Source organism: Emys orbicularis, chromosome 18 (genome assembly GCF_028017835.1).
Source record: "Emys orbicularis isolate rEmyOrb1 chromosome 18, rEmyOrb1.hap1, whole genome shotgun sequence".
NCBI lineage: Eukaryota > Metazoa > Chordata > Testudines > Emydidae > Emys > Emys orbicularis.
Genome location: NC_088700.1, coordinates 9,696,609 through 9,979,682, shown reverse-complemented (window position 1 = coordinate 9,979,682; position 283,074 = coordinate 9,696,609). Strand labels below are relative to the sequence as shown.

General features: G+C 46.6%; 11 protein-coding genes and 5 non-coding genes across 21 annotated transcripts; 10 read left to right on the top strand and 6 right to left on the bottom strand.

The window, feature by feature from the left end:
• Positions 1-46,794: 46,794 nt before the first annotated feature.
• On the bottom strand, positions 46,795-55,347 carry GBGT1 (globoside alpha-1,3-N-acetylgalactosaminyltransferase 1 (FORS blood group)). The gene is made up of 6 exons (XM_065418792.1): positions 55,280-55,347; positions 54,685-54,747; positions 52,016-52,066; positions 51,881-51,916; positions 48,866-49,000; positions 46,795-47,479 (listed from the first exon to the last, which is right to left on the bottom strand). Exons 1-6 carry the CDS (start codon positions 55,345-55,347, stop codon positions 46,795-46,797), a joined length of 1,038 nt encoding a protein of 345 aa, XP_065274864.1.
• Positions 55,348-74,220: 18,873 nt separating this feature from the next.
• Positions 74,221-113,791, bottom strand: CCDC180 (coiled-coil domain containing 180). Its single transcript, XM_065418936.1, has 37 exons — positions 113,723-113,791; positions 112,884-113,077; positions 110,842-110,921; positions 109,771-109,880; positions 109,559-109,687; positions 109,281-109,391; positions 106,774-106,869; positions 105,657-105,820; positions 105,280-105,399; positions 104,282-104,361; positions 103,680-103,768; positions 101,493-101,615; positions 100,024-100,197; positions 98,477-98,592; positions 97,783-97,909; positions 97,292-97,316; positions 96,830-97,188; positions 95,278-95,495; positions 94,396-94,571; positions 92,393-92,573; positions 90,899-91,045; positions 90,458-90,602; positions 90,108-90,224; positions 89,480-89,578; positions 88,316-88,402; positions 87,150-87,337; positions 84,535-84,605; positions 82,726-82,927; positions 81,820-81,894; positions 81,198-81,264; positions 80,280-80,421; positions 79,566-79,726; positions 78,462-78,599; positions 77,627-77,738; positions 76,614-76,719; positions 75,984-76,122; positions 74,221-74,352 (listed from the first exon to the last, which is right to left on the bottom strand). The coding sequence occupies exons 1-37, from the start codon at positions 113,789-113,791 to the stop codon at positions 74,221-74,223; spliced, it is 4,869 nt and encodes a 1,622-aa protein (XP_065275008.1).
• Positions 113,792-120,328: 6,537 nt separating this feature from the next.
• ABO (ABO, alpha 1-3-N-acetylgalactosaminyltransferase and alpha 1-3-galactosyltransferase) lies at positions 120,329-179,838 on the bottom strand. Of its 3 annotated transcripts, none has more exons than XM_065418901.1 (8): positions 137,286-137,387; positions 130,033-130,126; positions 127,847-127,903; positions 126,352-126,399; positions 125,887-125,928; positions 125,097-125,132; positions 124,512-124,646; positions 120,329-121,080 (listed from the first exon to the last, which is right to left on the bottom strand). In XM_065418901.1, exons 1-8 carry the CDS (start codon positions 137,299-137,301, stop codon positions 120,393-120,395), a joined length of 1,116 nt encoding a protein of 371 aa, XP_065274973.1. In that variant the 5' UTR covers positions 137,302-137,387; the 3' UTR covers positions 120,329-120,392. The 3 variants fall into 3 exon arrangements, with proteins under 3 accessions (XP_065274973.1, XP_065274974.1, XP_065274972.1); XM_065418900.1 differs by lacking the exons at positions 120,329-121,080; positions 124,512-124,646; positions 125,097-125,132; ... (3 more) ...; positions 130,033-130,126; positions 137,286-137,387 and adding exons at positions 154,264-156,001; positions 159,655-159,789; positions 160,242-160,277; ... (3 more) ...; positions 172,558-172,651; positions 179,313-179,838; XM_065418902.1 differs by lacking the exons at positions 126,352-126,399; positions 127,847-127,903; positions 130,033-130,126; positions 137,286-137,387 and adding an exon at positions 160,242-160,536.
• Positions 179,839-181,160: 1,322 nt separating this feature from the next.
• MED22 (mediator complex subunit 22) lies at positions 181,161-190,894 on the top strand. 3 transcript variants are annotated; one of them, XM_065418786.1, is made up of 5 exons: positions 181,161-181,252; positions 181,826-181,968; positions 183,632-183,712; positions 184,347-184,555; positions 189,284-190,894. In XM_065418786.1, exons 2-5 carry the CDS (start codon positions 181,846-181,848, stop codon positions 189,474-189,476), a joined length of 606 nt encoding a protein of 201 aa, XP_065274858.1. In that variant the 5' UTR covers positions 181,161-181,252; positions 181,826-181,845; the 3' UTR covers positions 189,477-190,894. The 3 variants fall into 3 exon arrangements, with proteins under 3 accessions (XP_065274858.1, XP_065274856.1, XP_065274859.1); XM_065418784.1 differs by having other exon boundaries at positions 189,278-190,894; XM_065418787.1 differs by lacking the exon at positions 189,284-190,894 and having other exon boundaries at positions 184,347-184,988.
• A 2,588-nt stretch (positions 190,895-193,482) lies between these two features.
• On the top strand, positions 193,483-200,458 carry SURF6 (surfeit 6). Its single transcript, XM_065418875.1, has 5 exons — positions 193,483-193,533; positions 195,676-195,968; positions 196,459-196,713; positions 198,929-199,014; positions 199,713-200,458. The coding sequence occupies exons 2-5, from the start codon at positions 195,875-195,877 to the stop codon at positions 200,388-200,390; spliced, it is 1,113 nt and encodes a 370-aa protein (XP_065274947.1). The 5' UTR covers positions 193,483-193,533; positions 195,676-195,874; the 3' UTR covers positions 200,391-200,458.
• Positions 200,459-203,577: 3,119 nt separating this feature from the next.
• Positions 203,578-209,289, top strand: RPL7A (ribosomal protein L7a). The gene is made up of 8 exons (XM_065418660.1): positions 203,578-203,643; positions 204,635-204,755; positions 205,452-205,601; positions 206,549-206,689; positions 207,081-207,160; positions 207,714-207,844; positions 208,449-208,518; positions 209,133-209,289. The coding sequence occupies exons 1-8, from the start codon at positions 203,641-203,643 to the stop codon at positions 209,235-209,237; spliced, it is 801 nt and encodes a 266-aa protein (XP_065274732.1). The 5' UTR covers positions 203,578-203,640; the 3' UTR covers positions 209,238-209,289.
• On the top strand, positions 205,306-205,380 carry LOC135891478 (small nucleolar RNA SNORD24). The gene has a single exon (XR_010562267.1). It is a non-coding gene; the product is annotated as a small nucleolar RNA SNORD24 (small nucleolar RNA).
• Positions 206,402-206,474, top strand: LOC135891479 (small nucleolar RNA SNORD24). Its single transcript, XR_010562268.1, has one exon. It is a non-coding gene; the product is annotated as a small nucleolar RNA SNORD24 (small nucleolar RNA).
• On the top strand, positions 206,820-206,897 carry LOC135891490 (small nucleolar RNA SNORD36). Its single transcript, XR_010562278.1, has one exon. It is a non-coding gene; the product is annotated as a small nucleolar RNA SNORD36 (small nucleolar RNA).
• On the top strand, positions 207,536-207,614 carry LOC135891489 (small nucleolar RNA SNORD36). Its single transcript, XR_010562277.1, has one exon. It is a non-coding gene; the product is annotated as a small nucleolar RNA SNORD36 (small nucleolar RNA).
• LOC135891491 (small nucleolar RNA SNORD36) lies at positions 208,302-208,376 on the top strand. Its single transcript, XR_010562279.1, has one exon. It is a non-coding gene; the product is annotated as a small nucleolar RNA SNORD36 (small nucleolar RNA).
• Positions 209,290-211,796: 2,507 nt separating the features above from the next.
• LOC135891206 (surfeit locus protein 1) lies at positions 211,797-219,075 on the bottom strand. The gene is made up of 9 exons (XM_065418702.1): positions 218,959-219,075; positions 217,363-217,444; positions 216,778-216,905; positions 216,264-216,346; positions 214,853-215,044; positions 214,402-214,474; positions 213,817-213,979; positions 212,947-213,028; positions 211,797-212,583 (listed from the first exon to the last, which is right to left on the bottom strand). The coding sequence occupies exons 1-9, from the start codon at positions 219,001-219,003 to the stop codon at positions 212,517-212,519; spliced, it is 915 nt and encodes a 304-aa protein (XP_065274774.1). The 5' UTR covers positions 219,004-219,075; the 3' UTR covers positions 211,797-212,516.
• Positions 219,076-219,172: 97 nt separating this feature from the next.
• On the top strand, positions 219,173-224,122 carry SURF2 (surfeit 2). The gene is made up of 6 exons (XM_065418674.1): positions 219,173-219,338; positions 220,008-220,162; positions 220,391-220,494; positions 221,737-221,922; positions 222,837-223,012; positions 224,019-224,122. Exons 1-6 carry the CDS (start codon positions 219,261-219,263, stop codon positions 224,100-224,102), a joined length of 783 nt encoding a protein of 260 aa, XP_065274746.1. The 5' UTR covers positions 219,173-219,260; the 3' UTR covers positions 224,103-224,122.
• A 2,644-nt stretch (positions 224,123-226,766) lies between these two features.
• On the bottom strand, positions 226,767-244,889 carry SURF4 (surfeit 4). The gene is made up of 6 exons (XM_065418827.1): positions 244,740-244,889; positions 232,349-232,535; positions 230,670-230,746; positions 229,638-229,681; positions 228,648-228,834; positions 226,767-227,715 (listed from the first exon to the last, which is right to left on the bottom strand). Exons 1-6 carry the CDS (start codon positions 244,785-244,787, stop codon positions 227,449-227,451), a joined length of 810 nt encoding a protein of 269 aa, XP_065274899.1. The 5' UTR covers positions 244,788-244,889; the 3' UTR covers positions 226,767-227,448.
• Positions 244,890-251,736: 6,847 nt separating this feature from the next.
• On the top strand, positions 251,737-274,032 carry STKLD1 (serine/threonine kinase like domain containing 1). Its single transcript, XM_065418762.1, has 19 exons — positions 251,737-251,751; positions 252,197-252,295; positions 252,908-252,952; positions 254,916-254,990; positions 255,820-255,924; positions 256,403-256,473; positions 257,294-257,409; positions 258,078-258,196; positions 258,313-258,473; positions 259,140-259,270; positions 260,495-260,578; positions 262,815-262,931; positions 264,856-264,996; positions 268,277-268,405; positions 269,653-269,781; positions 270,794-270,922; positions 271,420-271,560; positions 272,533-272,612; positions 273,903-274,032. The coding sequence occupies exons 1-19, from the start codon at positions 251,737-251,739 to the stop codon at positions 273,948-273,950; spliced, it is 1,935 nt and encodes a 644-aa protein (XP_065274834.1). The 3' UTR covers positions 273,951-274,032.
• A 321-nt stretch (positions 274,033-274,353) lies between these two features.
• Positions 274,354-281,856, bottom strand: REXO4 (REX4 homolog, 3'-5' exonuclease). 2 transcript variants are annotated; one of them, XM_065418763.1, is made up of 9 exons: positions 281,795-281,856; positions 281,012-281,277; positions 279,781-280,133; positions 278,454-278,609; positions 278,009-278,202; positions 277,381-277,469; positions 276,665-276,739; positions 275,081-275,155; positions 274,354-274,647 (listed from the first exon to the last, which is right to left on the bottom strand). In XM_065418763.1, the coding sequence occupies exons 2-9, from the start codon at positions 281,231-281,233 to the stop codon at positions 274,561-274,563; spliced, it is 1,251 nt and encodes a 416-aa protein (XP_065274835.1). In that variant the 5' UTR covers positions 281,234-281,277; positions 281,795-281,856; the 3' UTR covers positions 274,354-274,560. The 2 variants fall into 2 exon arrangements, with proteins under 2 accessions (XP_065274835.1, XP_065274836.1); XM_065418764.1 differs by lacking the exon at positions 281,795-281,856 and adding an exon at positions 281,767-281,782.
• Positions 281,857-283,074: the final 1,218 nt, after the last annotated feature.

Below are 283,074 nucleotides of genomic sequence, written 5' to 3'. Positions count from 1 at the left end.
GCCTTCGCCAGGAAACAGTCCCACTTTTAGTTTGCAGCTCCACCCTCCCGATAACATCTCCAATGCAGGGGCAGTGGAAAAGACACGGCGTATGAGATAAACATGCCAATGTCTTTGATTCATTACTGTCAGTCCATTCAAACAGCCTGTGCGCTGGCGAAGCCTCCGGAATAATCCAAACACGGGCGGAGCACCAGCACCAGCCAGGCACATCAGCAAAACGTTTCTGCTCCGTTCACGCTTGCACAGCCACAGACAGGGAGGCACTTAATGCTGATGAGGAGGCCAGGAGCGGCAGGCGGGCTGTGTGACAGCTTGGGATGTGCTGATCCTAGGCAGCAGACTACTCCCTAAGGCTCTCAGCATCGCAGGGCTATTCCCTTTGGGAAGTTGTTAGCAGTGAGTGTGGGGGGGAAGGAGCCGGGTTGGGAGCCCTGGAGAATGAAGTTTCTGACCCAAAAGGATCATGTGGATGGGTGAGAGGATACAGCAGTGCACTCTCTATGCTCATTCCCTAAAAGAGAAACCTTCTACATTTCACTCTTCCATGAAAATCTATCAGGTTTTATAGATGGGGAAACAGGCACAGAGACAAGACGAGACTTTCCCAGGGTGGGCCAGCAGCAGAACCTTCTGCTGAGTCTCAATCCAATGCTCCATCCTCTAGGCCACACTGCCTCCCCTGTGCACCAGTCCTTCCTTTTGTGGTAGCTTTTACTTGAGGAGGAGGATTAAACCCCAGTAAAAGGGCATGAGGTTGGCAGTCTGCTTTAGTGGATTGCGCATGGACCTGGAAGTTCAGCCCTTCTGAGTTCTAACCCTGGGTCTGCCACTGACTCACTGTAGGAACCTGAGCACATCCTCTGCACGCAAGGGCACAACAGTATTCTCATCTAGGAGCCTTGCACGGTCTGATTAGTTGATGTTTGCACAATGCTTTGAAGCTGTCAAGTGCTGTAGACAGTAAATTACTAGCTCATTACAGCTGATCTGAAAGTTCTTTTTGTACGTGCCATAGGACAGTGTTAAACCTAAGATACCCAGGGCTTACAGCCCGCTTTTACCCCTAAAGCTCAACTGCACAAAGCACTGAATGTGGCAGGGAACAATCCAGCACTGGGGTAAAATGGGCCCTAAAATATCTTTTCCATCTCCTGTCTCTTGGTGCCTGAGCCTGGACCTAAGGTCAAAACTAAGTGTTTATCTTCCAGCTTCCAGCGTGCTGGGGGAAAATATATTAAAGGAATAAATCAGCATGTGAAATACAATTTAACTAATTAGCCCATTTGAGTGGAGAATATTTTCTAAGATCTTTGAAGTCAAACTTGCTGTTCAGGTAACTACATCACAGAGAGGGAGGGGAACAAAGAGGGACGGACCCTCGGAACATCTCTGAGTAAAGGGTGGAATTTTGAAAAGCATCCAAGTGACAGAGACACACAAGGACTTGTGTTCCTGTGTCACCTACGGCTTGTTTGCACGGGAAAGTTTTACCAGTGATACTGGTATCGTTACCCTGGTATAGTTATACCACTATAACCCCTTATGATTACTGCTGTTCTGGTATTAGAGTGGCTGTTTTGATTTTCATTAAACCCCTTCCAAAGCAACATAAGCTAAACAGGGGAAAAGGCCCTCTCATATTGGAATAAGTGTGTCCACAGTTATTTTTCTCTGTAACTGCATTATGTAGCGCTTAGATACTACAGTGATGTGGGTTATATAAATGGCAAGAGGTTGTGTTGCACTGCATTACATTGCAGCATGCTATAGCCAGGAACTGACTGTATACATTGCATTTGAACATGCAGTGCATTGTAATACAACAGTGGACTGACTGTACTGCATTATAATGCATTGCTGTACAAGAGTGGATTGATTGCATTGCTTTACAGCATAATGGGGACTTGAACCTATGATCTCCTGCACCAAGTGAGCCAACCCCCTCGGCTGACATACTGTACTGGGCATTGCTCCCTGTAATAATGTAACATCAGAATGGGACATATTGCACTGGTCTCTCCTGATCTTGCAGCTTCCAACTGTCTCTCAGGGGGCGGATGTCGCTGGTTCAGTTGGCAAAGCAGTGTAATGGAACGTGCCATTTGATGAAGCATTTACAAATATGCCAGAGATGCCCCCAAAAGCCTGTGGGCATTGCTTGCAGCAGCCAGGGCATTGATTTCCCCTTCTCGGATCGGCTTTCACAGCCATAGACGCCGTTGCTCTTTTGCTGGCAAAGCACTTTAGCAATCCTTTCCCAGTTTGCCTTTCTTGCTGTTTTGGGCGGGGGGGGGGGGGGGGGATTTTGCAATTGTTTCTGCTGAGTCGTGGAAGCGAGAGGCCAAGAGCGTTATCTGAAGCCGGGGCGGGCGAGCCACAGTCAAGTTTCCTGCCCAGCTCTGCCAATGCCCCTCGACCGGACCTACTCACTGTGGTATGTCAGCCGAAGGGTTTGGGTCACATGGTGCAGGGCACAGGTTCAAGAACCTGCCAAGCTACTGTATAAGCTCAGACACCGGCAGCCTGATCCAAAACCCACGGGAGTTACTGAGAGTCACTTAACACCACGTTCAATGGGCTCTAGTCTAGACTAGACCCTGGGCAGCAGTGTGGTCTTGATACATTAGACAAAAGCACTGTATGAGGAGAGGAGGGCCGAGCCATTTAGCGTTGCTCGGCACCAAACGAATACCTTGCAACCCAGGACCTCAAAGCACTTTGCAGCCCTTCGTGTGCTAACCCTCACAACCCCCTGTGAGGGAGGACAGGGTTACCAAGCCCCATCTTACAGACAGGGAACCTGAGAGATAAAGTGACCTGCCCACGGTCACACAGCAAGTCAGTGGCAGAATTTGGAGTAGAACCCAGAACTCCTCCCCCCAGGTCTGTGCTCCAATTACTAGACAGCTCTTCCTGTGCGCCTGGACACTCCCTGCAGGTAAGGGGAGCTCTCCAAATTCTGCTGCCCCCTGGCTGGTTTCAGGGCAATGGGGAAGGGTCCCATTCTCAGGGAGAGGCGTTTTTGTGGGTGTGCTGCACCCCAGCCTATCGAAGGATATTGCACAGAGACTCAGTGTGAAGCTGCTGGGCAGGAGCCTTGTTATCACTCAGCAAAGGGCCCCCAGTGCAATAACTTCTGTTTTAAAAACACACAAAGCCAACTGTCCGTCTCCCCCTCGCCGGCGGGAGGGGCGCGTCCTGGACACTGAGCCTGGGGCCAGGCCAGGAGTTCCCATCAGGGACGGCAAAGGGCCGCCTGACGTTATCGCCAGATGGGCCAACAGCAGCTGCATACCTGGAGAATGAGGTCTTCTCCTGGCCCCAAATCACACCAGACGAGATCCTAATCAGAGCCAGAGGCGCAGGCCACAGCAAGGGGCTCCACTTCCCCAGCTGCAGGCAGCCCTTCTATGTTTCCACGTGAATCTGTCATCCCGCTCTCCTTCGGGTGCCCTCTCCATCTGAGCTCCCACCCAAATCCTTCCATCCTCCAGACATCCTGGCCAGCTATCCTTCCAATATCCAGCTGACCTGAGCCCGGTTCTGTCTTCCCCTAGTGCCTCTCAATAGTCCTCTCCCTATCCGTCTGGCCTCTTGATACCCTGTATTCATTTGTCCTCAAGAGCGCCTGTCCAGACCCTGCTGTACTCCCGCATGCCTGTCCTTCCCCCTTGATCGACGGCCTGAATCCTTCTCTCCTCCCAAGGGATGCTTGGACGGGCTTATACATCCACTGGAGCCCTCCTGCTTCCCACTGAACAGCAAAGTTCTCATCGTGCTGCAGTGGAACTGCAGTAAGCCCCACAATAGGGTACAGATGCACTGGGGAAATGCAGCATGTTAGAGAGCATGTTACCCAAGAGGAGGTTAAACACAGTGGTGTAGACAAAGGACAAGTCATGTTTAAAAACATGTCAGCTTGGCACGTTTAACGCACACTTTAGACGTCCTTTTCAAAAACCAAGAGCCACAGCACTGGATGCAAAAATACTTCACTGGCCATTCAGTCCAAATACCTGATTTGCAGCCCCAGTCATGACAATGGTACTCACCAATTAGTCGTGCAATTGCACAGACCTTTTTTTCCCCCCACTACAGCCCTGGGCTTCCCAGATTTTGAAAATCAGGCCCAGCAACGGTAGTTTTATTGATCCCGTGTTATCAATAGCTATCAAAACACTTTACAAAGGAAGGTCTGCATCATCCTCCCCATTTTACAGATGGGGAAACTGAGGCACAGAGACACAAAGTGACTTGCCCACAGTCACAACAGTAAAAACTGGAATAGAACCCAGGTCTCCTGAAATCCAGGCCAATGCCCTACTTACCAGCCCACTCTGCCTCTTACGACAAGTGGTATGTCTAACCATCCATACAGTCAAATATCTATTAGCTGTCTAGGTTCCTCCATGGCCCCCATCTCCATCATATCTCCAGCACTCTCCTCACTGTGGTGTTGGACTCCATTACATCACTCATTCATCACAGACCGGGTAGTAGGCAGATAGATCCCTCGATCTGATCATGAAAACAATATGAGCAGGAGCTCTTCTCTGCCTTCTCCCGCAAGTGCCCCTTTCACTGGGTCTCCGAACACTGCACAGCATCTCCCAGCCACAGGAAACACCGTGGCTAAGAGGTGACTGGTGCCAGCTGGACGGGCCAGCACGAACGTGCTTGCAACATCCATCCCAAAGGGATGCACAGCAGCATTGGCTGAGCCTGAACGGAGGCGCTCAGGTGGGACAAATTCTCTATGCTGCAAGCTACTGAGATGGGGCATGAATTAAGGTCCCCACCAACCGGCGGGGATCCCCTGAAATCCCCTCAGTCGAGCTGGGCTGCTGCATTCTTACCCCATTCCCAGAGCTGCCGAGCAGCATTTCCAGGGCTGCAATGGCAGCTGAATCCCAGCAGCGCCTGGTGGGGAATGACTCCGTGGGAAGGTCCCCGACTGCCCGCTGTGCCAGAGGCTCCCAACAACCCAAGCCTGTGTGTAATGAACACGTGCTGCAGCTTGTGCCAAGAGGCCCCACGGGATGCAGGCTGGCAGGGGTAGAAGCTGAGGCTGCAGGAAACATCCTGGGATCAGAGTCCAATGCACAATCAAAACTCCAGCACGTTAATCAGGAGGAGCAGATCTCTCACACACATGCTAGCCTGGCTTACCTGAGTGTGCTAACTCCTTTCATCCACACACACAGTGCAGAGTGCCTGCAAGGTGTAGCTGGACATCCCTGCTGTTCATTCATCTCTGCTCTATCTGCAGGTACCCCAAAATCAGTAAATTAATTGGCAGTGATTATTTCTAGTGAACTAGGAGTGCTGTACGTGTTGAAGGTCTGGGATACCCGAGAATGCAGGGGTCGGGCTGTGTGTGGAGAAGCTTGCACAGTACCCAGCAGGGAGACAAACTATGTGGAAAGCGTCTTTCACACTAAGACAAACAGGCTCCGCCATATGTTTACGGGTATCTCTCCACCCACTGTGGAAATGCAGCCAACACTGGGGTGGAACATGGCAGCCTAAAGCAGCCAGCAAAGACGCCACATTGCTAACCTGGCGGTATTGGTGCCTAATCAGGGAGGGAGCAGAGAGGTGGAGCTGGGAAGAGGCACTGCAGGGGTCTGTTGGCAGTACTATGCTGTTGGCAAAGGGTGCACAGGGCTACGTGTCTCCACTGCAAGATAGCAGAGCCTACAGCAACCACTGTGGGGGGGAGTGGGGGGTGCTCATCATCAAGTGCAAGGGAAAACGACTCGCTGACATGCCTGGGAGCTTCTGGGAAAGAGCATCAGGGGGTCAGTGACTCAGCCCCTGGCATTCACACTCTGCTGAGGCAGCGCAGGCTGGGACCTGCAGTGCTGGGGAAGCTGCTGCCTTCCTTTGCGTGAAGTTCATTTTTTATCTCCCCCGCCTGGTCCCCTCAAATTCGCTCTTGCTAGCAGATCAGATCAGGGCTGGGGCCAGCTCACTGCGGCGGGGCCCACGTATTCAATCATTTGCTCATTCGTTCTTCCTTCTGCATCTGGATGAATTTCTCTGCTTGGGAAGTTGAGAACATGATCTCGCTGACTAGAGGCATGTCCAGTGAAGGGCAGACACAGGACAAGTTTTCATCCACATAACTTTGTCCAATGCGCCACTGTCCTGATCCACAACATCCCCTGCTGTCCCACACCCTGGCCCCCACGCAGCTCTGCCAGCCCCCCTCGTGAACTGTGTGGTTTGACTACGTGGACAAAGATCCACTGGGGATGAGGAGACCAACTTCCTCTCATGCTTGTAACCTGCAGCAGGATTTGAACGCAGGTCCCTGGAGACTGCACTCCAAGTTGGGTAGGCTTCCACTCCCTGGGCTGGGAGGGGGGTGGAGTTGGTTTGCTGAGCCAGGGGTTGGGGTGAAACAATCACTGCCTGCAATTTTGGGCTGGGAGTGAGAGACCATGAAAGGTCTTGGGAAATACGTCTCCAAAAGAGTCTGTTTGGGGATCTCCTGGGGGCTGGAGAACGGAGGTCAGAGGGTGCAGAGATCCCCCTCTCCAACGGTCCAGGGGCACCAAAGATTTCCAAACTTCACTCCACTGAGAGAAGCCGCCTGGGAAGCTGAGATTCCTCCTTCAGGGGAAATTCCAGGGCAGGCACCCCTGACTGGCTCTCCCTGGGTTGGGTCTCCCAGTCCTGGCACAGACGGGCGGCTGATGCTGCCAGCACAGCAACAGAAGATAGGAGCGTGGGCATGCCAGGAATCATGTGCTCGATTTGGCCTCCCCCGGGGCAGAGAGCGCGAGTGAGCACTTGAGATTGTGCAAGTGGAGTTTCCACATTGGCACATGAGAGACATGGCTCTGGATTTCCCCACCGAAGTTTCCACTATGGCGTGAGCTGTGCCAGCCAGCAGAGGAGAAGTATGAAAGGATGCCAGCTCTGCCAGCATATCAGTATGCAATTGCTCCCCTGCTTCCCAGGGCTGACGGACAGGGTTAATTCTTCCCAGGCTTGCAGAGGGACGGCAGGGACTCAGACAAGTTTATACGCAGCAAGAACGAGCCGGTCTCCAACCTGCAGATGCTAATCCTTCTACTCAAAAGCCGCAGTCTGCTCCCAAGCATTGCCTGCTGACACTCGCCCAGCTGGAATCCAAATGCTCTCTGCTAGAAGCAGGAAAATGCCAGCACTGCTTTGCGCGTGATGGACAAGAGTGTCTCCCTTCGAGTTAGCTTGACGCCCTGTGTGTGTATAGCTGGCGCTTCGTCCTGCTTTACGCTGGAACGCTCCTAAGTTAGGAGAGTCGCAGGACAAAGCACAAGCTGTATGCTGAGGGACTCAAGTTGTACTTGCAGTGGGAAAGCTGGGACAGATTCAGCGATGCTGGTGTAATCCAGAGTGACTCCTCTTACCTTGGACTCACTCCAATGTAACAGAGCAGAATTCGGAATGTTTACCAGACCTGAGGCCATGGGGAAATGCCCGTTAGCCCTTCCATCCTGAACAGCGGAGCTGGTACGTTCAAGGACAAACACAGCTCTCTGGTGGAGCCAGGGGCATCCCCAAAACAAGCTCTCCCAGGACCAGGATACACCCTGACATTCCAGCCAACAACTGGGCCTCTCACAGTGACTTGGCTGCAAAGACCTGTACATGTTCCAGCAGCTGCAAAGGGGTTAACGGAAACAACTCCTAAAATACAGTGTTTATCCTCTGAAATAAAAGCAAATTTGACTTTGTGCAATAAAACCAGGAGCGACATTAACAAGGAGAGGCCGTTCCAGAGCAATCCAGGCCAGGGTTTTCTTCTCCTAAATTTAGTCCTGAGAGGCCAGCTCCGGTGAGATCCAGTTCAGGCTTTCCTCTTCCTTAGTTTACAATAATTCTCAGGGAATCCTCTACCTGTCTTGGGGCAGCCCCGCTGAGTTCCCTAGGTAATGCTCCAACGTTCACAGGTAAATCCGGCACCTGCTTTCCCTGCCCAGCAGAAATGAATTCTGGACTCACTACACTTCTGAATCTGGTTACATGACAGTAAAACACTCAGCCTGGTTAGGGCTGTCCAAGCCCCTTGGTCCTAAATAGGGTGACCAGATGTCCTGATATTATTGGGACCATCCCACTATTGGAGCTTTGTCTTATATAGGTGCCTCTTATCCCCCACAGGACCCTAATACCCCCCGCCCATCCCGATTTTTCACACTAGCTATCTGGTCACCCTAGCCTTAAGGAACCTGCCAACACACTGCAGACAAAGCAAACAGTGAACAAGATGCCAGGAGGCACTGCCCTAAGAGATACAGGCAAATCAGGTGCTCAAATACCAGCGGTGAGCGCAATAGACATGGGAGGGAGAATGAGACGATAGAAGTGTCAGGATAATGGGACCGCTGGCAGGATCCGGCCCTCTTCGCCCCAGCCCTTTGCAGCACTGGAGGAGGGTGTGGGTTGGCTGCACACCTCTCCTCACTCCCTTGAAACACGAGTCTTCCTGTCTTACTCCTTGTCCCTCCGAGCCGGTCCTGAGAAGCACGGGCTGCCCCCAAGCCTCAGTCACTGCAGTGGGAGTTGCAAGGTACTGAGCCCCCACCTGCTGCACCTCTCCATGCACAGCCTGGTTACCTAGCTCCAGCCAGCTGTGCGGCAGCCATGCAGGTATCCTCATTACCACAGCCACAGCAGCCAACCAGCAGCTCCTGGCCAAAGCCCTGGGGTGTATCTAATTGCAGCTGCTGGGCGAGTCACTTTTTATTTATGGAGACACTTTCCCAGTCTGCTGAGCAAGGCCTGTTGGGGGTTTCCCACCCTGCTGGGACCGGAAACCGCCGCCTGGGCACGTGTGGGAGGGGAGGCACAAGGTCCTTCTCCTTCTTTGGCTTTTTTGGGTCTCTTTAAAATCACCGCCACCACATGGGAATATATAATCACTCAAGCAATAAGTGTGACATCAACATCAATACGTTAATTGCACCACTATCAAGAAATTCAGATTTAATGTCCCTGCAACAACCAAACTCTGCCTGCCCCCCTTGGGTATACCCATGATGGGCGCAATTCTGCCCCCAGTGAAGCCAGAAGTAGTTTTGCCCCAGATACCAACAGGACCAGGCTTGGGTACCATATGATCACCCAACATGCAGCATGAACAGGGAGACCAGATGCCACCTGTGTGCGTCTAAGCCTACGGAAAGAGGGGCAGTGATATCGGGTTGTTGAGCAGTACAGCGAGTCACATGGCCCAGCGCTGTGTAATCAGGTCTGTAATGTACTCACACATAGGGCAGAGTTAAGGTTGCTGAAGGAACCTTGCCTCTGAATTTCCTGGCATTGGATGCAGCATTGAGGAGGAGATTCCCAAGTGCCCCAAACAGGATTTTTGCACTTAATGGACCAAATTCCACTCTGAGTTGCTCCAGTGTGGTTTGCACCAGAGTAATCGAGAGCAGACTAGCTCAGAGCGAACTGCTAAACAGCTGGAGAGACAGTGAGTGAAGGTATAAAACAAAACCTGTGCAGAAGGAGATTTAAGTTCTGCAGCTGAACAGTGCCTCTGAAATTCCACATCAGAACTGTCCTGCATTGACACACGGCAGCCCACACCGACGGGCTGCCCTGGGGTGACACAGAGATGGGGTTTCACTTGTTGTCCCACCTCACATGACAAATATCCTCTTTTGCTTTGACTGGTGACATGCATTTAACTTTCTAGAAACGTTTCCCCCACCCCCTCCTCCCACATTTGGCCCCCTGGATTTTGGAAGAGCAAGAGACAGCCTGCCACAAAATATGCCTCTGGAAAGGAGACAGACAAACTGTTGCTCATGGAGATCACACCAGCCCTCGGCAGCGCTAACTTCACCAGAACTTCCCCGTTCCCAGGAACGCTGCTGGTTGGATGGGAGGGTGGGGATCAAAAACCCCTCCCGGCCCCTTATGCCCCATCCCCACCCCCTTGACCAGAACACCCCTTCTACTTGCTTTCTCTGTACTCACATCATCATCCTGGACGCTCAGGGGAATATCCAGCATGCACATCTGCATGGGCTGAACCAGAGCCTTCTGCACATTGAACAAAGGTTTTGCCTCCATCTTCCCAGTGCTGGAAGGATTTCTCTCTCCCTCTTTTTCTCTCCCCGTCTCTCTCTTTCCTTCCAATTCTTAGACTAAGAGTAAGTCCAGCCCTGGCGATGAAGTAGATTGAAGCTCTCCCTTTGATCAGCTTTGCCAGCGCATCTTGCCAACAGCTGCTGCTTCTGCTGCACTAAGAGGTCTTATTTCCTTCCTTGCAAATCAAAGAGCCGCGGAGCCACACCAAGAGGCTTTCCGTGTGCGTGTGCAGCCAGCGATGTTCTCGAGATCTGAGAAACAGCCCTTCTCTGCAAGCGTGCCACAACATGCTCCTTTCCCCCAGCCTCTCTTCCTCTCGCTCGGTGTGATCTATGCCGCTAGCTCCTGCTGCCGCTTTGCACCGGCGCGGGGTTTCCAGCCTCATCTACATGCATGGCACTCGCAAACCCCTGTGCATTGTCTCCAAGCCACAACAGGTCCTGCCTGCTGTTGATTTCCTATTAGGATCGAACTGTGTCTGCTGTAGCTACAGCATTTCCCTGTGGTGGTTGTGTCAGGTAGGCGAGCGGTGCTGGAGGAATAGGTGCGCGGGGAGGGCAAACTTCAGCCTTAGCCTCAGCCTCCCCCTTTTCTTTCCTTCTTCCATCCCTCTCTTATATTGTTTAAGGCACCATTTCAGACAAATGCCTCCCTATGCTCACAGGGGCACTAGGAGGCCCAAATAATTCATGCCCAGAGAGCACTGGGAGTTCTTGTTATGAAAGAGCAGTGCATTGCTAATACGGACCAGGTGAGATTCACAATCATTTCGCTCGTGGAAAGCTTTGCCCCATGGGCCAGCCAGTGACACCCATCAGGGAGCCTTGCCAGCCGCAGAGTCCATTGCATTCTGCCCTGGGTTTGAAATGGGGCTTTGCTGGAGGCATGTTCCGGGTGTGGAGCGTGTCCCCCCACAATGTCCATCAGCAGTGCCTGGATCGGTGTCAGCGGGGAGCTCTCCCCCCACACCGGGAGTTTAGTGTCCCTGCTTCCATGGGTAAGTCCCCCAGCAAACCCCGTCCCTAGGACTCTTCTGCTCACCAGCATTAGGAGCACAACTCTTGGGTGCAGAGGAGGAAACGAGAGGTCTGCTGGGGCGACTGCACTGGCCTCCAGCATCTGGAGACCGGGGACCCAGTGAAACGAGGCTGCTGGTCACCATATGGATTCGTCACAGAACAGGGCTCGTGGGGTGTCTCTGCCTAGTACTTGTGTCCTCCTTGCCTTTCCTGGGGGATGGGCAGTGGCTGGAGAGAGGCTGCTCCCCAAGGAAGCGTGGCTCTGCTGCGTTCACCCTTCGCTCAGCTCTGCTATTCCCCTGTGCACAGCTCAGCACCTCACCCTGCAGCAGAGAGCTAGCTCCTGCCAGATGGCAAGGCCGCTCGGCGCCAAGTCCCACCGCCTTATCCCCACCAGTGCCAGAAATCAGGCCTGTTCTGTCTGGTGGAAATGGCCAGTCAGAAAGGAGCAGGCCAGTGGGTTCAGGTAACTGGGCCCAGTGAGCAGACGGGAAGTGGCTGGAATCCCCTGGGTGCTCTGTGCAGTGCTAGTTCTAGATTCCAGCAGGTACGATTTCAAATGGCTCTGCCAGGTCCCAACAGAGAAGAAGCCACCCTACTAATGAAAGTGACCCTCACAACCAGCCCCCTTCCAGGTAGTCTCTGCAGACAGGCCAAGGGCGGAGTGGACGGGAAGTGTAAACTCCCATCTCCTGCATTGGTGGAAGAGAGCTGCCCTGCTTCAGCCCGCACTGACCCTCACCCCGGCATCTTGCAGCAGTGCCAACCTGTGCACATAGAACATTTCGCCTTGGCTGTGCAGAGTGAGAGGCCTTTCAAAGTCACGCTGGGTATATTCACCAGGGGCTAAGAGAGCCCCATGGCGGCTGGTTGGGGATGCACAGCATGATGGGGAGCAGTGAATGGGAACCCCTCGGCTCTGGGCATACACAAGGAGGCCTGAATCTCCACGGTCCCTCGCTGGGCAGCAGTCATGACCCTGCTGTTCCAACTCCATCCAGCTGGCCTTGGCCACAGGGCCTGGCCTGGAGCACATGTGGATTTCCCGGGGAGCACTGGCGGGGGGACCTGTTGGGGTTCGCATTCCTCTGCCATTAGGTAACAGGCTGCTCAGCGTTCAGCCTCGGAGCCGCCGCAGCTCTCTTCCTGCCCTCCCCTGATGTGGGTGAGTCACTCGCACGCAAGCCAGAGCTGTCCAAGCCACTGGGCCCGGGCAGGCCTCACACATGCACAGCCTCATGGGGAAAAGCTACAGCCTCCTCTGTGCCAGTATCTCTCAGGGCAGGGGGCCTGGCACACTCCGTCAGCCCTGCTGAGATAGCCTGTCCCTGGGCACATGGGAGGGGACTTTCCCGGCCTCCTCCTGGAACTGTTTCCCAGGCTCCAGCTACCCGGAGCTGGGGGCTGTGCCTACTAGAGGCAACGCTGCCTCCAGCACAGCAACCCCCCTGTCTACAGCCTAGTACCATAAACCAGGACACAGCTGGGGGAGGCCGAGAGCCAGAGCCTGCCCTCCATTACACTGTGGTAAATCCGCGGTGCCTCCACTGAGCTCAGTGGGCCCAGTGTCTGCTACCCAGGGCCTGCGCTCAGGGCGACAACGGAGAGGGTGGGGTTAAATACCACCTTTGTACCGCACAGCTGCCAACTTTCACGCAGTAAATAAGCACCCCGACGTTCACAATAAACCAAAATTCAAGCTAATCCCATTTCAAAACAAGGCCAAAACAAGCCAATCCCTAAGAACCCCAACACTTTATGTGACTAGATCCCCCCGGCGTGCAGTCTGGGACTGTGGTGGGCCCACTGTGCACCCCTGACTCTTTTCCCCCCTTGCCCCTGCTTGCCCCTTGCTCCTGCTTGACCCCACTTGCTGGGAGCTGATCCACACACACAAAAAGAAGCAACAAGCTACAAGCCAAAAACTAGCCAACAAGCAACTCACAAGCCAATAAAGCCAAAAACAAGCCCAATTTCTGCTTTTTTTCCCACGGGTGTGGCACATCTGCCGCCCATGTTTTGCGCCTGTCTCTCAGAGAGTTAGAGCAGCTCTGAGGTTGCTCTAATGGGAGCTCAGGCTGCCATATGGCTCATGGGCAGCTGAGAATAGCCAGAGCGTTCCAGCCACACCCTCTCCCTCTCTCTAACCATCCCCACTATGCCCTGACGCTGGGGGCTGTGAGGGGACCAGTATAGAACCCATACGTTCTTCCTACACCAGCCAGAATAGCTCCTTACCCTGTGAGAACACCCTCAGGAGGTGATCCACTACCCAAAGGCCACTTTATGCTTAGAGGGGCCCTTCGAGCAATGGGGAATCCATCCTAAAAGGTCTGACCCCGGCATCCCTGAGAGGGGAATTTGCCCCCAGCAGTGCCGGGGGAGGGGCTCTCTCATAGGCTTTACCAGCTGGATGGTGCTGAAAGCCTCCAGTGCGAACCAATACCTTCTGCTAGCACCCCCAAGAAAGGGGGCCCTTAATGCACCCAATTAGTGCTGTGCCATGCTCTACAAGAGGGTGGAGCGAGCAATTCCTCCCTGCCCCTGTGCTGATCAGCTCATGCTCTAAAGCAGGAGACCGGAGTCCTCTGTGTAGGATGGTCTATAAGGACCTTTAGCTCCCTTCCCCTGGGGTTCGAGCTCAAGTCCCAACTACATTTCCAGTGAGAGTAGGTGCAGGGGATCACGGTTTCAGACCCCGCGCTGAAGACCCACGTTCAAATCCTGGCTCCAGTGTACACAGCCCCGCTCCGTCCCCAAACCCTGTGTTAACAAACAGATCAGCCCAGCAGGACACATCCCTACAGTAACAAGCAGGTGGGCACAGCTCAGGCTCGCCATCAGACCAGCCAGTGAACCAGCGTATGTGGGCACTGGCAGACTCGACATCTGGAGAAGGAAAAGGAGGTCAGGTTCAAGCCCCGAAGTCCCCTAGGAGTACAGGTCCCTGGCTCTTTCCCATGAGAGCCTCCGCAATTAACTACATGGCGATACGGAAAGCGAGGCCCATTGCCCGCCTGGTGGATGTGTCTGTCCCCAGCCCCTGGCGAAAAGCGACAGGGGTATCATCTCCAAGCCAGCACATGGCTGGCCCGGGGCCAGTGCCTGCTCCGCAAGCCCCAGAGCTCAGTGACCTCTGCGTAGGGCAGCCATAAAGCTGTCAAAGAGGGGAAATAACCTCTCGGGGAGAGTCAGCAACCACGCAAAAGACTTTGAAAGGAAAACAAAACATTAAGTCCCTGGACTGGCCCAAGGGAAAGGCTGGTGCCACTTGCAACAGAGGAACATGGGCAGCGAGAGACTGGGGGGCTACACAGGGGAGCAGCCACCCTGCAGGCCCACCTGGAACAAGCAGCAGCTGGATCTGGTAGAAAGGTGGCTGAAGGGAAGGTTATGGTTTTGCTCTGCCAGGGAGGCACCAGCAGAGGCCCAGCAATGGGGCTCCAGACTATTACTCCTTTGCATTCACAGCATTCATCAGCAGTGCTGCTATGGGGAGCCCCCCCATCCTATATCCTGCTCCATGTCCCCGGACAACAGGCAGCAATTCTCACCCGTGACAGACTCTCAGACATAAGCCAACCCTGCTGTTGCTGACAGCAGCTTAAAACTAGAGCCCTGAGACTGGTCAGGGAGGTGACCAGCTTTATATGATCCCCAGAGGAGAATCCACTGACCAAGATCCCAGCATGCACTGGGCTCAGGATAAAACCTGGGGTGGATTCTTTGGCGAAATCAGGCTCTTCCTTGGTCCCCATCGGGTATCTGAAGTCGTTGCGAGGACACCACAAGCTTCTCCATCCACGAAGGACGTTTCATTCCCCTTCACTGTTCTCCCAACAGCTCTGGTAGGACGGGGAAACTAGTGACCCTATCCCAGTAGCTTTGAAGAATGGCTTCACCAGGGATCTTCAACAGGTGTGGAATGCAGAGATTGCCCTTGCTCATGACAGTCGCCAAGCCAGCCACCTTCCACAAGGATCCCCAGGGGCTTGGGTATATGGCCGTAATTCCACCGCCTCAACCCACTGGCATCGATGGAAGTCGTGTGCAAAGATCCTGGTTCCTCCGATATCAATGGACAAGGGTCTGACCCAAAGCACGCGTCACCCGCTAGCCTTGTACCACATGGAAAGGGTTGACCTGCAAGTGCCAGCCCCCTCTCGACCCAGCAGAGAGGCCCGGCCACAAGACGCCACAGCTGGTGGGAAAATCCTCCCAGCTGGAGCACTTTACCCAAGTCCCTGGTTCCCAGTGGAGGCAAAACTCCGATTCATTCTCTGCCGCTTTGCTATTTAATTTTGCACAGGAGCTCGGGGTTGATTGTTTCCTGCAGGTCCAGCCAGGCAGCTGGCAACCATTGTTGGGAAAACTCCGCTTTCCAGTAAAGGTCTCGTCAGGAAAGGAACGACTCCAGGGAAGTTCACCAGGGATTCCTACGCAGGCCCCCATGGGCTCTAACTGGTCCTCCACTGCCCTAGTGATAGACAACTGCCTATCTGGGACATGCACCTCTCCCAACGAAGGGTGGTTGTTAACTCCCAAGGTCCTTTATGAAAACGCTCCCAGGTTTTCAGCTGTGAGACTGATTGCCCAGCAGATCCCTGCAGAGTGTAAGGAAAAGGCTGCTGTGTGAGGTTTGCTCATCGTCAATTCAACTTAGGGCACTGAAGCTAGGGTTTGGAAACACAAAGGCCTTGTCTACACTGGAATTTTAGCCACTGGTGTAGCTGCGATGGTGCAAACCCAAAGCATAGACACCATTTACAAAGACATGGTGGCACAGATTTGTACCGGGTGACTTAAAAACACAGCATAGCCAAGGTCTTAGGGGAGTAGACAGCTCACAGGAGACTGCTCGCCAAGGGTTGCACAATCTGACCTGAAGGTTTTACAAGTCAAACATCAAAGGCTCCATGATATTAAAGAAATCCCACAAAGACAATGGAAAGTTTGCTTTCCAAAGGAAATCACAACCCCGTGAGCTGTCTGCAACCCAAACATAGCAGCATCCTGCTCACACGGGAGAATGTGTAACTCAGGAGAAACACCTTGAAATGGACCCTTTTGTTTTCACTGCCCCAAGCTGATAGAAATGTAAATAGGAAATAAAACAGCCTGAGGAATGAAAAGTAAATAAGGTTTCTAAGCAGTTCTTCCCCTTTGATACTCAGCAGTAACAGAGGGAGGAAATCTGGTTCTATAAACACAGAAATCTTATCCCCCCCAGAGTCCCTCTACAGAATCCCCCTGGGTCGGACTAACAAAGAGCCTAAGGGCCAGACTTACAAAGGGATTTAGGCACCTAGTGGGATTCACAAAAGTGCCCAAGCAGATCAGGTCCCTAAGTCCCATTGAAAGTCAATATAAGTTAGGCATCTAATTCACTTAGGCACTTTTGTCAATCCCACTTGATGCCTATTTGCATCTTTAGGCACCTAAGGTACCTTTGCCAATCTGGCCCTAAGGGACATAAGAGCACAAGCCGAATGGCGAAGGAGCACTTTTGAACATTCCACCCTCATTCCCCTCAAAGCTTATTTCTGCCCCAGGATCTCCATACACCTGGCCATTTCTGTTCCTTGCGTTCAGTTTCCTTCGGCAGAGGAGCAAGTCAGGAAAAGCCCAGTGTTGCTGCCAGTTGCCCTGAAGATGAGGATGTGGATTAGTTGACACGTGCTCCGTCTTCAATCAGAGAGAGTTACAACTCCTAATAAATTCCACTGCCCAAACGGTCTCTCAAGTCCATGGAACACCATGGACTCCCACCACTCTGCAAACTCCCTTGCTCCCCAGAAGAGACAGGCATGTGAAAGTCATTTGTAACCAAGACCTTATGAAGCGCCTTTTAATAAGTACAGAGCGCCAATTAGCAATGCAAACTGAACAGCTAATGAGCATTAAACGGGAAAACCAATTAGTTTTCATGGGATTCCTCCACGCCTTTAACACTTGATGTATTTTGATTTTTAAGCTCCTGTGTGGGTTGGAATTTCACACCAGGACCTGAACGTAGCGGAGATCCCAGTCGCTATCGTTACTTAATTTCAAATAGAAAATGAGCTGTTGGTTTTGCTCACCATCAATCAAACAGGTATCTAGGAAATGGCAGAGCCGGGCTCCGTCTCCATGGAGATGACCATATGCAATAACCGCCTAACCGATGGAGCAAAAAAAAAAAAAAAAAAAAAATCTGATACAGATGCATCTCCAACAGCCTGTTTTGTTTGGGGGGGGGGAGGGGAACAAAGGGGGTGTTTTTAGGAAATGGCACCAAAATGGCAAAGGGGCAGCTTCTTACACTGGGACAGGAGGGAATGGCAGGTATCTATGGTCCTCATTTCTGCTTCTAAATGCATCTTCATTCATCAGTTAAAAAAAAAAAAAAAAAAAGAAAGAGGCTCTGTTGCTTGCAATCCAGCTGCCTTATTCAACGCTAAAGTGCTTTATCCAGCTGAAATAAATCCCCCAGGAGTTGGTAACATTGAGCTGTCATGAAGGGTATTTCATCTGGAGGACGAGAAGGGGGGTGATCTTTACTTGGGGTTGCTATGGTTACAAAATGTATTGAGTTTCCATAGAAAACCCCCTGCTTCTGAAAAGCCTGTAATCCGCCAGAGGGCATTTCCGTAGCCAGTTCCCGGTTTCTGCGTGCGGTGACAGACAGAGGTACAGGTCGTAATCCTTGTCTGCTTCATCAGCAAGATGGGGTTGAGTGACAGAGACCAGACGAATGTCACACCATAGAACACACGCACACGCATTGCATAGAGGCAGGGATGCACGTGTCCTATGCATCCATCCAAACACTCCCCCAACAGCCCACCATATGCATGCAGACAGACCCCACAAATATGCACATGAGCTGCATGCATGCACTAATAAATACCTCCACATTTCTTTGATAAACACGGCTGCCCCATCCCATCACTCACCCTGGCTGCCCAGGTATTAAAAACCAAAACCACGCGGCAAACCGGAGCCCTTCTGCAGCTGCAGGGATAGGCAGAAACACAAAGGCCTCTCTGCAGGTGATATGATCCCTGTTACGTCCCTTGCCCTCTATTCCCGCCCAGGGCTGGTGCCTTATCTGTGTGATTGAGTCAGTTCTACAGAACATCCTCTGTATTTGTTGTTGCCTTCCCTGGACATGGACAGTCATGGAAACCGGACCTCCATCCCCCACCGAGCACTGCCTACAAAAGGATGTTGTCAGTGAGTGACTCACTTCTGGACGGGGACACCGCATCTGTCTAACAGATGTTCTTTAACGGCCTTGCCTCCCAAATGACATCTGTCGTCTTTTCCCCTCCAGCCCTGGTGCTTTGCCCACACTCCCAGACACGCCTAGCATTGCTCTTGAGTCACATGGGGCACCGAGCGGGTGTCAGCCAAGGGAGGGGTTGGAAACTGAGCAATCTATCTTGCTGTTTACCTGGAAACCAGCTGTCTGCCAACATGGTACAAAGGTGTCCGCTATTCACTGTGCTACCGGCCAGGTTACCACCAACCCGGCACAGAGCGAGAGTGGAAGCAGATGGATTTTTGACTGCGTAGTGGGGAGGGAGATTAGGATTCAGTCCTGTGTCTGCCACAGGATGGGACATGGACTCTCGCTTCCTGAGCTCAGAGGGTTGGGGAAGGGCTAGTCTGGCAGGGCCAACAGCTGGGAAGCAGAATGGTGTATCCAGTGGGGCAGGAGGTAGTTCTGAGCCACTGGGGGAGGGGGGGAAGAGCAGGTGCAGCTTGCAGTTTCGTGACCCTCTAGGGCCACTTGTTTTGGGTCACTGTACTCCCTTGAGTTCATTACTCCCACCCCCTGATCCCCCCATAACTTGAACCCAGCATTTCCCTCCACCCATGGCAGATTCATCCTAAAAACCCAACCATCTGTTTTCTCAGCTAAAGGGCAGCCTGTGCAGTGTATTAGGGATCTGTGAGCCTCCCCCATCTAGACTGGCACAAATAGGGATCCTACAGACAGGATATAGACTGGATTTACTGCTGCATTCGATTTGTTTTTCATACTCCCTCTCCCTGCCCCCCAGCCTCTCCCGATCCCGAGAGAGAGAGTCAAGGTGTCAGACCTGCAGTGTTTGGGTTTGGTATTAGGTCACACGGGTTGGCCTGTCCTGGCTGGCCCTGGTGACTCTGACTCTCCCCTCCCCATGCGTGCACACACACACACACACACACACACACACAATTCCATCTAGGTGAGACAGCAGCAGCTGTCAGAGAGGAATCCCCTGTCAAGCGCGGGGAGCATTCCTGAGCGGGGTATAAACACCATTCCAGAGCCCTGTGTCATTCCTGACTAATCCCGCCCAGCCAAGGGGAGTAAAACCAGTGCGAGCTCCCTGGCCCCCTCATTGCCTTCCTGAGCCTTCCCTGCCCCCCCGGCACTAGCACCTGCCCAGCTCTGTGGCTGGAGCAAAGCTGGGAACGCTGCGACAGACCAGTGTGCCAGCTGGCTCCACTCTGCCCAGCTTGCTTTATCAGATTGCTGCGCTGCATATGAATACAGCGCTCCCTGAGCAGCGCCCCCTGCAGTGTGCTAGGCCGGTGGGGCTCATTGTCATTTCTGCCCCGGATTGACCCCCATCCTCCTGGCCTCCTGCCTCACCATCTTTCCAGCGGAGGACTTCCTGAGATTGACTGTAACGTCTGCCACCGACATTCCTTTTAGCAACCAGAAGGGGTGCTACTGAGCAACAAAAGGCCCGTCCCACCTCCACAGCTGGGCTGTCTCCCCAGCACTCCCAGCCCTTCCCAGGAAATCCCAGCAAAGGAATCCGGTTTGGATTCTTCCCCATCCAATCATGGCGTTCCCAAGCATCCAGAAGGAGCAAGGGGTGGGTAACAGCAGCAAGCGGCTGCTTCCCGCCACGTGCAGCCCCTTGCCCCTCTAGCCAACCTATTTCCCCCTCTCTGCGTCTCGTTAACACTCCCCCGAAGGCATCGTTCCTGGGGAATGGGGGGAGTTGAGAAATAAGAGGCGTTTCTCACGTACACACGAGAGTCTAGGCACCCGGGGAGCACACAGACAGCTCCATCAGAACCACTCTGATCTGCTTCCCCATTGTGCTCTCACAGGGGACACGTCACCCCATTAGGGCCTGATGAGGCAGAGAAGCTGTGCGGCTATGGAGCAGGCAATTAGCCCCCCCAAACACACCACCCAGCCAACCTCAAGCCTGCAGAAGCTGCAGGGCCCAGGAGCCAGTCTGGCGGCAGGTGAGGCTCTGGCTGCCTTGGCTGGAGAATCCACAGGTGCCCTGGGGCTGGGAGAAATGAAGACACAAGCAAGCTGCCGCCATCTCGACAGTTACCAATTATCATTCCTCTGCAAGGGCCACGGAGACGGGATTCCTTGGATGTCAAGGGAACCTGCGCACCTGGGTGATGCAGTTCGAACCCCAGCAGGGCGGGGTGCTTCCCCGTGTGCGAGCACACACGTAAACGGGTGTCCACCGGAGAGTGCGTGTGTGCACATGAAGGAGAGCGCTGTGTGCAGGAAGGGTCCTCTCCTCACAGCAGAAGCACCCACAAACTCACAGGCGTTAGGCATGGCCGGGCCTAGGAGCCTCCTTCCCCTCCCAGTCAGCGCAGGATCGTTCCCGTCAGCACAGAGTTGCCTTCTCCAGGGTTTAGTCTTGTTTCAAAAGGACCCAACCGAGGAGGCTGCTACCGCCTCCCTCTGGAGACCATTCCGCAGTCCAGCCCATCGCACTGGAGGACATGTTTCCTGATACTAATACTCCTTTTCTTAATTTCATCCCATGACTCCTAGTTCTACTCCCTTGCTCCACCTTTCATAGCCCTACTCCTTCCTGGGTGCTTTATAGCCTCCAGCTATCAGCAGCCCATTCTCACCCCCACCCTCTTAGTTTGACAGATGGGGAAACTGAGGCACACATAGGCTAAGTGACTTGCCCAGGGACTACACAGAGCATCTGTGGCAGAGCAGGAATTGAACCAGGGTCTCCCATGGCCCAGACTAGCATGCGAATCACTGGATCATCCTTCCTCTCCTGGCTGGAGCAAAGAAGAGGCAATATGTATGCATAGAGACGTATACACCTCTGTATGTGGTAAGCACGTATGGCGCTCTTTTTTCTTGCCTTCTCATTTCTGAGCCCCTAGGACACACTCAGGTCACATTTTCAAACTTTTCTCCACAGCCACGCGAGCTAGACCCTTTTTTTTTTTTTTTTTTAAATAAAAGCTGAGAGTCTCATAGAAACCCCTTGTCTCCAGGGCTCAAAGCAAATATTGTGACATTCGACAGCACTACAGCAATCTAAATAGACAAAAGCCAGGAGATCCTACAGGCAGGAAACTGAGGCACAAAGCAATGAAGTGCTGTGCCTGGACTCACACAGGAGGGCCGTCCTTCCTCTCAGTGCTTGCTTTGCAGGTCTGGCCTTTTCAACAGGTTTCCATTTGACAGGTGATCCATTCTTTTACCATCTCTGCTTCGGGTGGGTGGATGGAAAGTGTGTGTCATAGAGACAGATTCTTTGAGCGGGTTCATTTTCTACTGAGAATTTCCTTTGTCGTGCGCACAAAAATTTAGTCTCTCAACATCTCCCCACCCCTTATCGCGACAAAGAGCTGCCCAATATTGCTGGAGCCAATTCCTCAGCAGTGCGGGAAGCTGATCCTTTCTGCAGACCTTTCCCTTTTCCAAGTTGGCTCAGCCGCACCCAGGGAGCAGAGAGGGAAAGTCACTTTCGTTTGCATCTCTTCCTTTCCCCTCGCAGTCTGGCTTTATTCCTACACTCTTGCTAGGAGAGAGGGGAGGCAGGGGAAGGGCATAGTGGGGCAGGAGGGCTGTCTGCTTTGGTGGACACAATCCAGGTGTTGCAAAGGTCCTGCCCTGACCTCCTTGACGGCTGGTGTCAAATATCAGTTCTCCCTGGCCTGGCCAGTCTCTGGAACACAGTAGTTCAGTCTGCCACAGAGAAGCCTGGATCTCTGCCTGGTTCCCAACACCAGCCAGTTCTGCAGCCACTCACAGATTTGGGACTGGGTGGGTTTGCGTCAAATACCTCTGTTCAGTAATTGCACTAGCAGGGGTCCCTCTGCAAAGCTACCACTCAGTCCAGGGAGGCTGGCTCCAGATGTTTTATAACCAACAGTGAGATGGGGCTGCTGCTCATTTACCAGGTCTGGCAGGAGGATCCCCTGGCCCAAAGAAAACAGGTGCCTTGGCTCCCTGGACTTCAGCACCAAGCGAGGAAGCCACTGCAGTGACTGTATGAGATGCATGAATGCTTCTGCCCATGGTGCATTCTGACAACTACCACCCCATGTGGTTGGTACTTGTTGGGAGCAGGGGCTGATGCATTGCATTGTGGGACTGGGCTGGGAAGGCTGCCTCAGAGGGTCCTGTCCATACAGAGGCCAGCGTGAGCAAGAGCCATTATCCCAGGCACTGCAGCCAACTGGGACCACCCGCTGGGGAGAACCCCATTGGCAGCTGTTGTGGGTGGACACACACAAGCTCTTACCATCTGGGTTTAGCACCAGCCCTCAGAGGGCTTGAGCAGCAGGGGAAAGGATGCAGGGACCCCGTGCAGACAGCTGCCTACCTGCCCATCCTACACAGGCTCCGCTCTGGGTCTTCCACTGGCATAACCTGAGTGAGGTAGGAGGGAGCACAGCTAAGGCTTGGGGCCACCTAGTGGCAGACCATTGTAACTGACATTCAGCTCAGGCCTGGGGCGGAGCATTGATTTCTGTTGCTTAACGACAGGAAAGCTTTATAATCCTATTAACTAAACACCCTTTCAAAGAGCATTGGAATGAGGATGGCGCAAAGGGGGGTTCTGTAAATAGCAGAGTGTTACAAAGCCCCGGAACACGGCCTTTTGGCTTTATCCAAGGCTGGGTCAATTCCCAAAAGCGGAAAAACGGTGGGTGTAGCTGCAGGTACAACTGTCTCTTGTAACCCCCCCACCCCAAAGATACTGGGTTCTCCTGGGGAACACCTGCTTAGGCCTTCAAATCACTAACCCTGATGGGTGAGGCAGCTGTTAGCCCCCCACCAGGCCAGTGGAATTTATGCTCCCAAGGATTCCAATACAGTTGGTTAAAACATTGTGCAACTAGGTGATAATTTGTGTCCCATTATGATGAAAGCGGCTGTTTTCCCATGAGATTTAAAGTGCACAGCACCACCTAATACAGAGTAAAATCTCTAACATCTCATGCATTTAAGCTCTCAATAGCACTGTCCAGTTCTGCATCGTCTTATACCCCGCCACAGAGATTCTGTATACACTTGCAACGGAGTTTATTTACTGATTCATAGAGCCCCCGCTGCAATCCTCCGAGTGCTCTCTGAGTTACAAACTACAAGAACCTGAACCCCGTCAGTAAGGACTCTTTGCACAAAGGCTACTCACATATGTAAGAGCGTGCAGGAATGGGTCCATACACAGTGGAATTGCTTCACTTCATGCCCCACTGAAATGCAGCCACTTTTCTGAAGCAATAGAAAGCTGGTCAAAGAGTTTCCCTAGGCTGATTTGACAACAGCTAAATGTTTTGCAGGAACATAGAGATTCCCACAGAAAATATCAAAAAGGATGAAAAGTTTCATCATGATAAAGGACAAAACATTTTGTGACTTTTATTTTATCAGTGGAAAGGAAGTATTTTTCAATATTTCATTTTTCAAAAAATTCGGAGATTTCCACTTTGCATCCCCATTCGGGACAAAACCAAATTTCGGAATTTCCTGCCGGACTCAATTCTGTTTTGCAGCCAGCTCTAGGTGTGAGGCAGAGGAGATACAAAGCCACTGCAGTCGCACCAGCAGCTCTACACAGGAGCTTGAGGGACAAGAAGCGAAGGAAAATCCTGTATCCTAGTGAGCCAACAAGGAAACGTTGCTAGGCAACATGCGATGACTGGGATTTGGCCAAGCCACTGGGGCTCAGGCCCAACTCTTCTGAAGAATGCCACTGGAGGAGTTTTAAGAATGGCAGGCAATCCAAATGTCAGGCTGCTGCCTAATCTCAACGACAGCAATTCCCACATCACAGCACCCCCGCAGACCCCCCCCTTTAGTCATTCACTTATGCTGGGCAAATGCCAGGCCTCATATTTTTCCAGCTTGGATTATGAATATGGAGGCTTAAGCGGTTCTCTTTGTGCACCGCAGAAGCGTGAGAGGGATTGGCATTCCAATCATTCCCATTAACCCCCAGAGGGGCTAGTGCCCGATGGGCCAGTCCCTCTGAAGGGGGCTCTTTCCCCCTCTTTGAACCTGCTCTCAAGAACACTGGCTGCATCCATATAACTCAGAGCATGTGGCCTTCACCACCAACAGCGGATGAAGGTGGGGCGCCAGGAACCCTTGTGATCTGAGGCTCTGCACTCAGAGGGGGCTGGAGTGCAGCAGGTGAAGAGGCAGAGTACAATGGTTCAAGCTGCTGCTGGGTTGGGGATCCTCCTCTGGGATAGAAGAGCAGGAGGAAGACAAGCGGGAGGAATGGTCTGTCCGGGCAGATCTGAGTCCCACTTAGCCTTTGGGATGAAGCATGCCTAGTGGTTAGAGCACAGGGCTGTGAGTCAGGACATCTGCAATCTGCTCCCTGCTCTGCCATTGGCTCACTGAGGGACTAGGGCAAGTTGCCGCATCACTCTGTGCCTCAGTTTCCCCGAGGGCAGAATGGGAATGGTGATATCGACAGGCCCTGTGGGGCACTGCTGTTGTTTGTAAAGTGCTCCTAACGGAGAAGGGCAGAGTCTCATCATTAATCTGTCTCTTGTCACAAGAATCTGGCCTCCCTGAGGGGAGTGACCCAGTCTTGGCCCATATGAGGTAGTGTTGTGACCATCCTACCTGTGCTGTGACTGGGCTACAGAGCCACAGGAACTGGAGTATACTGATCACAACGCAGCACAGCTCACTCCAGCCGTGTTATTTCAGTGCCCCTGAGGACAGCGCGGCTGCCAGGAACTTCCACCCCATCGCCATGGAAATGTGGAAGCCTGCTGGGACTTTCAACCACTGCCAAGCAGAACAGGCCTCACTGCTCCAGAGCACTTGGCCGAGTAACAGACTCCCAGCGTTTCCATCTCCTGCCGGCCCGGAGGGCACAGTGCAGCACTCCGAGGCACCTCCGCTGTGGGGCCAGCATGGAGAAACACCTTCTCCATTAGCAAGGGCCTTCCCGCAGCCCTGGGTTTCGCCTCACGTTACGCCTCCTGGCAGACTTTCCCGCTCTGTCCTTTCCCTTCTGTCCTCTCAGCACCTCAGTGCAGCCGGGCTAGGTCACCACATGGCTCGACCAACGTACTTCAATCCTGCCCTGCAGCACCCCGGCTCCTCCGGTCCTTGGACCCATGCCCATCGCACACACAGAGAAACCCCTGCAATTCTGACCCACAAACCCACCGAGCTCTTCCGGCCCGGGGATTCCCCATAGCCAGGGCGGATACAAAATCAATTATTTAAAAAAAAAAAAATTAAAAAAATCTAATTTTTTTTTAATCTAAATCAGATTTTTTTGATAAAATGCTTTTTGAGGGGAAAAAACCTATTTAAAGATAGTTTTAATTAAGATACATTATAGCTCAAAGATATCTCATCATGGAATAGGGATTATAAATTCTAATTCTATAGTATGAGACAATATATTCATGTAATGTTTAAGAAAAGTTTTGTAAATGAGTTCCAATAGTTCATGGATTAGGGACCCCATTTTATGAGGTTCCAGGGTCTTCTGTATAGATTATTTAGGTTAATCTTTCTATCTACCCAATGAGACTCAGTGCTCAGTCTAGAAGATACCATTAGAGATGCTTAGTTTTGCAGTTCTCAGACTGTGGATTTGTGTCTCCAGAGATAACATGCTTGTTAACAGCAAAAAAAAATTTATAAATAAATAAATATATAGAGGTGAGAAATAACAGACCTCAACCCTATTGTCCCTCTGCAAATTTGTGTACACAGAGTCCGTCCCTTACCTCTCTCTAAAAGTGCAACGTTTCAAAAGTTCAATGAATAGAAGATTGTCGGGGGCGGAATAGATCTGGACAAGGAGAAGAAGTCTGGAGATGAATGTAAGATGGGAGGGACAGGCAGTAGAAACAAAAGTGAAACTGAGGGTATGTCTACACCCAGCCGCTAGTTTGGCGGCTGGGAATCGAAGTTCTGGGTTCGACTTATCGCGTCTTGTCTGGACGCGATAAGTCGAACCAGGAAGTGATTGCCGTCGACTGCGGTACTCCAGCTAGACGAGAGGAGTACCGCGGCGTCGACGGGGGAACTGCGGCGTCGACGGGGGAGCCTGCCTGCCGCGTGTGGACCGAGGTAAGTTCGAACTAAGGTACTTCGAACTTCAGCTATGTTATTCACGTAGCTGAAGTTGCGTACCTTAGTTCGAATTGGGGGGTAAGTGTAGACCAAGCCTAAGCGGCATATTCCAGAAGTCTTGAGGTCTTTCTGAGTGTGGCCTTCATTGATTTGAGATCTACCGTACCATTCTCTCACTAGAAGGAAAAACCTATAATGGCAGCAGGCCGTAAAAGAGACCCAGTTTGGGAATAAGAACCATTCAAGAAATATGTTTGCTGATGGTGTTTTAAAGAAAGTCACACCAGTGAACTGGTGGAAGTCACTTAAGCACTTGGATTCAGAGACTGTTAAAGTGATAATCTCACTTTTAATAGCAGTAGCTTCTTTTGCTGGTGTAGAAAGAATATTTTCTTCCTTTGGACTAATTCATTCCAAATTGAGAAATCGTTTGGGACCTGAAATAGCAGGAAAGCTTGTTTTTCTTTTCCAGATTGTGAACAAACAGGAAAATGAAGGTGAAGACGATTGAGTTAGCTGCAGAAGCCAGTATTTTAAGTTTCTCATGTGGACCTGGCTGACACCGTCGATTTAATTTTTTTTTTTTAATATTTCATTTAACTATTTTAGTTAAAAACAATTTAAACAAAAACAAACCTGATTTTAAAAAAACTTGAATGTTTAACTAAATTCAAAAATTCATATGCTTGTTTTGTTAAAATATCATGTTTGCTGTTGAAGAAAAAAATCCAGAATACATAATGTTGTTGTTTTAGTTAAATAAAAAGATTTAAATGTCTGTCTGGCGATGTTCTCCTCCTAATACAGCATGGCAAGAAAATCCTCCGAATATTAATGATTAACTGATGAATTGGAGATTGTTCACCTCCCAATTACTTCACAAATATCTGCTTCAATTACCTTTGGTAAATGAAATAACCAAACAATCATTCATTTTCTGATATAGCTGTAAAACTAATCTGAAAAGTTTTCAAAATAAATCATTTAAAAAATGTATAGTGTGTACCTTCTAAAAATGAAACCTACATCTATCTCTGAGTTGTGAAGAATATGTATTAAGGTTATAACAACCAACAAGAATGCACTTTTATGTAGAAATCCATGAGTAAATTGAGTCTTCTTGACTAGCGATTTAAATCATGATTGAAATCAAATCCACTCTGCCCACAGCTCTGCCAATGCACCACTGTCCCAACCGGCAGCCTTCCCATCCCCTGCTATTCCAGCCCAGGGCTCCTCATGCACAACTCTGCCAATGTTCCTCAACCCGAACCCGGTGCACCCTCTGCTATTCTTGTCCAGTGAGCCCCGCCAAGGGACCTCAGTCCTGACTCTCAGCCCCCGCTGCTGTTCCTCTTTCCTGACCTTTTACACCCAGCTATTCGAGCCCTGGCCTTTGCCTGATCCCCAAGCGTCAAACCACCCTTTCCTGGAGGAACCAGACAGAGGCCGAGCCGTCTGCAAAATACTGTTCACTCAAAGCCATTCTCGGAGCCAGGTCTCCATAACCCACTGCGTCAGAGAGCATCCTCTGGATGGGCCATTTCCTCCTTTCTCAGGGAAGGAGCCAGAGTTTGCTGTGCTGGCCTTTCACTGACTTGCAATCATAGGTTCCTTCCCAAATTCCTGTCACAGTTATTTACACTAGCAAAGTCTCCAGACAGCACTCCTCACTGCTGCCCTGGGAGGCTGGAAGCGCAGGCCGCACGGGCCCATGAGCACAGAACACGCTGCAGAGCGGCTGTTTCGCTCCTATGGCAGTAAACACATGGCGGGAAATCTGGCATCAGATGGTAGCAGTGAGACCAGGAGTGCACAACAGGACGGACCCTGGAGATCTTCACAGGGGTCCAATACAATCCCCCCAGGCACAGCGAGACACCCCTGAACTCCCCACCCCTATGGCTCCTCAGGTGCAAAGCTGATGGGCAGGCCGACCCATTCTCTTTCTGCAGGACGACTTGGCAAGTTCCAATGTGTCGGATGCGACCTTTACAGAGTTCACGTCCTGTCTCCAGAAGGGGCAGGGCATTTTTAGCTGGGGGGGGGGGTGCAGTTTTGGAGGAAGGGAGAGAAAAGGAGCATCAGGTTCTCATCATCCTGAGAAACTGGCGAGGGGCGGAGAGGGAGATGGCATATGTCGAGGCAGAGGGATAATAATAGGTAGTATGAGCCTCGAGGGAGGCTGTGCCCAGCTCACGGCGCCTTTCCTTGAATCCGGACGCAGAAGAGCGTCCCCTGGACAGTTCCCTCCAGAAGTTTAACCACCACTCACCCCCATTCCTCCTGTCTTCACCACCTCCTCACGCTCTTTGCTGGGGAAGCTCAGGAAGGCTTGGAATCCAGGTTGGGAAGAGCATCCCAGAACTCTGCCACCAAGCCTCAGAACCTCTCTAAAGCTCCTGGAGCCTCGGGAGTGGGCTGGATGTCCCTCCGGTACAGGGTCCCACGTGGCGTCAGCGTCCAGTCATGGCTAGAAGCCGGGGTGAGGGGCAGGGGAGAGGGTTGGCTGATCATGTCAGAACCTCAGACAATTTGGCTCTGTAATGGGCGTGGGTTTGGGTTGGTTCCTATTTCACCCCTGGGTGCTTTCCCTCATCCTTCACCTCCTCTGTCTCACTGCCTCTCCCCTTAATTATCCCCCTGAAGACACTTCTCTCTAGGCAACATAATGAAGGTTGTTATTCTGCTTGGGACAGACAGTGCAATGGAGACACAGCCCACCTCGCTGCCATCCCACACCCACCCTCGATTGCGGACGTCTGCCAGCCCTGGGCTCAGAAAGAAAAGCCCGGCACAGTAACCCAACATCCCATCTCTGTCCAGCTCAGCCATGCTCCGAGGAGACCAGCAACAGAGGAGGAGCCAGAGACCATAAATTTGTCTGGGCACGACAACGATCTCCTGAATGGATGAACTCCCGCTGTCCGCACCAGGCCTCCAGGGAGCGGGAGCTCTGTCTTGGAAGCCTGTGATCAATGACATGCAGTCGCCAGGCAGCCCTTGACGTCAGCTCGTGTCTACAAACATTTTTTTTGACGGATGGCCAAAGCGCACAAGGCAGGGACACAAAAGAAAGTGGAGAACAGAACATCCGATACAAAGGAGAAAGCCAGCTCGATGGCTGTTAGACGTCCCTCCTGGGATGAATGCACAGTCATTCTCAGGCTGCTTTACGAGCTAACAGGGCCCAGAGAAGTAACTCAACTAGCGGCACAGATCCCTGGGGAATACCACATCTGCAATCCCACCACAGACCTGACGGGAATTCATCCAGCGATACTGACCGGGGCTGAGCTGGTCGGACATTCCCAGCCACGGCTAACCCAGCAACAATCAAATGTCAATGATAGAACAAAGGGCCCCAGCAAGGACCAGCCTGCTCTCCCCGCTGTTGCCACTAGGTCATTTGGTAAGTGGTGATGGCGGGGAATGGCTCCATGCAGAGAGGATCTGGGCATGTGGTAAATTCGGTGCACTTAGCACATTAATGGCTGGCAGCTGGAATTTCTTATAGCAGCCTCTGTCGAAAGCCAACAGCGCGAAGTGCCCTCCGCATTGCTGGGGCCTCTTCACCCCGATCTCTTTAGCCACCTTGTAGGGCAGGGCAGTTTCCTTCCAGGCATCACAGTCCAGTGGACAGAGCACTGGACTGGGAATCAACAGACCGGGATTCCAGTCCCAGCTTTGCCACTGACCTGCTGTGTGACCTTAAGCATGTCATGTGACCTCTGTGTGCCTCCACTTCCCTTCCTGACCTTCGTCTTGTCCATTTAGACTGAAGCTCTTTGAGGCAGAGACTGTCTCACTAATTGTACATGCGGTGCCCAGCACAGCAGACCACGCTCTCAGTTGGGGCCTTTGGACAATACTGAAATACAGATTAATAATCAACCATCAGCTGAGAGCCCTTATGTCCCATCTATGCTACAGTCACCTGGGTCCCAAATGTAGGCTTCCACTCACACAAGCAAGAGCAGAGTACGTTCTATCACGGTTCAGCCAAAGGCACCGCTGACGCGAATACCAGCAGCACAGGGGCTTAGACCTAGAGAGCAGACAAAGGCAAAGGCGTTTCATGCAGCCCCAGCAAGGAGTACATTTTGTATGGTAAGCTTTGTGCCAGGCTGCCATAAAAATGCCCCCAATCATCTGAACCTCAGAATAAAGCAGTGGGATACTATGGTGATGAGGGCCTTGGTATCTAAGTACTTATACGGCCCTCGTCACCATAGTAACGGAGGGCCGCATTCGGAGATTCGTGCCCTAGAAGGACCTCAGATGAGTGCAGGTGAACAGTGCATTTTAAATAAAAGATGGCTGGGACAGGGCACCTGTGTAGCTCTCTCCTGTCACTGGATGTGTCCCATCAGCACTAACAGGGGGTTCTGCACCCACCTCCAGGGCAGAATAAATCCTGCACATGCGAGGGAGAACTCTCAATGCAAGGGGAGGCTGTTCCCTTGACAATATCCTAGCCCCACTATCGCCTGAGCCAGGGAGGGGTTCTAACTCCAGGCCCCAGACGCGTAGGGACAGGAGTCATCACTCCTGGGTCTGTTCTCCGCTCCACCAAGCCTGTGTCTCAGCATCCCCCTCTGTAAAATGGGGAGAACAATACAGTTCGACCTCATAGGGATGCAAGACATAAATGATCGTGAAGGTGCATGGAGGGAAGGGGGCAGAGAAGGGCAAAGGATTATTCTGATGGGTTGAAGTGTGCTTGAGGAAAAGAGGTAATCCCCGTGTGCTGCTCCTTACATACTGGTTTTCATACCGTTCTCTTCTACATTCCAGCCACAGCAGCAGGGCCCCCATTGGTCCCCAGCTTCATGTGCCAAATGAAGGCTTGGTTTGGCTTTTCCTAATCAAAAACGGTAGATCTGTCTGAGGGGTGGCAGAGCCGCATGCTGTGCTCACCCATGGAACAGAGGAGCCTCTGCATCACAGCACCCGTTACTGAGATCCTGGGAGACCAGGATTCAAGTGGAAATAATCCCAACAAAATGCTGAAGAGAGCTTTGGTTATTGAGATAACCACCTTGGGCAAGAATATCCTGGGTACACTCCAACTCCAGTCAGTCCGCTCTGCCTTCCTACACTCTCTGAAATGTAACCCTTGGGTTCTGGGATGTTCACTCAGTTGTGCCAGCTGATCTCCAACATGGGGGAGTTTGGTACATTCCACATACCTAAGCCCTCCTTGCAGTTTTAGTGGGATAGAGGATTCTTCTTCACTTCCTGTCCTAAACTGGGGTAGTGTGGTAGTTAAACAGTTGCCAGGCCCCACCCCAGAAGTTGCTGCATTTCAGGGCTGGGTGAAGTAACTTCTGTGCATAGTTTATTAAGCACTCTGTAGTCATTCGGTCAGAAAGGTACTTTGGGCCTGATCCAAAACCCATCAAAGTCAATGGAAAGATTCTCACCAAGGTGAGTGGGCTTTGGATCAAGACCTTATAAATAGTACCTAGCGGCTATATGGTGCTTTTAATTAGGGGATCTCAAAGCCCTTTACAAAGGAAGGTCAGTGCCATTATCTCTGTTTTACAGATGGGAAAACCGAGGCACAGAGCCGTTACCATGACCTCCCTGAGGTCACGCAGCAGGGCAGTGGCAGGACTGCGAATGGAACCCAGATCTCCTAGCTAAGTGTGCATGGGACAGCCACTGCCTTGCTTAATAAATGCAACTTTGTATTAATGATCACCAAAGGGTGACCAGCTAGCAAGTGTGAAAAATGGGGACAGGGGGTGAGGGGTAATAGGCCTCCTATGTAAGACACAGCCCTGAATATCGGGACTGTCCCCATAAAATCGGGACATCCGATCACCCTAGATCACCACCGTCAATGGCAAAGCAAACCTTGTCTTCAGGCAGCAAGGCCTTTAAGATGCAAAGATTGTTCTCCCCAACCTTCTGCCAGCCCCTCCTCCGGGGAAGTCCAAGCCCCTGTGCAGACTGAGGCTACTCAAGCGTGATGAGGAGAGCCACAGAGACTCACCAAGCTCAAGCCCTGGAGGTCCGTCACATTTCCCAGTGGACTCATGAGTGGTGACCAGCTGATATTCCATAGAGAAAGCAACAGCGCCACCTGCTGGACAGTCAAGCTCTTCAGGTGCAGCAGGTCAGAGACCTCCTGGGTCATTCCTAGGCATGGGGCACAGCTCATGATGTTCCTAGTGCCTGTTGGATGGACCTGAGTCCCCCATACCAATTGTGGGGGCGTTGCACTGCCCAGCCGCCCCAACCCCCATGGTGGTTCCATTCCTGTTCCAAGAAAATAGACCCGGATCAGAGCAGCCGCCTGTAACAGTAACATCAGAGACAAAGGGTTGTAGGACAGCGACAATGGGGCTCAACCCCCAGAGACAAACCCCAACCTCTGGGCACATCCGGGTCAGGGTCCAAACCTCACAGGGCTCAGGCCCAGCCCCTGTGATCACTTCCAATGTTCAAACAATCAATCAGGAGAGGAGAGAACTGTTGTGGGAACAGTAATACTGCACACAAAGGAGCCCTCTCTGCCCTCCAACAGACCCACATGACATTGACGCAGAGAGAGGAGTGCCCCCTACTGAGCCACCGACACCACTGCCACCTGTCTAGAGCCCTCCCAAGCACCGACCTCTCCCACCATGGCCATGGCTTGAGGTGGGGGCTTGCTGCAGCCCTTTGGGAGCCCAGCTCTGCTTCTCCAACGCTGCGAGCGGTCTCCTGTGGCACCAGCTCCCCGGAGGGTCGTGGATCCAGGAAGGGACCAGAAATCACCCCTCTCCCCCTTTCTTCTAACCTTTTACTGGTGTTGATTTTTCAAGAATGATTCAACAAATGTCACCCTCAAGCCTGATTACCCCGAGGAGGGAAGGAGGGGGCTGGGGAGGCATCACACTGAGCCGTCAGCTCCCTCCCTGCTCCATTTATCCGCTGCGCGGGCTGGCACTGGGGAGGCGAGTGCACACGCTGGCTGATGCCCAGATGGCTGCAAGTCGTGGGGAGCCTCACGATGCAGCGTGACCTCTTACCTGTGCGCCCCTAGAACCACGGGGCACAACAGCGGCTCCCAGCCACGGCAGGACCCCTGTAGCAACTGCATTTGTCTACAGAGAGCCGCTAGCCAGGAAGTCCATGTAGCACTCGGGCAGTGCCCTTCCACCTCCACGATCCTGGCTCAGATCCCAGCCCATCCCACCTCCTTCCTGGGCACATCCATCCGCCACAACCCCCAGCCAGAGACCAGCAGCACAAACCGCTGCTTGAGGCCTACGCCCGGGAGCTGGGGAGCTGCTCAGCTCCCATCGAAGGGAATGGGGACTGAGCCGCTCACTGACTGGCCGGGTCTCCCCCTCCAGCAGTGGGATGTGAGGCAACCTGTGGCTTGATCCTGTCCTTCACTCAGCGCGGTGAGCAGCAGCAGGACGGGGGCAGAATGGGTCAGGGACACTGTGCTAAATCCCATCCAGCGACACCTTCATATAAAGCAACAGAGAGTCCTGTGGCACCTTTAAGACTAACAGATGTATTGAAGCATAAGCTTTCGCGGGTGAATGCCCACTTCGTCGGATGCATGTCATATAAAGGCGCTTGTAGCCAGTCCAGTGTGGAGAGAGAGAAGCAAACACCACCTGGGACAGTCTCTGTCAAAATGGGCAAACAATCCCCCTTTCCCATCAACATCCTGCAGATGAACCAGCCCCGCCTCCTGCCTCCCTGACAAAGGGGAGCTGGGTCCACCCAGCATCAATCGAAGCTGGTCGATGAAGCCATAAGCCGCTCTTTTCGGAAGAGATTAAAACCAAAGTCCTCGGACTCCTCCCCATTTCTGCCCATTACGGATCCCATGATACTGACACTGTGCAAGTGTCAGCGTGTCACCCTGCAGTCCTGGGCCATTCCAGTGGGGGACAGGACGTTCAGCTTCTCTAAATTGCCCCTGCACTTTCAATGTTTCAACTGAATATGCTGGTTATCTGCCTCCCACCCCCCAGCTCCAGTTGGACTCCTCTCCTCCTACTGCCCTAGGCTGGTGTGTGTAGGAGGCTGGCTAGCGACTCCTGTTCCATGAGTGAGTTCGAGGCAATGGCAGGTGAAATGTAGACAGCAGGTTGGCATCCTCCGGAATGATCATTACTATAGCGATGTATTGGAAACCCAGCTGGAGTCTGTGGGCAATGCAGCTTTCTCCAGGATTTCTACGCAGGGCCGGGAACACTGCTTCCCACCAGCCTCCACGGCCCCACAGCCCAGCACAAGGAGCGCAGCAGAAATACGCCGAGTGACAGAAAGAAACACAAACCCAAAGACACTGGGAAAACTGGTCTTGGAAAACCCCAAAGGGGCTCTCCGAGCAAACTGGGCCCTAGGGGGGAACCCCCACTGGGCTACAGCGTGAGGACAACCATTGCCACATGTCTGCACAGCTTGGTGCTGTCTGCACAGCTTGCCTTCCTCCCCCTGACCTGCCAGCACCTGGTGTCTAAAGGGGCTCCCCGGCTCCTGATTTGCACCCACATTTGGAAATAGAGGTCCCAAATACACCAGCTGAACCAGTCTGTGATGGATTCAGGATGTCCCCACCAGGACCTCATGCCAGCTGGACTCCTTTGTGTACCCACTGCCGGCTTTCCTTGGTACCAAAGTCCAAGCCCCCGCAGAGTCATTCCAGGCCAGGCTCCCCTTTCTACTAAAGTTCAGGCCAACACTAAAGAAAAGGAACTGATGGGAGTTTGGTTCCAGCCTCGCTCGCCAGACCTTGGAGATCAGTGTGTTATCAGAGGCACCTCCTGTTTTGAATCTGCCAATGCAACAATCACTCCCTTCGCCCCAAAAGCCCATATAATTCCTCCAACAAAGGGAGAGGCAGGGATCTCCCTTCAGCTGACATTTTGCCTCCTGCTCTAGGAGTTGGATTTAGTCTGGAAGTCACTCGCTGGACTGGTCCATCTAGAGGGGGCACATCAATCTAAAATTCACATGGCAGGTCCTCCTCCTGTGCATGCTACAGGCAGAGCCCAGAGACCCTAGGCAGTGCTTCAAGGCTGACCACATGGAGGGGGTGCTTCCACACTCAGGGCCAGATTCTCTTCTCACAGGCACAGGTGTAAATCCAGGGGGAATTCCACTGAGGTCAGTGATGTTTCACCAGCCTAGGAGAGTGGAGGATCAGGCCCCTCAATGTGAGGGGTTGGTGGGGGAGCTCAGCATCCGGCTCCAGGTGTGCATCTGTCTGAATGCTCAAGTTCTTAGGGGGTGAGCTGACTGGTGAAGGGCGGGAGTGGGAGGAAGGGGCCAGTTGAGGATTCACACCAATCCAGGGCCCACTCTTCAAATGTTTCCAACTTCAACCCACTCCCAGAAATAGCACCAGAGGGTTTGAGACCCTGCGATTTGGTTGCCTGGGCCCCATTTCACCTTGAGCCTGTCCCATCAAGGCGCTGGGACGGTGCAGAGAGTTTGGGGCATAAGGAATATGCAAGGGGGCCTGACACCTTCTAATGTCTCTTGGGCCTAGTCATTGCCTATGTGGCTCCAAGCCCTGCACCTAGTGGAGCAGAGTCTCACCATTCAGGAGCATTTGCTGCCCACCAGTTCTGAAGCGTCTCTTGGAGGGGTTCTCAAACTTCATTGCAGCACGACCCCCTTCTGACAACAAAAATTACTACCTGACCCCAGGAGGGGGACCGAAGCCTGAGCCCATCTGAGCTCCGCCACCCCGGACAGTGGAGGGGGGGGGGGGCAAAGCCCAAGCCCCACTGCCCCGGGGGCGGGAGGTGTACGGTGAGCCGAAGCCCGAGCCCATCCCCACTGACCCAGGCAGGGGGCCTGTAACCTGAGCCTTGCCACACAGGGCTGAAGCCCTCAGCCCCAGAACTGTGGGGCTCGGGCTTTGGCTTTGGCCCTGGGCCCCAGCAAGTCTAACACCAGCCCAGCGACCCCCATTAAAACAGGGTTGCAACTCACTTTGGGGTCACGACCCACAGATTGAGAACCGCTGGTCTCTAGTTTAAAAGCACCTGGTCTCTCCCCTTTCCATGACCCACCTCCTTCGGCACGTGCAGTGGGTCTTCGGCCATTTACACAGAGACCAAGAACTCGGACTGGGCAGCTCCCCTGTGGTTACTTCCCCTTATCGAGCATGCCGTGGTCTGTTCCCCTTTTACGGCTGTCTGTCCCCTGTCCCCACCCATAGCATGCCAGGCCCCCCTTACTGCCACTGTGCCCCATGCACACAGCAGCCCAGGGGCCAGCCGACAGCAACAGACATGTGGGGCTTTAACAAAACGTTCAACAAACCCCTGCTGGAAACCTCGGGGATGCTGTCATGTGGTGGCGGAAGCCGAGTGGCTGCCTGGTCAGGGTTGTACCCTGCACACGTATCTATAGGAAATATAATTAGCGCACGGGCCTTCTGAAAGTAAACATGAGCCACCTCATCTGACTCAGTGCATCAGACATGACAGTTTGGGGGCAGCGAAGGTGGATCCACTGATCTATCCCACGGCTTCTAATTAACACAGGTGGTTTCTACTGACCCTGGGCATCCCGGTGCAGCAGCAGCCTAGGTAAGACCTGGCACCTGGATCTCCCCAGCGACGGGGGCATGAGTGCCACCTGCGCCGGTGCCAATCCAGGACATCTAAGTATTTATCCCACTGAGCCCGCTTCACTGGCATAGAGACACAAGGGCATCACCGCGGAAACCCACCCTGCCAAGCTCACCTGCGTGTCGATCATCATCATCTCCCTCTCATCTCCTCGGTGGGGTCCTCACGGAGAAAGGTGTCCAGAGGCCGGAGGGCTCGATCCCACCGGCTCAGTCGGTCTCTCAGGGATTCAGATGGAGGGTGGTCTGGCTAGGAGGGGTGAGGGGAAGCTGGTCCTAGCCCCCACCCCAAGCCCTGCTGGGTCACTGGCTGCCTTCCATCTCCTGGCGCTGGAAGGAAGGAAGGAATCCCCCGGGTAAGATCCCTGGTCAGGGCTGAGAGGCTCAAGGCGTTGACAGGCTAGGAGGGGCAGGTGATGAGCCGGCATTCCCGACACAGGGCTGCCCTGCTCACATTGCAAATCAAAAATCACAGCCCGAGCTGCTCGGAGCTCCACGCGGAATCAGCGGGATCCAGGGAACCGAAGGCCGCCAGGAATCTCCAGGAGACACATTTCCTCGGGGGGCTGTGTCAGTTTCCCATTGTCTGCAAACAACCCCACGGAGCAGCAGCAGCTTTGCACCTTTCGGAAAGCTCCCAGTCCCTGCCTTCGCCTCCTCTTCCTCCTGCGGGGAAATCCAGCGTGTGGGAGCCGAGAGCTCGTGCCCCGGTCGGTGGCGGGGCGGGGGAAGCTAGCTAGCTTTCCAACAAACGCACGTTGCAGGCGGCAGATTGCAAAGCCACCAAGGCTGGGCTGCAACAATTTGCAAAGAGAGCGTGAGCGTGTGTGTGCAAAGGGGGTGGAAGGGGAGGGAATGAATCAGGCACCAGGCGTTTAACGGGAGCTCCAGAATAAAGCCTTCTTCCCCGGGTCTCTGTGCTGGATCCCTCTCCAGGGCAGAGAAACTTCCCTCCAGCCAGGAGAGCAGCAGCAAGAACAACAACAAAATCTTTGCAAATGAAGCAGCCAGGAAGCCAATCGCCCAGGCGGGGCTGGAGCAGGCGATCGGGTGATTCTCCAGATCCAGCCGCGTGTGGCTCAGGGAAAGGCAGAGTGGTTGTTTTTCCCCCCAGGTCAGCCTTTCCTCTGGGAGCTCTGAGCCCACCTGGGGTAAACGAGGAGACAGGAGAGTTCCCCGGCGATTAGGGGAGGGATGGTGTCAGTGCTTCGAATTTAAGATCACCCCGTAATGATCCTCAGCCCATTGGAGATGTAGGGTTTTGTCTTACAGACACCCAGGCTTTGCCTGCCTGGAGCAAATGAGTTAGTAATTGTGCTAAGCATAATATTTTAATGAGCCCCCGGTCAAGCACTATGGAGCATAGACAAAGACAGCTGAGTTCAAAACCATGTTAGCTGGGCACCAGTGATCTAGTTCAGTCACTCGGCTCACCGCTACACACAGACACAACAACCACACACAGTTACACTTAGAGCCAGTCACTCGTAAACTCCAATTACCCAGGCAGAGTCCATCACAGGTGCACAATCACACACATACAGTCACTTGCAGAGACCCAGATGTCATTCACACTCAATGCTTTTCTCATTGCCCTGCACCCCAAGGCAGGCGTTCTGCACCCCAGCAGAAATACGATGAGTTTGTTATGGCACCACAGTGTCCCTGGGTGTCTCTTTCTGTCACAGCTCCAGCAGGGAGAGCGGAAAAGGGCTGCTCATTGCCAAAGGCCACCTGGCAAACTGCAAACGGAAGGGAGTGAGGGCATAGAACCAGCCTGGCAGAGGAGGGCACTGCCCTGGATTACCTGCTCTCTGGCTCTCACCCTCAGCACCACCCTGTAAAATGGATCTACCTTCCGGGTCACATGTGCCCGGCACAAAGTGCTCAAGCGGCGTAAGGGTGAAAGCAAAGCCCCTTGATGTCTCTTGGGTTTGCACATCTGTCTACTCACACTGCCACACACAGAACTGAGACCAGGGCACACAGAAGAGTCTATTTTTGCCTCAGTTCCTCCGACCAGTTCCCTCCCCGGGGCGGCCCCGGGAGGGCCTGCTCCTCCCAGCGAGGGCCTGACAATCTGCAGCAGATGCTGCTGTTCCATTAGCTCCATCTGGGGCTCAGCTGAGTCATAGAGCTCCACAAAGGCGGGCTCAAATTGGGGCTGATGTCAGTCAGAGAGAGGTAGGGCCTGCAACTGGCTGGGCGTGATGGTGCGATGTCTGTAGTGACACATGTCAGGTGCCCCTTCAAAGCATGGGCCAGATCCATGGAGCAGCCCTGAATTAAACAGGTTCGTGAGGGAGGTCAGCCCAGTGCTGTCAAACCTCAGGATAGGGCCTGGGTTTTATCTGAGCTGGTTTCCCTGTCTGGGCTGGACCAATGCTCTGACGAGCCCACACTGCCACTTGGTCGCCGGCAGGGGACCTGCTGTGCTCAGTAGATGCTGGTCCCTGTCTCTTCCCAGATATGCCACTCCTCCCTCAGTGACTAACCCCTGCTCCCTCCCCTGCCCTGCTCACACACACCAGGCAGCCGGCAGAGGCAAACCAGATCAAGTTCTCAGCAGCAGACAGAAAACCAGGAAGCCAACACGAAGGGGGACATGGGTCACATCACACAACAGACAGGGGGATATTTTGGGGGTGCCCCTAGGGATGGGGGATATCCAATGGAGCGGGATGGGCCCTCTGGAAACCTTTATTGCACCATTTCCCAGTTTCCCCATGCAGCAGAGCCCTCCATCCAGTCAATGAGTTGGCTCCCTCTGGAGCTGGCCAGCAGGGGATGGCTCAGCACTTTGCCTCCACGGGCCAAGTGAGGGGCCCCGTATGAGGGACGACTCCAAGGGCTCCCTCTGATTCCTCTGCTACCTGTGGCCAGACCCACCCCCATCCCCTAGATACACAGGCCCCATCTATCTCCCCTTGTAAGTATTCTCACACTTCTTATCAAACTGTCTGTACTGAGCTATCTTGATTATCACTTCAAAAGTTTTTTTCTCTTACTTAATTGGCCTTTCAGTGTTGGTAAGACAACTCCCACCTGTTCATGCTCTCTGTATGTGTGTATATATATCTCCTCAATATGTTTCACTCTATATGCATCCGAAGAAGTGGGCTGTAGCCCACGAAAGCTTATGCTCTAATAAATTTGTTAGTCTCTAAGGTGCCACAAGTACTCCTGTTCTTTTCATCTGAGCACAGAGACCACTGCCTCCTTCACCCCATCCCCGGCTCATGCCAACCCAGAGAGCTCAGTGCCAAACCAGCCACCAGAAGTGGGGTCCCCTCCCCTGCACCAGGCCCAGCCAGGAGAGGGGAGACCTTTTGCACGGATTCCTGGAGAGAGCTATTTTGTAAGGCTATCAGTAGGGGCAGGGCAGTGGGAGGGAGTAGAGGCGGGAGAAGCCTCCTGAGATGACTAAAGCCAGCCACATCCCAGCAGGACCCATCTAATTAGCCAAGCCGAGCCCCGTCCTCTAGCGCCGCGTGGTATCGTGACTGTGGGGCCGCTGCGCAAATGACATCCACCCCCAGCCGTTTCATCTCTATTCAAACTGACACCTGAAATGGAAGCGCTGAGGGAACTAAGGAGGCAAAAGCTGCTGGAAATCTCCACGCACGATCAATTTGCTAGAGTGCCCAGCTTTTGATACTGAACAGGGTTTCCATGGAAACAGAGAGGCTGCTGTTTAAAGAAGACTCCTAGTTCATATTTATGCGGGCGGTGACATGTGCCATTTCAGAGTGATGCCGGGCAAGGCAGGAGCGGAGGGGAGGAGGCCGTCCACACATGCCGGCGGAGTGTAGGCCCAGTCAGGTTCCTGGGCAGCTGGCTCCGATTAGAACTTCAGGGCCAGGCCGGCTGGGTTCCCCATGCCCTTTTGGAGCAGTAAAAATGAGGTCTCAAGCAGTAAGTTCAGTTCTAATGCGGATGGCACCAGCCTGGCAGCCCTGGAGTCTGAAGTCCTCTGAAACACAGAGCCCCACCAACATGCCTGGTCTCAGACGATACAGGAGCTACTCCTTGGGTTGAGAGGTTACTGGCAGTCTCTGGCCAAGAAGGGGTTCCAGTCTGCAGCGTGGGGTGGCCCCCTGTCCACTAGAATTGGACTGAGAACCACCACTAATCTGTGGTGTCACCAGAGATAGGGTTGCCAACTTTCTAATTGCTGAAAACCGAACACCCTTGCTCCACTCCCTGCCCCGCCTCTTCCCCCAAGGCCCCGCCCCCACTGACTCCTTTCCCTCCTCCCCCCTCTCCCGGGACTCACCTGCTGCCTGCAGATCCAGCCTGGGAGGAGATGACACGGAGCCTGCCTGCCAGCCCAATCGGGGCTCAGCGGGGGTCAGTCCCCGGAGCAAGGGGCCAGTCCCTGTAGCGAGGGGCTAGGGCAATTGGGGCACAGCGGAGCAAAATGGGGGGCAGATAGGATTCCCGCCCCCCAGGCAGCAGCACCTACCTCTTGGAGCCCGGTCCAGAAGCCAGCCACTGCTCTGTCCGGCACGTGTCAGCAGCTGAGCAGAGAGCAGCTCACCCATGTGGCTGCAGCTGCAGTTGCGGCACTTCCTGCTCCCCGGGGGCGGAGGCCGGTTACTGTGGCCAACCAGACTTGTAGTGTCCGGTCAGCTGTACTGACCAGACGCTGCCAGGTTCCCTTTTTGACTGGACATTCCGGTCGAAAACCGGACACCTGGCAACCCCCCACAGAGACCATGACATAGCTTTGAGAACGGCTCTGGGTTCCTGCTGGGCTAGGCCTCAGTCAAACCAGTGAGCGTGTATGTCTATAGTCAGTATTGTTAGATCGCTCAAAGAAAAGGCCAGAGGAGAGTTTGTGGTGTCCTGAGACCTGTTATCAAGTCTGTTATCAGCAGGCATTAGAGACTGTCTATTGCCAGGCATGGTCTCACAGCGTGAGCAGGAACTCCTGCCTTTTAAATCCAGCGTTGCCACCAACTCCCTCTATGCAAGTCCCTTAACTTCATAGCTTCAGTCCTCCATATGTACCAGGGGGATGATAATCCTGAGCTCATTGAGGTGCTGCAAGGATAAACGGGTTCATGTTTGTACATACAAAGCTCCCGTATTGTTATGATAACACTCTCCCCTCCAGGCTAGAGTTCTGGCTTTATGCCTTACATGAGGGCTTGGCTCCATTCATACCCAGAACTCACACTGCTGACTACAGATATAACTGGATCTCCTAGCTTCATCTATACCACACTCAGCACTAGAGGGGTCGCTGCTTTGCTACAGTTCTTCAGCTGAAACACAACAAGGGTATGGCTACACTACCTGCCGAATCGGCAGGCAGCGATTGATCCAGCAGGGATTGATTTATCGCGTGTAGTCTAGACGTGATAAATCGACCCCCGAGCGCCCTCCCGTCGACTCCTGTACTCCAGCTCGGCGAGAGGCGCAGGTGGAGTCGACGGGAGAGCGTCAGCTGTCGACTTACTGCAGTGAAGACACCGCGGTAAGTAGATCTAAGTACGTCGACTTCAGCTACGTTATTCACGTAGCTGAAGTTGCGTAACTTAGATCGATCCCTCCCCCTAGCGTAGACCAGGACTAAGGCTTCTGCTACCCACCCTTGGCAGCTGGTGCTATGTAGAAATGGAAAACGGGACTTTTTTCAAGACCAGTAGGGGATTATCTCTGGTTTCCTGGCTTATAAAATAAGCCTTAGCATTTATATGATGATTACATATTCAAAGCACTTTGAAAACATTAATTCATCTTCCCAACATCCCAGTGAGGTAGGGAAGAATTATCCCCATTTTACAGGTGGGGAAACTGAGGCAGAAAGGTGCAGTGATGTGCTCAAGGCCACAGGCAAGTCAGCTGCAGAGCTGGGACTGGATTCCACGTTTAGCCCACCATGCCCCACTGTCTCTCGTAGTCTCCTTCGCCTGCAACAGAACATAGGCATCCATGGCTCTGTGAACAGAATAGAAACTCAACAGAAGAGGAGAACTGTGGATAAAGGTTGTTCTCATTTACGCCCAGTGGCACTAGATGTCACTACAGAGCAAGACTAATTATAGTAACAGGGCCACAGCTGCACAGTGGAGAAAATACATGTTTGAAAGAGTTTGGACCTTTGAGTTGACAGTAAAATTTGTTCATGGCAAAATGTTGCTACAAAGCCTCAGAATAAAATCCTTAAAAAAAGGGTTACTGGCATTCATTTAACTCTTGTTAAATCAGTTCAACAAAGAGAGAAAAAGTGAAGTTTCCTGGTTCAAAGCTGCCAGGGTTTTGCGTTCAGATAGCCTTAAACTCGTTCTGCTTGAAACAATCTAGGTGAATCTGTACATAAGTCTGGAAAAGGTTAACTAAAGTATCTGTATACGGGAGGTGATGGCTCTCAGGCCGTCATTGACAGCAGGGCAGAGTGCCACCCGATTGGAATGATGGCACTGTAGACCCACATTGCCCTGGTGTTAATGCTGCCCTGAGCTGTAGGGGAAAGAAGAATCGAGCTGTTGTCTAATTACGGAGGCCACCTGGGAGCGGACAGAGGCAGGGGATAGTGCCCTGTGGCTGGCTGCCATAGACAGACTCCAGCTCTCCTCCTGCTGGAGTGAAAGCTGCTGCTAGTGTTGGGGAAGGGAGTGTACTTGGTTCCGCAGGGGTGAAGCAGGGAGAGGTGATGGCAGAGGACTGGTTCCCGTCTGTTAAAGGAGGAGCTCAACCAGCGTGAGCTAATCCAGTCCCCTCCCCTCCCAGGCAGGGCGTGCGTGCGTCTCGCCTGTCACACAGCCCTGCTGCCTGGATGCAAAGAGACTCCCCAGGCACAGTTACAAATTGCAGCCCCGCAGAGCGCTATTCACAGAGCAGGCTGCATGACAGGAGGTCAGCCCTAGGGAGATGCTGCGGCATGTGGGCCTGCCAGGGACAACACAGCCCATGTCATGATACAGCTTAGACCCTATGCTATGCCAATCACGGGGGTGACTGCAGGCCTTTGATTTGGCTGGAGGTGGGCTGGGAAGCACCAGGTTAGCAGCAGACTGGGAAGCAAACTGCAACTTCTCTCAAACAGTTGGATACAGACACCTTTAACTGAGGCCCCACGAGCAGAAGTCATGAAAGCAGGTACTACTATCCCCTCTGCATGGCCCTGAGGCAGGGACTGCTTCTTGCTGCGTGTGGTGGGGATGGAGAGGTGACATGGTCACGGTCTGGAAACCTTGGAGGGGAGAGGATTTCTCATAGCAAAGGGCATTTTAATGTAACAAACAAAGGCAGAACGAGATCCCATGGCTGGAGGCTGAAGCTGGATAAATTCAAATGGGAAATAAGACACACATTTTTAACAGTGAGGGTAATTAACCAATGAAACACCTGACCTAGAGCAATGGTGGATTCTCCATCACTAAGTCTTCAAGCCAAAACTGGATCCCTTTCTATGAGATACTCTCTAGCTCAACCACAAGTTATGGGCTTGACATAGACCACACTGGGTGAAATTCAGTGGCCTGTTTGTTGTATGCAGGAGATCAGACTAGTTGAGCCCAATAGTCCATTCTGGCCTGATCACCTATTAATCCATATGTGTACAGCACCCAGCACAATGGGGGCCTGAACTTGGTTGGGATCTCCAAGCACGACTGCAGTACAAATAATAGCCATAGCTCTTGGCGGGGAGGGGCGTAGGGCTAAGGCTTGAAATAGGATGGGGCTTTTCCCTTGGCCTCCTGGTCCATGCAGAGCTTAGTTCCGAATCCGAGGAAGGGACAAGGAGCACAATTCTCCAAGGTGGGCACTTTAATAGGGGATCCAAATATATCTCTAAAGTGTCTCTCACCTCAGCATCCAAGCACTAATGAAGAAAGCATCACAGGGGAGCCCAATGTGTCCAGCTGGTGATGATTGGTGGGGGGCGGTGTTTTCCATTGTTGTTATACATTTTATGGGCAGGCCGAGGGGCTTTCTAACATGCATTGCAGCAGGTAAATGCCCACCCTGACACACCTGAGTGACAATCGGAGCCTGCAAACATGAGACTGGAATAGCCTCGTAAGCCACTCGCATTTGGAAATGGACCGCTTGATTCGCTGCCATTTAGCAATTATCTGCGGCAAGAGCAGCCAGCTGCCTCTTCCCCATTTTCTCTCCCTCTCCTGCCAAATGAGTCTTTTTTGAACGGTTTCCTTGGAAACAGACAGCTTAGCCCTGTCACCTCTGCCCCCTCCCCTCCTTGCTTTCCAGTGCAGGAGCAGAGCTGTGCTTCAGCATTCTCTGCTCTTGCCCGTGGTCCCTCTCCCTGCTCACATTAAATGAGCGTGGCAAAGACGTGCGTTATTCTTTGGCCGCGTGCCTCAGGAGCTATTTGAAAGATGCTTATGGCACAGGTGCTTCAGCCCAGTGGGTGGCATTTGAGCCTTAGGTAGGCAGCCACCGTTGCAGGTGATTGTTGTTTACCTGCAGTTGTATTTCTCTTCTGGTTCCAGAGGAAGAGTCGGGTTTTGAGGCTGCACAGTAACAAGATCGGCTTCTCCTTGTTCTCACCTCCACTCCCCCTCCCCTGACTGTCACCTGACGGTTATTCAGCTGGAGGAGGGAGCCCCAGAGTAGAACTTGCCATTTCACTACAGTATTTCATTAATAAGACAAAGCAAAATTAACCAATTTGCTACAACACATTAGGTGTTACTGTCTACTTCCAGCAACCCGGCAGCTTCTAGCCAATTTGTTTCACAGTGCTTAGGAATGGACTGAATAGTGGGATCCGCCTGGACACCTCAATGCCAAATTTTCTTTATCAGAGAAGACTGAGTGATCCACAGAGACATGTGAACCATTGAAAAGGTTCAGAGGTTGGCTTTGGTTGAGATATGCATGCAGACATTCAGATGCTGGCCTGACCTGTATCTGATCTGTTCAGATCTCTTGGGTCTGCAAAACTGGGCTGGATATGAGGAACATAGGAAATGCCAGAGAGGATAAGATCATTTTTCTGTCTAGTTGAGTATCCTGTCTCTGACAGTGGCTGGAACCAGCTGCTTCAGAGGAAGGTGCAATAAACCCTGCGGGGGGGCAACTAGAGAAAAACCTGCTCCCAGGAAAAGCTTCCTCAGGACCCCAATCATTGGAGGTTGGTTTATGCCCTGCACTATGAGGGTTTAATATTCCCTCCTTGTTTATTCTTTTAATTTTTTACCATAATTGTGGCTATTCTCCTTATCCAGATTAATGTGCAATCTTTTTTTGAATCCTGCTAAATTCTTGGTCTCAACAGTACCTTGTGGCAATGAGTTCCCCAGGCTAATTACGAATTGAGCCTTGCTTAAGGTATTAGACACTTCTGGAGCATGAAAGTTAACTGCCCCTTTCCATTCAGGGCTGAGGTTTGACAGGGGTGATGGTCGTTTTATTGCCCAGTCTCAGACCAAACTACAATTTGGGTGTTTTTCTTTTAAACCGGCACACAGGGGATTCTAAGCTTTGGTATCACTTGGCAAAAGGCCACCCTCCAGGCAATGGCAGCCCCCAGATTTACAGGGAAGAGGAATCAAGTAGATCAAGGAGTCACCATCACTATGGCATCATCACACCATTCTCAACAAGTACCTTACACCATCCCTGAGCTGAAAGAACCACCTGCCCTTCCCAGTGCCAGCTCCACAATCCAAAACACTGACTGGGACACATCCCGCACTGGCAGCAGATCAAGGGCCTGATTGCATGGTTTAAAAAAGAGGGCTAGACACCTCCAAGAGGGCCTGACATCAGTCCCGTATCTCCTTGTAGTCCTTATTCACTGTGGAGAAGCGTATCAGGCGCACCTCAGGCGGCTTGGGCTTGGTGTCATCCCACACGTACTCCGGGGAGAGGAGCTTGGAGGGCTTGTGGGAAAAGAAGCGCTTGTTGAGGTGGCTCTCCTCCTGCCAGGCCGCCATGATCCCATTGGCTTTGTCTGCCAGGATGGTCATGTGGCAGGCCCTGGTGAACTCGTACACCTGCTTGAGCAGCCCGCCAAAGACGGCCCCTGCATAGTAGAAGTCCCCCTGGCTGTCAGGGATGAAGGCAGCGGAAGAGCTCCTCCTCTCATAAGGGAACTGGCTGCGAGGGACGTTGTAGTACCCAGGGTGTATGGCCGCTACCATCTCGCCTAGAGTCTCCGCCCCCCATGGGTTGTGAAACACCATGTCGATGTCCAGGCAGAAGAGGTAGTTCACCTCCCGGTGGCTCACCTCTGCGATGTGCCTGTTTATCGCCTCCATCCTGCGCATGGAAATCTCCTGCCAGTGAGAGTATTTTTTGATGGGGATAATGCTGAGGCTCCGGCCGGGCTGCAGCTGGACTCTGGGGATCACCTGGGGGTCGTTGGTGAAGATGTAGTAGTTCACCCGATAGCCCTTCATGAAGAGCTTCTCCGCCGACTCCACGAAGCGGCCCACAAACATGGTGTACCTGTGCAGACACAAAGGCATTGATGCATAGCACCATAGGGCAGAGGGGCCATGGCCCAGGTTACTGGGGGTCTTTAATACACTATGATGTGGTAGGAAGAGTTTTGCCTAGATACTGCTATAACGATGGGCACGTTACAAGTGCAATGGGTTGGAATAGCACTACTTTAGCTGAGGGCAGAGAGACAATAAAGAACATGCGTTGGCCAGTCAACTACCTGAAGTGAACTAGAAATCCCACATGTCCAAGCTCTTGCTATTCTCACAGAGAATCTGGGATGGGCTTTTAAAATTGCTGACTGTGCTTCTCTGTGGCCTTACAGCTCGTGTGGCCATTTAGGGTATGTCTACACTACAGTCAGACGTGTGACTGCCGCATGTGTAGACATACACGAGCAAGCTTTAATCTAGCTAGCTCAGGTCCCAACAGCAGCAAAGCTGTGGCAGCACGGGCTGCAGCATGCACTAGCCAGCCAAGAAGCCAACTACAGCCCGTGCTCCACAGCTTCACTGCTATTAGCCCCCGAGCTAGCCTGACTAAAGCTAGCTCGGGTGTGTCTACACATACTGCAATTGCACCTCCGTTGCACTGTACACATCATCAATCTGATCTGTGGGGCTGTAAATGATCGTATGGGGCAGAGGTGACACACGCTCCTGGCTTAGAGCATGCAGCAGGTCTTTCCATCACAGAAGGGGTCTCTTCTCAGACTGTCTAATGATCACCCGCATGGTTCCAGTTTGGCAGATGGGGGAAGTCACTGGGGAGTAATTTGACTTACACTCAGCACCAAAACCACACGTTTAATTTAAAGTCTGCATGACATTGCATCTGATGTTCCTGGGATTCTCTAAAATTGGGGGTTGATGGCTGGCAAGGTAGGTTATTGCACGCCAGCCTCTGGAGATGATCAAGTCTGAGTAGGGTGACCAGACTCCTGGCTCTGTCACTAGCCTGCTGGGTGACCTTGGGCAAGTCATTTCCCCACTCTATGCCTCAATTTACCCATCTGTAAAATGGGGCTAATGGCATAAAGTCCTTTGTGATCTACTGATGACAGTTGTGATAGAGGAGCTAGGTATTACTATGATGATGATGCCTATTTCTAGCTGAGTCCACCAGTCCAGGCTCTAGCCAGTACCACTGCTACCAACAGGCTACAAGGCCCTTACTTTTATGAAGGGGAAACTTGAGCATGCATAAAAGGTTGTTCCTGACCGTGTTAGTCTGCTCTCTCTTCCTTGAACAACTCCTTTAATTCCACCCTCTTGGTCTCACTGCTCCACACCCGCAGGGCACCAATCTATGGCAGGACCAATGCTGGGGACAATGCTGGCTGGGAGGAGCCTTTTGCCTCACGAACCGGAGCCTTTGGGCGACACTTACTTGCCAATGGCAAAGGCTGTCACCCCTATGGTGAGGTTCAATGGCTTGTAGGCACTGTCCAGGAGTTCGGAATTGAAAGTTCCTTCCCAAACAATGGGGGCCAGCCAAGGTGTGAGAGTCAGCACATCCAGGCGCCTGAAGGAAGAAGAGAAGGGCGGTAAACAAAAGGAAACAGTCCCCTTTGGTCTGAGCCCAGTATAGCCGTGAAAGAGACGCTGGATAATGCATGTGTGAAGTCAATAGTTAACCCTTCAAGTTCCACTATACATGAAATGTGCCAGTCTCCCCCATTGTGAGTTTTCCCTCACAGCAACCTGGAGGCTTCATAACTAAGGCTACGTTTTAGTCATGGGTATTTTTAGTAAAAGTCACGGCCTGTGACCTGTCCATGATTTGTACTATTTACCTGTAACTAAAACTTGGGCCAGGGCCCCTGGTGCTGGGGGGAGGGGGCGGTCTGGGGGCACCGCAGGGAGTGGCCTGGGACCTCTGCTGGTGCTGGGGGGACCAGGTGGTGGCACGTGGCCCGGGACCCTGGCTGGCACTGGGCAGGGAGGGGCTTGGCGGGGCTGGTTGGCTCCCTACCCGGCTCCGTGTGTCCCTGCAGCTCCTAGGGGGAGGGAAGGCCAGGGGGACTCCATGCACTGCCCCCACTGAGCTCCGGTTCCGCAGCTCCCATTGGCTGTGGTTCCCGGCCAATGGAAGCTGCAGGGGTGGTGCCTGCAAGCAGTGACAGCGTGCAGAGCCCCCTGGCCCCTCTGCCAAGGTCAGGAGTTGTGGGGTCATGCCGGCCACTTCCGGAGAGCCTTCCTCCTCCCCCCAAGTAACCACTGCCCTGCACCCCCAACCCCCAGCCCTGAGCCCTCTCCCACACCTAAACTGCTGCTGCTGCTGGCCCAGGGGCTGCCTGAGTATTCGGGCAGCCCCTAAGCCAGCCACACTGGCTGCTGCAAAAGTCACGGAATCCATGACTTCTGTGACGGACACGCAGCCTTATTCATGACTGTATGAGTCTCTTCAGCTATTTCCATCACCTCATTGCATGAGGCCTCAGAGCAGGCTACATCAGGCTTTGAATTTCTGCTCCTAGGGTGCAATCCAGTCCTGTACAGAGGGGCCAGCAAAAGGTCCATGCTCCACTTATGTCGTACTTAAGCCCATGGGATCGCTGCACAGGGCCACTGAACTCCACACAGGGGGAGGCCACGCATACCCTCCTTATGTTTGTTGCAGGCCTGATACAGGTTGCTGCATATGGATTTAAAATATATGCAAAATTATTAAAATTAAACAAAACGGCCCCGTTGCCATGGTTATGAAAAGACAATCTGGTGTGGCACTGTATTATCCCAGCCTGGAAATGTAGTTTTCATATGTCAGATCATAGCTACTGTTTTTATATCTGGCCCAGCATTCAGACATGCAACAAAGCTACGTGAAATCCATACCCTCTTCTACCTGGGCAGCATAAGCATCTCATGCACATGTAACAGAGGCCTGTTACTCCTGACTGCAGTAGTTCATTTACATTTTATCCTTCTTCCTATACTAAGGGCTGTGTGCAAGGGCTCTGGAGTGTTTAATGAGATATGTTTTATGATGCTGGCCTGGCCCTGGGCTGCCAGAATCTTCTCCAGACTATGCCCCACAGCTATTTGTTGCGGAGACTTAACAGAAGCCTTGTTTGGCCATGTTTTGGGACTATGCCAATATGCAGCTGTCTTCCCAACCCCACCTTCCAGCCTAGATCCCCTAAGGCCACAGAGGGCATGTCAGCTGGGTTCAAGGAACCAGGGGAATAGCTTGGTGGCCCGTGTTTTACATTGAATCTGCTGTTTCTTTTAAAAAGTCTGACTGGACACAATGTTTGAGGAGCCTTGAGTGTGACTTCCTTATACATTATGGGAGTCTAAGGATATCGAGACAAAATAAATTCAGGAACTGATGGGGGCGAAAGAATAGAATTTGGTTTTGTATGTAGAAAACACATTCATTTAATCAAGATCTTCTCTTTCCAGATCAGTTACCTGAAGTCTTATTTTTGGACACCCTGGGAGTAAGTTTATCCCTTGTATCACATTTTCTTTCGTTACAAAGGGCTTCACTTGATCTCTCTGGGTGACTCATTCTCCATGGTATTTATACACCCAGGGTAGCATGTGTAATCACTAATTAGCTCCCCTCCCCTCTCGGAAACATTTCACACCTAAAGCTGCTATAAAATACAATGGGCCAGATTCTCCTCTCACTTACACCAATATAACTCCATTGACTTCACTGCAGTCACTCTCAATTTACACCAGCATGAGCGAGAGGAGAATTAGGCCCAATGTATCCTAGCAAAACAGCAATTGGGATGCAAACATGGATGGATACACACACACACACACGTTAAAATGGTGTCTAATGAAGGGAACTTGTTAGGGGCGTCAGACACACTGCTCCGGTTGGGCCCACTCCTGCAGAGGGGAAGCCAGGGGGAGATTAGTGACTGCACTTTTCAATCTGGTAAGTCATCACTCTGGAAAGGCATTGCAAGGATCCTTCCAAATCCTAATGATGTACCCAAAGGGAATTGAAACTTCCTCTCTTGGGGTTTTATACTGTTGCCCATCACCGTAGCATCTGAGCACCTAACTAGTCATTCCTCATTGGCTAATGGGGGAGGATTAAAAGAGAATGGGGCCAAAGACACCAAACACCAAAATACTTGGAAAATCATGCATCAGCCTGGGGATGAAACACAGCCATCCATTCGTCGTCATGAGGCTGTATTCTGTTACCGTTACTCACGTTGAGTAGTATCTTGCTCCACAAGTAGCCTCATTAACTTCAATTAGCCTACTCATATATTCAGTGCGATTAAGGGTATTACAACCTGACCCATCATCTTAAAGGATCCGATCCTGAGAGACCCCCGAGCACCCCGAATTGAGGTCAGTGGTGCTACTCGCATCAGGGGGTGGGAGTGGGGGGGGGTGTCGCAGAATCAGGCTGTCCTGGGAGGAAACTTACTTCTGATCCAGTGATCTGGGCTGAGGATAAAATAGCCTGCAGAGGAGAACAAAAACCCACTGAATAACGGAGGACTAGGCCTGGAGGAGAGGGAAAGCATTTCAAAGGGGAGACATTACAAAGATTGGTGCTTACTCGGGGAAAAGCTGGACGGGCTTCTCTTCTGCATATTGTAGTTTCATGGAGCTGCATGAGAAGAAGGAAAGAGGGAAAGGTCTGTACATTCTCCTTGACACGACGGGGCAGGTCAGCTTCAGGATCGGTCCTTGCACCAAATACTCCTCAAAGCACAGGCCCTGGTCGCTCCTACCCCACATGCTGCATTGCCTGGCGGTGGGCTGTGCGCATTGCCTCCCTAGGTAAAGCTTCAAGAGCAGTTAGAGAAACCACTCCTTTAAAATGGCACCTCGCTACGCAACCCCATGGGGTGGGAGAGACGGGGGGCTTTCGGGGAGTCCTTTACAGCTCCCAGATTCTCTGGGGAAATCAGGAGAAGGCTAGAGCCTCAGGGCAATAAGTCAATGGAATAGAGGCTAGCAAGGGATTGTCAGAGTGCACTGCACATCGCTGGCTCTGTACCCACTGGGGCACCCCCCACTACTGGAGGAATTTTCACCTGGGGAGAGACGGGGTTTGTGATGTAAAGGGAGGCGAGTTGGGCCAGGGAATCCGAGCCTGACTCACGTGCAGTCACACGTACACAAGCGTTCCCCCTGAAGCCCCCTTGGAACGCTAGCGGAAGTGCTACTCAGCACTTCCCATCTGCTGACCAAAGGACATTTGTCCTCCTCTTAGCCCTGCAGCGCCAGGAGAGCGAGTACCGGCTTCTCCTCTGTACCAACAACACTACATGACACCAAAGTTCCAGTTCTTCATTACTGGCGAGAACTTAAGGGGCACGAAGAATCCAGCTTCGTTTACAGATCCCAGCAGCACTGGGCAGCTTCAAAAAATCAAAGCTAAATTCTAACCTGTAATGGAGGGAAGACAAACAGAAAACTATAGATTCTGATCAGTGCTGACTCTAGCTCCAACTCAGACTGTCGAGGAGCTGCAGGAGAATTCCACTGGCCACAGGAGCAGCAGAGGGCCGATGTAGACAGCCCTCCACTACCCCCTGCCCCACTGCAGGCTCTGTCATAGGAAGCAGGCATGGGGCACGCCCAGAGCATCCAGGCCACAGACAGCCATGGGGAGGCTTAGAGACCCCAGAGCTGCTCTAACTTATGTCAGGGGCATCCTGGCCCCTGCAGCTGCCCAGAACGAGGGTGCATGAGGGCAGCTTATAGCCACCTTTACTCTGCCCTCTCCCCCACAGGTGCTATGCTCTAGAGCAGGGGTCGGCAACCTTTCAGAAGTGGGGTGCCGAGTCTTCATTTATTCACTCTAATTTAAGGTTCCGTGTGCCAGTAATACATTTGAACGTTTTTAGAAGGTCTCTTTCTATAAGTCTGTAATATATAACTAAACTATTGTTGTATGTAAAGTAAATAAGGTTTTTTAAATGTTTAAGAAGCTCCATTTAAAATTAAATTAAAATGCAGAGCCCCCCGGATGGTGGCCAGGACCTGGGCAGTGTGAGTGCCACTGAAAATCAGCTCACGTGCCGCCTTCGGCACGCCTGCCATAGGTTGCCTACCCCTGCTCTTGACCCCTCAGGAGAGGCAGCAGAGAACCTGCCCCTATATTTCTGAGAACTGACGGATCACTGCCTAACCGCATCTGCCCTGGGCTAGCACAGCTTTCATTGTCATGTGGTCAGCACCTTGCATTGCTGCAGCCAGCATCAAACCTATTTACAAAGCAGCCTGGGGTGATTTCCAGCATCACTAAGCCACAAATTCACAGCCTACTTGGATTTCATTACCTGACGGCTTACCCAAAATGCCCTCGGTTTGATTTCCTTTCACCACCAGCTGCACTACATTTGTTTAAAGGTAACAGGGGCAGATGCTGAGCTCACACAGCAGGTTGGCGCTGTTTGTAGCCATTCAGAACTGCTTGATTTCATACACTCTGTATCCCAAATTGCTTTACAGAGCCAAAAACATGGTTATGGAGTGTAAAAAAAAAAAAAAAACCAGAGGGAGATGGGGAACTACAGGCGAGGGAGCTGCAGAGTGATTGCACGCAGCTCTCTGTGCCTTTATTAAACTATGAACGCATGACCTGTTAAAGAAAGAAGAGGGAAGGGAGCTATTCCATCAGCTGGAACAGATCCCAGTATAAAATGGCTTTCAGAGGCGTATACATCTTAATGGACAGTGAATGTTTCAAGCTGGGTGTATTGAGAAGCAACCTGAAAGGTCTAGATTCTTATTCTCTACAGAATGTTGTGTTTCCCATTTCTAAGTAATGGGATCTTCAACAAGAACAATAGACCGTGACATGGGGTGGGGAATGATATTGTCTAAGGCCACTGACTAAGGACAGAAGGCCACTATGGTCCTATGGTTACTTAGATGTAAGGCCCAGCTTCACAAAGGTATTTAGGCCCCTAACTCACATTGAAATCAATGGAAGTAAGTGGCCTAACTACCGGTGAGGATCTGGGCCTAAGCTCTTTAGGACAGGGGCCATCTTTTTGTTCTGTGTTTGTACAGCACCTAGCACAATGGGGTTCTGCTCCAAGACTAGGACTCCTAAGCACTGCAGCAATATAGATAATAAATAATAATAATCCAGTTGGCAGGGAAGAGGACCAGGAACTAGATGATCTCAGTTCTAGTCCCAGCTCTGCCAAGACTCAGTGTGTGACTTTAGGTAAATCCTCATTTCAGCTCTGTCTCAGACAGGATACTTACAAGATTTCTGGGCAAGGAAGGTAGTATGGAAGGTAGTGGACTGGCCCATTCCAGACTGTCATCCTGCAAGTAACAGGAGAAATCATTAAAAGATAGGAAGACATTTTCCAGCACTTGACAGGATTTTCAAAGGTTTTCTCAGAATCCTGCACAGAGACTGAGAAGGCCTGCTAGGTTATCTAGCCAATTCACCAGCTGATGCAGAGGACAGGGATATACCCCTCTGTGAACATTTTGGGACTATAATTTACTGCTGTTCATATGTGAAAGGGCACCATGAATGGCTGATGTCCAGTAGGATCCAGCTTTAACATAAGGGATAAGTATTATTATTATTTACATCAAAGTGTTTTACAGACTGCAAACCATTTAAATATATAGGGCTCCCTTCCCCACTGGTGACATACAGCCCCCTCCGGAATGGTGCATGACAGCCATTATACGAGGGCCAGAAATACATGCAAAGTATAAATAGTAATAATAAAATACCTAGTCTCCCTCCAAGTGATTTGTGATGCATCACTAGCAGTGTTTGCCTGTGAGCATTCCTAGAGTCTGAGTCAGTGGGTAAGTAAGGCCAGCAGTAGATACTTACCAGACAAATATGGGAATGAGGATCAGGCAGAGTATGAGAACAGATTTCACCACTTTCCAGCAAGTCATTTCTCCTAAAGTGGAGCAAAAAAAAGACAAATTTCCATTCCCAGCAGCTCTCAATTGGCCATGGACAAAAGATGAGGCACTGGTCTTCAAACCGGGTATAAAGATCCCACAGCAAGGGACATGCCGGGAAGCATGACATGCTCGACAGCTCATTTTATCTCACAGTTCTAATTCATCCTCTCTGAGGCCAGGCATCCAGCAGGGATTGGATTGCAACAGACGGAGAGTCCAGCTAGTCTCTGCAGCAGTCTTCCCAAGCTGCATCCGAGAAACCTCACTATGGCCACAATGCCCTGGCTAGTTATACTGTAATAGACTATTGTGGCCACATCCACCCTAATTGAATTGGCCTCGTTAGCACTGACTCCCCACTTGGTAAGGCAACTCCCATCTTTTCATGTGCTGTATATTTATATATAAGGTCCTCTAAGATGCCACAAGGACTCCTCGTTTTTCCTGATCCTGGCTCATTTGCTTATGTCCTGAAGCCTGAGGCCTGAGGGTTGATAGCGCTCCTAATTTGATCCGAACCTGCATGAAGCCAATTGTTCAGATAAAGCTCTAATCTCTTTTTGAGGCTTAGTAAGCAGCTGGACTCAGTGATATCAGAGCTAATGTAGTCATCACTGTAGAATGTAGACACCAACTTCCACGGGCCAATAATTGCCCCTGGCAGAAAGATCCCAGCACAGGTGCATAGGAGATGAAGGCAAATTGGGGTCTGCCATAGTCAAGGTAACACTCTGTAATATGGAACAGATGAGAGCTGTAATATACACTAGATAATAATGGATCTCTAATGTCTCTGTAGCCCTGACATAACCCTGAGTCACTCCTTAATCAGCTGGAGGGTCTGATATGGGGCAACACAAGGCACTTCCCTCCTGGCTTGGCAGCCCAGCATGCTGCTGTCTGAATGAATGGAGATATCCTATCTCCTAGAACTGGAAGGGACCTTGAAAGGTCATCGAGTCCAGCCTCCTGCCTAGCAGGACCAAGTACTGATTTTGCCCCAGATCCCTAAGTGGCCCCCTCAAGGACTGAACTCACAACCCTGGGTTTAGCAGGCCAATGCTCAAACCACTGAGCTATCCCTCCCCCCTGGCTGCCCCAGACAATCAACCTTTTAAATCGCCTGGGCCCCTGAGCAACTGCCCCCTTTGCCCTCTCCCCAGCACCCCCTGCCGGCAGGCTTGTAGACAGGACTTCAGTGTGCTGCCCCCCTCTATTAGTGTGCACCCTGCGAGCATTGGCAGTTCTTTAACATGGGTGCCAAGTTTATACAATTGTGTGTGAGGCCCAGAGATCAGGGGACATAGACCCCAGCAGGAATGTAAGGGGCGGAGCCCCCTCAAGTCTGGTCCACACAAACTGGATCAAACAGTGGTGTTAAACCTGGCTACAGTCCTGGCCTGGTGGGTGGGTAAGCGACCCCTGCTCCCACCCGGGATCTGGTAGAAATGGGGATGGGACCAAAGTGGTTCCTTTAAAACAGCACCCACGTTTCAAAGAGGATGCCTCATGCAGACAGACGTGAACCCTGCAGCTCCCTGTCCCCACCCCCAGTCGGTTCTCTTTCAGGGTGACAGAGGGGCAAATATAGCAGCAAACTCCTCCTTAAACAGGCTTCTCTGGAAGGACCCTGCCACTGGGGCCCCAAAGGAGCCAGCAGCCCTACCCAAGCCCGCATTACAGATCTGCCCCCAAGAGCACCATGTGCTGGGACTCGCAGCGTTCGACTCCATCTGCTGCACCCTCCCCAGGTGGGCTCTGGCAACCCCATCCCAAGACATCCCTCTGGGTGTCAATCCAGACACCCTACAGTGCAGGTTAGGGTTGCCAACTTTCTAATGGCACAAAACGAACACCCCTGCCCCCTGTCCTGAGACCCCCACCCCTTCTCTGAGGCCCCATCATCACTCGCTCCATCCCCCATCTCTCTGTTGCTCGCTTTCCCCCACCCTCACTCACTTTCACTGGGCTGGGGCAGGGGGTTTGGGGTGCGGGGTCCTGGCGGTGCTTACTGCAGCTCCCAGGAAGCAGCCGCCAGGTCCCTGCAGCCCCCTGGCCACCAGGAGCTGCGGAGCCGGCACTCAGGACGGGGTAGTGTGTGGAGCCTCCCTGGCCGCCCATGTGCTTCGGGGCTGCAGAGACCTGGTGGCCACTTCCGGGAGCTGCGCAGACCTAGGACAGGCAGAGAGCCTGCCTTAGCCCTGCTGTGTCGCTGAACAGACTTTTAACGGCCTGGTCTGTGGTGCCAACCGGACCCGCCGGGGTCCCTTTTCGGCCGGGCATTCCGGTTGAACACCGGACGCCTGGCAACACTAGTGCAGGTGGAGCTGCACCAAGTCACAGGGTGGAGAGTCCCCATCATGCAGCTGGGAGAAGCGGGGGATGCAAGACATGGGGGAACAATGGGGGGATAATACAGGGGGACCAGAGTCTGGACATGGGGTAGGGATGGGGACCGGGGGGAGACCAGGACACAGAGGACAGATAGGGTGGGGTTCAGGATGTAGTGAGGGGCAAATGGGTAGGGAGAGACTAGGACATGGAGGCTAGGAAAACGGGGCAGAGAGCCGATCATGGGGCAGATGGGGTGGGGAATAGGACATAGGGGGTAGATGGGGCAGGACACTAGAGAAGGCAGCCGATGGCATGGGAGGCACTATGGAGGGACCATCTCAAAGTGCTTTAATGAACTGTTAATGTGCATCAGCAGGGGGCACACAGACAACTAGTGCCCGGTGGGTCACATCTCAACTTGCTGATGAATCTGCTGCCCCAGACAGCTGCCTAGCTGGCCTATGCCCAGAGCGGCCTCTGCTGGGGACGGACCATGGAGCTGCCCCTTAGCTGTAAACTGCTTGGATATCACCTGCCCACGCAGCACTGGAGAATGTACAATGGGGATCCATCCTGCACGGGCCCAGGGGAGAGTGGGCAATGCACTAGATGCACTCCTCAGTATCTGACCATTTCTAATTTCACTCCTACGAGATGGGGAGCAGAAAGCAGTTGAAGTTTCTTTATTATCATACACACATTTCTATGGTGCCCATCTCCATAGTATCTTGACAGGAGGAGTTAGCGCTTGCCAAGAAATGGCACCAATTCCCAATAAAGAAAAATCAGGGCATCCTGACATTTAAAATCCTAATAGATTCACGCTTGGCAATTCTGGACGCTTACCTGAGTGTTCGGCAGATCCCCAAGTAGGAACTAAACCAGATTTTCTATCAGCCCTTCCCTTCTTGCTGTTCTCTTGTGCTCAGACCTGCCTCTCCTGATTACCGTGGTAACAGAGCACGGAGTGCTGCTGCATTGTAGCCGCGGTTGTTTCCAGGGACTGCATTGCAGCCAAAGTGTCTAGAGGGGAAATAACAACTACCCGCCAAGGGTAAACACTCAGCCCAGGATTAGTCTTGGCATAAGACGTCTCATCTCCAGAGCAACAATTTTCAGCCTGTTTCATGTTTTAACGTCGTGCTGGGAAACGATGACGGCCCGACAGCCCTGGAGAATGACGCACTATATTTATCCAGGGCCAACCCAGTGCAAAGATTTTTTTCTGTAGCCTCATTAAGCTATTGTAGGATGGGAGCAGAGGGAGGGTGGCAGAGACATGCAGCAGGCAGTCACAGAGCATAGGCAAAGCTGCTGGGTACAAAGCTTGAACACGTGCTTTTTTAAATGGTTATAGCGCTAGGTTTTTGGCTGGTTCTTATGTAGCCAGGCAGGGGAGTAGGGGAGCATGGCTGGGTAAGACCTGCTTGGATTGTAGCTCCAGGTTTGCTGGTAGGGAGCTGGGGGAGAGGGGGAGGAAGCAAGGACTGTGTGCACTGCCTCCCTCCTGTGCATACAGGGGCAGAACAATACCTCCCCAGGCCCATTCACAGAGCTGGCTGGAGCTGGGGGCTGGAGAAGTTGTAGCAGACGGTTTACCTCCCTGCCCCAGTGCAAGAGGCGAGCACTAGGGGATTTGTGCCTAACTGGGGTGTCTCTGAAACTATTTCTGGGGCAGTGCAGTTTGTAGGCCAGCTCTTTCTCAGGCCAGCCCATAACGATAACAGCAGGGCCCAATCCTGCAAACACTACAGAGCATAATGCTCAGCATTGCCAGGAGTCCAGTGCAGTGTTGCCAACTCGTGCGATTTTATGACGAGTCTTGTGTTTTTCTGCAAGCCTCAGCTCCTGGAGTCCTGTGATGAGGTGAGAATCTCAGCTTGCATGTTTTAAAAAAAGTAAGCTGTCTCTCTTGATTGCAAAGAAAGCTTGAAAACATGACTCCCCTAAGGGCTCCAAGACTAGAAGGCAAATCAAAAGCCCCCAAAAGATTTATTTTTGAGCCAATCTAATGATTTTTGGGGGGGTCTAACTCATGATTTTTGAACCTTCATGGTTGGCAACATTGCGAGGAAATATTCCTGCAGTAAGGTACTACTCAGTGAATGTGGGCAGGAGGGGCCCAGTCAGGCTCTTAGATAGTACAACCAAAAGGCACTGAATCATAGAACTGGAAGGGACCTCGAGAAGTCATCTAGTCCAGTCCCCTGCACTCAAGACAGGACTAAGTATTATCTAGACCATCCCTGAAAGGTGTTTGTCCAACCTGCTCTGAAAAATCCCCAATGATGGAGATTCCACAACCTCCCTAGGCAATTTATTCCAGTGCTTGACCACTCTGACAGTTAGGAAGAAAACAAACTAAAGGGAAACCCAGCTATTGCCACCAGCTAATTGAAAAACACGCACAGACTTTTTAAGACACAAAACCAATCAGGTTCTTAAAAAAGATAAATTTTATTTAAAAAAAGAAGAACAGAAACACATCTGGAAAATCAGGCTATTGCTAGATTTTACAGAGCAACTGAAAAGGGGTTAAACACCAGGCCTGGCTCTCTGGGGTCCAGCTTAATGTTACAAAAGAAAACAAAAATACCTGAGCTTAGCACAGAGGAAGTCCACAAGCCAAAATAAAGAAATAAACCTGATCGCGTCTATCTAAACATTCCCTGTCCCAATGAATCCTTCTAGGTAAGGAAGATGATTTTTCATACCTGATCCAAACTTTACACAGCATTCCTGCTGCCCCATCTCTTCAGCCAAGAGAGAACAACAGAGAGACAAAGGGAAAGCTTTTTTCCCATTTTAAAAAGCTCTAGCCTTCCCATTATCTCTTTTGGTCAGGTGTCCACTCCCTTTCCTTTACCTGGGGGACTTTTTTTTTTTTAATCCTTTGCAGGTAAGGCAAGCAAAGAACAGACACCAAGAGGGACTTTATAGCTAACTGGCTGGCTGGGTGTCCATAAAAGGGAGCTACCCCCCACTTCATTTATCACAACTGTGAACCACTGATAACTACCTCTCTGGGAACGATTTTCCAACCAGTTATGCACCCACCTTATAATAGCTCCATCTAGGTTGTATTTCCCTAGTTTGTTTATGAGAAGGTCATGCAAGACAGTATCAAAAGATATACCACATCTACCGCTTCCCCCCTATCCACAAGGCTTGTTACCCTGTCAAAAAAAGCTATCAGGTTAGTTTGACATGATTTGTTCTTGCTTATTTGCTCCATTATCTTCCGGGGAACAGAAGTTAAGCTGACTGGTCTGTAATTCCCTGGGTTGTCCTTATTTCCCTTTTTATAGATTGGCACTATATTTGCCCTTTTCTAGTCTTCTGGAATGTCTCCCGTCTTCCATGACTTTTCAAAGATAATTGCTAATGGCTCAGATATCTCCTCAGTCAGCTCCTTGAGTATTCTAGAATGCATTTCATCAGCCCCTGGTGATTTGAAGACATCTAACTTGTCTAAGTAATTTTTGACTTGACTGAAATGACCATGTTTCATACTAACAGAGATGACTTGCATTTATTGGAGTGACTCTGATGAAAACGCCCTTCCGACGCTCTGAGTGCTGTGTATAATCATCATAACACATAGCACTGGATGGACCCGAGAGGCCTTCCCGCCCATCCACTCCAAAGCCTTATGATGAGCTCTAAGGGCACATGGTGCTTTCCATTAGACAAAGTCTGCTAACCAAAAAGGTGACCTTCCCCACAAATAAGGTCACCCTACAGTTAAGGCACAAGTGGCTATGAGACAGAATACAGCACAGGCCAACCAGCCTGTGGTTTGATCACGTGAGCTTGGATGGGTCACAGAACCTCCGGGGTTCCAGGAGCTTGTAGCAGGCAGGAAGTAGTGGGCTGCTTAGCAGCAGTTAGCCAGGCGGCATGGAAGAAGGGACGAGAGAGAGAGAGAGAGAGAGAGAGAGAGAGAGAGAGAGAGAGAGAAGGAGGGCAGCGCTGGAGACAGGTAGGGGCACAGTCAGGAGGTGCTTTGAAGACTAGCAGTCTGGACTCTTTGCAGAGAAAAAGGGGAAGCCACAACAGAGGCCATGTGGTCAGAGCAGCGGAACAGGAAGACACTGCGAGGCTGGTTTGGAGCCCAATCCTCAGCACCTTCAACTCCAGTGACATTGATGGATAAAAGATTAGAAGGAGGCCTTTCAAACTCGTGTGTCCATGTGGTGTTTTCACAGGACCATTGCTAGAATCCCACTACTATTAGATTTATGCTGTGCAACAGTGGGCATTCTCGCAGCTCACTGCTGCCTAAACTAAACTCCTGACCCCCGTGAAATCAGTGGCAATGGTCCCATTAACTTCACTGGGGGCTGGGACATCACTCCTGCAGTCTACAGTCCCGCACAGTCTCCCCACAACTCAGTCACCAGGAATTACTCAGCTCACCTTCTTCTTTCCATGCAAGGTGTGCGCACCACAGGCCATATGACCTCCACACACAATGCCCTGCCAAGGGACCTCTGCCCATACAACCTTGGCCTCTCTGCTGTGGGGAGGGCAATGGGAGGAAGTTCACGGCGATTGTGGTGGTAGCTTTTTTTCTGAGGTGTCCACTGGCCCACTGGGAATTAGACTGACACCCCACCAAACTCAAAAGCCAACCTATAAGCTTTATACAGAGTAAAATGGATTTATTTGGGGGTTGGATCCCATTGGGAACTGGGTGTCTGGGTGCTGGATACAGGTAACTGACTGAGCTGTTTTCAGTTAAGTCTGCAGCCTTGGGGGTGTGGACCAGACCCTGGGTCTGTGTTGCAGCAGGCTAGCATGTCTGGCTCAACAAGGCAGGGTACTGGAGTCCCAAGTTGGCAGGGAAAATGGGCTCAGAGGTAATCTCAGCACGTCAGGTGACAGTCCCAAGGCGGTCTCTGTGACCGAACCCGTCACATCCACCTGCCCGCTGGGAATTAGACTGACGCCCCACCTAACTCAAAAGCCAAACTGGACAGGGTTTGAAGCAGTAAGTTGAAGACAGAAGGCTCCATATCGCCCTCCCATTCCGCTCAGTCATCCACTCCCTCACAGCCTGTGTTTAATTCATTGCAAATAAAGCCCAGGCAGCATCTGCTCAACTGATTCAATGGCAATTTTATGTGGAGAATTTAACTTAGAAAGTGTAAGGCAGGCTGTCAGACATAGATATTTCTACTGTGCCCCTCACCAGAGCGTCTAGAGGGGACAACTACCGTAAGTCTCACTAGCTGAATTAATGTACTGTGAAAAATGCATGTAGTTGTGTGTGCTGTGAATATTTTAGCTCAGATTTACCACACACCTCTAAAATATCTCTTTATGAAATAAATCCCTACACTTTCCCTTGAAAGAGTCCATACATAGCAACACAATCAGTTCATTGGGCCAGGTTCCCAGCTCAGTTTTACTCAGAATCTGGAGTAACTTCATTCAGTGGCGTTCCTTCGGATTTACACTGGAATAAGCAGAATTCAGAATCTGGTCCATTGTGTGTGAAACATTTACCATCCTGGTCATATACCCGTTCATCCCGTTAGGGCCAAAGGGCAGCAAAACTCAATGCCAAAGAAAGTGAAACCAATCCCGGGGAAGATGTAATTAATGCACTATTCCACGCCAGCCTCCAAAATGACAGAAAAATAGCTAACAACTCTTTCATACTTACTCAGGTTCCACAAAGGCTTTGCTTCAAGTGGATACTGCCGTGCTTTACTTTACTTCTGGTAAACTAACTTGTATGTACGTCCAGACCAAAATGATACATCCACCCCACCCCACCCCTTCAACTCTAAAAAATGTTCTGGTCTCACATAAATACCTGGTTTTGATGACTTTCCATGAAAGATTTTCTTCGCAGAACAAGTCCTTCGGGTTTCTGAAAGCTGTGATTAAATAAGGTTCAAGTTACATCGTCTGACAAACGACAGACTCGGATATCATGAGGCTATTTTCACTTCTGCTGAAGGGAAGTTTGCTCACTGGACTCCCCCCTTTAAATATAGTCCCATCATCTATTGGATCCCCAAAATCATGCCCTGGCATGAGCAAATCCAATCTTCCCAGTTATAAGAGCTAATTTTATGGTCTCAGATCCAGTATCTGGCTTCAGACAGACTTTTCTGTGCTTCTCACCACAATCAGTAACAAAGTGAGTGAGCCTTGTTCTGGCACGGACAGCAGGATCACATCACACCTATCATTTCCTGTGCAGCACATTCGTCAGGGCTTTTACCGAGCACAAGATTTCCTTCCATTGTCGTGTTCTCATAGCACCTAAGGTTTCCAGAGTGCTCTACGTCAGGGGGTCTCAACCTTTTTCTCTCTGAGGCCCCCCTCGACATGCTATAAAAACTCCAGAGCCCAGCAGGGGTGAGGGTGGGGGACTTGGGGCAGGGCCTTGGGCATACACATAGTTTGACTGTTATTTGGGGTAGGGCAGGAGCCAGCGAGGCTCGAGACACTGCTGCCTGGTGGGGTCCAGGGAGGGAGCGCCACCTCCACCCCCTCACTCACCTCAGCAGGCTGCCCAGCCTGTCTGGGGGGGTGCAACCAAAAATTATAACTTAAAGGTGGGGGGCTTAGCCCCCAAAAAATTGAAAACAGCTCAGGGTGCAGGGACGGGGTCACTAGAGGCAATGTGAGGGCAGGGGGTAGTTCAGGGAGAAGGTAGGGAGTCGCTAGGGTAGGGTTACCATATTTCAGCAAGCAAAAAAGAGGACGGGAGGAGCCCTGCCCTAGCCCCGCCCCTGCCCCTCCCACTTCCCGCCCCCCTCAGAACCCCCAACCCTCCCCCCGTTCCTTATCCCCTGACTGCCCCCTCCTGGGACCCCTGCCCCTAACTGCCCCCCAGGACTCCACCCCCTACCTAAGCCTCCCTGCCTCTTGTCCCCTGACTGCCCCCTCCTGAGACCCTCCCCCCATCCTAACTGGCCCCCTAGGACCCTACCCCCTACCTGTACCCTGATTGCCCCAACCCTTATCCACACCCCCACCCCCAGACAGACCCCTGGGACTCCCACGCCCCATCCAACCACTCCCCACCCCCTGACAGCCCCCCCCACAACTCCCGACCCATCTAAACCCCTCTGCTCCCTGTCCCCTGACTGCTCCGATCCCTCTCCCCACCCCTGCTCCCTGACAGCCCCCCCCCAGAACTCCCAACCCCCCACCCCCGCTCCTTGTCCCCTGACTGCCCCCTCCTGGGACCCCTGCTCCTAACTGCCCTCCAGAACCCCACTCCCTACCTAAGCCTCCCTGTTCCTTGTCCCCTAACTGCCCCCTCCTAAGACCCCCCACCCTAACTGCCCCCCAGGACCCTACCCCCTACCTGTACCCTGACTGCCCAAAACCTTCTCCACCCCCCCAAAAAGCCCCCCCCCCCGAACTCCCCGTCTCTTGACTGCCCCCTCCAAAATCTCCCTGCCCCTTCTCCTGCCCCCTGACCCCCTTACCCTGCCGCTCAGAACAGGGTGTTGGGCTCTGTGCGGAGCCGGACACGTGGCTGCGCTCCCCAGCGCAACACACAACCCGGCCCCACCCCACCCAGCAGGGGAGGAGGCGCTGCCGAGGCCCGATGCAAACAGCCCGGCCGGCTCAGAGTGCGGGGGCGGCGGGGGCGGGGAGGAGGAGCTCTACAGCTGCTCCGGAGTCCCGCCCCGCAAGCTGCGGGGGAAGGGCTCTGGCTGCCAGAGCCCCATGCGAGCGGCTGAATTTCCTGCAGCCCTCCCAGCCGCGCCTCGCTCTGCATGGGGGGGAAACCCCGGACATTTTTAGTGATTTTCAAATCCCCCCCACGCTATTTTTAACACAAAAAGGAGGACATGTCCGGGTAAATCCAGCCGAATGGTAACCCTACGCTAGGGGCTGTGTGCGGGCAGGGTGGAGCTCAGGGAGGAGGGGAGTAGCTGGGGCTGCGTGCGGGAAGCGGGGTAGCTCAGGGTGCAGGGAGGAGGGGAGTAGCTGGGGCTGTGTGTGGGCAGGGGGTAGCTCAGGGTACCGGGAGGGGATAATAGGGGCTGTGTGCAGGCAGGGGATAGCTCAGAGTGCAGGGAGGGGGGTAGTTCAGGGAGCAGGGAGGGGGGTAGCTGGGGCTGTGTGCAGGCAGGGGGTAGCTCAGGACACAGGGAGAGGGGCGCTAGGGGCTGTGTGCGGGCAGAGTGGAGCTCAGGGGGCAGGGGGATAGCTGGGGCTGCGTGCGGGAAGCGGGGTAGCTCAGGGTGCAGGGAGGAGGGGAGTAGCTGGGGCTGTGTGTGGGCAGGGGGTAGCTCAGGGTACCGGGAGGGGATAATAGGGGCTGTGTGCAGGCAGGGGACAGCTCAGAGTGCAGGGAGGGCGTAGCTCAGGGGGCAGGGAGAGAGGTATTAGGGGCTGTGAGCTGGGAGGTCCCTGTTCCCGGAGGGCTCTGCCAGCCACAGAGCCGGGTCTCCCCAAACAGAGGGCTCTTACCAGCTGCCTCTGGGGGAGCAAAGGGGGCTGGGAGCTGAGGAGGAGCTTCAACCGGGGGCACCAGCAGGAGAGGAGGGAACACTGCTGCTGCCTGCTCCATGGCACCATCCAGAGCAGCAGCTGCCCCGCACTGCCCGGCTCCGGCTTCCCACCTTGGACCTGGCCAGGGGCGGGGAGAGGAGCGGGGGTGGAGCTGCTCCCAGAACTGCCGTGATCTTGCGCTGGGGGGGGGGGGGGGGCAATGCCCTCCATATCCCCAACTCTGCCCATGAGCTCAGGGCTTCTGCCCCACAGGGAGCACCATGGCTCGGGGATTCAGCCCCATGCCTCCCCCAGCTTCAGTCCCGCAGGAGCGCCAGGGATCGGGGCTTCAGCCGCTGGGCCCCATGGCCCCCTTAAAAGGGCTCGCGGACCCCCTATTGAGAACCGCTGCTCTACATGAATAAATTAATAAATTTTTAAAAATAGGGCCAAATTCTCTGCTGGAATAAATGGGTGAATTTCCATTGGAGTCAATGGAGTTGCACCCATTTACACCAGCAAAAGAATTTGTCTGATTGTCCTGCCCTATAAGTGCTGCTACTGCAGAAGCTGCCACAGTGAAAGTGACATTGAGCCAAACAAGAGAATAGGAATCAGGAAGACAGTTCTTGAATCTCACAGCTGTCCAGATTTACCAAAAATAGGGACTATTATTGTGCTGGGTTCTTTTTAAACTCAAATTTGTTTGATGTTAAATACCGCCCCCCCCCTTCCCTCCTCCAAATGGCAGAATGACCCAAAGGAGGTGGAACTGGTTAGCCAAGAGGAAATCCATTGTTGGGATACAGAACAATGATCCATCCCAAAGACAGCCAGAAGGAACTGTGACCCTAACAGGCCAGTTCAGGTCAGAGCAATAGGCCAATTCACTGGTGTGTGAATATCAAAGACATGTTTCATTCAAAGGAAATCTGAATGATATTGACTTCACTTATCTGTAACCTGTTGAATGCTATTGCATGACATTCTGTATATCTATACTTAATTAACTCTAGATCAAAAGTGTGTGATAGCATTAAGATGAGAATTTACTTAATGTGTAAACTTCATGAAACTAATGGAATGTTCCTTTTAATGGCAGGCCTTTGCAGGATATAGATACTTGTAACTAAATAAATACACATTAAATGCAGATGAAGCCTTGGAGGGATGCAAATGAAGAAGAGGCTAGCTTCAAAGCAAACGGTCATTGGTGTAATGATTGGAGGTCAAAGATTCAAGATGCATTCCTCACTCACATCAGCAAAGGAAACCCTCATGGGGAAAAGCATGGACAGCTTGCTTTCTATGTGAAAAAACTATAAATAAGGATTCAGGGAACCATCTTGTGTCTCTGAACTATTTGGATACTCACACAGAAGCATTCCAGATGCAAGGCAGAGATCCCTAATGTTATTTTGGGTAACCCTGAGAGACTGAAGGAAAACTAGCAGATTACTACATCTCTACCACCATTTTGGATTTACAAACTTACACTCACCCCGTAATATATTTTACCTGCTTTAACCTCTCAATAATTCTCATTTTCTTTTCTTAGCTAAAGAGTATTTAGTTAGTTTACTAGAGAAACTGGCTGCCTGTGTTCTCTTTGATGTAAGATCAAGAGCATCCATTGACCTGGGCTAAGTGACTGACCCTTTGGGATTGGGAGTAACCTAATATAATGTGTTTTTTGGTTTATATAACCTTTTATCATCAAGTCCACTGGGGCTGGTGTGACAAAGTTCCTCCTCTACCTTGGTGGGTCCTGCGCTTATTGGCAGATTTGCTCGCTTCACAGATTCACCCTGTGGGTCAAGAAACAGTCCAGAGACCTTCCCCTCTGGTAGAAGCTATAGTCTAGGTCAATTCCTCCTGTGTTTGATCAGGAGTTGGGAGGTATGGGGGGGAACCCGGGCCCGCCCTCTACTCCGGGTTCCAGCCCAGGGCCCTGTGGACTGCAGCTGTTTAGAGTGCCTCCTGGTACAGTTGCACAACACCTACAACTCCCTGGGCTACTTCCCCATGGCCTCCTCCCAACACCTTCTTTGTCCTCACCACCGGACCTTCCTCCTGATGTCTGATAACGCTTGTACTCCTCAGTCCTCCAGCAGTACGCCTACTCACTCTCAGCTTCTTGCACACTTCTTACTCCCAGTTCCTCTCACACACTTCCTCTCCTCTGGCTTGACTGGAGTGAGCCCTTTTATAGCATCAGAGGGGCCTTAATTAGAGTCAGGTGCTTAACTGCCTCACCTGACTCTTAGCAGGTTAATTGGAGTCAGGTGGTCTATTAGCCTGGAGCAGCCCCTGCTCTGGTCACTCAGGGAACAGAAAACTGCTTATCCAGTGGCCAGTATATCCCCCTTCTGCTACTCTGCTGTTCCCAACTGATCTGGGTCTATCACACTGGGTAGTAAGATAGACTGGAGAGCCTAACAGTTTGTGATTCCATTGTAAGACTAAAATAGTGATTCGGGAGTGCACATTTGTTATGGTGAAATCTAATTACAGAATTTACCACCAGTTTGGGGTATCTGCCCTATTTTCTGACAGTCTGACCTGAGTCTGGCACTCGCAGTTGTGAGCCACTCCAGACAGCATGACAGGAGCCATGAAGGGTGCCTCTTAATTAGAAGTCTGCCATCCAACTGTGCCTGGCCAGCCCCTGGGATGTCATTAACGCAGCACAGTCCAATCTTAGCAAGGATGAAATGTTTGAAAAACACCTTCCAAGGAACACCTGAGCCTCCAGCAAATGAACATTTCTTGACCTGGCTGTTTTTCATCTGAGCCTAGAGGAGCAAATAGAAATGAAAAATGTATCTTAATGGAGGACTTTACCTGCCCCTACACAAACAGATCCTAATACAGTGTGAAAGTCACCCCTGTGCAAAGGGCCAACATGAGGCTAATGCAACACTTAGTCCTTAGAGAGGAGGGATAGCTCAGTGGTTTGAGCATTGGCCTACTAAACCCAGGGTTGTGAGTTCAATCCTTGAAGGTGGCACTTAGGGATCTGGGGCAAAAATCAGTACTTGGTCCTGCTAGTGAAGGCAGGGGGCTGGACTCGATGACCTTTCAGGGTCCCTTCCAGCTCTATGAGATAGGTATATCTCCATATATAAATAGACTCCCTTGAGCCAGTTTTAGATAGTGTCTAGTCCTTGTGCTGGGCTTCAGCACTGGGGTGAATTTCAACCCCAGTGAAACCCTAATTCTTCCTATTGGAAAATTGCCCCAAAGGAATCAACTTACTGTACATGATCCTTCGCAAGGAATACCAGCAAAAAGAACGACCTCCAAAGCAACTCAAAACTGGTGTTTAAGGATTGTTGGGCTACTAAGGACCAGATGCCAAAGTTAGATATTATGAAACCCGCTGGGGTATGTCTACACTGCAGATGGGGTCGAGCTTCCGAGCCCAGGCAGACAGACACAGGCTAAAAATAGCTGTGTGGACATTGGGGCTGGGCAGAGACTCGGGCTAGCCACCCGAGCTCAGACACAGAGGGTCTGGACCAGTGTCCACACTGCTATTTTTAGCATGCTAATCTGCGCTGAGTTAGTGCAAATCTGACTACCCAGACTGGCTGCCAGCTGCAATGTAAATATACCCTTTGAAAACATACCTGGGATTGACTGGCCATGCAAAAAGGGTCTGCAATTCAAAGCTCTCCATTAGCCTGGGAGTGCATGAGCAAACAAACACTGGATACTGCATGTGATGTGCCGAACGTCCCCTGAGGACGAGAGAATCAACAGCATCTGCCACTGCCGGGGAGCCCATTTCATAACCACATCAGTGCTGTTAGTGTAATATCTAACTATGGCAGCCCCCTAAGTCTTGGATCAAGTGGGGGGAAATCGTCATAGGGAATAGCTATGGAGAGAAAGTCTTGCAAAACACTGGCCAACACTCATTTACCTGCTTTATAGCAACCAGCACTAAAACTCCCCAGCATTTATAGTGAGTGTGACGCTGGCAGACCAGGTGCCAGCTCTTGCCAAGGCTTTCGGCCTCAGCCGAGCACTGACAAATTCATTGCTGGAAAACAGTCTGTTTCACTTGTGTGTTAACATGAGTAAAATGGGTACTGGACTTATAACTAAGGCTGTCATGGGGGTCAATGAGTCTGTCATGGAGGTCACGGATTCCGTGACTTTCCGTGACCTCTGCAGTGGCTGGTGCTGGCTCAAGGGCTGCCCGAGCTGGGCAGCCCCTGGGCCAGCAGCAGCAGTTTGGGTGTGTGGGAGGGGGCTCAGGGCTAGGCGCAGGGGGTTGGAGAATGCAGGGGGGTGCTTACCTCGGGGCTGGGGGCTCCCACTGGCATGGTCCTGCAGCTCCTAGATGGTGGAGGGGTCGGGGCAGGGGGGGGGGGGGAGGGGCTCTGCGCTGCACGCTGCCCACCCCTGCAGGCCCCAGCCCCGCAGCTCCCATTGGCTGTGGTTCCCAGCCAATGGGAGCTGTGGCAGCCGGCGCTTGTGCCCCTCCGCTGCCTAGGAGCTGCAGGGAGGCGGAGCCAGGTAGGGAGCCCCTGCCAACCCCCCAGCACAAGTGGGGTCCCGGGCCACCGCCCCCAGCACCCACAGTGCCCCCGGACCGGCCTCCTCCCCAGAGCACCCGTGGCCCCCTGCCCAAGTTTTAGTCTCAGGTATTTTTAGTCAAAGTCATGGACAGGTCACGGGCCATGAATTTTTGTTTACCGCCCGTGACCTGTCCATGATTTTGACTAAAAATACCCATGACTAAAACGTAGCCTTACTTATAACAGTATGTTTAGTGTGTAGGCTTTATGAAATGCTTGTAAATTGCTGCATGCATTAATCTTATCATTTCTTTATCACATGCTATAAGGTAATATTGAAGTTTTTGATTTGTAACTGTAAAAATGTTTGCTGTGAAACTGCAAACCCAGTCAGGAGGGATCCTCTCCTGCCCATCAAGCAGGCCTATCAAAACTAAATGGGCCATGGTAGGGCATCACAATGCAAAGACTTTGCTAATTGCTCCTTATGCCCATGAAGAGGCTACCTGCAAAAAGGCTCATCCCATCAGCTTGAACTCTGGAAGAAGGACATTAAAATACTGACAAGAAATTTTTTCATGTCTTTTGCTGTTTGGACTCTCACAGGTCTGGAGCTACGAAACAGAAGCAGAGATCCCCAGGGTCAACCTGAGTTAGACCAAAAGGTCATTCAGAGCTGACAGATTACTACAACTCTGTCACCTTTTGAAACCATACACTGTAACTCATTTGTGTATATATGTTTGCCTGCTTTAACCTTGTAATAACTCTCTCCGTTTTTTTCTTAATTAATAAACCCTTAGGTAATTTACTATAAGATTGGCTACAAGCTCCTGGAGCCTCTGACAGTCAACTGCAATCTCCAGCTGCTAAAAGTCCAGCGGTGCAGTGGGGCTAAGGCAGGCTCCCTGCCTGCCCTGGCCCTGCGCAGCTCCCAGAAGCAGCAAGCATGCCCCTGCTGCCAGGGAGGGGAGAAGGGGTCTCCGCACGCTGCTCCTGCCTGCAAGCACCGCCCCCACAGCTCCCATTGGCCGGGAACGGGGAATGTGGCCAATGGGAGCTGCGGGGACGGTGCCTGCAGGGAGGGGCAGCACACAGAGCCACTTGTCCCCCCCGCCTCCCCACGGGCCGCAGGGGTGTACTCCGGGAGCAGCATGGGTCTGGGGCAGGCAGGAAGCCTGCCTTAGCCTGGCTGCACTGCTGACCAGGAGCCACCCGAGGTAAGTGCCGCCCAGCGGGAGCAGGCACCCCCCTCCCGCACACCAACCCCCAGTCCCCTCCCGGAGCCAGCACCCCAACCCCCTGCCCCAGCCCTAAGCCCCCTTCCAGAGCCAGAATCACATACCCTCTCCTGCACCCTGAACCCCCTCCTGTACCCCAACCCCTTGCCCTAGCCCTGAAGCCCCTCCCAGAGCTTGCACCCCTCATCCCCTCCCACACTCCAAACCCCTCGGCCCCAGCCAAGAGCTCGCACCCCCTCCCACACCCCAACCCTCTGCCCCAGCATGGTGAAAGTGAGTGAGGGTGGGGGAGAATGAGTGACGGAGGGAAGGGGGATGGAGTGAGCAGGGCAGGGCAGATCCTGGGTTGCACTTAAATTCAAAAAGTTTTCTTGTGCGTAAAAGGTTTGGAGACCACTGGTGTATAGCAACCAACTGTCACTAAGTTCAGCTTGCCTGGCTGGCAAAATAGACTGGAATGCCCCAGGGAACGGTCTGTGACCACGGTAAGACTATTATCGTACTTAGGAGTTCATACTTGTTACTGGGTTGGTGAAACCTAATTACAGAACACACAACCTGTTTGGGGTCTCTGCCCTGCTTCTTGACAGTCTGCCCTGAGGCTGGCACTCACGGTTATGAGCCACTCCAGACGTGACAGAAAGCATGAAAGGACTCCACATAAAGGTATCAGAATCAAGAAACAATAGTGCAAAATGTACCCTTGTCACTGAAGGCATCACTTGGTCCAATGCGGCTGCCATCAAGAGTTAATAGGGGCCTGCAGAATGTTTACTTCTGATGATGATGCATGAGAAGGAAAGAAACCATTTTGACGCTTAGGGCAGGTCTTCACTACGGGGGGGGTCGATTTAAGATACGCAAATTCAGCTGAATTCGGCGTATCGGAGCCGACTTACCCTGCTGTGAGGACGGCGGCAAAATCGACCTCCGCGGCTCCCAGTCGACGGCGCTTACTCCTACCTCCGCTGGTGGAGTAAGAGCGTCAATTCGGGGATCGATTGTCGTGTCCCCACGAGACGCGATAATTCGATCCCTGAGAGATCGATTTCTACCCGCCGATTCAGGCGGGTAGTGTAGACCTAGCCTTAGAGACCAGGCTGAGCTTGAAGCTTGAGAGGTGGCAAACTGAATGCATCTGACATAGAAATCATCAAGACAATAACCATTAAACCTCACATGGTCACTTTTACAGCACCAGAGTAAACGGATGTAGCTCCAACAGAGCTATATTGATTTACACCAGCTAAGGTTCTGGCCCAAAGAGTCTCTTTTCAGAGTAGAGCTGCTGGAGTACAATAAAATAAAACAATTCATGGAGTTCCAAACAAATGAACAACTTAACAGCAACCCCCTGCCCTCAGTTCAAACCCGGCTCTCAAAAATCTCATGCAATTAGTATGTTAATTATGTCCTTTAGAGAATATACTAATGCCCTAGCTTGAATGATTGGAGGATTGTTAAAAAATTCTACCTAAGAGGCTTGAATTTATCTGCATGTAATAAAATAATTTTTAAATGGCCAAAAGATGAGCTAAAGCATGTACACTTTTGACCCCTTAAGACTAGAATCCTTAAAGTTCACTACAATAAGAGAAAGAAAGAGCTCAGAGGAAAACAATGTACGTGATTCAAGGTTTAGAAAATAAGCTCTAGGGGGGAAGAACAAGGTATTTTCAGTCTGGATACAAGGACAAGGGATGGGATAAATCCAAGAGTTCTCAGGGAGTTTAAGACTGAAGTGGCTGAGTTATTAACAAAAATACCCAGTGTCTCAATATAAGCAGCTATTATTCCAGAGGGCAGCAATGTTAAAATGGTGCTACAGATGATCCTAATTACAGACTAATCAGCCTTTTGGTATCAAGTACATTAGTTACAGGAATTGCCAGATTGGATCAGATCTATGGTGCAGCTAATACAGCATCTGGTCTCTGACACTGGCCAGTACTAAATGCCTCAGAGTAAGGTTCAAGTAATCCAATAGTGGACAATTACAAAATAACTAGTCTATATGAGAAATTTCTTCCTAACCTCCATCTGTTAGTGGCTGTTATAAAGAGACACAAAAACAACTAATTATTCTCACGACAGAATCAGCTTTGGACATAGACCAGTCAGCAAAGACGGACTGTCCATGGACCATTTACAGACATTCACCAATTATTCTAGGAAAGTTACAGGACGATCAAACTTTTTCCTCTAATAAAGTAAAGTATAAAGTTTTATTTGTAGAACAAAGACACTGATATATTATTAACACAGATGTATATGTAACATGAGGTTCAAGCATACAGCTGCTTTATCTTCTGAATGGATTGTTTCCACCAACCCTCCCAGCGTTGAGCCTTCATTAGCTGGGCTGTCTTTTCCTCCTTAATCTTCGCAAACTCCTCTTCCAGCTTATGCTTATATTTCTGAACAAATAACCAAAAAGAAGAAACTGGTTAAGATCAGATATATACCTCTACCTCGATATAACGCTGTCCTCGGCAACCCAAAAATCTTACCACATTATAGGTGAAACCGCGTTATATTGAACTTGCTTTGATCCACCGGAGTGCGCAGCCCTGCCACCCCGGAGCACTGCTTTACCGCATTATATCCGAATTCTTGTTATATCGGGTCGCGTTATATCGGGGTAGAGGTGTACCTGCCATTTCTTTTCGTTTCTAACTCCATGCCCTGCACTGCTGTGTCAAATGATTTGTGCACTGGCCACTTATTTTCCATATTTGACAACAGAGCTATACAGCTATTTAATTATTCATTGCCTTCTTTTCTTTCCTTTATTTAATGGGTACTGAAACAAACAAAATAAATATTTAAGTTTTGCTTTTAAGTATACATTGGGTTACAATGTTAGATGCTCTATCCCACCTCAGTGAGTTCATATGAGTAAAGATCTACCTGTTCTAGAAGGGGGAAGGGCTCTAAGTCTCAAATCTGCTTTTGTCCTAGAACTCGCTAAGGCAGAGAGACGAGCTAAACTGTGTGATGAAGCTGCTCGGAGGTACATGACCTAGACAGGATGGGGAAGTTGTGAACCTTCTACCATCATTAAAACCTCCAGACCAAACAAATGAGTTCTTGTTCTAAAAATGAAAACGGTTTTCTTGAACCTACACTTCATTGTTTCATTTTGCCTTACCAAAATATATTTTATTGTGCAGTATGTATGTACTATATGATATATACATTGATTAATATTACTCAGACACATCTATGCATACACCATGCCTACCTCACAGGAGTGTTTTGAGGCAAGTGCTTCATTATCATTACTACATATATAAAACTGACACCGTTTTATGGTCTTGCTACCTCTGCCGTAATATATATATTTTGTACTCTCCATACAAAATGATTGTTGAAATAAAGTCACTTCCAGAACTGGCCCAGCAACGTTGATCTTTTATTCCCATGAGGACATAAAGCACCTTTCCCCAGCTGCTGATTTTGCTGTTCTTTGAGCTATTTGCAATGTGAGTTGGAGGGCTTTGAAGTAGTCTGGAATAGAATCTGTTCATTTTTCCTACTGGCCAAAGTGACGAGAGGGTGACCCTACTAGTGGCAGAAAGAGAAATCTGAGATGACTCAGGATTTAGGATGGAAATGGGAATGGATCTTACCACCCATTCCACTCCAAGGGAGAATTAGCCTTGTGATCCAAGACTGAAATTGCAGACTTTGGGAAGAGAAATGAGTGCTGTATTGAAACAGCATGAGGGGGAAATCCTGACAACACAGTTACTGTCCAAACTGTAATTCTATTGACATACATCAGTGATAATCTGTTCTGGCACCATTCATTGTTTTGTCCTATTGAAAAGTGGGGAAGTGCCTGATGGAAAAGGCTCTCAGCAGAAATCACTCAAGCACTTTCTACTTTTGTCACCATCATAAAGAAATGGAAATGAGGGGGGATTTCTAGTCACTGATTTTGACTATAATCTTTGAAAAGACTCGCAGTGTGCCTTGGTTGTATGAGCAGGTACATTTTCTTCTCTTATAGCCCCCTGAAATTACAACTCTCTCCCACACAAACCACATAGGCTGCATCTCTTGCTTCTTCTGCTGAAACATGACCCAGAGTAGTTTTGGCTGTTGTCACAGAGGCAGTTTCTCTACAGAGAATATGGTCTGGAACGTCTGTGAGCGTGGTCTTGGGTATTCCTGGCCAGGTCCTTAAAACCACAAACAAGAAATTTTTTAAAAACTTTTTGGTGGAGGAGGAGGAAGGGAGTAGAATGATTTTACTGCTAGTTATACCTAAAGAGGAAATACAGATTTTTTTTTCCAGAAAGAAATCTTCACAAAAGCAGAATCTAGATTAATACTTGCCTTTCATATTCTTAGCCTGGGAGTGGGGAATTTAGTTATTAAAAAAAACTAGAACAAAAAAAATGCTTTGTTTTTTGTTATGTGCGAATCCCATTGATTAATATGTGGTCACATGATCAAAACAGGTAGGGTTTGTCCCGAGGTCGGCATTTCCCCCCTCTCTGAAGTACATTAGTTACTAGAGAAACAACATCATAATTGTTGTGGGTAGAACTTAGGAAGTTCAACAAGTGTAGTGACATCAACAAGTGTAGTAGAAAACTGTGTGGACAGTACCCGGAAGCATTTTTGACAGAAAATGTGCAGAGAAGCATTCATTATATAGTAGTGATACCTGCTGCCACGTTCAGTTAACGGCTTAATGTCATGGATCTCTAAAGAAAGCCCAGCTCGTTTACGACGGATTAAGGTGGAGATCTTCTCTTTCGGCATTTCAATTTCTGGGACACAGCAAAGGACAGACTTAGTAACAGCGAGACAAGACCAGCTACATATCATTGCTCCAAAGCAACTGTACAAAGCTGGATACTTTTAGTTTTCAAGAGGTAACTTTGCAAGAAGTCAGTGGATCATCCGAATTCTTTCCTTTCACAGTACTCAAGGGTCTCCTATTCCTAAACCTCGTCACCAGAGCACAGAAATAGTTTTCCAATTGACCCTAGAGCCCTGTTAATAGCATCCTGAACTGCCATGTGGTGGGATGAGGTGCTGGAACATCCTAAGGGCCAATTCTGGTTTGGTCACAAGACCCAGAGTAGGGGGTGGTAGAGGTAAAGATTCTGGGCTGCAAACTAATTAGAGCAGCCGGGGGCTGTACCAGCCCCCATGGCAACTTAGAATCTTGAGTGCACAAACCACCATTGGACTCTCACCACTTCCTCCCCCTGGTCTGTGCAGTCTATGCTGCATCTCCAAGGGGCGCAGCACAGAACCTCACTTACAGTGTCAGTCAGGGAAGAAGGGAGATGCAAATATGTCGCTCTCAAGAACTTGATCTGAAACCACAAACTCTAAACTTTTACTGATAGTTAGTCTGATAAGCAACCAGAATAGCACCCATCCAAATCTCTGGGTACTTTTTACTAAATTTAAATTGCATAAAACTTCCCTTGAAACCTTTAGACAAGGAACAATATAAGAAAAAAATCAATGGATGACAGCATTTGGCATTACAAGTTATTCAGTATAATGAAATATAGCTATGAAAAGCAATAGGCATATGCAATTCTAGAAGGAATAGTGCAGAAGATTACAGAAGGAACTCTATTTCTCCTTTTAACAACAGTTTACTTAAAGCATCAAGAAGGAAGTGGAGAACTGGGTAAGTGTTCCATTCAGTTGACTTACTTGCTACTTGTACATCATCAACGGTGATACTTTCATCTAACTCCAGAAGCAGGTTTTCTGTGAGGCTAGCTAGCGCAGAAACAAATTTCTGGGCACACTCAGCAGCACAGGCCTGTGGGGACACAGTTATCAGTTAGGATTCGAGTATGAGTGGAGATGGGAAAAGTTCTCCCTCCAAAGAATCTCATCTCCTTTCAGAGCAGCTCTGAAGAGTTACACAGCTCTTCAACCTCGCTTTTGTGCAACAGCTACAGAGCAGCACTTTATGAAAAGCTCACAGAGTGGCCCCTCTGGAATGCTCCTAATGCAAACATGTCACTGATCAGATTGATGTAAATTATTAAATGGCATAAGAAGATCTGTGTAGTTAGACAGAATCTGCCCAAAGAGTTGCACAATATGATTAATCAGAAAACCGAAACATCCACAGGGAAAACACCCATCACCTGCTGCTATTAAGATAGCTAACCAGGAGATGTCACCATTACTCCATTCTCACACGCCGTCACTACAACACTAGTTTCAGAACCAAGAATATTATCATTATGGGAGTAGACAAATGCAAGTTCATCCCTTTCCTCAGTTTGCACTGTGAATAAATACCCCATGGAAACAACAGATTGACTACAATCTTAGGAAGAAAGCATGGTCTAGTGGTGACAGCACAGAATTAAGAGTCAAAAGATATTGTCTTTAATGGGGTTGCCTAAAACTAAAAATCTTTTCCAGTTCACTTTTAATGGGGAGGTAAAATGCATCCTAAACTCCAACCTCTGACCTTGAGCAAGAAATCAAATAGGTTCTAACAAGCCACAGTCTAGTATGTCACTCATACCTGCAGTTTCTGAGTGTTAAAGAGTATCCCATCAGCTTGGTCTTTTTGTCTTCTTAACTCCTCCTGGCACAAAACCTCCAGCTGGGGTAAGTTGTCTGGGTGCCCCAGAGCTGGACGCAGTTTGTTCTTGTTCTCAGCCTTTAATCAAACAAACACATCACTAGCATTTTCTGTAAAGAATGTGTGACTGGGTCCTAGAGAGAAAGAGGGATGAGTAGAAACACAACTCTTTTGTGCATCAGTTGTAACAGGGTGGCATGCTCTTTAATGGCTAAAGGCTTGGGGCTAGCCAACCCTAGTTACTAAGGAGATACACCTGAGCAGGGATCAGCTGATTCCCCTATAAAGAATAGCAACAAGCTGCATAGAGAGAATCCACAGGTAGATCAGAGTGGGGACAGAGAGATGACAGAGGGTGAGGGAAGCAGGTAGGCTCCAGCAGAGAACCCTGAGACATCAGTGACATTGTGACGCTTCTTAGGGGTCCCCCGGGTTGTGAGGCACCTCACTATCACCTACCCTTAGCATGAGGAAATCTTGTTGTACCTACTGTGGGTCAGACCCTTAACTCCACCGGCCTCTGGCAGCACTAGCATTGTCCTCCAGGCCTTCGCTGGCCTTGCTCTTGCTATACAGGTTAGCAATAGGCACACAACACCACCCATTCCTCTGGAGTGCCCAGCCCCGATCCTCTGAATATTCACAGAACTTCCAGATTCTCTACTCCCAAAGGAACAGTGCACACAAGCTTACTAGTGTCAACTAAGGATCACCACTCCGCTTAACACACAGCACTTAGAGATATTTATAGTGAAAACAAGAATACGTTTTTTTTAATCAAAGAACAGAGATTCATATGGACAGCAAGTAAAAATACTGGAAACAAAACAAAATCATAACATGCTTTTGAAAGCCTGAACTTACCTCCAAGTTTAACTATTCTAATTAAAAATCTGAGACTGAAACTAGGAAATGAAATCAGGGGGTGGTTTAGGAGTCAGTGGCGTAAGCAAGCAAATGAGTTTAATGTAAATGACAATAACATGTTCTGTCAGACAGCGGATACTTTATACCGGAGGTATTCCAGCATGCCATAAACCATACCTTTGCATTGTCCCATTCTTCCAGCTGTTCTTTGAAGAGTTGCCGGATCTGATCAGTGGAGAGTCTGAGCTGCTGCTCATGCTCTTTAAGAAGGCTGTCGATAACCAGATGGGAGACCTGAGGGAGTTGTTCTTCAAACAACTTCAACTGATCCCAGAACTCTGGTGGAAAAGGCAGCCACAGGAAGGTTTGTGTCACATACAGACATTGACGTCAAGGAACCAGAAAACAAACAAACTAATGTATAGTATAAGTGCCAAAAGTGACTGGAATTTTCTTTCACACACACACTCCTCTTTGTGTCCACTGGCCCAGGACCAGTGGCTGGCGACACACACAAGTCCTGAAGCATTTGTACAGGTCTTTCAATTAAATATCTTTGCAATGGTCTTTCTCACATAATTTTAGTAACTGACAGTTACCCCAGTTACAGGTAATTGGCCCAATTCTGGTCCCACAGAAGTTAATGAGAGTATTGCCACTGACTGGAGTAGAAACATAACTAGGCTTTAAAACTTTGCACAATTTGAAAGCAGAGATTCCAGCCTTTTCAATGATAACAGGACCTTAAATTTATACTAAGCCTACCCTGGTACCTTCTTCTTCCATTGGCATAGGCCCAAGACTGAATTAAGAAAACTCTGGATTTCTGATCATTTCAGTTCTCAATTCCAATTGATACATATGACAAAGTATTAGGTCCTAGGATTTTACCTATTAGGCAGGAATTATGGTAATCATCCGTCTGGCTCTGATAAGACAGGAGCTTCTGCCCAAACAATTCTGCACAATGATCAAATGTCTCTTGCAGATATTCAGGTCTCGTGATTTGATGCTTATCCTTTCGGTAAAACTCCTTTGGAAGGTAAAGACGAGGTAAAGAAAAGGACTTGACAAAGTGTCCAATCTAAGAGTCACCACTGCGAACATATCAGTACAGTGGATCTTTAGGTCTTTCAACCTCCCCTTCATTCTGTGCCACCTTTATCCTCCCCCACTTGAGCTTTACCGGCAGCTTTGACCTGAGCTCAGACAGGGAATGTTTGCTGAGAATGCAGATTCATTACCAGATATCAGGCGTTTTGTCAAACCTCTTTCCCTTGTAACTAGATCACATCCAGTCTCTGCTCTCAGCTTTCCCAATCATCTTGTTATTAAGGTGATGTTGTAGTCTCTGAATTCACGACACTGAGATGTGGTTATGGCCATTAAAAGCAGGGCATTTTGGTATATTTATAATAGGCTGTGAAAAACTGAGACCAAGACTTTTTCACCTCCATTTTGTCGTAATCTGAGCCTACTGGCTGACCCCGTTACAACTAACAGGGTTTGAGTTGTGTTGGTAGTGAAGCCTTTCTATCACATAACTATGGCAGAGGTATGTATATTCATCCACACCTGCTATTCTGCCAAACAGGGATGGTATAAAGTTTAGTTATTGTTTGTACAGAACTTTAAGATATAAAAGCAAATGCATGTATTAAGTATTATTATTATACACTGGATGCACTAATAAAGTAAGAAAAACTATTGTGGAGTTCCATTGCAATATAGTAGAACCAAATTGCTAAGCTACTACAGGAGTAAATCTGCAATAGTAGAAATTGACTGCAGAAAATAAAGTTTTCTTACCTCAGCAAGATACAGCAAGGTATCATTACCCTCCCAGAGAATACAGGTGATAATCCCCTTAAAATGACTGAAACCAAAACACAATGACAATGCAAAAAGTACTTGGTACTGGGAATATTTCTGACTTTTTAAAACATTTTATCTCATTGAATATGAGAGGTAAATATATTAAAATAAATCATAAATACAATGTAAATAACATATATTTGTACATGTTGCTGTAAGAATGCCTAAGATGACCCCATCCCTCTTGGTACAGCTCCTCTTCAAAGCAAGCAAAGACAAGAGTAAAATGCACATACAAAAGCCCATGCAGAAAATATTAGGTGTAGCACAACAAAAAAGGCAAAACCAGCTAAATTTCTACGCTAAGGGGCATACATAATATAGTTCTATAGCTTCCATCATTATGCTTTTTGACAGGTTTCCACTCCTTCTCCTTTTGTGTCCCACCCCTTTTTATCCAATGCATCAAAGGATATAAAACAACCACACCTATAATTAACACTTCACGTTTATTCCATTGTCATTAAGACTGTACAACTGTCTAATCTAGCTTTACAAAAATAGCAATTTAACTGTGTATTGGATCAATACTTTAGGAAATACAGAGCAAACTTACTCAGATTCTTTAGGCTTCTCTCCAAAGATGTGGAACTTCTTGTCAATTCGACCAGATCTCGAGTATTTTTGTATGCTGAAAAGGCAAAGATTTTCTACTTTATTCAAAAGAATTCAGACTTTTAATACATAGTCTCTCCCTCCCCTCCCCCCCAGCCAGTTGTTTATGATACTACGGTCATATAAACTTTATCAAATTACAAAAAAAAACTGTGAAGATTTTCATGCCCCACATTTATATGACATGAAAATTATCATCTGATAGAGACGTTCTCAGGATTCTGCTTCCTATGGGCCTTCCAGATCCTCCCTTTCCTGACCTTCCTTTAAAACAGATGATCCAATACAAGATATTACCTCACCCACCTTATCTCGCGAATATCCTGCGATCAACATTGCTACAACTACACTGCATACAGATTAGCATCTAGCCACAAAAATGCCCATTTAATGTGTTTAAGAGCCAAGCTGAGTTTCCAAAATAGGACATCCAGTTTAGGCACCCACATTTGAAAATTACGATACCTGTGCTGTCTGTGCTATCAATAATATACACACACATCCATATATTTGGAAATTACACTCTGTTTTTATATTTTATATATACACAACTTTGTATAGCATCAACCTGCATCCCAAAACACTTTGTATTAACTGAAATAGGAGAGAGAGAGAGAAAAATTAATAGGTAGAGGTGAGGTTTGAGATGTGATTTGAAATGAGAGCGAGCTGATAAGGCACAAACACACAGCGCAGCTGTTCCAGATGGTAGGCACCACTGGGGAAAAGGCTCACACCAACGGTAGTGAGAATGTGTGGGAGGATGGAAAGCAGGCTAGTGTTAGAGGGAAGTAGACACAAAAACACATACACAAGATGCTGGAGTTTTTCTTTCCATAGTCCTTACCTCCCCACTGAGAACTTTTTGTTTACAGAGATAGACATCTTGGGTCCTACAGATAAATTGCCATAAGGAACAGAGTTCTGGGGACTTTCAGCATGCAGATTTGAAACAGAACCTCTCTGTGCTGTGGGAGCCTGATAAGTTGCTTGATAAATCGGCTGATAAATGGGTTGATAAATGGGTTGATAAACGGGTTGATAAATCGCTTATAAGGAAAGAGGAAATAAATTATGTAAGCCAAATTCGAAGTCATTTCTATACATTTATACAGCATGTGTTTTCATTTCCATTCTGAGTACTCCTAACATTAATTGACACTAGTGAAGAGAAAACATCATGATGTTTCTAAATTGGATTCAGCACCCAGAAGTCTAGGTGCTAATCTATGCAGGATGTAGGTATGCTGGCCCAGCAGGTGCCCAGGGAAGGGCTCCTTGCATCACCTTTGGGTAGGGAAGCGGTATGAGCCTCTGCCATTCCTGGCTTCCCTCCAGCCCCATCCCATCTATATGCTCATGGGAAGAGAATCTAGAAACTAGGAGCTGCATTCTGCACCAGATGCAGGCCCAAGATCCAGGTATATCTCACAAGGTGAGAAAGGGCTCAGGGGTTTCATTCCCTTGCAGGGCCATTTAAGACAAGGGCACAATCCAGCCACAAGAGAATAGTCTGCTTCACTGTGTTTTGGTATTTCCACTTCAGGTCCTGAACTAAATTAGGAACAAAAGCAAGTGGAAAACATACAGAGTAGTTAAGCAAACAGTTTCTGAACCTCAGAAAGGTTTGGATGAAGATATGAGCATATTTTTGTCTCATCCAAACCAATTTGTCCCTGCCTGATTAGATGCTTCTTTCATAAGAGGTTGGGTTCTTCTCTGGCTACAGCTCTCAGCTTTCACTTTTCACACCAGAGTTTAAGTCCAACTTGAAGTACTAAGTGACCTGAGTTTGATGGCCTCAACTCAGTCTCTGGTGAATGTGTGTCCTTATAAAACTACCACGTGTTTGACACCAATGGCAGTGTCTGCTTAAGGGAGGCTCAGAAATGAGCAGGTATGGCTAGCCCAGAGTGGACTCTCCATGTCAGAGGGAGATTATTGATTAGGCAGCCTGAGAAAGCTCATATTGCATCATGTCTAGGACCAAGGCAAGGATGTGGGAAGAGGGATTACTCTATCACTGGATCTCCATCACGGGTACCTTTTCAAAGTGCTGCATGGGGTTTAGTTCTAAAAGTCCTATTAACCTCCATGGAAGTTATATGGAGAGCTGCCACTTTCAAAACCACAATGGAATTACATGAACAGCTGTCACATACACTTTACCTAAACCAACATAATCCTTCATTTAAAACAAAACAAAAACAAAAAATAGAGAGAGAATATCACTGCTTTCTCCTAAGGGAGTATATATGCACTCACATAAAGATATAGGGATAAGTTTTGTCCCCTGTACACTGGCACATATGGTTGGGGACAAAGAAAGAGTGTGTAGGGGGCCTCTTTCCTTCTCATAAGCAGCAGGACAGGATTCATCCAAACCTCTCAAGACAGCACTAGGAGATATGGCTATCCAGTATGTTTCCCTGCACACCATATCTCAAAGGATGTCTGGTGCGCACAGACCCAGTCAACTGGCATGTATGATGCAAACAAGAAAAAACATGGCCTGTAGTAGGCTGATATGTACTTTATTCCTGCTCAGAGGTATAAATATATAGTCACATATTAAGAGTTGTCAGTTAAAATATATATTTCTTTCTGTCAATCCATAAGAAAGAGAACTTCAGCAGTAAAAGGAGTGCTTGCATACCTCCTGCCACTGACTGTGAGCGATCATCTCTCTCATGCCGCAGTTCTGGAGATTTCTTGGGTTGCTGAATTCTGAAACAAAAATTAAGAGCTATGTAGCTTCTAAATACCCAGCTACCAGTTCTCTATCGTTGTCATGGTCTGAGAGCACTTTAATCTCTGAGATACTGCCTAATGTTAGGGCTAAATTTACAAAGGCATGTCTAACTGCAATAATTTGCACGAGAACAATTCAAATGATGTAGTATAATTGAAAATTAGAAGTTTTTGCAAGCACAATTGTGCACTCAAACATGCTATTGAAAAGGTCTGGAGCTTGCCATTTCACACCATCCACTGTCTAATTATTCATTAACGTTTATACATTTTCCTCATACGTTTACCTTTATGTAACATTTTATCTCCCTTTAATTCAAACAATGCCCTTGAAGCCAGAAAACTAGTACTCAGTTAACATCTATTTTTACAGCACTTTAGTTGAACTAGTGAAATTTAATTGAACTAGTAAAACCTGAGCCGTCCTTTGTAGGTGACAAATCTGAGGAATTCTCACAGATTGAAGTGTCATTAGAGGAGGTTTTGGAATTAATTGATAAATTTAACAGTAACAAGTCACCGGGACCAGATGGCATTCACCCAAGAGTTCTGAAAGAACTCAAATGTGAAATTGCGGAACTATTAACTATGGTTTGTAACCTGCCCTTTAAATCGGCTTCTGTACCCAATGACTGGAAGATAGCTAATGTAATGCCAATATTTAAAAAGGGCTCTAGAGGTGATCCCGGCAATTACAGACCGGTAAGTCTAACATCAGTACCGGACAAATTAGTTGAAACAATAGTAAAGAATAAAATTGTCAGACACATAGAAGAACATAGATTGTTGGGCAAAAGTCAACATGGTTTCTGTAAAGGGAAATCATGTCTTACTAATCTATTAGAATTCCTTGAAGGGGTCAATAAACATGTGGACAAGGGGGATCCAGTGGACATAGTGTACTTAGATTTCCAGAAAGCCTTTGACAAGGTCCCTCACCAAAGGCTCTTAGGTAAATTAAGTTGTCATGGGATAAGAGGGAAGATCCTTTCATGGACTGAGAACTGGTTAAAAGACAGGGAACAAAGGGTAGGAATAAATGGTAAATTTTCAGAATGGAGAGGGGTAACTAGTGGTGTTCCCCAAGAGTCAGGCCTAGGTCCAATCCTGTTCAACTTATTCATAAATGATCTGGAGAAAGGGGTAAACAGTGAGGTGGCAAAGTTTGCAGATGATACTAAACTGCTCAAGATAGTTAAGACCAAAGCAGACTGTGAAGAACTTCAAAAAGATCTCACAAAACTAAGTGATTGGGCAACAAAATGGCAAATGAAATTTAATGTGGATAAATGTAAAGTAATGCACATTGGAAAAAATAACCTCGACTATACATACAATATGATGGGGGCTTATTTAGCTACAACTGATCAGGAAAGAGATCTTGGAGTCACCGTGGATAGTTCTCTGAAGACGTCCACGCAGTGTGCAGCGGCAGTCAAAAAAGCAAACAGGATGTTAGGAATCATTTAAAAAGGGATAGAGAATAAAGACAGAGAATATCTTATTGTCTTTATATAAATCCATGGTACACCCACATCTTGAATACTGCGCACAGATGTGGTCTTCTCATCTCAAAAAAGATATACTGGCATTAGAAAAGGTTCAGAGAAGGGCAACTAAAATGACTAGGGATTTGGAATGGGTCCCATATGAGGAGAGATTAAAGAGGCTAGGACTTTTCAGCTTGGAAAAGAGGAGACTAAGGGGGGATATGATAGAGGTATATAAAATCATGAGTGGTGTGGAGAAAGGGAATATGGAAAAGTTATTTACTTGTTCCCATAATATAAGAACTAGGGGCCATCAAATGAAATTAATGGGCAGCAGGTTTAAAACAAATAAAAGGAAGTTCTTCTTCACACAGCACACAGTCAACCAGTGGAACTCCTTGCCTGAGGAGGTTGTGAAGGCTAGGACTATAACAGGGTTTAAAAGAGAACTAGATAAATTCGTGGAGGTTAAGTCCATTAGCTATTAGCCAGGATGGGTAAGGAATGGTGTCCCTAGCCTCTGTTTGTCAGAGGGTGGAGCTGGATGGCAGGAGAGAGATCACTTGATCATTACCTGTTAGGTTCACTCCCTCTGGGGCACCTGGCATTGGCCACTGTCGGCAGACAGGATACTGGGCTGGATGGACCTTTGGTCTGACCCAGTACGGCCATTCTTATGTTCAAATTCTATCACTACCATTGTGACAGGAAGATAGTTTAAGTTGTGAAATATCTCCCTCAAGAAGAGGCAGAAATCCCATTGCTTTGGACTTTTAAAACTAGACTGGACAAAACACATGAAAAAGTACTGCATATAAACTTTTCCATCCTGCACTGGCACAGAAATGGCCCGGATGATTTAAATTCAGTGGGATCTTTATGTGCTACCAGAACACAAGTAGTAAATATGTATATGAATTGCTTGCACTGCCTCCTGTGCACAACATGACAATAAGATGTACATACAGTGAGCAAAAAATTAAATAAGTTAAAGGAATAACATCTTTAGGCACTGAGAGCATTTACTTACTGGAGTAAATTTTTGATAACGCTTACTGCTACATCATCAATTACTGACTTTCCAATTCTGCTTGGATTCAACAGTGGAACATTGTCTATCCCCATAACCATCCTACTCTCCTCTTTGAGACTCTCTGACCGGACTGCAACTGCAATGGAACCTCGTAATGCAAACTCTGTCTGAGCTGGGATGGGGTCCTGGAAGTGGAGGAAAACAAAATCAGATATTACTAAAGAGAACAGGCAGTTAGTTATACTGTTCCATGGAGGTGCCGGCTACCAACCCTGTTGCCCCACAGGCTAGACGAAAGAGTTTTATAACTTAGAAACATTTCCAATCGATTTTTCCCCTTTCTGCAGCTATGAGAGGTTGAGAGTTAAGTATTACTATAATTATTACAAGCAATCTTCAAATAAATATAATTAATAATAATGATGCCTTCTAGTTTACAAAATAAAACACTCTATAAAGGTGATGTACCAACCAATAAGGAAGATTAATCACCTGATACAAAATCTGCTATCCAGTCAAAGCCTTCAGCAAGTGCATCTGAATTTCTTAAAGAAACCTTTAAAAACACACTCAAACACACACACGCTGCACAAGCACAACCTCTCATTAAGGATCATCTCCTACAAAGTGCTGAGCATCTCTGGAGTAGTCTGAGCACCGTCAACACTTGGTAGCCTCATTGGTGGTTGAAGGCAGGGCCGGCTCCAGGCACCAGCTTACCAAGCAGGTGCTTGGGGCAGCCACTTCGGAGAGGGGCGGCATGTCCAGCTGTTCGGCGGCAATTCAGCGGACAGTCCCTCACTTCTGCTCGCGAAGGACCTCCCGCCGAATTGCCGCCACAGATCGCGATCGCGGCTTTTTTTTTTTTTTGGATGCTTGGGGCGGCCAAAACCCTGGAGCCGGCCCTGGTTGAAGGCACTCAGTACCTTGCAAGATTGGGTCCTATATCACCACCTCTTGGGCAGCTTGTGATCATTTGAAATTCAATAGCATATGTATGTTTTACATGAAAATTCAAAATATGGATTCTGAAAACCTTTTAAAATACAGGCATAATCAAAATAGTTTGGGTGAATTTTACTATTCAAATGCAAAGAGTATATAAAATGCAGAGATTCCAGCTAATGTTATCTTACAGTACAGAAGGGGATGATTGTATTTACCAGCAGGCAATTGAGATACTTGCTCCTTTTTTTCAGTTCTTTCATCACAGTTTTGGCAACGTCATACAGTTCTTCCGAAGTCACAGCCTAGTTAAAAAGCAAGGATAATATGGATAGTATTTTGCTCAATATGGTAGAAAATTTAGAATGTACCAAACATGTTGACATATCACATCTGTCTGTCGAAGATGTTTCTAATCTGTTCTATCACTTTTGTATCTAGGCAGGCGTGGAAACCAGGGGATCAATTCACTGCCTATAGAAGCTGATGTTTTTCTTTTTTGAAAATAATTTTGAGTGTGAACATGCTGCTCAGGAAAACGAAGGATTTGTGGTTTTAGTGTCTCTACCAATGCAACTTCTCATGACTCTTATCAGCTGTGATATAGTAGGGGAAGGAAGCATGGAGAAGGAACTTCGTTGTATTAATATCAATGGAATAAATGGACCCTGAGAGTCAAAGGTGTTACCTGACCCCGTCACTGAAAAAACACTAAACAGCTTAACATGATTCAGGGTTTTGAGTACAGAGACCTCGGCCTGCTTAGCCAAGGGCAACAAATGTCATTAAAAATCATTATAACCTTTTTATTAAAGATATAGAAAAAGGAAGGAAAAACAGTTAAATCATTTAAAATGTACAGTAGTAAGAAAAGTTTTCATTTTAAAAATATCCCTTATTCTTTTTTTAAACTGTAGAGCGTTTTTGTAGTGAGAACCTCCTGTTTGACAGCCTTTTAGATGGTAATAACTGTCCTTTGTTATTGGATGTAGCTGATTTTTTATTATGAATTTTTCCTTTGTTAAACAGTAGGCAGCCTCAAGAATCTGATAGTTCACTGTTCCAAAATCAGGTAAGAAGGCTTTCGGATAATTTAAAGAGGATTGATTGGCATTGCCAGTTTTTCAGCCTCATTACCAAAATTAATGTTTCTCAAAAGCTTTATTTATAGTCTTTGGTATTTTTCTTGACTTTAAAAAATAAAATCTATATATTTATGTGTGTGCCCTTCTCCCATTGCTGGTTTGGCAATATCCTCCTTTTCCCTCTATAGTTCAATACAATATATGATGCCAGTTTGACTACAATGAACATGGTGAATACTAACAGACTCACACAATCATGCACATCATACAACTACATGATGTGTCTTTGGAACTTACTTCTTTATCCACAGTAGGATGAGCACAAGCATCTATTTTCTTAAGGAATTTCTCCAAAGAGGAGTTTAATGTCTGTGCTTGTAAATTGGAGTTTGCCACCTAAAACAGAAGCAGATGTTAGTGAAATGAAAACTCAGTTGAGATAAATGAACACTCAAACATTTATAGAACTATCAAAAGATTTCTCCAGGAGGGAGCAAGCACAGAGATCCTCATGAAAGAGCACACTATTTATTTTCAAAGAACAAAAACATTGAATCACTGGTACCCAAAAATGGAAGCCAAATTCAGTGATTCATAACAGCAACTCTTTTTTCATGGCCTATATTGCATCAAGCAGATGGCTGGTCTATTTAGTTGTAGGTGGTTAGAGTGAAGTGCTGCAAACCCAGGGCGTGATCCTACTTGACTACAACAGGAGCAGGACTGGGTCCTAGATCCCTAGATTCAAGGCTGGCAATGGCAGAGGAAAACACAGTCCTTAAATAATAGATAAAAACACTGTACCTATGTCCCATCTGTGTGTTTGCCTCTTCAAACCAAGCCAAAAACCCTTTGGATAGAATAAGTGAGATATATAAATGATTGAGATTGAACCAAACTAAAGTTCTGGAATTTGTATTTGTACCTCTGATTTGATTTTCACTTGTAGATTTGTTAGAAACCGCTGGATTTTCTCCATGAAGAGACGATCCATTGCAAGATTATGGAATTTTGTTTCAAACTTGTTGATAACCTCAGTAGCCTCAAAAACAAATGCCAAAAATCAGGAGATAAATCAGACTTAAACTTGGCCTTCTTAGCCTTTAATAATAGCACTTAGCATTTATATAATGATTTTCATCATTATCATGTCACACAAACATTAACTAAATCTAAGAGTGTCACAACGAAAATCTATTAACACGGGGGATTAGAATGGTTACACTAGCTGCAGCCAAGAATGTGAACACTAGAAGGGAATGAAGATCTGCCTACTTGCTCTAAGTAGTTAGACTCCATTTTCTCCATATCAATCATGATTAAGCCTTCAATGAAGTCAATGCGTCCTGTTTCTTTCTCCAGACGCTTACAAAAGAACTCCACCTCTTCTGGAGAAAAGTTACCTCCCTCTGAAAATAATCTGAAAACAATAGGTGAGAAAGGAAAGTAATTGTCTCAGGGTTCTTCCACCTCCTCAAAAGAATCCTTAGCTGAACAGTCCCTATTATATATATTTTTTCATGGGATGAAAACACTATTATAATATTAGTAGTATACTTTTTTAAAGGATGAACTTGAATTTTATTGTGCTGACTTGACAATAAATTACAGAATGTAGGTAAGGAGACAAGGAGAGCGAGAGAGAAATAAAACTATACAAGCCAGGCGAACAGAGATTGATATAGAAATAAACACACTCACACCTCTCCCTTATACCTGCAAGCTTTAAGAAAGTCCACGTTTGAATCTCGTAGTTTCCCCAAGGCTTCTTCTAAATAGTTCCGGTAACTCCGCAGGGATATTTGGATAACTTCTACATGATTAAGCAGCTCTGAGTGCAGAGAGTTGCTTAGAGCAACCAACCTAAGAGCAAATAACAAAAGACAGCTTTTTCAGGGAAATCTATGGGAGAGTAGACATTCCTTTTCAAAAGCTGCTGGGTCTTGGAGAGAGCAGAAGAATGAGAGTTTAATCAGTGCGCTTCTGCTTCCCTTCCATTGGGAATGTTTTGATGCGGCAGCATACAGCAGACACACTACTAGCAAACACTCAGTGCTATGGACGACGACTCTCATACTGGTGTTTTCATAACCTAACTTGTCAATTGCTACTAGTGTACAGGATAGGTAGTATGGATAAAATCTGGATAAATGAAACAAACTTTTTCTACTTTATTCTAAAATGTTTATAAAATTCACAAATGACTTTAGTTTCTTAGCAGGGAGATAAAGAAACCCTGGAGAGGTGTTGGTCTTGAGATATTAACTTCCACTTCTGCCGAAGGGACCTGGAGTAACTGACTTCACAGGACCTGGGGTTTCTAGGTTTTACAGTGCACTGAGAGAGGAAACAGAGAGTCTAACTGAGTTAACCAAAGGATTCTTTGTAACAAAGACTCTCACTCAAAGGAATGGAAACTAAAGTGAGAAAAGCATTCCATGTGTCTCCCTTGCAAAGGATATTAGGGAAAAAAGAACTCAGCATAGCCCAACCTTTATGTTTATTCCATACTTTGGGCACCATCACTGTTGTGAGAAATAGTTGTGTGAGCTAAGTTAGTACATACACACATGGGCGCACACAAATCAATGAATGTAAATGGAATTTTCCTCTTATTTATTTACACTCTATCATTTCCATTCGTTATTTCATTTTTGCCCAAACATTACTGGAGATGCCTTCTAGTATCCTTGGGGATGATAAAAAGTGTTTATATTTAGTTTTATTTTTCACATCATCGTTCCCCTCATTATTATAATTGCTCTAAAACATGGCTGACAAGCCTAAAAGTAGCAGAAGAGCAATAAATACTGTACTAAGGCTGGATAATGATAAAAGTCTCAGATACATGAGCTTTTTGATCTCAGTGTGTTCAAGTAACTGTTACTCTATGCTGAAGCTTTTCTGTTTTAGATTACAGATTTACAGGGTAATGTGACTGTACATTAGACAAAAGAACCTGGTAAAGATTGTCCCACTCAGAGTTATTGACCAGCTGAAGGTGGACAGGGCAATAATTAGGTCAAATGATCCTACCTCAGTCAAATGAGCTGCCTGGCAATCAAACAGTAAGATAAATGCTTCAAACTATCCCAGTGAGAGAATGACAATGATACCTGCTGCTGTTCACGAAATCTGGGATAAGGCAGATTCAGGATGCAGTCCAGGAGTGGGAAACCTCACAAATCATGAGACTCACAATGTGCTTACTTTTCAGCCTTAGTGGAACTGAGGAAGATGGCCTCCATGTCCTGGATCCTTCTGCGGAAGTTCTTGCTGATGTCATTTTGGTCCTCTTGGAGTTTCATAAACTCATTTTTCTCCTTGTTCAGAGCTTCCACCACCCCTGCACAGTGACACTCCAGACGCTCTTGGTGAAGAAGCAGCTCCGCTGAGAGGAAAGGAAGTACTCTTATATGGCCATCACCTCAAGCTTGGATTGAGCCTGAGCATTACGACATGATCTATCCTGACTTCCAACACAAGTGACTATGGCTTACCCCAACAACTAGCCTCTACGCTCAGTAGAAGATGGCTGGTGGTGTGAAAACTTGTAGATTTTGGGGGGAAAGGGAGTAGTCTTGTTAGTCTGTATCAGCAAAAACAATGAGGAGTACTTGTGGCACGTTAGAGCAGGGGTTGGCAACTTTCAGAAGTGGTGTGCCAAGTCTTCATTTATTCGCGGTAATTTAAGGTTTCGCATGCCAGTAATACATTTTAAATTTACAGGGGCCGGCGGATGGAACCCCAGACTGGCAGCGGGCTGAGCAGACTGGCGGCTGGGACCCCAGGGCTGGCAGCGGGCTGAGCCGCTCAGCCACTGCCGTCTGGGGTTCCGTCTGCCGGCCCCTTCCAGCCGGGGTCCCAGCTGCCGGCCCCGCTCAGCCTGCCCGGGGTTCCGTCCATCCAGGCCGGCAGCGGGCTGAGCGGGGCCGGCGGCGGGGAACCCAGGCCAGCAGCAGTGTGCCACAGTAAATCAGCTCGTGTGCCGTCTTTGGCACATGTGCCATAGGTTGCCGAGCCCTGCGTTAGAGACTAACAAATTTATTTGGGCATAAGCTTTCGTGGGCTATAACCCACTTCATCAGATGCAAATTTGTTAGTCTCTAAGGTGCCACAAGTACTCCTTGTTATTTTTATGTTAAATGTGAATTTCTCCCCTTTGCTCCCACGCTCTCTCCTCTCCCTCCCTTCTCAGTCACTGCTGATATCTCCACTACCCTTCCCATCACCCAGACTTGCAACCTCAGCTGGTTGGGAAATTTCTTGTCGGAATGATTGTACAACGGATAATGCTCCTTTTGCAAAGCCAAATTTTTCTGTGGGAAAATTTCAATTTTGAAGAAAAAAAAAAAAGAAAAGATTTTCAATTAGGAAAATCAAAATGATAGCTTCCCAGCTCTCTGCCTGAAGGGGAGCTGCAGCCAAGCTTGTGGGGAAGCAGGGAGGCTGAACGTCTTGGCTCTCCACCTGCCCAGTTCTCCGGCAGTCCAGCTGCCTCTCCAGAGGGGAAGCAGGGAGACTGAAAGACAAGGAGGCAGAGAGCTGGAGTGCTGGATATAGGAGGGAAAGAGACATTGACAAGAGCCTTCCAGGCAGCCAGACAGCAAGCCAACCTAAAATGAAATTTTTTGGAATGTCTGTCCTGTGAAAACTGTAGAGGTTTTATTTTTCGTCCCAAATTCCTATGCTTTACAATTTTCCACAGGATAGAAATTTCAATTTCCAGCCAGCTCTAAACCTCAGTGATATCTTCAACACCTCAATCCTTCTCCTATATCCAGGCTCTTGTTAAGCTTTGTCACTTCTTTCTCTAAAACTATTCTAAAATCCCCCCTTTTTCTTTTGTCTGCCATGACAAAACTTTATTAGCTGAATTTCAAAGGTACTGAGCATCCACTGCTCCTATTGACTTCAATGGGACCTGTGGATGCTCTGCATCGTTAACAATCAGCTCAGAGGGCCATTGATGAATCTCTTCTTAGTCTGAACCAGGAGGAAACAAATGTGAGCTATGAAAAAGGAAAGTTAACCCCCCCTCCCCAATATGTAAGAAACTAGCAAGTTTAGGGTAGGAGCTAGAAAAGGCCCCTTGAACCCACATTATTCCCCAATATTGAATCAATTAACACTAGCCACTGCTGTGCCAGGTTATGACTCACACCTGGAGAGCTCTAAAAAAGAGACGTGATGCCCAAAGTGAATATACGTACCAGCCCTGACATTATGGATATCCTTTTCTATGCGCTCGCACCTTGGCTGATGCATGTGAAGACGCAGTTGCAGCTCCGAATTCAGCTCCTCTTTCTTGGCAGTTACAATGATCCAGGAGTTGGACAAGGATTGGGCAAACCACTTCTCGAGGTGCTCAAAAAAGCAGAGGCGGATCCTATGATTGAAAAGCAAACACATTGCTTTGGGAGAGAGAGCGCATGCATGTGTGTGAGAGACAAAGGATTTTATTTTGCAGAAAAACTCTTCAAAGATCTCAGTAAAAAAAAAAACCAAGCTCTGAGGAGTCTGACTCCACTGAGATAAGGTTTCTCACCAATCGCACAACAGTGACGCTACTGTTTTGATCAAACATAAAGAATGTTAGCCTGCCCAACTTGTTATTCTCTTTACAGCATCTCAGTTCAATCATCCTGCCATGGATTTCTCTGATATACTTAATCCACTGCTTTTAATAGAAATGCAACTGCTAAAATGCAGAAGAGTTGGTGCTCCGTCAAAATGAAGGGTAAGAAAAGGGACTTGGAGGGAGGGGATTCAGAGCTTTGAGCAAGGAAGTGGAAGCTAGATGCTTTGAGTTCATGGCTCTGCCATTGCTTTGTTGTGTGACTGGACAAGGCAGTAACCTTTCTGTGCCTCAGTCTTTAAAAAATGGATAACATCTTCCTCACAGATGTGCAGTGAGACTTAAACGTTTGATGGAATGCAATATAAAATGTTTCTTATTATTCTTTTGGAAAGGTCATAAAAGGGGGTAGCATACAGATAACTTTTGGATGCTCATTCAAACTTTACCTCCAAACCTTCTAAGGTTTGTCAATTACTTAGGGGAAAGAAAAAAGGACAAACTACACTCTACTAACCGTTTCTTAAGCTCTGTAAACAAGCTGTCTGGTACAAGCACATTCTCCAGGTGCACAGGAAGTGTTTTTTCTGCAAATTCAGCATAATAGATCTCGGAGGTCTTGGCCTTGCCTGTCTCCTTATGTCCAAGGACTGAGTAAGTGTTCCCACTAGAGGTGGTGAACACCTCTGCTATTACTTCACAGCTTTCAGCCTCACCATAATCATGGAACAGAACCTAGGAAGGTAACGGGAAGTCATCATTTGTTATCTTTGCTACTGACAAGTTTTTAAAGACCTACTAACATGGGCCATACACAGGTTAATGTTGCGAACCTATGGATTTCAAGAACCATGAGCCATATTCTGATTCCTAATTTGGAAAACAAAGCTATAATGAGCAAGCAAGTTTGTGCATCTCAGCATGCTGATATTTTGCTGTTAGCCTAGCAGTGTTTGTACAAGGCAAAAAGTAGAAGGTGGTCATTCCATTTTTTTCAATCTACAGAGAAATGAAGAATATCCTAGTACTTCAGGGTGGTCACTAGCCTCAGGTCACCAGTACCTCTGTCAGTGTCTCCAGGAATAATACAAATGAAACTTTACAGCATAGCCAGCAAAAAGTTGGCATGGTTTGGATTTTTTTTAAAGAACCTTATTAAGATGCTCTGGATAGAAATATATCCTCTTTGCTGAGTTTTATTATTATTATTTCAATCCCTTTGAAATATGAGCTGCAAATGCTCGGATATATGGGCTGAAAGGCTGTCTAGTTTCACTATAGATTTTGTAATTGCCTTTGTAGTTTTTTGTTGAAATGCTCTTTTGTAACTTCTTAGAGGGAGTTTCCTCAGCTATCCCTATGTTCCCAAAGCAATATTACAATTAGGAACTAGTATTTCTTTCTGTCAGCTGTAAAATACACAAAGCAAAGAGTGATTTTCAGCTGAGACAACCTTTGCAAAATGCTTACTGGTTCCCAGTTGGGTTGACCTAATAGGATCATTAATGCCAAGGGATCAGAAGAATTCCAGTTCAGGATTTTGCTGCTGAAATGTGCAGAACACACACATGGCAAGGCCAGACATAGGATGAGGAACTAGTACTACACTAATTAGTTAACTTTCTTTTAATGTCTTGCCACCAACTATTCCGAGGCACCCCACTCACATAAAAGGCTGTGTTACATTGAGGCAATGACCATTTAGGTTCTCCACTAAGTACAGACCTGAAAAGAAAATATTGAGATATAGAGATAGTGTTATACCATCATCTTGGGCTGACAATACTAAATGAAGGAAGGAAACAGACCCATGTCGGAAAAGTCTCTTTTCGGCTGTTTCTTGGAAAAAGGACAGGAAAAGTGCATGAGGGAATGGTCATGCACTGATGTATGGGCTTCACCATCACACATACAGAATCTACAGCTGCTCTAAATACCTAATGGTATATATTACAGAACATCACTAAACTAATTCAGTAAAGACCCATATGTGTTTTGGCTATATAAACATCAAAAAGATTTGCATTTGTGCTGAAGCTGATTTACCTTTATGAAGAAATTACACCTACCTCAGACTCAGGAAGAATATCTTTCAAATAATCCATTTCTTCATACTCTTGTGCAGGACTGTCTCCATCCTCAAACCTATTTGCTTCACTTTCTGCACTGCCCTCTAAGTGTTCAGTTTCTTCACTTTCCTGAGCTGTGCTCTCCCCATCCCCTGGTTTCTCTGCTTCCTCAGTTTCTTGTACAATGCTCTCCTCATTCTCAACTGTATTGGTTTCTTCAGTTTTGTTTGTGAGGCTCTCAGCCTGCTGCTCTGCTTCTGTACTTCCTTGTGGAAAGCTCTCAGCCTGTTGCTCGGTTTCTTCAGTTTCTTGTAGAAGGCTATCCCCTGTCATCTCTGCCATATTTTCAACTTCTGAGTCTTCAACAAATACTTCCCAATTAAAATAAGACAGAAATGTCATCAGTCATATTCCAAAGAAGCACAGATTGAAAAAATAAGACATGTACTCTTGAGACATTACCTTGCTCTTCAAATGCAGAGCCCACCTCCCCGGGTAAGGTTGAGAAGAAAAAGAAACAAAAAAGGTACAAATTATTTGTTTAGAATAACATCAAGTTCACTTCACTTTCCAAAATTAATGTACTCCATCAGCATTTGAAAGTTCAAAGTAATAATGTACCATTAAAAGGAACTCATTTTAAAAATGTAATACAGATTTGGATGATTTTTTAATTCTAATTTTTCTGTTTTAAAATGTAGGTGAAGTTATTGAAACGTAGACATGAAAATGACAGATTTGAGACTAGGACAGAGGTAGGCATAGTGTGGGCAGATGATGCAAAAAGTCTCCCTCACTCAGCTCTCCAATGAACCTCAGTCCTATGGTGGCCAAAACTCTCTTTCATTTGATATAATCTTTGATTGATTTGGATTTGAATGCAAGATCCCCAACAATGAAACAACAATGCATCAGCCAGATTTCAAATCATAAGAAGTTTGTTTTCTTTATACCTGTTTATAGACTTCCTTCACGCCAAAATACTGGCCAATGGATGAACTATAAGAAATCAATTCCTTCAGTATAGCTTCTGGGTAGGACGCTACTATCTTCACTATGTCTTGGTGAAAGGCCTCATACCTGTCAAATACCAGGTTGCTATTTAAGAGAATTCATTACATAATGTAATAAAAATTAAATGTGAACATAATATACAACTGCATCTAATATGTGATCTAGAAGTGAAGTTGTTGGCATAAATCAATTTCCTGACCTATGTAGTCCCATTATCCAAGATCTTTAATTTCCAGGGTTACTGCAATGTTCTTGTGATTAAATCATTCATTTATTATGCTAGCATATCCTGGACTAGCTTAGCACAATACAGAACACTAATGTCAACTCAAGAAATTCAAATGAAAGAAATTTTTTAAAAATCACATATTTATTTGTTTGTTTTCCCCCAACTCTTTAAAAAAGTAGAGTTTTGCGCCAACAGTTTTTTGCCCACTCGGAGCAAATGCAATAAGACAGGAGAGTACATTATTTGACAGTAGTCTTCCTGAAGGTGAAGTAGCTAGTGCAATTTTGGCTTTTCTACAAATGCATTCAAAATGCAACACAAATGTGATTGGAATGGTCTTATCAAGCATTGGACAGCCTTCACTCAGAAAGTGTGTCACATTTTCTACAATCCAGAATACATACCCAGCTCTAATGACATCCAGAGAAGCAAAGGCCTTTCCTAAAAGATTCTTCAGCTTTCCCTCAGAGCTTTGTGTTCTCAGTTTGTCCAAAATTATATCCAGATTAGCTTCCCTTATCTAGGCCCATATGAAAAACAAACAATAAGCATAAAGCTGTAAGAAGCCCAAATGTTTCATATCTATTTAGGATTCAAGAAATTAGTTTCATGTATATGTCTGTATTTTAATTATACATTAGACAGTACTTTAAAAGGGGCATTATTAAGGTTAACAGGCTCAAAATTTGATCTATCTTGTCTCCAATTCCTTATGTCTATTTACAGACAGTAGGTTTTCCCCCCCAAATCAGAGGCATCAATGCCCTTTAAAAAAGAATCAGTGATCACAGCACTGTGTGTATTTGCCTATGTGTGTAAGAATGAATAATGGAGGGAAAGCATATATATAAGGTAAGAGAATTTCACTTTCAAGCTTTCAAGAACTTACTGTAAATAGCTAGCACATGCCTTGTGGGAGTTACATGCATTTACTCCAAGGCTATTGCTCTTTTGCAAACACAACATTTGTCACTGGCCAAGGCAGGTGATGTGAATCCCAGCTGACCAAAACTACTCACGTCAGTCAGGCACTCCAGTGAACCACAGGAAGAGCCAAAGACTCACCTCTGCTTCTGGAGAAAATGGATGCCTCAGCTACCTCCAGAGTCTCACTGATACCTGGACTAGTCGTGGTGGCCCGTAATTTCAGGACCAAAGTAGTTACTGAAGATTCTAATGGGTAGAATTTGCCCAGGCAAAAGAACAATGAAGACTAGATAACATGTGAGAACACCTTTGTCTCAGTTCCCATCTGGGATGTTTGGCCAGGTAAATTCATCAAGCAGCACTACCTCATCCACTTCTTTGGGGCTCTATCAAGTGAGATTGTGATTGATGAACAACAGACATCCAGACTAGGCTTCTATATCCAATAATTCAGTCATCATTGGCACTTACTGCTTCCCCTGCCAAAGGCACAGGGAGATCTGGGAGACTGCACAAGACATTCCAGAAGGGGCAAATTGATCTTACACAAAGAGGGGAGGCCATGCTGCTTTCTTTCCAAAAGTTGGCAGGTATGAAAATCATTTAAAGATTCTGAACAATGCCTTCAAAATATCCTTTTATCAAGCCACAGAGCACAAATATGATGTGATAACTCAATATACATGCATGGTTCTGTAACTGCATAACATTTTACTTGTGAATATGCATGCAACTGTATATGAGTAATGATAAGGTTATAGTTACTAGAGCTGGAAAATACCAGTTTAGATAAATGAGATCATTCCCCTGCCAAGAATAAGATATAGTCCCCCTCAGAGGATGTATCAGATATTAGACGAATACACTTAGCAGTATGCAGCCATCTTCCAAACACAGAAACCATTAGAAACACTCCCACTTTAAGTTGTACTTGCTATAAAGGATTCTTTGAATACCAAAAGCATCTTTTTGCTAGGAAGTGCTTTCTTTATACCACACCAACATTTTAGACTTTTGATTGTACCTGATTTAGGTTTTCATGCTTCCGCCGGCACTCATTCAGTTTCACCTGAAGTTCATTTTCTTGCTGGGACAGTTTTAGCTGATGTTCATCCCAGAGGACAATAGCTTGCTGGAAATATTTGTACAAGTCTTTGCAATCCTGTTCAATATGTTTAGCCAGATCCTCAAAATCTCTCTAAAACAATCAAACGGATAGAACAAATTATCATTAAATTATTATTAGACTATTATCTGGGAGTAGAGATGCATGAGTAGTAGGGGGATAGCTGACTTGCCAAGACTGCCTAGAGGAATCCTACAGTTACCTGATAAAGCAGAAGGTATATCAAGAATCAGAGAACACCATCTTTTTTCATGTCACTACCATCCATTCTGTTCTTGCAACTGTGCTAGTGGGAATTCCATTCCATCAACAATATAATTTCTAGCAGCACCACTTTCAATGACATATCAGACGATTAGAAGATAGCACCACAATGCTGTTTGGACGGGGGTGGGTAGGTAGTAGTCCAATACCTACTTTTCAGAAATTGGAAGCCCTTAGATAAGGGCTCATGACAAAGAGCAAGGCATGAGAACCTGGAAAGGTATTTAGAACCCCAGAGTGTGAAAGAACAACTGCACAGCCTCTGAATTTGAACTACTCTTTTTTCCTTTCCAGTCCTGTAAATTCAGTGAACATTTTTCTCACCACTGATAAAATCTAAAACAAAGTGCCAAAGTGGATGAGCCTTGCACTTCACTTATCAGTATACGTACTATAATACTTTATTATTCCAAAACAATGGATGGAAAAATAGCTTTCTAACATCTAATATTCATGTGTAAATACATTAAAATAAAACATATACATATGGCTAAAGCTCAGATCATTTACCAAACAAAAAAATATTCACGTCATCTATCGTTGGTGGATAGTACAGGAAACTCACCTCTTTTCCTATATAAATTAGAACAGAATTAGCACAGGTTAAAAACAATAGCTAGTGTAAACAAATAGAAGGGGCCAACAAAATAATATTTTGCACTTTACATCATGTTCCATCTTATGATCTCAAAAGGTCACGCAACAAGTCAGTGACAGAGTCAGGAATAAAAACTAGATTGTCCAATTCCCAGCTAGTACTTCAGCTAGAAGTCCATCCCTCCCTCACAAGAGTAGCAACCACAAAGTGGAGCTCTGCATGAGCCCTGAATCATTTAGCCACCTGGAACCTTGAGCACAACAGGCCAGTTGTTTTCATATATAGTCATTGTAAAAATAAAACCAAAAGTTATGAACTATCATTGAATCGCCTCAAGCGTCTCTACAGGATAAGAGGTCAATGATATCATTGCACACTCTCTAACAGGGCAACAATAGTATAATGAAATGAAATGTGAAATTTTAAACCATCATAGACTGCAGGATAGATATTAGATTTGACTATTCTAAGGATGTAATAAAAAGAATGGCCTTAGTAAACGTACATCCATCTGTTCCAGCTCCTGTTCAAACTGACTCTGCAGCCTTCCAACCATCTTGAAGAAGTCAGGATTCACAACTGTTTCAGCCTCTTTCTCTGTGCAAACTTTTAAACTCAACAGTTTATTCTAAAGGAAAGGAATATTATGTTATTGACATGTACCTGGTATGCAGTGTTGTTGTAGCCGTGCTGGTCTCAAGATATTAGAAAGACAAAGTAGATGATGTAATATCTTGTATTGGACCAACTTCTGCTGGTGAGAGAGACAAGCTTTCAAGCTACACAGAGCTCTTCTCCAGGTCTGGACCAGAAGCTCTATGTAAGCTCAAACACTTCTCTCTTACCAACACAAGGTGGTCCAATAAAAGATACTACCTCACCTACCTTGTCTCTCTAATGTACCTGGCATCCCAGTTAACATGTTGAGGTTAAACAAACTTTGTTGAACCATGCAACATGCATTCTTTTCTTTTGAACTGGTAGTTTTAGAAATAAATATCCAACTTCAGTATCTTTTCCTGAAGAAACTCTAAGTGGAGGAAAAATTAAGCTGGGAATAGGCAGTGGGTGTGCAAGGTGAGGAGTTATATACCCCTCCCACAGGAAGAGCACTAAGTCTTTGATGACATACTGTTTATAACAATCAGTAATAGTTTCAGAAAATGAATGCCTGTGATATTTGAGTCCTGTGATTGAATTGTAAATACTAGAAAACTGTAAATAATCGATGCTTTGTATTTACACATAGTCTGTCATCCAAAACTCTCAAATCCCTTTACAAATGTGGATTTAAGCCTCAAAACCACTTTATGCAGCAGGTCAGTAGTATTATCCCCATTTTAAATATGGAGAAATTGAGGTACAGAGGTTAAATAACAGGAGTACTTGTGGCACCTTAGAGACTAACAAATTTATTAGAGCATAAGCTTTCGTGGGCTACAACCCACTTCTTCGTGTAGCCCACGAAAGCTTATGCTCTAATAAATTTGTTAGTCTCTAAGGTGCCACAAGTACTCCTGTTATTTTTGCGGATACAGACTAACACGGCTGCTACTCTGAAACCAGAGGTTAAATAATTTCCCCAAGGCCACAGAGCGAACCGTGGCCATGCTGGGGTCCTGACTCTCAATCTCCTAGCCTAAGTAGTGGACTCTCTTTGTAGGCCAAAAGCCTAATGGGGAGAAACTGTCTTGAGTAAATTGTACTCCATTTTGCTTATTTTGCTTTATACCCCATTTTGCTAGCTTTGAATTAGTAAGAAGAAATTGTTCTGAGTTTATTCTTTGCTGATTGTGTTAATGATTGTTCTTAGAAGGACAGAAGTTTTATGGCTGTAATTATTGCCTTATTTACTGTTTGGTGTGTGAGTGAAAAACGTATGGTATACTGATTAACTGAGAAGAGACAGCTGGGCCGGATGGTCAAGAGGGGAGTGGAGAGGCACCAACTTTATTATCAGAATCACCCGAATGGCAGATTGACGACTCTAAAGCAAAGGCATACATCCCAGGGACAAGATAAGGAGTTGAGCCAGAGGGACAAGATAAGAAACAGCTGCGGATCCTCCCGGTAGGCAACCTTGAATACCTCGTGAATGACAGCTCCAGTGTAACACAGCATGGTCCATAGACTTGTATGGGAACTTATTACTATAAAAGAAGGGTGGATTGCCATGGGACTTTGGGTTCGTTCTGCATCAACATCAGAGCTTCGAATGTGTTCAACAGAGGCCCAGCTCCCCTCCCTCGTGTGCAGTTTCAGCTGGCCACTGGAACTGACAGAGCAACACTAAGGATTGGCGACTAAGATCCAGCTACAGAATCTTTTGGTGTGTGTGCGCGTGCATGTGAATGGAAGCATATGCTGATTTTAATGCTTAAATTGTACTCTCAATAAACGCGGCGTATTGCCTTATCCCCTTTAAAAAGATTCCGTGTGATTCTTATAAGCATAACATCTTCCCTCCACTAAATTAGTATTTGTTGCTGCTATTCTACACGTTCCAAATACAAATGCCACGTTATTGTGAAGAAAAGTACACAACATCGTTTTGACTAACAGGATGAAAGAGAACTTTGTGAGTAATTTGGGTTGTCATGTTGAAACCAGACATTATACTGGATGATCTGCTGCTACCAAAATCCTTCATTGGGTCTCCAAATTCAGCAACTTTCATTCTCATGACACTGACCTTGCATAGCTGTACATTGGCCAAACATTCCTGGCAAACTCTCTCATATTGGATGCGAATTATCATCATATGCTGCACATTATGGGTGTCTTTAAAAAAGAAGGAAAGGAAATAAGAGTCCAGTGTGAAGACTTCACCATTTCACATTGTAGCACATGTGAATATGACTGAACAGTTGTGTCTAGCCTCACTCTACCCTAGTGGCATGCTTGACTCTCATGTATGGGCATTACCAGCCTACACCACGAGGCTGCCTCTACCCAAATTTTTTTGCCATTATGCTTAGTAATGGTGAACTGTTATTTTTATTACATTCTAACACTGTCTGTGCTGCTAAACAGGCTACAAATATCAAAACAGCTCCTGCCTGGAAAGTTTACAGTCTAGAAGACACACATATAGAAAGACAAGGCATACTGCAAAAATTAGAGGACGGAATCACTTTAGATAATTTTTTTTTCTCATTCTAAAGAGAAAAAAACCCGAGAGACCAAGATCAGGGCAGCATATGTATGTACAGACACACAGTACAGTTCAATCATGGCCTTAGAAATAAAATGATTGCTTAAATCCCAATTCATTGTCGTGAATTCCTTGCTTACCTATATACTTGTTTAAAGCCACAAGAGATTCGTACCATTCATTTATCTCAGCTTTTGAATGTGTCGGAGGCAACAAATCACTATCAAAATAGGAAACAAGAGACACACAATGTCATACATAATCCATTCCAGTTCTCAATGGGTTAAAACTGTGAAAGTAGTATAATAGCACTATTGCTTTTCCACATTTTGTTTGTTAAAAGACAGATTTTCAGCCAAATCAGCAAGGCAAAACCATAGAGATGCCTGCAATTTCTGCAAAAAAGCTGCCTTCTGGAAAACGGATGAATTGTTATCTGTTTAGTTGCTATATTAATTTTAAAATGAAAAGGAATCATTACTTTAAAATTACAATATTTTAATAGGTTATACACATAGCAACTTTTCTGGTTTAGAATGGAAGGTGTCCCAGATATACAGTATGAGATTTCCTTTGTCTCCTCTGCTGATTATTTACTATATATACTAAATTCTCACACCATTCCCAAGAGAGGCACTCAAACTTTTCAGTCAGGCCAAGTTAGGGTTATGGGATTTTCACCTATCCATTCATCCTGACTTGCCATTATTTATACTGTACTTTCAGAGCCACTGATTTCTCTTCTTTAGAGTTTTTACATCAGGCTTATTCAAAGAAATTTGGGGTCTGATATATCATATTCGCTAGGTGCCCACCCCCCTTCCATTTCACTTTATCTACATGGATGTTACAGACATTCTGGGGGCCCGAGCTCCAGTCCCTGGTACAATTGTCCCCCCTTTCCCTCCTTCTTATCATCTCTGTACATCACTACTTGACGTTGCTAATAATGAAACATTTAATGACCCCTTCATTCAACACAACCTGCCCACTGAAAACCATGAGCATCACCTCACCGGTGAAAGATAAAAAGAAGTTTGGGGGCTCATTTAGTACTGTGTTGGTCCATTTTACAGTGGTAAATCAGGTGCATTATTCACTATAGCAAGAAACATTTTTTCTGTCTCTCGCTTCATACCAAAGTACTTGCAGAAGCTCCATTCTCTTTCTACTAAGTGAAATCTGGTCCTTTATCATGTTCTCCAAGTCTCTTTTTACAGCTGTGGGTTCCTGTACCTCCTTCCTTGCCATAAATTCTCTGCAGGACACAAGTAACCATTTAAATAAAGATATGTTTGGGACAATCTGTATCTTGACATCTAAAAGTTATTTTGAACCAGATAGATTTAACCGCAGTCACTAAAAAGGAGCATAAATGCCAACATAATTGCTTGAACACTGTTAGCTTTACAATGAGAACAGAATCAAAGATTACTTTGTAACAGAAACACAAATGGGGTCTTGTCATTTAGTTTTAATCCTACTAAAAATATAATCTGTTGCAGAAGTATGGACCTGAAACTGCGAACCACATAGTCCTTCTGTATGATTTTCCAGTCCTTCAGCCTCTCTTGCCACTTGAGCCATTGAGACAGCTCCCTCTTCAGGTCTGCTTCCATCAGATTAACAAACAACTTGGCTATTGCCCTCTGATTGGCTAGTAGGGCTTGGTTCATCATCTGTGTATTGGAAGATACAAACAGGAATAAAGGGCAGCACAAAGCATACAAAAATTTGACAGCTATTGTTTTTTAATCCAGTGCAATGCACTGAACTAGAAAAGACTGTTAGAAAGACAGTGGGAAAATGAGGAGTATTTTGTACAATACAGAACACTCCTCCTAAATTGGGATGACTGATTTGTTTGAACAACAGCACTGAACAAATCAAGAAGTCACAGATTCAGACATAGCACAATAATAGCCATATGCAATTTGAGAGGGTTTTAGACTTCCTCTGAAGCACAAGGTATTAGACAGTGATGACCTTGTCTACAGTCAGGAAATCTCCCATAGCTGTGGAGCTGCAACAGTGGGAGATTTCTTGAAAACTTCCATCTTAGGCACAGCCTTAGAGGCAGGATACTAGACATAATGGTCCAGTTGTATGATCCAGTAAGGTAAATGCTATAAATATAAAAATATGTTGAAAGAAAAGCCTTCACACAATATGCCCAGTTGAATTACACGAGTGAGCAAATGCTCTGATTTTGATCATATCGCTGTCAGCACTTAGCTTGAGGGAACTGTATATATTAAAAGTGAAGGATGTTTTCTTTCCCTAATAGACAGTAACAAGGTATAGAAAATGGACCTATATATTTCAGAATGGAATGATTTGTTGAGTACTGGAAAATACTGATGTATGTCAGAGAGATAAGACAGCACCTGCATGGAGGAAACTGCAGGTGAAAAAAGTTATGAGAAATGATGATTCAGCTCTTGTATCTTTTCATTGTTAAGGAGGTGTGATAAGTTTGAACGAGAGGTAGAAGAGTGACTAACACTTCCAGACTGAAAGAGGAAGAAAATTAATCACTCCTTACAGTACACAGGGAATATTCCATCTTGCTACTTTCTCTATAGCCTCTCAGACAAATGAATGACTGCATATATCAATATGAAAGATTTACCATTGCTTCAGTATGTATGAACCTGTGCACATCAGAGAGTGAGAGACAAGAAATATCCTCCAGAATCTTGGTATATTTCCTCAGTAAATCTTTTATCTGGGAAACCAAAGGAAAGAGAAAAAAGAAAGAGCCCAAAAAGTCAGTATTTCTTAAGATAAGTGATCTGAAATAAGACATAGATGTTTTGTTTCCTTAAAAAAAAAATTCAGTTGACTGAAATACACAGTCATAGCACAGATTCAAAGCTGGATGTATGACTTAAAATAAAACAAACTATTGTATTTTTCTTCTAAAATGTGATACCTTTAATAAAAACATGGCTGTATCAAATATTTTATTAAGTATTACTAAAATCAACTGCTTCTTAATATACGTCACCCTTTAGATCGGTGGTTCTCAACCAGGGGTGTGTGTACCACTATGGGTACACAGAGGTCATCCGGGGGGGGAGGAAGGGGGAACCATCAACTCATCTAGACATTTGCCTAGTTTTACAACAGGCTACATAAAAAGCACTAGCGAAGTCAGTACAAACTAAAATTTCATACAATGACTTGTTTATACTGCTCTATATACACTATACACTGAAATAGAAGTATCATATTATATTCCAATTGATGTATTTTATAATTATATGGTAAAAATGAGAAAGTCAGCAATTTTTTAGTAATAGCGTGCTGTGACACTTTTGTATTTTTATGTCTGATTTTGTAAGCAAGTAGTTTTTAAGTGATGTGAAACTTGGGGTACATAAGACAAATCAGACTTCTGAAAGGGGTACAGTAGTCTGGAAAGGTTGAGAGCCACTGCTGTAGATCACTGCAGACAGGTTGCAAGCCAAGACAAACATTTGAATCAACTTCCTGTTAGACATTTACAGCCAAATCCCAGGCCCCGTTTAAACATCAGCACTGGGCACACAAGCCTCTTGCTGCTGTATATGTGTCGCTAAGGCACAGGACTGGAAGTCAAACAATCTGAGTTGTATTTCTGGCACTGTCACAACCTCCTGTGTGGCTCTGGACAACCCATCCAACTCTCTGATCCTCAATTTACCCACTTGTAAAATAGGAATATTATTCCCCGTACATCACAGAGGTGTTGTGAGGAGATCCTTAAATAGGGATAAGAAAATAAGGCACTTATTTGTCCCATTAGTATAGCATCTGAGCACCTCATAAGCTTTAATGTATTTATCCTCACAACCCCTCTGTGAGATGGGGAAATACTAGTATCTCCACTTTACAGACAGACCGAGGGCCCAGAGAGAATAAGTGACTCGCTCAAGAGCGAAAAGGAAGTCTTTTGCAAAGCAGGAAACTGAAACTAGGCCTTCCATATCCCTGGCTTGCGCCCTAACCAATGAGTGTTTTCTCTCTAAACACTTATACCATACTTTTCATCTGTAAAAGATACTATTGTATCTTTTAAAAGAGCTTTGAAAAGATGGGCAATATCATTATCTCCATTTTACTGATGGGAAAATCGAGGCACAGAGCAGTTTCATGGCTCATAGGTAAGGCGCTATATGCCTGATCCTGATACATGCAATGATTTTTTATTATGAACAGTATTGTATTTCATATTTTGATGCAGTTCGTATGAAAGACTGGCAAAACAGAGTTGTATACTATCATATTATAACAAATAATAGGTTAAGTGATAACCTAATGTTGAAGCTTGAAGTAAAACTGTTCATTATCAATGTTACAGGAGATCTAACATACTTCAGAAGACAGGTACTTAAGTGCCAAGGATGATTTTGTTTGTTTACTTGTTTCCATCATGTATGGAATTATTCAGTGAATGAATCATTACAGCCAAGCTTCTTTCTTTTCCCAGGTTCCTCAGGAATAAGTTGAGAAAGATATAGCATGGGTGAAAGAAAAATAGCAGTCCTGATGAGTTGAGAAGATTCTGTTGTTGACATTGGTTCACACTGTAATACTAGCATGTGTTTTTGTATGCAACCGTTTGCATATGTGCCTAGAGTGAAGCATTTTATAAATCCAAATAAATAAATGATGAGCAACCCTTCCTTCTAAAGAGGTTTCTATTGCTTAAAAGGCTGGAAATGTTACACTGGTAGTCACAATGGCTAATCAGATAGTACATAGAAGTTACTAGTGGTGGTGTTTTATTTGCATGCTAACAAATACTTTAGGGTCTGATCATGGCTTTACGCTAAAACAACCAAGCAGCGGCAGAAGGAAGAATCAGACACCTCACATACACCTACATGGCCTCTTCATGTCTCTGCTGCAGGTGCCGGGACTGGGGAGGGAGGAAGCAGAGGCTGTGAACGTGGTACACATCTCTCCCCACCTGTGCAGGTGGGTAGAGAATGACAGGATAATCCCGCAAAGGAAGGCAGTAATCTGCTACTGGTCAGGGCCTGTAGCAGAATACTACCCATAGGGAGCAAGTTGCTATGTGCTCCTTACCCAGGGTTAGGAACAAATTCTTAATCCAGCAATTAATTAATAACCATTCAAACTTTAGCTCACTTTCTCAGTTCGAGCCACTTCAAGCTTTATTAAGGTTTCATCCATCTCTTTAATCCACTGCCTTCTATACAAAGACTCCTGGGAGATGGCATCCCATAACTCCCCAAAACTCTGTAAGAAGAAATGTAACGTCAGTCCCATTGAAAAACTAAAAATGAAAAATACGACTGCAGCAGGAGGTAGAAATAGACATTATATATACACATGGCAAGCAAAGTAAAAAGGAGAGACAAGGGCTTGAGCTAGAGAATTAGATTAAATCAAATACACTCCCTTACTGTGATTGAAAAGGCTTCCAGATCAGTGTCACTTTCAATCCTTTTGAACAGAAGTTCAATAGCTCTATCAGATTCTGATAGTTTTGTCAAAAGCAACTTTCCAGACTCCAAAATGAATGGTTCCATTTCCTAAAACAGGCAGGTATAGGAGTCAGATATTGGGTACTAGGCCTTGACACTTATGTAACACTCCAGACTACCTAGCGTCTCACCCTCCCAATGCAGGCTAACTCCTGCTGTAACACAGCCACTGCTTCATTATGATGGCCTCGTCTGCGCTCTGAGAGGCGTTCAATGATATTGCTGTTTGTCTTCTCAGGAACTGCCGAGGAAGAAAATAAAGATGATGCAGACTGGATGTGTTGCTGCAGAATGTCTAATGTAGCCACCAACACATTATCAACACTAAGATCTCTGGGCTTTGTGCAACAGGAAAGATCCTTACACAATACAAAAGGGCACAGATTATAATAGCACTCTGCAATTATACAGCACTTTTTATCCTATGATGCCAAAACACTTTGAAGACATTTATTAAGTCTCACATTCCCTCTGTAAGGTATGCAAATATTATCTCCATTTTCACAGATGGGGAAAATTATGCCAAAGAGATGTTAAGTGACTTGCTAAATAGTAAAGACACAGAACAGAACCCAGGAAATATGGACGCCCATTCCCCTGCTCCAGCCTCTAGAAAACTTTGTCTTTAATTTTCACACATGAACAAGTTTTTGAGTGAAAAACTCAGAGGGAACCTTGAACCAATATTAATGCAGTATCACATAATTATCTGGAGAATGGGCAGGGGCCCTTGGTATACAATGGAAAGATATGGATTTTAATAGGTGACACACTAGGTGAGATATGGGAGCTCTACGATAAATATTTGTCCATTACATTTTTACAAAACAGTGCTAAAATGCTTTTCATATCACAGAAAGTCTGCAAGGGTAAAGGTTAATACATATTATATTGTAAAGAATGGTTCTCTGAAAGCCAAATACTGATTTTTAATGTTCGTTATTAATATTTGTTTCTGTAATAGTCAAAAGCACACCAGCTATTAAATTCACACCTCAGATAAACAGGTGAAAGTCCATTGACATCAAAGGACTTGGGCCTGCTTATACTAGGGCTGAATTTGACTCTATGTCTATACATTCTGAGTAATCAAACAAGTACAAAAATACAATAAATGTTTCTGTGATTATTCCCTCCCCTCCATGTGGGAAATTCCTAAAGTATCATAAAAAATAACATAAGATTAAGTTAGTAAAATTTACTAATGAAATCACTGAGGCCTCTGACTTCTCGGGCTGCAATCACATCTTCACTTTCTTGAGCTTTTCGAAATGTAATTTCCCTGAAATAGAAACAGAGATGAAAGCCTTGATCTATGCCATACAAGGAAAAGTAGGGATCTCCAAAAGGCATTGCTTCACATTTTGTAAATTAGATTCATTTCCAAAAAATCTAAATGACCATAAGCATCATCATAACTTTAGTGAATTTGGAGGGGCTAGTGTTTCACAGAATGAATGTTATTTTCCCAGATGAAGTGGGCCAAATTAATTAATTATCATAGCTCATTTGGTGAAAACAACCCAAAATACGATGGCATAACATCAACAAATCCCAGATTTAAATACATACTAACTATAGAGGCAATCTGCAAAAAGTAAGGCAAGCTTTAGGCAAAAGTACTTGAAACTAGAACATTTTTCTGCCCTCTGACTCTTCCATTCAGTGGGGCACAATGTATTTCTCTATGTGGTTGTTCGATAAAAAGAAAACACTAGTTGGATAGACTGTTTGCATCACTTCTAAAACTATCATCTTCTCATGTTCTGCTATGAGAGCGATGATCAATTCTCAATTAGGACAGATCTGACTTTCCTCACAGATAACAGGTATTTGCCAGCAGGAACATCTCTCACGTGTTTTACAAATGCATTGGAGACAGAAACCTTTCATGGGGGGTTTAAAATGTGTCAGTTCTGTTAATGCAGGTATCACTTTTGTACAACTTGGATTTTAATTTTACTTCCACTTCTGGTCATGGCTATGGTTACACACTGAACAGCATATTTGTTCTCTTTCAGTGATTTTCCAGATGCGATATTCTTACTTTACAAGTTCAAAGATTATTTTGCTCATTGCAAAATCCACTTAGGACCTGTAAATCCAACTATGATCTCTCTCCCTCTTACATCTTGACTGTTAATAGAGATTCTGCAATTAGAACTTAGCAGACACTTTGTTCAGGATGCATGAAGCGGAACAGAATATTTTAATTCTTCCAAAGCTGATTTACACCAATGGTCTAGCAGAAGTAGAATTTTGTTCATAGTTAATAGGTGCATCAGACTTAAAGACATACAAAACATTAATCTATTTAGCAAGGAACCCTTTTTACATAGTCACTTTTCTAAAAATAAATGCAATTTAAAGTAAGACCAATGAAAATTGTGCATAGTTCTAAACCATTTTAAACAAAAAAGAAGTACAATACCTTTTAAAAATAAAAACCATAATATGCAGCCCTCTACAAACATTGAGTAATTAATCCTCACAAATCCATGTGCAGTAGGCCAGTATTACCCCTCTTTACAGCTAGGAAAACTGAGTTACATGGAGGTTGAGTAATTTGCCCAATCCTACAGAGGGAGTTATTGCCAGAACTACGATTAAAATTCAGGGAGTTCCTAGCTTCCAGTCCCATGCTCAAACCTCACTGCCCCTTTTTGACCTGAGTAGCTAGGGCCAAAATTTGGGGGGTCTAGTGGGTTGTTTTGGTTAGGAGGAGAAATTGATGTTGGAGTCAGGTCTTTCTTTGATGCAATCCTGTTTATTTACAAAGAATGTATAAAGTCCTGTTTCCCTCAACACAGCAGGTGACAGTTTCTTTGCTCACAGTTCAAAGCCCCTTTCCAGCTAGCACTTAGACCAAAAGTTCTCTCTCTAGGCCTTTCTCAGGGCCACATTCCCAGTGCTTGCTCTGGCTGCATCCTTGGCTTTCTGCTATTTCTCTCCCAGCTTCTCTGCTGTTTCTTTTTCTCCTCCTCTCACAAGGACAGACACACACACTTCCACCAAACAATACCTAGTGACAGCCCTCCACCCACATGTGCCTTTGCTTTGGGTGGTGACATGTGCCTTTGTTCTGGGTGGAAGCTGCTATTGTTTCAGCTGGTTCCATAAAGGAGCTTAACTGTTTCTTACATGTATCAATAATGAAGGTTGGCTGTGATACCCGCTAGTTTCAAAGAGGTTTAACCCAACCTATAACCATATATAATTATAAATGTATACTTCCAATCTATACCTGTACAACACTGGATTTTCAGTGAAGTCATCATTGGGCATTCCCTCAACCCATTTCTGCTGGCGATGAGATAACAGTCCTTTCCCAGCACACATTTCCAAGTCCCTAACCACAGGAATCCTTCCACTGTTCATAGGAAACTTATGTTGCTCTGCCTTGTTTCTCACTTCCTCCAGACAGCATACTAAACTCACCTTCGTAAAAACATAATCAAGGTGTTAAAATTCTCAGTAATCCACTGAAGGCAGAGAAGATCAAAGAAGCTGCACTGAGTAAAAGTGGCTGAATAGGAGATAAAGTAATAAACAATTCTTTGCACTTACATAACATCGTTCATCCAAAGTTCTTTACAAAATGAGCAAGAACATCTCCCTTTTAACAGATGGGGAAACCGAGGCACAGAAAGGTTATGTGACTTGCTTAAGGTCACACAGCAAGTCAGTGGCAGAGTCAGGAACAGAAATTAGGTAACCCTGACTTCAAGTCCCATGCTCCAACCACTAAGCCATGCTGATTTTCCTTTTAAAAATTAGACCAGCTGTATACACTAGCCAAATCCTTCTGAGTCTGGCAAACTAAGCCTCTGAATTTATCCATCATTGCCATGTCATTAACATAGCAAATTTTGGCTTTGGCAAATACACTCTGAGGTTCAAAAGACACAGAGCAGGACCTTAAAAGGTTTGTTGGGGTGGGCATCCTGACGACATTAAAATTATTTTCTGCTAAAACAAACCAAAAATCCAAAAGGTCCAAATTCATCTCTGGTCTAACTCTACTGAATTCACAACAGCAAGAACAAAACAGTAAATTTGGCTTAGACTCTGATGTTTCTGTACCTCATCGTCGAAGATCTGCCGGTAGACTTTCCCACTGGGAACAACACGTACTGCTCCCACCAGCACCATGTTGCAAAGTGCTCAGTTCTTGGCTTGTTTGCAGAACAATTTCCTTGCACCAACTTGGGGGAGGGGGCACAGAGAGAAGGAGGCATGAGAATTAAATCTTTAAAAGAACACCATCAACTTTAGAATTAGACATCGATCTGAAAAATTTGCACCTTTATATCATTATAAATATACACCACAATTACTATAACTTAAAGATGGAAAAATACTGGTGGTTTCTTTACTTTGTACATTTGACAGGACTGCCCTGGGTGGGGTGGGGACTTGCCTATCACTTAGCTATTCTGCAACACCCCACAAGGGCTATTCCAGCAGACAAGCAAATTGGTAAATAAACCCAATGGACTGTGATGGGATGTTAGATGGGGTGGGATCTGAGTTACTACAGAGAATTCTTTCCTGGGCCTCTGGCTGGTGAGTCTTGCCCACATGCTCAGGGTTTAGCTGATCGCCATATTTGGGGTTGGGAAGGAATTTTCCTCCAGGGCAGATTGGCAGAGGCCCTGGGGTTTTTTCGCCTTCCTCTGCAGCGTGGGGCACAGGTCACTTGCTGGAAGATTCTCTGCACCTTGAAGTCTTTAAACCATGATTTGAGGACTTCAATGGCTCAGACGTAGGTTTGATACAGGAGTGGGTGGGTGAGATTCTGTGGCCTGCGTTGTGCAAGAGGTCAGACTAGATGATCATAATGGTCCCTTCTGACCTTAAAGTCTATGGGGCAACTTTCAGGGTTCTCTAATCTGTACCAGGCATCAGGGCAATCCCAGGCAGCCCCCAGGATAGGAAAAGCACCTTGTCCTCATTGCCTCTCCCAGTCCATAAACTTAAACTCAGCATTGGCACAGGGGTGGATTTGGGTTTCTGGGTGTAGGCAGTTTTGTCCTTGAAAGACCCTTAATAAACAGGGGAACAGAAAACTTTATACGTTTTTAATTATTTTTTAAAAACTCAAGACAAACTGTTAAAAGCACACTAAGAAACAGATATATTTTGAAGTCAATAAAAAAAATTCGAGTTGCCATTATCCCATTGAAGAGAAATATTGTTCCTTACTGAAGGCTTTTTAAAAAAATAATTACATAGGCCCTGATCCTGTAAGTGACTTCATGAGAGTGGATCCCTGTGCCTACATAGTCTCACTGAAATCATTGGGATCCACACAGGCACAAGGATCTGCCAGGCAGAGTCATCTGCAAGATCAGGGCTTTAAGAGAAATGTTATGAAAAGCTTGTACTTACAGAAACTCAAAAAACAACAACAACAAGGAGTCCGGTGGCACCTTAAAGACTAACAGATTTATTTGGGCATAAGCCTTCATGGGTAAAAAACCCACTTCTTCAGATGCATCAAAAAACAATGACGATGACCATCCCGAAAACTATTAATGAAGACCACAGCTGTGAATTTCCAGCGTTTCTTCCATAACCTAGATTCTAGACAGCAGAGCCTCGCTGATTTGCGCTGATGGCCCAGCAGTTATTGTGGGTTACAACATTGTCACATTTCGTAAATAAGCGATCAAAACACATCGCACTTGGGGAGTTGGTTGCGTCAGGTGTGCCTTCCTTTTAGTTCTGTTTGGAGACTTCAGAGGACTGCATGTGTCACACAGGACAGGGTGTGAACATCATGGAGACCGAGTGATATAAACCCACATGAGAAGCAGCGAGGTTCTGATGCTCTGAGATGGCGACGGGGAGGGAAGTCTACCAACCTCCAGGCAGGACCAGAGCGGGGCGCACTCTACCATCCCCCCAGCAGAGGTAGGGGGTCACTCTCCCCAGCCCCCAGCAGGACGGGGGCGGTTCATCTCTCAAACACCCTAGTACCTGAATAGCCGCCCAGCTCCCAGCGCAGCTTCCCGGCTAGGCCAAGAGTCTCCTCGTCTCCATGGTAACCCCGGGCACAGGAGACAGAGCGAGCGCGAGAGCTCCTCTTCTCGCGAGAACCTTTAAACTCCGGCACGAGTTCTCGAGCATTTACCTGTTGCCATAGAAACGCAGGGAGGCGGGCTTAGGCTTGTGTTGTCCCTCTGGGGCCTGCTGCGCCGAGGCGCTGCCTCCCCCCCAGCTGATGCCATTTGCTGGCTGCTCACTCAGTGGCTCTGGGAAAGGTGGTGCTGGTCTCAGTGCTAGTGCACCAGTGTTACTTCCGGCACCAACAGGTCTCAGCAGAGGCCAGTGGCGGATTTAGCGTTAGTGGGGCCCTGTGCTCCCCGGGGGAGCATTCTCTTTTATCTCCCCCCCCCCCCGGTTTTCATTCTTTTTTTCTCTATTCTCCTCTTGGGAGTTCAGGGCTGGGGCTGCGGGGGCTGGGTGGGAACTATGGTGTGGGAGGGGATTCAGGGCTGGGGGTGTGGGGTCTGGGTGGGAGTTAGGGTGCGGGAGGGGGCTCAGGGGTGGGGTGCAGGGTGTGGGTGAGATGGTGCAGGAGAGGGTTCAGGGCTGGGGGTGCGGGGTCTGGGAGGGAGTTAGGGTGCGGGGGGGTTCAGGGCTGGGGGTGTGGGGTCTGGGAGGGAGCTATGGTGCGGGGGGGGTTCAGGGCTGGGGGTGTGGGGTCTGGGAGGGAGTTAGGGTGCGGGGGGGTTCAGGGCTGGGAGGGAGTATGGGTGCGGGAGCAGGTTGGGGTCGAGGGTCTGGGTGAGATGGTGCAGGAGAGGGTTCAGGGCTGGGGGTGCGGGGTCTGGGAGGGAGTTAGGGTGCGGGGGGGATTCAGGGCTGAGGGTGTGGGGTCTGGGAGGGAGTATGGGTGCGGGAGCAGGTTGGGGTGCAGGGTCTGGGTGAGACGGTGCAGGAGGGGGTTCAGGGCTGGAGGTGTGGGGTCTGGGTTGGAGTTAGGGTGCAGGAGAGGGTTCAGGGCTGGGGGTGTGGGGTCTGGGTGGGAGTTAGGGTGCAGGAGCAGGGTGGGGGTGCAGGGCCTGGGTGTGGGAGGGGGCTCAGGGCTGGGGCAGGCAGGGGGTTGGGGATGCAGAGCGCTTACGGGCAGCTCCCGTTTGGTGCGGGGGGGTGCAGGTGGTTCTGCGTGCTCCCTGCAGCTCCCATTGGCTGTGATTCTCGTCGGTGCTGAGCTGCCCAAGTTTCCGGCCCTGGGGCCCCCTGTTGTTGGAGGGCCCGGTGCCAGGGCATCCTGTGTTTAATGGTAAATCCGCCCCTGGCAGAGGCCAAGAACTGAATGATCCACTGAGTCTGAACCACATTTACGCAGCATGGACTCTATGAATCTGGGTTTGAGTCACATAAGTGAAGCAATTTGGTGGAAGCTTGTACTGCTGCCACCTCTGTAAGGACTTATTGTGTGAATAAGAAAAAGTCTTCAGTTTTCAAGGCTGCCAAGGCAGCAGCTTCCACCACCAGTATGAAATTCACTTATAAAAAGTTCTGCTTCTCAAGAAAAAAAATGAACAGATTTTTTTGCCATTCACTGTCTGCATAAAACTTTTATTTGCTAGATTAATAAATAATGACAGTATCTACCTAGCACTTTACAAACAGTGACTATTATTATTCCCATTTTGTTGAGGAGCAAAGTGAGGCACAGGAAAAAATGTCAGAGCCAGTATTAGAATTCAGAAGTGTTTTAATTTATATTTTATTGAAAAATATCTGTTTCTCCCCACTGCTAAATAAAGGGAGAATGGGGGGAGGGGGGAGAGAGGCAGAAAACAGAAAAGTAAAGGAATGGGCGGAGAGAGAAGGAAATGGGGCAGGGAGAGGAAAGAAGAGCGACATCTTGGTTTCCATTCACTAGGAATTAATAACAGGTTTTGAAAAAGTTTGACCAAATCTTTTCAAATTTGTCTGAGGTCCCTCTTCTCCAAAACATTATCTTCTTTTTAGCTGCTAAGACCGCATATTGCTGTGCCAAGTTTCTATCCCCAGAAGCAATTTGCTTTTCTATCTAAGCAATAAGCTGTTTGGCTACAATCATTGATCTAGAAAACCAAACTTCCTGTGAGTTAGAGCATTTCCAAAACACAGTTCTGGGAGAAGCAACAGAGGGTCCCGTGGCACCTTTAAGACTAACAGAAGTATTGGGAGCATAAGCTTTAGTGGGTAAGAACCTCACTTCTTCAGATGCAAGGTAATTTTTAGAGATGTAGCCACTATCATATTAATCCTTCTACCTATTCTACCGAAACGAATTGTGTCCTGAGATAGTCCAAAACATGTGGGCCAAGGTGGCTCCAGGTGGCTCCAGCAGCAGTCAGTTTTGGCAAGGCCCATGCACTAATTGAAACCTACGTGGGGACCAGAGTGAAGGAAATAGAATTTTCTGCTGGATCAGCCTTAATCATAGATCAGTAGTAGCAGAGATTTTAATGTTTTGCAAGACACTTAATTATTGACAAGGATATACACAAATCTAAATTAGGGAGGTTTTTTGGGCCAGGAGGAAGTTCTAATAGGCTACAGCCATTCAGGTGAATGTAGATGTTTTTGGCTCCCAGGCCTGTACTCAGATTACTAGATGTTGCTGCCTCTCATGTTTATTGTACAGTACTTTAATCCAGGGTTTCTCAAACTGGGGGTCGGGATCCCTCAGGGGGTCGTGAGGCTATTACATGGGGGGTCACGAGCTGTCAGCCTCCACCCCAAACCCCGCTTTGCCTCCAGCATTTATAATGGTGCTAAATATATTAAAAAGTGTTTTTAATTGATAAGGGGGGGGTCGCATTGAGAGGGTTGCTGTGTGAAAGGGGTCACCAGTACAAAGTTTGAGAAACCCTGCTTTAATCACTTGCTTTTGCCCACTCCCCCAATAAACCATTTATTAGTACGACAGTGCATTCCAGGTTGCCAGTGAATGCACTAAGACACACCTTGAGTGTTGCAAGAAACTCAATTGTACCCTGGATTGTGTGTGTATTTTATATATATCTTTCTACTGAGGTCACCAACAAAACTTGTATTGACTTAAATGGGAGCAGAATTGGGCACGTCTTGTTTTAACCTCTTCCTTATCTGATCTTCCCATTTTCAATTAGAACACCCAGTGCATGGAAATAAATTGAATAGACCTTGTTGTGAGGGAGAAAATCTGCCAACATTTCTGTTCAAGCCACTTCAATTCTCTTCTACAAGTGACTGAGGGAAAAAATTCCCCTCTCAGTTACAACCTGCTAACCCAATTGCATAGATACCATGGTGATAGGTGCTATTTAAAAACCCAAGAGAAACTAATAGAGGGTAACTGGAAGCAGAATTTGGTGCAGAAGAGGGCTCTACCAGTCATCTTATTCCAACACATACTGTTATCCAAGTGAAACTCATTACATCCTCATTTGGTCTCTTTTCCTGACATTTGTTAAGCAATCTTTGGTGCAGAGAGACAACATCTGTCTTTTGAGGGCCCAAAGATTTGTGAGGTATTAGGAGCTCTACAAATAGCAGATGGAGTTGCTTTCCATTGTGATACTTCTCCAGCCATTTCTCCCCAGGAAGCTAAGGTCTTTTAACCATAGTTTTGTCTCCTTCAGGAGAGAAAATTAATTGAAAATAGATCTGATAACCCTGAGCTTTCTTCATTATAAATTAAATGAAAACCTAAAGATTTGATATCATTCTGGGCCAGCTGAGATTGAAAAGATGGATCCAGATAAACTGTTGAGACACAAGATTATTTCATTTTCAAGTGTCTTTTGCAAGTCAGAGAGCACCACAGGATTGGACCTTGAGACGCATTTCAAGTATCCTACAGATTAGGGGCAGCCCAAACCACCGAGAAAAATCAAATTAACCAGATTTTTTGCTCTTCTAAAAAAAATTCTCTGGTTCAATTTCATTTTTTTTTTTTTTTTAAACACACAGCCACACAGAGATTTTGGCTCTGGTAACAAATAGAAATACCAAAATATCTCATGTTTCCACATCAGTTCTGACCCAAATAAAACCAGGACGCACTGGAAGTCTCATGAAAGCTTCTTTGCATCAGATGTCCAGCCACGAGCAGGTTGAATAAGCATCTGAATCTACAAGTCTCTTTATATTTCCCCAACACTAGACACAACCTGTTGCTGGTACAGCTCTATTGCAGACAAATACCAATGTATTTTTGGCAATGAAATTGTTGGAATCAGCAAACTATCCTTATGGTGTCAAGTATCAGAGGGGTAGCCGTGTTAGTCTGGATCTGTAAAAAGTGACAAAGAGTCCTGTGGCACCTTATAGACTAAGGCCTTGGCTACACTGGCGCTGTACAGCGCTGCAACTTGCTGCACTCAGGGGTGGGAAACGCCCCCCCCCCCCCCCCGAGCGCAGCGAGTGCAGCGCTGTAAAGCGCCAGTGTAATCAGCGCCTGCAGCGCTGCACACTCGCTCGCAGCGCTGCAAGCTATTCCCCTCGGAGAATTCTCAAGTGTAGCCAAGGCCTAACAGACGTATTGGAGCATAAGCTTTTGTGGGTGAATACCCACTTCGTCGGATGCATGCCTTATCCTTATGGTAACATAGTGTCATCTTGAAACCATTCCCATATCCAGAAATACTGGGAATGTCAAAAGAAGTTATGGAGCTTTTACCAATTGTCTGTATATTTTCATCAACCAAGGAAACCTACAATATCAGTTATGTTAGTTCGCACTAAGACCAGTCTGAGATGAACTTCATTTATTTCTGATTGCAGCATGGTTCTTTGGTACAGCAAGAAACCTTCTTTTCTTAAGGATCTCTCGCCTACCTAGATTGTCATCCCACAGGTATTCCGGGGAAAGTATTTTGGTTGGTTTATGGTAAACAAAATACTTGTTTAAGTGACTCTCTTCTTGCCAGATTGCCTCAATTCCTTTGGCTTTGTCCATCATAATGGCTTCATGGCATTTCTTGGTCAGCTTGTAAACCTCCATTACTGTTCCTCCAAAGAAGCCTCCAGCATAGTAGAAGTCACCCTCATCTCTGGGCACATAAGCTTGAGAAGCAGGTCGACGTTCATAGGTGAAATACTGACGCTCTGCAGCATAGAAACCTGGGTGTAGTGTGCCAAACAAGTTGCTCAGGATCTCCACTCCAACTTGGTCATTAAACCTCATGTCTACATCCACACACACTAGGTAGCTGACCTCATTAATGAACCGCTGCTGAGAGAAGGAGTTGATCATTTCCATTCGTCGCATAGAGATTTCTTGCCACCTAGAGTAGTTTTGGACTTGCAGAACCACTACATTCCTTCCTTCTTTGAGCGGAACTTTAGGAACTTCTTCTGGTCTGTCTGTGAAAATGTAATAGTTCACCCTGTGTCCAACCATAAAGTACGTCTCTGCAGTTTCTAAAAATTTCTTGAGGAAGACTACATACCTAGAAAAAAAGAAAGTATATATTAGAAATAAAAGGCACTATGGTAGAAGACTGGAAGAAGGGGACACAGAGAGCAACAAAGTGAAAGGATCAACAAAAAGAATCTGTTTTAGTCAGAAACAATGTTTTTAAAACATTTGTTGCTAGTTTTCTGGTTAGGATTATTTCCTTCCAAATACTGACGATCATCAACCTTCATCTTTTGAGCCATATTCAGCTGTTCAGGGCATTGCACGTGACTCTCATGGAATCCATGCTGCAGGAGCAAGTGAGATCTTAGGTACTGCGGTGATCACGAGTGCTCTGCCCAAGAACACATGTGGAAGTGCTGAGAAATGAACCATAGACACGATGCCACTCTGTCCCTCCCAAACAGCCAGGAAGGGAGTCTACCTGGGAAGGATGAAGAGCTGACCTGTACCCTGCCTGAATTTGAACCTGTGGCTCTAGGGACTTTCAAAGCAAGGTACTGGTCATCTCCTGAGAGATACTGAGTATCTTTAACTCCATTAACTTCAATGAGAGATAAGGGCACGCAGCACCTCTCAGGATTGGGCCTATATTGCCACTTAGCCAGCCTTGCAGTGAAAATCAGAATTTTCTCTCTCCTGTTCACATTCCAGCTCCATGCACCATCCAAGCAAAATGACTTGCCTGCGCAGCCCAGGTGCCACTGCATTTCAAAGGTGTTCTGCCTCGTTACCTGCTATTTCAGCTGTCCTGCAAAGAACCAGCAGGTGTAATGTGTTACAAGAGATGCCCCCCACATAGCCAGCTATGAGCCAAGATCTCTGGCAGTGGTTTGACATCAATGGTTGGGAAACAGCCAGGGCACTATGACCAACCGCACTCAGGATCCTTATCCTGCTAAAGTATTGGAGAGGGTCAGCAAAGGAACCTCTAGAAAAAAACCCATCAAACCCCCTCAAGAGTAGAGGGGCCAGTTGAGGCACTACCCTCTTACAGAAATCAGCTCAAACCCAACAGGAGTGAGGGGGCATTTACAAGGTTTCATGGCAAATATCCAAGCCCCCTTCATTTCACTATGGGAGGGTTCAACATGAGAGCTGTACACTGTAAGAAATTATCAACCTCATTTGTCATGTATATGCCTAGCCCAGAGGTGGACAAACTACGGCCCGCGAGCCACATCCGGCCCGCGAGACCGTCTTGCCCAGCCCCTGAGCTACAGGCTAGCCCCCGGCCCCTCCCCTGCTGTCCTCCCTCCCCCACAGCCTCAGCTCGCCGCGCCACCTGCCCTCTGGCCCACCACTCCTGCCAGGCAGTGCAGGCGGTGGGGCTTTGAGCTCTTGCTACTCTGAGCAGCATGGTAAGGGGGGCGGGGGGTTGGATAAGGGGCAGGGGGTTTCAGGGAGGGGGCAGTCAGGGGACAGGGAGCGGGGGGGGGGGGGGGTTGGATAGGGGGTGGGTTCCCTGGGGGCCTGTCAGGAGGCAGGGGTGTGGATAGGGGTTGGGGCAGTCAGAGGACAGGGAGAGGTTGCATGGGGAAGAGGTTATGTGGGGGCAGTCAGGATATGGGGAATGGGGGGGGTTTGAATGGGACGAAGGTTATGGGGGGTCAGGGGATGGGGAACGGGGGGGTTGAATGGGATGGAGGTTCTGGGGGGGCAGTCAGGGGACAGGGAGTAGGGGGAGGTTGGATGGAGCAGAGGTTCGGGGGGGCTAGGGGACGGGGGGTTGAATGGGGTGGAGGTTCTGGGGGACAGTCAGGGGACAGGGAGCAGGGGGAGGTTGAATGGGGTGGAGATTCTGGGGAGACAGTCAGGGGACTGGGAGCAGGGGGAGGTTGAATGGGGCAGACGTTCTGGGGGGGCAGTCAGGGAACAGGGAGCAGGGGGAGGTTGGATGGGGCACAGATTCTTGGGTGGGGGTCAGGGCAGGGGCGGCTCTGTTTTTTGCCGCCCCAAGCACGGCAGGCAGGCGGCTTTCGGCGGGTCCGCTGGTCACATGGATTCGGCGGCATGCCTGCGGGAGGTCTGCCAGTGCCGCGCCATCAGCGTCCCCGCCGCCGAATTGCCACCGAAGCCGCGGGACTGGCGGACATCCCGCAGGCATGCCGCCGAAAGCCACCTGCTTGCCGCCCTCACAGCGACTGGCAGGCCGCCCCAGGCACACGCTTGCTGCGCTGGTGCCTGGAGCCGCCCCTGGGTCAGGGAATGGGGAACACAGGGGATTGGGAGTCCTCAAGATATTATTGGGAAGAAATCCTAATTCATATTGATTCTGGGGCAGTTACAAACCATTGTGCCAGCATAATGTTAGGGGAGTGTTATGTTGCTTGGGGTTTTGTCTTTCAAAGTCCTATTACATGTAATCATTATCAATCCCATTAAACTTTTCACAAGAGTAGGAGTATCCTACCCAGTATCCTCGACAAATTCAAACTTCAGTTCTTTCATCCCATCTTCCCAAATTGGCCCTATATTTTCAAAATGGATCTGCTATTCTTTGCTTCCTATCCTATTTGTTGTGTCTCATTGATGTACAACGTTGAAAAGTTGCTGCATCTCACTGGTGGCCAAATCAGCCTTGCAAAATTGTTATAAATATTTATCAGCACAGGTACAAAAACCTACTTGTCCATTCTTAACAGGATCATAATAATAAAATAATCAGGATATATTACTATACTTTGATCTGGAGTCCTTTTGACCTTTAGCAATACATTTTGCAAAAAAATTCTGTTGGCAGGCAATAGCGCTTATAACCACTGGTTGAACCTGTGCTCCATGACTAACAAGGACTTCATTGTAGCATGCACAGCCTTTGGAAAACAATGTTATTAAATAGTTCCTTAATCTGTGCTTGCATAGCTGGGTATGTCACAAACCACGCTAGGTATTTTCCTTCATTTACAAATTAGATAAAGCACTGCTCAGCATGAAAGTCAAGTTCTTCCTTTGTAAGAAGGACTCTTGAAGGATATCTCTCTGTGCTCAGTTACGTGGTTGTATTTCTAAATATTCCACCCCAAGTAGAATGATAACGGTGTAGAGAGAAGATAAAAGACCACCTATCGTGAAGTCAGCAGCGCCTAAGGTGAAAACTTTGTGCCCAGAGCAAAGGGAAAAGAGGAAAGTACATCACTCAACTTCCATAGTTGACAATCCCTCCAGTCCACCTCCCTCTGATACACACGACAAGCAGCTTAATCTGACCCTTTCTCACAGCTGCCAGACCCTCCTAATTTCCTCCTCCACCACACTGGAAAAGCCCTGTCCTTTCCCTGTCACTGAAATGTGTTTTAAGTCAATCAGCAATCTTCCAACAAAACTCCTGCTTGGGAGGGTGAGGAGAACAAGGGATACACCATCACTACACAAAAAATAGGTTCCCCCACCTCTTTGTTGATTAAACATCACCTTTCGTACCTAACATATAGTTCTGTAATTAAGCCAGTTCAGACTCACTTTTTGATAGCAAACACTGTCAGTCCAACAGTGACATTCCTTTGTCGGAACTGCTCATTCAGGATCTCGGAGTTATAGGTCCCTTCCCAAACTATTGGAGCAAACCATGGAGTCATCATAAGGACATCACTTCTCCTGTGGAAGAGGAAGTTTTCTTTAGAATCACACTGTGGAAGTAAGAAATACGGAGGCAGTTGCCTTCCCTACGTATAGAAAGACACTACCAGAGCCATGTGTTAAAGTTCAAAAATAGACAACTAACAGCTTTAAAGAATATACAACTCCATGAAGTCACAAGACATGGTGCAGTAAGGCTATATAATGTAGCAGGTTACTGGGATCTATCAACTAATTAATGTTTGCACTGCACTAGCATCTACCCAGCATGTCAGAGGTTTGTAACTGAACAAAACATTCTGGCTTGTACTTTGTATAAAGACCCAAGTGTTTCTAAGATTTTGTATGCCCAAGTTAACACAGAGCAAGACAAGTTCAAATCCTTAAGGAAGTTTCTTGGTCAGATTTTAGTCAATTAACTTTAGTTATATTTTAGATGTTACAAAACACATTTTTAGTTTTACTTACGATGGCTTTAGAATCTGTGGCTTTGTGTAAATCATCCTAAAAGAAAAGTAGGAAAACAAAAATGATTTCAAGTTAAGGAAAGATTTCCATAGCTCTTTAAAAAATCCTTCTCGAGTTTACAGACAGATAAAAGATTCCCACCAATCAGCTCCATTGAGAACTCAGTGACCCATACTCAGAACTCCAAAGGAAAGGGTTTTAGCTTTACTGTACCTCTGGTGACTTGAGTTTAAATCCTGGGTCAGGTCACATATGAACATACGTTTAGTGGTCTCTCTCTAGTCCCTAATATTGGTTTACATCACAAAACCTCTATGCAGTGTGGCTTGATTGACAATCTATGCTCATGAGAGGCTCAGAGGGAGATATTAAAAGTCAGGAATGAGGTGCATTAGCAAAGTGGTGTGAGCATGCAGGATAGGAGTAGAAAAGTTTTGCAGGTAGGGAATGCGGAACATTGATAGAGCTGTGTGTGTGGCTCAGAACTTGAATAGTAGAGCTTCCTGGAGGTCAGAATTGAGGTGCAGACTGGTGTAAACCAAGCAATGTGAACATCCTTCGAGGGGAGAGGAATCCATGAGATCACCGCTGAGAGCTTTCAAAGATAGTTAACATCTGAGCTTGTCTAAATCTCAGTGTCATTATGTTGTATTGATGATTCATAATACACAAATGCAATTCTAAAATAGAGTACTGGAGTTCCACAAGCATAGATTATCATCCTTCAGGAATACCAGAGCTCTTCTGAAAGCAGCTGAAACACTTAACAGAAACTAAGAAAAAGTTCTACCTTGGTAATTCAATTTGTAGTAAATCTTCCAGGATATGGTTGCTATAGAGAAAGAACAATAGAAGTTTGGCTTACAAAAAGACAGCATTCAATAGAAAGTAACTAGTCCAAGAAATCATTGAATTAATTAATGTTTACCAGCATCTAAATATTAAAGAAAAAGTTCTGTCTTAATATTTTTGCATCTTGAAAGTCATTGTGATCATAGATCATGTTTGTTTTTTAATAGAAAGAAAACATTGGAAGTTTAGTTTACCAAAAGTATAGCAATATTAGAGCATAACTGGTTTAAAAGTAATACAAGTCCAAGGAAGACAGACCTGCAAACCTATATACGAATACTCATTATTCACACAAGTAGTCCCACTGAAGTAAATGGGAATTATCATATGGGTAAAGGCCGCTCAAGTTAGTGTTTGCAGGGTCATGAAACAGACAGTAAGTGGAATTAACAAAAGGTCCCACCTTGGTCGCTTTATTTTGTGAAAGTCATCCAAGTCCTGGGTATTACTGCTACGGAAAGAAAGCATGTCACATTTAGTGTTTGGTTGTTTTTTTAAACACAGCAGTCTTTAATTACATGATCACATACTATTTTTTCCACAGGACCCCTGGCTCATTCAATGCATAGGCTATATGGTGCCATACAAATTAGTTTATATCAGGGGTCAGCAACCTCTGGCACGCGGCTTGCCAGAGTAAGCACCCTGTCGGGCCAGGCCGGTTTGTTTACCTGCCGTGTCCGCAGGTTCGGCCAATCGCGGCTCCCGCTTGCCGTGGTTCGCCGCTCCAGGCCAATGGGGGCAGCGGGAAGCCGCGGACAGCACATCCCTCGGCCCGCACCGCTTCCCACAGCCCCCATTGGCCTGGAGCGGCAAACCGTGGCCAGTGGGAGCCGTGATCGGCCGAACCTCTGGACGCGGCAGTTAAACAAAACGGCCCGGCCCGCCAGGGTGCTTACCCTGGCGAGCCGCGTGCCAGAGGTTGCCGACCCCTGGTTTATATAAAGGGTGGGTGCACACACATAGAATAGCTGCTTGTTAATTGAGCACTAACTCTTTTCATTTCATTGCTTTTTTGAGTGGTAAGAACTGAGAATGAACTGTTTGAAGGCTGAGAGGCATAAGGGATGCTGGGAGTCCATGAGGGAGTGTGAGGCTGACGGGGAGAGAGGGACACACAGACAGGTCTGACTGGCTGGCAGGAGGAAATGAGGCTTTTAAAGATGGCCCATAAACAAGCCATCCCTCATAAGAGAAGGAACGGCAGGCAGTGTTTTCAGAAAGCAATTAATTACACCTTTGGATGCCAGCCCAAATAGTGCCAGAGATTCAATGCAGGTGAGAGAAAATGGGGGAATAGGTTTGCACAGAACATCCATAACTAAATCCCAAACCGTGCAACTCTCACCTGCTTCTGTATTCCATTGCAAGCTCAGATCAGGTAGTCAAGGCTCACACATCTTTGCCCAGTTCTTACTAACATGGCAGCCAGTTTGTGATTTTGTGTCAAGATCGGACAACAGGTGAGACTCAGCTGTTTATCTGTGGCTGCTGGTGTCATTAGGAGGTTGGTAGATGACGTGAACATATGAAAGGGTCTTTCAGAGCCAGTTTACGGAAATACATAAAGATCCTCGGAGAAATGCTCAGCAAGCATAGATAGCTCCATTGAAGTCAGTGGAGTACACTGACTTATACCAGCTGAGGACCTGGTCCCTTAATGTATCTAATTCAGAAAAAGGTAAGCACTGGCCCAGTGCTCTCCCCCTCCACCTGCCTCTAAGGAGCCACTGCTAGTTTCAATGGAGTTTTCATTTGAAATTTGGTAGCAAACCCCAAGTCAAAACTAAAATAGAAGTGGTTAGGAATTTCAACAATGTGTAACTGATTTCCAGAGCTGTAATTGTGAGACCTCAGCTGCTCACAAAATCTAGACAAGTCCAACAGGGAATAGTTACTTCATTGTGTTGGAGATCTTGATTGGTGTGTCCAGCCAGGTACCATTGGACGTATTCCTGCAATAAATCCAAATGTCATGTCAAACATGGAGATCTAAATAACAAAAACTTAACACTAAAAATCATCTAGTCCAATATCTAGGCATCTTTAAACCTCACAACAAACAACCAAACCCAGCGGTTTATCCTCACAATAGAACAAAACCAAACCAAACCAGCCAAACAAAGGAGAATGCTGTGGTAGGTGAAGCAAAGCAGTTTCATATTATTATCTGTCATGCACTGAGAGTGCACTCGGTGATCTCTCATGGTCTCTGCATCAAGGAGCTTACAGATTAAATCACTATTGGAAGGCCAAACTAAAAGATAATTGAAAAGAGTTATATGGTAAAACAGATGTACTGCGTTACTAACCAAGCTTGTGAAGACCTTACACTCAACAGTATTTCTGTCTGTATGAATGTTACATGAGAATGCTTCAACTTCTGTTTCAAATGATCCTTTGTTTTTAAATTTAGCTCATTTTTATTTAAAAAAAAAAAAAAAGATGAAAAACACCCCAAAACGACCTGAAATTGAAAACAAAACATTTTGTTTGACCCCAAACTATTTTTTTTTGCAAGAAACTGAAAAAAATTCACTTTCAGTTTGAAACCAACTCTTTCTTTTTTCTGTTCAGCACCCAATCTGAAAAATCAGTTAGACAAGTTTGGGAACTTACATTCATAACTCTGCTAGACACTGAAAACCATGGACTCTGGCTTTATGGCTCATTATAACAATTTGTAACACATTGTACTGCCAGCTAACCCTCAATTGCTCACTTCATTTTAGGTGGTCTCCCACAGCATGTGACACAAACATCCCCCTTATGTGTAACAATCTGTCCCAATTTAGCCCAGATACTCTGGTTACTTTCCCCACCTGAAGAAGAGCTCTGTGAAGCTCGAAAGCTTGTCCCTTCCACCAACGGAAATTGGCTCAATAAAAGATATTGCCTCATCTACCTCGTCTCTCTCATATCCTGGAACCAATACGGAAAATCACATTGTTGACTCATACTCAATTTGTGATCCACTATAACCCCCAGATGCTTTTCAGCAGTACCACCACCTAGCCAGTTATTCCCCATTTTGTAGTTGTGCATTTGATTTTTCCTTGCTAAGTGTAGTACTTTGCCCTTGTCTTTATTGAATTTCATTTTGTTGATTTCTGACCACTTATCCAATATGTGAAAGTGCTAGTAACCACTCCCAGATTGGTGTCATCCATTAATTTTATAAGTATACTCTCTACTTCATTATCCAAGTCATTAATAAAAATACTGAATAGTACTGGACCCAGGAGAGACCGCTGCGGGATCCCACTAGATATGCCCTCCCAGTTTGATAGAAAACCATTGAGATCTGCTCTTTGAGTACAGTCTGTTAATCAGCTTTGCATCCACCTCATAAGAGTTTAATCTAGACCACATTTCCCTACTTTGCTTATGAGAATGTCATGTGGGACTTTGTCAACAGCATTACTAAAATAAAGAGCTATCATGTCTTCAGCTTCACCCCATCCACTAGGCCAATCACCCTGTCAAAGAACCTACATGTCTTCAACTTACATGTGTTCAGCAGCCACAGCCTGGCTGGAAGCCTGCTGCTTTCACATCCCAGCTGCAGGAGGATTGCTCTCACTGAGCGATACCCTTCCCTCTTGGTATCTGTTGCAGTGAAAGTCTGGGGCAGGCGCTCAGTTCTTGGCATGAGAGAAACCTAAAGAACATTCTGGAACAGTGGGAAAGCTACCATCTGAGTCACTGTGGTTTTAAAATAGCAAATGTGCTATGCAAATTGGCAACTGCTATAAGATAAGCACAGGAAGGTATGCAATGGTTTTAAAAGTTAATGATTTATATACTTGGAGCTAAATGGTACTTTTAGTCATGCTGTGGCAGCCCCACTGATGTCACTAGGACTGCACAGGTGTGACAGAAGAGTCTGTTCCCTCCCTCATTTCCCCCTCCAGCTAGACTAACACAAAGCTGGGGGAACCTGTTGTACCTGTAAGAACCTGGATTTGCACCACAGATGTGCATTTCTAAAGATTCATACGTATTTGGGTAAAGTCTTTTGTAACAATAGCCACCTTAGGAGGGGAGGGACGGAGACTCTTGCTTCGCAAAACAATCCACTTACCAAACGTAGCCAAAGCTGAAGCACAGCAGCGTGGTGCAACCCATGACATAAAAATGGCGCTTTGTAAAATAGCCTTTGACCCCTCCTGTTTTCCCTGGAATAAAGGAGATGTGCAAGAGATTGGTACACGCAGTTCAAAGCCGTATCAATTGACTGCCAATCCAGTTCCTTTTGCCATGCTGTGTGGTAAGGCTAAAAACCTGGATACAACCCACAGAGGGGGAAAATTGCTTCACACAACGCTAATTCCAAACTCCTTCCAGACACCCATTATATAAACCTTACAATAGCCCCATGTAGTGGGTAGGTATTGTAATGGACTGGTTAGTGTGTGTGTTGCCACTGCCTTTTACTGAATGGAATCAGAACTCCTCTAGTTGTCATAGGCGCTATACTGTCAGTAGGGAGAATTCTCCTTCGGGTTAAGCAATAGGATAACATAAGAACATAAGAACATAAGAAAGGCCGTACTGGGTCAGACCAAAGGTCCATCTAGCCCAGTATCTGTCTACCGACAGTGGCCAATGCCAGGTGCCCCAGAGGGAGTGAACCTAACAGGCAATGATCAAGTGATCTCTCTCCTGCCATCCATCTCCATCCTCTGACGAACAGAGGCTAGGGACACCAATCTTACCCATCCTGGCTAATAGCCATTTATGGACTTAGCCACCATGAATTTATCCAGTCCCCTTTTAAACATTGTTATAGTCCTAGCCTTCACAACCTCCTCAGGTAAGGAGTTCCACAAGTTGACTGTGCGCTGCGTGAAGAAGAACTTCCTTTTATTTGTTTTAAACCTGCTGCCTATTAATTTCTTTTGGTGACCCCTAGTTCTTGTATTATGGGAATAAGTAAATAACTTTTCCTTATCCACTTTCTCAACATCACTCATGATTTTATATACCTCTATCATGTCCCCCCTTAGTCTTCTCTTTTCCAAACTGAAGAGTCCTAGCCTCTTTAATCTTTCCTCATATGGGACCCTCTCTAAACCCTTAATCATTTTAGTTGCTCTTTTCTGAACCTTTTCTAGTGCTAGAATATCTTTTTTGAGGTGAGGAGACCACATCTGTACACAGTATTCGAGATGTGGGCGAACCATGGATTTATATAAGGGCAATAATATATTCTCAGTCTTATTCTCTATCCCCTTTTTAATGATTCCTAACATCCTGTTTGCTTTTTTGACCGCCTCTGCACACTGCGTGGACATCTTTAGAGAACTATCCACGATGACGCCAAGATCTTTTTCCTGACTCGTTGTAGCTAAATTAAACATAACAACAGCTTCATTAAACCTACAGACTTATGAACAAGACACCAATTTCTACCATGCTCACATACTACTAGATGGTGAAATGTATATATACACTCGCTATATGCCTGATCCTTCACTCATTGACATGAATGGCAAAACTGCCATTGAGTTCAGTGGTGCAGGATCTACCCCTACACACACAACAATATATACACATTTCACAGATTCTATTTTTATATACAACTCTTGTAACGGAAGATACTTGCCCAAGTTCATGCAGCAAATCTTTGACACAGCTGGGAACAAAACCCAGACTCCCAGTTCAATGATTAGCTGTAAGACCTTCTTCCACTCTTCTGGGGTCTTATGCATAAGGAAATACAGAACACACAGGCCACAGACCATTAGAAGTGCGAGGAACTGGCCAGCCAAGTGGCTGATTATTTTGAGTGGTCATGAAAGTGGCTGTTGTGTTGGGCAACTCTAGTCTAACAAATATAACATAACAAAAATCCAACTCAGCTTATTACATACAATTGCTTATAAAACTGAACAAATATTCACGATAGAGTGAAAAGAACAGGAGTACTTGTGGCACCTTAGAGACTAACAAATTTTAAGGTGCCACAAGTACTCCTGTTCTTTTTGCAGATACAGACTAACACGGCTGCTACTCTGAAACGATAGAGTGAATTAGTCTAGACAAAAAGGATGGTTACGATCATGACTGGTAGACAAAAGAGAATGGAACTGGAAACTAATGGACCAAATGATCTGTTGGAAATTAGGCCTAATAGGTGGACAAAATAATGAGACAATAGGCTGTTCCACCTGCCACTCCCTTTTGGAGTTCTCAAAGAGGCTTTGGAGGGGAATCATGGTGTCAGGGTGCAGACAAGTGGATTGGTAGGAGCAAGCTTAATACTTTACTTTAAATGTTTCAGTCGCTTTTCCTTCTTATCTTAATAAAAGGTTGTCAACGCTGCTTCCCCACTCTGAACTTTAGGGTACAAATGTGGGGGCCTGCATGAAAACTTCTGAGCTTAACTACCAGCTTAGATCTGGTCCGCTGCCACCACTCTCAATGCTAATTCCCTTCCCTGGGTAGCCTTGAGAGACTCTTCACCAATTCCCTGGTGAATACAGATCCAAACCCCTTGGATCTTAAAACAAGGAGAAATTAACCATCCCCCCTCCTTTCTCCCACCAACTCCTGGTGGATCAAGATCCAACCCCCTTGGATCTAAAAACAAGGAAAAATCAATCAGGTTCTTAAAAAGAAGGCTTTTAATTAAAGAAAAAGGTAAAAATCATCTCTGTAAAAGCAGGATGGAAAATAACTTTACAGGGTAATCAAACTTAAAGAGCCCAGAGGACCCCCCCTCTAGCCTTAGGTTCAAAGTTACAGCAAACAGAGGTAAACACCCTAGTAAAAGGTACATTTACAAGTTGAGAAGACAAAGGTAAACTAACACGCCTTGCCTGGCTGTTTACTTACAAGTTTGAAATATGAGAGACTTGTTCAGAAAGATTTGGAGAGCCTGGATTGATGTCTGGTCCCTCTTAGTCCCAAGAGAGAACAACCCCCCAAAACAAAGAGCACAAACAAAAGCCTTCCCCCCACCAAGATTTGAAAGTATCTTGTTCCCTTATTGGTCCTTTGGGTCAGGTGTCAGCCAGGTTACCTGAGCTTCTTAACCCTTTACAGGTAAAAGGATTTTGGAGTCTCTGGCCAGGAGGGATTTTATAGTACTGTACACAGGAGAGCTGTTACCCTTCCCTTTATAGTTATGACAAAGGTTATAAAATGTTGCAGTGTGGTTGTTGCCACAGGACTAAGCAGGCTGAGGTCTCAGTAGTCAAAACTCTGAATCACGTTCAACTCTTTAGGGTTGTACGGTGATAAAATTAATTTAATTTGGTGGGTCACCCAAGAGTCTAGGATAAACATACATCACCATAGCTGGTTAGCTTAGTAAACAAACAGTTTTCAAAATTGTTTTTAAAAAACAAATATTTGCATTAAAATCTTTGAACATATTAAGCTTGTTTGTGCTAATGATGGAAAGCAAATTGTTAACTCTTATGTTTTGAAAAAATAAGAGTACTTAATAATTGTTTTAAGATTTTATTTTAACCTTTTAACAAATGTTTTGTTTTGTTTCTTTTTCTTTTTTTGGAGGATTGTAGTTTTTGTAATTGATAATAACTTTGATAGTTTTATGTAAAGGCATTTTAAAGAAAAAACAAAAGTTGTAAAAATGAAGTGTTTTAAATTGTTGAAGGTTAAGCTGCTAAAGCAAACTTTTGCTAAAATGTCATCATGGGTTATTCCTTGTTAACAGAATGCCAGCTTAATTCACGGCTGCGACTGTGAATTAAGAGTCAATCCACCTGAAATAAGGGCTGTTGCCGGCACCAAACTTCATGTTGTAATTTTTGTGATTGTTTTGTTGTAGATGTTAATGTGCCTTGTTGTGTTTTGCATGTGCAACAGCACAGTGCTAGTGTTGTGGGGTCACCTCTCTGTGATAAGCTATAAGGTCACAATGACCACATCCTCCCAAAAGCTGGTGGTGAAACAGGTTGGGCAAAGTCTGTCCCTGGACAAAAATGCCTGTGTACTTTTCCCCCCACTTCAGGGTGTTGGTAAATGATTCATGAATGCAAAAATACTCACCACCACCCCCCAATTGTGTTGTTGCTTCTTTTTAAAAGACCGCAACATACTTCGTTAAAAATGCCATAAGGGGTAAATAATTTTCCAAGCGAGTTAGTTTAACCCCTCATGTATAGAATGTTCATGATTTGTGTAAATGTGCAGTTTTAAGTGTGCAGGTGGCAAAAAGAGGAAAAGATGGTTCCCCCTTGTCACTTTTATAAAAAAAAACCAACCATTCTGGCCATACAGCCAAAGTAGTAATAAGAGCTGGTATGTTTCTAAACATTTTGAGAGCAGATTACAGCAGTTCTGTCTGTTTTATAAACCAATGTCTGAGGTGAAGCAGAATTGGTTCATAAAAGAGGGATACTGCAATAACTGGGGCCTGCTCCAGTTGTGAGCTCAGCTGTTGGAAAGTGAGTGAAAATTCATAAAATGTCACAATCATCAATAGCAATGAATGTTGATAGAAAACTGGGAGACAGACTGAATTAGTCCAAACCGAAAGGTCCAGTACCAGCCAAGGGCTGTGTTACGATCATGACTGGTAAAAAAGGAAGAAGGAACCAGGAACTAAGGAACCAAACAAAACACCAAGGACAGCTGGAGTGAAAGGAACAAGCTTCACCATCCTGGCTGCCACCCCCACTACTTCCTGGGGGCCCTGGTTCCACCGTGACACTGCTGAGCCTTTATCGTCCTGATTCTGCGAGATGGCCTGACCAGACTGGGCCAGAAAGAGGGAACTATAGGACATCCCCACCTCCTCCAGCTTCAGATCAATCCTGAACACCACCTGGAATGAGAGATGTGGGTTCCTGCTGTCACCTCTCCCACCTGTGTCCTTTTTCTTCCACACCTTATTTCTTCTCTTTCCTGCCTCTCTTTGCTTTTGTTTAATAAATGTGTAGCTGAGCCCGCCAAGACTGCATTTTTTTGCAACAATACTGTGAGCCTTTAACCAGAGAGGCAGCTAAAAGCAATGACTTAAACAGCCGACGATGCAAGTCTGACAGATCTCAAAGCGGCTAATAAAATCGTGACCTGTGCCAATGTTTTTCTGGCCGTGAGGCTGCAAGTGAAAGCCAACACAGGAGACAGAAGCTGCATTTTCTATTTTTGCTATTCTTTTCTCTTCCCTTTTGTTTGTGTTTGTCTTGTTTTGTGTTTAAAGAAACCAGATCAGACGTTAACAATAACAGCAGCTCTAGCCCCTCTGAACTAACTTTTGCTCTTTTCTCCAAAAATGACAGTTATTATGATCATTAATATAAAAGACTATCAAAGAGAAAGTTTTCCTTATAAAAACCCCAGCTATAGCTAACGGGAAAGGGAGGAAGGGAAATTGGTTAAATGAAAGCTTTAATTAATACATTACATTATAAATGCTTCAACTGATTTTCCTTTTTACTGTATCTTTAATAAAAGATAATAACAATTTTTAATGGCATTGGTTGCAATGGAGCTAAGCAGGCCAAGGTCTCTGTATTCAAAAACCCCAAACCATGTTCAACAGTTTAGTGCCTGTATAGTGACAGGGTCGTGTTAACATCTTTGGCTCTCTGGGCCCATTTATTCCTTCAAAATTAACACACCATATCCAAGCCAATGGATAATGGGACTGCTCAAAAGCTAATGGGGCTCAGCACTCACCAGCAACCCTACAGGCTGGTTAAATGAGCAGCATTCATTGGACAGGCCTGGATCCACCAACACTGCCGGTGGATCTAATGCTGCAATAGAAGGGAACAGCTGCTAGGAAACCCCCTTCTTTGGCTAGCTCCAATTTGCAACTAAAATCTGTTCAAGGCCACATCGTATGCAGCTGTACAACTGTCCCTGACATGTCCCCTGAAAATACTGCCATGTGCCCGGAGTACTCCAAAAGGCAAAATAAATCATAGGCCAATGCTCTTTCAGCAACAACAATGGAAGCAGCGACCAGTTCGTCAACATTTTTAGGCAACTCGATTCAGATCACGCAGTCTGACACTATAGATACATCTGGACAATGCCCTGTTCTTTTAAAGAAAGAAACCGGCTTGATATAAACTGAATTTCAAGGGGAGGTGTTTACTCTCTGATTAGCAGGTGCAAGACCCCACTCATCTACTAATGACTGCAGGATTTGGCGCCAGGACTGTACAGTAAAAAGTTGGGGATAAAAAATAAAATAAAAAAAGGCTAAAAAGCACTCCACTTCATTTCTGCAAAGCATGTGATTTCAGGGAACAATCCCTGAGGGCAATTCTAGAGTAATCTCCATGAAATTCTCCATAGTAATTTAAGCCTTCAAAAGGAGGGTAAGAGAAACACGGAGAGAGTATTCTATTTTACAAAAGATTCTGGAAAATGCAGATTTGGATCACATACATTATCAAAAGATTGAAATGTTTTAGTGGTAGGGGCTAGTTCTTAAACACAAATTGCTCTTTTTCATAAGACACTCTCCTCCAGAATGAACCCAGCTTCAGGAAAACCTGTTGGTTTCTGACATTTCCTTGAAGAAAGGGTCATGAAATCCGTAGTCTACAGAGGAAAGAAAGGGAGATAGGGAAGGTCTAGAAACCCTTACTCATGAAAGTAGTCCTAATGCAAGCAGTTCCACTGACTTGACCAGGGCTACTTACAAGGAATTGCACAATCAAGCTGGAGATTTAGACTGTCACTGCCATATAATTACATTCACAAATGGTGGATTTCTGCCACGTTCTAGATGAATGCAAAGAAAGCTTGAAATCCAGCTCAGAGCCTGGGATTTTTGTGTGTTAGATTTTCCCCCCAAATTATTTGTAAATATACAGACCAACTCAGACAATGGGGAGAGCAAAATAAAAGTGCTTTTTACATCTGATAGAAAGCCAGTGCAGTATTTTATATAATATTCTTATTGACAATCTTCCATATTCCCAAAATAGATCAAAAAGTATGGGCCCCATCCTGCACCGACTGAACTTCGATTGTCTTTAGTGGGTCAGGATTGAGTCCTATATTAATATATACATAAATACGTGCAGGTAAAATGCAGAGGAACAAATTTTCTCCCCCATTACACTGGTGTGACTTTACTGAGGTTAACATGTAGGGCTGCAGTCAACTACCCCAGCAAAAATCAGATCTACGCGAGCCAGTGGAATTAATCCAGATTTACCTAAGTTAATAGCATATTAGTTTGTCTCAAGTATTTAATATCTGCTACTTTTAAGTTCCTTCTCCACATTTAAAACACCCGGTCTCCACGCAAACCCCAGACCTACTGTATTTTTTCAAAATCTAAATAAGATTCGACATGACACAGCTCATAGAACATCTTAAAGGAAAATTTACAGGTACCTTGGTCCTTGTCCATCGCGCACCCGATTACTCCCAGAGGAAGGAGTGTGAGGAAGAAGGAATTGCGGCGCTTATTGCTGACAGCCGTGGACTGGAACAGCCTTAAGAAGCTGGGAGCTGCAAGCTCTCTATAGAGGCAGCGGTAGCCCAAACCTCTTGTTTCATATCCCTATTGTTGCTGATTTATTGCATGGTAATTAGATGGGCAGTTTGCAAGCAGAGGCCAACCTATGAGAGTCCCCATGCTCTGACTCAGGCCAGTCCTGCAATCCTTGCTCACGGAAACTCTCACCAGGTTCACGCAATCTCACTAAGGAGGAAGCTGCTCAGGTACAATAAGCTTTGCCACACCTATGGCCTAGAGCCACCCTGACCGTGAAAGACAAAGCATGTCAGGACAGGCTGGGAGCGAGGGTGTACTGTACCTTGCTGGGAGCGAGGGTGTGAGCCTTACTGCCGCTCCCAGCATGCATCACCTCAGGAGCTAACGGGCTAATGCGGAAGGAACATTTCAAAAGGCCTCGTACGCAGATTAAGAGAGGCAAGGGAATGGATACATAACAGGATGTGGTTTAACATTTGCTTGTGAAACCGTTTCTGTAACTCATCACTTCTTTCCACAGCACCCCCCGCACGCCACTCTGAGGCACATGTTAGACTGAAATAGCAGTGCCTGTCTGTCCCACCTAGGCTGGTGGTTTGGCCGCCTCGTGTCATCACATAATCTTGCTGCACAGTAAGGCTGCAGCGGTGTTTGCAGAAGCAGCCATTGCTCCTGATGTAACAGCTGGGATAATAGGCAAATAGTTGACCTTTGCTCTAACAAGATTCTCCCCCCTTAAAAGCATTTTGAGAGCTCTATGGCCCCCCAATTCTCAGCTTTTACCGGCTGGTACAGTGCCATCATTCGTTGGTATACAATTTGATTAGTCATTCGTCGGATCAATGCAACTATCCAGGGAGCAAAGCAAGCTAGGATTAATAGGGTTATAATAAAGAGTACAAAGAGGGGGAAACCTTTTCGAAGCCATTCTAGTTGCGGTAACCAGGAAGTAAACCAGTCCATAATGTTGTATAATCCTCTCAGGGGGCCACTCCTGAGTTCCCCACGTTTGGGAGCTTCCGGCGGCCAAGGTGGAGTCCACGAACCGCTTTTTTCTAATTAAATCATCATACACCTTAATTCCCAATTTATTTCCCTGCATCTGGGGTAATAGAAAGAACAAGGGTCTTATATATCCAACATAACATATTCCTGACCAATTTGGAGGCAATCTTCGGTAGGCATAGGACCCACAGATCCAATAATGGCCTTTCAGGGCCCAGGTTCCATTAGCAAAGGGACCATCCCAGGCCTCAGAGTCTTCTGGCTGTTCGAAATATAAATAACTGTCGGTCCCTAAAGGTCCCCCAACGGTTGAGCCACCGTATGAATCGCAGTAACTACACTTCCACGCCCCAGCTCCCGCCTTCCAGACACAATCACAGCCCCATTTTGGCTGATTGGTGCTAGACCAGAACTGGCTGAAACCCCATACTCGAGTTCCATTCTGATGCTGCCATGCCCATTGAAACCATCGTACCATGTGGTCCTTGCTAGTGGTATTGTCTTGCCGGCAACTCGAAAATAAGGCATCGAAGAACCCATCCTGTCCTACCGCCTTGCAACCTTCGCCAAAGGGTGTTGGGTGGAGCATTTCACCCAACTATTATTGGTAAGCCTTACATGGGTGTGGTTTCATCGCCCCTGATATTTAGAACAGTCATACGGGCGACAATAGGGATCCCAGCAGTCAAACCCTGGGGATAGAGTCCAGTCACACTTGCTTTCTCCCACGTACACTCCCTCCCGCCTTGTCCGATTAAGGCAAAGAGTACCCATTCCAGAAGAATAAAGTCGCCAGGGACTACTATCCTCAGTCCAAACTCCCGTTCCATCGTGGACTATACTTAAATTACTGAGCCACCACTTGGGCCGTACTGGCTGGGCTACCCAAGGCCATTCATTTAATTCTCCTGGGCCTCCACACATGATTAAAGGAGTTGGCTATTGTCTCCCTCAGCTGTAAAAACCTATTTTCCCAACCATAATAGTGATGGAAGTACATAAACAGAAATATCAACAATAATTTCCTTATTGTTTCCTAAACAGTCCCATTAGTCCGTCCAGCTGCTGATACTCCCAGATGGAGTCTTCACCTGTGCCACCCCGGGCGTCCGGAGCCGGGGCGGGCAGAGGGCTGATGTCCTCTTCCGCTGACTCAGTTTCCAGGTTAGGGTTCAGAAATCGTTTTACCCGCGTATGGTGTGTCCATTTGTCACTCCCAAGAATTTTAACTGCAGCTTGGCTGATGAGCGAGACAGTGTGCGGGCCGTCCCACCGTGGTGTAAGGGGGTCACGCTTCCACTTCTTGACAAGGACCTGATCACTGATCTGGAACGGGTGCACGGGCTGATCCAAAGGAAGGGCCTGAAAAGGCACCGCATATCGATGCAGCTGTAACAAAACAGATTGCAGCCCAGAGACCTGTTTCCATAAGGAGTCCTTCCCCATTTCCCAGTTTACATCCTCCCGGAACCCCGGGATAAGGATTCGGGGGGGGAACCCGAAGACCAGTTCAAAGGGTGAAAGCTTAAGACCCTTACGCGGGGCCCTTCGAATGCGGGTAAGGGCGAGCGGTAGCGCATCAAGCCACTTTAAACTGGACTTTGTGCATAGTTTAGTGAGGGTATCCTTGAGAGTTCTATTCATTCTTTCCACCTGACCCGAGCTCTGTGGCCTCCAGGGTGTATGCAACTTCCATTGTATACCGAGTGCCTGGGACACCTGTTGGACCACTTGTGAGGTAAAGTGGCTTCCCTGATCAGACTCAATTGTTTCGGGGAGGTGGAATCGGGGAAGTATTTCATGCAACAGGGCCTTAGTAACAGCCCGGGCCTGACAATGCCGGGTGGGGTAACACTCTACCCATCCAGTAAGCTGATCCACAAATACGAGTAAGTATTTATAACCTCTGCAAGGGGGCATTTCTGCAAAATCAACTTGCCACCTCTGGAAAGGGTATGTGGCCCATGGCCGGCCTCCCATTGGGGTGGGAGGGCCGCACCCCTTTTGGTTGGTTCGTTGACAAACAGGGCAATTACTAACAATTCTCTGGGCTTCCATGTGCATGCCCAGTCCCTTAAGGGATCGGGTGGCCAAATCAACCATTGCCCCCGACCCCATATGTCCCTCTTTATGTATATGCCGAAGGATTTCCTGAAGCACTGGTTGGGGGACAAAAATCTCCCCCCCCCGTAATTTCCACCACCCAGAGGGAACCTGCCGGGCCCCCGCAGCCTGCGCGTGGCATACTTCCTCAGCTGTGTATTGGGGAGGGGGGTCTTAGCTTCTGTATCTTGAACCAAGAGGAGCCATGAGGCCCCTTCCCGTGCGGCCTGATCAGCCAATTGATTATATCTACGCTGTTCGGCCTCCGGGGCCCTTCCATGAGCACGCACATGTATTACGGCAACCCGGAGGGGAAGCATCAGGGCCTCAAGAAGCGTTTTGATGAGGCTCCCATGTGCAATTCTTTGGCCTGAAGCTGTGATAAATCCCCTTTCTCTCCACAGGGTCCCGTGAGCATGTACCACCATGTAGGCATAGCGACTATCAGTATACAGGTTAATAGTTTTCCCGGTCCCCAACCGGAGAGCCTCAATAAGAGCCACTAACTCCGCCGCTTGGGCGGACAAACTAGGGCTAAGTTTAAACTTGTATATTCCTTTGTCCTTAATTATTACTGCTGCTCCGGTAAACCGCTTGCCATCTATCACATAGCTGGACCCGTCAACGTACCCTTCAATTTCAGGGTTGGGCCAAGGCAAGTCCGAGAGGTCAGGGCGGGGTTTGGTTTCCTGTTGCAAGACTTCAATACAGTCATGAGTGGGTCTAGTCTCATGGGAAACTCGAGGATCGGGCAATAGGGTAGCTGGGGTGAGGGAGCTAACTGTCCTAAAGGTTAAGTTAGGGGCTAGCAAGAGCCCTACTTCATATCTGGTATGTCGGCTGGGATTTAGATGCTTTTCCCCCGCACCTGTCCCTAGTATTTGAGGCACCCCATGGGGGACCAGAACCTCAGTGACCCCTCCCAGGGTCAATTTTTCAGCCTCCTGGACAAGGAGGGCGGTTGCTGCAACGGCCCGTAAGCAGGCAGGCCACCCCTTGGCGACAGGGTCCAACACCTTTGAGTAGTATCCAATGGGTCGCCATGTTGGTCCCGACCTTTGGCACAGAACTCCAGCAGCCACCCCTCCCCTCTCATGAACGTATAGGGTGAATGGTCTCCGGGGGTCTGGGAGGGCTAAAGCAGGAGGCTGAACCAAGGCTTCTTTTAGCTCTCGAAATGCTTTTTCCATTTATCTGGTCCACGTCCAATGGAGCAGACCTTCTTTAGTTAAGGATTCATATAGTGGTTTGGCTCTTCCCCCGTAGTCAGGGATCCAGAGCCAACAAAAGCCAGTCAACTCCAGAAAAGCCCTTAATTCTCGGGGGTTCCGGGGTTGAGGGCTATCAAGTATAACCTGGATTCTTTCTTTACCCAGACTACGACTTCCTTGGCAAAGGTGATATCCAAGAAAAGTGACCTGTTGATTAACCAGTTGAGCTTTTTCCTATGAGACTTTATACCCCTGTGCCCCAAGGTAATTAAGGAGCTCTATAGTTTGCTCTTTACAGGCTGCACATCCCCGAGCTTTACCTCGGGGAGCCTTATTAAGGGGGAGCAAACTAAGAGTGGCCCCAGTATCAATAAGAGCTTCGATTGGGCGGCCCTCCACTTTAATTTTTACCGTGGGATCCAGGCTGGCAGCTTGCACCGCCAGGAGGGGCCGCTGGGTCCCCCGGCCCCTCTATGGGGAAGATCCCTCCCCTGAAAGTCCTGTACTGTTGTAGAGGATGGGAAGGGACGGGGTTCTATCTTTACGTTCCTTTCCCATGGCCTGTTGCCGGGGGCATTCATTCTTCCAGTGTTCCTCTTCCCTACAGATAGCGCACTGATTTCGACCCAGGCGGGGGCCCCGCCCCTTCCCCGGTGGCCCTGGCCGTCCCTTAACTTTGTCCCCCCTTTCTTCATACCCTTTTCTTAGGGCCATGGCTAGAACGCGGGCCCCTTTCTTTCACTCCTCATCGTCCCTCCGATCATAAACCTTCTAAAAGTTCCTCAATATTCTTGCCCGACGCCCCCTCCCTCGGGCCATTCCACCCCAAATATCGTCCATTTAAGAGTACAGAACTTTACAAGATTGTCTTTACATAATACAATTCCATAGTCAGCCTGGCGTCTAAACGCCTTCCAGTTATCCAGCATACATCCCAGGGGCGTTCCGGAGAAGGTGCTTTGTCCGGACCCCATTATGTTTTACCCAGAGTTTTCGAGAAGACAGAGGTATCGGGAAAAAAAGGGGGGGGGATATGGATTTAGTTCTAACTCAGATATCCGCTGGGTCACAAGGTTCGGCTGACCCCCCCCTTGCAATCAAGATATCCTGGTCACCGGGTTTCCCCTCGCAGGAGTCTTGGGGCGGCTGGAGTCAGCTTAAGTCCCAGACCTGATCAGCGGCACTCATCCATCTTTCACACAGAACTTTCAATCACTTACAATTTTGGTTTCCAACACACCATTAAGAGGAGGAACAAGATTACCCCCCCTAGAAACAAGAGTAATCTCTGAGGTTGCTCCAAGTCCCAATAATTGTTAAAAATGGCCCATGGACTTGTGGAGCTAGTGACGTTACTCATTGGCCGTTATTTGCTCACCCTTTAACCAGAAACACAACAACAAGACATTTACAAAACTACAATGATGTTAATATACCTTCCCGTATACGGGCTGCCTAGGGGATTTCCACCGTCCAACCCACACCTCGGGGGCGTTATTCCTCAAACCCAGGAGGTAAACGCACTTACCGCCCGAAGTGGCTGCGTCCGGCAGTCGGATTTTCCCCTTCTTCTGAAGCCGTCTTGCTTCCATGTCCTTTAGAGTTCTCTTCAGAGAGGACGCAGCCGTCCCGGCCAATTGTGATGATCCAAGGCCCGAGCAAACCAACAGCTCGAGGTGGCCACTCCTCGGAATCGCCCTCGGCCGCTGGTCAGCGCCCTCAACAGGGAGAGAAGTCCCATTTGGGGTGCCACTGTTAGCCAAATGGGCTCGTTTCCCCCTGGAGCTACCCAATTACCCCAAGGAGGCACGGGAGTCTAGAAGACGGCTTCAAGTTCTTTATTGACCAGTCAGCTGAGCGGGTGCTCTCTCTCTGGCATTAGCCGAGGAGAGCACCCACTCAGCTGACTGGTCAATAAAGAACTTGAAGCCGTCTTCTAGACTCCCGTGCCTCCTTGGGGTAATTGGGTAGCTCCAGGGGGAAACGAGCCCATTTGGCTAACACTGTTAAACACTTGGGAGACATTATGAAAGATCTAGCACCCCCCTCCCTCCTTCCTTCTAATTATCATCTTCCATCCCCTATTTAGAGTCAATGAAAATTGGCTGATGAATTCATGATCTCCCCTCCTTTGCCATCTGCTGATTAGAGCCCAATAGGGTGTCCTGGGAACATCCTTGCCACATGCCCAGTCTCACTCTTGGAACAAAACAAGAGACTGGCCCCCAAGAATCCATCCCAGGTGTGACGTTGTGCAGTTTATATGGTTTTATAAAAACATGATAATAAGTGAATATAATGTAACTGGGATAGTTTTAGAAAAATATGGTAATAAGTGAATATAACGTAACTGGGATATGCTTCATGCAAAAGGTCTCTTGTAAGGTATCATTACAAAGCTTATAATCTACTGAGTATGGTCATCCGATTTGTATAAATGTACCACTCTTGTATCTAAAACTAGAAATATAAAATATAACTCTGAGGGCCTATTGTAATTATGTAAAGTGTAGGCCATTAATGATGGTTTGGAATCTTAATGACTCCCATTAACAAGGACCATTATCCGCAGATGGCTGTATTTACCTGTGAGTCTTCCTGTATATGTGTGTGCTGGCAAGTGGGCAATGAAGTCTTGCAGTGACATGTGATCATGTCACCTGAACTGGAATCCATCTTTAACCTGGTGCTTTTCCAGTGTGTGTGGGGGGGTGGAAACCCAGAGGGACAAAGGGTTCCCACCTTATGCAAAAGATATATAAAGGGGTGGAACAGAACAAAGGAGAGAGAGGAGCCATCATGAAGAATCCCCTAGCTATCACCTGAGCTGGAACATGAGCTGTACCAGGGGAAAGAATTGTGCCCAGGCCTGGAAGGTGTCCAGTCTGAGAAAAACTTACTGAAGCATCTCTGAGGGTGAGATTATCTATATTTAGCTTGATTAGACATAGATTTGCGCATTTTATTTTATTTTGCTTGGTAACTTACTTTGTTCTGTCTGTTACTACTTGGAACCACTTAAATCCTATTTTCTGTATTTAATAAAATCACTTTTTATTTAGTAATTTACTCAGAGTATGTATTAATACCTGGGGGAGCAAACAACTGTGCATATCTCTCTATCAGTGTTATAGAGGGCGAACAATTTATGAGTTTACTCTGCATAAGCTTTATACAGGGTAAAACGGATTTATCTGGGTTTAGACCCCATTGGGAGTTGGGCATCTGAGTGCACACTTCTGTGAGCTGTTTTCAGGTAAACTTGGAGCTCTGGGACAAGTGATTCAGATCCTGGGTCTGTGTTGGAGCAGACGGGAGTGTCTAACCCAGCAAGACAGGGTGCTGGAGTCCTGAGCTGGCAGGGAAAACAGGAGCAGGGGTAGTCTTGGTACATTGGGTGGCAGCTCCCAAGGGGGTTTAAACCCAGATAAATCCGTTTTACCCTGTATAAAGCTTATGCAGAGTAAATAAAATAACTTTCTTGAGGTCCAGCTTAAAGGTTACAAGCAAAACAAAAGCACAGGGGTGGCCAACCTGAGCTGGAGAAGGAGCCAGAATTTACCAATGTACATTGCCAAAGAGCCACAGTAATACATCAGCAGCCTCCCATCAGCTCCCCCCCTCTGCTCCCAGTGCCTCCCGCCCACTGGCAGCCCCACCGATCAGCGCCTCCCCATCCCTCCCCACACCTCCCAATCAGCTGTTTCGTGGTGTGCAGGAGGCTCGGAGGGGGAGGGGGAGGAGCGAGGGCATAGCAGGCTCTGGGGAAGGGGTGGAGTGGGGGCAGAGCCAGGGGTTGAGCAGTGAGCACCCCCCGGCACACTGGAAAGTTGGCGCCTGTAGCTCCAGCCCCGGAGTCGGTGCCTATACAAGGAGCCGCATATTGACTTCTAGCCTGCTAGATTATATGTTTTTCTTTATTGGTTTGATTGATTATATTGTTTTGATTTATGTTTTTGTACTGAGTAATTTCAGTAAACATTACTTCATTATATTTGGCTAAAATCAGGGGTCGGGAACCTTTCAGAAGTGGTGAGCCGAGTCTTCAGTTATTCACTCTAATTTAAGGTTCCACGTGCCAGTAATATATTTAAACATTTTTAGAAGGTCTCTTTCTATAAGTCTATAATATATAACTAAACTATTGTTGTATGTAAAGTAAATAAGGTTTTTTAAATGTTTAAGAAGCTTCATATAAAATTAAATTAAAATGCAGAGCCCCCCGGACGGTAGCCAGGACCCAGGCAGTGTGAGTGCCACTGAAAATCAGCTCGTGTGCCGCCTTCGGCACGCGTGCCATAGGTTGCCTACCCCTGGTATAACGGATAATGCTCCATTTGCAAAGCCAAATTTTTCTGTGGGAAAATTTCAATTTTGCACACACAAAACATTGATTTTCCATTAGGAAAATCAAAATGATAGCTTCCCAGCTCTCTGCCTGAAGGGGAGCTGCAGCCAAGCTTGTGGGGAAGCAGAGACTGAGCATCCATTGCTCCTATTGACTTCAATGGGACCTGTGGATGCTCTGCATCGTTAACGATCAGCTCAGGAGGAAACAAATGTGAGCTATAAAAAAGGAAAGTTAACAAAAACCCATAATATGTAAGAAACTAGCAAGTTTAGGGTAGGAGCTAGAAAAGGCCCCTTGAACCCACATTATTCCCCAATATTGAATCCATTAACACTAGCCACTGCTGTGCCAGGTTATGACTCACACCTGGAGAGCTCTAAAAAAGAGACGTGATGCCCAAAGTGAATATACGTACCAGCCCTGACATTATGGATATTCTTTTCTATGCGCTCGCGCCTTGGCTGATGCATGTGAAGATGCAGTTGCAGCTCCGAATTCAGCTCCTCTTTCTTGGCAGTTACAGTGATCCAGGAGTTGGACAAGGATTGGGCAAACCACTTCTCGAGGTGCTCAAAAAAGCGGAGACAGATCCTATGATTGAAAATCGTACATATTGCTTTGGGAGAGAGAGCGCATGCATGTGTGTGAGAGACAAAGGATTTCATTTTGCAGAAAAACTCTTCAAAGATCTCGGTAAAAAAAACAAGCTCTGAGGAGTCTGACTCCACTGAGATAAGGTTTCTCACCAATCGCACAACAGTCAGGGCCGGCTCCAGGCACCAGCCGACCAAGCACGTTGGGGTGGTGGGGGGCGCTCGCGGTGTTTTTGTTTTTTGTTTTTTGTTCGGCGGGGCGGCGCGAGGGTTTGGGTTTTTTTTTGTTTCGGTGGCGCGGCGCTGGGGGCTTCAGCGGCGCGGCGCTGGGGGGTTTGGGCGGCCCGGCCCGGCGCTCCGGGGGTTTGGGCGACCCGACGCGGTGCGGCACGGCGCTCCGGGGGGGCTTAAATGTTTGATGGAATGCAATATAAAATGTTTCTTATTATTCTTTTGGAAAGGTCATAAAAGAGGGTAGCATACAGATAACTTTTGGATGCTCATTCAAACTTTACCTCCAAACCTTCTGAGGTTTGTCAGGGGGATAAAAAAAAGACAAACTACACTCTACTCACCGTTTCTTAAGCTCTGTAAACAAGCTGTCTGGTACAAGCACATTCTCCAAGTACACTGGAAGTGGTTTTTCTGCAAATTCAGCAAAATAAATCTCGGAGGTCATGGTCTTGCCTGTCTCCTTATGTCCAAGGACTGGGTGTTCCCACTAGAGGTGGTGAAGACCTCTGCTATTTCTTCACAGCTTTCAGCCTCACCATAATCATGGAACAGAACCTAGGACGGTAACGGGAAGTCATCATTTGTTATCTTTGCTACTGACAAGTTTTTAAAGACCTACTAACATGGGCCATACACAGGTTAATGTTGCGAACCTATGGATTTCAAGAATGATGAGCCATTTTTCTGATTCCTAATTTGGAAAACAAGATATAATGAGCAAGCAAGTTTGTGCATCTCAGCATGCTGATATTTTGCTTTAGCCTAGCAGTGTTTGTGCAAGGCAAAAAGTAGAAGGTGATCATTCCATTTTCTTCAATCTACAGAGAAGTGAAGAATATCCTAGTACTTCAGGAATCAGAAGTGCTGGGAGTCAGAGTTTTCCAGCCCGTATTTGCAGACCCAATGGGTGGTCACTAGCCTCGGGTCACCAGTACCTCTGTCAGTGTCTCCAGGAATAATACAAATGAAACTTTACAGCATAGCCAGCAAAAGGTCTGCATGGCTTGGATTTTTTTTTTAAATAACTTTATTAAGATGTTCTGGATACAGATATATCCTCTTTCCTGACTTTTATTATAATTATTTCAATCCCGTTTAAATATGAGCTGCAAATGCTCGGATATATGGACTGAAACAATGACGATGACCATCCCGAAAACTATTAATGAAGACCACAGCTGTGAATTTCCAGCGTTTCTTCCATAACCTAGATTCTAGACAGCAGAGTCTCGCTGATTTGCGCTGATGGCCCAGCAGTTATTGTGGGTTACAACATTGTCACATTTCGTAAATAAGCGATCAAAACACATCGCACTTGGGGAGTTGGTTGCGTCAGGTGTGCCTTCCTTTTAGTTCTGTTTGGAGACTTCAGAGGACTGCATGTGTCACACAGGACAGCAGGACGGGGGCGGTTAATCTCTCAAGCACGCTACTACCTGAATAGCCGCCCAGCTCTCAGCGCAGCTTCCCGGCTAGGCCAAGAGTCTCCTCGTCTCCATGGTAACCCCGGGCACAGGAGACAGAGCGGGTGCGAGAGCTCTTCTCGCGAGAACCTTTAAACTCTGGCACGAGTTCTCGAGCTGTTGCCTGTTGCCATGGAAATGCAGGGAAGCGGGGTGAGGCTTGTGTTGTCCCTGAGGGGCCTGCTGCACCGAGGCGCTGCTTTCCGCCCAAAGGAAATATATCAGGGCCTTTGACATATTAGGTGCACTGAGTTCTGCCAGTCCTCAGAGGCAACTGCACAGCAGCCCCTTGCCTACCCCTGTACCTGGGCCAGTCAGTGCTACCAGGGGAGGGGGTAAGGGTGGGGCTGGTGACCCAGTCACGTCTGGGGCACTGGGAGTCACCCCTATTCTCAAATGGGTGTGAGGGCAGTTTAGCTGGGCTGGGGCAGTTAAGCGCTACCGTAGAGACCCCCAGGACAGGGGATGGGGGAAGGTGGAGCAGTTCTTCCTTGTGGGGAGCCAGGGAGATGGAGGTCAGGGCAGCAAAGGTGAGTTCTTCAGCACCTATATGGCTCTTTGTTTCCCATGATCTGCCTCGCAGTGTTGCCAGCTCCTAACGTTTTATCATGATATTTTCTTAGAACCCCAGCTCCTGGAGTCATGTGAGTGTAAGAGAATCTCAGGACTTCAGGGAAGAGCTTTAAAACGTGACCCAAGTATATCTGAAATGCTCCAAAAACAGAAGGCAAATAAAAAGAAGCCAAATTTAAAAAACCCAACATGTTTTTTAAGACAAGTCATTATTTTGGAGGCCTGATTCATGATTTTTGAATGCTTGGGGTTATCATTATTAGGTTGATCTACCACTTCCCCCACCTCCACTGCCACTACAGAAGCCAAGAAGTACAGCGACAGCAACACCCAAACAAAAACAGTTTCAGAATAAAAAAAATGCATGGGGAAAAAAAACAGCTGGGATCCACTCATTGAACACAGCAGCTCTTTACAAGAATTGAAGAACTCTTTCTTGGTAGACATGGCCCAAGAGGCTGTTTCAAGCATAAGGAACAGCATTAAAAAAAGGCAAGTGTTATTATACTTGCTTACACCACTACACCAGGGCTGGATTTGGGCTTAAAGAGCACCACTAATAGAGTGGATTGAGCAGGATGCATGGGTTGGTGTAACAAGCCTCAAAGTTGGGACAAAAAGGCTCATCTATAACAAGGGAAGTCTCATCAGGCCTGTGCTCATCAAAAGCTGATGCCATTTGCTGGTTGCTCAGTGGCCTCTGTGAAAGGTGGTACTGGTCTCAGTTCTAGTGGACCAGCGCTACTTGTGGAACCAACGGATCTCAGCGGGGGCCAAGAACAGAATGATCCACTGAGTCTGAACCACGTTTATGCAGCATGGACCCTGAATCTGGGTTTGAGTCACATAAGTGAAGCAATTTGGTAGAAGCTTGTACTGCTGCCATCTCTGTAAGGACTTACTGTGTGAATAGGAAGGAGCCTTCAGTTTTCATGGCTGCCAAGCCAGCGGCTTCCACCAGTATGAAATTCACTTATAAAAAGTTCTGCTTGTCTAGAAAAAAGTGAGCAGGACTCTGTAGCTGGAAGCAAGCCCAACCTGAGTGAAGGGGCGGGGGGGGGGGGGCATTTTGCTGGCCAGTGAAAGGTCTGTCATAGCTGGTAGCTGTGAGCCCACAGCTGGATCAGGGTCTCTTTCCCTTTTGGGGGGCACAGGAGTAGGGTTACCATACGTCCGTATTTTCCCGGACACGTCCGGCTTTTTAGTTCTTAAATTGCCATCCGTGAGGAATTTTTAAATATCTAAAAACGTCCGGGAAAATAGGAACGTATGGTAACCCTAAGTCCAAAGTCCCGGGGCTGGCGGCGCTTCCTGGGGCAGCTCCTGGCGCCCGCCCGCCAGCAGGAGTCTGCAGTGTGGGCGGCCCCTATGCACAGAGGTGGAGGGGGTCTCTGCGTGCTGCACCGGCTCCCTCCTGCCCAATCAGAGCTGCGGGGGCAGGGCTTGCAGGTGCCAGCAGCGGGCAGAGAGCCCTCCACCCCGCCCCCCCAACCTGACCCGACCCTAGGAGCCAGAGGGACCTGCCAGATGCTTCCCAGGAGCCGCTCCAGGTAAGAACCACCGGGACTCCCCACCTCGCCCCCCGGCAGGTCCCTGTGGCTCTTTGGGTCGGGTCGGGTCGGGGGGGCGGAGGGCTCTCTGTGTGCTGCTGGCGCCTGCAAGCCCCGCTCCACGGCTCCGGCAGCTCCCATTGGCGCTTTTCCCGGCCACAGAGCTTGCACTTGTGGTGGGCGCAGCACGTGGAAACACCTCGGCTGCCCCTGATCCTAGGAGCCAGAGGGACCTGCGGCAGGAGGGGGGAGTAGGCGAGCGGGGCGGGGTGAAGAGGCGAGAGGTGAGCAGCGGGGGTTGAGTAGGTGAGGGGTGAGTAGGTGAGTGGGGGTGTGTGAAAAGGCCAGCGACGGGCAGCGGGGGTTGAAGAGGCGAGCAGCGAGGGAGCTAGAGGCGGGTGGGTGGGTGGGCAGGGGTGAGGAGGCAAGCAGCGGCAAGCCAGCAGCAGACGGGGGTTCTCGGGGTGGGCATGGGGGTTTCTGGCAGGGGAGTGAGGAGGTGAGTGGCAGATGGAAGGAGGCGAGCGGTGTGGGGGGGACTGAGGAGGGACGCAGCAAGCCAGCGGTGGGCCACGGGGCGAGGAGGGGTGCGGTGGCAGGGCCGAGCGGGGAGGGAGCAGGACCTGGGGCGGAGCGTGGGAGGAGTGTGGGTGGGGCCGACACCCCCCCGTGGAGTGTCCTCTTTTTTGAATGTTCAAATATGGTAACCCTACACAGGAGTTTGGGCACCCAGAGGGGAGCCCAAAAACAAATTTTAGGTATACTGCCTCCACCATGGTCAGTGTCCAAGTCTCTGGCAGTAAGTTCAGGAGGAGGGTGTGACGTTGCACTTTATATGATTTTATGAAAATATGCTAATGAGAGTGAATATAATGTAACTGGAATATGCTTCATGCAAAAGGTCTCTTGTAAGGTATAATTACAAAGCTTAATCTACTGAGTGTGGTCATCCTATTTGTATAAATGTATCATTCTTGTATCTGAAACTAGAAATATAAAATATAACTCTGAGGGCCTATTGTAATTATGCAAAGTGTGGGCAATTAGTGGTGGTTTGGAATCTTGATGGCTCCAATTAACCAGGACAATTGACTGTAGATGGCTCTGTTTTACTTGTAAGTCTTCCTGTATAAGCGTGTGCTGGCAAGTGGGTAATGAAGTCTTACAGTGACATGTGATCATGTCACCTGAACTGGAATCCATCTTTAACCTGGTGTTTTTCCATTGAGAAGGAGGGGTGGGAACCCAGAGGGACAAAGGATTCCCGCCTTATGCAAAAGATATATAAGTGGGTGGAATAGAACAAAGGGGGCGGCCACCATGAGAAATCCCCTAGCTACCACCTGAGATTGAACAAGGGCTGTACCAGGGGAAAGGATTGTGCCCAGACTAGGAAGGCATCCAGTCTGTGAAAGAAACTTATTGAAACATCTCTGAGGGTGAGATTTTATCTGTATTCAGTTTTATTACTATACTAGACCTAGACTTGCGGGTTTTATTTTATTTTGCTTGGTAATTCACTTTGTTCTGTCTGTTACTACTTGGAACCACTTAAATCCTACTTTCTGTATTTAATAAAATAACTTTTTACTTATTAATTAACCCAGAGCAGGGGTCGGCAACCTTTCAAAAGTGGTGAGCCGAGTCTTCATTTATTCACTCTAATTTAAGGTTTTGCGTGTCAGTAATACATTTTAACGTTTTTAGGGGGATTATACGGATAGGGGGCGGGGACAGGCTATTTGGGGAGGCATAGCCTTCCCTACCCAGCCCCCCATACAATTTTGCAACCCCGCTATGGCCCTCGGGCCAAAAAGTTTGCCCACCCCTGCACTATCATATTAATACTCCTACCTATTCTAGCCAAACGAAGTGTGTCCTGAGATAGTCCAAAACACGTGGGCCAGTGTGGCTCCAGGAGTCTCCAGCAGCAGTCAGTTTTGGCAAGGTCCATGCACTAATTGAAACCTATGTGGGGACCAGTGTGAAGGAGATGTTAATGTTTTGCAAGACAATTATTGACTAGGATTCAAGGATATATACAAATCTGAATTAGGGAGGTTTTTTGGGCCAGGAGGAAGTTATAATAGGCTACAGCCGTTCAGGTGAATGCAGAAGTTTTTGGCTCCCAGGCCTGTACTCAGATTACTAGATGCTGATGCCTCTCATGTTTATTGTACTTTAATCACTTGCTTTTGCCCACTCTCCCAACAAGCCATTTTATTAGTACAACAGCACACTCCAGGTTGTACATTGAGTGTATCAAGAAACTTAATTGTACCCTGGATTGTGTGTGTGTGTATTTATATATATATCTTTCTACTGAGGTCACCAACAAAACTTGTATTGACTTAAATGGGAACAGAATTGGGCAAGTCTTGTTTTTGCTTCTTCCTTAACTGATCTTCCCACTTTCAATTAGAACACCCACTACAGGGAAATAAATTGAATAGACCTTGTTGTGAGGGAGAAAATCTTCCAACATTTCTGTTCAAGCCACTTCAATTCCTTTCTACAAGTGACTTTAAAGGAAAAAAATTCCCCTCTCAGTTACAACCTGCAAACCCCATTGCATAGATACCATGGTGATAGGTGCTATTTAAAAACCCAAGACAGATTAATAGAGTGTAAGTGGAAGCAGAATTTGGTGCAGAAGAGGGCTCTACCAGTCATCTTATTCCGACACATACGGTTATCCAGGTGAGACTCATTACATCCTCATTTGGTCTCTTTTCCTGACATTTGTTAAGCAATCTTTGGTGCAGAGAGGCAAAGTCTGTCTTTTGAGGGCCCAAAGATTTGTGAGGTATTAGGAGCTCTACAAATAGCAGATGGAGTTGCTTTGCATTGTGATACTTCTCCAGCCATTTCTCCTCGAGAAGCTAAAGTCTTTTAACTATAGTTCTACGTCTTTCAGGAGAGAATATTAATTGAAAATAGATCTGATAACCCTGAGCTTTCTTCATTACAAATTAGATGAAAACCTAAAGATTTGATATCATTCTGGGCCAGCTGAGATTGAAAAGATGGATCCAGATAAACTGTTGAGACCCAAGATTATTTCATTTTCAAGTGTATTTTGCAAGGCGGAGAGCACCACAGGATTGGAAGCAGCTGAACCTTGAGACACATTTCAAGTATCCTACAGAGTGGGAGCAGCCTGAACCACCGAGAAAAAAAAATCAAATTGAACCAGAATTTTTTTTAAAAAAATTTATTTATTTATTTTTTTAAAAACACATGCCCACCCAGAGATTTTGGCTCTGGTATTTCTATTCGTTACCAAAATCTCTTATGTTTCCACATCATTTCTGACCCAAATAAAACCAGGAAGCACTGGAAGTCTCATGAAAGCTTCTCTGCATCAGATGTCCAGCCAGGAGAGGTTTGAATAAGCATCTGAATCTACAAGTCTCTATATTTCCCCAACACTAGACACAACCTAGTACTGGTACAGCTCTATTGCAGAGAAATACCAATGTATTTTTGGCAAGGAAATTGTTGGAATCAGCACACTATCCTTATGGTAACTGCAATGGGTTCGGTCACCGAGACCCCCTCGGGACTGTCACCTGACCTGCTGGAATTACCTCGGAGCCTGTTTTCCCTGCCAGCTTGGGACTCCAGAACCCTGCCTTGTTGAGCCAGACACACTAGCCTGCTGCAACACAGACCCAGGTCTGGTCCACGCCCCCAAAGCTGCAGACTTTAACCAAAAACTGCTCAGCAGGTCACCTATCTCCAGCACCCAGTGGGATCCAAACCCCAAATAAAGCCGTTTTATTCTGTATAAAGCTTATACAGTGTAAACTCAAATTGTCCGCCCTCCATAACACTGATAGATACGCACAGCTGTTTGCTCCCCCAGGTATTAATCACTTACTCTGGGTTCATTAATAAACAAAAGTGATTTATGAAGTATAAAAAGTAGGATTTAAGTGGTTTCAAGTAATAACAGACAGAACAAAATAAGTTACCAAGCAAAATAAAACAGCACACAACACGTAAGTCTAAGCCTAATACATTAAGAGCCTGAATACAGGTAAATCTCACCCTCAGCTGTTCCAATAAGCTTCTTTCACAGACTAGACTCCTTCCTAGTCTGCACCCAAGCCTTTCCCCTGGTACAGACCTTGTTAGTTCCAGCAGGCATCTTTGGTGAAAAGCAGGGGATTTCACATGACTGGCACCCCTCTTGTCCTCCACCCCCTTTTATAGCTTTGGCACAAGGCAGGAATTCTGTGTCTCTCTGGGTCCGCACCCATCCTTTTAAGTGGAAAATTACCAGGTTTATAATGAATTCCAGTACCAGTTGACATGATCACATGTCACTGTAAGACCTCATTCTCCCTTCTTTCAGGGTTGGACTGCACATGCCCAGGAAGGTTTGTGAGTAAACAGAGCCATTTACAACCAATTGTCCTAGTTAATGGGAGCCATCAAGATTTTAAGCCACCATTAATGACCCACACTTTGCATAGTTACAATAGGACTTCAGAGTAATACTTCATATTTCTAGCTTCAGATACAAGAATGATACATTCATACAGATAGGATGAACACACTCAGTAGATTATAAGCTTTGTAATGATACCTTACAAGAGACCTTTTGCATGAAGGATATTCCAGTTACATTGTAGTCACACTCATTAGCACATTTCCATAAAACATATGGAGTGCAACATCACAGTAACATCTTGCAAATCATTCCCATATCCAGAAATACTGGGGATGTCAGAAAAAGTTATGGAGCTTTATTAATTGTCTGTATATTTTCATCAACCAAGGAAACCTACAATATCAGTTATGTTAGTTCGCACTAAGGCCAGTCTGAGATGAACTTCATTTATTTCTGATTGCAGCATGGTTCTTTGGTAGAGCAAGAAACCTTCTTTTCTTAAGGATCTCTGGCCTACCTAGATCGTCATCCCACAGGTATTCCGGAGAAAGTATTTTGGTTGGTTTGTAGTAAACAAAATACTTGTTTAAGTGACTCTCATCGTGCCAGATTGCCTCAATTCCATTGGCTTTGTCCACCATCATGGCTTCATGGCATTTCTTGGTCAGCTTGTAAACCTCCAGTACTGTTCCTCCAAAGAAGCCTCCAGCATAGTAGAAGTCACCCTCATCTCTGGGCACATAAGCTTGAGAAGCAGGTCGACGTTCATAGGTGAAAGACTGACGCTCTGCAGCATAGAAATGTGGGTGTAGTGTGCCAAACAAGTTGCTCAGGATCTCCACTCCAACTTGGTCATTAAACCTCATGTCTACATCCACACACACTAGGTAGCTGACCTCATTAATGAACTGCTGCTTAGAGTAGTAGCTGATCAATTCCATTCGTCGCATAGAGATTTCTTGCCACCTAGGGTAGTTTTGGACTTGCAGAACCACTACATTCCTTCCTTCTTTGAGTGGAACTTTAGGAACTTCTTCTGGTCTGTCTGTGAAAATGTAATAGTTCACCCTGTGTCCAACCATAAAGTACGTCTCTGCAGTTTCTAAAAACTTGTTTAGGAAGACTGTATACCTAGAAAAAAAAAAAAAAAGGAAAAAATTCTCTATTAGAAATAAAAGGCACTGTGGTAGAAGACGGGAAGAAGGGGATAGAGAGAGCAACAAAGTGAAAGGATCAGGGAGACCAATAGGGTGTGCAGAAGAGGGAGTAGGTGGGGGAAATGGTGGAGGTGTAAGAAAGGGCAGAGTTGTAAAGCATCTTGAAGGTGAGGATGAGGATTCTGAATTTAGTGTGGAAAAAGACAAGAGGCAGTGAAAGGACTGATGGGGGCTGATGACATGGTTGGACTCACAAGAGGGATCTAGGATTTTAGCTTTTGTTCTTATTTATGGAGGGGAAGATGAACCAATTCCTACCTAGTTTGTAAAGCATTTTATGATGATCAAAGCTGTGTAAATGTCTATTTTCTCTCCTATGAAAGTAGCCAATTAATATAAGATTCCTATTAAGAAGTAACAAGTAACTGTGACTCCACCTAATGGGTTTTGTTGCAAGCAGGAATTGACAATGCTCATGAACAACAAAAAGAATCTGTTTTAGTCAGAAATGTCTGTTACAGCTGTCCCCCTGCTGTTCTGTTTGTGCTGTGTGGCCGTCCCCACCCCGCCCGGCCATGGAACTAACCAAAGTCACAGCCTGGCCCTGTTCATGAAAATGGCTTGTGCAGACTGACTGGAGCCATTGCTCTGCTCAGAAAGGGGGGGGCTTTTCGCTCCTTTGTCTAGCTTCTTTGTTCAGGACCCGGCTCGGTGTAGGGTGCTCTGCCCAGGTATGCAAGACCTAAAGTGGCCACATAGCTGAGCATACGAGTCATACCTGTAACTCAGAACTTGCCCAGGCATGTCCTGTGCCTACCTGCAGTTTCCCTGCCTTCTCTCCTCCCCTGGATTAAGGGGAACCAATCAAAGTTACTGGCGGGAAACTGCCTGAGTTTGTCCATAAAAACAGACATTTTCTGATCAGACCCCCGGAGAAGGTCCTTGCTTTGCCACCTGGTCTGATCAGCTAGGAGTCTTTGGGGGGCCCTCTCCCCGCTCTCGTTTGTTTTTGAGCGTACCCCCGTTTTTAAACTCCCCTCCCACAAATAACGAATCTGTGCCTGGAGATCTCCTGATTATTGTAAGCGAATCGAGTCCTCTCTGTGTCCTCTGATGTTGAAACTGCTGTTCCTGCTGCTGCTTTGGGGATTGGTAAGGAAAAACCTCTTGCACCCCCCCCCCTTGTTTTGGCTGCTGACTTTCTTTCCCCCAGCAGGCAGACCCAAGCTAACTCCTTGGTCTGTATCTGTAATCTGTTTCTTGCTCCGCAGTGCCTTTGATGCTAGAAATAAGCCTGTGCCTTCCTGGACTGTATCCTGGGCTGCCAGCTTGCAGCCACCCCACTGCTGCAGCCACCACTAGTTAATCCCCCTCCTAGGGTGACCAGACAGCAAGTGTGAAAAATCGGGACAGGGGGTGGGGGGGTAATAGGAGCCTATATAAGAAAAAGACCCAAAAATCTGGACTGTCCCTATAAAATCAGGACATCTGGTCACCCTCCCCCCTCCCCCCCTTGGAGCTGTATCCTGGGCACACACCAGTCTGCCCTCTGGAACTACCCCTAGTATAAGGTGCACCCATTACGTTAGATTTAGCTTTTAGTCTAGATAAGTTGTAATTTCATTTTGCATAGCTGTAGTTAAGTTAGGTTTAGGAAATTGCTTGCATTGTACTCTATAAGTTAGGCTTAAAGAATTGTTGCATTGTGTTTTGTTACTTGCTAATTTGTATAGTCTTGGTTAAGTTAAATCATAGATAAGATTTTGCTGTGTTCTGTATAATTGTCTCTCTGCTGTTTAAACTTGCAGCCTGTCTGCTCTCTGTGTCTCCCTGAGTTTAAATCTCCCTCCACCACGTGCTCACCCTGCTCCTACTGGTACCAAACCTCAATTGTATTACTGAAGTCTAGCATAAACCCCCATTGGTTACCCCTTTTTCTCTCTAACACACCTCAAATTTTGCATTTACACCACTGTGACACATTTTTACCTAAAGTTGTTGATTATTTAACACATTTTACCCATACTGTTAGTTGGTTATATGCTGCTGTGACATACTCTTTACCTAGAAATTGTTAGCTGCCTGTTACATTTATACTTCAGTGTTAATTGGTTACCCACTGTATTGTACCCCACTATTGAAACCCCCTATCCTATTTACTAAAAGAAACCCCTCCCCAATTGTCTACAGGATACAGTCCAGGAAGGCACAGGCTGCTTTCGGCGGGTCCGCTGGTCATGTGGATTCGGCGGCGAAGCCGCGAGACTGGCGGACCTCCCGCAGGCATGCCGCCGAAAGCCACCTGCCTGCCGCCCTCACAGCGACTGGCAGGCCGCCCCAGGCACACGCTTGCTGCGCTGGTGCCTGGAGCCGCTCCTGGGTCAGGGGAGGGGAACACGGGGGGTTGGGAGTCCTCAAGATATTATTGGGAAGAAACCCTAATTCATATTGATTCTGGGGCAGTTACAAACCATTGTGCCAGTATAATGTTAGGGGAATGTTATGTTGCTTGGGGTTTTGTCTTTCAAAGTCCTATTACATGTAATCATTATCAATCCCATTAAACTTTTCACAAGAGTAGGAGTATCCTACCCAGTATCCTCGACAAATTCAAACTTCAGTTTTTTCATCCCATCTTCCCAAATTGGCCCTATATTTTCAAAATGGATCTGCTATTCTTTGCTTCCTATCCTATTTGTTGTGTCTCATTGATGTACAACGTTGAAAAGTTGCTGCATCTCACTGGTGGCCAAATCACCCTTGCAAAATTGTTATAAATATTTATCAGCACAGGTACAAAAACCTACTTGTCCATTCTTAACAGGATCATAATAATAAAATAATCAGGATATTTTACTATACTTTGATCTGGAGTCCTTTTGACCTTTAGCAATACATTTTGCAAAAAAATTCTGTTGGCAGGCAATAGCGCTTATAACCACTGGTTGAACCTGTGCTCCATGACTAACAAGGACTTCATTGTAGCATGCACAGCCTTTGGAAAACAATGTTATTAAATAGTTCCTTAATCTGTGCTTGCATAGCTGGGTATGTCACAAACCACGCTAGGTATTTTCCTTCATTTACAAATCAGATAAAGCACCGCTCAGCATGAAAGTCAAGTTCTTCCTTTGTAAGAAGGACTCTTGAAGGATGTCTCTCTGTGCCCAGTTACGTGGTTGTATTTCTAAATATTCCACCCCAAGTAGAATGATAACGATGTAGAGAGAAGATAAAAGACCACCTATAGTGAAGTCAGCAGCACCTAAGGTCAAAAACTTTCCCAGAGCAAAGGGAAAAGAGGAAAGTACATCACTCAACTTCCATAGTTGACAATCCCTCCAGTCCGCCTCCCTCTGATACACACGACAAGCAGCTTAATCTGACCCTTTCTCACAGCTGCCAGACCCTCCTAATTTCCTCCTCCACCACACTGGAAAAGCCCTGTCCTTTCCCTGTCACTGAAATGTGTTTTAAGTCAATCAGCAATCTTCCAACAAAACTCCTGCTTCGGAGAGTGAGGTGAACAGGGGATACCATACACCATCACTGCACAAAAAAAATTGGTTCCCCCACCTCCTCGTTGGTTACACATCACCTTTCGTACGTAACATAGTTCAGACTCACTTTTTGATAGCAAACGTTGTCAGTCCAACAGTGACATTCCTTCGTCGGAACTGCTCATTCAGGATCTCGGAGTTATAGGTCCCTTCCCAAACTATTGGCGCAAACCATGGAGTCATCATAAGGACGTCACTTCTCCTGTGGAAGAGGAAGTTTTCTTTAGAATCACACTGTGGAAGTAAGAAATACGGAGGCAGTTGCCTTCCCTACGTATAGAAAGACACTACCAGAGTCATGTGTTTAAGTTCAAAAATAGACAACTAACAGCTTTAAAGAATATACAACTCCATGAAGTCACAAGACATGGTGCAGTAAGGCTATATAATGTAGCAGGTTACTGGGATCTATCAACTAATTAATGTTTGCACTGCACTAGCATCTACCCAGCATGTCAGAGGTTTGTAACGGAACAAAACATTCTGGCTTGTACTTTGTATAAAGACCCAAGTGTTTCTAAGATTTTGTATGCCCAAGTTAACACAGAGCAAGACAAGTTCAAATCCTTAAGGAAATTTCTTGGTCAGATTTTAGTCAATTAACTTTAGTTATATCTTGGATGTAACAAAACACTTATTTTTAGTTTTACTTACGATGGCTTTAGAATCTGTGGCTTTGTGTAAGTCATCCTAAAAGAAAAGTAGGAAAACAAAAAATGATTTCCATAGCTCTTTAAAAAAAAAATCCTTCTCGAGTTTACAGACAGATAAAAGATTCCCACCGATCAGCTCCATTGAGAACTCAGTGACCCATACTCAGAACTCCAAAGGAAAGGGTTTTAGCTTTACTGTACCTCTGGTGACTGGAGTTTAAATCCTGGGTCAGGTCACATATGAACATAAGTTTAGTGGTCTCTCTCTAGTCCCTAATATTGGTTCACATCACAAAACTTCTATGCAGTGTGGCTTAATTGACAATCTATGCTCCTGAGAGGCTCAGAGGGAGATATTAAAAGTCAGGAATGAGGTGCATTAGCAAAGTGGTGTGAGCATGCAGGATAGGAGCAGAAAAGTTTTGCAGGTAGGGAATGCGGAACATTGATAGAGCTGTGTGTGTGGCTCAGAACTTGAATAGTAGAGCTTCCTGGAGGTCAGAATTGAGGTGCAGACTGGTGGAAACCAAGCAATGTGAACATCCTTAGAGGGGACGGGAATCCATGAGATCACTGCTGAGAGCTTTCAAAGATCAGTAACATCTGAGCTTGTCTAAATCTCAGTGTCATCATGCTGTATTGATGATTCATAATACACAAATGCAATTCTAAAATAGAGTACTGGAGTTCCACAAGCATAGATTATCATCCTTCAGGAATACCAGAGCTCTTCTGAAAGCAGCTCGAACACTTAAAAGAAACTAACAAAAAGTTCTACCTTGGTAATTCAATTTGTAGTAAATCTTCCAGGATATGGTTGCTATAGAGAAAACAAAAGGAAGTTTGGCTTACAAAAAGACAGCATTCAATAGAAAGTAACTAGTCCAAGAAATCATTGAACTAATTCACGTTTACCAGCATCTAAATATTAAAGAAAAAGGTCTGTCTTAATATCTTTGCACCTTGAAAGTCATTGTGATCATAATATCATGTGTTTGTTTTTTAATAGAAAGAAAACATTGGAAGTTTAGTTTACCAAAAGTACAGCATTTTTAGAGCATAACTGGTTTAAAAGTAATACAAGTCCAAGGAAGACAGACCTGCAAACCTATACATGAATACTAAGTAATTCACACAAGTAGTCCCACTGAAGTAAATGGGAATTATCATACAAGTAAAGGCCACTCAAGTTAGCGTTTGCCGGATCATGAAACAGACAGGAAGAGGCGGTTACTCACCCTGTGCAGTAACTGACGTTCTTCGAGATGAGTGTGCCTGTGGGTGCTCCACTCCAGGTGTTGGTGCGTCCCTGCACCTTCGCAGCAGTACTCATACCGGCCAGGCATGCACAGAGCCTGCCCCCTCCCCCCCCGCTCTGAGTATACCTTAATAGTACGCATGGGCGGCCGGTCTCCTCAGTTCCTTCTCTACAACGGAGGCTACCCCAACTCCGAAGTAGAGGGGAGGAGGGTGGTTAGTGGAGCACCCACAGGGATATTCATCTCAAAGAACGTCAGTTACTGCACAGGGTGAGTAACCGCCTCTTCGAGAGAGAGATGTCCCTGTGGGTGCTCCACTCCAGGTGACTTAAAAGCAGTGTGTCTCAAGGAGGTAGGGACTTTGGATCTGATAGGAATGCAGTAGCTAATACAGCTCTGCCCAATTGTGTATCAGAGAGAGGGCCTTGAGTAAGGGCATAGTGTTTAATAAATGTGTGTTCAGAGGACCAAGTGGCCGCTTTACAGATGTCAGCCAGAGGAACTTTGTGTAAGAAAGCCACAGAGGTAGCCACAGATCTAGTGGAGTGAGTTCTGATGCCGGCTGGAGGTGTAACTTTCTTTATCTGATAACACAATCGGATGCACTCAGAAATCCAGTTTGAAAGTCTCTGGGTAGAAATAGGCGTCCCTTTGGAACGGTCTGCGATGGAGACAAAAAGTCTAGAAGAACTTCTAAAAGGTTTGGTTCTATCGAAATAGAAGGACAAGGCCCTGCGTACATCTAATGTATGCATTGTGGCTTCGAAAGAGTTTGCATGTGGTTTCGGAAAGAAGGTCGGTAGGTGTATCGGCTCATTAATAGGGAATGAGGAATGCACCTCTGGAAGAAATTTGAGGTGTAATCTAAGGGTAACCTTGTCCTTGAAAAAATAGCGTATATGGTGGATCTGCCATAAGAACTGCTATTTCTCCTGCCCGTCTGGCGGAGGTAATTGCCACTAAAAATGCTCCCTTTTACACCTTTCGATGAATACAGCAAGTGGCTAGAGGCTCAAATGGTTGTTGAGTTAGGCAGGATAGTACTTAATGAAGGTCCCACAGAGTGGTAGGCGGTTTAATGTCTGGGTATAGGGCTTGGAGTTCCTTGAGGAAACGCTTGGTGATTGGATGAGCAAAAAACAGAGGTATCGTTGATTCTTTCATGAAAGGTTGTAATAGCAGTTAAATGGACTCTGATGGAGCTGAAAGAAAGGCCAGATTGCTTAAGGTCCAATAGGTAGTCAAGTATGAGCGGGAGAGGTATCGATGTGGGAGAAAGTTGTTTAGCTGAACATCCTTGTGTGAATCGCTTCCACTTTCGTAGATAGGTGGCACGAGTAGATTGTGTTCTGCTATGTAGGAGCACTCTTTGAACTTGGTCAGAGCAAGCTAGTTCGTTTTGGGAGAACCATGTAGGAACCAGGCTTTGAGGTGAAGCATGGACAGATCAGGGTGAAGAAATCGGCCGTGTTGCTGTGATAGGAGGTTCGGAGTGAGAGGCAACGAAATTGGTGGTCAAATTGACATTCTGGTGAGGAACGGAAACCACAGTTGTCTGGGCCCTCGATGGGGCAATCAGGATCAGCGTGGCACGATCTGTTCGTATCTGTGTCAGAACTCTGTGGGGAACCAGTATTGGGAGGAAAAGCATAGAGTACGTTCCGGTGCCAAGGGACCATGAATGCGTCTCCCAGGGAATGTTTGCCCAGTCCCGCTCTGGAGCAAAATTCGGGACGTTTCGTGTTTTTTGCAGTTGCAAAAAGGTCTATGGTTGGGTGACCCCAAATGCGGAATATGTTGCGGATGATTGTCTCGTTTATCTCCCATTCGTGATCCCAGGGAAAGCGTCTGCTTAATTCGTCCGCTGTGGTATTCCTAACTCCGGGAAGATAGGCGGCTGATATCCGGATGTTGTTCACAAGGCACCAATTCCAGAGCTTCATAGCCTCTGTGCAAAGCGAGTGAGAGTGAGCTCCTCCCTGCCTGTTTACATAGAACATGCAGGCAATGTTGTCTGTCATTATGCGTACATGTCGATTCCTGATTAGTGGGAGGAAGTGACGGCAGGCATTGCGTATGGCTCGAAGTTCTAGGACATTTATGTGCAGGGAGGTTTCAGTTGAAGATCATAGCCCCTGGACTGTGTGGTGAGACATGTGTGCGCCCCACCCTGTGAGGGATGCATCGGTAGTCATTATGAGGGGTGGAGCATCCTGGAGAAAGGGGACTCCAGAACAGAGGTTGGAGGGAACGGTCTGAGTAGAGAGTCTGACTCCAAAAAGCTATGGAGAGAGGCTTGTTTAGAGCGTGCACATTCGGTCTGTAAACCGTGGCCAACCAAGCTTGGAAGCACCTCATGGACAGTCGTGCATTTTGGACTACGAAAGTGCACGAGGCCATGTGACCTAGTAGTTGTAGGCAGTCTCGGGCAGTGACCTGGGGACTGTTGCGAACTTTTGTGGCCAGTAGTTTTATGGTATTGAAGCAGTCGGGTGGGAGAGACGCCAATCCCATCCAGGAATCGAGGTCTGCTCCTATGAACTCCAGGTGTTGGGTGGGACGTAATGTGGATTTGTTTTTGTTTATTTGTAGGCCGAGAGATAGGAAACAATTGATGGTGAGCTGCGTGAATTGGAGAGCTTCGTCGAAGGTTGAGGCTTTGAGGAGGCAATCGTTGAGGTAAGGAAATATTATGACCCCTTGTTTCCTGAGGTACGCAGTGACTAGGACTAGGAGCTTGGAAAAAACACGGGGGGCAGTGGAAAGTCCAAAGGGTAGAACCCTGTATTGAAAATGTGTTGAGCCGAAGGTAAAACGAAGGAAACGTCTGTGGGCTGGATGTATAGTCACATGAAAATAGGCGTCCTGTAGGTCGAGGGCTGAAAACCAATCACCCTGCTCCAGCGCTGGAATTATGGTGGTGAGAGTAACCATCTTGAACTTTTGCTTTTTGATAAATTTGTTGAGCCGCCTGAGGTCGAGGATCAGTTGCCATCCCCCAGTTTTCTTTTCTGTTAAGAAATAATGGGAATTAGAGCCCTTCCCTCTGTGTCGTTCGGGCACAAGTTCCACTGCTCCCAACTGAAGGAGATGTTGTACTTCTTGGAAGAGCAGTGGCTCGTGAGAGGGGTCCCTGAAGAGGGACGGGGAGGGTGGGAATAGAGTAGCCAATTGTGACGACCTCTATAACCCACTTGTCAGTGGTAATGCTCTGCCATTGATGGGAGAATGGTCGTAGGCGGTGTCCAAAAATAGGTACAAATCTGCTTATTAGTTGGAGGGGGTTGAGGCGTTACCGAAGAATTGGGACGACGACGCTTGCCCTTGAGTCCTTCATTGAATGAAATACATCGTTCGTGGTGGAAGCAAAGAGTTTGTCACCGTCAAAGGGAAGATCTTCAATGGTACTCTGGACCTCTTGAGGAAAGAAAGAGGACAAGAGCCATGAACCTCGGCGCATGACCACTGCTGCGGCGGATCTTGCTGCAGTATTGGCTGCATCGAGGGCCGCTTGAAGAGCGGTACGTGGTATGATTGGTCCCTCGGAAACTAAAGCTGTGAATTGTTGCTTCTTTTCTTCTGGAATGTCATCAATAAAGTCCATGAATGTGTTATAGTTTCTGTGGTCATATTTTGCGAGAACTGCAGTATAATTAGCAATACGAAATTGTAGCGTTGAAGATGCATATACTTTACGTCCAAGGAGGTCCAAGCATTTACTGTCTTTGTTGGATGGGGTGGAGCGGGAATACTGCTGTTTGGTCCTTTGGTTGGCTGTGTCTACGACCAACGAGTTTGGCACTGGATAGGTAAAAAGGAATTCAGAGCCCTTAGAAGGGATGAAGTACTTGCGATCCGCTTGTTTACAGGTAGGTAGGCTTGTAGCGGGAGTCTGCCAGATGGCCTTAGCAGGTTCTAAAAGGGCTGCGTTGATTGGTAATGTAACCCTAGAGGAAGAAGAGGTCTGTAGGATGTCCGTTGCCTCATGCTGTTGTTCAGGGACCTCCTCCAAGTTAATTCATAACTCACTGGCAACTCTTTTTAAAAGGTCTTGACATTTTGAGAAGTCATCCGGGGGAGGGGGAAGTAAGGCTTTTTCAGGCGTTACCTCCGGGTCTACTGGAATGGGAGCAGGACGTGATTGATCCTGCAATTGTGACGGTGCTGCCTGGTGTCTTGCGTCGGTGGCAGGTTCGTCAGGTGGTGGCGCTAGGCAGGTGTTGCGCCTGGTTGAGGTGGAGTAGTGAGTGTGTTCTCAAGGATACGATGCCCATGGAGCCCAACATTGCCAAGGCCGTGGGAAGGGAATAGGTGGTGCCATCCAGGGGTTCACACACCATGGGGCAGGATCCTGAGAGTAGGTTGAGGTAATTTTTCTATGACCTCTGTTCAGTGGGATCTGAGGATGGGAGCCTTGATACGGTGAAAAATCCCCTGCGGTCCAGCTTCCTCCTCACTGGAGGAAGGCTGTCCAGACCCTGATTCAGCCATTGGAGAGAAGCAGGCATTCAGCAGGGGTGACTGCAAGATAGGTGACACGAGCAGGTCCCTTGACTGAGTAAATTGCAGTGCCGAGGCTCCTGTGTGAGGTGAAGGCTGTTCAGGAGGAATCTGCTGTGAGGAAAAATTCCTCTGCACCGGTGTTTTGAGCCTTGACTTCTTCAGGCGTTACCTCCGGGTCTACTGGAATAGGAGCAGGACGTGATTGATCCTGCAATTGTGACGGTCAGCTCGGCGGGTGTCGGTGCCAGAGCCGGTGCCGGGAGATCAATATCAGCCTGCGGGGGGTCAGGCAGGTCGTGATATGTCGGCACCGCGTCCGTCGCGGTGCCAGAAGAGAGGCAGGCAGCTGGAAGCCTGAAGCCTCGGCACTGGATCTTTGCGCCGCCGCCGCAGCTGCCGGCGGGTTTTGCGCGGTGCTGGAGGAGCCCGGAGTGTCAAACGTGCTCAAGCGGGGGAGCACCGGGAGGGAAGCGGTAGACCTGCCCGGAGAAGTCTTATCCCGCAGGGTTTCCTTTGTGGATGACAGAAGTGCCCTTTTTTTGAAGTTTTCTTGTGGTTCTTTGAGGCGGGGGGGCTGTGGCGGGCAGCGGAGCCGGAATCAGCGCCTGGGTCTGAAGCCGACCCTAGGGATTTCTGAAGGAGGAGCAGTTTTAGTCTAAGCTCCCTGTCCTTCTGTGCCCTGGAGCTAAGTTTACTGCAGTGGGCACATTTTTGGGGGATGTGGGTCTCCCCCAGACATTTTATACATTTTGAGTGGCCAGCTGACAGAGGGATCGGCTTCTTGCAGGTAGAGCAGCGCTTAAAGGCTGGGGAGCCAGGCATGTTCGAAGCGGCTGCGGCTGACAGGAAGGAAGAAATTTTTTTTTTTTTTTAAAAGAAAAAGATAGAAAATGGTAACTAACTACAACTGACAACAAACTAACAAGAAACTAACTAACTAGAAGGGTAATTGTAACAAGAGGAAGAAAGTTCTTAACGAGTCTGCTGAGCTCCGTCTCAGGCTGGGGACGGTAGAGAAGGAACTGAGGAGACCGGCCACGCATGCGTACTATTAAGGTATACTCAGAGCGGGGGTGTGTGTGTGTGTGTGTGTGTGGGACGGGACGGATAGGCTCTGCGCATGCGTGGCCAGTACGAGTACTGCTGCAAAAATCTCCCAGCGAAGGCACAGGGACGCACCAACACCTGGAGTGGAGCACCCACAGGGACATCTCTCGAAGAAGAAGAAGTGGAATTAACAAAAGGTCCCACCTTAGTAGCTTTACTTTGTGAAAGTCATCCAAGTCCTGGGTATTATTGCTACAGAAAGAAAGCATGTCACATTTAGAGTTTGGTTGGTTTTTTTAACAACACAGCATGGAACAAAATAGCCAGTTACCAGAAATTTCAAGATTTACACCATTCAAATATTTAACAGAAAGGAATAAAAGATTCCACCTTGGTTGTTTTATTTCCTGTGCCTCATCCAAGTCATGGTCACTTTTGCCATGGAAAGAAAGTGCTGAAAATCAAATACTGTAATTTATTAATTAAAGTTTGTATGGCCACTGTCAGGCACAGAGAGCCAAATGCCCATCCCCTTTCTCCAAGCCAGCACATGGCACCACCTTGTATGACAGCAAGAGAGGAAATACTGTTCCTTTTTGTTGGTGGGGGGAGAGCAGGAAGAAAAAGTTTTTCCACCACAAAGACAATCCTGATTGGCAGGCACACTGCCATTTATTTCACATTAACTCCTCTGGTAATGTCGTCACGCCATATGGCAATCTCCCACTCTATGTCAACAGGTAGGTCAAGTTTCTCTGGAATTACCTGCTGACACTGGGTGGATGGGGTTCTCTCATTGTCCCTCTAATTATCTGGAAGTAGAGTACTTTTACCTGTGTACTCTTACTGAATCAAATTCTGCTCTGCAACTGATAGGCATCATTCAAAGACCAGAACCAAACATAATGACAAAAGTAAGAGATTATTACTTGCAATTACTATACTATTCTATGCAGTAGTTATGCTATATAAACTATCGTGCATATGCCTTGGGTTACAGTCTTTAATTACATGATCACATACTATTTTTTCCACAGGACCCCTGGCTCATTCAATGCATAGGCTATATGGTGCCATACAAATTAGTTTATATAAAGGGTGGGTGCACACATATTGAATAGCTGCTTGTTAATTGAGCACTAACTCTTTTCATTTCATTGCCTTTTTGAGTGGTAAGAACTGAGAATGAACTGTTTGAAGGCTGAGAGGCATAAGGGATGCTGGGAGTCCATGAGGGAGTGTGAGGCTGAGAGGGAGAGAGGGACACACAGACAGGTCTGGCTGGCAGGTAGGAGGAAATGAGGCTTTTAAAGATGACCTATAAACAAGCCATCCCTCACTAGAGAAGGAACGGCAGGCAGTGTTTTCAGAAAGCAATTAATTACACCTTTGGATGCCAGTCCAAATAGTGCCAGAGATTCAATGCAGGTGAGAGGGAAAATGGGGGAATAGGTCTGCACAGAACATCCATAACTAAACCCCAAACCATGCAACTCTCACCTGCTTCTGTATTCCATTGCAAGCTCAGATCAGGTAGTCAAGGCTCACACTTCTTTGCCCAGTTCTTACTAACACAGCAGCTAGTTTGTGATTTTGTGTCAAGATCAGACAACAGGTGAGACTCAGCTGTTTATCTGTGGCTGCTGGTGTCATTAGGAGGTTGGCAGAGGACGTGAACATATGAAAGGACCTTTCAGAGCCAGTTTACGGAAATACATAAAGATCCTAGGAGAAATGCTCAGCAAGCATAGATAGCTCCATTGAAGTCAGTGGAGTACACGGACTTATACCAGCTGAGGACCTGGTCCCTTAATGCATCTAATTCAGAAAAAGGTAAGCACTGGCCCAGTGCTCTCCCCCTCCACCTGCTCTGAGGAGCCACTGCTAGTTTCAGTTGAGTTTTCATTTGACATTTGGTAGCAAACCCCAAGTCAAAACTAAAATAGAAGAGGTTAGGAATTTCAGCAACGTGGAACTGATTTCCAGAGCTCTAATTGTGAGACCTCAGATGCTCACAAAATCCAGGCAAGTCCAACAGGGACTAGTTACCTCATTATGTAGGAGACCTTGCTTGATGTGAACTCCCTGGTACCATGGGACGTATTCCTGCAATAAATCCAAATGTCACGTCAAACATCTAAATAACATAAAAACTTTACACTAAAAAAAAAAAATCTAGTCCAATATCTAGGCATCTTTAAAGACACAAACCACAGAACCAACCAGCTAAACCCAGTGGTTTATCTTCACAATAGAACAAAACCAAACCAAACCAAACCAAAGAGAAAATGCAAAGGTTGCTAGAATGCTGTGGTAGGGGAAGCAAAGTATTTTTGCAAAGTATCAGATGCTCACAAAATCCAGGCAAGTCCAACAGGGACTAGTTACCTCGTTATGTAGGAGACCTTGCTTGATGTGAACTCCCAGGTATCATTGGACATATTCCTGCAATAAATCCAATCATCATGTCAAACATCTAAATAACATAAAAACTTTACACTAAAAAAAAAAAATCTAGTCCAATATCTAGGCATCTTTAAAGACACAAACCACAGAACAACCAACCAAACCCAGCGGTTTATCCTCACAATAGAACCAAACCAAACCAAACTAGCTAAAGGAGAAAATGCAAAGGTTGCTAGAATGCTGTGGTAGGTGAAGCAAAGCAGTTTCATATTATTATCTGTCATGCACTGAGAGTGCACTCGGTGATCTCTCATGGTCTCTGCATCAAGGAGCTTACAGATTAAATCACCATTGGAAGGCCATACTAAAAGATAATTGAAAAGAGTTATACGGTAAAACAGATGTACTGCGTTACTAACAAAGCTTGTGAAGACCTTACACTCAACAGTATTTCTGTCTGTATGAATGTTACATGATAACGCTTCAACTTTTGTTTCAAATGCTCCATTGTTTTTAAATTTAGCTCATTTTTATTTAAAAGATGAAAAACACCCCAAAACGACCTGTAACTGAAAACAAAACTTTTTGTTTCACCCAAAACAATGGGGGGGGGGGGAAGAAACTGAAAAAAATTCAGTTTCAGGTAGAAACCAACTTTTTTTTTTTTCCTTCTGTTCAGCACCCAATCTGGAAAAAAAAAATCGGTTAGACAAGCTTGGGAACTTACATTCATAACTCTGCTAGACACTGAAAACCATGGACTCTGGCTTTATGGCTCATTATAACAATTTGTAACACATAGTACTGCCAGCTAATCCTCAATTGCTCACTTCATTTTAGGTGGTCTCCCACAGCATGTGTGACACACACATCCCCCTTATATGTAACAATCTGTCCCAACTTGTATTTAGCCCAGATACTCTGGTTACTTTCCCCACCGGAAGAAGAGCCCTGAGAAGCTCGAAAGCTTGTTTCTTCCACCAACGGAAATTGGTTCAATAAAAGATGTTGCCTCACCTACCTTGTTTCTCATATATCCTGGAACCAACATGGAAAATCACATTGTTGACTCATGTTCAATTTGTGATCCACTATAACCCCCGGATGCTTTTCAGCAGTACCACCACCTAGCCAGTTATTCCCCATTTTGTAGTTGTGCATTTGATTTTAACTTGCTAAGTGTAGTACTTTGCCCTTGTCTTTACTGAATTTCATTTTGTTGATTTCAGACCACTTCTCCAATATGTCAAGGCTGTTTTGAATTCTAATCCTGTCCTCCAGAGTGCTCCCAGTTTGGTGTCATTGTTAATTTTATAAGCATATGTAACCAGGGTGGGCAAGCTTTCTGGCCCGAGGTCCACATCTGGGTATGGAAATTGTATGGTAGGGCATGAATACTCATGAAATTGGGGGTTGGTGTGCAGCGGGGGGGGGGGGGGGGGGTGAGGGTTCCAGCTGGGGTGTGGGCTCTGGGGTGGGGCTGGGGGATGAGGGTTTCGGAGGACAGGAGGGGGTCAGGGATGTAGCCTCCGGGCGGTACTTACCTCAAGGAGCTCCTGGAAGCAGCGGCATGTCCCCCCTCCAGCTCCTATGTGGAGACACAGCCAGGCGGCTCTGCACCCTGCCCCATCTGCAGGTGCTGCTCCTACAGCTCCCATTGGCCACGGTTCTCAGCCAATAGGAGCTGTGGTGGTAGTGCTTGGGGTGGGGGCAGTGTGCAGAGCCCCGTGTCTGTCCCTGCGCGTAGGAGCCAGAGGGGGGACACCCCGCTGCTTCCGGGAGCCATGCAGAACCATGGCACGCGCGGAGCGGGGCAAGCCCCCAACCCTGCTCCCTGGCTGGAGCGGGGCAAGCCCCAGATCCCACTCGCCAGCAGGAGCTCGAGGGCCAGACTAAAACGTCGGAAGGGCCAGATGCGGCCCCCGGGCCGTAGTTTGCCCACCCCTGCTGTAGAGGGTCATGCACTAAGCTCCAGAGGTCTCAGGTTCAACCCTGCCTGCCGACAAGTTGGGTCTGTGAGCATTACACATACTTGGATAATGAAGTAGAGAGTCATTAATAAAAATACTGAACAGTACTGGCCCCAGGACAGACCACTGCAGGATTCCACTAGATACACCCTCCCAGTTTGACAGCGAACCATTGAGATCTACGCTTTGAATACAGTCTTTTAATCTGTTTTCAATACACTTTATAGGAGTTTAATCTAGACCACTGGTTTTCAAACTTTTTTTCTGGGCACCCAGCTGAAGAAAATTATTGATGCCCACAACCCAACAGAGCTGGGGATGAGAGGTTTGGGGTGTGGGAGGGGCTCAGGGCTGGGGCAGAGGGTTGGGGTGAAGGGGGTGGGGCCAGAAATGAGGGGTTCAGGGTGTGGGAGGGGGTCAGGGCTCTGGGCTGGGGGTGCAGGCTCTGGGGTGGGGCCAGGGATGAGGGGCTTGGGGTGCAGGAGGGGGCTCTGGGCTGGGGGTGCAGGCTGGGGCTCCGGGTTTGGGGGGGCTCAGGGCTGGGGCAGGGGATTGGGGCGCTAACTTACGTCCGGCGGCTCCCGGTCAGTGGCACAGCTGGGGGCCAGAGGCAGGCTTCCCGCCCATCCTGGCACCGCAGACCGCGTTGCACCTGAAGCGGCCAGCAGCAAGTCCAGCTCCTAGGCGGAGGCACGCAAGCGGCTCCATGCGGCTCTTGCCCACAGGCACTGCCCCCCGGTCCCATTGGCCAGTGCAGAGCCGGTGCTTGGGGCAGCGCGAGGAGCCCCATGGCACCCCTGCCTAGAAGCCGGACCCACTGCAGGCTGCTTCTGGGGCGCAGTGCGGTGTCGGAACAGGTAGCTGAGCAGCACCGCCAACAGGACTTTTAATGTCCCGGTCGGCGGTGCTGACCAGTGCGACCCAGTGCCTGACATGCCGCGACCCAGTACTGGGTCACAACCCGCACTTTGAAAAATGCTGCTCTAGACCATATTTCCCTACTTTGCTTATGAGAATGTCATGTGGGACTTCGTCAACAGCATTACTAAAATAAAGAGCTATCATGTCTTCAGCTTCACCACATCCACTAGGCCAGTCACCCTGTCAAAGAATCTACAGGTCATCAACTTACCAAACAAAGCCAAAGCTGACGCACAGCAGCGTGGTGCAACCCACGAAATAAAGACAGCGCTTTGTACAACAGCCTTTGACCCCTCCTGTTTTCCCTGGAATAAAGGAGATGTGCAAGAGATTGGTACACGCAGTTCAAAGCCGTATCAATTGACTGCCAATCCAGTTCCTTTTGCCATGCTGTGTGGTAAGGCTAAAAACCTGGATACAACCCATTGGGGGACGGGGGGGGAATTGGTTCACACAACGCTAATTCCAAACTCCTTCCAGACACCCACTATATAAACCTTACAATAGCCCCATGTAGTGGGTAGGTATCGTAATGGACAGGTTAGTGTGTGTGTTACCAGTGCCTTTTACTGAATGGAATCAGAACTCCTCTAGTTGTCATAGGCGCTATACTGCCAGTAGGGAGTATTCTCCTTTGGGTTAAGTGGTAGGATCCTGTTCTTTTGGAGGATCTGGTGCAGTGAAGTTTCGGGTACACTGCTGCAGTGAAGTTTCGGGTACACTGCTGCAGTGAAGTTTCAAGCACACTGCTGCAGTGAAGTTTCAAGCACACTGCTGCAGTGAAGTTTCAAGCACACTGCTGCAGTGAAGTTTCAAGCACTCCTGCTGTGTAGCGTAGTGAAAACTGTGAAGCTCAACGTGGCCATGAACTTCTGTCAAGATCATTATGACTGTTTTGCAGATGCAGGAACTGAGGCCCAGAGAGGGGAATTGAAGAGCTGCATGCCGGAAGCCATTAGCAGAACATAACAGCTTCATGAAACCTACAGACTTATGAACAACACACCAATTTCTACTATGCTCACATACTACTAGATGGTGAAATGTGTATAGACACTCGCCATAGGCCTGATCCTTCACTCACTGACATGAATGGCAAAACTGCCATTGACTTCAGTGGTGCAGGATCTACCCCTACACACACAACAATATATACACATTTCTGAGATTCTATTTTTATATATAACTCTTGTAATGGAAGACACTTGCCCAAGTTCATGCAGCAAATCTTTGACATAGCTGGGAACAAAACCCAGACTCCCAGTTCAATGATTAGCTGTAAAAACCTTCTTCCCCACCTCTAGGGTCTTATGCATAAGGAAATACAGAACACACAGGCCACAGACCATTAGAAGTGTGAGGAACTGGCCAGCCAAGTGGCTGATTATTTTGAGTGATCATGAAAGTGGCTGTTGTGTTGGGCAACTCTAGTCTAACAAATATAACATAAAAAAAAAATCCAACTCAGCTTATTACATATAATTGCTTATAAAACTGAACAAATATTAAAGATAGAGTGAATTAGTCTAGACAAAAAGGATGGGTAAGATCATGACTGGTAGACAAAAGAGAAAGGAACTGGAAAGCTAATGGACCAAACGATCAGTTGGAAATTAGGCCTAATAGGTGGACAAAATAATAAGGCAATAGGCGGTTCCACCCGCCACTCCCTTTTGGAGTTCTCAAAGAGACTTTGGAGGGGAATCGTGGTGTCAGGGTGCAGACAAGTGGATTGGTAGGAGCAAGCTTTACCATCATGACTGCCACCCCCATCATATACGGCGATCCACTGGGAAACAAATGGGCCTTTATCATCCTGATACCGAGAAATGTCCTGACCAGATTGAGCCAGAGAGAGGGACCCAAATGACATCCCCACCTTCGTTGGCTTCAGCTAAGACCTGAACAGCACCTGGAATGTGAGCCTTGGACTTCTGCTGTCACCCCTCCGCTGTGTCATTTTCCTTCCCCGCCTTATAGCTTCCTTTTCCTCTCTCTCTCTGCGCCTTCTAATTAATAAATGTCTAGCTTAGCCAGCAAAGACTAGATCTCTTGCACCACTGCTGTGAGCCAGTGATTAGAGAGGCAGCTAAAAGCAATGCCTTAAACAGCCCAATGTTGATACTGATTTGACATGCCTCAGATTGGCTGATAAAACCATGGGCTGTGCCCATGTTTCTGTAGCAGTGAGGCTGCACGTGAAAGCACCAGAGATAGAAGAGGAGTACTTGTGGCACCTTAGAGATAGAAGGTGTATTTTCTATTTTTGCTGTTCTTTTCTCACCTTGTTTGTGTTTGTTTTAAAAGAAACATTGGACTTTAACAACAGCAGCTCTAGACCATCCTAACTGACTGGATATGTCTCTTTTCCCCCAAAAGGACAATTATTACAATCTAAAAGACTCAAACAGAAGGGGTTCTTTATAAAAAGCACTGTCTACACTGAAGGGATATAAGCAATATTGTTAAAGTGAAAGCCTTACTTAATACTTTACTTTAAATGTTTCAGACGCTTTCCCTTCTTATCTTAATAAAAGGTTATAAAATGTTGCAATGTGGTTGTTGCCACAGCACCAAGCAGGCTGAGGTCTCTGTACTCAAAACTCTGAATCATGTTCAACTCTTTAGGGTTGTACGGTAATAAAATTAATGTTATTTGGTGGGTCACCCAAGTGTCTAGGATAAACATACATCACCATAGCTGGTTAGCTTAGCTAACACACCGTTTTCAAAATTGTTTAAAAAAAAAATATTTGCATTAAAATCTTTTACCATATTAAGCTTGTTTGTGCCAACGATGAAAAGCAAATTGTTAACGCTCATGTTTAGAAAAATAAAGAGTGCTTAACAATTGTTTTAAGATTTTATTTTAACCTTTTAACAAATGGTTTTGTTTTGTTTCTTTTTCTTTTTTTTGGAGGTTTGTAGTTTTCGTAATTGATAATAACTTTGATAGTTTTATGTAAAGGCATTTTAAAGAAAAAAACAAAAGTTGTAAAAATGAAGTGTTTTAAATTGTTGAAGGTTAAGTTGCTAAAGCAAACTTTTGCTAAAGTGTCACCTTGTTAACAGAATGCCAGTTTGATTCACGGCTGCGACTGTGAATTAAGAGTCAATCCACCTGAAGTAAGGGCTGTTGCCAGCACCAAACTTCTTGTTGTAATCTTTGTGATTGTTTTGTTGTAGATGTTAATGTGCCTTGTTGTGTTTTGCATGTGCAACAGCACAGTGCTAGTGTTGTGGGGTCACCTCTCTGTGATAAGCTATAAGGTCACAATGACCACATCCTCCCAAAAGCTGGTGGTGAAACAGGTTGGGCAAAGTCTGTCCCTGGACAAAAATGCCTGTGTACTTTTCCCCCACTTTGGGGTGTTGGTAAATGGTTCATGAATGCAAAAATAGTCCCCTCCCAAATCGTGTTGTTGCTTCTTTTTAAAAGACCGCAACATACTTTGGTAAAAATACCATAAGGGGTAAATAATTTTCCAAGCAAGTTAATTTAACCCCTCGTGTATAGAATGTTCATGATTTGTGTAAATGTGCAGATTTAAATGTGCAGGAGGCAAAAAGAGGAAAAGATGGTTCCTCCCCCCCCCCTTTTTTTAAACCATTCTGGACATACAGCCAAAGGAGTAATAGAAGCTGGTATGTTTCTAAACATTTTGAGAGCAGATTACAGCAGTTCTGTCTGTTTTATAAACCAATGTCTGAGATGAAGCAGAATTGGTTCATAAAAGAGGGATATTGTAATAAATGGGGCCTGCTCCAGTTGTGAGCTCAGCTATTGGAAAGTGAGTGAAAATGTCACAACCATCAATAACAATGAATGTGGATAGAAAACGGAGTCAGACTGAATTAGTCCAAACTGAAAGGTCCAGTACCAGCCAAGGGCTGTGTTAAGATCATGACTGGTAAACCAGGAAGAAGGAACCAGGAACTAATGAACCAAACAAAACACCAAGGTCAGCTGGAGTGAAAGGAACAAGTTTCAGCATCCTGGCTGCCACCCCCACTACTTCCTGGGGGCCCTGGTTCCACCGTGACACTGCTGAGCCTTTATCCTCCTGATTCTGCGAGATGTCCTGACCAGACTGTGAACCATAGGACATCCCCACCTCCACCAGCTTCAGATCAATCCTGACCACCACCTGGAAAGAGAGACGTGGGTTCCTGCTGTCACCTCTCCGACCTGTGTCCTTTTTCTTCCACACCTTATTTCTTCTCTTTCCTGCCTCTCTTTGCTTTTGTTTAATAAATGTGTAGCTGAGCCCACCAAGACTGCGAGGCAGCTACAAGCAATGACTTAAACAGCCGACGATGCAAATCTGACAGATCTCAGAGCAGCTAATAAAATCGTGACCTGTGCCAATGTTCTTCTGGCCGTGAGGCTGCAAGTGAAAGCCAACACTGGAGACAGAAGCAGCTTTTTCTATTTTTGTTATTCTTTTCTTTTCCCTTTTGTTTGTGTTTGTCTTGTTTTGTGTTTAAAGAAAACAGATCAGACGTTAACAGTAACAGCAGCGCTAGCCTCTCAGAACTAACTTTTGAACTAACTTTTGCTCTTTTCTCAAAAAATGACAGTTATTACGATCATTAATATCATCAGAGAGGAGGTTTTCCTTATAAAAACCCCAGCTATAGCTAATGGGAAAGGGAGGAAGGGAGATTGGTTAAATTGAAGCTTTAATTAATACATTACATTATAAATGCTTCAACTGATTTTCCTTTGTACTGTATCTTTAATAAAAGATAATTTTTAATGGCATTGGTTGCCATGGGGCTAAGCAGGCCAAGGTCTCTGTATTCAAAAACCCCAAACCATGTTCAACAGTTTAGTGCCTGTATAGTGACAGGGTTGTATTAACACCTTTGGCTCTCTGGGCCCATTTATTCCTTCGAAATTAACACACCACGTCCAAGCCAATGGATAATGGGACTGCTCAAAAGCTAATGGGGCTCAGCACTCACCAGCAACCCTACAGGCTGGTTAAATGAGCAGCATTTGTTGGACAGGCCTGGATCCACCAACACTTCAGTGGATCTAATGCCGCGATAGAAGGGAACAGCTGCTAGAAAAACCCCTTTTTGGGCTAGCTCTGGTTTGCAACTAAAATCTGTTCAAGGCCACATCATATGCAGCTCTACAACTGTCCCTGACATGTCCCCTGAAAATACTGCCATGTGCCCAGAGTACTACAGAAGACAAAATAAATCATAGGCCAATGCTCTTTCAGCAACAACAACGGAAGCAGCTACCAGTTCCTCAATGTTTTTAGGCAACTCGACGCAGATCACGCAGTCTGACACTATAGATCAGGGGTCTGCAACGTTCGGCACGCGGCTCGCCAGGGTAAGCACCCTGGCGGGCCGGGCCAATTTTATTTACCTACTGACGCGGCAGGTTCGGCCGATCGCGGCCCCCACTGGCTGCGGTTCGCCGTCCCGGGCCAATAGGGGCGGTGGGAAGCAGCGTGGGCAAGCGATGTGCCGAACGTTGCTGACCCCTTCTATAGATACATCTGGACAATGCCCTGTTCTTTTAAAGAAAGAAACTGGCTTGATATAAACTGAATTTCAAGGGGAGGTATTTACTCTCTGATTAGCAAGTGCAAGACCCCCCTCTTAAAGGAGGGTAAGAGAAACACGGAGAGAGTATTCTGTTTTACAAAAGATTCTGGACAATGCAGAGTTGGATCACATACATTATCAAAAGATTGAAACATTTTAGTGGTAGGGGCTAGTTCTTAAACACAAGTTTCTCTTTTTCATAAGATGCTCTTCTCCAGAATGAACCCAGCTTCAGGAAAACCTGTTGGTTACTGACATTTCCTTGAAGAAAGGGTCATGAAATCTGTAGTCTACAGAGGAAAGAAAGGGAGATAGGGAAGGTCTAGAAACCCTTACTCATGAAAGTAGTCCTAACGCAAGCAGTTCCACTGACTTTGACCAGGGCTACTTACAAGGAATTACATAATCAAGCTGGAGATTTAGACTGTCACTGCCATATAATTACATTCACAAATGGTGGGTTTCTGTCACATGCTAGACAAACGCAAAGAAAGCTGCAAATCCAGCTCAGAACCTGGGATTTTTGTGTATTAGATTTTCCCTGAAAATCATTTGTAAATATACAGACCAACTCAGACAATGGGGAGAGCAAAATAAAAGTGCTTTTTACATCTGATAGAAAGCCAGTGCAGTATTTTATATAATATTCTAATTGACAATCTTCCATATTCCCAAAATAGATCAAAAAGTATGGGCCCCATCCTGCACCGACTGAACATCCATTGTCTTCAGTGGGTCAGGATTGAGTCCTATATTTATATATATATATATATATATATATATATATATATATATATAAATGCGTGCAGGTAAAATGCAGAGGAACAAATTCTCTCCCCCATTACACTGGTGTGACTTTACTGAGGTTAACATGTACAGCTGCATTCTACTCTCAGCCAGTTATTGCTTTGCTGTAAAGGGGAAACATTTGGTCTATGGGGGGGGGGGGGGGGGGGAAATAACCCTCAGTCTACAATATATGGATAAACTACATCTCAAAAGTATTTATTGATCCCATTCCTCTGTGGGCAAATAAAGAAAGTGGTTGAGAGCAAGGGGAATATGGGGAGAAGAAAGATGCGAGAGAGAGAGAAAGAAAGAAAAAAAGGGGAAGAGAATATATATATAAAAAAAATGAACGTGTGGTTAAGACTTCCCGCTTCTCCAGACACAGATGTAAATTTGATTCCATTTCTTCAAGAGCAGGATATGGACCTAAGTTCACTGAATATTAGTTTGTCTCAAGCATTTAATAGCGGTTACTTTTAAGTTCCTTCTCCGCATTTAAAACACCCGGTCTCCCCGCAAACCCCAGACCTGCTGTATTTTTTCCAAAATCTAAACAAGATTAGACACCACACAGCTCATAGAACATCTTAAAGGAAAATTTGCAGGTACCTTGGTCCTTGTGCATGGCGCACCCGATTACTCCCAGAGGGAGGAGGAATTGCGGAGTTTATTGCTGACAGCTGCGGACTGGAGCAGCCTTAAGAAGCTGGGAGCTGCAAGCTCTCGGGAATGAGGTGGGCAGCTGGCGAGCAGAGGCCGTGTGCTCTGACTCAGCCCTGTCCTGCTCACGGAAACGCGCACCAGGTCCACGCAATCCCACTCCGGAGCGAACGGGCTGGGGCCCTGGGTAAACGCCCTGGTTTGCAGAGCAGGCTCCTTTCGGCCCTTACATGGCAGCAGCTGCGGTGGCCAGTTCGCCCTCCTGGGAGCGCTAGGGTGACCAGATGTCCTGATTTTATAGGAACTGTCCCGATTTTGGGGCCTTTTTCTTATATAGGCTCCTATTACCCCCCACCCTCTGTCCCGATTTTTCACACTTGCTGTCTGGTCACCCTAGGTGCTCCCACAAGCCCTCGGTAAGAGTCTGGCCTGGATGCGGCTGGGTGTGTGACAGCAATGGTGCCTTTCCGCAAAAACACTCGCAGCACGGTCCTGGCTCACACGCAGCTGCGTGGGGCACCCTGGGTCTTAGTGTCCACCCGCCCGCGGCTTCCTATCCCTGCTCTGACCTTTCCTGCAGGTTCCCACAGCTGGCTGCTGCAGCCTGGGGAGTCTAGTGAAAGAGCCTGCCAGACCTATTGGATGCAAATCAGTAACAATGCTCTGTTTAATTAGGGACATTTTAGGGAAACCCTAGTTCCCTTAGCAAAGCCGGTATTTTTTCTCTTGCATCTGAAGAAGTGAGGTTCTTACCCACGAAAGCTTATGCTCCCAATACTTCTGTTAGTCTTAAAGGTGCCACAGGACCCTCTGTTGCTTCTCTCAAAGGTGTATTTCTGCTGCTCAGTTTACTGTTTAAAATGGTCAGGCGAGGTCTCTTAAAATAAGGGGCAAGTGGTCACTCTGTGTTGTTCCTTGTCTGTTGGAAGCGAATGGGGAAGTTAATATTAATGCATTACGTTCCACAGCATGAACCAGACCCTAATGCAAAGCCTAAGAAAGTTTTGCCCCCGTTTTTCCCACCCCTGCTCAACTGGAGTTGGGCCAGGCATTTACTTTGGAATGGGCCCAGTTTATGCTGAGACAGGAGCTGGTGCCTTTTGTGGGTGGCTGGGTCTTGTGCTCCAACTAAACTTTAATTAAAAAAAACAAAATCTCTAGCTCTTATGGCTACAAAGTCTTCCAGAAGTGACAAATGGAGGAGTATCTGCCTGACCCTTCAGACAGTCCAGCTTAAGTGCTATAGGCCGATGCTTTCAAGCCTGCCTATGTCAGTGGTTCTCAAACTTTTGTACTGGTGACCCCTTTCACATAGCAAACCTCAGAGTGTGACCCCCCTCTATAAATTAAAAACACTTTTTAATATATTTGATAGCATTATAAATGCTGCAGGCAAAGCGGGGTTTGGGGTGGAGGCTGACAGCTCGTGACCCCCCATGTAATAACCTCAGACCCCCTGAGGGGTCCCGACCCCCAGTTTGAGAACCCCTCGCCTAAGTGATAACGGTTTGGAGAAATTCTGCAGTTTCCACCTTGCATGCACGTCCCTAAAGCAGTTGATTAGTGCCTTTGTAAAGAGCAGGGGCTGCAGACACTCTTGTCTGACCAAGCAGCAAGTCAGGGACACACACACATACACACTCTGCTGCTTTAAAAAACCTGCTCACTCAACTCTACTTGAAACAGGTCCCAACCCAGGGCAAAGGATTGGCATCCGCAGCAGCCAACCAGCAGCGAAGAGGCGACCAATCCAGGAGAGGCGGGTGGGATGATCTTGAGAGGTGGTTGGTTGCAGCGAAGCCAGGACTCATGGCTGAGAGCAGCAGTGCTCTGTGCTGGTGACACCAAGGAGGTGGCTGGGTACTGGCAATGCCTGTGTAGCTAGCTAGGTGAGTAAAGCAGAACCCGCAGCATGCACTGCCCTCAGTGGCTGTTTCATGGCAGGTTGCAGGTGGATGTACCCTGCTAGAGGGCTGTAAATTAATTCACAGTCGTGCCTCCAGTGCTGTAGTGGAAACACTCACTCCAGCAATCAGGCAGGCTACTAGGTACTAGAGGCCTTAGCTAGGGGACCTTCTTTCCTGTCCCCAGGGAGCTGGTTTGCTGAGGATGCTGCCTGGAAATATCTGTTGTGGACCCCCATAACTTCTCCCTACGGCCCCTGTCAGTAACTATTTGCCTCCGCTGATTTTTTTGTTTAAACTGTTGTGTAGATTTAAGACTGTATAATGGCCCAATCCTGCTCTTGTTGGTCAGTGGGAGCAGAATTACAGCCCTTACTGGTTAGAGTAGGGAGAAGAGATTGGCTTTGTGTGGTTTTGACTCCTAGTAAGATTAGGAGTTTCAGAGGAAGCATTTAGATAGGCTGGTGTAATGTTGTGATTGGAATTATTAGGATTTAATATGTTGTGCAGCCCCTGGGCTGGGGCTTGTAATAGGCTTTATCTTTTCCTGCCTTTCAGTTCCAATCTAATTTAACACAATGTCACAACAACGAGTCCTGCCTCAGAGTAAAGAAACCCTCCTACAGTCCTACAACAAGAGGCTGAAAGATGACATCAAGTCAATCATGGATAACTTCACAGAGATCATCAAGACTGCTAAGGTGGGTATTTGAAAGGAGGCGAATGAAGTCAGTACCCATTTGGTAGCTGTCAGAGTGAGGTGTGGGTATAGAAGTCCATCCCAGAGCCCACTCAAGTTTTATTTCCATTAGTTAGAAGAACCACTAGAGTCCCTCTAATCCTAAACAAGGGAGCAAGTGTCTGCACACAACAGAACAAAAGTGGGAAGTCATATAAAGCTTGATTTATTTTTAAATATCCCATAAATAGAACATTCCCTCAAAAGAATAATCCTTTCCACAGTTAGATTTAGGCAAGCTCTCTGAGAAGAGTCAGTTTCCTGCACCACTTAAAGGAACAAATTTCCTCCACTAACATCACATTTAACAACTATATATCAAAACACTCTTACCCCAGATGTTTACATCCTGGAGATGACTCCTAAAAACCTTCAGCTTGTAACACCTTCACAGCTGTGGGGTCCCTAAATCTTTGTCAACTTGCTTTGTCACTACAAAATCAGTGTATCTATATTTCTTCCTCCTTTTTACTTGGACTTATTAACCATTCTCCCAGCCTATAATATATAGAACAATCCTCCGGCTAGTGACCAACTAGCATAGTCCCCACCTTCTTACACCAGCTTCCTTATGTAGAAGGTGAGGTGGGTGAGGCAAAGGCCAATTAGCCACTATGGAAAAGGCAACACATTGCAGATGGGGATTTCCTGACCGCACTGAACAAAAGAATAGATCTCTTCATCCTGAAAATAGCTGTAGATAATCAGAAAATTCCTGAATTTCTGACCTGACTCCTTGTTTTGTAATGAACTAATAGAGACTAATTAGCTCTCTAGCTGAAATCTAGAGCAGAGGTGGCTCATTTTGAGTGCTGGGGAAAAGTGATCCTTGTCTATAATTTTTTGAGGTGCTCTGGGATCCCTTTGGATGAAAGGCACCATAAAAATGTAAGATTATAATTTAGACGCTGATCTTCCGGTCACTGGGACTACTTGCATCCTAATTATGCAAGGTAACATGGGCTGAAATATAAACGTAGATCCAATAATTTTGCTCAGAATGATCATTACACCCTGAAGGCTAGAAATACCAGTCCAGCTCACAGGAAAAGGCTGCATTTGAAAATTGAACAGTGAGATTTAGGTGCCTCATAGAGATTCAGCAGTTGAAGCTTTCACTTCCTGGAGTCAAATTCTGCAGTTATGCATCTATTCTGCATCTACGCCAAGATTGGTCTTATTCTTCAATGAGGCTTTAATAGCTTTACATGGGGTGAGAGTAGGTTGATGCCAAATTTGGCCTCCTGAGTTTTCAACAGTTATTTTTAGCAGGTTACTAGTGAACAGCTGCAAATTATGCTATTCAGTTTTCAAAAAACAGTCCAATCAAACAAGCTGGGAGTGCTGGAAAATCAGTGGTGGGAAGAATCAAAGAAGACCGTTGAAGGAAAACAGAGAGGTGAACAGCAATTGGTTAACATGAGGGAAGAGATGGGAGATCAACAAATGGTGCACTCTTAACCCTGATCCTACCAAAAGCATCTACTAGATGGGATCAGGGACACAAGCCCCTTTTATATGTGGTTTGAACTGAAACAAGCTATTCTTTAAAGTAATAACCTCTTCTGGGATGCAGGAATATTGGGTGAGCTGAAGATATGTGGCTTTTTTAAATTAATTTTTAGATTGAAGATGAAACCCAAGTCTCTCGAGCGACCCAGAGCGAGCAGGACAACTACGAGATGCACGTCAGAGCTGCCAACATCGTAAGTACAGCTTGTGCGCCAAGCAGGCGTGCTGCATAGCGGATCTTGTGTGCTCTGTGGTCCATTACAGCATCCATGAGGAGCACTCAGAATACTAATGTCAATTGCTGCGAGAGGTGTAATCATCACTGGGTGGCTTTCCCAGTGCAAAGGAAGGGAGCGATTTTTTCTGTTTGCTCTGGATTTCGCTTTGGGTTGGGACCCAAATTGATCAACTTTCACTTTTAGAGCTGCCCAGTTGTAACTGGTGAGGCCCCTGACTGAAATCCTACTCTTGGCTTGCAATGTTAATACCTTCTTTTGCCTTTGGGTGGTGCCAAAACATATAGTTCTGGGTTTATACTACTGATGGCTGTGCTTGCCAGTGGAACAAAAGAACATCATTGTTCGTGCATAGAGTGCCAGAAGGTTGCATAGTGCCCCTGGTGTACATGGACAACTGTACTGTGCTAATGCATTCTTTCTCTGGTATTGCAGGCTTTTGGGTAGCATTTTAGCCAAGTTGCTCCCATCTTGCAAAGTCTGGTATCGGGGGGTTGAGGGGGCAGCCCAGCAGATCATGTTGCAGACCCGTGGTAAAGGACCCAAAGTCACTCTGTGTCCCGTTTGCTTAATGTTTTATCCACCCTGCAAGGTCCGAGCTGGCGAGTCCCTGATGAAGCTTGTGTCCGACCTGAAGCAGTTCTTGATCCTCAATGACTTCCCCTCCGTGAACGAAGCCATTAACCAGCGTAACCAGCAGCTGCGGGGCGTGCAGGAAGAGTGTGACAAGAAGCTGATCTCGCTGAGGGATGAGATTTCCGTTGACCTGTACGAACTAGAAGAAGAATATTACTCTTCCAGGTACAAATAGGGCCATGGACTCCCATACTAACAAGCCTCCTCTTGTCTCCAGCCCTTTCAGAGAAACAGGATAGGAGAGCAGATGGTCCTTAAGACACAAGCCTAAATGGATATTTCCCCTTAAAATTCACACCTGTTTTTAATTAGATCAAACTTCTACAACCTAAAACAAGCCATCGAGATGCTAAGCAGTCAGGCTGGTATGAGGAAGAGCCTTTTTCTGTGCCAGTTCTTTCACAAGTGTCCTAACTACATAACGTGCCTATTCCTTGCAGCTCACCACCATCAACTGTCTGGAATCTATTTAAAATGAACTAAAGGGACATCATCAAGTAGCTTAGAATCAGCATTTTTCTGTCTCTAGCAGGGTGAGAGGGTTGGTGTGTTTTTTGTAAAACCTACCCCTAATGTATCTTTTGTGAAATCTTTTTAAAGACTTTCAATAGAACATAGGTTCTGGTGGATACAAACTTTTTTTTCTCTCCTAATATGGTTGCAACCCCCAACGTGGCTAGTTAATGAGATCCAGTAAATGAAAGTTTCCAGAATCAGATCTGAAAGTGACTAGTTCGGTTGCACTGTCCAAGGTCAGTGAAGTGCAACAAGTTAATCAACAGCATAAATGGTGAAAAGCAAACTAGCTCTTTAAACTTCTTTCACTTTTAATAAGCTTTGATAAGCTGATTTTATTTTAGGGAATTAAAAAAAAAAGTTTAGTTACAGATGCTCGAGTCAACTGGAACTTTGAAAATCAGGCCATAATTTACTGGTAATGCAGGTATTTTAGAAATAAATGTTAGCCCAATAGCGTCCCTTTAAAATTGATGCATTATTTTAAGAAAACTTACCTTTCATAGCTGGGAAAAGGAGCGCAACAATTATAAAAAGATGTCTTAGGACAGTGAGAGGCCCAGTAAATATTTTGGAGATGAGTGGAAAGGGAGTTGAGTAGGGTTACACAATGCTGACTGATCTAAACAAAAATTCAGGTCTTAACTGGGTCAGGACTTTATTATTTCATCACTTGATAGACAACATCCACCGCTGTGCTGGCCGAACAGGGGTGTGTGAGGTTATGGTGACCCAAATGTGAGCCTGTGGTGTGTGTATGTGACATTGTAACCAGACGCTCTGGCATGTACACTTTTGTGGTTCTAAAATGGTTATTTTAATCTTTGGACCAATGGATTCTGACCATGCTGGTGTGGTCTCTTATCTACCTAGCTCTGAAACTGCACTAAGCCATCATTCCTAGCAGAACTACTGTCTAAGCAGGAGCAGGGGGGTTTTGTCCCCTCCCTCCCCTCATTGCACCAAATCAATCCAGTCTTATTCTGTTTCTAATATGAAGTGCTCATGTGGTGAGAAATCTTGCCTAGATTATAGAGCTATGGTCTCTTTAATGACGCTTCATGTCCTGTAGCTGCACCTAATGTTTCATCCACTGGTCCTTGAGCACTTATTTCCTTCTCCTTCATGTGCCATCGGCTACAGATTTAACGCAGTCTTTATTTCTGCACCAAAGAAACATGTGAGTGTTTAAATAGACACAACAAGTGGCTTATTCAAAGTACTTTTATAGAGTCAAAAGGATTTTTTAAACAGAATTTTACTGTCTGATGTGGAGAAAGGGGTTTCTATTTTGTATTAAACTACACATGGCTGTAGGATGTTAATGGTGTTTAAATGGCTGTAAATGCAAGACTCAGTATATACCTGGAGAGGGCGACATGAAACTGATTCTGAGAGCTCAGCTGGGGGTTAGTAGCTGTCAACTCCTTGTATCGCCTAGGATCAGGCATATCATTTTGTTCTATAGTGGCCTGATCCTGCTCTCACTTAAATTGATGGGAGCTTTGCAGTTGACTTCAGTGGGAGCAGGACAGTAGGATTCCACACAACCACTGTTCCAAATTGCTCTCCCAATCTCTGGTTTCTGTTGGTGGCTTTTCACCATCCCCAATAGTTAGAGCTTAGAGTTTAACGCCTGAAACGTTGTTGTTTCCTGGCATCCCTTTGGGTGAAGCTGCAGAGCCGTGCGTTCTCTGCACCCAGTCTGTTAGCCTCTGACTGGTCCCTGTGTATTGCTAGGGCCCACAAATCCTTGCGCAGACAAAACTCCTGTTGACTTCACTGCTTGTCTGTGGGAGGACTATAGAATTAGACTCTGTGCTTTTGGGTAGGTGTCACCTGGAAAGGCATATTCTCACTCCCATCACAGTACCAGGGGTTTGGGAGACACTCTTGCCCCATATACTGGTAAATACTGCATGTCTGTAGGGTTTTTGCTAGTAAATACTGATTTCATGAGGAAACTTGCAAGCCAAGAATCTTTCAAAGCAACTCATGTGCTTTTGTGTTCTAGGCAGGTGCCTTCCCACGTGGTCCCAATAGTGTGGCCTGGGGGAGCATTTAATCCTAGCATCCGCCTCCCAACTTCTCCTTTGGGGTCACATCCAACAAAGCCTCAGGGTCCTCTCCACTGTGAGATTGGATGGTGCCTTGCAGAGCCCCATGGCAACTATGAACTTCAGGTTACTGGCTGGAGAGCTGTAGTGTAAATTTTGAGGTCTATATAATTTGGGGGGGGGGGTTAAGGAAGGGAGGGAGGAGAAGGAGAGATGCCCACTTCCTTTCCAGAGCTGTATTCCACCCGGATGCTAGGCTGAAGAGTTCTTAGTAGTCCTCCTGTGTGAGGTCTGCTGGACACCAGACCCTAGTGCTCTGGGATCCAGTCATGAGGGGCTGAGATCCAGGAGAAATGGTTGGTGGTTTCAGGATTAATTAGGCCCCAGTCCTGCAGTCCTTCATGCATACCTCAGTGGCAGCCTTGTTTTGCATAGGCACTGAAGGATAGGTTGAAAAGCCTTCATGCCCCAATGAAGGGACCTCACTTGGTGATGGTGCAAAAGCCCCAGATGCTAAACGCCCACCCCTTCTCTCTAGCAAACCTAGCGGGGCGACTGCTGGAAAAGAGATGATTTGACTTGGCATTGGGTGAATTCTCTGTAACTGCCAAAAACCAAGTGCTTTAAATCAGTGACCTCCTCATGTGCTTATTCCCCAAAGCTGTAGCCCCGGGCACTCCAGCTTGCCTTATCCAGCCACCTGTGGCCGGAGCTCTGAATTCCTGGTCCACGCTCCTGTCTCTCTGAGAGCGTGCCTTGGTGACTGGAGGGTGGGTTTGGAGTTCAACCTGCTAGACACGTCTCTTCAGTTCAAAGTGTTTAGTCTCTTTTTATATATATTTTACTTTTAAAATATTTCCCATAAATCTCTATTTGAGTCTATTAATGGTAAATAAAACAGAAACAAGAAAATCCCTGGACCTCTTGGGTTTGTTTTATTTTGAACATAAGCTATTTCCTGTTACAGCACTCACTTCGGTCTCTGGGTGTCTCTTGCATGGGCAGCTCCTTCCTCTCTTCCAGCATTTTTCCCCTCTATTTTTATTTTGATTTATAGCCCTGCCACTGTGCATCCACCTCAGACTTCAGAGCAGGACCCAGGGCAACACAGGGACAAGAGATAGCCACTAGCTTAGGAACACAGGATTTGTCATAATTGTTTTACCCTGCTGGTCCACCTAATCTTATACCCTGCAGTGGTCAACCACCGTCGCCTGCTTTTTCAGAAGAGCTGAGCACACACAATTCCTGTTGAAGTTGATGGGAGCTGCAGGTGATCAACACTTCTGAAAATCTGGCCAAAGATGCTGCAGGAGAAGGCATAAATCTCCCATAAATCTTTGCCAATCTGGTAATGCTAGAGATGGGGTGGGAGGTTTCCTGACCCCTACAGTGATCCTGCAGCATGAGAATCGATTGTCCTTTTCTTGGCGCACAACTTTTTTAGCTATTAGTCATAACACTAGAGCAGGGGAGAAGGGCTTTGGGGTTTTTTTGGTTCTCAACAAAAATAATGGAATGTTGATCTTACAAATACAGACCTCCAAACAATTCAGTGACAATCTAGTAATGCTCCTTGAAAGAACTTAGTCCTTTTTTTTTTTTTTTTTGCAGGGGAAGTTGTTTGGGTTTTTTGCCCCATGGTAAATCAAGAATAATCCTGACTCTAAACACTTACAGCCCAAACTTTTAAAAGTGGCTGCTGGTTTTTAGATCTTAGACCTGAGTGTGAAAGGTGCACAGTATTCGCAGCTCCCAGCAGCTGGAGGTGTGAGCACACTCCGCTTTTCTAAAAAATCAGGGTCAAGTGTATTAAGCTGGGCACCCTAAATCACTAGCGAAATTAGGGCCAAACGGCCTGATTCTCCTCTCAGTTGGGTCCAGATCTAACTCTCAGTGAAATTGCCAGGGATGAAATCCTGGCCTCACTTACGTGAATGGGAGTTTTACCATTGACTTTAATGAGGCTGGGATTTTGCCCCAGGTGTCTTTCCTTTGACTTGAATGGGAATTAGAGTGGACCCACATGCCAATTTCAAACTGGAGTAACACCGCTGGCTTCAATGACACGACCCCTGATCCTTCCCAGGGCAGTGAGATCACACACCAGCCCGAGCCCTGTTAGGGAACATCAGTGTCATGAGACTCATGATAAAGTTTATAATCCACAAACATTATGTCCATGGACGCTTTTGCCATTTTCTTAACGCTTTGCTTCTGTCTTGCTTTCTCCCCTCCCCTCTTTTTTCCCCCCCCCTCCCCTCTCTGATTGCACCTGCTGTCTCTCCTTACTGGGGTGGCTTGTTCTGGAAAGCTACAGTCTATGTGACACCAATGATCTTCCTCTGTGCGAAGCCTACTGGAGAGAAGACCCTGCCGTGCTTTCCCCCGAAGGCCTCTCCATGCCTCTGGCAGCTGCCACGGCCGAGCAGAGCACTGCGGCCCCTCAGAGCTCAACCCCATCGCACCCTCACGTGAACGGGCACGGGGCAGGCCCGACGGAGCACTCCTGAAGAGAATGCCGTGCCTGCTGAGCACGCTCAGACCAGTCGTGCTGAGCTGATGGAGTCTTCCCAGCTGCTGCATTGAGCCAACCTTCTCCCACTCCCGGAATAATGTACTGTAGTTGTGTTTGCAGGTCAGCTGCTGCCATTCACTGGATATCAGCAGTGTCATCTTCACCTCTTGAGCCACGCCCGAGAAAGTGTTACCAGAGGGCTATGGTAGAAGTAATAGGCCAATAGGAAATTGACTGCTGTAGCAACTTTGAGCTAGGATTTGTCTTATGTAACCACATGATGACTACATGTAGAGACCATTAGGAGCATGGAGTTTGTTTCCATGTGAATCCCGGGTTGGGAACATGTTATTGTGCTATGCAGGAATCGAGTGTATTCTGGTTCTGAATAGGAAATGTGGGTCAAGGTTTGGGGTGGGTTTTTTTTCAGTATTTATTTCTTCCTGAGACTCAAGTTAATCAACATTTGCGTGCTTCCTATATCCGTATTCTCAGCCTCTTCCTCGGCTGGGGTGGCACTAAAATGACTTCTGCTGTAGTTTACAAAAATAATAACCTCCTCAGTACGTGTATATAACACTCTTCATCTTCAAGGTGCTCTGCAAACTTGAATCCTTGTGTTCAGAAACTACTGAGATGGGAGAGCTAAAGCTACCTGGACTCCCCAGAACACCCCTGTCACAGACATAAACACTATTCCCATTGAAGTGCAAGGGAAACTGAGGCAGCAGTGCAGTGACTTGCCCAAGGCTATAGATGGAGGCAGTGTCCGAGCCAGGATTAGAATTAAGGACTCTGGCTCCCAAGTGGGTGCTCAGAGTACATTTTTCTGTCAAATGGTCGATGAAGCTGCTATGAAGTTAATTTTTGGGCAGTGATTAGGGCTGTTTAATCAAAGACAGTGGCGAGAGTTGGGGTTTGATGGGTGCTCATGGCTAAGAAGCTCTTTGGTTTCTTAGTTAAGAGGAAGCATTCTGTGCAGTTTCCTTTTAAGAAACCATTTCTGGTCCTTCAATCAAAGCTATACAGCAGCACGTGGGTACTCAACTGTCACTGTCCTTAGTAGAGCTCTATGTAGCTTGAAAGCGTTGTCCCTTTCACCAACAGAAGTTGGTCCAACAAAAAATATTACCTCACCCACCTTCTCTCTCATACCCTGGGACCGCTGCAAACAGCTTTCTCCTTTCAGTCATTTAAGCTAATTCTACTTGTATAATTGAAAGAAAGTATTTGAAATGGGATGTAACCATTACAGATCAATGTCTAAACATTGCAGAACTACTGGTGCACCCAGAATGCAATTAAGTCCCTGGTCAGTATTCTACTGTAGCTTCACACTTCTCTCTGGGGTTGTTCCCCCCCCCCCCCATTTATTTTGTAAGTAGATGGCTGAATAAAACAAACTTTGTTTTGTATAATTTTTAAAGTGTGTGTTATCAGCTGCAAGGGGAGGGTGACGTGAGAATCTTACGTGTGTGTATGTAGTGGGAAGAGCATTTTCCCCAAATGTTCAAAGCAAAACCCCACTCCAGCGCCTCTTCCCACTGACACTGAAGTTGGGCTTTGCAGAAGGGTTGATTATTGCTGAACTGAAACGTGCAAGGTGAAGCAGGAGGTCCATGGGGCTTGTCTGGGGAGCTGCCCAGGGACTTTCTCAAACATTGCTGTGCTTTCTCACCTACATTGCAGGCCAGTGGTTTGACTCGGTCTGTGTGTTACATCTCAGGGTCACAGGTGTGAAATCTCTGTTGCAAAATCCTGGTAACATGCAGAACATTAGCTCAGTGGTTTGAGCATTGGCCTGCTAAACCCAGGGTTGTGAGTTCAATCCTTGAGGGGGCCGTTTGGGGATTGGTCCTGCTTTGAGCAGGGGGTTGGACTAGATGACCTTCTGAGGTCCCTTCCAACCCTGATATTCTATGATCTTATTTGTCACCTCTCAGCTAGATGCTGTGGACGCTTCACGCACCTCACATCTTGCTATGAGAAACTAAGGCTGAGTTTTCCAACAAGAGTTAGGCACCCAACTCCCAGTGAAAGGCACCCATGAATCCTAACCCACTTAGGCTCCACTAAAATGCCTGACCTAAAAGATCACTGTCCAAAATAATTCCTGGGGAGAAGGATTCCCTGTACCGACCTCATGTACTGCTCTTAATAGGAGCACTGCTTTAGTGCCATGAATCCAGCTAAAATGTCAAATAAGGCTACTATGGTCTTTGCTAAGTGGGAGAGTAACTTCTATTCTCACAAGATTATTTTACTTCTAAAGACCAGTAAAGCTGCATTGCAAGTGCTACCCTAACATGTCCTTACCAGAAAGTCCTTTTCTCTCTCCCTTCGTCACAAGTAAAAATACTGTTATGGATGCAGTTTTGCAATCCTTACTCAAGCTAATGTTCCACTGACATTAACCTGCATTGAGCGTGAATATGTGGACTGGAGGAGCAGGATTTACAGCTTGGGGAATCAAAACCATATAGAAATACTCTTGCATAGTGATTAATCAACAGTGCTCATTGCAGTGGTTACGGTACTTTATTCATAAAAGATAAACATGGTATGTTATCTTGTACACAGTGCATTAGGTCATCTGGAAGCTACAGGTGCACTTCCTGGATGGATATAGCAGAATTATCTACTGCCTCATTGTACGAAGAGTTAGTTACATATTCTCGCTATGCTTATTTATCGTTGCCAACTCTCATGATTTTAGCAGAGGTTCTGCAATACTTAGTGTTTTTTCTCAAAGCCCAAACTCCTGGAGTCACGTGATTTAATGAGAATTTCAGCTTTCATTAAAAAGAAAAAGTTTCTACTGTGAAAATGTGACCCCATTCAATTAACCCTACAGTCAAACCTAAAGACTCGGAAACCTGAAAGCAAATACAAATAACCTGAAGTATATTATTTTTTAAAATCTCATGATTTTTGTACATTTGAAGTTGTCAGTATTGTGTTAAGTACATTAGAATCAGGATGTGTGAGTTTTGCTTAAAATATTTCAGGGTAAATAACTCCCAGGACCGTTTAAACAAAATTAGGGATAAGGTTGTTTGCACAACCCACACCTATCTTAGTCGATTTACAGTTGCATAATTACATCCTGCCTCCCTAAAATTCCTTGTGTAGTTTTAACTCACTCCCTGGCCTAACTGGAGGATGACCAGATAGCACATGTGAAAAATCAGGACATTTTTTTTTCAGGGGGACTGATATAATTGCATATATAAGACAAAGTTCCTAATATTGGGATGGTCCCGATAATATTGGGACATCTGTTCACCCTACCTAACTGCCATGTTGTGTTGTAAACTGTTCAATGTCAGCTGTCCCAGCCTAGAAGTGGTTGAATTTTGGTGGCTGGGAAATGAACTTGTAAAATGACTTGAGAGCCTCAGAAATAAAGCAATAGCTCCCGGTGTGGACACAATTCTGGAATAAAAATTACTGTATTCTGGAATAGTTCACGCACAAAGCAGAAAAATTATTATGGGATAAAAGTGACTTTATTCTGGACTCCAGTCTGCACGTGAGGAGCTATTCTGGAATAGCCATGCCAGCTAATGTCCGTGTGTAGACAAGGGGACAGAGAAATCTCCGGGACACACACACGAATGGTTGCAGAACTTTTTAATTTGGACGCAGCTGCAACAGAAGGGAGAGTTCAAAGGGATTTACAGATTCAGCTTTAATCCTGGCACGGCGCAGAGCGGGCACAGAAGTCCCCGAGGGAGGGAGAAGCGTGGGGGGTATATAGCTGGGGAACTGCAGGCCATGTGCTACAGGCACAGCCTCTCCCAGCTGCCCGCAACCCCCTTCGCGGCACTACTGCAACGAGTGCGCGCCTCGCTGCGCGCGCCCCCCCCCGCGCGGCAGGTCAGGCAGCCGGACCCCGAGCCCCGGCAAGGCGCGCGCCACACTTCCTCCTCGGGCCCCGCCCCTCGCCGCCTCTGCCAATGGGGAGCGAGGGTGCGCTCTGCGTTCGGCTAGCGCTGCCTGCCCGGCCATGTGGGGCCTCGGCTCGGCTGGCAGGCGGCGGTGGCGCGCGGGTGAGGCTGTGGGGGCCCATCCCCGGGCAGGGAGCGTCTGGGAGCTGGCGGCAGGCCCCGGCCCTCGTCCTCCCCCCTATTGCTCCCTCCCCCAGGAATCCCTTTCCCCCATTGTCCCCCGTGCCCCCTTCTACTGTCCTTCCCTCCCTCCCCTGTGCCCCCCGCCCACCCCCGTAACCCCCTCTATTGCCCCTCCCTCCCCTGTGCCCCCCCGCCCACCCCCGTAACCCCCTCAATTGCCCCTCCCTCCCAGCTGTCCCTCCGCCCAACCCCGTAACCCCCCCTATTGCACCTCCCTCCCTGCTGTCCCCCCACCCCACCCCCGTAACCCCCTCTATTGCCCCTCCCTCCCCTGTGCCCCCCGCCCACCCCCGTAACCCCCTCTATTGCCCCTCCCTCCCCTGTGCCCCCCCGCCCACCCCCGTAACCCCCTCAATTGCACCTCCCTCCCTGCTGTCCCCCCACCCCACCCCCGTAACCCCCTCTATTGCCCCTCCCTCCCCTGTGCCCCCCGCCCACCCCCGTAACCCCCTCTATTGCCCCTCCCTCCCCTGTGCCCCCCCGCCCATCCCCGTAACCCCCTCTATTGCCCCTCCCTCCCCTGTGCCCCCCGCCCACCCCCATAACCCCCTCTATTGCCCCTTCCTCCCAGCTGTCCCTCCGCCCAACCCCGTAACCCCCCCTATTGCACCTCCCTCCCTGCTGTCCCCCCACCCCACCCCCGTAACCCCCTCTATTGCCCCTCCCTCCCCTGTGCCCCCCGCCCACCCCCGTAACCCCCTCTATTGCCCCTCCCTCCCAGCTGTCCCTCCGCCCAACCCCGTAACCCCCCCTATTGCACCTCCCTCCCTGCTGTCCCCCCACCCCACCCCCGTAACCCCCTCTATTGCCCCTCCCTCCCCTGTGCCCCCCGCCCACCCCCGTAACCCCCTCTATTGCCCCTCCCTCCCCTGTGCCCCCCCGCCCACCCCCATAACCCCCTCTATTGCCCCTCCCTCCTAGCTGTCCCTCCGCCCAACCCCGTAACCACCCCTATTGCACCTCCCTCCCTGCTGTCCCCCCACCCCACCCCCGTAACCATCTCTATTGCCCCTCCCTCCCCTGTGCCCCCCATTGCCCCTCCCTCCCCTGTGCCCCCTGCCCACCCCCGTAACCCCCTCTATTGCCCCTCCTTCCCAGCTGTCCCTCCGCCCACCCCCGTAACCCCCTCTATTGTCCCTCCCTCTCCGCTGTCCCCCCGCCCACCCCTGTAACCCCCTCTATTGCTCCTCCCTCCCTGCTGTCCTCCTGCCCCCCCTCTTGCCCCTCCCTCCCCTGTGCCCCCCATTGCCCCTCCCTCCCCGCTGTTCCCCCGCCCACCCTGTAACCCCCTCTATTGTCCCCCCTCCCTGCTGTCCCCCCGCCCACCCCCATAGTCCCTTCTACTGCCCCTCCCTCCCCGCTGTCCCCTGCCCATCCCCTGTGCCCCTCTATTGAGCCTTCCACCCTGTGCCCCCTCTATTGTCCCTTCCTCCCTGCTCACCCCCCGCCCACCCCTGTAACCCCCTCTATTGCTCCTCCCTCCCTGCTGTCCTCCTGCCCCCCCTCTTGCCCCTCCCTCCCCTGTGCCCCCCATTGCCCCTCCCTCCCCGCTGTTCCCCCGCCCACCCTGTAACCCCCTCTATTGTCCCCCCTCCCTGCTGTCCCCCCGCCCACCCCCATAGTCCCTTCTACTGCCCCTCCCTCCCCGCTGTCCCCTGCCCATCCCCTGTGCCCCTCTATTGAGCCTTCCACCCTGTGCCCCCTCTATTGTCCCTTCCTCCCTGCTCACCCTCCGCCCACCCCTGTAGCCCCCTCTACTGTCCCTCCCTCCATCCCCGCTGTCGTCCTACCCACCCCACATGCCCCCTCTTTTGACCCTCCTTCCCTGCTGTCCCCCCGCCCCACTCCCGTGCACCCTCTATTGTCCCTCCCTCCCCACTGTCCCCCCTTTTCCCTGCAGCTCCCTCCTCCAGTTCTCCCTCCCCCCCCCACTTCTCTTCTGTGTTGCCCCCTGTGCAGTTATAAGGTTGCTACCCAAGTCCACATTGTTACGTTTCTCTTTGTGCATTAAATAAAACCCCTTGTCAGTCTCTCATTAACCAGCTTTTTTTCAACATCTAGGGCAAGGCGATGGATGTTGCCTATGGACTTCATTCAGTGCTGGTGATCCCCCAGGCACTCACCCAGGTGGCACTGCTCCAAAGGACAGACACTTGTGTGGTGCACATCATCGCTTGAATTGAACCCCTCTTAATTCTGGGGCACGACTGTGTAGATTCTCCTGTATTTTATTGCTGTTGCCAGGTGACCTGGATTAGACATGGCTAGTCTGGCCACCAAAGACTCATACCTGCAGAGTTTAGCTAAGAAAATTTGTGTGCAGCAGGTCCAGGAGCCACGGAAAAGAACATTCGGTATTATTTCTATTTGTCCTATGCAACGAGACTCCATTTCTTGATGCTAATTTCTGATCTCTAGAAACCCTGGCTTATAGCATGGTTATCAGGCCGTCTGGTCTGTGCGACTTGGTAGGTAAAAACCAAACCGTACTGTAATGTGGGCCCCGATCCTGCAAACATTTAAGCACATCTGTAGTATTACTCACGTGATTAGCCCCCTGGACTGCTGTGCAGCTGTTCATATGCATAAAATTATACATGTGTTTAAATAGTTGTTGGACCGGGGACATAGGACACAACTGGGCTGTAGCTGGGTTCTCCTAATGTCTGTCATTTGAACATAGATAAAATCTAAATCCCATAACTAAAGAGAGGCTTATGTCAGCATTAAAATTAAATGCAGTATGTTGCTGGGCTCCTAATTTTCAGTAATATGTGGCTGGTGAGGAGGACAGTGAAGAAAGAGCTGTCCTATTACTTTCTAAACCTTTCCTGTGCCTTTCAGCTTCCAAACGAGCTGGGTCTGGAGATGCTAGCAGCCAGCCGAAGAAAAAGAAGAGAAAGAAACCTAGAAAGCAAGCTGAGAAGGCAGATGCCCCTCCAGCTAAGCAGGCAGGACCCAATCCCAGCAAATCTGCTCCAGCTAAGCAGGCAGGACCTAATCTTAACACACCTACTCCAGCCGAACAGACAGCGCCCAATGGGAGCAGAGCTGCTCCAACTGGAACAGCAGTGAGCAAAAGTGAGAACGGAACTACAGGTGAGAGGGTTTGGATGGCCAATTCACAGGCTAAATCTGGCTGAGCTGAGCCTTGTCTTTCTTCCTTCCCCACGCCAACAAACTGGGACTGGGAAGACTGTTCCGAGTCTCCATACACGAGTATTGAGTTTATCCTTTGCTCAGATCAGACTGCAAACTGGGTGTGAGGTTCAAGACAAGCAAGTTGTAATGTTGCAGCTGGGTACACTTACTGGAGATGTGCAAAGGAGAGCTGTCTGTAACTGCAGGGGGGGAAAGAGACTGTCGGTTCAGATCTAATCTAATTTTGTAGAAGCTTTTTGTAAATCCTATAATTGACAGAAATATTTCCATGAATTTGTAAAAATCTAAATTCCAATGCAAACAGTTGTTCTTAAACTAATAAACACTGCCACAGCACGTGTAGGACTCTAGACAAAATGGAAACTGAGTAACTGATTTTTCACTGTCTCAATTGGGAGAAATGAAATGTGGATCGTGTGTTGTACAGCAGGATGGTTTAATGGACTAAACCACTACTGTGGAATAACTAGATTCCCTGGAGCCATGGTTTAGATCTTAATGGGGTAGAACTCAGCCCTTGTCCTTCCCATGTCATTTTGAGTTCTGTGTTTGGGGATCTTCTGGAAGAAAGAGATTAAAAAAACCCAACAAAGTTCTTTCTGCATGGAGCAGATATTTAGCTTAAATTTTCCTTTTCTGGAGTCCTTTGTAGTGTGTAGTATAGTTGATGCTCTCCAACCCAGTGGTAGCTGCCTTTCCCTGGTACACTGAATATATTTAGTTTGCAAAACCCTTAGAAATCCTTCCGCGGCATATACAATATTTTTCTCATTAAATGTTCTAAGTGAAGTGAAGTGAAGTGAAGTGAAGTGTGTGTGTGTGTGTGTGTGTGTGTGTGTGTGTGTGTGTGTGTGTGTGTGTGTGTGTGTGTGTGAGAGAGAGAGACACACACCCAGAGTCACAAGGTGGTTAGTAGTGGGTTCTCTGGAAACATAAATCCCTTAAATCACCGCTTCTCAAACTCTTCATATTGTGGGTCACTTCATCAACTAGAGAGTGTTGTGTGGCTGACACCCCGGCCAGTGCCCCGCCTGCTCTGCAGCAACTAGAGTGCTTGGTCACCTGAAAAAGTGATTTTTTTTTTTCACACGTTGCTAAGGAGAGAGGCTGAAAATAAACTCACTTGAATTTGACCGCTGTGTTGCTTGGTTCTTTGTTTTCACTGCCTGGGAGTATATCTTCTCATTTACAGGCACCCCCTGGAATCTCCCCAAGCTGCTTACAGCCCTTGCTGCTCTGATCTCCCCACGTCACTCTGCAGATGCTTCACCAATGTTAAAGAGGCAACTTCCTGAACCGCAGTTTGAAATGCTGCCCTAATGTATTGAGGAGTTTGGGTAGGTCTGCACTACAGCTGCACAGCTATGGTGCCGCAACTGTGCCACTGTGAAGCTGTAGTGTGGATGATGTAGTTAATCCACCTCTCCGAGAGGTGGTGGCTAGATCAATAGAATTCTTTTGTTGACCTAGCTGCATCCACAATGAGGGTTAGTGTAAAATTTGAGCAATGTAGCTAGGTCAATCTAATTTTTAGGTGTAAAGCAGGCCTGTGTTTGAAAGGGCGCGTTTCATATGAATAGAGAGGAGAGTCTTCATGATTCCCCCCCGCCCCCTTTCACTCTTCAATGAAAAGGCTTTTGTCTGGGTTTAGACGTTCCCCAGTAGTGTTTGCAAGTGTGATGGGTCAGAGCTGAACTAAATGCATGAGAGAGAAACTGACCAGCTGCCGGATGGTGCTAAAACGTTCTTCTGGGTTCAACCACCTTGAGTAGTGTTAGAGATGGAGGGGAGGCAATTCCAAAGAAATGTTCCTTTCTGAGGAAACAACAAGGAATCCGGTGGCACCTTAAAGACTAACAGATTTATTTTGGGCATAAGGTTGCATCTGAAGAAGTGGTTGTTTTTTTTTACCCACGAAAACTTATGCCCAAATAAATCTGTTTAGTCTTTAAGGTGCCACCGGACTCGTTGTTGTTTTTGTGGATACAGACTAACACGGCTACCCCCTGATACTTGACACCATGCAATTTTCTGAGGAAAGTGTGTCTTGCATTTCCTTCCTGGGTCCCACTGGAAACTGTCAAAGATCTTTCCTATGTGGCTAGTGCCTTATTCTAAGTGAATTACTTCATTCTCCCACTTTTTTTACCAGGTGGAAAAAGTGATCCCGGTTCATTTTCTGCCGTGAATATCTTGCGTCAGAGGTTACATGAGAAGATACAAGAAGTCTCTGGTCAGGTAAGGGCATTAGCCACTCATTGGATAGGTTGGTTGGTCGTCGTCCTCCCCCCACAGTGCAGCTTGTTGCTGGGAGACAGGGACTGGGTGGCCAACCTGCAATATCCAGAGCTCGCTAAGTGACCTGTAAAGGGAATTCATTCTCATTGAAGGTGATGTGTTTGGGGCTGTCTCCTGGGGGACACTCCTATCGATGTCATTCAGGGTTTTGTGCATGAGTTGAGGGTAGTGTATGGCCCAGAGTGACTAGAGAAACTAGATAGACCTCTTTAATAGCCAGTTCATACAGGCCAGTCTTGGAGGAGAACATCCACCCGACCAGAGGAGGAGCACTGTGGTGGGAATCTCATGAGAGGTGAAACAGCGCCAGAATCAAGGGCTGAGGAAACCCCAAGGTCTGTGGACTCCACATAGTCTGAGGCCAGGTACAGTAAGGGAGAAGCTTGTTCACAAATGTAAGCCGGATGAAGGTTAGGAGACTCCCAGAAGGCTGAGATTTGGGATGTACAGCTGGAGTTGGAGTTCTGGGTGCTCAGCACCTCTGAAAGTCAGGCCCATAACTTCTAACCTTAGATGGTAAATGTTTAAGGCACTTATGGGAAATGTAAATCAAGGGAGTTGTGGTCATCTCAGCTGTAATATCTAAATTCTGTACAACCCCTTTACCGCCTCTCTTCCTCTTCTGGCCTTTCCTTTAGGGTGGCACTAAAGAGCTATCGCCAGCTGTGCTGGAGAAGAGGCGCCGAAGGAAGTATGAGAAGGAGAGAAAGAGGCGCCGAAAAAAGGAACTGAAGATGAAGGAGAAAATGGAGAAGAAGGGAGCCCAGGAGGCAGCTGCAGCTGTGGAGCCGCAGCAAGCGAAGGAGGAGAGCAAGGTTGGGATCATCTTCAACCAGGTCAAAGTCTGTGAGGAGGAGGAGCTGAGCAAGACAGAGAAGAAGAGAGAGAAGAGGAAGAGAGTGAAGGGTAACCTTACCCCTCTGACCGGCAAGAACTACAAGCAGCTGCTGAGCAGGCTGGAAGCCCGGAAGAGCAAACTGGAGGAGCTGAAGGACAAGGACCAAAAGAAAGCCCAGGAGCTGGAAAATAAAATGAAATGGACCAACGTCCTTTACAAGGCAGAAGGCGTCAAGATCCGCGATGACGAGGAACGTCTGAAGGCTGCCCTGAAGCGCAAGGAGAAACTCAAGGCCCAGCGCCAGAAGCAGTGGGAGAAGAGGACAGAAAATGTGGTAGAGAAGATGCAGCAGCGGCAGGACAAGCGGCGTAAGAACATCCAGAAGAAGAAGGTGGCCAAGGTGGAGCGCAGGAAGGACAAGGCCCGGAAGAAGGGCCGCATCTTGCCAGAGGACTTGGAGAAAGCTGGTGTGAAATGAGACTAGGGCTGCTAGTGTTGGTGGCATGGAAATGGACTCTCAGCCTGCACTTACGGGGCTTGTTGTGGGATCTCTTAATAAACTGTTTTACAAAACTGCTCTGATACCTGCGCCTGGTGCCATTTATCCCGTAGCCACCCTAACCCATGTTTAGGCACTTATAATGCAGCCTGATTTTTTATGGGGTGCTGAACATTGGACCTGGGGTTGGTTGGTTGTGCCTCTGAAAATCAAGCTGTTTACTTGGCTGCTTAATGTTAAGTTTGGAAGATGGGGGCTCTACTTTTTCTAACTTCATGATGCCCAGAATGGAACATTTATATTCTAGGTATCGGCTGACTAGCCCTCTGATACAGGCTTCTGAGGTTTGGCTCAGCCCCCTTAATGCCTTCCATGGGGGGCATGGATCATCGTTCACGTAGCGCTCCCGTCAGTATGCGGCCTGGGGAAGCTAATGATCCGACCAGCACACCGAGTTCAGTGATGAAGCCGTCACCTGCCGGCTCAGGCACGTTGCACATATGCTAAGAAGATGCCTTCCACACCCAACCGGGTCTTTCTAGCTTTATTCATCAGCTGCAGGTCTCCACGCACACCCCCTCCCCGGTTTCCAGTTCTGAGCTTAGGTTGAAGTTCATTTTTGATTCCGCCTTACCTCTTCAGTGCCAAAAGGGGCTGTTGCAAATTGTGAACTCAATGGCAAGGAAGGAAAGAGCTGTGTATAGCGCCATGCTCTTAAAGAGCTGCAAAATGCTCCCTGGTAGCCACTCTCTGACCACAGATACCAGAGCTGGAGCACAGGTTTTCCATATGGCAATGCAGAGACCTAGTTCTGTTTTCTTTTGTACTAGTGCAAATATATTTTCCTTAAACAAAATGAGTGGAACTTCCATGATGTATCAAATGGCCAAGTTTGGGGAGTCCACCTGTTAACCTGATTTTTATGGGCTGATTTATTATTATAGGCTCGCCAATGATCTGACTAGAAGTACTTAGGTTCTTGTTGCAAAACCAGGCTACAGAATTAGAGAATGTAGCGAGTTCAATACTTTGTCTGGCCCCTTGGGGTATGTGGCAAAGACATTCACACTGAGGACAAAGCCAGGCTTTAGAGATTTTATTAAAATAAAGGAATTATCAACGCCCCAAACCATCGAGCAACAAAGCACTAGTACAGTTCTGTAGACCCTTGTGGTATCATCCCTTTACCAACCTACTTAAACTAGCATACTCACATCCTTCCTTGGGGACCTGGGAGTGGGAGACAAAGGATCAGCCTCATCTCTGGCCTGCCTGATAAATTCAATGGTCCGGGTTCCTCAATCCCAAGATGGTGGAGATCATGCTCAGGGGTTAAGTAGCTGAGCTATATTGCAAAAGCTGAGCTGAAACCCCAAACAAAAGAGGCCTCAAGGCCAAAGACAAGGAAAAAGATCTAACCCCCACATGGTGGTTTCCCTTCCTATAGAGTCCTGGCACTATCCTGAATATTCATATCATTACCCAACCATGCTCAAATCTTATTTCCTCACCCAGATAAATCTTACAATATTCTCAAAACTGTGAATACCCTAACAAATCGTGTTACCTTTGGCCTGAGCTGTTAATTCCATGTTCTTGCAGCGTACCTGGAGGTTACTGGCATGTTCCAGAATTCTGGTAAACACATTCAGTTCGTCAAAGTTGAAAGGGGTAACTGGTAGGCCATTTATCTATGCCAAAGGTTACAGATACTTCTGCTAACTTGCTCTAGCTAATCATACAGGGTACAGGCCTGTAGGTTCTTTGCATTACAGCTAAATATAATGAAGTGATGTTTACTGAAATTACTCAGTACAAAAACATAAAACAATATAATCAATCAAACCAATAAAGAAAAACATATAATCTAGCAGGCTAGCCCTATGGGCTACATACCTACTGCCCCCTAAACAATCTGGAGATAGTCCATGTGTAGATCTCCCCCCACCCCCATTGCTCCCTGAGCATATTGGGTATAGGTACAATATTGTTTCCGGCTTCCCTGCATATGCTGCAAACACAGCATGCTCTGAGAAATGGGGTGTGGTGTTTCCAGTTAGTGGGAGCGCCTTAAACTGAGTGCCTGTGATTTGGTAGTAACATAGATAACTATGAGCTTTATTGCTGGATAGACATCTACACAGCATTCATTAAACTGCCAGAGTCCAATCCCATTGTACATGGGACTCACTTAAAAAACACGGGATGGATTCTCGGGGGCCAGTGTCTTGTTTTGTTCCAAGAGTGAGACTGGGCATGTGGCAGGGATGTTCCCAGGAGGACACCATATTGGGCTCTAATCAGAGGATGGCAAGGGAGGGGAGATTATGAATTCATCAGCCAATTTTCATTGATTTTAAATAGGGGATGGAGGATAATAATTAAAGGGTTTAGGTCTCTCATAATATCTCTCAAATGTTTAACGGGAGCATTTTTAATATAAGAAAATGTTCTTTAACGTCTGATCCTTTGGTTAGTCCAGTGTCCTCCACTGCAGCTTCTGGGTACATGTAAAAAAAAAAAAAAACCTTGAAAACCCATCAAATTAGAAGTGGGCAAAAGTCAGTACAAAAGCTCATCTGCATTTCTAAGGTGTCCACCACCATGGCATCTAAGTACCAATACATCATTTTAAAAGTAACCAACAGTCCTCCCTCGCTCCCTGTCAATTTTAGTTTGAGCTGCTCAGGTATGAGGCACTGAATCTAGATGGCTTACTCGAGGAATAAAATTTGATCTGATAGTATCCCTTTAACTCAAAGTGTCATCTCTAGCACTGCCCACATTGGCACTGTACCCATGAGAGAGCGGCATGGCGGTTAGCCTTGCTCAGAGCAGGTTTGCTCCAAAGGGCATGATCACCTACGTGCTCCTGGGAGCAATTTGATGTGTGAATGCATGGTGTGTTGCAGGCACATTAGGGGCACCGAGTACTTAGGAGCCAGATGTTAAAGGGGTCACCACAAGACCATCTCCCGAGTCCAGTCTCTGCGTCCACAAGCTCCGTCCTTTGTTCTTTTCAGCTTCACCACCCCTCGGCTAGGGGTCAGGGGAGGGTAATATTGGCAACTTCCCCTTTAAGAAGAAATAGACCACGGCCCCTTTAAATCCTCTCCAGCTCGCTTGCTTCTCGCCTGTGTCGAGGGTTACCTCGCTCTCGCGGGATTTCCAACCCCATACATATATTACCCAGCATGCCCCGCTCTCTCTTTTTCCACCTCAATCCAAGATGGTGAGTGGCGGCTACTGCTGCTGGGCCCGGGTTCGGGGGAGGTGGAATCCGCCGCCATCCGCCCCTTAACCGGGGCCGTAGCCGGGCGCTACCGGGCGGGGCAGATGCGCGGCCCCCGGAGGGACCAGGCCGGGCTCTTTCGCGGTCTGCGGGAGTCGGGGCCGGCCTGGGCCTCAGCCTCACCGGCCTGCGGCGCCGGCTGCAGCAGGGTCCCGGGGGCTGAGCTTTGCCCGTGAGGAGCCGCGTCTCGGGGGTAGCGGGCGCCTGTCCTCCCGGCCGAGGGCCCTTCCCAGAGATGGGTTGGGGGCCCCGGGGACCAGGGCAGGCCGGGGCCTCTAGTGCTTTGCCGGGGGCGGGGGGAGGTAGGGGACGGTGGGGGCAGGACTCGCACCTGCAGCGGAGGCTCCAGGCCCGGGGGCGCGCTGTGGCTTGAAGGGAGTGAAACTTGGCCGAGTCTCTTCTCCTCGGGCTGAGGCTAAAGCCGCCCCCAACTAGCAATGGGCCTTCACATCATCTGGTGTGAAGCGGCTCAAATGCGGCAGACCCAGGAGATTGGGACCAGCGCCCTGGGTCTGCCTGGCGAATAGTCTCCTCACAGAGCAGACAGTCACTCCTGTTTTCAGTACTGCAGGAGGGTGTGAGGAGCCAGTTTGCCTCTACCGTTGGGGGGAGAGGGGGCTCTTGCTCCCATCACAAAGTGGCTACAACACCGGTTGGAGGAGGCATTGCTCTGCACTGGGCAGTTTCTTTGTGATTAAGGGCATTTGAGTGAGATAAAAATGGCTCATCGATCGCACAAGCAAAATGACTTACGAGAGGCTCTTTAAAAAGAGCCTTAAAAATCAAGATGAGGGAGTTGAGGCATCATGGCTACCCCCTGCAAGAACAGGGTCTAGACCTGCACACTAATATGCTCCACCTTAACAAAGATAAGCCTCTCCAAGCAGGCATTGCTTGAATGGAGGGAATTTAGCATTTCTTTCATTTGCAGCCGAAAGGAAAGAAGGCTAAGGGCAAGAAGGTGGCACCTGCCCCTGCTGTAGTCAAGAAGCAGGAGGCCAAGAAGGTTGTAAATCCTCTCTTTGAGAAGAGGCCCAAGAACTTTGGCATTGGTGAGTAAATGGGCATTTGGGGTGCTTTGGGCTGTTTCAGCTGCTGGTCAAGAGATAATACTCTGAATAGGTAATGGTATTTGTTTTGGCACATGACTAAGTTTGTTTTAGGCATAACCAACATTTTTGTAACATATTTGATTTAAGTTGTGTGGACTTCCTCTACCCCTGCAACTGATAATGAAGTTCACAATTCTGTTTAGGCTTATTGCTAAATGAAAATATAATTTAGATATGTCTTATGTTTTGGTAGTAAAGCATTGCTAAACAATTAGCAACGTTAATCTTGTGATAGGGATATATTATGGCTGTCTGAAATAAGATGAGTATCTAATTGTGGTGCAAATGGGCTCCTTTCATAGAAATGCCATTTCTAATAGGCTATGGACAGAAATCTTGGGTTTAGGGGTGGTGGGGACGGAGAGCAGGGATTGAGTATGGTGGTAGAAAACATTCTCAAATTCTGGTTTTAACAGAGACCAGACACACACCCCTCCTCCCCCCGCATATTGTTTGCTAAATTAGTTGAACAGCAGCTTTTCATACTGTGTGCAGATGATGCAAAAGAATATTTGCTATCTGAGTGATAGTGCTGACATGTATATCCACCAAGATCGCTGATGCACTCCTATCTGTGTTCTATATTGGACAAGCTCACGTGACTTCGGAGCATCTGAATTGTGGTCTGTGTTTCAGGACAGGATATCCAGCCCAAGCGTGATCTAACACGTTTTGTGAAATGGCCCCGCTACATCAGACTCCAGCGCCAGAGAGCCATTCTTTACAAACGTTTGAAGGTGCCCCCTGCAATTAACCAGTTCACCCAGGCTTTGGACCGCCAAACAGGTAAGATCAGATCCAAAAAACTTTCTTGGCTCTAGTTGACTATAATGAGGGGCTGAGAAAACAAAATATTGACTTAACGTGTAAAAATCTACATGTTGAGTTAGTTCAATTTGAAAGTGTGTTTTTGTGCAGGTTCTAATACTGATCAGTGTGGGGGAGGAGGAATTTGTAGTTCCATTCAAGAGCTATCTGAACACACTTGTGCACTGTCAGGCTAAAGCTTCACCATCTGTCTGGGGAAATCTTGGATCATTCCCACTCTCCTTCATTTTCTCCCAAAGATACAAGAGCCCTGATCTTGAATTTGGACCTTAGTATGTACCTTAAGTGTACATGGAAAGCATGGGGCCCAGGTACATCACTGTAAATAGGCAGTCTCTTGGGTAGAGTTGGATTGGGGATGCAGGCTTGTGGCGGCAACAGCAGTCAGATATGCTGAGCTAGAATAAGGGGAAAATTGGGGCAGGAGGGTCAGAAAGATGCAACTCCCAACACAAGGAAATGGTTTGTAAAAGGACAATAACTGTAGAAGAATTTTCAGCCTAAGTAATACAGAGTAACTAGTTATCTGGGAGGCTGATACAAAATGTGCTGCTCTATTACAAGGAGAGGGACAACAAGGGATAAGTTGCCCCACACTTTAACCATAGATCCTGTAGAAAGAGGGGTTTAGTTGGTTGATACTATGAGCAGAGATCTATGTTGGTATGAATGAAGCAGGAGTGCCAGGAAGAGATCTAACGAGAAGCTTAAAATTGGCTCTGGAGCTGCATAGTGTAAGAATAAGTTAACACTGATTGTGCAAATGATGATGATTAATATTTGCTATCTGAGCATTAATGATGACTACTCACCACCAAGATCGCTGATGCACAAAAGTATCTTTTTTGGGGGGAGGAGAATAACCTGTCTTTAAGGCAACTAATGGAATCTGGATTATCTTTCAGCTACTCAGCTTCTGAAACTGGCTCACAAATACAGACCTGAGACCAAGCAAGAGAAGAAACAGAGGCTGCTGGCTCGGGCTGAGCAGAAAGCTGCAGGAAAGGGGGATGCTCCTACTAAGAGACCGCCTGTCCTCAGAGCTGGTAACTTTCTACATTTGTGTTGTGAACTTGCCTTGGCGTCTAGAGAGACAAGGCCTCATTGAACAACTGAAAAGAGTAGGCTACTTCGCTTTCTTCCTTCTCCACGTTGATCAATGACTTGGACAAGCTATTGCAATGATGTATGAATTTCTTCACCTGAAATGCAAACTGAAGAGCAAACAAAACGAGCTTTTTAACCCTGAGCTATAGCAGATTGTCCATATAATATTCCTCACTTGCAAACCTTGATCAGTAAGAGCTGGTGGCCACACAGTACTGTCCCTTGAATCGTGGATCTATAGGCAAGCCATGTAATGCTCAAAGGCCTTCTATTGGCTTTTTCAAAAACTTGGCCACACCAAAGACCTTACTTTATTGACTTTCTTTACAGGTGTCAACACTGTCACTACCCTAGTAGAGAACAAGAAAGCTCAGCTGGTAGTGATTGCCCATGATGTGGACCCCATTGAGGTAAGTGGCTTGTTCTTTTCTAGGTACTCTGTTCTAAAATAATGGTCTGGTCAGATCCCTCTATTATATGGACTTCTAGGGGTGTCTGGAGCAGTAGTTCAGTAACATAGCTGTCTAACTGCATTGAGCTAGGAAAGGGTAAATCCATAACTGGCATTATGCTAGGTTTGGAGTCTAGCTCAGGCAAAGGCATGTTAAGACATTGTTCATTATAGAAAACAGCATGAAATAGTAAAACTAACCGTGAAAGAATCTGAGATAAATTGTTACTGTTCTTATTTTACATGTTGTACAGAACATACATACAATAAACCGAATTGTACTGAATGGTCCTAGTGCTAAAGTTCCTGGCTTTTACATAGTGAGGCTTGGCCATTGCAATGATGTATGAATTTCTTCACCTGAAACTCAACCATGAAGAGTAAACTACACGAGCTTTTTAACCCTGAGCAATTGCCAAAGCCCACACTTTATTCTTTGCATGTTGCAAAGCCAAGAGGTGTAGTCTTCATTCTTGGGTCTCTGACCCTACACATCCTTAATCTCTTTCAAGTTGGTGGTCTTCCTGCCTGCCTTGTGCCGCAAAATGGGAGTTCCGTACTGTATCATCAAGGGCAAGGCCAGACTGGGGCGGCTGGTCCACAGAAAGACCTGCACAAGTGTTGCCTTCACACAGGTTAACCCGTAAGTGTTTCTTCTCATTCTTTCTAAGAATCTAAATTTGATCAGCTCAGAAGCAGAGAGCATACAGCTAATCCCCATAGTTAAAGATTGGGGGGTGGGAGGGGAAGACCGTCTAGAATAGAAATCTGGTGTGGGTTTTTCCTTGGAAGATTAAGTACCTACAGACTTAAAAAAACAAACTGAACAATGTATGGGGCCTGATTAAAAACCACTGCTTATACAGGTGTAACTCTGGATATGTCTACACAGCAATAAGACCTATGGCTGTGGTGGTCCAGGACAGTTGATTCAGGCTTGGACTGTGGGGTTTTAGAATTGCATTGTAGACATCTGGGCTCAGGCTGGAGCCTGGGCTCTGATTCCCTGTCAGGGAGGGGGAATAGTTGTAAAGTATTGTCAGTCTGTTGCATGGAGAGGCAATGCTAAAATGGTAGTCTTAATAGTAGAGGTGGACCTTTTGCCAATGATGTGTATAGAATTTCTTCACCTGAAAAATCATGTGGCATTAAGAGCTTTTTAACCCTGAGACAAAAGGTTCCTCAGAAAATGCTGCTATTATTTCTGTTGGTGTTCCAAAGGAACTAACACTAGCATCTCATCACAGTGAGGATAAAGGAGCCCTAGCCAAGTTGGTTGAGGCTGTCAAGACCAACTACAATGACAGATATGATGAGGTAAGAATTTCAGTGCCACTGGCCCTTTTGTCAACATCTGTCTTGAGCCCATACACTTCCAGATTAATTGAAAAAATGTTACTGGACAGAAGCTGAAAACTATGCAGATTTAGATGCAAGTAGCTAGAAATAAACCAAAGCTGTCTGACAGGCCCAAACCTCTGCAAACAGAACGTTTTGGTCCTTTGCATAGGAACTTCGCAGTCTGCCTTCCAGAACCAGGACTTCCGGAGTTAAAATTACAGCTCCCAGGATACCAGTTCATATCATATTTCACTGTTAGTCAAGTGTTTCTTTTCATATCAATTATGTACACATTTTCAATGAACTCAAACCCTGAAATGGAAGTCTTTCTATCTCATTCTTTTCTCAGTCTTTGTGAAAATCACTATCTGCTTAGTAAATCCATCATGTGGGGGAGATGTGATGTAGTTGCCAAATAAACATCTGGAACCTGAAGTCAGTGACTTCTGACTGCCATAAATTCATGCAGGAACTGAACTACTAAAGTTCCATGCTGGGGGATAAAGGGTTAACTGATCATTCTAATCACTTATGCTGGACTTACTGGGAAAGGGTGCCTAACCTATTTTTCTGAATCTTTTTTCCTCCAGATCCGTCGTCACTGGGGTGGTAATGTGTTGGGGCCAAAATCAGTGGCTCGCATTGCCAAGCTTGAGAAAGCCAAGGCTAAAGAACTAGCCACCAAGCTGGGCTAAGTGTACTGGACTTGCATTTTTCTGTACATAAAAAATAAAATCTAAAACAGTGTTTCAGCATGGTGTCTGCTCTGGGATGGGCTTCAGAAAGAAGCTAGTATTAAAGCACTTGAGTAGTCTTAAGTAAATGCTAAGACAAGAACTGAATAGCCATTTTGAGTGTTCATCAGTCCCCTAGTGATGGGAGTGTAAACCCAGTTAATGAAAAGAAGGAAGCTACTGAATCTACTGCAAAGACTCACTAAACTAGCAACCACTTCACCCTTGCTGCCCGTCTTCTGTAGTGTGCTGGGCAACTTCTGCCTTAATACTTATATGCTGTAAAACCAGGAGAACTTCACCAGAAAATTAACTTTAAATGCACTGTATATGCATGGCCTGCTCTTTGCTTTAACAATGGACTTGTGCCTATGGCAGTGCCCTGGGCCTCAAGACTCCAGTTGCAAAGCTCAGAACTGAACCTGTAGCTCCTGTGCAGTGAGGCACTTCATCTCTGTCAGTACACAGCTTGTAAAATGGGGGATTTTCCTTCTGGCTCTTGTAAGAGTCCTTCCCCTGGCCATTTATTGTGGCTTTGTCTGAAAGAGTTTTCACTAGACCTCTGTTGCTAAAGCAGCATAACTCCCACTGGGGCTGCAGGTATGGCTTAGGTCTGTACAAGCTATGATGCTACATGACTGTAGGCCAGGCCTGAGCCTTAAAAGCTAGTTTATCTAGCTCATTCTAATTTTCTAAGCTTGATACACTAACCATGACTAGACATGTACCAAGCTGGCTATATTAAACTATTTTCACTTGACTGCCTTACGTACGTCAGCTACATAATTTAATCAAAATCATGACTTTTTAAATCGGAGTCAAGCCCTGCTTACAGTCTCAAGCTTTGCTGTAGCAAATGTCAAGAGGGCATTTCTGTTTTCCAGGGTTTAGTATTTTCAATTTGTGAGTTTTATGTAGATGTCCAAAACTCTGCGTTTAGGCTCTTTTACTTCTGGGGGAGTGCTGCACCACTGCCCAGGTGCAGAATTTGTCTGCCACAGATTTGTTTCCCTGAAGAAAAATGACTTTCTGAGGGGGAAGCCATAAGAGCAGTCATGTGACCCTCCCCAGGAGTATGTTATGGAGGCCCAGGGCAGTGGCCAGAGAGGTAAATCACTGTGGGGTAAGAGGTGGGCCTGGGGAAGACAGGGCAAGTGGCTCCTACCCTGCACTGGGCTCAGCTGCTAGTCCCAGCTGGGCTGGGGAGGATAGGACTTCCTTTTCCCCTGCAGGGCATCTGGGGCTGAAGCAGACCCTCCCCATGGCTCCTCAGCTGCAGGGGGAGGGATTCCTGTACAGGCAACTGCTCCCCATAGCCAAACCCTCTCACTGAGCCTCACCCCTGATGAGCTCCACTGTTGGACCCCCACCCCATTGAGCCCCAACCAACTGTACCAAGAGCTCCCTGAGTTCCACTTTCCCAGCATCTGGACCCCCCCTGCAGTATCCCATTACCATTGCACCTAGAACCCCCCCAACAAGCCCCTATGAATCCAGATCTTCCCCCCTACTGAGCCACCTGCAGCCAGATTGCCCCACACAGAACCCTCTCAACCCCCACCTAGATCCCTCCACACTTGGGAGCTGCACAGTGATCTCACACACCTGTGCAGCCAGTGCTCTGTGCTCCCCAATACCATGGTGGAGCCTCCACATTTGACAAAATTTGCAGAATTTTAAAAATAGTGTGCAGAAGTTTTATTTTTTGGCACAGAATGCCCTCAGGAGTAGCCCTTTGTACATGTAATGAATGTACAGTATGTACTACTGGAATGAGTCATCTTTTCTTGTGCATTTTAGTGTAGTACTTTTTCTACCAGCATTAAGTGCACTAGGGAACTGTTAATGTGCTTTAGAAATCACACTGCTGTAGTATGCATTACTGCTCTGTGTGGACAAGCTCTTAGATACAGGTAGCCATTTTTGGTGGTTATTGGATAAATGCTGCCTTCACTTTTTTGTAGCTAGGCTTTTATCAGTTAATATAAAGGAAGCCCTGTGTCTAAGGCGCAGAACTAGCCCACTGCTATTCACAACCTACAGTTTAGCACTTAACACTCTGAATATTGTAGAGGGAGCCTAGGTACTGAAGAATGGGATTCACAAAAGCCAGTATGCATAAGCTAGCCACTACACAACTGGTGTTACTTAAGTCCTGCCTCTCAAAGGAAGTTAGTTACTCTTTGCATTTACAGGAGGGGTGTCAGGTTACTACAGTATCCTGCACAGGACTAAATGTTAAGGGTTGCACCCTCCTCCCACCCCTTGTGTAGGTTTAGGCATGCTCAGACCATATCTACCAGAGTGGGCTCCAAAAGTAAGATAGGTGAAAGAACCCCTAGTCAATGCTGGTGGGACTTAGACACCGTCAGCATAATGCTAGGGCTACCGAAACGATGGGTATTATAGCACCTACCCCATTAAGTTAAGGAAGTTTAAGTGCAGAGGGTCTAATCTGCCCTAGCTGTTAAAACATGGTGAGTTCTTGGTTCAGATATACACAGAGCAAAAGACCAGATGTACAAAGAGCCCTTTATTTACTCATCTGCAAACCTTCCCCTGTAAAGTGCATTCTTTAACAAAATAATCCAGAGGAGCTGATTCATTAGATCATGAGTGAACTTTAAAGGAGGTATTTCTAATAGTTTCTCTCTACAATCATGACAGAAATACTCAAATTGCACCTCATACCTTGTGATTGATAAAAGCATTTCCTGAATTACCACGTGTACCAGGTGAAAGCACTCAATTTGAAAATATTTCTTCCCCACCCTCTGCGAAAACAGGCAAGGCAGTCATGGCCTAAGCACTACCTAACCATGGCTTAAGTTTAAACCTCATCTAAATCACCCTCTCTTGCTCAATAAGAGTTTGTCTTAATAGCTGCAGCTCAAATGGGCCTGAGAATCCAAAGCTCAATGTTTCCAAGAAGTAGCGACAACCAATTTCCAGTGAGTGGCCAGACTCATGCTGCTAGAACATCTGGTTTTACAGATTTCTTGTACAGAATCTGATCAACAGTTTTATGGCAGTCCACTAGCTGCATTGATTTACAGAGCCACACAGTCACAACAAGCACTTGATAGGCCAGAGCCAGCTTGGGATGAAGACTCAAATGAAACTTGCAATTTGTGAATTCTGGTTCTTTCACAGCCAGGCCAGTTTCTTCTCTGTGGGTCTCCTGAGAGCTTGAGGTCTTGTCTGTGTTGCATTGAGGAGTGACCCACAGGGGGCTCTCTCTCAGAGGGGTATTTTTTGTATGAACTTTTTGTACCACATGTAGGATGTTGCAGCACATAAGCCATACCTGCAAATGGGAATGGAAGAGCCAGTCAGAAAGGGAACAAACCAGCTTCAGCGGGTGACTTTAAAGGAGGAGGGTTGGCTATTACAATATTATACTGCTCTGCAGCTGCAACTTGGATTACTGGAGCATCTGCCATCCACAGATCTCCACGCGTTAGGCCTTAAAAGAACTCATTTTACAGATAGCCTTTCTGTGCCTCCATTTCCTTAAGTGACTTGTCACAGGCCACAAAGTGAAGCATTAGGAAAGCCAGATATTTTCTAGTCAATGCTGTTAACTCCCTCGCTTTCAGCCCACCCAGTGTTGCATAAGTCAGCCAATTTAAACTCTGGAAGCTAAAGTAATAGTAAATGCAGGGCTTACCAGGTAATTATGTATTGCATATGTTCATTCCTCAAGGTCACTCTTGTTTGGCCTCCAATGGGTCCCCCTGGGACTGTGCTCCCTATAAGTACAATATGGTGCCACAGATTAAAACATGCTTAAAGAATAGTGTTTGTACAACACCAAGCACAATGGGGTCTTGGTCTATGGTAATATAAATTAATAGTCTGCATCGCACGTGACTGTTCTAGAATCAGAACTACAATGGGGGTCAGTCTCTCCCCATCCTATTGCTTACTGTGCCTACAAGTTTCTTGAGTTATTTGCAAAACCTACTGCAGCTGTAGAGTTGACGCTTCCCTGGGAGTTCAATGGAGAATATAAAGCATATTTTTGCTGTAGCAGCAGCATTCTATAACTGGTGCTGTTTTCCTTCTTGAGCCCATGCACATGGAACGGGTGCTCTTATCTCTGCATGGGTGTTGGCTTGGCCCCTTGCTGTATGAATGGAGGTGAGAGCATAGAATTCTCATGCACTTTTTCATAGTGAGTTGTCATTCTGCAGTGCTGGTAATCTTATTCAAGACAGTAAACTTGGCAAAATACAGGAAACAAAGATAGAGGTGCAATACCTCTGTGCCCAGCCTACTATCTTGAAATGCCTGAGGTAAGTAATTGGGTCTCTAGAGAAGTGCACTAAAGTCTAAGCCAGTTAGCAAATTAATATAATTTTTACACTAAGAAAAATAAGCAAAGTACTTCTGTCAGTTACTGCACTAGTACTTCTCAGCCTCCCACAAGTATCTCAGATTTCAGGGCAAGAGACACACTAGACCAGTCTCAAACTGAGGAGGGGATAGGCCCATGTAAATTGGACAAAAGATAAGGGAATCTAGCTCTTTGTCTTACTGAAATCTGCATCGATAAAGATGGGCTCAGCGCCAGTCACCCTCGCCATAGCCTCCAGGTCACGGTAATGCCAGCAGTTCTTTTCTATGTTGTTTTCAGGCACAAAAGGCTTCCGGGTTTCTGACAGCCTCACCACCCCAACAAGGTCTATTTCATCTCGGATCTAAAGGAAGGGAAAAAAACCAACAGCAGATTTCTTTGCAGCTTATTCCGTTTTCAAAATCCACTTGGGCCCTGGTGAATATTTATCTGGGTCATAAAACTCCAGCACCATCTGAGGCCCACAGAGGGGACAACTGGTGGTCCCGCAGGTCAAGACAGAGACGTGTGCAGTGTAGCAGGGGAATAGGCAGATCAGTATCAGTTTCTAATTTTAAAGAGCACTACATTCATTCAAGCCAATGGGGGAAAAAAGCCCACCTGCTTTGAGAAGTACAATGTATCCCTCCACTTCAAGATATTGCATAGTCACATGATCTACTATGGTGCCAAACGCATCTAGTCTTATTTGGCATATTAACAGCTTCTCCCAGACAGTCACAGAGCAGAACTCTAACTAGTGAAGCTTTACTCTATTCCTCTTACCTGTCCTTTCAGTCTGGTCTCTGGTTTCACCTTCCTTTTAGGGACAAATCCTCGATTGACTAGAATTGTGATCCTATAGTTACATATAAAAACAGAAGAAGAAAAGAAAAAGTCCTTCACAAGCAAAAGCAGAACTCCGATCACCTTCCTCTACTTCCTGAACTACATACCAAGGAGAGTAGCAAGCCAAGCATTTGGTGGCCACTTTTTTTATTCCATTAAATGTATTTAAAACTCACTGTAATCAACAATTAGGAGTCAAGGCTCAGTGGCCCTACTGGTTATCTGGAAGATTCTTATAAGGGGAAAAGAATGATTTATACAAGAAGTCCAACTGCTGCAAGTCAACCTTTGGAGGGGAGGCGCAAGCGACACATGCTTCAGGGGTTCAGTTACCTGCCTGTAGCACAGCAGTAATACACATGATTCTCTAGTTAGTATCTGAACATACCCTAGGTCTGTGCAGTAGAAGGGAGTAATGACATTTGCTCCACTCTCTGGGTTGGATGTCAGCTGTCCAGCTTCTCTGGCCTCTCGTTCAGGATCCACCAAGGAACGTGGCAAAATATAGAGCTCCTTGGAGTGGTCGAAATACCCTCGAGCCTTTACAGACCTGTACTCCAGTTCCTTTAGCTCCATGGGGCTGCAGGGAAACATGATGCACTGAGATGAAAGATGCAGTTAGTTCCATAATTTCATTTAGGATTTATCTCCTTCCTGTTATTCCCCCACGGACCAATTTGCAAGGTGGCAAGTAAAGCAAAGAAGACATCAGCAACAGTGGAAAGAAGGAGTGGAGGTGGGGGGAATGCCCCTGAGCTAAACAGCTGGCTTCATAATTTAGTAGCACAAGAGAAGAGGTTACATCAATTCACAGTAAGATCAGTCAGTAGTATTCTGAGTGCATCCACAGATGCATAAATCAGTTGCCTCTCTTCCATGCCACTTGCACCCAAACATCTCTTCTGTGATCCAGCTAGCCAAACACCAGTCAGAGAGGAGGAGGGTCTGCTTCCTGCTAACACAGCACGTAGATGCCAAACCAACAGGAGAGATTTCCCTTCCCTTCTCAATCCCCGAACTTGCACAAATTGGGAATGTTTTCACAGTCAGTATTGGATGGCCATATGATCTAACAGAACCCTTCTCCCACACTGCTTTCCTCCATCTGAGAAACTGTTTCCATGCTCGGGCAGAAGCCAGGTACTGAAGGCATGATCCAAGGCCCTCTGAAATCAATGGGAATCTTTCCATTGACTTTAGTGGGCTTTGGATCGAATCCCAAGCACTGTCTCTTCTTTAAGTCCCTTCTCTGGATCTCATCCCCAGCAATACTTCCAATAGCTTCCTGCCCCGGAGTGGTCATCCTGTGAATCATACTTGTCTGAACTAAACTGCAAACTCTACAAGACAAGGACCATGCCTTTTTGCATGTCTTTAAAAGTACACCTCTACCCCGATATAACGGTGTTCTCGGGAGCCAAAAAATCTTACTGCGTTATAGGTGAAACCGCGTTATATCGAACTTGCTTCGATCCGCTGGAGTGTGCAGCCCGCCCCCCAGGAGCACTGCTTTACCGCGTTATATCCGAATTTGTGTTATATAGGGGTAGAGGTGTACTGCATATATTTATGGCACTGCATGATGCCTCTCCCAGGGACGTGCTCCTGATCCCTATTTAAAATAATGGAACTAACATGACGTTTACCTTCCTTCCCTTCTTGTCCACATTGCTTTTTGTGGCATCCCTTCATTTGTATGTCATCTAGTAAGCTCCTGGGGGCAAGGATCACGTCTAAAGTTCCTAGCACATAGTTGGAGCTACATAAACAAACAGTAGCAACCCAACTCTCACACTTACTCTACAGGCAGAGGAATGGGCGCTGATGCAACTCTTGACTCCAAATCTGCTATCAATTTTAGCTTCCACTTCCGACGCTGAACCTGGGAATGCACAAACACACAAGTAGTAGTGCACAGCAGTGTCATATACATGGGAGCTGTTTATAATGAGTTCTTGCAAATTTGGAAAGGAAATCCCATCTCATCAACAGGATCCCTCCATCCTGGGTCACATTGGTCTATTACAGGAAAGGCTGTGATATGAAAAGTGAGACCACTACATTTTAGGGAGAAAAAAAAAGTACTGAAGCGTGGGTTTAAGGAAAATGAATCTCCCATCCTCAAACTTGCATGGAATTTGCCAATAGACACACAGAAAAAAAGTGTGTGGGGGGGTCAAATTTGGGGGTTGGCCAACCACTATGTTGTCGCTTAAGAGGGCCATGTCTTTGAGTTAGGCCATGCACCATCCTGAACAGTTCCCACTCCTTCCCAAGTGCTCAGATATCTCAGGAGAATGAAATGATATTTACCTGCCATGTACCAAGACAAAATGTGGTGAGGGGGATCAGTAAAAGGCCCCACTTGAAGAAGACATCCTCTTCAGATTTAGCAGAAGCTGTTGTGGAACTTCTACGTCTGCAGGGTCTCAAGCAAATCTCTGGAATACATTAAAATGAGAAACAGGATTTGTGCAGTAAGGACCCAGCTAAATTCCTGCAGGGTTTGCACCATCACAAACGGAAGGTGAACATGCTCCAAAGCTACCATTCTATTGGCTTAATGCTAGTCAGCTATTTTATTTACATTACACAATGTATCTATTAATAGGATACTTGGAGATTTTCATCTTCAGAGAGCTTTATAATTAGTTAATCTGCCCAGCATTCCTTCAGGTGGGTGAAAGAACTCTATTTATGACAATAGCCTTTTAATTACATTGAATCCTAATACATTTAAAATAAAATAACTACCCACTACCAAAGCAGAAGCTGTGCCTTTTTTCACTCTCCTCATACCAAATATTGTTGCAATGGAACATAGGTACAAGGCTGCTCAAAATATGACACCTTCTGGAATAAGACAAATGGAGTAGGACCCAAAAAATTCTTCCTTACCTTTATTTTGCTGAACCAGACCAGAATGTGCTTTAATAAGAGGATATCCAAAAAAATTTCTTCTGACCAAACAGTTTGGTATCTAAACAAAATGAGAGACATCTTGTAGCGGATCTGCTTTGCAATTAGTCCCACATGATAATGGTTGTCATAGTGAGCTTATAAGCTGATTTTATTTGCTGGGGAAAAGGTATTGTAGATCTCATCTGAACCATCATCCCTAACTCGTTCTAGTTTAGATTACAATACAAAGAATTTAAAATCCAATTTCAATTGTAGGAATATAGTTCAATGATGACTGCTCTTTGCCTTCACATCATTCTGTATTAGAAATCAGACAGAACAAATTAGGATGCTGTTTCTTAACACAACGATTGGGAACATCTCCTTGATATAAATGCCATCAGAGTTCTGGTATCTCATAACTTTTGAGCTTCATTAAATCAGTTGGCATATTACCATTTAACAGACATGGCCAGACTCAAATACTTAGTCTCCCACCAACATCATCATGTTGGTTAACAACAGATTGACAGCTGTCAGTCGTTATTGGTCAGTATTTTAGAACTACCTTCATTTAGCTCTGGATGCTACTGGATGGCTTAATCCAGGGGTTCTCAAACTGGGGGTCGGGACCCCTCAGGGGGTCATGAGGTTATTACATGGAGGGTCGCGAGCTGTCAGCCTCCACCCCAAGCCCCGCTTTGCATCCAGCATTTATATAATATATAAAAAGATGTTTTTAATTTATAAGGGGTGTCGCACTGGTGAAAGGGGTCACCAGTTCAAAAGTTTGAGAACCACTGGCTTAATCCCTGACAAAAGATGTCCCATTTATCTATGTCCTTCAGTCATCTCACAAGCTCAACATCTAGTTCACAAAAATGAATAATCTAGGAAGTGGTGCAGTGACTGCAGATGCAAGCAGACTAACTAGGATGCGCTCAGCGCAATAGCCTAAGCTTACATGAAGCCTGGAACATTAAGCACTTTGGAGGCACACAGTGCTATTAATAATGCAGTAATTAACTCTTATAATATAACCTAATGTATCCTTAGAAGGTTTTGGAACTGACTAGAGTTCTGGATGATTTTTAAGAGACCAGACAGATGAGGATTCATTTACAGCAGTCGTTATACACGCTCCCTTTTGTGATGAATGATTCCCCCGTCCTCCCCGGTTGTGTTTCAATGGGATATTTTAACAAGCCTCACTCCAGTTTTGAGACCTCTCTGTTCAGACGGCCACAGCCGGAAACAAGCCGCGTGTCTTTCATAATAAACACACACACACCCTTCTCCCGGCCCGACACCACTAGGGGCCCACAAACTATACACCGAACCTAACAACACAGATCAAGCCCATGGCCCCCATCTCGTCAGCAGACACTGCGCAGCGCCGAGCTCCTGCGACAGGGCGAGGAGACGCCTGGCCGGGTGCCAGCGCCCCCTCCCTCCCCACAGCTTGCGGCCGGACACAGCGCTCAGCCCCCTGGCCCAGCCTGGCAGCAGAGATCGGGCGAGACTGAGCCCTACCAGGCAGCCCGGCCACGCGGGGCAACCCCGGACCCTGCCGCCTGGGCCCCGGGCTCTTACCTGGGAGCTGGCCTCGCGCAGCGGCAACCGAGTCCAGCCGGCCATGGCGGCCCTGCCGGGTGACCCCCAGCGCGCAGCAGCTGGGTACCGCTCCCCCGCACCACCTCCACCGCTTCCTCTTCCGGCTCCCACCGGAAGTCGGCGGTGTCCAATCGGCCCCTGCTCTCTATGGTTCCGGCTCCCAGAGGCTCCGGGCTTCCCTGACTTCCGGTTTGGGCCGTCCCGTGGGCTGGCGGCTGCCCCCACGTGAGGGCCGGGCCGGAGCAGGGGGAGTCCGGGCTCCGCCGCCCTCCAGCGCCATCATGTGCGAGGTGCCCGCGGAGGTTCAGCGCTTCCTACAGCAGCACCCGGTGCTGCGCCTCGTCGAGCCGGGCAATAAGGCAAGCGGCCGGGGGGGCGGTCTCAGTCCCGGCAGGGGCGGGCGGGGTGAGGCGAGCGGCCGGGGGGGGGTCCTCAGTCCCGGCAGGGGCGGACGGGGTGAGGCGAGCGGCCGGGGGGGACCCCAGTGCTGGGGAGGGGGCGGGGTGAGGCGAGCGGTCCGGGGGGGACCCCAGTGCTGGGGAGGGGGCGGGGTGAGGCGAGCGGCCCGGGGGGGACCCCAGTGCTGGGGAGGGGGCGGGGTGAGGCGAGCGGCCCGGGGGGGACCCCAGTGCTGGGGAGGGGGCGGGGTGAGGCGAGCGGCCGCGGGGGATCTCCAAGTCAGAGGAGTATTATCCTGGGGGAGGGTGGTGCAGAACTCATTGGGGGGGGGGGGGGGGAAGGACAGATCCCCCTCCCTGTCCCGGGTTCAACTCCTCTGGATACCAGCCCAGCAGACAGGGCTCACAGGGTGGGCAGGGGAGGGGTCTGCTACCCCCCCCCCCCCCGTTAGAGAAGTGGTTTGGGGACCAAAATGATGTAGACTGCAGGGAAGGTTGCTTGCGGGTGTCTGGAGCCGGGGAGGTGGAGGGAGGGACCTTTATGCCTAGCCTGGTAAGAGCCAGAGTATCACAGGGGCCCTTGCACTGCTCCAATAGGCTGTTTTCTTCCCCCCCTTTTTGGCTGCTCAGGTGAAATGCAGGTTGACAGGTCACGAGCTGCCATGTCGGATGCCAGAGCTGCAAGCTTATACGAGTGGCAAGAAGTATCTGAGACTGATAAAGACAACAAGAGCATTTGACTACAGCGAATTCGAGCCACACATTGTGCCCAGTACCAAGAATCCGTGCGTGTCTGTTTTTTCCTTAATGTTCACGTGGAGCTCTTGCTAATGTTAATTGCATGTCCAGTAGGGGAGTGATGCCTGAGTGTTTAAGTGGGTATCCATCCAGTGGGCTGGAAAAGCATTTATAAAGCAGCTATTGACTCTGAACTAGCCACTTAAAGGTGAAAGACTCTCATTTCTTTTATATAATAACTTTACTAAACGGTGTGTCTGTTTTTTATTCTCTAGCCATCAGCTGTTTTGCAAGCTCACTCTCAGGCACATCAACAGGCTTCCAGAGCATGTGCTGCGTCATGTCCAAGGAAGGCGCTATCAGAGAGCGCTGAAAAAATGTAAGTGGCTCTGTCATCTTCTGCTGTGTTTTTTCTCTTCCCTTTCTGATCTTTTAACGTGCTCTCCTGCTATGCATGTGTAGAGTGTTTGGAAATCGTTCTACAACGTGGCAGTAATACAGAGCAGTGCTCCTGCATGCTTCTCCCAGCCAGGAAGGAAGGGTGACTTCAAAAGTAGAGAGCAATGGTTTCTTATAGTGAACAAATTGGAGTGTCTACTTTAGAGTAGGGATTTTCAAACTTTCCAATAGTGTGGGTCACACTTTAATTCAGGGATTGTCTTGTAGACATGTTTCCTTCCATTTGTGATCCCGTAATATCTCTGTGGCAACTATCACTTGCACCGAAAATATTATTAGGGAATTATTTAATATTTTTTTAGCTGCCCTTAAATACAACTTAGCAGCTGGAAATGGGGAGGAACTGGTACCAAGTGACCAGCAACCTCTCTGCACGCCACAGTTTGGGAACTTCTTGGGCCTCACTAATGCAAACCTACATAACAGCTCGTATCTGTGGGGAATTGTGTTAAGACTTCAAGTCATCTCAAGACTAAATGTGTCTGGCTTTTGACATAGTTGTGTTTCATCAGCAAAGGGACTGGAGGTTGCAGGTTACTGGTGCCAATGTTCACCTTCAGGTAACTTCTTCAAATCCTGCCCAGGTCAGCAGTGACTAAATGTCAACCTCTGATGGCTGCTTGATGGCCTGTATGAAATGAGCTGGCATATCCCAGTCCAGGTTCTGGTGAGCAAGCAGCTACCTCATAAAAACCATCTCCCCTGCAGTTACAGTATCTGTAGGTACTCTTGGCATTCTCATCAGAGAAGCCAAGTTTTGAGTGGACCAGGGAGACTGAACTACACTGCAGCCCTTGTAGGTATCTCCCAGTGAGAGTTGGGGCAGTGTGTGTGGGAAGCTGGCACTGGTGTTGCTCGTGCTGTACTTCCTCAGTGGACTCCAGTCTGCAGGACTGTTGAGCCTGACACCTTTCACAAACAGTCAACACCCCCCTCCCCCTTTGCTGCTGCTAGAAACAGAAATATGGGCAGCATGACAAAACCTTAGGCTTCCTAGGTCTGCTTAATGTCTCTCTAGGTCTGCTCATAGATGCTGTTTGCATTTCTGACGTGCTACCTAGCACTGTGCTCTGCTTTTAGTCCATTCTGTTCTTAACGAGACCACCAAATTCTTGAACCACTTGCATTATTTGTGAATGAGCCCTGCCTGGTTTATTTTTAGATGAGGAATGCCAGAAGGAGGGCGTGGAGTATGTCCCTGCCTGCCTCCTGCAGAAGAGACGGCGGCGGCGAGATGACCAGGCTGAGGGGAGCAGGCAGCCCCGCAGAAAAGGAGAATTCTGGGAGCCTATGTCCAGTGAAGAGGAAGAAGTTGACACAGATGATAGCATGAGCGACCTGTACCCATGTGAGCAAGAGCTTTGGTGTTTTCTGACTGTGTTAAAGGGGCGCTCTCCGTTTCTATTCCCTGGCTCCTCTTTCTGGTTGGCTACCCGCTGGGAAGCCACAAAGTCAGCTCAGTTTAATGTCAATTTAAACTTTGTTAGCAGCATAGGGGAGGGATGCCTGAAGATAATTTATCGTTGGTTGCAAACAGAAAAGAACAAAAACCTAGGAAAAGAGATGTGGCGTTTCCTTTGCTAGCAGCAGGACTGGACCCACCCAGTGCTTTTACTGCTGTACTGCCAGCAGGAGGAACATGGGGCACGTACAACATGTATGTGGGAAGGTGGTGATTCCTACACACAGAATCCAGAGTGGGTGGGGGTTACTCTTCTCCAGATCCTGAGCGTTAAATGCCAGTTATCACTGAATCGCCACCAAGACAGAGATCGTACAAGGGGAGAAGCACTTGTCAGCACAAGACCTGCCGGAACCTGCATGCTCACAGGCAACGTGCACTCCACTGCCTTTCCCAGAACAGTCCTGGAGTCTACAATCCCACCCACCCTGCAGGGGATTTCCTACCAGGTAGAGTGAATTCCATTGAGTTCCTGTCTAAAAAAGACTGGAGGAGAGGTGGAGTTGTAAGGCTACAGGACTATGTTTGCTGAATATCCCCTGTAGCTGGGCTAATCAGGGTACTGGGCACTTATTACTGAAATACAGGGGTTATATTTGTCTTCCAAGGGTCTGGGTAGTAATGTGCTGCCCGGCGGTCAGGGATATTCAGCCCTTGCTGATAAAAGAACTGGAATCTGGTGCTTCAGTGTTGCAAAGTCACCTTTAAGAAAGTTGCCCGTGAAGCCACTGGAGTGAGGCTAAGTCAAAGCAGGAGCCAGAGGAAACTGATCCCAAGTTGGGTCTCACGTTGTGTTTTAGCTGAGCTTTTCCCAGAAAAAAGGCCGGTGGTGCAAGGAGAACGGGAAGGTGATGATGACTTCGTGACAGATAGCGAGGAAGATGTGGCCAAGCCCGCAGAGGAAAACAGCGGCGTGAATGGAGAGGAGAGTGAAAAGATGGACGAGACCAGACGAGCTGGCCACAAAAGGGGAAAGGTGAGTGCTGTGCTGCCATGCACAGCCACATCAAGGGAGAGTGTTTGCAGAATCAGAGGTGAGCCCCTGTGTGTGAGGATGTACTGTGTGATTAGACCAATGATCCATCTGCTCTCATGTCTGTGAGAGGGGCTGATGCAAGATCGGCTCAGCTGGTATAAAACCTTTCGGGGGATGTTTCCTTCTGACCCTGGAAGTCAGTGACTGGTTAGACCCTGAAGCATTGAGATTCTATCCTTTAGTGAACTTGTATCCTGGCTAGGGTAAGTGGGGCTATTATTACCCATATAAATGTCTAATCCTGGTTTGAATTCTACTGCTTGCTGCCTCAGGAGTGGGACTCTTAGGCCAGGGAGACAGAAATGTCCTTTGGGTCCTAAAATTACTTCCACTACTCCCTTCTTAATCAATCCCCTTTAGAATGTAAAGGTTGATAGGGTTTAGTCTGGCCCCTTTTCTCTTTCTCAGTGCTCCTGATTCTGCCTGTGGATCTCTTCACAGGAGCAGACATTTTAGTCCTGATCCTGCAGTCCTTGTGTGTTTGGGAAACAGCAGGAATGCATGTTCAGGCCCTGAATGTGTAAAGTGGGCACATGTAATTTCAGGAACATCATTGCTCATGAAAAGGATGATTCTAGAAGACAGCCCAGAGGGGAGGAGGTGGATTTGCTCCTTGTCTCCCTTCCTCTGGGAGATCAGGATCTGCAGTATTTTATGGCTCCGTTCTAGGAGGAGCATTTGGTACAGAGACTGTGTTTGTTGGGAGAAAGGGAGGGGATGTTATTTTTTAGATCTTATACAAGGGCTGAGGGGAGCTGGAGGTCTTGTCTCTCACTGGCCATGTCCTCGGTAGCTAGGATTGGGATTGTACTGACAGCCTGAAAAAGCAGCAGCTTGGAGGGATGCCTTGTCTGAGCATTCTAGCCCTGGCCACATGCAGTCTTATGCTAGCCCAGAGACATGAAGAGATTCTTTGAAAGACAGTGCAATTTCTCTCTCTCCACAGCCACAGCTGAGTTCCTTAAAGAAGAAATTTAAGAGTCACCATCGAAAACCCAAAAGCTTCAAGAAAGCAGCCAATGGCAAATAAACTTTTCTATAAGTGTGAAACAGTAGTTGGCTGGAGCTAGTTATGTGGCAGTGTGGTGGTCTAAAGGGGGCAGGGTGGTACAAGTTCTACTGAAAAGCCTGGCCTTGGACCTTGCCTGCACCATTGTCAGGTTTCAACCATTTGTTTCTGATGGGGGGCTTTAGTAAGCTGGAGCACAAATGGGTTGTGGGCGTTAGGGTCGATTCTTGGGTCATGGCCTAGTTCTGACTGAGCTGCCAATGATTGGGTGCCTTATACTAATATAAAATTATTCTGTGGCACTTTATTTTTTGCTGAAAGGGTTGGCATTTTTATTCCACTTCCTGCCACGCAGGAATCTACTACACAGAGGATATTAACATTAATACCAAGCTTTAGCCAGGGAACACCATCCCCAAAGGGTCACCAACCATGCACTCAAGCTGGATACAACAAAGATGCCATAGTTTTATTTTGATGGTTTCCAAAAATCAAAACATTTTCAAACACAACTAAGATACAAAATACAGCATAAAATGAGAATTTATACCTATTTCTCTTTCCACATAAAGCAAAAAAAAAAAAAAAAAAAAGTGAATTCAGAACACTTTGCAAAGCCAATTGCTAGATTACATCCTGCCTTCAAGAGAGCATTCCAACCGTTAGAGACGTCACTGCATCAGTTCTGGAAGATATGCAGTACAGCAGTGCACGTGAGACGCAGCTAGCCCTCTTGCAAAGGACACATTGGCTAAAAAGTAGCATGCTGGCGGGAAGAGAGCAGTGTATTTAAAAACAAACCCTCTCCTTAATGCTGATGTTGTACTGTACTTGCAAGATCCCTGTTCCAAAGGCTAGTGACATTTACCTTTCCTAAAGGGGAACATCGATTTTGTGATGCCTGAACTTCCTATGGGGCTGCAGGCAGCCTCTCCAGGAGAGAGGAATTTCATGTATCAGTTAGTTTCTGAAATATTGAACAATTCTTCTTCCAAAGTGATCAAGCTCCTTAGCTGGGCAGAATGAGGGGATCAGCCATAAGGAAGCTAATTAAGGGGTAGTTACAAGACCTGTTTCTACCTATTAACTTATAAATACTTGAATTGTCCACAGGAGCTAGAATGTTTGGAAGAGAATATTGCTGCAGCTAAGGGGCGTGCGTGTATTCTAAACAGTTGCCCGTAGCAACTGCAGTGTGAAAGTCAGTCATATCCTTTATGTATTGAATGTCAGGAGGAAGCTGAAAGGTTTAGTTTCCTGCACAATGAAGACACAGGCACTACAAGAGCAGTTGAGGCACAAAAAAAACCACCTCCTGCAAAGCCTGCTCTGGGGGAAAATAAAAAAAGCCACAGGGTAACTATGAAATGAATTTAAGAAATCTCTCCAGTCCTAGTGCTCTCTGTCACTGCAGAGGCCATTCTCCCTTACATTGATGTAAATGGCTGAACATTCTTGGAGGCATTTCTATTTATCACCAGCTGCTGAGAATCCTGTTTTCCAAGGTAAAGGCAAGACTGTTAAGTTGCACTGTCCAGGTCAACGGGCTTAGCAGCGTTCCTTAGGGAAGAAAGTCCAGGAGCTGGCTGCCTGCTGGAGATGCTGAGCTGGGCTGCTCTTCGAAGTGGAGATGTAAGCAGCTACGCTGAAAGGAGCCACTGATGCAGGAAACCAGGGCAGTTAGCCTGCCGAGCTGCTAGTTAAAGTCACAAGGCGAGTGTCTCACAGAATCCAAGTCAGTAAGACCAACAAAAACACAAAACAAAACATCAATTTAGTCCACTAGCAGAGGGTGAAATGCCCCTTCCCGGCAGGGATGGATGTGAGGTGAAAGAAGAGGTTACACTGATGGGGCAAAGTCAGGACCTGTTTCCCTTCAAACCACTTAAACTAAAGAATCATTTCCTCTCTGAGTGAAACGCTCAGCAGAGGGTTAGAATGCATAAGTTACCTCCCCCAGCTGTTAAGACGCTGCCAAGTATATTCCACTCCCTAGAAGTCTTAGCTACGACTGTCAAAAATGAGGCAGATGCCATTTGAAACACAGGACTGAGAATCAGTGCAGTAAGGCATCACACAGCTGATTTTTGCATGCTGTCTAATACAGGAACAATGGCGCCTGTTCAGGAAAGCATTCTCTACCCCAGGGATAGAGCAGGGATGCCAGAGCAGGTGCTTTCCCTTGAGAGTTCTGTACCTGCTGTTGCTCGGGGGGGGGGGGAGGGAAGGAATTTTTGCATCTATAAGAGAGACTGGCAGAAATGGATCAAGAAAGCAAAGGGCACTCTAGGCTGGAAGATCAGACACTGCTCTGAACCCACTGGTGAGGTGATGTGAACCCTGCATGCATTATGAAATGCTCAGCATTTGAGCTTCTGCCTTTCAGTGCCAGGAACAAGGTCTTTCACAGCTCCACAAATATTGGTTCCACCAGTTACTGCTCAAATTGAAAGAACCTGGAGCCATATTTAGATAAATGCTGGTTGGTTGCTGAAAGGAGCTGTCTCTGGGAATCACTGTCTGGCTTGCTCCCCTTTGTTGGTGGATGGAAAATGCTGAAAAGGAGGGTTGATTTTTGGCACAGTACATTTTAAAATGAAGTCTGTCTTGAGACCCTTCCCACTAACCCACCCCCAACATCGTACGGAAATCTTTCCAGCAATATACCACCCCCCCCCCTGGTTCCGTTCAGGAACAGAAATGAGACATTCCATTTTCATTACAGAAAATAAAACCCTCTTTTTCCTCATCTAGAGAAGGATGCAGCTGCTTCTGACATTCTTTCTCCCTCCCTCTGTCTCTTTGGGTGTGGAAAGGACCTTCCCCTTGCTCAGACCTGGGTACATAATACTGTAATTTTTTAAAACCAATGTCTTCGCTTAGCGTAACTCTCCAATTGTACAAACAATGCTCTAACCAGCAGCTGGGTTTTATATACACAGAGGATTTTTAGTTCTCTGCGGGGAGTGGGGAATTCACTTGTTAGAGTTAAAAAGGAAACAGAAAAAATAACCAAACAGCACACTGAATGATACTGCTGTGTATCTGCTCACAGTACTTTAAATTTAAAAGCCATTACTGAAGTACTCAATGAAATGTGGATTCCTTGGGTTAGTTCCAATTCTAGGAAGTTAAAAACAAAACAAAAAAATAAACCTAGGCAATGTTCCTTGAAGAAGGAGGATTTATCATCTATGATCAGATTACTGGTGCCACTGTAAATTAAATTCTCAAGACATCTGTGCCTTTAACAGGGGAAGGTACGGGAGGGGCAGGTATACGTAAAATGCTGGCAGTTTTTGTTGACTCCATAGAGAATCAGTCCTGGACCTAAGCTGTTGTGTCCTGAGAAGCTACGCTGCTCCCGTTACCACTCTTTTTTCTTCTCGTCCATGGAGACGCCACCAGGACCCAGCGCCACCACCAGGAGAAGCCCTCCAATGACAGACATGGTCTGGAAGAAGTCGTACTTGAGGAAGTCATGCATGGGCTTGTAGGCTGGGATGGTCCAGAAGGCGTTAAAGTAGATGTTGATGGCAAACAGCCAGATGACCAGAGTCAAGGCAGCCAGCTTGGTCTTAAAGCCAATTGCCACTAAGATAATCAGGGCTGTGCCCACGATGTTCTGGAGAATCTGCAGTAGCAGAGGGGAGAGGAAAGAGGAGAGTCAGGGTTATACACAGCTCTGTTATGGTAGCATAGAGAGCACGGACACTGCATGCCCAGCTAGCACAGGTATAAATAGCAGTGTAGACAGAAAGCCATAGCTTAGGGTGGGTAGAGTGTCCTACACACCCCAGGATATAGACCCTGCATAGCCCTCTGCACACCCAAGCCAGGCCACCCACGTCTGCACTGCTAATTTTAGCAGTGTCATGTCCTGCTACCTCCCCCTGCCAGAGCCTTTCCTCACCACAGTGAAAGCATCTGGCAGCTGTAGGAGTCTTTCCCCACCGCCAGAGCCTTTCACTGTGGTGTGTAGCTACACATGTAGTGCCTGTACTGTACATGCTGCCGTAAGTGTAGACGTGGCCTTAGAGAAATATGCATGTAGGAGGTGTAATCGCTGCAGCGTTACTCAGGTAAAGGCAATGCAACAGGCTGCTGTAAGAACATAAGAACAGCCATACTGGGTCAGACCAAAGGTCCATCTAGCCCAGTGTCCTGTCTTCTGACAGTGGCCAATGTCAGGTGCCCCAGAGGGAATGAACAGAACAGGTAACCATCAAGTGACCCATTCCCAGCTTCTGGCAAACAGAGGATAGGGACACCACCCCTGCCCATCCTGGCTGTGATGCAGGTTATCACTAGATTATTTGACATCTCTAAGTTCCTTCAGTAACTAAAGGGCCTTTTCCTGTTACCTTTAACTCATAACATGTCCAGGAGGTCAGAACACAGTATCTCTAGTTGACAGGGCCCAAATCCGGCAGTCTTATATAAGGAGACCCAGTGAAATCGATGAGGACTCGCATGAGAATAATTGCTGGATTGGGACCCCACCCAGGCTGTAGCAGAGCAGTGAAGCCCAATGCCGTGACTCCCAGTTCTGTGCCAGATACTTACAGAAAAGAAGCTAACATCAAAATGTAGCAGCGTCATGAACATGAGGACCAGTAGCACACGTCCACCCAGCTGCATGTACTGTTTGGGGGAGCTTTCCCGCATGGTGGGGACACCGGCAAACATGCTTTTCCCCTCTGACCGTGACTCAGCCAAAAGCAGCAGCAAGCCTCCCCCAAGGGCAAGGTTCCTGGGGAGAGAGAAGAGATGGAGAAGAAAAATCTACAGGTCAGTACAAGAAAAATAAAAGCCACATCATAGAGCGTCTTGGATGCGTCACGAAGATCATTCTACCTGAATGAGTGAGAATGCCACCAACAACCTTGAATTGGTTCTCACTATGTCCCACAGCACTCTGCCCTCCAAGAAATCATCATGTTCCCCACTGATTCAGTAGTTCTTATGGCTCTGCAGATACAAGAGGATCATGCATCCAGTGCTTGCAACAACACTTATGACCATAGTGCAGAGCTGTGCAGGCTCCAAGCTTCTATCAAGGATGGCAGACAGCAAGGAAGATGGCATGCATTTGTGGGATTTTTTTTTTAAAAAGGTGCAAATAACATGGGACAGAGAGGATATTATGGGATGGAGCCGGTTGCACGCTAGGAAGTTGACTCCTTGCTCCCAATCACCCCTGCACGACTCATTTCTGCCCCGTCATGCATTGCCAAAAACATCCCCAAAAGACAGTGCACTGGATGGTGGCATGTTGCACGCTGGGCTATCTACCCATGGTGCATTGCACAGCAACACAAGCACTCCTGGCCAGTATGTGCAGTGTTGACGCAAGGAGCCAAGTATGCATCTGCACAGGCGATACGTTGATTGCAGCAGCTTTGGGCCGACGTAATTTGCGTTGATCAATGTTTGTCGTGTAGACATGGCCTTAAATGTGACCTTTATAAAGATCTCTTCATTCCCATCCCTGGGTGACATTCACAGAAGCAAATTTGTGAGGACAGTACAGAGGTAAAATAAACTAGGACCTACCTCATCAAGAACTTCAGATCCCACAGAATGCTGTAAGCAATGGTCTGGGAGGGGAAAAAAAGAAATACTGAAATATTTAAGCTATTTCCAGCTCCTTGAGAAGGGAGAGCTTTTAAAGTGTTCAAAGTCAGTGATTAAATGCAGGACGTAAGAATCAATAACATCTTAAAAAGTTACTTAGTTTAGCAAGTAGTTTGGCATGATGACAATAAGAAGCTTTTATTAGAATCCATTTTGGATGCAGACGGTCAGGATCACTCATTAGCCTGGGTGCTTTTTATAGCAGGGCAGATCTGTGACTCTCAGGGCTTTTTGCAGATAGTTAATTAACCCTCAGCAATCCCCCGTGGCAGTCAAGTATTCATCCCATTATACAGATGGGGAAAAAACAGAAAGGCAGGAAGGTTCAATTAAATGCCCAAGATCACACAACTAGTCAGTGGCAAATTTGGGAATAGAACCCAGAAGTTATAACTCCTACTGTTCTGCTTTAGACAAAATGTTAACAAAAACCCTTCCTGTCCAAAAGAAGTTTTTTTTCTTCTTGTTTTTAAAACATAAAATGGGGATCCTTCCACGTTGGGATATTCTTATAGCAAGTACTGGGGGGGTCAAGACCAAAGCAGTTTAGGTCTCTTATGCAGTAGGCTGCTGAAGCTCATGTGAGTTGCAAAGAGGTCCTCCTCCTCCTATATGGGACAGGATTGGTTTGATACTTGTTTTTCCAAGCACTTACAGCCGGCTGATCCTATCAGCATCCAAGGAGAATACCTCGCCGCTGTGCATGTCAGAGGAAGAACAGCGGTAACCACGTTGCCACAAGAGAATACCTCGCCGCTGTGCATGTCAGAGGAAGAACAGCGGTAACCACGTTGCCACAAGAGATCATGGCCAACTGAAGGAGGGCAGTGGGCTCAATGCGCAGGGCAGTCCTTCCTGCTGCTTTTAGCTTAGGCCGATCAGTCCCATTGGGGTTGGTGGGGAGGGCCGGAAAGATAGGGATGGTACTTTGGAAGACTTGAGGCTTCCTACCTGTAATGCTATAATTCCGAACAAGCCGAAGCAGGCATACTGCACAAAGTTCCTACTCAGCACCAGGATACAGCCGCCTGAGGAAGGGAAATTAAACAGCGTTACCACATCTCCAGCTCACACAGGAAACAGCTGGCTTTGGTTGTGTTTTGAATTTCAGAAGGTTAAGGATTTCATGTAGCCAAGTCAGAGAGAGCCTCTGCTAGGAGATATCGGTGTCAGAACACTGTTGCTTTGGGGGGAAGGTCAGCTTTAAAATCTGCATTCTCCAAGGAGCTTCTCTATAGCCGACAGTGTCTTATGGCTCCTGAAGAACATCTCTCCATTATTCCACCAGGTGATGGAGCAAAGGATCAAACATATGCTTGGTTTAGTCCCTGGCACATCGTACTAGTTGGCAGCTGCCATGCAAGGGTACATCTACTCTGCAATAAAAGACCTGCAGCACGGCCGCAGCATGGCCCAGGTCAGCTAACTCCAGCTCGTGGAGCTCAGACTGCAGGGTTATAAAATTGCAGTGTGGCCATTTGGGCTCAGGCTGGTGCCCACCCTTTCAAACCCTGCAAGGTGCCTGGGTGGGTCTCAGACCCTGGGCTCCAGCCCAAGCCTGAATGCCTACACTGCTATTTTTAGCCCTGCAGCCTGAACCCAAGTCAATTGACCTGGGCTCTACTGCAGTGTAGACGTACGCTTAATGTCACAAGAAGTTAAACAAAAAAATAGCCAAGTATGGTTTGGATGTTGCATTTCGTGAAGTGGTGGTGGGAGAATGATACCATAGTTCTTTCGAGAATACAGAATATTAAACAAACCGAAGCTTTCCTTTAAATCTTGCATTCAAAAGAAAACTGATCACATTTCCCTGCAGGCAGATTTCCACACTGAGAACTGTTGACTAAAAGAAGTCTATTAAGCAAGCTATCTCCAGGGGAAAAGATTTAGCAAAATTAAATTTTTGCCTGGACAAAATACAAAAGCAAAACCTGGACACAGGACTTTGAAAGACTAGGCAATTGGAGTGTGTGTGCGCGAGACAATTTTAAAAAGGGGGACACGCAATATAAACAGGGAGAATTTAGTTCCTTTTCCACCAATGATACTGTTCACTCAGCATGGACATAGGAGCTAGACTTAAAGTGTCTAGTCTGTTTCACTTCCTAGTCCTCATGAACTAACACAATGCTATTGCTTTTGTGAAGAGGACAGGATTGAAATGCTTCCTGCATAAAACAAGACAAAATATTTTTCCAGTTGACATTAACCTCCGTAAGATCCAATATTGGGCTGAGGCAAGAAACCCATGGCACTGTAATCATCTTGATATATTGGAGCAATTCCTCCTCTTTAAAAAACAAAACAAACAAACAACAGGAAGTATTTTACTTACAGAATGCACCTATTAAGATCTGGGTACACATTCAGAATTAAATAGCTAATAATACTATCAACTAAGGGACTCCTCAGAGTTTTCATTGACCAAGAGGTACCATGTGGACTCCCAGTCAAGGAGCAAAACATGTGGGGAGGTCAGTGAAAAGTCTTTATTCAACCTATGAAGCATCATCAAAATATAAAGCGCTTGATGGGTAAAGAATAAATAAATAAACTAGGCTTCCCATGAGCCAGAAACACTAGCGTGATTTGGCATCTGCCCTAATAGACGATTAAGAGCCACTTACTCAGCTGTCCAAAGAGATTTAGGAACACAAAGATGGAGGCCAGGAAATAGCCACAGTTCCACGTGGCATCAATGTAATCCCTCTGCTCGCTCCACTGGAACCACATGCGGATGCCATCCTCCAGGAAGGTGCTGATCAGGCACAGACGAGCCACGTGGGGAAGGTACTGCTTCGTCACTCTCAGGAACTACATGGGCAGACAGTGCAGGATTAATGTCCAAGGAAACCAAGAGCCATGCCCCTCTGCAGACTGCAGGCATAGCACCGCCACGTGCATGTGCATACACCCACCTCCACCACAAGATCCTGCTGAACGTAGATGTGCTGGGGAATTAGATAAAGCCAACCCCTCTCGATATCACTCTGGTTTAAAACACCTATGCGTTTACGTTTCCCCTGTTCTCATTGGCAAAATTTCCATTGACTTCTTCCTCCGCAAGTATCAACACATTGTGCCATCAGGCTTAAGACTCTCCTATACAATAGTAAAAGGGTTTGACTGTAGATGAAAAACTGACCATGACATTAGTTGATTTTAAGGATAAACACATACAGAGACAGAGTTCAGCCCCTAGTCCCATTAAGAATCACATCCCACATAAAAAACAAACAAACAAAAAAACACTACTCAGGAAGATGAATTAGGCAGTTATATATAGCTACTGTTCAATGCAACCTAGTATTTAAAAAAAAAAGAAAATATATATATATATATATATGTCACCAAGAGGCACGAGGAACTGAGCACACCGCTTCTCTTCTTGGGAAGGAAAGTTGTGTCTAATCATGTGAAGAGAATACTGAAAATTTACCCTTAGGTCACTCTGCCATTGTGAGAATTATAGATTATATAGGAGCAACTACTGCTGAGGAGAACCAAAACATACACCCCAGGGAGTCTAGCTTCTTGTACAAATTATACAGGTGCAAGATATTTGCATATTTTAAAAAAAAATCTAATCGCCTCTTCACTCTCCAGTTCTCAGCTGGTGTATCATTTAAGTCTTCATTAGCATTTAAGTAACTGTAATAGAGCACCAAGGCATATCCTGATGGGGATTAATAACTGGTTGGAGATTTAATGCTCTGACACAAATCTCAGACTAAAGGGCCACAATTTTGGTGTGCAAAGGGAGCCATGTGCAGACACCTAGAACACATGACTAATCAGCAGCTCTGTTTGTGCAAGCAGTCGCCATGATTATATGTACCTCTTGAGCAAGCTGGCATCCACGTGGGTGTTGGATTCTTGCACTCCATTACTGAAAATTTAGAACCACTGCATTGATCCCAGGTTAATATTAAAAAGCGTCTGGTGTTATTCCTCCACTGACCCCACCATCCCTTTGGTACAGAAAAAGTTATTTCCTAACAAACAGCCCTAGAAACCTGCAAATAGCACGTTCCACTTGTATAGAAAGTAGTGATGTTTATAGGCAATGTAATAGTACCAGGAGATGTTTAGTAATAGAAAATGCCTATTGGCTGAAAGTGAGGTGACTGTTTATTTAAGAAACATATTTAGGGCATCAACACCAGGTGCAGAACAGCCAAGTAATTCAAGTGACATCTGTCAGGTGTTGTATGTGAGATAGAGATGGTCAATTCTAAAATAAACAGCAGAAGAGAAGCAGAAGGTGCCTATCTCCAGATTTTATGGGCAGTTCGTGCTGAGCAGTGTCACCACCAGATGCGTGCACATGCCTGACTCCTGATGTAGAAATGCCAGGTTTTGCAGAGACTCCTGGTTTAGCAGTAGGGGGACTATGTGTTATAACCCCCCTCCCCCAACCCACACACAGTATGTATTAAAAATGATTTATGGGACTATTTGATTCAAGTAATTTTACTCAGTGTTAGAATCTAAACTATGTTCACTGGGGGGGAAAAAAGACACCCCACAATACCAAACCAACCAACCCACCTGTATAGAGGTGTTCTTCAAAAGGTATCAGGAATGTCACAAAAAGGAAATACACAATGAAAACAGTGTATATGTCTTGTGTTGGTCCCCTTGCACCAGTGTTTCTTGCACCATTAGGGAACCCGAACTTAAAAAAAAAAGTAAAAAGTCACACCCAGCACTGACCATGTTCTGTTGGTGCAACTCAGTTAATTTCAGTGGAGGTGCACCAGTTTATACTAGTAGAGAATTTAGCTAATCGAGTCAGCAAACTAACCGGTAAAAATGTATGTTGACAAAAAAAATTAAGCTAGCTTCTCATTGTTTATGACGTTCACTGCTTGCATTTTACAGTACTCAGTTTGGACAATGAAACTAGACTAATCAGTTTCACTTTCTGTTTTTAGTTAGTATAATTTTGCAGCTCTCACAATGTTGTTTGGCTTCAGGGTGGCAGGAGATTAAAGGCACTTCTAAAAGCTTATTCCCACCACCATAATTAACCAATTAATAAAGGATATTTCAAGTTCTGTGCAAATTAGAAACCCTCCTTGTTGCCTAATTCAAGGTCAGCATGAATAAAAACAGAGCAGAAATGTTAACACAACAGACATCCCAAATAGTTAATATCAGAAGAGCAAACTACACTAGTCCTGGGTCACCTGCATCTAGAGTCTAAAGGGTCAAGATTCAAGTCAGTTAAACATACTTTGAACACAAACCTCAACCAAGTACAGATTGAATGTTATACTTTGGGATTTTTGAATATACAATTTTTTCAAACAGCTAGATGAGTGAATCTGGACAGATACTTTTCTTTTGATCTTTGTCATTTAGTGAGATACAAACAGAACAATTAAATACACATTAATACAAGGGAGATGTGACCTAAAATTAACCAATGTGAAGTTAAAAACAAAATAAAATAATAATAATAATAATAAAGAAAATAGCTCACTTGCCTGGTCCAAAATAGCAGATCAAGAGAGCTTCAAACTGTATTTGAGTTACCCAAGGAACTCCTACACGTACCCCAAGTGGAGAAAATAAAACAAAAACAAACCCTCTTAAACTCATCGTTATTGTACATAACAAAGTTATACCTTTCATCCAAAAGTTCAAGCCTAAAATTTGGCATACTTTAGATGTTATCCTCTGCCGGTAAGTGTATTGTTTATATTTTTTTTAATTATAACTGCTGTAATTTTGTTCCCATTTTTTAAAATGGGCCCGAGCCCACATGTCTGTTCTGTTGCCCCAGACTCAGCCTCTACAAGTTAATAAACCCTATTCCCACAATTAGGCAATCATGTGGACTTTGCTAACAAACCAACCAACCATGTGACTTCCATGGAAGAGGATAAGATTACAGGGAAAGAAGAATTACAGATCAAGCTTCTAAGGCACTTGTGAGAATACAGAGATTGATTTAGAAGGGTCCTTTTCTGTAGCACAGACAGAAACTATTACAAACAACAGACACTCCTGGGGGAATTCTGCACCAAAAAGTTTAAAATTCTGCGAATATTTTAAAATTCTGCATCCAGCTGGGGCTCCCGCTGTCAGCCCTGCGCATGGCCACACTCTGGCTGCCATGTGCAGGTCTGACAGTGGGAGATCACAGGTCATTCAGGAAAAACTAAAATTCTGGGAACATTAATTCAGGGAACATTAATTCTGTGCAAATTCTGCTGGAATTCTGTGCCATGTACAATGCAGGAGTGAGAGACACAGGGAAAAAAGAACTAAATGCTCCAAAAGTACTGGATAGAAAGTATAGAAAGCAAGTCTTACTCCTCAGCTTGGAAATAATCTGAGTGTTGCTTGTACAACATGCTAGACATTTGATGAATTTTAATCAGGAGGAAGCAGCACTTTCCAACATCAATCTAATGATCGAGAAGCTTTCAAAGCGCCCAGCAACACCCTAATCAGCCACGTTGGACAGGAAAGCGTAATAGCTCAACACCTGGGCATCAGGAGGGTTGAAAGCACCTGTTTTAGCATCAGTGCACTGCACTGGAAATCCCCAAGCAAAAAGAATACACAACCAGCAAGTCAGAAATAGGGTGCAACCTTGTCTTCTTCCTAGAAGAGGAACGGGATCTACATTTGGCTTGTACCATCAAACAGGTAGAGAGCATACAGAGGATGCAGCATGTGTAAGAAACCCGCTAAAAACAGTGGCTGATTTGGAAGGGAAGGCCCAAATGCACGAGGCAGGAGAGGCAGGCTGTGATCCACCTTCCAAGTTTTGATTAGAGATCCTTAACTGAGGTCTGGTCTACACTACAGACCTATATCGGCACAACTGTGTCGCTCAGGGGTGTGAAAAATGTTTGCATTCAAAGTGCCATATCCCCCCTTGACCCAGAACTAGAGTAGTTCTGGGTTTATACTGACCCACAGCTTGCTAACAAGATTGGGTTTCTAGTGAGCAAATGGTACCTGCCCTGCTTCCAGCTCTGAGTCCTGTTAGAATATACCACACTGAGATGTTCAGACAAGCTCTCCCAGGTGACAGACTAACTAGGTTCCAGACAGAAACCAAGATTCTCCATCCCAAGTGTCTGAACAGATTGTGCCAATGCCAAGTGAATTCCTGGAGGGGGTCGGAAACAGACTCTCAAACAGCCGTCTCTTTCCTCGCCACCCAAGGCGTACGCAAACCCAACCTGTCAGAGAAAGCCAACTCAGCTGGCTCTTCCTAGGGTTCAGAGGAAGGGAGGGGGTGTGCACGCTGACTTAAAGACCTCAATCCAGCTCCCCCACGTGGAAGCATGTGATTCTGGGTTACCGACCTGGCCTCTGTCAGAGCAGGGATGCCTCTCCCTGGGCATTCTGTATACTTCGGCCTTTACAAGGGAGAAAGGATTCTCTACCTTGACAGCAGCTTTTCCCTGTTCTTCAGCTACATCAGAAGCTGGAGAGAACATAAGAATGGCCGTAATGGGTCAAACCAAAGATCCATCTGGCCCAGTATCCTGTCTTCCAACAATGGACAATGCCAGGTGCTTCAGGAAGGAATGAACAGAACAGGTAATCATCAAGTGATCCATCACCCATTCCCAGCTTCTGGCAAACAGAGGCTAGGGACACCATCCCTGCCCATCCTGGCTAATAGCCATTGATGGACCTATCCTCCATGAATTTATCTAGTTATTTTTTGAACCCTGTTAGTCTTGGCCTTCACAACATCCTCTGGCAAAGAGTTCCACAAGTTGACTGTGCGTTGTGTGAAGAGCTTTAGAGATGTTTAACTAAGGGTATGTCTACATTACTGTGCCACCATAGCACCCTAGTATAGACTCTTCCTGCATCGACAGAAGGGGGTTTCTCCCAATGCAGTTAATCCTCCTCTCCGAGAAGCGGTAGCTAGGTCAATGGAAGAATCCTTCCACCGACCTAGCTGCATCTATAGTGGGGGCTAGGTCAACCTAACTAAATCACACAGGGCATGACATTTTTCACAGTCCTGAGCAATGTAGCTAATTTTTAGGTGTAGACCAGGCCCAGAAAAAAGTGTCCCCGCATATCTGAAAACGACGGGCAGGGGGATGAATTATTTAAGGTGGTTCAGGGTGTGGTTGTATGAGTAGAGTTAGGAGCAATGAGAGGCAGTTTAAAAAAAAAAAGGCTTCCTAAATCTTTCCTTTTCTTGATGGGGGCTGCCTGGAAAGCATCTAGATGAAGAGATACAATTGTAGGGATCAATAGAGAAGTTTCAACTGTTAAACAACAAATCAATCAAGCTAATAAGCCAGTGAAGGAGGAAGTTGTACATTCTTACAAGAGGGAGTTTTTAAATTTAGGCGTAAACTGAGGGGAAGAGCAGAGGTTAAAATGATTCGATAAAGCAGGAGCAGGAAAATGGAAAGGCGGAGAAAAGCCTGCCTTGGAACCTCCTCAGAGAACGCGAAGTAGGAGAGGGAATGTAGTGGGAGGTTGCCTCTTGAAGATCAGCAGGAACAAGACTGTGGAAAGGTTGCAAAATAAGTACAAGTGCTAAGGGGCAGCTCTACTTCCCAGCATCAGCTTTGGAACCTACTATCTTTTGTTGTAATGGACTTGTCTCATTGTCACCTTCCCTGAAAACCAAACAGCCCATGATAAAAAGTTTAAATTGCTCCCTCACTCAGGCTCCCTCCCCTCTCAGCACACACAGGAAAGAGAATTGTATGTTGCCTGGTAAACAAGAGTGCTTGCAATCCAATCAGCGGAAAACAAGTATGATAGATTGAAGGCGGGAGCAATGCTAGGCAACCTTATCTCAATGCAAACCATCTTCTGACATCCATCATGCATACAGCTGTGTTTATGCAACTCACATGTAAGCATTGAAGCCACTGCTCACAGCAAATGTAGAGAAAATGAGTCAAATTCAGAAATAGAATGCACAACAGAAAGGGGTAAGACTAATTGAGGAGGTCTAGGAGGAGATTATACCATTAGTTAACTAGGATAGTGCAGGACATGTATCAGAAGTGTCTAGTGATTTTAGGATTCAGAGTACCTATGTACTGAACTCCCCATGATTTATCTAGAATGGGCAATTTCTAGTGATGGGACTGAATCAATAGGACCAAACCAGAATGCCAGATCCAGACATCAAACTTTGTGGAAGTTCTGATCCACATGTTACAGCTTGGGCCCATCTCTAGTAGTCATGATTTATATACCTCTTTTCAACGCCCTACAGCACCATGCAAACTATAGCTATAATTAGAATCACTTCAACCACTGTTGCAATGCAGCCACCTCTGGGGTGCAGCTGTTTAACAGGTCATAGTAACAGATTAAGACAGAAGTTAGTATCTTATCCAACTGAAACTACACGGGAATTAGAGGTACACACAATGTAATTACCTGAGCTTCACAGACACAATACACTTAAGCTAAGACTAAACTATTCAAGTGAGGGAAGGAGATGATGTTAAACTCATGGCACATATGCAGTTTAGGGTTTTCTATACACTGAATATTCAAATGACCTATTATTCTGTGGGCCTTGCATGGACCATACTGAAGACTGCATCTCACACAAGCACAGACAAAGCTGGAAAAACTAAACATTATTGAGAGGACAACTGGTTCTTCACTCCCAGCCAAGTCATTAACACATACCGCAGAAGGGCTTTGTGTTGCCATTTTCTCCTCTAATGAGGTTATGAGGGCAATAAACCAAGTCCTGTGGAGGACACAGATTTAAATACTCTTCTTAGCTTCGGAATAAACACACCCAAGGATCCAGCATTCCCTGGATCAAGTCCCTTCTCTAAATCTCTTTCCTCAAGGAGGCTCTGTAATCCAACTCTAATCTTTGACTCACCTGCTTTACTCCCTTAAGTGATTTGCAGTGTTGTTGTTGAAAGCTTGTCTCTTTCAGCAACAGAAGATGGGCAGCTAAAAGATACTATCTCACCCACCTTGTCTCCTTAAGTGATCAAATCATCATCCTTCCCAACCACATCCCTTGTTATCTCCTCCTGTCATCTTTGGTCTAAGTTGTAAGGTCTTGAGAAAGAGACCGTCTCTATACATACACACCTCTAAAGCACAATGCCCATTTATGGCACTTATGAAGCAATAATGAAAGCAGCAGCTAGGGAGACTGTAGATATACTATGGTTTTAAGACTGATGCACAGAACTGGGAGCCAGAAGATCTGAATTCTATTCCTGGTTCTGACATAGACTTCTTATAGAGACAAGGGTGAGATATCTTACGATTGTCGGTTGGGACATACATACATAGACTCCTCATGTTACCTTGGGCAAACCTAGCTTTGTATTTCACCTAGGTGCTTAAGTGACCTCCCCACCTTCCATTATATTTTTTGATCAAGACCATGGCACACTGCGAGCAGTAGCTCTTTTTACATAAGCAGCTCTCATTTCGCCAAGCTTCACCTGTGGCTCTCATCTCCAGAATGCCGGAGGGGACACTATGAACAATAAGAATGCTCCAAAGTTCACCAGGAAAAAGGCTCCTCTGTTTATTCCCGAATTACTGACGGTAGGATCAAAGTGGTAAAGGCAGCTGCCAAGTAAACAGCACAGAGACACTTGGACTGCAACATGCTGTTTACAGTCTTGTTTCTGATAAAGATACAGGACCCATCCCTGCAACCCTGATGTGGAGCCACTCTGTTTCTCTATGGAGAGAAACATGAGTCAGTGGCCTAAGTACAAGACAGGGAGCAAGGAATGCGATGATCTCATTTCAGGCCTGGCACCAAACTCTACACCAGGGGTCTCAAACACGCAGCCCGGGGGCCGCATGCGGCCCGCGGGGTTATTTTCTGCGGCCCGCGAGCCCCTCACAGCCCCCACGTCCTCCCCCAGTGTTTACCTAGAGCAGCTTTGGCCGGACGTGCACCGGGGGCAGGGAAGGCTCCCTGCCTGCCTGCCCGCCCCACGCCGCTCCGGGAAGAGGCTGGAACATGGGGAAGGGGGGAGCGGAGGGGCTGTGTGTTGCTGTTGCTTCAGGCAGCGCCCCCAGCAGCGCCCATTGGCCGGGAACGGGGAATCGTGGCCAATGGGAGCTGCTGGGGCCGGTGCCTGAAGCAACAGCAACAACAGCCCTTCTGCCCCCCCTTCCCCATGTTCCAGCCTCTTCCCGGAGCAGGGCAGGGCAGACAGGGAGCTTGCCCTGCCCCCGGTACGCGCCGGGCCAGATCCTGCCCCCCGAACCACTCCTGCAGCCGAAGCTCCTGCCCTGAGCCCCCTGCCGCACCCTGTACCCCGACCCCCTTCCCCAAACCCCCTGCCTCACCCTGCACCCCTCCTGCATCCCAACCCACTGCCCTGAGCCCCATGCCGCAACCCTCCTGCACCCTGACCCCCTGCTGCACCCCGCACTCCTCTTGCACCCCAACCCACTGCCCTGATCCCCCTGCCACACCCTGCACCCCTCTTGCACCCCAACCCCCTGCCCTGATCCCCCTGCCACACCCTGCACCCCTCTTGCACCCCAACCCCCTGCCCTGAGCCCCCTGCCACACCCTTAGCCCCTGCTGTACCCCTCACCCCTTCTGCACCCCACACCCCAACTCCCTGCCCTGAGCCCCCACCACACCCCACACCCCTCCTGCAACCCCTGGGGGCAGGGAGGGGGCAGAGTTGGGGTGGGGATTTTGGGGAAGGGGTTGGAATGGGGGCAGGGAAGGTGTGGGAAGAAGCGGGGGCAGGGGCGGGGCCTCACGGAAGGGGTGGAGTAGGGGCAGGGTCGAGGGCGGTGGGGGGAAGGTGTCAGTAATGCGGCCCTCGGGCCAATGTACTAGTCCTCATGGTCATTTGAGTTTGAGACCCCTGCTCTACACTCTGGCCTGGGGTGAATCACTTCTTCTCTCGGTGTTTCAACCCCCATCTGTGAAGTGGGGATAATGACACCTCCCCTCCTCCCAGGAGGACTCAGTATTTAGAAAGGGGGACTATAGGCCAGGGGTTCTCAGGATAAATTATTTGGTGGCCTCAGAGTGCAGCCACCAAGTCTTGCTGGTGGCTGCTCTCGCACTTTTTCCCTAAACAGTTTTCTGAAAAACAAATACATATGCACATATACACATCCAAGTCATTGCAATTTATTTATTGCTGGCTAGTAAGTCTGTTGTGAAAAGTGATATTAACAAGCATACAAGTATCACTTTTCACAGCAGACTTACTCAGCCCCAGCAAGCCTGGGGACAAATTAAGCCTTGGACTGCATCTTCTGTTTGTACTAGGCACTATAAATAATTATTCCCCATCCCATCAAATCAGGGAAGCTGGTTCTCCCCTAAGCCACCCACTCCTGCCAACCAGCAAAGCCCACCCAACTTAAAGCCCACAGTTAAGAAAATGCCAAACAAAACAGTGTCTTGTATTGCACACCCATGAAGTGGGCAAACATTGGTTGTAAGAGAAAGACCATTTCCAGAGCCAAGGTCAATCCCAACCCCAATCTATCTCCCCTTCAGAACACCTTGCCAGCTCTGTAACACACTTAAGTGTGCCATATTCTCCTCTAGTGGCTGGTCCACATATGGCTTAAAAGCGTATTACTGCTGCTAGTTAGCAGACTTACTCCTTTAGGTCAAGGGGCAGAAACCTGTGCTTTGGGTGCTAAAGGTCACAGGTTCGAACTTCCCTAATAACCAATAGAGCTGCTCATTACACCTGCTCCCATGGGGAGAAAGCAATAGCATTTTAGCTCATCACAACTATTATAACAAGGAATGGGGAGGAATAAGGCAGTCAATGAGGAGGCATCCAAATTCTAGGGTATTAATCTGATGTACCCGCCCAGCCATCCGAAAAATCTTTAATCTAATCCCAGTTCAAATGTTCCGTTTCAAATGAGCTAAGAACGTCCCTAACACATAATGCCCAATATGCAAAAATATACCCATTGTTTATTGTTTTGTAAACTCACTCCCACACGCGTATGGGTTTGTGTTTTAGCAGCATAGGTAGTGGTTAGAATAAGCAGGGGGCAATTATTTGGACCTAGAGTTAGCAAATGAATTACTTGCAAAACCACTAGGTTTCGCAGTCTGATGGATGAGTGTCCACAAACATCAGGAATAGGCTGTAGCTAAGAATAGTCACTTTTAAATAAAATGGGGTCAAAGAGAAATAAGGTTGTTTCAATGAACGTTATTCCAGGAAGGGGCAGACAGGGCTTCATGCTGGACAAAAAGGCGTTCAGGGGGTCTTACAAAATATTTAAGATCCCAGAAATAGTCACATGGGAACAAACACACAGGTATTTTAAAAAAAACAAACAAACAAAAAAAAACCCAACTAGGACTCAAGAGTCATAAAATTTAGCAAAGGATATGAACACAATACAGCAACTGTTCATCTTGTACTCCCACAAGACAAACTGGGCCTGATTCTGACACGCTTATTCAGGCTGAGTACTACCACACACATTGAGTCCCACTGAAATCAACATAAAGACAGCAGAATCAGGTCCTAAATAAACCATCTGTCTAGAAAAGACAGCGAATGGCAGGTTTTTCCAGTGCTGGTCAGTTACAGGGATTCAAGGGTGGCATATCCATTTTAGATCCTGTAATATGCATCATCCAACCTTCATCCTGCTTTAAAAGTCTAGAGCCAGATCAAGTCAGATTTTTCAGATCTTAGCTCTAGGCAGCCAGATGTTACTACCTAATTTTAAAATATACTGGTCACCAAGCCAACAGAGATCTTGCTTTACGACACTGTCACAAAGAGAATGACTGAATACTTCATTCGTATTATTCAGCTCACTCACAGCAAGATGAGAGATTCTAAGCTTTGATTTATCATAGACATCTGTATTACACAACAGCACAAGATGGCCTGTCTAGGTTGGCATCAATATCTACAAGGACCATTTATACAGGAATGTTTAACAATCCAGGTTGACTTTTGTTCTGAACCTAAAGCATAGACAGAGACCTATGGTTCCTCTTCATCTGTTCCACTTAATGATTCTGGACATGGTCTAAGAGCAGTCTGGGATTAGGATTTTCCATTATCATTTCACTGCACGTTTGTTTTCGCATATCCCCTATTCCCTGTTGCTACATGCCACCTGGACACTTCTTGGAGAGAGATAGGAAGAATGGCTTGGCCTTCCTCACCCCTTTACGGAACTCTTTACACTTATTAACAGATAGGAAGGAGCCAGGCTCCCAGGAGAGGAGGGTTATAGCACTGATCTGACAGTTTCATTCAAAGAAGGCACAAGATGCGGGCTCCAGGGTGGGGGCAAGATCCATTCCTTCATGGGTAACAAAAATGACAAAACCTCTTTAGTTGGTGGGGAGCAGGATTACCACCAACCGTCACACCCTGAGAATAAAGGAGGCTAATGCCTCATGTCCCTTCCAGGGTATACTGTACATCACTGACTGATCCCCCATTATTCTTGAGGTGGGGGGTAAGGCTCATAGACTGTAAGGCCAGAAGGGACCATCATGATCATCTAGTCCAACCTCCTGCATGTTGCAGGCCACAGACCCTCAGCCACCCAATAGGCCCATAAACTCTGGCTGAGTTAATGAAGTCCTCAAATCAGAGAGAGGCAGACCCCAGAGCTCCTCAGGGGTACACATCACTGAGTGATCCCCTTCTTTATCCAGAGGGCAGGGACGAACACCATAGTGTCCCCAGTGCACAAACCACAGACTGTTTCCCCAACCCCCAATATGCTAGGATGTTGGAGGCACACACCACTGACTGTTTCCCCCCCACCCCCATTACCCTGGGAGGGGCAGGACCCCATGGCAGGCTCATTCAGGGATACACAAGATTAGCTGATTCCCATGTATTCTGGGTTGGGGAAAGTGGGGACAGACCCCAGAGCCCCCAAGAGGTACATACCACAGACCGATTCCCCCTTTATTTCAGTGGGAGACCCCCACAGCCCCTGGGAGGGATACAACCTAATGCTCCTCTCCATGGGGAGGAGGCCTCCATCCTAGGGAAGGGATAAGAGAGAGGGATACACACCCACCTGGTCTGCAAAATCCTCAGCCGTGCTCATTAGGTCATTCTGGCCCATGGTCTCAGCTGCTGGGTGGGTGCTGCAGAGGGGAATTCCTCCAGGCTGGGTGTCTGCCTGCTGCCTGGGCTCTCACACCCCTGCCTCCTCTTCTTCTGCTGCTGCTGCAAGCTCCTCCACAGGAAGTGCCTCTCTACTGCTGCTGAAGCCGCTGCTGTCTCCTGCGTCTGCCACGTAGGCCAACTCTTAAAGGAACAGCGCTAGCAGCAGGAGGATCCCCGACAAGGGAAGGAGGGAGGGAGTCGATTGCATGTAACTGACATGAGATACAAGTTTGCCCTATCTCTAGCATGTGTCTGACTCTTAAAGGGACCTCAGCAGCCCTGTGAAAGCAGCCCATGGAAGGGAGGAGGAGGCGGGAGCAGGATCCTTCATGCCAATCACTGCCCTGAAATCAGAGATGGGCAACGCTTCGGTGGATTTGGGGTTCAGTTTTGCGAAATCTTGTTTGCCAAACCAAAGCTGGGGCGGTTTGGGTCCAGGACCCATTTTATGGGAACCCAGGAAACACACAAAGTTCAAAGCCCGAGGGGGTGGATCTGCAAAACTGGTGGGGATTTTCAATGTCCCAAATCCTCCTCTGTCCAGTCTGTCTGCATTTTGTTTGATGGTTTATGTCTATTCTAGTCTATACTGTTTCTTGTACAGCACAGCACACCCCTGCCTATGGTTTCTGAGCACTTCCATGGCATATGAACCTCCTTTTATTCAACCCCCAGCACGGCCATAACCAGGGCGGCAACCAACCAGAGCGCAAAACTGTGAGGGTGGGAAAATGACAACAAAAATGGTAGGGGATGCAAATATACTTGCTTGCCCTGGGTGCTAACATGTCTAATTACAGTATTCAAGGTGGAGTGAGAGGGGAGGTTTTGTTTGTTTTGGGAAAAGGTTTTAGTTTTGAGCCATCTCTTCTTGAAATAGAGGTAGTTACAAAGTAGGATGGCAGACTATGAAACACTGTGGACGCGGTACTGTGGACGCGGTCCGCCGACTTCATGCACTTAGAGCATTTTATGTGGGGACACACACAATCGGCTGCATACAACCGATTTCTATAAAACCGGCTTCTATAAATTCGACCTAATTTCATAGTGTAGACATACCCTGTGTTGCCAACTCTTGTGATTTTATTGTATGCCTCACAATATTTGGTGTTTTTCTTAAATCCCCAGCTTCTGGAGGCATGTGATTAGGTGAGAATCATAGCTTTAACTTCAAACAAATAAAAACAAGTTTCTAGTCCCTCATGATTAGATGAAATCTTGAAAACGTGACTTAAGATCACCCTAAAGGCTCAAAAACCACAAGGCAATGAGAAAGCTGCCCAAATTTATTATTTTTCTTTTTACAACTCATTGTAAACCAAGCTCATGAATTTTTGAGGCCTGTCTCATGAATTTTGAACACTTGGGGTTGGCAATACTGCTAAACCAGTGCCAGGGAACTGCAATATGCAACTGGAAAACATTCCTACAGCAAAACCAGTCCGCTCTTGTCTCCTCCCCCAGTGTATTTTTCTACGTACAACCATGTGCTGATCCAAACCCCTTGTACATCTGTTCCCCTGCCCAGCTTTACCCAGGAAACCCAAAGGTGAGGAGGACATTGATTTTAAAATGTATTTAAATATAGACAGATTTATAATAGTGTATCTGGGTGCAATGTAGTAAAACTAAACAGAGGAGTCCTGAAGTGAAATGACCAAGGAAGGGATGCAGGAGTTATTGCAGAATTAGCTTTGAAGCAAGAGCTGGTCAGAACAGCTGCCAAATCTGCATCCACAGAAGGGCCCAGTACTGGAGGGCCACCACACACCACGGACCGGTTGCTGCATGGTTTGATGTTCACTGTGAATGCTCTGGTACTATGGAGGACAGAACACAAGCTGCTTCTTGTTACCTGAGAGCCACATGTGGAGATGTTTAGGCCTTCTGGGTGACCAGTACATCTGCCCCTTTATCTCAGCGCTGGCAAGCATGCTTCCCAGATTTCCTCCTATTTAACAGGAAACCTCCATCCACTGTTTCCCCATCGACTCATTCCAAACATGATTTCTACCAGATCTGGACACATTCTCTTTTGCTCATACCTGCCTTCTTCTGTCCCACAAATTCAACTGGGATATCAATTGGGAAAGTTGGAGGCTGAGTTGTGCATGGGAGAATGTTGCACAGAGATTGATTCTTGAAGCCTTGAGACCCAAACAATAGCTTGCTTCATCGGTAACAAGCCATCCTTCTGCAAAAATCCAGCACCTTTCAGGCACTGTGTTCCAATTGCCATGTAGTTCTTGTCCTTTCCCCAGGTGATTCTTTTCATCTCATTGTTTTGACATCTACCCTGAAGGTAATGTTGTTTAAAAGGGCATTCTCAAGATAATTTCCATCATTTAAACAATCTCTCCCCTCCCATGTTATTTATAAATATTTTTGAGGCTTGCAAAACCTTTTTTCCCCTTTACCAAAATATTTTCCTCTATCCTGTAGGTGCATTAATAGTTTGTTGTTGTTGTTTTTAAATACCACATATTGAATACAACATACAAAACAAAGATTTGGAGAGGAAAACATTCTCCAGAGCAAACAGGATGAGTCGAGTACACCCAACAAACAAGCACAAGCACAGAAACTCGTATAATGCTCTGAACATGTAATAAAGTAAGAGTTCTCTAAAGTAAATTGTCATAATCTGTTTTGGTTATGGAGTGACTGTGGCACGCACAAGTGCACACTTGAATAGAGTTCAAACTGTTGTGAAGAAAGCAGTGCGAATAAGCAGACAGAGCACCCTGCTCCTTGAAAAGTTATAGTCCTTTAATATTCTTTGCAAGAGCTTATTCTGTTCAAATGAAAATTCTCCCTTCAGCAGTATCACAGTCTGTTGCAATGTATGAAGGAGCCCAGTAAAAGGACCAAGGTCTTGATCCTGCAAAGGCTTATGCACACGCTTGACTATACATATTGTGAGTAGTCCCACTGAAGTAACTTGGACTACTCGCGGCACGCATACAATGAATCATGTGCAAAAGTCTGTGTAGCATCAGGGCCACAGTGGCATAAAAATTCTTCTTCCTTGTCCCTGGATCTATTTTGCATTTGTTAACCCTTTTAATGATAGCTGGAATCATAGTAACAGCCTGGACAATTGATAAGGTATCCATTGCATCATGATGCATGTCGTAAAACAGGCAGATTTATATAATTTATACATTATGGAGAGGATTAAATGGAATTTTTGGCTGCCCAAGGAATGCATGACTGAGCAATCTAGTAGCTATTCAGCGGGAGTAATATTACTATCAATTAAAAGCATAGGTGCTGGACCTACAGAGGCTGGGGGTGCTGCTGCACCTCCTGGCTTGAACTGGTTTCCATTGTACACAGGGTTTGCAGTTTGGTTCAATGGCTCTCAGCACCCCCCCCCCCCATACAAATTGTCCCAGCCCCCCTGATTAAGAGGAAAGCAAAGTACATGACTCCAGAAATCTTCAACCACAAAGCACCCCAGGCAAGTATGAATGAAGGGCTCGATCCTTCAAACACTTATGCGTGTGAATAACTTTACTGATATGAAGAGTGACTAGGAGCAATATAGGCAGGATTGGGGCCTACTTCTAGTCTGGAGCTTTGACATGAACATGGCATCAAGTTGCTATTTAGCTGCAGCAGGGCTGCTCTGGAGTGATGACTGGGCAGCTACGTTTTTTTCCTCTTGAATTTTTTAAAATTAAAAATTATACATTTAAAACAAATCTTAAGTGTGTTGCTAATGCTATTGTAGCTGCTTCACCAATGCCAGGGGAACGGGACAGGGGGCAGGAAGCAGGGGCAAGGGGGAGGAGGGGTGTGGAGCAGGGGGCGAAGGGGCAGTGAGAGGTGGGGAGTACAGGGGCAGGGGGCAAAGAAGGGGTGGAGGGGCAGGGTGGTGAGAGGCAGGGGGCAAAGGTAGTGAGAGGCTGGGGACACGGGTGGGGCAGAGGGTGAAGGGGCAGTGGTGGTGAGAGGCTAGGGGCACAAGGGCAGGTGGTGAGAGGCGGGGAGGCAGAGAGTGGAGGGGCAGGAGGCATGGGGGGCACAGGGGCAGGTGGTGAGAGGCGGGGAGGCAGAGAGTGGAGGGGCAGGAGGCATGGGGGGCACAGGGGCAGGTGGTGAGAGGCGGGGGGCAGAGAGTGGAGGGGCAGGGAGCGTGGGGGGCCCAGGGGCGGGTGGTGAGGGGCGGGGGGGGCAGAGAATGGAGGGGCAGGGGGCGTGGGGGGCCCAGGGGCGGGTGGTGAGAGGCAGGGGGGGCAGAGAATGGAGGGGCAGGGGGTGTGGGGGGCCCAGGGGCGGGTGGTGAGAGGCAGGGGGGGGGCAGAGAGTGGAGGGGCAGGGGATGTGGGGGGCCCAGGGGCCGGTGGTGAGAGGCGGGGGGACAGAGAGTGGAGGGGCAGGGGATGTGGGGGGCCCAGGGGCGGGTGTTGAGAGGCGGGGGGGCAGAGAGTGGAGGGGCAGGGGATGTGGGGGGCACAGGGGCAGTGGTGAGAGGCGGGGGGCAGAGAGTGGAGGGGTAGGGGATGTGGAGGGCCCAGGGGCGGGTGGTGAGAGGCGGGGGGGCAGAGAGTGGAGGGGCAGGGGGCGTGGGGGGCACAGGGGCAGTGGTGAGAGGCGGGGGGCAGTGAGTGGAGGAGCAGGGGATGTGGGGGGCACAGGGGCAGGTGGTGAGAGGCGGGGGGCAGAGAGTGGAGGGGCAGGGGATGTGGGGGGCACAGGGGCAGTGGTGAGAGGCGGGGGGCAGAGAGTGGAGGGGCAGGGGATGTGGGGGGCCCAGGGGCGGGTGGTGAGAGGCGGGGGGGCAGAGAGTGGAGGGGCAGGGGATGTGGGGGGCACAGGGGCAGTGGTGAGAGGCGGGGGGCAGAGAGTGGAGGGGTAGGGGATGTGGAGGGCCCAGGGGCGGGTGGTGAGAGGCGGGGGGCAGAGAGTGGAGGGGCAGAGGGGATGTGGGGGGCCCAGGAGCGGGTGGTGAGAGGCGGGGGGCAGAGAGTGGAGGGGTAGGGGATGTGGGGGGCACAGGGGCAGTGGTGAGAGGCGGGGGGGCAGAGAGTGGAGGGGTGGGGGATGTGGGGGGCCCAGGGGCAGTGGTGAGAGGCGGGGGGGCAGTGAGTGGAGGGGCAGGGGATGTGGGGGGCACAGGGGCAGTGGTGAGAGGCGGGGGGGGGAGAGAGTGGAGGGGCAGGGGGGATGTGGGGGGCCCAGGGGCAGTGGTGAGAGGCGGGGGGGGCAGAGAGTGGAGGAGTGGGGGATGTGGGGGGCCCAGGGCAGTGGTGAGAGGCTGGGGGGGCAGAGAGTGGAGGGGCAGGGGATGTGGGGGGCCCAGGGGCAGTGGTGAGAGGCGGGGGGGCAGAGAGTGGAGGGGTAGGGGATGTGGAGGGCCCAGGGGCGGGTGGTGAGAGGCGGGGGGGCAGAGAGTGGAGGGGCAGGGGGCGTGGGGGGCACAGGGGCAGTGGTGAGAGGCGGGGGGCAGTGAGTGGAGGAGCAGGGGATGTGGGGGGCACAGGGGCAGGTGGTGAGAGGCGGGGGGCAGAGAGTGGAGGGGCAGGGGATGTGGGGGGCACAGGGGCAGTGGTGAGAGGCGGGGGGCAGAGAGTGGAGGGGCAGGGGATGTGGGGGGCCCAGGAGCGGGTGGTGAGAGGCGGGGGGGCAGAGAGTGGAGGGGCAGGGGATGTGGGGGGCACAGGGGCAGTGGTGAGAGGCGGGGGGCAGAGAGTGGAGGGGTAGGGGATGTGGAGGGCCCAGGGGCAGTGGTGAGAGGCGGGGGGGCAGAGAGTGGAGGGGCAGGGGATGTGGGGGGCACAGGGGCAGTGGTGAGAGGCAGGGGTGCAGAGAGTGGAGGGGCAGGGGATGTGGGGGCCCCAGGGGCAGTGGTGAGAGGCGGGGGGCAGAGAGTGGAGGGCACAGGGGCAGTGGTGAGAGGTGGGGGCAGAGAGTGGAGGGGCAGGGGGGATGTGGGGGGCACAGGGGCAGTGGTGAGAGGCGGGGGGCAGAGAGTGGAGGGCACAGGGGCAGTGGTGAGAGGTGGGGGCAGAGAGTGGAGGGCACAGGGGCAGTTGTGAGAGGTGGGGGCAGAGAGTGGAGGGCACAGGGGCAGTGGTGAGAGGTGGGGGCAGAGAGTGGAGGGGCAGGGGGGATGTGGGGGGCACAGGGGCAGTGGTGAGAGGCGGGGGGCAGAGAGTGGAGGGCACAGGGGCAGTGGTGAGAGGTGGGGGCAGAGAGTGGAGGGCACAGGGGCAGTGGTGAGAGGTGGGGGCAGAGAGTGGAGGGGCAGGGGGGATGTGGGGGGCACAGGGGCAGTGGTGAGAGGCGGGGGCAGAGAGTGGAGGGCACAGGGGCAGTGGTGAGAGGTGGGGGCAGAGAGTGGAGGGGCAGGGGGGATGTGGGGGGCACAGGGGCAGTGGTGAGAGGCGGGGGGCAGAGAGTGGAGGGCACAGGGGCAGTGGTGAGAGGTGGGGGCAGAGAGTGGAGGGCACAGGGGCAGTGGTGAGAGGTGGGGGCAGAGAGTGGAGGGCACAGGGGCAGTGGTGAGAGGTGGGGGCAGAGAGTGGAGGGGCAGGGGGGATGTGGTGAGAGGTGGGGGCAGAGAGTGGAGGGCACAGGGGCAGTGGTGAGAGGTGGGGGCAGAGAGTGGAGGGGCAGGGGGGATGTGGGGGGCACAGGGGCAGTGGTGAGAGGCGGGGGGGGGCACGGAGGCGTGGCATGGGGAGAAGGGGCCGAAAGTGTAGGGGGCCCAGGGCAGCGGCTGGAGGGGCCCAGGGAAAGGGGGAGCGAGGAGCAGGGCCCGGGGCCCCAGCAGGAGGCCGCGTGCGGGCTGACGGAGGGGGAGGCCCCGCAGCGCCCGCCCAGGAGGGAGCCGTTTCTGGTCCCCGTCTCCCGGGGCAGCGGGAGCGGGCGGCAGCAGCCCCGGCCCCGGCGCCATGGAGAGCTACACGGTGAGGAGCGGCGGCTGCCCCGCCCTGAGCGCGCAGGGGGCCGGTCTCGGGCCTGAGGGGAGGGGCCCCGTTGCTCATGGAGCAGGGGGAGCTGGGGGGTGCCCATTGCCCCCAGGGCAGGGGAGCTGTGGGGTGCCTGTCGTCTCCCGTGGCAGGGGGAGCTGTGGGTGCCCCTTGCCCATGGGGCAGGGGGAGCTGGGGGTGCCCATTGCCCACAGGGTAGGGGAGCTGTGGGGTGCCTGTTGTCTCCCAGGGCAGGGGGAGCTGGGGGTGCCCCTTGCCCATGGGGCAGGGGGAGCTGAGGGTGCCTGTTGCCCCCAGAGGAGGGGGAACTGAGGGTGCCTGTTGCCCAGGGGGAGCTGGGGGCTGCACAGTGAGGGAGGCTCTGAGGTGATTTTGTGCCCAGGTTCCCCCATGTTTATCAACGCCTGTTCCCCCCACGTAGGTGCTGGAGCAGCTGGAGCCCGGGGCTCTGGGCACAATGCTGGTGGTGGAGTTAAAAACGGAGAAAGAAGGTGCTGGGAGGAAATACGTGCTGAAGCAGGTGAGAACTTGGTTGCCATGACACCGAGATGCAGCTCTCAAGTACATCTCCCTAGGCCCATTTGCCTGAGAGTAACGTAGCCCAGCATACCAACCGTCACAGACACTGGGTCTGGGTTGGCTTATACTTTGAATTATGACACTGTTTTGAACTGCAGTTGCATTCAGATCGATTACCGGAGCATAAAGGTTGAAAGGTGGAAAAGACTTATTCATTCCCGCCTAGTCCATTCTTCCCCAGATTCACTGTCACTCTCATGGCAGGGGAAGGACAAAGCTGATCAACTGCAGCTTTTTATTGCTGCTGGACCCAACTGGCAATCAATGTTATTCTTTTTTTTTTTTTTTTGTATGAACAGGATTTTAATTCAGCCAGTTGCTTTGTGTACAACACAAAGTTTATACAGTTTATATTACGTCAGCAGGCACCCAACAGTAGATATTAGGGTTGCAGTGTACAGTTACTGATGATACATACAAATTGGGTGCAAATTCTCCTGGTGGGGTTACTTATGCGATGCTCAGTGTCATAAAGCTTGGCCACCTCTGTATTATATTCTCATCCATGTCTTTTGTTATATTGTTATCGTTGTCTTTTGTTTGTTTGGTACAGGTTGAATGCATTGATGAACAACAAGCAAATGAAGCCCTGAAGGAGGTAGCAATGCAGTCTTTTTTTACTAGTCTAATTCAGAAGGAGCAGGGTCTTATCTTAAACAGGGTCTTATCTTAGAAAAATCCTTTATCAGCAATAATTTGAAAATATAAATAGCCCTACCTGATTTGGGCCTTGACTACCCATAAACTGTCTTGTCCTCCCTCCTCGAGGGGTCCCAAAGTCTGGTCTCCAGCCTGAGCCTGAATCTACACAACTTTATAGTCTAGCAGCCGAAGCCCCACGGGTCTGAGTCAGCTGACACGGGCCAGCCATGGGTATTTTATTGTAGTGTAGACATACCCTAAGACTCCAGCAATTCAGTTCAGCCTATGAATTCTTAGTAACAATCCTTAGACTTGAATGTTTGGGTTTATGTGGCCAGCTGTTCTCAATGGATGGCCCTCATTTCAGAGCCTGTGTTTGTTTACCTTTAGGGCACAGTGCAAAGCCCATCTGTTTGTTTGATCATTAGCTGGAAGGATGGAGAGTGGTCTGGTGATAGTCCTGTTTATTACTTATGACTCAATTTCTACATAGTACATGTTATTTTAATGTTGTGTTGATTTTTGTGCCCATGGATCTAGAAATTTCTTGATGGGAATGTCTTCACTGGCCTTTCCCTTCTATGGTACCTGCGTTGTGCATACCTCCTTCAGTATTTAATAAATAAGACATAATAATAAGTCAGCAATATTGCTAATATCATAATTATTGTTCCAACAGAGCACAGATATTCACAACAGAATGGTCTAGTGCAGGGGTTGGCAACCTTTCAGAAGTGGTGTGCCGAGTCTTCATTTATTCACTCTAATTTAAGGTTTTGCATGCCAGTAATACATTTTAACGTTTTTAGAAGGTCTCTTTCTATAAGTCTATAATATATAACTAAACTATTGTTGTATGTAAAGTAAATAAGGTTTTTTAAATGTTTAAGAAGCTTCATTTAAAACTAAATTAAAATGCAGAGCCCCCCGGACCAGTGGCCAGGACCTGGCCAGTGTGAGTGCCACTGAAAATCAGCTCGTGTGCCGCCTTTGGCACGCCTGCCATAGGTTGCCTACCCCTGGTCTAGTGTCACTGCTGGTGTTCATTGCACCTAGCACCTGCTGTTCACAATGAGTGAGAATGTTTAAAACCAATTAATATTTAGTTGTGGTCAGAAAGTAATTAAAATTGCCTATTCTACTCAATATACCAGCCCCCTGTGTGTATTCAGAATTAGATCTGCTGACTTTACTGACCAAAGTTTGAGCCAAATTGTCTGCTGGTGTAGTTCTATTAAAGTAAATGAAGTTATACTAGCTGGGAATTTGGCCCTTTGTTTTTACTCCTTTTTACTCCATTTAGCTCTGTAGTGCCATGAGCACAGCTTTGGGAGAGTGAGCTGAATTCTGTTCCAGCTCATACATCAACAACAGAATTTTTAAGTAAGTTCCAATTGCAGGATCTTTACCTTGAGACTTTACCTCGTGGCCAGGGTTAGAGAGATGGACACTTTGTGCATTTTAGTTACACCTGCAATTCACAGTTGACTCAGGGTTACTGCAGATGATGGGTGTACCAGAAATAACCCAGTTTGACTTTCAAATTCCAGGATGAGTTTGTAAGGCTGGCTGTTAGGAAACAATCTTTTTACTTGTGAACTGATCCTTTGCGAGATGACAAATGTTGAACCCCAATATGCTATTTGTACAGAGTTATATTTAGAGAAGAGCTTCACTTAAGTACTGTATTTCACTTTTATTGACACACCTTCGATTGCAAATGTGAAATAGAACTGAAAAAGAAAAAGAACTGGACCTGGCTACTTTGACAGGGACATGGCATGATTGACAGTCAGATATCTGCCCTTTGTGTTCTGTGTTTTGAAGACATTTTCTTAGTCCAGGAGAAAAAAGCATGTGGATTGTTGCAGCTCACTGAGAGTAAACTCTTTGGGTTTCATTTGCTGTCTTTCCAACAGGCAATGGATCTGCTGAAACTTCAGCATTCAAACATCTGCATTTACAAAGAATTGTTTATCACCTGGGATAATAAGGTGAGAATGAAATACTGCCTGTTAGAGTGGAGCGCACAAACTGGCATGTCAAAGTTTCTGTAGCTAGGTGAGGGAACACTTAAGGTTTCTGGGCCTGTGATTGAGCCTCCTTCTGTGAAGTATCAGAGGGGTAGCTGTGTTAGTCTGGATCTGTAAAAAGCAACAGAGGGTCCTGTGGCATGTTTAAGACTAACAGAAGTATTGGAGCATAATTTCCATTACATGCGTCTGACGAAGTGGGCATTCACCCACGAAAGCTTATGCTCCAATACATCTGTTAGTCTTAAAGGTGCCGCAGGACCCTCTGTTGCTTCCTTCTGTGAAGGCAACTAAGTTACACTACCATTGGGGCAGCACAACATGGCTGTGTTGCATCCCAGTGTCTTTGTATCTGTATGCAGCATCTTCTCCTTTTGTTCCCATATGCAACAGATACACAATTTTTAAGCTGCTGCGGTTCCTTGCATGTCTGAATAAAGCACCTTAAAAATTGGCCCATAAAGAAGCCAGAAGGCCAGAGCTATTTCTTTGTGGACACAATCTTGCATGCTACTTGGGCCTAAATCTCATTGAATTCAGTAGAATTTATGTTTGAGTGGAACTGCTCATATGGTTTCAAAGGTACTTGTTCCTGTTAGAAGCAGATGTTTGATGTTTAAGTAGACAAAAGTAAATATTGACTCTTTTGTGGGAGACAAATAATCCCATCACATACTTCCATGGTGTGCACCAAATCTATTTGCAAGGCCCAACAGCTGATTTGTATCTTTGTTGCTGCATATGTCATTACCTCCAAGTGACTGAATAATGTCGATCTAATCTCTTGCAGATTTCATCTCTATTTCTTTGTCTGGTGATGCAGCACTCAAGCCAAGGAGACCTTTCATCTCTGATCAAGGCAAAAAGGAAGAAGCGAGAGAAAGTAGAAGATATGGTAAAAAATTACAGAAAAGGCTTCTTATTGAAATGTAAAGTAATCTCACTGCCTTTAACTTTTTTCACTACCTTCTGTCCTTTCCCAGCTGCTCCCCAGAGACATCAAAGTATAGTATTTATTGCTTAAAGCAGGAGACTAGGACTTAAGACTTCTGAATTCTCTTCCCAGCTCTGCCACTGAGTCATTGTACAATCACAATAATAATACTTATCACTTATATAATTTTCTATTCCTGGGCAACTCAACCTTTCCGTGCCTTAGTTTACTCTTCTGAAAAATGGAGATAATAATAGTGCCTAATTCACAGGGGTGATGTGCAGGTTAATTGATCTGCAGAAAGTGAAAGGAGTATAGTATTCCCACTTGGACTGGAACCTGTATCAAACTAAGAAGCCTTCATGTGATTAGACATGTCTTATTTCACCATGAAGTTATTCTTTGTGTACTACATTTTCCTGTATATTTCTGTCCATAGGTGCTTCAGAAGTTCCTGGGGCAGATGGTGGATGCTTTGTTTTATATACACAAACAAAATGTTTTTCACAGGTAAATAGAAATTCCAGCCTCTTTGACTGCTAGACCTTTGCCTGTTTGCAGCTGAACTATCACTTCAGCACAACTATTCACTTGAGAAGCAAGACATTGTACATTTTGGTGGCATGGTGAGGCGTTTCAGAGATAAGATGGAGTATCAAAAGGAGTTTATAGCAGAGATAGATTATTAGTAGATTTACTGTATGAGTGTTAATCAGTGCTCTTCTCCTTCTCCCACCATTTTTTTCCCTCGGTGGTGTTTGACTTCAGAGACAGTAGTCTGATGTGAATTTATTGATTAAAGCAGGGGAGTGGAAGTTATACTCCTGGATTCTATTTCTGCATCTGATTGTTGTCACTCTAGGCAAGTCATTTAACTCATATGTTCTCCCCAGATTTATCCATCCACAAAATGAGAATAACTTAACTCTTGAATGTTTGTAAAGTGTTCATGATCCTGTAGTTAATGAAATACTGGAATATTGACACTTCATTCACATTCATATTACAGTCTATAATCCTGCATAAACCTTGGCAAATGAGCTGTGCCCTAAAAGAATAAACAAACTTAACAGGAATAAGAGAGGAAAAAGGACTAGTGTCATGCTCAATGTTCGGATAAAGTTGAGGCTTCCAGTGTCAATTTTTAAAGCTTTTTGCCTTATTCACAGTAAAAAAGGAAAATAAATGTATTTTATTTCATTATAATTTGTAACTTAAGAACAAAGCCCATCTTTTTTATGTAAAAGGTCTCAGAGATAAGAAGCCTGTAGCTATACATCATTACGCTCTGATTTAACTTGTTGATAAAAACCATTTCTGTATGTTGCAGAAACCTCAAACCGTCTAACATCCTTTTAACTGATAAAGTATCCTTCATGCTTTGCGATTTCAGTGTAGAAACTCTTATGACTGATGAAATGAAATGGAAGATAAGAGTGGAAGAAGGTAGCTATTTAATTTTAATAAATTTAGTATTCTGTGGGTTTTTTTTTAAAGAGATTCAACTGTGTTTTTTAACAGTTTAATTTTATTACAAAATAAAGAAGGCAAAAAAAGGTGTTTTCCGATTACATTTTATTTCTTCTAAGCAGCAAGCAAGATCATTGTAAAAGATCAAGAATTAAATAGATTGATTGTGTTATGAAAACTTTCACACTTACATAATTGGTCTGAATCTTGCTCAGCGGTGATAAAAAATAATGGTTACTGTCTGATCGCAGTTTTGTGGTACGTTTAAAATGAGTTTGGAAGTTGTCTGTCCAGTTACAGTTGCAGATGCTCACATCATACAAACCACTGTCACAGTTGGAAAAATAGATCTTTTAATATTTTGGGAGTCATGAGATGGCTCTAAGCTACACTGAATTTGAAAGACTATTTGCAATAATGTATAGAAAGTTAGATCTTGGTGAATTGTTTGTCATTAATTGTAGTGCGGTTCTTCTTAGAATCTTCTATGGAGTATCACCAGTAAAAATCTAACTCACTGTAGAATCTTTCTGACTGAATTGTACTTTGATGTGAAACTGCTATCTACAGGTCACACCCATGCAAGCAAAGCAAAACATTACACAGTGTCAAAACAATTACTGATCTGACATTTATTTCAACAGATCCTGTCTCTAAATCCTGGATGTCCCCTGAAGCACTCTGCTTTTCCTTTAGTGAGAAGTCTGACATTTGGTCTTTAGGATGTATTCTACTAGACATGATGACCTGCTTCTTTCTGAATGTATGTACTGTTGAGAGTACCACGAACATTTCACTGGGAATGTAATGTGTCAAAAACTCCCAAGAGATCCACAAAGTGAATACATACAGAGTCTACTAGTATTCTGTTCTTTACAGGTGAAAGACACAAATTCATTACTGCAGGATATTAGAAAGGACACCAGTAGTCTTGAGAGAGTTCTGACGTTAATGCAGAAAGGGAATAAAGATACTCTGCCTTTGTCTCAAATTTTACTTACGATGCTACAGATTCAGCCCAGTATGAGACCCTCAGCAAAGTGAGTTCTGGACATTTTCCCTTGCTCTATTCTGTTTTTTGCTTCCTCCGGGCCCCTATCTGCTGTAAGAGGGAGTGTTCTTCAGTGTTTAGATTAGGGGACTGAGAGCCAGGGTTCCTAGGTTCTATCTCTGCAACTGACTCTCTGTGCTACCTTGCTGTAAGAAAGTCACTTCACCTATCAGTGCCTTGGTTTCCCCATCTTTGAAATTAGTGTTCCAGTGTACACTGACCAGAGATTCTCTGATCAGAAAGGATAATTGGTTTTGTTGGAGAATTATGTTATAAAACAAAGTTATAGACAATCTTTTGGAGGCTGGGCTGCAGTCTGTATATAGTTTGCATTCTTAGAAAATGTCTGCATTGACTAAGGTTTTATTTTTATATGAGAATCTCAAAGCTCTTTACAAACATTAATTAATTAAGCCTCAGAGTACATCATGAGATTGGTTAGTGTTATGTCCACTTTCCAGGTAGATAAAATGAGGCACAAGGGTTAACTGACTTGCCCACAGTCACAAAATCAGTGAAAGAGTCAAGATCAGAATTTAGGAGTCCTGATAACCAGAACCCTATTTTATCCACTAATTAACACTTCCACTTCCAACAAAACACACCAAAATCAATAGGAAAACTTTGTTGACATTCTTTCTCTCTCCTTCTCTAGGGATCTGGTTGATATTCCATATGTTATGGAATGTTTGACTCTTGCTGGTTCCTCTTTATCAAAACAGGAAAAAACCTTGCCTTCAGCAATTTTAGATATGCTCCTTGAAGGAGGAATTGGAAGTGTTTTAGGTAATCAGGAAAATAAGTTGCTTTTGAGATACTGACATTAGTTTTCTATTGAAATGCCAGTGTGTGTTCCATTTAGGATGTATTATACTACAGAAATGAATGAATGGATGACTACCCCATTGTACCTGAAATGAAATGCATCACTGTTTTGGACAAGAATCTCTGTGTCACCAGTCTTATAACTTCATAAGAGTAGTAGCTCTTATCTAATGTTCTTTCTGAATAGGGTGAGAGAGTGTTATTAAAATAATTTTTGTCAGACTGTTCTGAAGTTCCTGGGAACTCCCCACTCTGATTGCATTCTAGTTTATGGCAGTTAAACCTATTAAGATATTCAGTTAGAATGCATTATTGGCTAAAGAGAAAAAGCTGCTCCTTTAAAGAATTTTGTTTACTTACATATCTTTACATTTTCTTATTAACATCATTTCATATTGGAGTGTTTTAAAAGAACATAAATTATACTTAAGCTACAAACTCTCAAAGAATTTTATGAGATAGCAACATTACAAGGTTTGTGGGGCTCCTAAATATATTCAGCAAGAAAGATCTCATGTACATTTTCTTCGTAAAAAATCAGAACGACATGTGTCTTGTAGAGGGTTGCCATATTCAATAATAAATATTTCTAGTTTCTAAAGCTTAGCAGCTCCATAAACCTGTTAGAGCCCTAGTTTTTTCCCTCCTGAGATTTTCAGCATCACAGAGAAGACTGACTGAAGAAAATGTTACATATATATGAGATCAGATCCACAGTTGGTGGAATCAGCATAGCTCCATTGGCTTTAGTGGCCTATACCAATTGATGTTATCTGGGGATCGGACCCTGGGCTTTGGTTAGGGATTGGGATGGAATTAGCTTCAGTTCTGTAAAATCTGCTCTGCACAAGCTAAAGAGTGTGTGTAAAACCACTAAAGCCTTTTTAGTTCAGTGCTACAATTCCCCAAAACAGGAAATGCCATGTGCATAGGTGGGGGAAAAATCTTATTATTTTTTGTTCATATATCAACATACCTACTATTTTGCGTGAGATTTGCAATTTTTAAATGTTTTACACTTTCTTTCAGGTTTTTTTTTTAACTGAGTCTCAAGCTGAATTTCTTTCAATTATGTGAATTCACAGGCTGGGCACAGAATAGGAAAACAATAAAATTATGAACGTATCCTGTAAATATTTGTGTAAAATGACTTAGCAGAAACTTCTGATGTCTTGTTTTATGCAGAATTTATGCAGACTTACTGGGACATAGAGCAGGCTCAAGCAAAAGCCATAAAGCGCCTTGCCAGCTTACTAGGAGAAGAAAATGGTATGGGTCAATATTTCAGCATTTTGTTTTACTATGTTCTTGCTCACCGCTTTTACTCTGAAAATAGTGGGAAAACATAGTGCATAATAGTCCATTAGCCTGTTAGAAAACTGGGTTCAAATTCTGCCGTTGGCTACAAGTGAAAATGAGTTTGATTGGTCCCAACCTATTTTCCACTTGTGCACATCTGTCTATCTCTGTCTGGGAAAAGCTTGGACTGAAATAGCGGAGATCTTGTTGGACAGGATTGGAGTGCACTGGCAGAGCTGCGTCTGTGGAGCAGGACCAAAGATGCTGTACGTCAGGGCTGGTGTGTGTTGTCAGAGACCGGTGGGGTCCCAGGACTGTAATAACAGAGAGTGATGCAGGTTGGAATTTTAGTGCTTTGGCAGAGCTGTGTGTGGGAAGGTTACATCGCTTCTCCCTTCATTATGCCTAGCTCTCTGCAGTGCTATTAGACTAATGCTTTTATGAACTCTAAATTCATTCTGTTAAACAAATTCCACTAACAGTACTCTTATTTCAAACTATTATCACTTTTAATACTGGCATTGACCTTTGATATTAAAAAATAGAGATGTTTAAGATCTGGGTAGATATTAAAGTATAATGATTTAATGTTCTAGGACTGTAAGCAATAAGGGGAAAGAACATGGTGATTTCCTGTCATCTACGAATATCTGTGAAGCATTTCAACTGAAAAGTAGCTTTTCCCATTGAAATAATGTGACTCTGTGATAAATAACAGTTTGAATAGGCATGAATAGACCCTTGCTAGCAGTGATATAAGCTGAATTTGTTACAGTAGATATTTACATCTCTGAGCAGGGCCGTCCCTAGGGGGGTGCGAGGCCCGGGACATCGGTGCCAAGTTTATAATCTGCCAGGGGGTGCCCCGCCCCCACTCCACCCCTTCCCCCAAGGACCTGCCCCTGCCCTGCCTCTTCCCCGCCCACTTCCGCCCCCTCCCCTGAGCGCGCTGCGCTCTTGCTCCTCTCCCCTCCCCCCCACCTACTGATGCCGCGAAACATCTGATCCGCACCAGGTGGTAGGCGGTGAGAGGGAGGGGGAGGCGCTGATCGGCAGGGCTCGCCAGCGGGTAGCAGGCGCTGAGGAGAGAGGGAGGTTCTGGTAGGGGGGCTCCTCCTCGCTCGCCCGCCTGCCGCTCGCCTCCTCACCCCGCTCACCCGTCCGCCTCACCTCTCTGCCCGCCTCCTAACAAAGCGCAGGCCCAAAGTGTGGGCCTGGGGCAGTCGCCCCGATTCGCTGTACCCAAGGGATGGCTCTGTCTCTGAGAATGCTTAGAATGGGTTCCAAGAGGACATCTAAGTTCCCTTGGACAAATTTGTTGCTCCCTTTTGGAATAGCTAACGCTGCCCAAAGACTTGCTAGGACTGAGAAACCTAGTGAAGTAATCTCCCCCCCGAGTCTGAAAAGCATAATTTCTCAGCACTACCACACCAGAATTCTAGCCCATGTCACTTAAAACAGTGGCTCTCAACCTTTCCAGACTACTGTACCCCTTTCAAAAATCTGATTTGTCTTGTGTACCCCCAGGTTTCACCTCACTTAAAAACTACTTGCTTACACAATCAGGCATAAAAATACAAAAGTGTCACAACACACTGTTATTAAAACAGTGCTTACTTTCTCATTTTTACATATAATTATAAAATAAATCAATTGGAATAAAAATATTGTACGTACATTTCAGTGTATAGAATATAGAGCAGTATAAACAAGTCATTGTCTGTATGGAATTTTAGTTTGTACTGACTTCACTAGTGCTTTTTATGTAGCCTGTTGTAAAACGAAGCAAATATCTAGATGAGTTGATATAGCCCTTGGAAGACCTCTGTGTACCCCGAGGGGTATGTGTATTCCTGGTTGAGAACCACTGACTTAGAATGTAGCCAACCAAGAGCTGCAATACTACTTTCTAGGAGGAAGATGGCTACAACTAACTTGAACAAAACGGAAGATTGTGGCTGCTTTTGTCTTTAATGCAGAGGAGGTGCCCACGAGACTACTGGTATCAGTGTGTAATGCTCCATCTTGATATGCACAGCTTTTCTTTCAGATCAAGAACATTGTTTAACCATCTCTGCCTTACCATGTCATGCACGGGGACCCAAATCTGTCCTAAAACTAGGAACTCCATGTTGTATTGAAGGTGGGAGGCATATAAACCAGCTAAGTTATTAAATGTTGACTCTAACAATTCTTTTCTTCATAGCCTTAATGTATTTGCTAGAACTTCTGGATCCTGTCACTTGTGCAATGAGGATTCATATAGATTCTCTAGAGCTACAATTAGATGGCTGCAGATTACTGCTTGACATTATTGGCCAAGGTACAGTAATGAGGTTCCATACTAAACACTGAGTAACTTGTTACATGTAGTAAACAAGATTTGAAATGGATTTGGTGACAATTAATATTCATACTAAGATATTAAGGAGTAAATTTATAGTTACATGGGGATTTAGCCAGCTTTAATGGGAGTCCAGATTCTCTAGGGTGGGTGGTTTGATTTAAATTAGAGTGATAGAAATCAGCAAGCAAGAAACCTTGATTTAATTTTGTTTTGCATTTGTATTTTTTAGTAGTTTTCCTAAAGGAAGGATGATTCTCATTAGTTGGTATCATTAAAACCTGTTTATTTGCAACTAAATACAGCCTTTATATTAAATTTGGTATTTCCATTTGCTCACCAGGAGGATACCCTATATCTATACATATTTATTTAAACAGACATTTATTCAGAATCTTAATTTTTATTTTTTTATGATAGAAAATAATGAATGATACATTTCCCATTTACTAGATGATTTTTGTTTACTCATGATGTGTGTCAAGCTGCATTTGGATGGAAATTAGAATGCAGTTAAAACGAACCAAAACAACATTTTAAATTAGTTTTTTACTAGTTAAATAAAACTACCTTAACTGTGCTGCATATGTAAGAAAAAAAAAAAGTTTCTCAAATCATGTTTTGCATTTAAAACTAACTGGTTTACTAAATAGAGGAAGTATTAGCTGTAGCTAGTGAATTGATGGAGTGTTTTTGATCACCATGTGCCAGATTTTGAAATCTCTGGGAATTAGGCACTTAACCTGTTTATGCACTTTTTGAAATCCCACTAGGTGCCTATCTGCACTTCTGTGTGCCTAAATGCCTTTGAAAATCTGGCCCTATGTCCTTCAAGTTTTTAGAATTAGTAGATCTCATCCTCTCCCACCTGTTGGAAGAGGAAATGAGATTTCTTGCTTTTTCATCTCCCAGTTGGTCTCAACTTTGAATGAACTAGTTCAAATGCAGAAAATATTCCTTTGGCACCTGCTAGGTAAACTGAAACCAACAGTAAATTAAGGCAAAAGTTTTTCTGCACAACTGAATTTAGAAGTTCTTCCATTTGGAAGAATGTAAATACCAGCATTTGCTCCATTGTAAAGACTGCAAATAATAGAGATTCTTAATGCAGTACATGACATTGTAACATATTTATAAAGCTTGTGTTGACCTCAAAAGTTAAAGGCCCTCCCCCGATTCTGTATATAATTTAAAAAGCAGCACCCCTTAAACTTGTTAAAATGTGAGGCCTCATTGATGCAGCAAATTACTTTTTATTTATTTTAATAAATGTTGACTTTTAAAGAACGAAAGCTTTTGTACATTTTTTTCCCAAGTCCTGCATGCAGATTTTTACTAAAGTTTATAAACAAGTGATGTGGTTCAGTGCTATGGTTAAATTCTCAGAATATGCTTGCAAAGCTACTGAATGGGCAAAATGGGTAATTGCTCATGTGCAGAGTTTGAAATTTGTTAATGATCAGTTTCCAATTGTGCTTTCTGCATACGATTTAGGGGCACATTTTTGATAATATAGCCCTGGTAGCTAACAAAATTTCTGTATAAGATGCAGTATGATTAACTCTAGGAGCAACCCATAGGTTTAAAGTTGCCTGTGAATAAAAACAAATGTCCTGTGCAAAAATAATGTAAACAACTAGACTGTACCTCCTTTTCATTCTTCTTTTACTTGTTCTCATTTTTGTAACATAATTTCCCAAAGGAACATATGAAAATTGCAGAAAATGAGACAAAAAGAGCAGTTTGATTTCAGGAAGAGAGGGGAAAACATAACAGTATAGTCTATGTTAAGTCAACAAATGATGCTTGCTTCATGGTATACCTATGCTGGGAGCAGAAAAATCAGACTTCAGTGAAAGCTGCTGAAGCATCCTCATGCTGTTCCATGTTTTGCTTTTGACAGCCCTACAACAGAATGTGGATGTGGAGATGCTAGTTGGTGAGGAAGGAATCAATTCTCTGTTAAAGACAATGAGAACATATTCCGAAAATGAAGAACTGCTCTCAATGATCTGCACTTTACTAATGATGATTTCAGCCAGTGGTGGGTCCTCTGATCCTTTCATATGGACATGTTCTTGTTGTTTATCCATCTTTATCTGTTGGATTAAATACATAATGGAGAACTCTGTGACTTAGCATAGCTATGTTGCTGTACATGGGTTGTTTTTCCATCTCAGAAGCATTAGTCAGCCAGTTCTAGTTGCAAGACAGCTGGGAGCATAAGGTACACTATATTCGGACTAAGTGGTTTGAGACTGGATGTATTAAAGAGGTGGTGTGTTCAGTCTTGGTTGGCTAACAAGTGATTCTTATTAATTTACGCAGATGGTAACACTGGGGAAAGCTAGGGCATGAAACCTGTGTTTCATTGCTGGCTCTGCTTCAGGGCATGTCTACACTACAACTCTAAGTTGACCTATGTTAGGTTGACTTACAGCTGTTGCCATAGGCGCCGACTCCGTGGGTGCTCCGCTTATCACCCACCGGCAGCAAACCCCTTCCCCTGAGCACCTCCCAGCTGTTCCATGGTGTGCAGGAAGTGCTGGGAGGGAGGGGGAGAGAAGAGGCAGGCCGGGGGTGGGGCTTTGGGGGAAGGGGTGTAGGGGTGGGAAGAGGCGGGGTGGGTGCTTGGAGGAATTGGGTGAAGTGGGGGCAGGCCTGGGATGGAGGGAGGGGTCGAACACCCCCCGGGTAGAGAGGAAGTCGGCGCCTATGGCAGTGGCTGATGTCCACACTACCCTCCTTCTGTCGGTGGTGTGTGTCCTCACCAGGAGCGCTTCCACTGACTGAAGAGGGGCTGTGTGAGGGGGCTAAGAGCCAGGGCTCTCAGCTCCAGGCAGCTCCCTGCCGGGACCCCAGCTTCCCCCAGGGCTCTCGCCTCTCTGCTCCCAGCTGGGGGGAGGGGGTAGCCGCCCAGGACTTCTTGCCTTCCTGAGTGGAGAGCCTCTGGGCAGCAGCCTGGCTGGGAGCGGGGAGCTGGGTCAGCCAGGCTCTAGCTGCCTGGCTTTCTTGTCAATTTCACAGCTCCAGCATGGAGCATGTAAATAATGCAGTGTCTACACAGACACTGTGTTGCCCTAACTACACCGACATAAGCCCTACGTCTCTCGTGGAGGTGGAGTTATTCTGTTGGTGTAGTAGGGCACTTACATCAGCGGGACAAGACTGTAGTGTGTACACTGACATACTTAGGTTGATGTAAGCTGCCTTATGTCGACCTAATTGTGTAGTTTAGTCCAGGCCTCAGACTCTGCCTTTGTGCCTAAGCAAGTCACTTAATTTCTCCATTCCTAGGGTTTCCATTCAGCCTATAATTACTAATATTAATATTATTTGTACTTGTCTCCAGTGCCAGATCACATTATGATTAAGGCTGCAAGTCTTTCACGGAGGTCATGGATTCCATGACTTTCCAGGACCTCTGTGACTTCCGTAGCTGCAGCGGCTGGTGCGGCTGACCCTAGGGCTGCCCAAGCAGTTGGGGCGGCCCTGGGGCCAGCGGCACTGGACGCTGCTCCGGCGGCCAACTGGTCCCGGGAGCAGCAGTGGTGGTTGGGCCCCAGGCTGCCCCCACCCAAGGAGCAGCAGTGGTCGTCAGGCCCCGGGCTGCCCCCACCCGAGGAGCAACAGCGATGGTCAGGTCCCGGGCCACCCCACCCGGAGCGTCGGGGCCCTAGACCGCTTCTCACCCGGAGCAGCGGTGGCGGTGAAGCCGTGGGCTGCCCCTGGCCCAGAATGGTGGCGGTGGGGCCATGGGCTGCCCTCCGCCCGGAGCAGCGGTGGCAGGGCCCTGGGCTCCCCCTGCCTCCCAGGAGCAGCAGCAGTGGGGCCCTGGACTGCCCCCACCCCCCAGGAGCAGCAGCGGCGGCAGGGCCCTGGGCTGCCCGCCCCACCCCCAGGAGCAGAAGCATCTGCTGGAGCACCCCTCCGCCCTAGGGTGACCAGACAGCAAGTGTGAAAAATCGGGACAGGGTGGGGGGGTAATAGGAGCCTATATAAGAAAAAGACCCAAAAATCAGGACTGTGCCTATAAAATCGGGACATCTGGTCACCCTACTCCGCCCCTCCCCAGCACCTAAGATTTAGTTAGGGGTATTTTTAATAAAAGTCACAGACAGGTCACTGGCCGTGACTTTTTGGTTATTGCCTGTGCAACCTGTCCGTGACTTTTACTAAAAATACCCATGACTAAATCGTAGCCTTAATTATGATGGTATTCGGTTGATTTTTGTGAAGGATTAGGGAAGGATTTATCAATGCAAAAGGAACATGTCCAAAAAAGATTTGAAACTGTCCAAAAATATTTTACGTTATTGTGTGCAGGGTAGTTGTAGCTGTGTCGATCCCAGGAAATTAGAGAGACAAGATGGGTGAGGTAATATCATTTATTGGGCCAACTTCTGTTGGTGAGAGAGACAGGCTTTCGAGCCACGTGGAGCTCTTCTTCAGGACAGAGAAGAGGCCTGAGAGACCTGAAGAAGAGTAATGTGTGGTTCAAAAGCTTGTCTCTCTCACCAACAGAAGCTGGTCCAATAAAAGATATTACCTCTCCTAACTTGTCTCAAACATATTTTTGAGACATTTTATTTCAACTTGTACAAAATATAAAAAGGCAGCTATCTAAGATTCTTGGCACTTTTGACCTAAATTACCTTAGGGCAGGTCTACACTTACTTCCTGGTCCGGCCGTAAGCAATCGATCTTCTGGGATCGATTTATCGCGTCTTGTCTAGACGCGATAAATCGATCCCGGATCGATCCCGGAAGTGCTCGCCGTCAACGCCGGTACTCCAGCTCGGCGAGAGGAGTACGCGGCATCGACGGGGGAGCCTGCCTGCCACGTCTGGACCCGCGGTAAGTTCGAACTAAGGCACTTCGAATTCAGCTACGATATTAACGTAGCTGAATTTGCGTACCTTAGTTCGAAGTGGGGGGTTAGTGTGGACCAGGCCTAAGTTATTGTTCAAAATGAATTCTTAAGTCTGGAGTTGACTAGGTTGGTTGGATTGCTAGACTGACTTGAATGGCAGTGATTGATGCCCTTTCAATAACTCTCTTTTTGTTCCTTCCATGAAGCTCAAAACTATAATGGGAGGAGATGGCCAAATTGAGAAGGTTCTAAAAAGGCCAGTCACCACTAGTATAGTCTGTGTGCATGTGGTTCTCATTAAGAATCCAGTACATTTCTTTTGCTCATTTTCATATTGCCCTTGATCATATTATGTTATTCCCTTGTTTCATGACTCCTTTTGATTTAAATTTGTTGTGTAGTGGTGGCAGTGGCAATATAATTATATTATGTCCTTTTCTGTGCTTATTAGAAATGGCTGCAGAAGCACTGAGGAAAGCTGGAGTCATCACAGATGTTCTGTCAATTATAAGCAATTTTCCTCAGAACAGACAGATCTGCCTTTCTTGCTCTGGTATTCTTTGGAGCTTGGCTGTGAATGGTAAGTAGAACACAGCAGATACTGTGCCTAGCTGGATTCAGAGATTCTTATAGCTCGGGGATGAAACTTTTTACTGACTTCTCCCAACTTTGAGTACAGTGGGGTGTTGGAGAAAAGAATGTGGTTGAGAGCTTTGATTTAGTAGCATTAGAAGATCCATCACTGAATGAGCTATGGGGCAACACAGACTAAAGGTCAGTGCGAACGTCTCAATATCCCTAGTGGTGGTAAGGACCTAATTTGTAAATGTTACGCTGCATACTGTTTATAAACATTCAGAAATGAAAAGTGGGTTATGTGGCTGCAGGTTCCATCACATAATGTGATGTGTTGTGATAAGAAGAGGAAATGAAGTATAATCAGCATATTGGATTGATTTAAGAAACAAGCCTAGCAAATGGAGGTAAATTAGATGATACATTGGCAGAGAGGGGGAATTGTCTTTGAAATAAGTAGCTTTTTTAATAACCCCACAACACACCCTAGCTTTCCCAGGCAGAGATTTTTGTAAAAAACCTCCAGCCATGCATTTCTATCCTACAGTCCTGTCATATCTCACAGTTGAAACAGGATCAGGCTAACTCTTGACTAGAAACCTCCAAGGAACACCAGCAGGTGGCGTTCCTTCTACTGAGTCAGTGCCGAACCAATGCCACAGCATTGCACTACGCTGCTGCTGGGAGATCCCTTTTGCACCAGACCTAAATCTGAGGCCCTGACCACGGGCGGTGATTAGAGTCCATGACACTTCTTGAAAGAGCAGGGATGTGTTATTCTCATTGTCAAGGTCAAAAAACCAAAACAAATGTGCGCAATTGCATTCTGCATGTATAATTTCCCACTGCAGGTTCAACTTGGTATTTTTCTCTGTGTGATCTGTTAGGTATCATTCCTGAGCGCTATGTTCTGCCCACAGATGGCTGCATTTTAGGTTTGGGTGAAGCAATTTCTGAAGATAGTCTGCATGTTGGATTAAGCTTGCAAAGCTTTTGCAGATGAAAACAGCTGGAATAATGCAAGATTATTTTACTAATGTAAAGAAGAGTTGATGGAAGGAATCTAGAGCATGATCAAATAAATCAAATATATAACTAATCAATAGTGTGTTTTTATACAGAAAACATAACTTCTCTGATACCTTTGTGCAGTAAGATGTTTGCCTGCAGTTTAATCTGCTCACTGTGTTAATGTTTGAGTTAACAAACTCTGCTTGATATATTGGCATTTGGATTTTCTTCCTAATTCAGAAAGTAACATGGGGCAAGCATCACTAAAAAATGCTGTCCAGATTATCACTGGAGTCCTCCAAGAACACCGTGAGGATGGAGAGGTGGTTGAGTCGGCTTGCTCTGCCCTCTGGGTTCTGACACTTCAGGGTGAGTTTTCATGTTTGCTGTGCTTTATGCACAGCAGAAGTTAGTCTGACAAAATTACACACAGCAGTTATTTAAGTAGTAATTAAAATGAATGTTGAAGTGAATCCTCTATAACTTATCTTGGTGCAATACAACCTGCTGTACCTTAGCTGGCTTTATACCTATACTTTAGCTGGCAACATAGTTACCCTCCTAACTGAACCAGCACCCCCTAGTTAGTCTCTTTCTGACAACCTCAGATGAAGTTTAATTTTGTAATAACTCTTAGCTAGGTTAAGTAAATACTTCTATCAGATACTACAGTGATGAGCACGGTTTAAGAACCTATGTAGAATAGATTGTCACCTCTTAGTTGTCTTCTCTCACAACTAAAGAATCCCAGGTTTGTTACTCTCTGTTCCTATGTAAAACCACCCAGTACAGTATTAGTGCTGTGTAGAGTATTACAAAGAAAGGTGTTTAACATGAATGTCATCACTGTCTTGGGAAGAACATGACATGTTAAAAATAAAAGTATTATCTATATATCACTATGTATGTACATTAAAAGGAACATCTTTGCAGTACGAGTCTGGTACTAATGCTTCTTCGAAATCACTTTATAGATGAAAACATCCTTGCAGCATTTTCATGCTACCCTTTCTCCATTTTCATCTCCACCATTCAATCCCCTTATTATGGCCACCATCCTTCTAGCCACTGCATTCTTTCCTCCCCAACCCCTATGAGTAGAGGATGTTGTTTTTGCATCATTCCTACCCTCTACTGATCTGGGGAGTGAGAGGCTGGAACTAGGAATTGAACCTGGAGCTTCACCTAGCAGATGGTTCATAACTGTCTCTGAGCCCCTGGACCAACTCACAATGCTCAGATATTCTATTAGTCTGTATTATAGTAAAATAGGCCTAACAGGGCTTACTTTTTAGTTTTGGTGCATGGTAAAGGAATCCTTGTAGAAGCTTGAGGCAGAAGCTGAAAGCACTGATGGGTATTTCACTGGCTATTTTTGCAGGCTGCTTAATTGAAAGCCAGTATGAACCAACAACTCTGCTTTTGTTGGATGCTCTCAGGATGAATCCAGAAAGACCAGTGCTGGTGAAGAATACCTGCTTGGCATTGGCAAGCCTCCTAAGGATATCTGGTAACAATCCAGAAAGGTGTTTTTAACAATGGCAAGTGGGCATCAGAGGCAAACAACAACTGTAAAGACTGAAGGTTCCCAGTGGGGTTGGGAGGGATGTCTGCCCTCCTGGATCAGTCTTCTCCTTCTACCTGTCGGAGAAAAACATTCAAACAAGAAAACTAGATTAGCCCCTCCTGCCCAAGAACAGAAGCATAAATGTCAGAGGGAACTGGTGGATCAGCAGAGGGAGGGGGACCCTGTTGTAAACTCTCTCTGTGTTTAAAATACTTCCTTGTGATGACGTTGTTCTAGTGTGTAAAAAGGATACAGCTCAAGGAGCGGTTAATGAAAAATGAACAAAGGGTATCTGGGACATAAAGAGAAGTTTTGCCTTGCAAGAAAGTGCCAGCTGCTTACACAATCCTACACATTATCTGAAGGTGCTTCAGAATAGTTTTCCAAGGCAGGAAATCTGCCACTGCCTAGTAGCACTTGTGTCTGTCCCTCTTTTTCAGAGTTATCTGCTTTCAGACTTATCGTAACAGATACAAAGGGCAGTGGAATAAGCCTGATCAAAGACTCCTACCACTTTCACTGTGATGATCCAGAAGTGGTGGAGAACATCTGTATGCTGATTAATGAGATGGTTCAGTACGGTAAGGTCTTGTTGTTCTTTCTTGTCTTTGGCCAGTCCTTTTTGTTCAGACAATGCATAAAATCATAACAGCAACCAAGAATAATTTTACACTGTCAATCAGCACAGTGACTGGAAATTACTGCTTGCAGTTCCCAGCCAGACTACAATACTGTACAATAAGCTATAGCTCACCTTCTGTGGTATGAAACCTGAAATATGTTTTCAGATTCAGGTTAGGAGCTATTACGAGACTATAGTAATTGCACATCTGGGGTTGCTTCTCTCCAGATCGTTCACCATGGAAGTGTAAATAGTAAAGCAGGAAAGGCAATATGTTGCAGTTTGAATAAGAACATCTAGATAAGCATAGAGCCTTGCTTGTCTTATGAGACAGAAGAAAGGAAGGAAACAAAACTTCAGGTGTGGCCCGCCTCAGAAATAATGCACTGGCTCATTTTTATCCCACAAGTTAATAACATCTGACCCTTCCATTTAAACTGCTCGTGCCTACTAGTACTGCTTTCTGTCTGCACATTTTAAACTAGACAGTAAGCTCTTCAGGGCAGAGAGACATTCTCATGATGTGGTTAAACAGCACCCAATGCAATGGGGCCCCAACCTTTGTTGTAGCCTGTGCACTCGACTGCAGAACAAGTAATTAATACACAGAGGCAGAGCTCCAGGCCTCTGGGTTCCTGTGCTTGCATATCAATTGTACTAACAGATGCTCATTAGCATCTTATAGACGCCAAAGGAATCTTTCAATTGTCCCTTACTTGATTTACTTTAATTTCCATCTAACCTGATCCCACTTTTCCTCTTATGTTTGTTTCAAACTTCTTTATGATATTCTTGTTTCCTAACATAAGGGCCTTTCCCTCCCCCTAGTCCCTTTGGCCATTGTCAGGTGAGAGCTATGGAAGGTGAAGTATTATTCCAAGCATTGTTTATTACAGTAACTAAGATAGATTCCCCTGTTCCTTTGCATCAGATGACATAGTGCTAGAGATGATCTCCCAGAATATGAAGGAGCTGCTGACTGAAATGAAAGTCAAGTTTACATCCAGTATGGTAGGTGGAAGTCAGTGTCGTAACAAAGAGCACACTCAATTTGTACAAATGGTTTTATTTCTTGGCTATGGCTTGCACAAACATCAATCATTTGGAGTTGTCTGGAGATGCCAGGCATCCATCTTATCCAGAGGAAGATATAGTGCAGGAATTTGTGGGGGTAGGGGCTTAGTGTGGATTCAGTGTGCAGGGTACTCGAGGCTGGGGACTCAGAATATTTCTAAGTGTACTAAAAAAATAAGCAGGTGGAGCATAGTTTATCAAACTTCATGCTGAAGATACTCTTAAATCAATTAAATATAAGTTTGACACTATTCCCGCTTCATCCAGCATTAGCCTGCATATATTTTTTATTACATTTTTCGTACCAGAAATACAGGTTAAAGTATATAGGAACAAGACAACTATATTTCAAAGCAGAGAGGGATTTATTGATCTATTAAATAACCCTAAAAAGCCCAAGCCACTTAATTGCGTGGGCTTGCTGTCCTGGGGAATTACTTTATGTTTAATTAATTAAACAGCAAAATAATTCCCACCTTTGTTTTTCCAACACTAGAGCGACCTACACTCTTAAACCACCAAGTTATTAACATAGAGTAGTTTGCCATCAAGCATGTAGCAGTTATTTAAAAAAACAAACAAACAAAACCGATAGTCAGAGCCTCCACCCTTAAATTTAATTTGCTCATAGTTCTCTTCCTCCAGAATGTTTGCCTCATAGTACAAAGTCACTACTTTCCACAATGTTTTTCTAGCTATCATTCCCATTCCCATAAAAAAACAACAACACATTACACATGTGAAATACCACTGAAAAAATAACAATTCTTTTATTATAAAACCTAAGAGAGGTCCTTCCCTCTCCCATTTTTCTCTTCCTCTAATCAAGGCTTTTTACAAGCTAGATTTTGCTCAGTGTACTTATGTACATTATGTAACATGACAACTATTGCTAAATATTTAGAGCAGATTCCTGATGACCTTTTAGCATTTTTTTATTTTTAGACAGATTATATAAATTTTATAGTTTTAGGAGCCAATCCTGTAGTACAAAGGAATTACGGGTGAGAGTAAAGTGTCCGAATTAGGCCACATGTTCGCTAAAAATATTGAAATAAGTTATTGAGACCCCAAAATGCAAATGAGATATACTGTCTGAACTCCTATAAAAGGACATATATTAAATACAGAATAGATTTTTGTACCATAGTTATTAATTGTCTCTTTACACTGTAACGTAAAAACCAGGGTAAACTTGTATTTAACAGTTTTCACATTTCTCCCCAGGAGATAATTACCCTTGTGGATTCAGCACTTTTGAAACTGCAGAAGTAAGGTAAAAGCTGTTCTATATATACAAGGCTTCTGATTCAGGTAGAAATGCTTGATTCCTTCAGAAGTATTTTAAAAAGATTTTTCTCCCCAGAAGGAGATACTGCCTGTATTATATAGACATCATCTGCTTGAACATATTCCATTGTATTCTTTACAAAGAACCACTTTGACTACTGACAATATTGAGAGTCTGACAGCAGTGTTATTTTCGGAACGTGTCTTACTTTGTGGATTTTTGAACTACATTTAATGTATACTATACTTTCCTAAAAGATTAATAAAAATCATACTAAGGTCTACAGTCTTGGAGTTAAGTGAGCTTTATGTATTTATTGAGTTTTTAGTCCATGGATTATTTATTTGGAGCATAACAGTTTCTTTTCAGGATTAGCTCTACCTCAGCAGTTCGTGAACAGACATATGATTCCTTGTAATGGACTGTTCACAGCTATTAGTTTATTATGCATGACTGATTCAAGGATAATACAGTTGGCAAGAGAAAAAAGCCATCATACAATGTCATAGGAATCTAGTCACCATTTGAATCTAGTAAATGCTGCACAGCAGAAAATGACAGGATAGAATAGTTGACGTTTTAGAATTTATTTTTCTACAGTTTAGGTTTGGCTTTGATAGCTGCTTCCCACTGCTTTTTCACTAGTGTGTATAGTCTCATAGCTGCCTGCGCATCCTGAATCTGGAAGACAATGAAACAAGCCGCAGGTTAAAGAAAGAAAGCAGTAAGTTGCTGTAGGATCATTGTTAATGGTAGTCACAGCCTCTCATCCATTTTATTCCCCAAATAAAAGTAAACCTTTTTAATTTCACTTGATGTTTCTTTTGATGCTGAAATAATTCATGTAAGAGAACACTTAATTTAGCTGATGGGCAATTTCCATATGGTTAGTGTTCATGAAAATAGGTGATTAACGCTATTGGTATGAAGCAGATAAGGACGGTACAAGCTTTCCTCAGACCGGTATTGCACATTGATATGCTGAGTAAAGATTACCAAATCTCATGAGTACAGAGACGACAATGAGGTTATACTACTACTAGGGTCCCAGAGCCTAAAGCCCAATGCACTGTTGATCCACCCATAAATACATTTTCCCCATGGGTTTACGTACTGAACAGTGCTCCGATGTCTGCACTTTCACATTCAGCAGTTTCTCACAAAGCAGTTTTAGAGATGGACGTCCACTCTGGAGGCAAAAACAAGAGAATCACAGAGTTGTTACGCCAACAATGAAATTAAATAGCATCTCCTCCGTTGCATGAAGGACACAATTACTCAAGCCAAATCTTGCAGTAAGGCTTTAGTTTAAGAATACCCATTAAAGCATAGTGTATCTAAGTTTCTACAGATGAATTGCTGAGACAGATGTCATTTGTCAGGTCACTGAGAGATCTATTCAAACCTCCTCTCTTGTAAATCCCTTCAGCATTATAAGAATGACATAGCCAGTGATATCACTTTCAGCAGCACATATGACTATAGACTCATCAACCATGGCTTTTTTAAGCTTTTAGTGAGAGGGAGAAAGGAAAAATTGGGTGTCTTGTTTTGAAATTTAAAATATTACCTGTCACTTCAAAGGTAAACCTTTGGATCTTGCGTGACAGATGTTTCCAGTCAGGAAGGTGAGCTAACAATATCACAAAATAGAAGAACCCAGTATTTTCTATATATAGATCCATATTATCTTATTTGACTGCCCAGAAAGATGATAGAAAGACCCAACTTCCTGTTTTGAGTTCCAGGAAATGGGAAAGCCAATGAATTTGCTGTGCATGGGTATTACTGGTAATCTTGATTGGCAGAAAGTTACTTAGTACTTTACACATTCCAAACACTGTATAATAGGCTTGGCAGAATTCAACTTTTTAAAATAATTTTTAGTAATAAAAATCAATGTTTATTTTAAGCTTTTTAAAAATTTGTATACATTTAAATTTTCACAGTTGCAGGAAATTATGGGGGATCAGACAATTATTTAATGACCGTACATGTTGAGATTCAAAAAAGTTAAAGCTTTATAACCATTAAAACACAAATTGTCACTATCACATGTCAAAATATACAAAGTAAATACAGGGGAGTCGCATCTTACGCGGCGGTTAGGTTCTGAAGTCAGCGCGTAAGGCGAAAATCGCGTATAGTCGAACGCTCATTGAGTGGAATGGCAGGCGGAATTGCTCGCACTACAGGTACAGTATTTAAATTGTTATTTTTATCTTTTTTGTTTTGTTTTGCCGAGCGCGTATAGTTAAAATCGTGTAAGTTAAATGCGCCTATGATGCGACTCCACTGTATCCTTAAATCAAACTCTAAAGTTCTTAAACAGCATTTTTCTTCCTTTGCTTATCTGTAAATTTCAGTTATTGATGGAAATATTTTTTCAGTTTGTCTGTACAGTGAAATCGAAGTTTACCGCTATTTACTGAAAAAACCTAACCCTTCCAAACCTATGTCTAAATACATTAAACTAGCTAACTTTCATAAATGGCAGTGCGTCACATACCCTCATTTTACATAAAGACAGTTAAAGCAGAGGGGTGAAGGGACTTGCCCAAGCTCGTACAAAGAGTCAGTGGCAGAACCAGGACTGGAGACTAAACGTGCAGGGGGGAATCATTCCTCTAGATCTTGTTGCCTTGCACTAGCACTAAATGTTAGTGAATCAAGATACTATTTTCTGCACATTTCTTACTTTGACTTCCTTTCTGAAAGGTTTGTATCTTTGTGTGTCCCGAATTTTCTTTTTAGGATGATCAAGAAACAGGATCTGAAAGAAAAATATTTCCATTGTAAAGAATGCAGTAGCAGGATACTTTATACAGCTGAGTGCACCACTCCCATCGATTCAAAGGAGTTCACAACATGAACAAGTACGACTGCCAGAGTAAGAGCCCCAACCAATTTGCGTAACCTGGCTCAGATGGGTGCCATCTTCGGGAGGTGCTGCCTGTGGAGCTTGTATGCCCCAGCACGGAATACTCCAGTCTGATGCAAGTAGCCGAGTGTCTCTGTATTAATGATGCCACTGGCCTCACTGTAGAACTTCATAGAGTGTGCTTTGGCCTTCCCTGAATATGCAAATAACTTGAGCAACTTGCTGATTCCTAGACTAGAAGGAAATGTTAAAACTATATAAAATGTGCCATGAGAGCCTTAATGTCCATAAAGAGCAGATAAAAACAGAAGATCCTACGGTCTCATCTGAAAGACTCAGTCATTGGATAGCTGAATGACGCTGTACTTCAACCTACTCTGGAATGACAAAAGACTGAATGGACCAGCTGCAATCTGCACCTATGGTTCCAGAGCGTGGAGGTGTTTTAACCTGATGCTTCAGCTAACATTCTGGGGTGACAAGTCAGTCACTGAAGATGGGGGCTTCAAAGCAATAAATATCTAACCACGTACCTTTAAGTCATTGTGGACAGCATGCCCAACTAAAATCCTTCCTCTCAAGATGTCAGCCACCTCCTTCTGAACACTTTTAAACTCCGCTCCTAAAAATGCAACACATTCTCAGTAAGAGACAAAACAAAGCTCAAGTTTGAGACAGCATTAGGAAGTGGAGTATTTTATGTGGCAGGCACTTCCTTGGGACCCAAGGTATTGGAGAATGCAGAATTCTTGTACACAGTAATCCCCAGCTTGCTCATAACTACAGACTAGAAGATGGCAGAACAGGCACACACGCGAACAAAAATAGCAGTCAATCGAGAAACAGACTTCTACTTATTGGCCTAAGATCACCCTTGCATTTTTGTAGGCAATGATTACAGAAGTTACACTCTACTAGGGGCAATAATGATCACTCTGCAAGAAAGCGTCAAATGTATTTTGATTCATGATCTATTGTAGAGTTCCCTTTCATATAGATATTTTAGGTTGTGCTGAGATTGCGATTGTTTGTTTTATTTCCTACACAAAAATAGAATTAAACAGGCCCAAAAATAGCTTAGCAGTAACTCAGTCAGGGATGTTTCTGTGGTGCTCAACTGGATCCTCTCTCTTAAGGAATGTGCTAGGAAAGATCACTCACCTTTCTTTATGTCCTTGGGCCGTATGCCGCTAACAGCTGTCCTGTAATCAGTCACTTTTTCTGTAGGCTTGACATATTTGTCATAAATACACTTTCCAAATTGGTTCACAATGGATACACGAGCCAGGATGCTGTCTTCACCCTGCGGCCCCACTCCCACCATCTCACAGTCCATGGCTACAGCTTTTGTCAGCCTAAAAGAGGATACCAGAGTTAGAAAGCCTTTGCTATGATCATATACTTCTAACTTCTAGATGTACAAGTTAGCCACCAGTTAAAACAAATGGGGCACTTTACATCTCAGAGTAGTTTCAGTCTGTTTGCAGACTCAGGAAGACATCAGTTTACACTCTGTTTGTGTTTGGAAGCCACAATTGGAAGAAAGAGAAAATGTTTGACACCTCTATATACCGTATATACACTTTATGTTAGAAATACAACCTACCCTGCAAAAGCCTTTTCTTTAACCAGCACCTGTTCCATAGATAGCGGTGATTTGCCTTCTTCAATTCCCATATTTCTTCTAGCAACTTTTGCTGCTTCAGGTCCTATTGCTGCTTCAATATCCTCTGGATCTACACCATCAAACCAGATGTCGGCCCTGCCAGGCAAAGATAAAATTACATTGTAACATTGTTTTAAAAATGTACTGTCTAAAAGGCTGGTTTATCTTTGACAGTTTGGCTAAGCCTGTTTATAAAAGCAAGGAGTCAACTAATTAGTATAAATCAGTGCCAACTAGTCCAACAGTCAGATGCTGTAGACCACGTAGTTTTACTCAAATATCAGAGGACTTGGGTTAGTCTGTCCCATATGGCTAGCCTGGAAAGTGTGGAATTATTTTTACTGTAATCTTATACTGTGTTCCTCAGGGTACACGATATAAGATTAGAAGTATCTGTGTCTGAACTTCTGTCCAGCCACACAACCAATCTATTCTCCTGTCCATTCTGCCCCTTCAGGTACCAGTGATTTCTTAGTTCCCAGGTCTAAATCTGCTGGTCACCAGGTGCTCTTCCACCAGTCTTTTCCTCTCCTTCAGCATTTCAGTGGAGTTCTTTCAAGACTGCAGGTTTTCTTTTTTCATTCATGTCCAGGGCCAAGATTTGTGGATTTCTCTTCCCTAAACCTTTTAGTTTATGATAGCTTGGGATATTTGTATGAACAGGCACCTCCAAAACAGGGCTATGGTACAGAAATCTGTCCGTTCAGGTGGGAAGGGAAGAGAAACATCTCTTAGACGAGATGCAGGTTTCATTTTCAACCCATGTCTCTTATTCCCTGGGTGGATAAAGTAGGAAGTGCTATTGAGGCAAAGCACTGGCAAAGTGCAAAATATCTTGCATTGCCAAATAGCTGCCTCCTCTGGTCATTAAGCAATGGTCCTAACACCCTTGAAGGCAGTGTACCTTGCCCCCCGCCCCATGTCTGTGCCCCTGATGCAGACGGGTAACGGGGCTGAGGCTGGGGCCACAGCTGAGGGCAGGGCAGGAGAGTCATGCCCCCCCAATGTGGGGTGTGCGCCCCACAGTTTGGGACCCTCTGCTCTAAGGGGAACCATGTAGTGTCCATGAAGATAGCTGCAATAACTTACAGCCTGTACAGTAGGGAAGACGTGACATTTTAAGGGGAGGTGGTATAAGGAACAAAGAGGGTCTTCCTCCTTTGAGGAAAAACACAGCGTTGCATCACCCTCTGTCTCAAATTAATCAACTGCAATTAGAATAGTTACAGCCACCTACATATGTAAACATGAGGCCTGAAATACTCACTCTGCTAGCGGCTGCTCTGTGTGCTCTTCAGCTTTCCTCCTCTTACGTTTTATGTCACCTTGTTCCTTCTCAATATTGCCATTTTTTCTTTTCTTGTGCTCCTTTCTGTTTCCCTTGCCATCACTCGAATTCTTGTCACATGCAGTTCTCTCTGATTTCGGGATAGCCAAAGGAACACAAACTTTGGCAGGATCACTGTCCCTCTTGTTTACAGATTTGAATTTTCCCATATCTCCACCTCCATTTATAGCTGGAATTCCTTTGACGTTTCCCTTTTTGGTCGTGTGCTTCTTGGAATATGTTTGGGATACAGGAAGGGACTTATCCAAGCTGGTGGCCTTTTGTTTCAGCAGCTAATATGACCCAAAGAAACCCCACAGAATTTACTGTAGCATTAAACTTTGAAGTTTCCCACTCCACCCCACCCCACCAACACCGCATTTACATTCTCTCTTGTGAATTTACTACTCAATTTCCATGCATGTCCAACCCTGGAGTTGGAAGTTCTACATGTACCTACAATAAGGTACAAATGTAGGCAATAGTCATGCAAGATTCCCCCATACTGAGCCCCACCATTTCAAGGGGTGAAAGAATAGTTCATTCTCCATGGTCCATTAAGTCATTGATCTCTCTGCTGACATTACTGAGAAAGGGGCCAATAAATGCCAACAATTTTAGTGATGTGGACACCTATCTATTATTAAGAACTGGACACGTTTTTCTTGTACAATGAAAACTGCAGTTTTCAGTCCATTTCAAATTGAATCTTTAAGTCTCCTTACACACTCCTCTTCCTCAATCATGCCTACAATAGGTTAATACTGATAACCGTACTATTATAATTCTCAAATCAGACCAGAAGGAAAGAGGCTGTGAAACTTACTAGATCCCCATGGACCAAGGTATTTCAGATACTTATTTCCACTTCTGGATAATTCCATAATTTGACTACTGAACCAGCAAAGCATTTTTTGTTTCAAGAGTTCACAGCAAACTTTATTTGCATAAAACATGCTGTGACCTCTTAGCCAAAACACTCCTCAACATGTCATGTCTTTATATACAGTACCTAAGTCTACAATTCAAAAGAAAGACAACGCACTGAACTAACACCTGTGGGGATCTCAAACACTCAATCCCCCCTTGCAGATTTTCACTAGAACGTAACTGTTTATGGGTTACCCCACTGGGGCATGGTACTAAACTCCTGGATGTCACTGTCACTGACCTCTTGCAGGGTCTTCCAGTTAGAGGAGAACTCCTGAGGAGCTTTTGGGGGCAGCACTTCCACAACTTTGGTGTCCTTTTGTTTTTTCTTTCCGATCTGCTTGACTTTGTTTTTCCACAATACTTTTTTCTTGTTATTCCTGTGCTGTTTTTTTAGATTCTCAGGTTTAGCGGTGGGGATGCTTGTTGAAGCTTTTGACTCTCTGGTCTTTATTTTAGCCATTCTGTCATCAGAAATCAATCACACTTCGAAAGCAACAACCATTTCTGTCAATAAGATGCATAAATCGTATGTTATAGGAATATATATTTTTTAATTTGTTTGCCACACCAGCTAATGCTTATATTGGTGAAATAAGCCTGGATGCAGACAGTCTCTGTTTATCCACAGAAGAGACACAACATAGGCTTTGCAAGTCTGCAGGGAAGTCGGTGTATAATAAGGCGTTTACAGAAATACACAGCAAGTGACAGTTTGCTTTGCTTTGGATTCCCCTAGACAGCAAAACCTTGATAACCACACACTCTGGATTTTAAATATGGTTTATAGGTGATCACTTCCCTGTGGTTTCCATACAGATAAGCCTTCTATGACACCTCTCCCTCACCCCATAGCCAGGGCTCGCCAGCCCCTGAGTACCACGCCAGCCCCATCCACAGAGACCTGTCCCCCCCCGGGAGTGCCAGCCTCAGCCCGGCACCGCACCCCCAGCAAGTCCCACCCGGGAGTGGCGACCCAGCGCCCTGCAGACCCACCCAGAGCCCGCAGGCCCCCGCCACTCACTGCCCGCTCGCGCTGCAGCGCCGGGACCCCGGCCCACGTGTGCCTGCAGCGTCTCCACCTCCGCCCCTCGCCTCCCAGCGCCAGCCGGAAACCGCTCCGAACGGCCGCCGGCGGGAAACACGCGCAGCGCCGCGCCGTTCGGCCCCCCGGGCCGGGGACACGGGGCTGCAGAGCGCGCTGGGGAATGGGACTGGAGGTGTGGGGGGTTGGGCACGGCTGGGGGATCACTGTTGCGGTGCACGGGGGTTTGGGAACTGCTGTGGAGGTGCACGGGGGTTATGGGGATCACTGTTGGGGTGCACCGGGGTTTGGGAACTGCTAATGGGGGTGCACTGGAGGATATGGGGACTGCTATGAGGAGTGCACCATGATTTGGGGACTGCAGTGGGGGGTGCACTGGAGCATATGGGGCACTTAGGGTGACCAGATGTCCCGATTTTATAGGGACAGTCCCGATTTTTGGGTCTTTTCTTATATAGGTTTCTATTACCTCCCACCCCCGTCCCAATTTTTCACATTTGCTGTCTGGTCACCTTAGGGGCACTACCATAGGGTGCACTGGGGTATGGGGACTGCTATGAGGAGTGCACCATGATTTGGGGACTGCAGTGGGGGTGCACTGGAGCATATGGGGCACTACCATGAGGGTGCACTGCAGTATGGGGACTGCAGTGGGGCTGAGAATGTGTTTGAGGGGGTCATCTGGTGTGTGTGTGGGTGCAATTGAGAGGGAGCACAGCAGGATGAATATGGGGTGCACAGAAGAGGGAAGATTAGCTGGGGGTTCAACCCAAAGAAGAGGGGTGTGGCATTAGGGACACAGCACTAGCTTCCCTGTAATATAATTGGCAGATAGCACAGACCCATTTTGCTGTGTTACTGCTCTAGGGAGTGTTTTGGGTAGGACGCACTTGGAAGTCCTGATAAACCTATACAACATGCTACCGTTTTGGAAAAACATCATGTGGCATCGAAATACCATTGGCCTGTAAAACCATATGTTAGTGTAATGATGTTTCACAAATACCCTCCACCCCAACATGACTTGATGACTTGCAAACAGGGTCTTGCAAGCACCTGTGAAAATTATTGTTAAGCGTACAAGTAGGCAGAATCATCCTGTGAAAATTGACATTTCCTCAGAAGTGTGTGTGTGTGTATGTGTAGGCCACCCAACAAAGAATATAGGCCATACTTACGGGATGGGGAACTCTGTACTGGGAAGCAGTGACTCTGAAAAAGATTTAGGGGTTGTGGTGGATAATCACTGAACATGAGCT

Coding starts and splice junctions, on each gene's coding strand:
- GBGT1 (XM_065418792.1), bottom strand. CDS start 55,347: ATGACTTGCTGGAAAGTGGTGAAATCTGTTCTCATACTCTGCCTGATC. Junction 54,748..55,279: donor CTCATTCCCATATTTGTCTG/GTAAGTATCTAC, acceptor TGTTACTTGCAG/GATGACAGTCTGGAATGGGC. Junction 51,917..52,015: donor CCCGTCCAGCTTTTCCCCGA/GTAAGCACCAAT, acceptor TCTCCTCTGCAG/GCTATTTTATCCTCAGCCCA.
- CCDC180 (XM_065418936.1), bottom strand. CDS start 113,791: ATGGTGCTGGTGGGAGCAGTACGTGTTGTTCCCAGTGGGAAAGTCTAC. Junction 103,769..104,281: donor GGCTTTAAACAAGTATATAG/GTAAGCAAGGAA, acceptor TCTTTTTTAAAG/ACACCCATAATGTGCAGCAT. Junction 84,606..87,149: donor GTTATCAAAAATTTACTCCA/GTAAGTAAATGC, acceptor TTTTTGTTTCAG/AATTCAGCAACCCAAGAAAT.
- ABO (XM_065418900.1), bottom strand. Junction 169,156..169,437: donor AAGGTCTCCTACATAACGAG/GTAACTAGTCCC, acceptor GATTTATTGCAG/GAATACGTCCCATGGTACCA. Junction 161,061..169,098: donor AAGGTCTCCTACATAATGAG/GTAACTAGTCCC, acceptor TTTTCTCTATAG/CAACCATATCCTGGAAGATT.
- MED22 (XM_065418784.1), top strand. CDS start 181,846: ATGTCACAACAACGAGTCCTGCCTCAGAGTAAAGAAACCCTCCTACAG. Junction 181,969..183,631: donor AGATCATCAAGACTGCTAAG/GTGGGTATTTGA, acceptor ATTAATTTTTAG/ATTGAAGATGAAACCCAAGT. Junction 183,713..184,346: donor ACGTCAGAGCTGCCAACATC/GTAAGTACAGCT, acceptor CCACCCTGCAAG/GTCCGAGCTGGCGAGTCCCT.
- SURF6 (XM_065418875.1), top strand. CDS start 195,875: ATGGCTAGTCTGGCCACCAAAGACTCATACCTGCAGAGTTTAGCTAAG. Junction 195,969..196,458: donor GCCACGGAAAAGAACATTCG/GTATTATTTCTA, acceptor TGTGCCTTTCAG/CTTCCAAACGAGCTGGGTCT. Junction 199,015..199,712: donor TACAAGAAGTCTCTGGTCAG/GTAAGGGCATTA, acceptor CCTTTCCTTTAG/GGTGGCACTAAAGAGCTATC.
- RPL7A (XM_065418660.1), top strand. Junction 205,602..206,548: donor GGCTTTGGACCGCCAAACAG/GTAAGATCAGAT, acceptor ATTATCTTTCAG/CTACTCAGCTTCTGAAACTG. Junction 207,161..207,713: donor ATGATGTGGACCCCATTGAG/GTAAGTGGCTTG, acceptor ATCTCTTTCAAG/TTGGTGGTCTTCCTGCCTGC.
- LOC135891206 (XM_065418702.1), bottom strand. CDS start 219,003: ATGGCCGGCTGGACTCGGTTGCCGCTGCGCGAGGCCAGCTCCCAG. Junction 216,347..216,777: donor TTTGTCTTGGTACATGGCAG/GTAAATATCATT, acceptor GTGCATTCCCAG/GTTCAGCGTCGGAAGTGGAA. Junction 212,584..212,946: donor ATGCAATACATAATTACCTG/GTAAGCCCTGCA, acceptor TCCCATTTGCAG/GTATGGCTTATGTGCTGCAA.
- SURF2 (XM_065418674.1), top strand. CDS start 219,261: ATGTGCGAGGTGCCCGCGGAGGTTCAGCGCTTCCTACAGCAGCACCCG. Junction 219,339..220,007: donor TCGTCGAGCCGGGCAATAAG/GCAAGCGGCCGG, acceptor TTGGCTGCTCAG/GTGAAATGCAGGTTGACAGG. Junction 220,495..221,736: donor TCAGAGAGCGCTGAAAAAAT/GTAAGTGGCTCT, acceptor GTTTATTTTTAG/ATGAGGAATGCCAGAAGGAG.
- SURF4 (XM_065418827.1), bottom strand. CDS start 244,787: ATGGGCCAGAATGACCTAATGAGCACGGCTGAGGATTTTGCAGACCAG. Junction 230,747..232,348: donor AAATCTCTTTGGACAGCTGA/GTAAGTGGCTCT, acceptor TCCCTTCCTCAG/GCGGCTGTATCCTGGTGCTG. Junction 227,716..228,647: donor TTGATGTTAGCTTCTTTTCT/GTAAGTATCTGG, acceptor CTGCTACTGCAG/ATTCTCCAGAACATCGTGGG.
- STKLD1 (XM_065418762.1), top strand. Junction 260,579..262,814: donor CTTACTAGGAGAAGAAAATG/GTATGGGTCAAT, acceptor TTTTCTTCATAG/CCTTAATGTATTTGCTAGAA. Junction 272,613..273,902: donor TCAAGTTTACATCCAGTATG/GTAGGTGGAAGT, acceptor ATTTCTCCCCAG/GAGATAATTACCCTTGTGGA.
- REXO4 (XM_065418763.1), bottom strand. CDS start 281,233: ATGGCTAAAATAAAGACCAGAGAGTCAAAAGCTTCAACAAGCATCCCC. Junction 280,134..281,011: donor ACTGGAAGACCCTGCAAGAG/GTCAGTGACAGT, acceptor GGGTCATATTAG/CTGCTGAAACAAAAGGCCAC. Junction 278,203..278,453: donor AAAGAAAAGGCTTTTGCAGG/GTAGGTTGTATT, acceptor ATCCTCTTTTAG/GCTGACAAAAGCTGTAGCCA.